At 44.3% G+C, this 277,221-nt stretch overlaps 35 protein-coding genes and 2 long non-coding RNA genes across 60 annotated transcripts; 19 read left to right on the plus strand and 18 right to left on the minus strand.

Annotated features, from left to right (window-relative positions):
• The first annotated feature begins 1,094 nt into the window (after nt 1-1,094).
• On the plus strand, nt 1,095-9,050 carry LOC122623069. Of its 3 annotated transcripts, XM_043801988.1 has the most exons (7): nt 1,095-1,270; nt 6,216-6,224; nt 6,616-6,937; nt 7,511-7,627; nt 8,070-8,353; nt 8,420-8,579; nt 8,643-9,050. In XM_043801988.1, the coding sequence occupies exons 1-7, from the start codon at nt 1,219-1,221 to the stop codon at nt 8,803-8,805; spliced, it is 1,107 nt and encodes a 368-aa protein (XP_043657923.1). In that variant the 5' UTR covers nt 1,095-1,218; the 3' UTR covers nt 8,806-9,050. The 3 variants fall into 3 exon arrangements, with proteins under 3 accessions (XP_043657923.1, XP_043657922.1, XP_043657921.1); XM_043801987.1 differs by lacking the exon at nt 6,216-6,224 and having other exon boundaries at nt 1,095-1,287; XM_043801986.1 differs by lacking the exon at nt 6,216-6,224 and having other exon boundaries at nt 1,095-1,283.
• Nucleotides 9,051-9,052: 2 nt separating this feature from the next.
• LOC122623070 (type-1 angiotensin II receptor-associated protein) lies at nt 9,053-14,876 on the minus strand. Its single transcript, XM_043801989.1, has 4 exons — nt 14,274-14,876; nt 12,059-12,205; nt 9,767-9,836; nt 9,053-9,683 (listed from the first exon to the last, which is right to left on the minus strand). The coding sequence occupies exons 1-4, from the start codon at nt 14,319-14,321 to the stop codon at nt 9,469-9,471; spliced, it is 480 nt and encodes a 159-aa protein (XP_043657924.1). The 5' UTR covers nt 14,322-14,876; the 3' UTR covers nt 9,053-9,468.
• Nucleotides 14,877-15,023: 147 nt separating this feature from the next.
• On the plus strand, nt 15,024-16,336 carry LOC122623013. Its single transcript, XM_043801885.1, has 2 exons — nt 15,024-15,201; nt 15,356-16,336. Exons 1-2 carry the CDS (start codon nt 15,112-15,114, stop codon nt 16,025-16,027), a joined length of 762 nt encoding a protein of 253 aa, XP_043657820.1. The 5' UTR covers nt 15,024-15,111; the 3' UTR covers nt 16,028-16,336.
• Nucleotides 16,337-17,467: 1,131 nt separating this feature from the next.
• LOC122623012 (putative inorganic phosphate cotransporter) lies at nt 17,468-20,993 on the plus strand. The gene is made up of 2 exons (XM_043801884.1): nt 17,468-18,106; nt 19,105-20,993. Exons 1-2 carry the CDS (start codon nt 17,905-17,907, stop codon nt 20,607-20,609), a joined length of 1,707 nt encoding a protein of 568 aa, XP_043657819.1. The 5' UTR covers nt 17,468-17,904; the 3' UTR covers nt 20,610-20,993.
• Nucleotides 20,994-25,562: 4,569 nt separating this feature from the next.
• On the plus strand, nt 25,563-40,164 carry LOC122623772. The gene is made up of 6 exons (XM_043803099.1): nt 25,563-26,405; nt 36,609-36,901; nt 37,039-37,217; nt 37,723-38,683; nt 38,840-39,463; nt 39,536-40,164. Exons 1-6 carry the CDS (start codon nt 26,012-26,014, stop codon nt 39,662-39,664), a joined length of 2,580 nt encoding a protein of 859 aa, XP_043659034.1. The 5' UTR covers nt 25,563-26,011; the 3' UTR covers nt 39,665-40,164.
• An 85-nt stretch (nt 40,165-40,249) lies between these two features.
• LOC122624673 (zinc finger protein 572) lies at nt 40,250-41,295 on the minus strand. The gene has a single exon (XM_043804343.1). It carries the CDS (start codon nt 41,244-41,246, stop codon nt 40,467-40,469), a length of 780 nt encoding a protein of 259 aa, XP_043660278.1. The 5' UTR covers nt 41,247-41,295; the 3' UTR covers nt 40,250-40,466.
• Nucleotides 41,296-41,415: 120 nt separating this feature from the next.
• Nucleotides 41,416-43,900, plus strand: LOC122622937 (cleft lip and palate transmembrane protein 1-like protein). The gene is made up of 2 exons (XM_043801744.1): nt 41,416-42,467; nt 42,526-43,900. Exons 1-2 carry the CDS (start codon nt 41,574-41,576, stop codon nt 43,315-43,317), a joined length of 1,686 nt encoding a protein of 561 aa, XP_043657679.1. The 5' UTR covers nt 41,416-41,573; the 3' UTR covers nt 43,318-43,900.
• A 20-nt stretch (nt 43,901-43,920) lies between these two features.
• On the minus strand, nt 43,921-45,995 carry LOC122622938 (brahma-associated protein of 60 kDa). The gene is made up of 3 exons (XM_043801745.1): nt 45,744-45,995; nt 44,392-45,675; nt 43,921-44,337 (listed from the first exon to the last, which is right to left on the minus strand). Exons 1-3 carry the CDS (start codon nt 45,849-45,851, stop codon nt 44,182-44,184), a joined length of 1,548 nt encoding a protein of 515 aa, XP_043657680.1. The 5' UTR covers nt 45,852-45,995; the 3' UTR covers nt 43,921-44,181.
• Nucleotides 45,996-46,297: 302 nt separating this feature from the next.
• On the plus strand, nt 46,298-48,255 carry LOC122622953 (26S proteasome non-ATPase regulatory subunit 5). Of its 3 annotated transcripts, XR_006326369.1 has the most exons (4): nt 46,298-47,517; nt 47,576-47,986; nt 48,046-48,137; nt 48,194-48,255. XR_006326369.1 is itself a non-coding variant. In XM_043801776.1 (3 exons), the coding sequence occupies exons 1-2, from the start codon at nt 46,373-46,375 to the stop codon at nt 47,943-47,945; spliced, it is 1,515 nt and encodes a 504-aa protein (XP_043657711.1). In that variant the 5' UTR covers nt 46,298-46,372; the 3' UTR covers nt 47,946-47,986; nt 48,046-48,255. The 3 variants fall into 3 exon arrangements, 1 of the variants encoding a protein (XP_043657711.1); XM_043801776.1 differs by having other exon boundaries at nt 48,046-48,255; XR_006326368.1 differs by having other exon boundaries at nt 46,299-47,517; nt 47,576-48,137.
• On the minus strand, nt 48,009-68,939 carry LOC122622952 (relaxin receptor 2). 2 transcript variants are annotated; one of them, XM_043801775.1, is made up of 19 exons: nt 68,822-68,939; nt 68,607-68,700; nt 58,870-59,340; nt 58,700-58,811; nt 58,490-58,561; nt 56,529-56,606; nt 56,274-56,345; nt 54,065-54,136; nt 53,920-53,991; nt 53,700-53,843; nt 53,572-53,643; nt 52,397-52,540; nt 52,175-52,291; nt 49,712-49,947; nt 49,512-49,626; nt 49,139-49,283; nt 48,927-49,081; nt 48,796-48,869; nt 48,009-48,739 (listed from the first exon to the last, which is right to left on the minus strand). In XM_043801775.1, exons 2-19 carry the CDS (start codon nt 68,623-68,625, stop codon nt 48,450-48,452), a joined length of 2,460 nt encoding a protein of 819 aa, XP_043657710.1. In that variant the 5' UTR covers nt 68,626-68,700; nt 68,822-68,939; the 3' UTR covers nt 48,009-48,449. The 2 variants fall into 2 exon arrangements, with proteins under 2 accessions (XP_043657710.1, XP_043657709.1); XM_043801774.1 differs by lacking the exon at nt 68,822-68,939 and having other exon boundaries at nt 68,607-68,820.
• A 517-nt stretch (nt 68,940-69,456) lies between these two features.
• Nucleotides 69,457-71,580, minus strand: LOC122624823 (leucine-rich repeat extensin-like protein 5). Its single transcript, XM_043804538.1, has 3 exons — nt 70,750-71,580; nt 69,722-70,697; nt 69,457-69,659 (listed from the first exon to the last, which is right to left on the minus strand). The coding sequence occupies exons 1-3, from the start codon at nt 71,578-71,580 to the stop codon at nt 69,457-69,459; spliced, it is 2,010 nt and encodes a 669-aa protein (XP_043660473.1).
• A 1,318-nt stretch (nt 71,581-72,898) lies between these two features.
• Nucleotides 72,899-74,261, minus strand: LOC122624351 (2-methoxy-6-polyprenyl-1,4-benzoquinol methylase, mitochondrial). The gene is made up of 3 exons (XM_043803858.1): nt 73,988-74,261; nt 73,506-73,924; nt 72,899-73,448 (listed from the first exon to the last, which is right to left on the minus strand). The coding sequence occupies exons 1-3, from the start codon at nt 74,181-74,183 to the stop codon at nt 73,146-73,148; spliced, it is 918 nt and encodes a 305-aa protein (XP_043659793.1). The 5' UTR covers nt 74,184-74,261; the 3' UTR covers nt 72,899-73,145.
• Nucleotides 74,262-77,493: 3,232 nt separating this feature from the next.
• LOC122623611 (protein strawberry notch) lies at nt 77,494-94,556 on the minus strand. Of its 2 annotated transcripts, XM_043802866.1 has the most exons (13): nt 94,007-94,556; nt 89,298-89,415; nt 86,017-86,466; nt 84,983-85,330; nt 82,580-83,029; nt 82,119-82,504; nt 81,652-82,058; nt 81,151-81,585; nt 79,886-81,092; nt 79,338-79,824; nt 79,126-79,264; nt 78,679-79,063; nt 77,494-78,597 (listed from the first exon to the last, which is right to left on the minus strand). In XM_043802866.1, the coding sequence occupies exons 1-13, from the start codon at nt 94,007-94,009 to the stop codon at nt 78,367-78,369; spliced, it is 5,046 nt and encodes a 1,681-aa protein (XP_043658801.1). In that variant the 5' UTR covers nt 94,010-94,556; the 3' UTR covers nt 77,494-78,366. The 2 variants fall into 2 exon arrangements, with proteins under 2 accessions (XP_043658801.1, XP_043658800.1); XM_043802865.1 differs by lacking the exon at nt 84,983-85,330.
• LOC122623612 lies at nt 83,434-84,480 on the minus strand. The gene has a single exon (XM_043802867.1). The coding sequence runs from the start codon at nt 84,342-84,344 to the stop codon at nt 83,541-83,543; it is 804 nt and encodes a 267-aa protein (XP_043658802.1). The 5' UTR covers nt 84,345-84,480; the 3' UTR covers nt 83,434-83,540.
• Nucleotides 94,557-95,190: 634 nt separating the features above from the next.
• Nucleotides 95,191-96,963, plus strand: LOC122623939 (proteasome activator complex subunit 3). Its single transcript, XM_043803337.1, has 3 exons — nt 95,191-95,346; nt 95,418-95,929; nt 96,133-96,963. The coding sequence occupies exons 2-3, from the start codon at nt 95,548-95,550 to the stop codon at nt 96,498-96,500; spliced, it is 750 nt and encodes a 249-aa protein (XP_043659272.1). The 5' UTR covers nt 95,191-95,346; nt 95,418-95,547; the 3' UTR covers nt 96,501-96,963.
• A 535-nt stretch (nt 96,964-97,498) lies between these two features.
• On the minus strand, nt 97,499-141,922 carry LOC122623104 (integrin alpha-PS1). Of its 2 annotated transcripts, XM_043802044.1 has the most exons (9): nt 141,080-141,922; nt 107,896-108,023; nt 106,789-106,815; nt 102,971-103,083; nt 102,719-102,852; nt 100,276-101,672; nt 100,059-100,198; nt 98,930-100,003; nt 97,499-98,869 (listed from the first exon to the last, which is right to left on the minus strand). In XM_043802044.1, exons 1-9 carry the CDS (start codon nt 141,280-141,282, stop codon nt 98,624-98,626), a joined length of 3,462 nt encoding a protein of 1,153 aa, XP_043657979.1. In that variant the 5' UTR covers nt 141,283-141,922; the 3' UTR covers nt 97,499-98,623. The 2 variants fall into 2 exon arrangements, with proteins under 2 accessions (XP_043657979.1, XP_043657980.1); XM_043802045.1 differs by lacking the exon at nt 106,789-106,815 and having other exon boundaries at nt 141,080-141,921.
• Nucleotides 118,506-119,315, minus strand: LOC122623106. Its single transcript, XM_043802047.1, has one exon. It carries the CDS (start codon nt 119,263-119,265, stop codon nt 118,765-118,767), a length of 501 nt encoding a protein of 166 aa, XP_043657982.1. The 5' UTR covers nt 119,266-119,315; the 3' UTR covers nt 118,506-118,764.
• On the minus strand, nt 138,568-142,173 carry LOC122623105. The gene is made up of 2 exons (XM_043802046.1): nt 142,005-142,173; nt 138,568-139,568 (listed from the first exon to the last, which is right to left on the minus strand). The coding sequence occupies exon 2, from the start codon at nt 139,479-139,481 to the stop codon at nt 138,885-138,887; it is 597 nt and encodes a 198-aa protein (XP_043657981.1). The 5' UTR covers nt 139,482-139,568; nt 142,005-142,173; the 3' UTR covers nt 138,568-138,884.
• A 473-nt stretch (nt 142,174-142,646) lies between these two features.
• LOC122623361 (vesicle-fusing ATPase 1) lies at nt 142,647-146,169 on the plus strand. 2 transcript variants are annotated; one of them, XR_006326399.1, is made up of 7 exons: nt 142,647-142,938; nt 143,029-143,117; nt 143,191-143,409; nt 143,469-145,097; nt 145,160-145,318; nt 145,379-145,659; nt 145,728-146,169. XR_006326399.1 is itself a non-coding variant. In XM_043802480.1 (6 exons), the coding sequence occupies exons 1-6, from the start codon at nt 142,930-142,932 to the stop codon at nt 145,509-145,511; spliced, it is 2,238 nt and encodes a 745-aa protein (XP_043658415.1). In that variant the 5' UTR covers nt 142,647-142,929; the 3' UTR covers nt 145,512-146,169. The 2 variants fall into 2 exon arrangements, 1 of the variants encoding a protein (XP_043658415.1); XM_043802480.1 differs by having other exon boundaries at nt 145,379-146,169.
• Nucleotides 146,170-147,287: 1,118 nt separating this feature from the next.
• LOC122623480 (histone deacetylase 4) lies at nt 147,288-170,707 on the minus strand. Of its 5 annotated transcripts, none has more exons than XM_043802671.1 (14): nt 170,299-170,707; nt 167,306-167,369; nt 159,964-160,076; nt 154,914-155,021; nt 153,799-154,086; nt 153,635-153,708; nt 153,239-153,369; nt 152,218-152,364; nt 150,932-151,860; nt 149,637-150,863; nt 149,448-149,567; nt 148,953-149,387; nt 148,745-148,878; nt 147,288-148,667 (listed from the first exon to the last, which is right to left on the minus strand). In XM_043802671.1, the coding sequence occupies exons 2-14, from the start codon at nt 167,337-167,339 to the stop codon at nt 148,613-148,615; spliced, it is 3,795 nt and encodes a 1,264-aa protein (XP_043658606.1). In that variant the 5' UTR covers nt 167,340-167,369; nt 170,299-170,707; the 3' UTR covers nt 147,288-148,612. The 5 variants fall into 5 exon arrangements, with proteins under 5 accessions (XP_043658606.1, XP_043658607.1, XP_043658604.1 ...); XM_043802672.1 differs by having other exon boundaries at nt 153,799-154,056; nt 169,983-170,707; XM_043802669.1 differs by having other exon boundaries at nt 169,983-170,707.
• Nucleotides 170,708-171,116: 409 nt separating this feature from the next.
• On the plus strand, nt 171,117-172,877 carry LOC122623899 (putative inositol monophosphatase 3). Its single transcript, XM_043803270.1, has 2 exons — nt 171,117-171,995; nt 172,070-172,877. The coding sequence occupies exons 1-2, from the start codon at nt 171,467-171,469 to the stop codon at nt 172,606-172,608; spliced, it is 1,068 nt and encodes a 355-aa protein (XP_043659205.1). The 5' UTR covers nt 171,117-171,466; the 3' UTR covers nt 172,609-172,877.
• A 353-nt stretch (nt 172,878-173,230) lies between these two features.
• On the plus strand, nt 173,231-179,574 carry LOC122624223 (adhesion G protein-coupled receptor A2). The gene is made up of 3 exons (XM_043803700.1): nt 173,231-173,779; nt 173,846-174,064; nt 174,127-179,574. The coding sequence occupies exons 1-3, from the start codon at nt 173,376-173,378 to the stop codon at nt 179,039-179,041; spliced, it is 5,538 nt and encodes a 1,845-aa protein (XP_043659635.1). The 5' UTR covers nt 173,231-173,375; the 3' UTR covers nt 179,042-179,574.
• An 80-nt stretch (nt 179,575-179,654) lies between these two features.
• On the minus strand, nt 179,655-181,886 carry LOC122624425 (N(G),N(G)-dimethylarginine dimethylaminohydrolase 1). The gene is made up of 5 exons (XM_043803957.1): nt 181,738-181,886; nt 180,912-181,234; nt 180,751-180,848; nt 180,345-180,569; nt 179,655-180,250 (listed from the first exon to the last, which is right to left on the minus strand). Exons 1-5 carry the CDS (start codon nt 181,770-181,772, stop codon nt 180,125-180,127), a joined length of 807 nt encoding a protein of 268 aa, XP_043659892.1. The 5' UTR covers nt 181,773-181,886; the 3' UTR covers nt 179,655-180,124.
• A 298-nt stretch (nt 181,887-182,184) lies between these two features.
• On the plus strand, nt 182,185-185,015 carry LOC122624628 (pre-mRNA-splicing factor 38B). 2 transcript variants are annotated; one of them, XM_043804288.1, is made up of 6 exons: nt 182,185-182,344; nt 182,412-182,564; nt 182,645-182,769; nt 182,866-183,001; nt 183,810-183,916; nt 183,999-185,015. In XM_043804288.1, the coding sequence occupies exons 1-6, from the start codon at nt 182,335-182,337 to the stop codon at nt 184,680-184,682; spliced, it is 1,215 nt and encodes a 404-aa protein (XP_043660223.1). In that variant the 5' UTR covers nt 182,185-182,334; the 3' UTR covers nt 184,683-185,015. The 2 variants fall into 2 exon arrangements, with proteins under 2 accessions (XP_043660223.1, XP_043660224.1); XM_043804289.1 differs by lacking the exons at nt 182,185-182,344; nt 182,412-182,564; nt 182,645-182,769 and having other exon boundaries at nt 182,882-183,011.
• Nucleotides 185,016-187,677: 2,662 nt separating this feature from the next.
• LOC122624631 lies at nt 187,678-188,662 on the minus strand. The gene is made up of 2 exons (XR_006326496.1): nt 188,115-188,662; nt 187,678-187,958 (listed from the first exon to the last, which is right to left on the minus strand). It is a non-coding gene; the product is annotated as an uncharacterized LOC122624631 (long non-coding RNA).
• Nucleotides 188,663-189,064: 402 nt separating this feature from the next.
• On the plus strand, nt 189,065-215,161 carry LOC122624627 (inositol-trisphosphate 3-kinase A). Of its 7 annotated transcripts, none has more exons than XM_043804282.1 (6): nt 206,887-207,018; nt 211,619-212,693; nt 213,212-213,461; nt 213,528-213,796; nt 214,051-214,161; nt 214,273-215,161. In XM_043804282.1, exons 2-6 carry the CDS (start codon nt 211,698-211,700, stop codon nt 214,627-214,629), a joined length of 1,983 nt encoding a protein of 660 aa, XP_043660217.1. In that variant the 5' UTR covers nt 206,887-207,018; nt 211,619-211,697; the 3' UTR covers nt 214,630-215,161. The 7 variants fall into 7 exon arrangements, with proteins under 7 accessions (XP_043660221.1, XP_043660216.1, XP_043660222.1 ...); XM_043804283.1 differs by having other exon boundaries at nt 206,916-207,054; XM_043804284.1 differs by lacking the exon at nt 206,887-207,018 and adding an exon at nt 207,221-207,929.
• A 413-nt stretch (nt 215,162-215,574) lies between these two features.
• On the plus strand, nt 215,575-217,788 carry LOC122624629 (peroxiredoxin 1). Its single transcript, XM_043804290.1, has 2 exons — nt 215,575-215,729; nt 216,893-217,788. The coding sequence occupies exon 2, from the start codon at nt 216,893-216,895 to the stop codon at nt 217,475-217,477; it is 585 nt and encodes a 194-aa protein (XP_043660225.1). The 5' UTR covers nt 215,575-215,729; the 3' UTR covers nt 217,478-217,788.
• LOC122624630 lies at nt 217,520-218,124 on the minus strand. The gene is made up of 2 exons (XR_006326495.1): nt 218,036-218,124; nt 217,520-217,970 (listed from the first exon to the last, which is right to left on the minus strand). It is a non-coding gene; the product is annotated as an uncharacterized LOC122624630 (long non-coding RNA).
• A 3,682-nt stretch (nt 218,125-221,806) lies between these two features.
• On the minus strand, nt 221,807-223,738 carry LOC122623391 (40S ribosomal protein S15Aa). Its single transcript, XM_043802530.1, has 3 exons — nt 223,656-223,738; nt 223,552-223,587; nt 221,807-222,420 (listed from the first exon to the last, which is right to left on the minus strand). The coding sequence occupies exon 3, from the start codon at nt 222,416-222,418 to the stop codon at nt 222,026-222,028; it is 393 nt and encodes a 130-aa protein (XP_043658465.1). The 5' UTR covers nt 222,419-222,420; nt 223,552-223,587; nt 223,656-223,738; the 3' UTR covers nt 221,807-222,025.
• Nucleotides 223,739-224,134: 396 nt separating this feature from the next.
• Nucleotides 224,135-225,531, plus strand: LOC122624178 (nuclear speckle splicing regulatory protein 1). Its single transcript, XM_043803637.1, has 2 exons — nt 224,135-224,257; nt 224,322-225,531. The coding sequence occupies exons 1-2, from the start codon at nt 224,247-224,249 to the stop codon at nt 225,490-225,492; spliced, it is 1,182 nt and encodes a 393-aa protein (XP_043659572.1). The 5' UTR covers nt 224,135-224,246; the 3' UTR covers nt 225,493-225,531.
• A 24,946-nt stretch (nt 225,532-250,477) lies between these two features.
• On the plus strand, nt 250,478-253,132 carry LOC122624784. Its single transcript, XM_043804483.1, has 5 exons — nt 250,478-250,666; nt 250,729-252,038; nt 252,091-252,235; nt 252,304-252,657; nt 252,715-253,132. The coding sequence occupies exons 1-5, from the start codon at nt 250,478-250,480 to the stop codon at nt 253,102-253,104; spliced, it is 2,388 nt and encodes a 795-aa protein (XP_043660418.1). The 3' UTR covers nt 253,105-253,132.
• Nucleotides 253,133-255,385: 2,253 nt separating this feature from the next.
• Nucleotides 255,386-257,396, plus strand: LOC122625094 (doublesex and mab-3 related transcription factor 3, truncated). Its single transcript, XM_043804988.1, has 3 exons — nt 255,386-255,441; nt 255,574-256,349; nt 257,053-257,396. Exons 1-3 carry the CDS (start codon nt 255,386-255,388, stop codon nt 257,394-257,396), a joined length of 1,176 nt encoding a protein of 391 aa, XP_043660923.1.
• Nucleotides 257,397-257,664: 268 nt separating this feature from the next.
• LOC122625095 (alanine aminotransferase 1) lies at nt 257,665-266,907 on the plus strand. 4 transcript variants are annotated; one of them, XM_043804989.1, is made up of 7 exons: nt 257,665-257,828; nt 260,680-260,908; nt 261,044-261,188; nt 264,619-264,708; nt 264,768-265,030; nt 265,293-266,116; nt 266,187-266,907. In XM_043804989.1, exons 1-7 carry the CDS (start codon nt 257,813-257,815, stop codon nt 266,333-266,335), a joined length of 1,716 nt encoding a protein of 571 aa, XP_043660924.1. In that variant the 5' UTR covers nt 257,665-257,812; the 3' UTR covers nt 266,336-266,907. The 4 variants fall into 4 exon arrangements, with proteins under 4 accessions (XP_043660924.1, XP_043660927.1, XP_043660925.1 ...); XM_043804992.1 differs by lacking the exon at nt 257,665-257,828 and adding an exon at nt 258,067-258,081; XM_043804990.1 differs by lacking the exon at nt 257,665-257,828 and adding an exon at nt 258,139-258,280.
• Nucleotides 266,908-267,007: 100 nt separating this feature from the next.
• On the minus strand, nt 267,008-271,751 carry LOC122625096 (RNA-binding protein 1). 2 transcript variants are annotated; one of them, XM_043804994.1, is made up of 2 exons: nt 271,138-271,747; nt 267,008-267,766 (listed from the first exon to the last, which is right to left on the minus strand). In XM_043804994.1, exons 1-2 carry the CDS (start codon nt 271,530-271,532, stop codon nt 267,679-267,681), a joined length of 483 nt encoding a protein of 160 aa, XP_043660929.1. In that variant the 5' UTR covers nt 271,533-271,747; the 3' UTR covers nt 267,008-267,678. The 2 variants fall into 2 exon arrangements, with proteins under 2 accessions (XP_043660929.1, XP_043660928.1); XM_043804993.1 differs by lacking the exon at nt 267,008-267,766 and adding an exon at nt 269,263-270,456 and having other exon boundaries at nt 271,138-271,751.
• A 666-nt stretch (nt 271,752-272,417) lies between these two features.
• LOC122623163 (mitochondrial import inner membrane translocase subunit Tim9) lies at nt 272,418-273,070 on the plus strand. The gene is made up of 3 exons (XM_043802142.1): nt 272,418-272,577; nt 272,679-272,774; nt 272,836-273,070. Exons 1-3 carry the CDS (start codon nt 272,518-272,520, stop codon nt 272,965-272,967), a joined length of 288 nt encoding a protein of 95 aa, XP_043658077.1. The 5' UTR covers nt 272,418-272,517; the 3' UTR covers nt 272,968-273,070.
• A 22-nt stretch (nt 273,071-273,092) lies between these two features.
• On the minus strand, nt 273,093-274,676 carry LOC122623162 (protein yippee). The gene is made up of 4 exons (XM_043802141.1): nt 274,494-274,676; nt 274,132-274,352; nt 273,908-274,067; nt 273,093-273,597 (listed from the first exon to the last, which is right to left on the minus strand). The coding sequence occupies exons 2-4, from the start codon at nt 274,247-274,249 to the stop codon at nt 273,510-273,512; spliced, it is 366 nt and encodes a 121-aa protein (XP_043658076.1). The 5' UTR covers nt 274,250-274,352; nt 274,494-274,676; the 3' UTR covers nt 273,093-273,509.
• A 170-nt stretch (nt 274,677-274,846) lies between these two features.
• LOC122623161 (mpv17-like protein 2) lies at nt 274,847-276,063 on the plus strand. Its single transcript, XM_043802139.1, has 2 exons — nt 274,847-275,016; nt 275,077-276,063. Exon 2 carries the CDS (start codon nt 275,226-275,228, stop codon nt 275,964-275,966), a length of 741 nt encoding a protein of 246 aa, XP_043658074.1. The 5' UTR covers nt 274,847-275,016; nt 275,077-275,225; the 3' UTR covers nt 275,967-276,063.
• Nucleotides 276,064-277,221: the final 1,158 nt, after the last annotated feature.

Consider the following 277,221-nt stretch of genomic DNA (forward strand, 5'->3'; position numbering starts at 1 on the left):
ACCTGAGAATACAATTCATGATTTCGGTGAAAGAGAAAACAAGCATTGAATGATTGCAACATATTTATGACTATGAAACTTTAAGTAAATATATTCATATTCTTTAATATAAGTGATTATTCTTAGCGCGTGTTTACTGTACTGCCGCATCTGCACATCAGCACCTTAAGCACGGACAGTGTTTACCTTTTTGTGTGTCGCTTTCGGCGCGTAAAACCATTTTTAATTGCTTGCTCCACTGTCACTTTTCTTCGGCCGCGCAGCCGCTGACATTGTAAAAGTTGTTTGCCATTGTTTTCACTTTGCCAGCAACCACAATTGATGGTCCGGTCGGGCTTGAAGGCCCAAACAGCTCCAAACAAGCCCGCTGCGATGGGAAAACTCTGCGCAGGCGCGTTGATCGCCATTTGGCAAGGAGATGCATCTGCCGCGAAGTCGCTTTAAAATGGGTCAACAGCAGCAGCAGCTACAGCAGCAGCATCACAACAGCAGCAGCAGCATCACAACAGCAGCGCAACAGCAACAACTTCATACCGCCCACTCCACTCATCAAAAATGCCAAAAGTTGCATTTAATCGGTGGTTACTGCTTACCAGCTACCTATTAAACTAATAATAATAATAGACTGTGGGAAAAAGTCCCTAAAACTTAGAAAAGGTTTGTGCTTAGTAACTCATAAGATTGAGTCATTGTTATTACGCAAAACAATTGAAAAGAACAGACTTGTCATTATACTAAGTGAATGATTCGCGGCATATCCTAGTAAATAGCTTTACCTACATTATTCCAGGGTATCAACAGGTGCTCCACTTCCACCTGCGCTCGCTGCGTCGTTGTTGCTTTTGATGTTGTTGCCGCGACGGCGCAGCTTTTGCTTTTGACACATTTTCGCGGCTGTCTCGTTGCCGCCGACGCTCGAAGTTGTCGTTTATTTTACTTTATTTTTTTCTTTTTGTTCAGCTTTGTTTGGTGGTAGTGGGGTTTTTCGTTGTCTGTAGTTTCTCGGCTGGCTCTCTTGGCAGTTGGCTGTTGGCTTTGGCTTTTGGTTTGGCTTTGGTTTTGGGCCCGATCGATCAGTTAGTTGCTGACTTTGCGCGGCAGCGAGCGGTTTGCACTGCGATTGCCGAGCCGCTTGTTTTACTTTATAGCTTATAGCCACTTGTTGTGTACGAGTTCGAGTATATCGCTATATATTCAAAAGTGCCACTGCGGTTGCGCATGCGCCTCATCCAAAATCGGTGGCAAGAAATAGGCCTTCAATTGATTTTTCGCTTTTTTTACCAGTGAGTGAGTGCAAAAGTGAAACTGACCTGGCGTACCAAAAAAACGCAAATTAAAACTGAAAACTGAAAACTGTTCGTTCTAAGTGCATAAGTTTAAAAGTGCTGCTGTGTCTGGGAAGTTGCTGCCACCATCCCAAGGAATTAGGATCGCCAATAATAGTTTTTGCAATGAAAGCCTTTTTTTAACTATTTTGTAAACCTTTAAATTGTTTGTTTAAACATTCTGCAGTTACAAGTTTAATCAGAAAGGTTTTTGAAAGGTTTATTTACATATGTTTTGGGTTGATTTTATAACTTTTTACAACTACTACAAATCAGAAATCCCAAACTAGAATTCTTCTCAAAAATATCTAATTTATGACAGGTTTTTTGTGCCTTTTTTGTTGTTGAAGTTGCATTCGTGGCCCACAAAAATGGCGCGCAAGTTCAAAAGTGCACACTCATTGAAGATCCGCGGATCTCTGCCTTTTATGGCCTACCACGATCGAGAAGTTAATGGGAACCTTAAAATGGGTTAAATCATGCACTGCCTGAATTTCAATCGATTTCACTGTGCTATGTGCTCAGAATGTTAAAGATGAAAAATCTCGAACTTAGATCCTCGTTTAAGAGCCCTCTTATTCCAATGAATAGTTATGTATAGTTCATAAATTACGCGCTTCGTTTTCAGAGGTCACAGCTTCTAAACAGTTTTATGGAAAACGATATATAAAATGAGCTTGTTTTTTTATGATCACAAAATGTGCGCAAAATGCAGATGTCTGTGGCTTTGACCATGATACGGATCATAAACTTCGTTACGTATACGCCAGGTAGACTGTCGTAAACAGCATGACTCTTTTCTGGCCGTGCACACAATGGATGGGCTCTGGGGATCTCTGCTCTGGTGCTTATGGAATGGGAATGGAAATGGGAGTGGGAATGGGAATGGGGATGCCTATAATGGGCATGCTGGACGAGAATGGCCATTATGACCATCAGCCGCCGGTCGGATTAGCGGGCAGCTGTGAAGTGCGACGCGGTCGTTGGATACTCTGCTTTGTAGAGGCAACGATTTCCCCCAACCAATTGCATAATCCAGGGAGTTTTCGGGTGCCAAACACTACTCATTCGCAGCTGGCAGCTGGCTTCTCAGTGTGCGCCACAAGCGCGGATCAAAACTGGAGCAAATTAACCGAGATTAAGGCCCACAATTAGGGGCCCAATGTGAAAGTTAAGGCAGATCCGAAGATCCGCGGATCCGCGGATCCGAACGCCAGCTGGAAACCTGTTGCTTCTTTTTTATTTTCTGTATTTAGCCGCTGGTGCTGTGGTCGTATTTTATGTGTGTTTTTTCTCTACCTTTTTCTGTTTTTTTTTTGTTTTTCTTCGCTGTTTTGTGGCTCATCTGCAGCCATGGCCACTTTTACTGCACTCCCTCGACGGCGGGTAAAATACGAGAAAAACAGCGATAAACACGGCCAGCTGGGCAAGCCGACACTGGCGATGCTCTACACATTGAATATTATGAGTATATTATGAATACATATGGCCAGCCAAGAAAATGGCTTCTAATATATATAGCTATAGAGAGAATTGCTTGAACTTTGCATTTGTATTAACTTCAAGTTCTAGTAATAAAAGTATAAAAATGTATTACCTTCAAGAACTTCTTCAACAAATTGTAACAATTAGTTGTGAGTATTACTAACAGACTTTTAAGGAAGTGCCACCACATTAAGCTATATTTAATATCTTTATATAAAATAGGTAATAATGCAGCAGTTTTCTGGAAACATGATCTTCGATCTTGAGCCCTAGGTGGACTTTCTTGCAGGGTGTTTGAAAAACAAGAGGAAAGCTGGCAGGGGGCTTAGGTTTTGGTTTTGGTTTTGGTTTTGTTTCTGTTTTTGGTTTGGGCCACAATACGCTTCACTGACCTATGCCAAGGCCCCGGAGCAGCTGATGCCGTGTTTTAATGGCTCTGCTCTTTTTGCACTTTTGAACTCGACCACAACTCTCGCCGGCAACAAAAAAAAACATAACAAAACCAGCCAAGTTCAAGTTGGCCAAGTTTCGTTTGGCTTCTGCCAACCCGATTTGGCCGGAAGTCTGCGTCGTGAGGCACTTCAAGATGCAAGACCCTGTGGCATTCACAGATCCATCACGGATCACAGGTAAAAAAAAAACACAATAAAAAGAAATTAAACTGAAACCCAGCGCTTTCGTTATGATGATGATCTCTGGTTCCCATTAGCCGCTATCAGCGATGAAAACTGTTAGAAATTTCGAGAGCAATTTCATCGCTCATCATTTTTTCAGTTCACTTTGATTTTGATTTGATTTCTTTTCATTTCCGCCGAAGAACTGGGTTTCCATTTCCAGGGAATAAGCGCCCAAAATGAGTTGACACTTTTTATTGGGTTGACTAGTTTGAAATTGTCAAAAAAGAAAAAGAACTATTGTAAAGAGATTAAAAATTATTTAAACAAAACAAGCTAAACTATGCTAACCCGTTTGGAAGTAGTGTGATTCATGGACTCTTTTTGTGTGACTGAGAAACGACTCTATCGAAATAGAACTGGGGCTCAGAAGCAGCTTAAAAATATAAAAGTATAATTAGCACTTCAGGAAATATTTTTGTTGGTAAGCGAATGAAATGGTTTCCTGACTTTAAGTTTCTGTGAGTATTCTAATTTGAAAATTACTTGCACTTTTGTTTAGTAACATTTTTTATGGCTCTCCACGTGTTCTTGCTTTTAATTGCCCAAAAGCCATTTGAAGTCTGACCTACGCAAACCTCGAAGTTTGCTCTCAATTGTTGTTGTTGTTCGTTAGAAGCCATTAAAACCAAAGCAGAAGATGTATGCAAATTAAATAGAAACTCCGGTCAGTGGAAGCCAATTGTAGCAAGTGGGAATTTGTATATCGAAATCACCGTGAATATATATATATAATTCCGGAACTTCAAAGTCTAACAATCACTCGTTTGAGCCACTTTGGAGCTGCCAATTTTCCGCTGCAGATTCGTTTTGACCACATTTTTGTCTTGGCTGTTTGCACTTTCGGTTAGCATTGAACTAACCGGTGATCAGTCGTCCACTGCTCCACTTGACACACATAAGTGGGAAAAACGAAGTCTGGTATTTTGCGACTAAAATGTACATATTTTCCAGGGTCTTGCATACTTGTGAGCTGTTTATTTGAATTCTAGCTTGTATCTTGGATAGCAAATAGTCGAGTCATCTTCGATTTGGCATCAATAAAATTTATAAGATGGTTATGTAATTTCTTTCGGTGTGTTTAAGCCTCGTTTTCTGGGACGGCGCTTAAGTGGAGTGGGTGGAGTCGTAGTTTCACGCAAGGTCCATTGCCACACACGCCACTCATTTGGTTTATTTTTGTGGCCGGCATCGTCATCTTATTTATTGACTGTATGCATACAGTGGCCATTGAAATCGCACGAAGTCGCCGATCCCCAATGGAATCACTTTCACTTTGCTCACCTACAGGGCCGCCTCTCCAAAAAAGAAAAAGAAAAAAACTCCGCTCTTGGCCGAAAAACTTGCGTAAACTTTCGTGGTTTCGTGGCTTCCAAACAAAAAGTATGTTTACGCGGTGACAAAAAGAAAATATTACAAAAAGCTGAAAAAAGCAACAATAATAGTAATAACAATAAATGAATGGTGGGTGAGCAGGGGAGGGCAGGGTAAAAAAAAAGGTGTTATAGGGGACATTTTGGCAGCTTTATTAGCAGGTTGGCGGTGCGTGTGTGCAGGCCATTCGCCAGTCAGGTGAGTTGAAAAAAATAGCAGAAAAAGGGGCTTTCTACCTGCGCTGGTTCAACGTCTCGCTTTTAAGCGAAGGTCAAGGGACAACTAACCCCTGACCTTCGGGCCACGAGCCATGAGGTCAGCTGCAAAAGGTGTGCAATAGATTGGCGATCAGCAATTGCAAGCAATAAACTCAATTTTCAGGGCTAAGGCACTGAATTTAATTATTCTGTACTGATGAAACGTTGATGAGCGCTATCTTTTCATTCACCGCCCCCCTTTAATACATCAAAATAATAGCGCGACATTAGGCGATGAACGAATATGAATGCCTTGATTTATGAACTAATCAACAATGCCAAATTGAATATACATTGTTTTTTGGGTTAGCCACTTAAATGCAGTTCAATACACTGCGCTAAAAGCAAGTGAATTTTGAATGGAAAACCGATTAGCGGCAATCTGTATGCCCATGCCCACCTGCCCACCTGCCCACCTGTCCACTTACGAGTAATTGGCCAAATGTTTGTCAATCCGTCCGGTCAACCGCACTGCCACAATGATAGACCATTGTCCATCAACGCTGCGTATACGTAATGTGTATGTGTGTGTGTGTTGCACGTATACGCCCCGTTGACTGCCAGTTAATGGCTGGGCGTGGCCGATTCTTGGCCAGGTCTTGGCCTGATGCAATACATGACTTCCATTCAACTGGGCGGCCAAGTAATGGGTACAAAGTAGAGAGGCGCGTGTCGTCACTCCCCATTGTTTTGGACCGATTGCCTCCGATCCTCTCGCTTCTTCATTTTCCCAGGGGGGTGGGGGGCAACTGGGAACGAGGTCACCTGAGTCGCCGGTTTTGGCACCTGCCACAGCTGGGAACTTGGCCCAGCGGCCGCTGCAACTTGTACACATGAAAAATATATATGATATGATATAATCCGATGCACCCACTGCACATGTCATCTAATGAAAATGAAATCTATAAACATTATACCAAAAAAACTAAATATGCAAAAAAAAAAAGTACTGCAAAAAATACTGAAAACTGATGAGCACCTCGTTGCTTAGCTAATAAGTATGAGAAGCGCATAGAAGGGCGTGCACAGAAATTTGAATTCAACGGCCAATTTACTTTCACCCACTGTTTGTTTTAATATTTCTCTTTCGAAAATAACAGTCGGAAATTGTGCTGTTTGCTGTCGAATGTATTGCGAATGCCTTTGAACATGTTTTTAGGACCAGCAGCCTGGGAAGGGAAAGGAAATTAACTAGAAATTAATAAGTCATAAGCTGTATTGCTAAATGGCTATGTACAATAATCGAATGGAAGATATTACATTTGTGCCAGGTACCACTTGTCTGCGGTGAAAGAGGTCTTGAATTATTCAAAAACGTTTGGCGACGCCTTCAACCTCTGACACGCACACCCTTGACCCTTCCAACCCTATCCTTGGTCGCCTTGGAATTGATATTGGTATTGGTAGTGCGGACTAATAGAGCAGCGCGAACTTCTCCGGCTTATAAATTAAAGACTAACCACAGTGAATTGCCTCTCTCTCTTTCGCCCTGGGAAACAGTTGGTTGGACACGGTGCCGGTTGTTTTTTTGGGTAGCGGCTCAGTCCAGCCGGCGATGCCTTAGTGGCAGCTCCTCCAGATCGAAAGAAGTAAACCACACGCGCCACACCAAGATGCCCTATAACCTCTGGCTGCGACGGCGCCTCCAGCTGCTCGCATCGCTGCTATTCTGCGGCCTCCTGGGCTACTTGACCTCGGAGGCGGTGGCCAAGCCCACGTTGTCCTTCAGTTTGCCGCAGGGCCTCCAGGGATTCCCCTCGTTCCAGTCCTTCACCCAGCAAATCATCGAGCAGCGCAGCGCGCGTCAAATGAAGACGTATAGGTAAGTCGTAGTCCAACCCAAAAATGTAGCCAAATTATAGGAAATTATAAGGAATTTAAGGGAATTATAAGGAATTTTAGAGAATTTAAGCGAACTTTGCACCCCTAAGGCTCCGTTTAGCTAAAAACTATGAGAAGCGCATAGAAAGGCGCTCTGAGCGAAGATAGAACATCTAGCATTGCAGCGTTTGCCAGATGAAGATGTGACTGTGAGTGGTTATGCATGCCATCCGGCTGGGGGATTAGCAGTCAGCCAACGAACGACTTGAATGGCTTTCCGTCGTCCACAGAGTCCATTGCCATGGACATCACGTATACGCACGGTCGGCCGCCTGGCCATGTGCCCATAGTCGCCACACGGAGCGAGCTATCACTCAAATCTGAAGTCTACGCGCGCAACACACAGGAAAATTATTTATTTACTTATATTTAGATGTAACACTTTGTCATGCCAAGTAAATGGGATGTTGAGCCTTTCACCGAACAAATATTTTTGAATCAGATTTATGTATTTTATTTATGTTTGAATTTATTAGAAATATTTCCATACATATTACACTCTCTTTTTTGGCAGTGGAAAGCGGGTGAGCAACGACTCCCTCATCATGATATACCATCACGATCTGACCATAGCCGTAACGGAGCTGGGTCCGCAGAAGCTGTTACTCGGCTGCGAGCTGATCGAGATCTAGTAAGTACACTCATTACCGAAAAGAAAAATTAATAATTATATTTAAGGAAATGCATAACACGCAACCAAATATCGAATATTGGTTTGGCATATGCTGGGCCAACTAGTTATGGCTGAAATCGAGGTTTTGCGGAAGTAGTTTTTTGTCTGATTTACGTGAACAGCTGATCAGAGTGGATACACTGCATATGCCCTGAATATTTGATCAGGCACACGACTCATCACGTTCATAACAAATCAATATGCACGACTGTTATACAACAAATATTATTATATTATATATAGCAAACATTATTATATTATATGTATATAACAAATATTATTATAATATATATAGCAAATATTAGTTGCCAACCATTGTGCATGCTCTTAGCTGGCGGGTATGAGAATCGCAGAGAAGGGCTTACTAACTTTTCGCATCGATTTTCCCCCAAAAACTCAGCAACGACAAGGAGGGCAAGATGCTGCTGGAGGGCCTGTCGCACTACAACCGCCCGCTGGAGATCAAATTCGACGAGATGCTAAAGCTGATGGATCAGTGCGAGCACGTGGACAAGCTGACCTACGCCTCCCGCCACAAATCCCAGCTGGAGGGCGGTGAGCGCAGCAGCAGTGGAGGCGGCGATGCAGCGGCAACAGGTGGTGCCAACGATGGAGTGGCCCTCAAGCTGGCCACCAACATCTTTCCGCGCAGCCCCTTCTCCTTGTTGAGTGGCATCATACCAGGTGAGGTGGTCACATTTGAAGATGCCAAGATGTTCCACTTATATGCACTACAACTCCTCTTCACAGGCACAAAGTGGTGCGGCACTGGCGACATCGCAGATACGTACAGCGACCTGGGCAGCGAAATGGCCATGGATCGATGCTGTCGCCAACACGATCTCTGCCCCATCAAGATCCGTGCATATCAGAACAAATACGAACTGATGAACGATTCGCTGTACACAAAGTGAGTGGGAAATTGGTTACTGCATATCATAATCCATACATAATCCATTTGCACTCGGCGTAGATCCCATTGCATCTGCGACGACATGCTGTTCTCCTGCCTGAAGATGACCAACACCTCGGCCTCGCAGCTGATGGGCTCCATCTACTTCAACCTGGTGCAGGTGCCCTGTCTGGACGGGCGGAGCAACCAGTACAAGTTCCGGGCGGCCAAGGAGGGATTCTGATGCAGGGTAGCCACAAGTCGGGGGTTTCGTGGCTCCGTTCATTGTACAGGAGGTGTTAGGAAGAGAGAGGGAGTTGAGAGGGAGTCGCTCTATTTATTGTTTTACAAACGATGACGCCCGCTTTTTATTTTGTCGAATATTCTGTTGGGTTTACAGTTAGCGTTAACGTTATCTAGGATAAGTATAAAGTAGAATTGCAATCTTTGTTATACAAATACGAATATAAATATATATATAGATGTGTATCTTTAATGGTTTGATTAGCCGACTTTATTCGTTAACAACGTACAAAAAAAAGGGGTGTGTGTGTATATGTGTATATGGGACAAGGAAAACACGCACACACTTTTCATTTCGAAATCCCGATGTCATATTTAACTACAATGCTTAACCTTACTCGTTGTCTCTCTCACAATATTGCACTAACAAAACAACGCTCAAAAAAAAAAAAACACACTTTATGTATATATATAAAATTTTGATACGCATTCACGGGAAATTTGCATGTTATTCTCGGCAACGACACTGACTAGTCGAGTCTCTTTCTACTACATATGGGTTGTCTTTGCTGTTCCGCTGTCTTTCGCTGTATTATCGTCGAAGTGGTGTATCTGGTGTGTCTAGGTACTTGGAAGGGTTCTGGTTCTGGTGGCCAAGAAGAGCCTAGAAGATGCTGGCCACATTCGGTCCGGGCTGCGAGTTGGTCGGTGTCGGCTGTGTGGGCCGGTCGATGTCCTGGTAGCTGCGCTGCTGGCTGGTTGGGAAGACCGATCCCGTGGGCAGGGTGCCGCCCCTCGTGTTGAACTCCTTGTAGAGCAGCGCCACGCTCACCGGTCGCAGTATCAGATTGATGATGCTAAACGCCACGGCCCAGCCATCTAAAACGTGGATGGTAGACAATCGGTTATTAGTATCGTCAAGGATCGATTGGGTATTTCGTGTAGCGATAAGGATGACTTACTCATAATACCGAAATGAAGAGAAATGCTGACTATATCAAAAAAAATGCTAGAAGCGTTGATGACGAGCGCCTGCAAAGAGATACGAAATGAAACGTCATGAGTGTGGGGGGGAGTGATAGTGGTTGGGATAAAGGATCCAGCATTCGTATAAACACGGGTGAAATTGTGTTTCATCTTAAGAAAAGCAAGCAGCCTTTTGGGCTTTTCAGGTAATAAAATACAAGCTCAGTGTGTGATTGAAAAATGCTGTACAGTAAGACAAAGGCGTGGATATTGAGTGTAAATAATTTACATATGCTTCGGATACACGTGTCCAACGACACACGTGTCCCAATTTGGTTAATAATACGTTGGCCAACTTGACTGGCCAACATATGCTACAATTCAAGCAACCAGACCCGGGGAAAATGCCACTTCACCCACTTTGCCCGCTTCTTGAGGGCACTGAGTTTCACAATTTACATGCTTGAAATTAAATAAATTATGTTCATTGATTTTTCTTTTACAGTTTGGCCAGGATTACCCACTGGCTGGCCAGGAATTTGACAGCGAGTTGAGCTCAACTGTTGGGTCTGCTTGGACTGACTAAGAGGCGTTGCTAATGGCTTTCGAGGAAGCCAAACAAAACAAAACAAGCCCCGCCGGCTGCGAATCCTCGTTAAATGGGCATCGTAATGCCCGATTTATATACAATATGTATGTTATACTGCTGAGGGAATCGCGTGTGGCAGGTCCTTCAAGGCGGCGAAAAGGAGTAAAGGTGGTAGCTTCAGCCAGCAGGAGTAGTTGGGAGTAGTTGGGAGTGGCTGGGTGCTGAGGTGGCCGCCTTTTGCTGGACGTGGTCACTTTTCGGACGGCCTAAGGTCAAAGTTGAGCCATTCGCCCTCCTTACGGACGGCTAACTCATCTATTAATACCAGCATTTCCCCAACTTCACACGCAATTTGCCAACGAAACAGGACTTCGATGTGGAAATACTAGGTATTCATTACACTAGAAATGTTTGGATTTCGCAAGTAAATATATAAAAATATACAACATTTTGAAACGGTGCAAAAACCTTTACTTTGTTTGCAAAACCCGCATGGAACTACTATTCATTATGCCAATTTCTCGCTGTGTACATGCGACTTAAGTCCACTTTCATTAGCATACCTCCACGCGTTCAGATTGGGATTTGGTTCCGTTTTGCTTTTATTATTTTGGCCATGCCACTCGACGGCTTGAATCCACTCACACTCGAGGGCTGGAGCAGCAGAACATTAGAGATTAAAGATCGGGGCCGCGGGGAACCAGTTATGGCTCAGCTAGTCCATAAGCAAGCAAATTGATTGGCCATAACGCCGCCGCAACTTTTGGCATTCGCCGAAAGCAGCACCACAGTTTTCTCTGCCAAGTGTAAAGCTTTTCTGCCAGTGCATAAACCCTAAACATATATGACAAAGTCCCCATTGTAAATCACTTTGGGAAAGAGCAAAGCATTGCCACTTGGATAACCCAAGTGTGCTATCTTATCGTCACCAGCAGCGCTTTTTAAATATTTAAATATACATGCCTGTTTCCCATTCGCCACTTTTATCATTACTCTGTGTATATTTCTAAAGTTCTCTTGAACAATTTGTATGAATTCAGTGAGTGCATCATCACCATCGCAATCAATCGCTGTTTTCATTGTTTTAATCTTGATTTCCTCGCTGGCACCTGATGCCGATGTCGAACTATTTTAGTGAGAACATTTGTTATTTTTATTTCGCATGAGTATGCTAATTGCCCATTGGCGCTTTTTTGAACAAACCGGTTTGGAACGATTTAGCAAATTCCGCGTTGATATCGATGTAAGTCGTCTAGCAGTTGATTAAAATCTCAGCACTAAAATCCAAAGGCAATTGCTACGCGTCTATATTGAACTGATTGGTGATTGATGAACGCAGTGCACAATGCACCATAAACCCACTCATCTGTATTACTTAGAGGCCTATCAACAATACGTTCATGACTCACAAAAAGCGATGAATGGAAAGCTATTTCACATACGTAACCAAAGTCGTAAGTACGAATGCAATTGCAGCAATATGAACAACTAGATGTCACACTCGAAAATAAACTACATATATGGTGAATTATAAATCAGTTTTGGCTAGCTATTGAAACTATTCACAAATAACTTGTGCATATGGCTTGTCCAAGCTGTGATACTCCAGAATGCAGAGTATGACGAGCCAATTAAACGAGTTAATTGAAGAGCCTCCTCAATTGGGAAAATCAAAACTCGCTCTATTGATCGCACTTACCGTTTGGATCGCCTCGATGGAGTCCTTGCTGTGCATCGACCAGAACATGGCGATCAGGAACAGAAAGTTGTAGAACTCATACGCCCCATGGCCCCAGCTTCCCAGCATGGCATTCGAGATGAAGAAGAAGTGCACAAAGGCCACCAGCTGCAAGATGTAGAGATAAAAGGGAAAATATGAGAAAATGCAATATGGCAACTATATATGTGTGGTTATCTGGTTATCTGGTTAGCACATATGCATAATCATAAGCGGTTTAGTGCCAAGTGAAGCCCCACGAATCTGGCGGCGAAGTTGCCAATTGCAGTCACTGGCATCGTATCGGTTGTCATTTGCGGTTAACTACTTGGGGTGCTAATCAGCCAGCGACTGGCCATTAACCCATGGAGGCCCAACAAGTGAGAGTCGTACAGCCGCGGCAACCGCAATAGCAACCCAGGTATCTTTTATCTAACTTAGTTAAAATGGCCATAAAGCCATAAAAATGACTGTTTTGAGCAGCTTATTACTTATGTTAACGTTTCCTATCACTTTCTGACGGATTTATAGAAAAACAAATTTTTTCCAATTTTTGCATTTTTGGTAAGGGGTACCATCATCAAAATTTGCAAAAAAATTCCAAAAAATTTAAGTTCCCATTTTTGAACACAGTTCGATTGGAAATTTAATTACGAGCTTAACGAGGTGTGACATTCCAAATTTGGAACAATATTTCGAATGTTATGATCAAAATACTGATAATTATTTACGCAAAAAAACAGAAAAACGATTTTCCGCAAAAATGCAATATTTACGATTGGTGTTTTCGGTATAACTTGGCCAAAAATGCTCAGAATGCTAAAATAATTACAGTTTTTTACTCCTAATTACCAATACTAACCATCCATATCACCATTTGACCGAATTTGTTAAAATAATTTTTGGCCAAATTTTCGCATTTTTTGTAAGGGGTACCATCATCAAAATTTGCAAAAAATGTGAAAAAAATAGCATCTCAATGTTTGAACACAGTTCGATTGGAAATTGAAATACAAGCTCAACGAGGTATAACATTCCATATTTGGACCACTATTTCGAATGCCGTGATAAAAATAGTGAAAATAAAGTTCGCAAAAAAACAGAAAAACGATTTTCGGCAAATATTCATTATTTACGATTGGTATTTTCGTTATAACTTGGCCAAAAATGGTCGGAAAGTTAAAAAAATTACATTTTTATACTCCTAATTACCACTACTAACCAAAAATATAACTTTTGGACCGACTTTGTCAAAATAATTTTTGGCCAAATTTTCGCATTTTTTGTAAGGGGTACCATCATCAAAATTTGCAAAAAATGGCAAAATAATAGAATTTAATATGTTGGATACAGTTCGATTGGAAATTTAAACACGATCTCAACGAGGTATAACATTCCATATTCAGACAATTATTTTTAAAGTTTTGGCCAAAAAACTGAGTTTTTCATGACAAAAATTAGCAAAATCGACTTTTGTCGAAAATTCGATATTTACTTTAGGATTTTTATCATAACTTGGCTAAAAATGATCATAAAGATGAAAGAATCACTGTTTTGAGCAGCTAATTACCAATGGTAACCATTTTTGACGGATTTAGAAAACAACATTTTTGGGTCAATTTTTGCATTTTTTGTAAGGGGTAACATCATCAAAATGCATATACCTTTAATGCAAAATAAGCATCCAAACACATGTAAGTATATTAAATCCGACTCTAAATAAAGTTTTTATCTAATTTGCATGCCTTTATTCTCCAGAAAGCAAATATACATAAATGTTCCATACGCCCAGTTTCAATTTTCTGACCGCATCCGTAAAATTCTTTATCTGTTTTGTTTGTTTATTTGTGCCACACAGCGAGTTGAGCCGCCCACTGCTATTATTTTGACCGCAGCTGTACCATATGTTATCTATTTACCATGCCTATTGCTGCCTCGACAAATAAATGAGACTTTTTCATTTGCATGCGATTACTATGACCGCTTCTGTACCATAATTATCCAAAATTTGTATTATTTTCTTGTTTTGTTGGTCAAATGTCATAAATTTTCTTAGTCGCCCACTGATATTTTTATGGCTGCCAGTGTTTGCCGGCTGATGGATGGGGGGCGGGGGGAAGTGCAGTGCACTGCTTGCTGGATACCGCAGTGCAACAGCGGCATTTCGTCTCCCGCATCGCATGCACTGCTTGCTTACCTTCACACGAACAAAAGGCGATCCCATTAACTCGTTGAGGTCGGTCATGATGACGATGTTGCTCTCCTGCTGCTGCTCCTTCTCACTCGCACTCAAATGCAGTTATCTCTCACTCCCACTCCTTCTGCTGCCCCACGCGGCGCAGACAACAACAATAAAACACAGACAAAAAAAAGTCGCACAGCTGTTTTGTTATTTTCGTGTGCAACAATTTGCTGAAATCGTCCCACTTTGCGTCTATTTTCACTTGCAATTCACTTTCAATTGGTGCTAAAAGCGCAATTGTCTCCCTGTGTGAGTGGATCTGTGTGCGCCTGTGTGTGTGTGTGTGCGCACTTGTTGGTCTTCCTTCGTTCTCCAATTGTTATTGTTGTTGTTGGCGCGGTATTTGGCAATCGCTGTTGTTGCTGCTTTCGCACGGGGGCGTCAAAAATAAAGAGCGAACTACGTTTGGTCACGGCTCCACCGCAACAACTATCAGCTAACCGGAGAAAATTGTATTTTCTTGTAATTCAGCACGTAGCCGACAGCACAGCAACACGACCAATTGCAATTTAAATTAAAATTGGGTTGTGTGGGCCAGTGTGACCCGTCGCCGTTTCGCTATATATGCCAGCAATCGTTTCGGTGTGACTGCAGCGCAGCTCGCGCTATATACCAAAATTCAAATAATACCAAAATGTTGGTATTCTAGATTATCTGCGATCTTCCCGGTGTGATTGTGTTTGTGTGAGCGTACGTGCGTGTGTATGTGTGCGTGAGCCGCTGATAACGCAGCTGATCGGGCGATTCCACTGAGAGTTTTCGATTTGATCTGAGGAGTGCGCGGACGCAGAGCATGGCCAGCAATTCCACCCAGTCCCAGCAGTCAACCAGGATCACCAGCGACATGGTCAACCAGCTGCAGCCGTCGTCGCAGGAAACGAAGGTCAGTGCCAGCTCTCGAATCCCACCAACCTGCGACATAACCTTGATCGCATTGTCACACGGCGAGATCTCAGTGGGCTCCATGTTGCTCATACACATATGTATCTGCATCTGTATCTGTATCTGTTTGTGAACTGAAACGTATCTGTTTGCAGGTGGCGGCGGTTCCCAGTGAGCCCCAGTGGCGTTCGCCCCAGCTGATGATCGTCTTCGAGGACGGGGATCTGCACTCAGCACGCCAGCAGTTGCTCCAGTCGCTGCAGAATCCCTTTGCCGTGGGTTCGGTGGCCACCCTGCTGCTCCAGGAGAGCATTGCCGATCAGTTTGTGGGCCTTGTGGCCCAGGACCTGCGTCCGTTGTCCCAGGAGGTGTCCAAGCATCCGGCGTACATCAACGCGTTGGCCAAGATCGATCAGCTGAAGGCCAAGGCGGTGCAAGGAGCCAGCCTCAAGGCAGGGGAATCGCCCGTCTTGGTGTACGACTGTGTGCACAGCTATCTGGGAAGTGGAGCCACGGGTGTGGTAACAGTTCACACTTTCCGCACAGCCAAGGAGGCCGGCGAGCTGGCCAAACGGGATCCCCTGCCTTATGGCCAAGTTAGCCTGTGGAACGAGAAGCTGGGCTGCGCCTACGAGCTGATACCACGACTGCCCAGCGATATTGTGGCCATTAACTGCTTCAATCCGGACGTGGACCCCATCAGGGACTCCTTTGCTGCCGACCGCAACGATGTGCTTTTGGTCAAGAACTATCACTATGAGTCCCTGGTGGTGAGCGGCAAACGGAGGATCATCGTGTTTCCCGTGGGCACCATCTTTGGCAACTGAAGTGTTGCACGTCTGGACCTCTGGACGATCAGGAACGAAACACATCCAGGTGCTCTTTTAGCCATACTTTGAATTACCTCTCTAAGCATTTTACCTGTAGCTTGGGGCCTTTTTCACAGTTCAATTGGAATTTGATCTAACTACTTTCTAGTTATACTACTAAAGTGGCTACACTTTCTAAGAAATTATCTGGCTTTGAAATCAGTTAAGTTGCCATCATGATATCATAATATTCCAACTGAATTGCCAGAAGGTCCTCGAGTCTGAATTGTTTTTTATACTCTGTCAATAATTGTCCACTGAAAAATCCGTTGCCTACTTTTGTGCATCTGTGGGAATTTGGGGTAGGTCTACGAATTTCAAGATGCAACAGGCACTTGTTCGGGACATGCGCAAGTGGCGCTCCAGAAATAGACATCCTGCAAAGCATTTGAAATGGAAGCAGTTAAAGGGCACACTCATACACTTTGGGTCACTACAATAGGACCAACGGACTTCTATTCAGTAAACTTGAAAATCCAATTTATTTGCAAGGGAACCATTTAAGTGATAAACAATAGTGCCTCTCCTAAAATCGACATTAAAAAGTTGTTAATACATAAAAGGCGAACTGTTTTTGATTTCAGAGGTACATTTTTAAAAGAACAATGTACGCAGCAATCGATCAACTTAACCCTTTATCTTATCAGTTTTATTGTAAACCCAAAACAAATATGGAAAATTTTTCAGTTGTAGATACATATTATGTGTGGAATTTAGGCTTTTGCTCATTTCTTTTGTTCTCTAATTAGAGCTTGAATTAACTTGCAAACAAGAGCTTTGATACCTAAACGTTGCTATTGTGTTGGCCAGAGTTGTATGAGTGTGTGTGTGTGCTGGCAACTACTTGGCCTTTCTCTTCTCATTGTTGTTGTAGTCAAGATTTTAGTACATATTCCCTATTTGATTTCGACTATCAGGAATTTTGATTTCTGTTATTGTTTTCATTTCTTTACAAATAGTAATTATTCTATTACGCCGTTGATTGTGTATGTGCGTGTGTGTGTTCGAATGCGGGTGTGTGTGGCAATAAACTAACTGTAACTAAACAAAGATAGTATACTTAAGTTAGTTCACAACAATACATTTCGCACTGCACTCTCTTCTCGCACACCGCCCCCTTTCTCTTCGCGCCTCTCTCAATTGTACTCTCTCGCCCACTCTCTTCCCTTCTGTGACGTAGCGCCGCACCATTCATGCTCCACTTTCACACGGGAGAGAGCGAGAACGCCAAAGAGCCAGCCATTAGAGAGAGAGCGCGCACAGTGGTGACTCCAACTGCAGGGGCGCAACAGAAGGGGTGACCACCCCTCACCTCCCCACCAAATGCCGTTAGGAAGACTTAGGATTCAGCTAAGACTCTATCAGCTACTTTCTTTCACCAGAAGGTATCGCCTCCCGTAAGGAACCCCCTTGCTATTCTGGCTACGCCCCTGCGACCCTCTTGTGGTTAGAAGCAACGTTTGCTGGCGCTGCCTTTTGCTTGGCTTTGTTGTTGCGCTGTCCGCTGCCCGTTGCCCGTTGCCATTTGCCAGTCCGTCAGTCTGCGCTGGTTCCCGCTGGCGTGGTGAGGTGTCCGCTCGCGCTGCCGCTCCCGCTCCCATTCCCGCTCGCTCCGTCTCTTTGGCTGGCCAAGAAAACCGCTTCCGCCACTGGCGCTGGCGCTGGCGATACAAATACAAATACAATACAATTACCAACAGCTGCCTGCCGCTCCGGCAGAGAAAATGCGCTGGCAGTCGCAGCTCCAAACGCTCAAAAGACGCTCCAGAAACGCAATCCCCTCCAAAGGCCCAACATCTGCAATCCGCGTCCACGCAACCACATAGAGCGCCACGATGCCACCCCACAAATGGACGGATGAGTCGCGGGACGCCTCGTGCTACTACGAGGATGCGGCCGCATCCCGCCTCCGCCGGCCGTCCTCCTCCTCCAACTCCTCCGACTCGGCGGACCGCTCCGACGACGAGGCGGACGACGAACGGGAGGCGTTTTGCTCCGGCGAACGACCGCTAATCCGCTCCAGCGGCGCTGCGGAGGGTGAGTAGCTACGAGATACACAGATGGGGAAAGATATTTACTTAGCTATAGCATTTGTAGGTAGAGCAAGGTAGATACTCGCCTTACAAGATACGGATAACTTTATTTATTTAAAAAATAGTATTATTTCTGCTTCGCAGTGCTTTCCATTTACGTTAGTTTTTATGTCCTGGGTCAGTACTTTCATCAGATATAAACACTTGGCATGTCTGTATAATGCAGCAGTGCTCAACTGAAAGATACTTTCCAATATGGTAAACAAAAAGTGTTGTATCTTTCACAATTCCCCCAATTCCGTTTTATAATCTGTTTACTTATGGGCGTACATGATTTAAAGGTTTACTTAAATAACTGAATATTGTATCTTTCAATTCTCATTTCATCCTAATGTTAGGTATTATAAGGTTTAGAGATAATCAAAACTAATGCCAAGTTTGTTATACTATTGAAATTCATTTAATTGCATAAAAACTTCAAGTTTATAATATTAGGAAACTGTAAAATAACTGGAGTATTACAAATTCGTATAAGTTGACTAATAGCCAAGCTCCGGTTTCCATTTCGCACGTTTCTCTAATGCAGTCACCTATGCCTATCTATAATTTATTCGTCTTCAATTTACTGACTTTAAGCTACGTTTGTCAGAACTTTTTAGAACAGTACACAACTGCATTCCAAATGGATCGGATCGCATACAACTCTTCTAATGGTATCAGATCGTTTAGTTTTGAAATATTTTTAATTCGTTGGAAAAAATATCTGATAAGAAACAAAATTCCCTTGGCAAACATTTTACATGAAAATTTTAAAGAGAATAATAGGAAATTGTTAGTTTCAACTGTGACGCGATATTATTTTGCATGGCATATAGGGATTTTCAGTGAAACATAGTACCTTATCGGGAACTGCGAGAACTTTTAAGTAAACCCGGAACTGATATCGTTGTTACGCCTCCCAAACCAACTTTTACTCACCTCCCCCTCTCTCTCCCCACGCAGAACACCATGGCTGTGGCCCGAAGACGCGTCACATATTCGGATTGATGGGCTTCCTGGGATTCGCCGTGGTCTACGCCATGCGGGTCAATCTGTCGGTGGCCATTGTGGCCATGGTCAACCAAACGGCCATTCCGCACAGCAACTCATCGGTGATTGATACGGACACATGTCCACTGCCGGCGCCGCATCACAATGGCAGCGATCCCAGTCCGCAGAAGGAGGGCGAGTTTGTGTGGGACGAGGCCACGCAGGGATTGGTGCTCGGCAGCTTCTTCTACGGCTATGTGCTGACCCAAGTGCCCGGCGGACGGATGGCCGAGCTGTATGGCGGTAAGAAGATCTACGGCTATGGAGTGTTGATCACGGCGATCTTTACACTCATCACCCCACTGGCCGCCCACTGGGATCTGCCGCTGCTGGTGCTGGTCCGCATCCTGGAGGGCATGGGCGAGGGCGTCACCTATCCAGCTATGCACGCCATGCTGGCCCATTGGATACCGCCGCTGGAGAGGAACAAGTTCGCTGCCATCGTCTATGCGGGCTCCAATATCGGTACAGTCATCTCCATGCCTTTGGCCGGCTGGCTGTGCTCCCAGGACTTCCTGGGTGGCTGGCCATCGGCGTTCTACATCTTCGGGCTGCTGGGCATTCTGTGGTTCATCGCCTGGATGTACTTGGTGTACGACAAGCCCAGCGATCATCCCAGGATCTCAGTTACGGAGCGAGAGTACATCGAACGGAGTCTACATGTTCAGAGGCTGATACATCAGGATTTGGCGGAGCCCGAGGAAGAAGAGGGACAAGATGATGTCGATCTGAGGAGGCCGTCGGAGGAACCGATACCATGGTCATCGCTGCTCACATCCGTGCCGCTGTGGGCCATCTTGTTGACCCAATGCGGCCAGGGATGGGCCTTCTACACGCAGCTAACCGAGCTGCCCACCTACATGAGCAACATCCTGCACTTCGACATCCAGTCGAATGCTCTGCTGAACGCGGTGCCGTATCTGACCGCCTGGTTCGTGGGCATCGCCTGCTCCGCCCTGGCGGATTGGATGCTGGCCAGGCGCTACATCTCCCTGCTGACCTCCTACAAGCTGTGGAACACGGTGGCCTCGGTGGTGCCCTCGCTGGGCCTGATTGGCATCATCTATGTGGGCTGCGATTGGGTGTGGGTCACCTTCATGCTGGCCGGCGTGGGCTCATTCGGTGGAGCGGTCTATGCTGGCAACCAAATGAATCACATTGCGCTCAGTCCCCGTTATGCGGGCACCATGTACGGCATTACCAATTCGGCGGCGAATATCTGTGGCTTCCTGGCTCCGTATGTCATCGGGCTCATTATCAATCATCGCGAAACGCTGACCCAGTGGCATTTGGTCTTCTGGCTGGCGGCGGGCTTGAATATAGCCGGTAACTTCATCTACCTGATCTTCGCCAGCGCCGAGGAGCAGAGCTGGTCAAAGACACCACCCGCACGCAACTCACGATCCCAGCGCGCTTGAAGCAAGCATAACTATACGCTATTTTAGCTAGATCTTAAGCATTTGTGATAATTCCGATATATACACATATATCCTACATATACATACATATATATTTGGGCTCGACGTTTTCCGAATGCAGGATGCAAGAATGTGGCTTCCAAAAAAACAAAAAAAACAAAACAAAACGAAACGAAACTAGTGCTACCAAATCGGAATCGGGCAATCGTAAGGATGTTAACTGTTTTAGTGTATTATATACGTGTATCGTCCTTTTATATGGACTTTTGTTTTGCTAGGCGTCTTTTTTGTAAACAAGTATACCAATACCAACTACATATATATTTATATATCTATGATATACACGCTCGAAGGCACGTAGATCTGTCGAAATAAACAGCACAAACATATCGAACTGTGGCACATTACCTGATTCCATCGTTTTACTCTTTAACTGGTGACTAAATCTCTGTTTCATTAAGGAATTGGGATTTGTTTGGTTATTTACATATTTTACACAGCTATTGCAGTCTAACATTTTGAAAAAAGGCTTTTAGGCTTTTCATTGTTTTGTTGGCTGCAAAAGAGTTGCATAGTTTTAGTTTTGTTGGCTGCAAAAGAGTTGCATAGTTTTAGGGGCAAACTCTCCATGTAAAATCTTTGCACAAACATAGTTGAGGTATATAAGAAGTATTGTAAAATGATGATAATGCTATAAATGTTTGGTTTTAACGTTATGATATATGTTTATGCAATATTTAACAACTATTTGTAACTATCAGCTTTACATTTGACAGCTATAGATTTTTGTTTTGTACGTAGCTTTTCCTAGCTGATTTAGATTCACAATTTTTTAAGTTTAAAAATTCTTTATATTATAATTTAGAAATTCCATGAAGCTCCTCGATTTTTTATATGATTAATATTCCCCAGGACAAATTGCTGCTCCTTGTTGTACAAATGTGCCACTTTTTGAATTATTTTTCTAAACTTAAAACCTAAACTTAAATGAGTGCAGCCTCCTCAGTTTTCGGTTATGATTTCAGTTTCAGATTGGGTTTCGTCGTGATTATCGTGGCACAGTTGTGGCTGTCCTGTCCGTCCGCAAAATCTGTCCGTCCGTTGACGTGAGGCGTTTGTGGCTGGGCTGCCACGCCCCCTTGGCCACCATGCACACCTGCCCACAAAATACTTGCCTCCCCTAAAAAAAAAAATATGGGGGCATTAATAATGGGCAAGTGACATTGCAGTTTTTGTGTCGCAGTCTCTCACGCGGTTTTGTTTGTATTTTGCGCTTTGTCTTATTGTCAATTTTCTCCTCATTACATAACAATCCACGGCCCCCCAAACCCCCTTCCTTTTTTCCCCCCCTCGCTCAGCGATCTGAGTTCCCCCGTGAACTTCGCAGGGCCATAAAAACATAGCCGCAAAATTCAAGTGAAAATATTTTGGCGCCGTTGTTACAACAGCGAACCTCTCTCTTCCATACACTGCAAAAAAAGTGATAGATAATACAAATAGACTGCGACTTAGAAATAGTAATGTGGTGACACATAATTTAGTTACAAATGCCACTTTGTTTTAAACACGCGATACGGAAAATTGTGTTACAGTACAGTTTATTAATATTATTTTCTTTCAGTGCACACTCACCTGCGCTCATTTGGCCGTGCGTTTGCGTTTTTAATTAACGGTAGTTTCTTCTATTGCCACACGAAAGATTGCAAATGCAGTAATTATAAAAAAGAGATAAAAACATTTGAGATGGGGAAAGACGGCGTGGAAAATAAAAGTTGAACTGTTACGACCAACATTCGGTTCAATTTCATCCGTGCGATCTTCCCGTGCGTCTCGGTTTTTCCTTGCCAAGAAATGCGTTCATGGTCAAAATGTCAGGCCGTGACGCAAGCGCAAACAGCAAACAGTAAACAGTGAACACCAACAGCAACAGCAACAAACAACAATTAACATCAACAGTAACCGCAGTGAGCATCAACAATGGCATTAAAAGGTAACAAAAAAACCCAGCAACAAGGCTCCATCCACAAGTGATCCAAAAAATGTGAAAATTTGTGCAACTAAATATTTGGTCGAATGATTTTTAAAGTGTCAAAAGCGTTTGTTCAGCGTGCATCCGCGCAAACAATCACTCAAAGAAACCGGACACTGATTCTTGGCATTGATTCTGTTAGAAGTATCTGTTGAGTAAAAGTATTCTGTTGAAACGTATCTTACAGATAAGAAATCGTTGATTCTGTTAAAAGTATTCTGTTGAAATGTATCTTACAGATAAGAAATCCCGAAACTTAGCAGCTGGTTCAGTCCAAATTATAACGATTGTTTCGTGTGTTGATCTTTAAAGTGAATATATATTTGCCATTTTCAAGGCTTTATTGACAAAGGAACGGGATCATAAATTATTTATTAATTAAGATGTTTTCGATAGAAATCGCCAGACACTCGACATGACCCAATTTCAATGTTTCACAGCGGAAACTCAGCAAAAACATGAGCCGTGTCAGCTCAAAGTCAATGATTATGTACTGCACTACATTACCAGAGATGATCTCTAGTTTTCATGATTTGAGTCTTCATTTGCGATCATTTAAAATGGAAATCCAATCAGCTTAACGACAATTCCCAGATCGCGATCCCAAATATTCGGTTCATTTTGGTTCATTTCGGTTATCGGCCAGCTAATTGATAAACCCGGCCGGATTTGTCTTGATTTCTGACTGAATTTCATATCTCTCGACCTGGCTTAGTGGTCGCATATTTATTCACGTTTAAACTGAGCCCCTCATTCGGCCAGCGCTTTGCTTATTTCTTGACACTTTCACTTTTCTCATTAAGATATGAGCTCGACCCCGTTGGGCGGTGAGGGGAGTCGGGCGGGTGGGGCGACAGGTTTTCATTCGCTGACAGACCTTACGTGGTTCACCAGGCGACCGCTTGAATGACTGACGGTCACTGACGGACCCTTACACTGCCCGAAAATGCGCAGCGAAACCGAAGTCCAATGAGACAGGAACCAAATACGTATGGGAATATTCTTTTATTTCTATCGAAGAGCAAAACATTATTTCACTAAGGATTAGGTCAGTTTTTTGTTGAGTGCATCTGGGATATTAAGGCTAACCTTAAATATTTTGCTTTTTCATTTGCATCTCCATTCATGCCAGTCGCTGCATCTCGCTCTCTCTCTTTCTCTCCCTTGTTGCCCACTCTTTCGCTCCTTTTGCTTGCATCTTCTGGATGCAGTTTTTATTTCGAATTTTTTGCCCTGCTAACCAGTTTACCGTTGCAAGATCTTCTGCAGGCTTCTGCTTCTTTTTTTTTGGCTTGTTACCGAAAATGCTCGAAGATGCACATAATGCAATTTTGTTTCACTTTACCACTTAACATTTAATTTTTGGCAGCATTTCTGCTTCCTCTGCTTCTTCTTTTTGGCGGTTTTTACTTCTCAGAACTGGTTTCCGTTTGCTAACGGTAAATGCTTAGCATCTTGCCGTCCCTCTCCGTTCCCAACTTTTTATTTGGCTTTTGTGAAAATTGAAAAATTGAAAAAAATTGAAAAGCATTGCACGAACGGAACGACGTCAACGTTTGAGATCTTGCACAATATATGGCAATATATGTATAGTTGGGGAACCAAAACCGACGTAATTTACAACTTCTTTTTTTCGAGAAATGCTTGAGTTAAGGAGCTTGCGGGCGCGAGAGAGAGAGACAGAGAAGGGGGGGAATCTGCACCAGGTGCAACTATCTCTCACTCCCTCTCTCTTTTCGTAAACAAAAGTGTGTGAGTGCTTAAAAACAGGTCACCATCGAAACAACAACAACAATTATTCCAACGCTTGCAACATTTTCATTCGAATTCCTCCATTCCCATTCCTGCTACTTCAGCTGGAAACCTGGAATTCGAATGGGATTTGGAAGCAAGTGGCTATATGAAAAGTTATTTCCAATCTACTCGTAAATAAACTCATAAACAAATACTACAGTGTGTGGTTTTTAATTGTAATTACCTTGTTTTATCACCAACCAATGTATTATATTTGAAATTATATTAGCTTGAAATATATTTTAGTAAATCCCCTTAAATTATTCACCTCTTGTTTGGGTGAGTCATTTATAACACATTCATATGCTGAAAGTTTCCAACTTCAAATATTGACATTAACTTAATATCTTTTATTTTCCAATTTTGGAACCGATTCGTACATACGCTAACTTTAAAAAACCCATGGAGTTTTCATTAAAATGTGTAAATATTCCTTACGGTTATCATAAGATCCTTTGAAGTAAAAATAAATATTATAACATTTAATATCTTTCCATTATGCATCGCGTTAATTTTATGCGAAGCTGGGCTTTTAGGCGGCCCTTAAAAGACGTTCGTAAATGTGAGTTTGAGCAGCGGGCCTGAGTGCGAATCCATTTAGCTTATTTAACCGACTGGGCTTAACTGATTTGACCGACTTGGCTGGAATTTGGGACCGCTGGCTATATGGCCATAGTGGTTTATAGTGATTGCGATTGCGATCCTCAAGACCTCGTCGCGTATTCAAATATCAATGGCTAATTTCATTTTTGCGGCCACTTTTGCAACACTCACACTCTCGCGAAATTCCATAACATAATGCTCACACACACCGAAAGCTATTACCACATAGTACGATGACGCAGTGCTTTTGCTTTTTCCCAAAAGAGAGAGAGAGAGCGGTAGGGAGCGCTCGGGCTGCCAACGAAAGTGCTGCTAACGGTACAACTTGCGCTTTCGGGAGACACAGAGAGAGTGAGAGCGCCCGCGCTGCCAGAGAGCGAGAGTGCGAGAGTGTGTTTGTGTCTGAGATTGAGATCGAGCTTGAGCTGAGCTCAGATTTTTTTTTCGTTTTTTTTTTGGGCCTGCGTTTTTTGGAATTGTTAACATATTTTTACAGCTGCTCAAGACGCGCAGTCGCGATTCGAAGACGTGCGTTCATGCCAAGCGGTCGTCGCAGCTCCCCAAAAATATAAATAAAAGCTGAAGACTTATAATAAGCCGCGCGTGTGTTTCCAATACATTTCCCCCACAACTCCCATTCCAAAAATAAAGAAAGAAACACAATATAAAAATTAAAGTGCTAACAAAATACATCAAAACAAATAATACCGAATTCTAACGGTTCTGCCGAGTGTGTTTGTCATATAATTTTTTTTTTTTGCTTGTGAAAATGCTGGTGCAAAATATATAAATAATTCCTGTTAACCCGAATTGGATTTTATATTGTTTTTTTTTGTTGTTTGTGTGGAGTGAAAGTGAAGCAGGCCGAAAAACAGAGAAGCAACGCAAAAGACATCGCAGGAACGTCGTGCCCAGCCAATTAGCATATATATATCTACATATATATAGATATATATAGATATCGCAACGGAGCGATATGATGCGCAGGACTTTGGTGCTGGCAACGCTGCTCTCGCTGCTGGCAACGCCGCAGGCGGCCATCGACAAGGACGACGGCAAGTTTCCGCCGGGCAGACATAACCTAAGTTCCGCTTCCGCCGACCAGCACAATGTGATTAACCTCCGTCTGCACGGCGCTGTCCCTTCCGCCACTCTGCTACCCCAAACTGGTGACCCCAAACCACCAACCCTCAGCTACGATCTGTCCCAGACGCGTCGCCTGAGGGACGCCCTCAACGTCTTCGATCTCGCCATCCTGGCCGCCCAGTGGGGCCAGGTGGAGAGCGCCGGCGGCGTGTCCGCCAACTGCAGTCGCGACATGAGGAGCTATCTGGGCGGACTCAGCGATGCCAAGATGTGGGCCGTCAAGAGTAAGTGCAAGATACATATATGAATCATATATGTATATGGGGAAACACTATTCAGAACTCTATTTAACTAAATATTCATAGGGATAATAGGGATTTAACACACTTCTACTTAGTTTATCAAAACAATAACAATATTGCAGCCTCTATTCTATCATTGTTTTTACCAAAGCTCAAACAACTAATTGCATTCAATTAGGAACACCAGCAGCTGTGATAATCCTAATCAAATCATAATTTCTGGCCGCAGAAAACAATTAACATTTAAGAGCCAAAAGATTAAAACGGAAAAATGAAAATAATAAAAAGATTTTCGGCTTGCGGTTAAGCTTAAGTCTCTATACAAATTTGCTAGGAAAAAAATAAAAAGAATTAAATTAAATGAATAAAAACAGTATAATAACATAAGTAATTAGATAAAAAGAAAAGCGAATGAAGGTAGCCGCCGATGGTTTATCTTCTTTCTTCTGAACGACAAACAAAGATCACGTATCCATTCACTTGCACCCATGTTATCGCAGTTTCCACAGACGTTTTCCGAGTTAAAGCTGATCTTGTTGTTCGCGACCCATTCGATTGAAAAATAAAACCAACGATCTGCACCGCCGTGTGTACGTATGTATGTGTGAACGTGCCATTCGCCGATTTTGGCGATCGGCGCAGATACTATATATGCGCGGTTTTATAGATATAGAGATTTTGGCGTCGCCGCCGCATAGACGAATTTGCCCGCGAGCACACAATCTACATAAGTGCACGATACGAGGCGAGTGATCGCCAAGGTCGCAATTAGTTCTTGCCACTGCAGCAGCAGCAGTGCAGCAGCAACACGCAGCAACTGCAGCAGCAACCCGCAGCAACTGCAGCAGCAACACTGCGACTGCGCAGCAGCAACTCAATCAAATTTTTGGCTTGATGGGCGGCTTCATTTTTCGCTCGCTGTTTCGCCGAATTTTTCCCCATTCGGGCAAATTGGTTTTTCCAAAAAGTTCGTTTCTTTTTTTTTCTGATTTTTTTGGCTTTTTTTTTGATTTTTTGTTGGTCATTATGTCAGTGGGCTTGGTATTGAATAACTGAATGGAACGGTTCAATTGCACGACCAGATCAAATTGGATCGACTGGGCAGTATTTGCAGTCGAAAGTGAGACTGACTGACTGACTGGCCGAGATCAAAAGCCTGAATTATGAATACATGTTGTGGGACTTGTTTTATTTTCGGTTTTTCGGTTTTTGGTTTTTCTCTCTTTTTTTTTGGTTTTTGGTTTTTGTGTTTTAGTTGCGACAAGTTGCCGCAGCAGCCAAAAAAGCAATCCTATCGATTCCAGCAACCTGAGACCGACAAAGCACCACTGACCAACTGACTTGGCCAAGCTAAAACCACTCTCCAGATGCTGGTTATGTAATCAATTAACGCAAAACACAAGGAAAAGAGAAAGAGAGCCCCACAAAAAAACCAAAACCAAAAACCGAAAAAAAGCATACAGACGAAATAAAAGTGTTCAAGTTTCTTTTTTATTATTATTTCACTGCTTGCACCATGGGCCAAAGTGACCGGAAAGTGGGCACATCCATTGAAAGGCGCCTCTCGGCCACGGTTCAAGTTCATGGAGTCTGGGGAAAAACCATTTGGTGAGCGCGGCAGATGAATGGCCGTAAAAGAAAATGCATTTTCCGGCCGTGCGGAAGCGTTTTCACTCTCCGTTTTGGGGGTTTTCGCTTTCTTTCGGGGAGAAAGGCCAAGGCGTTTCGGAAGTTCGTCTTAATTTCCTTTTCATTAACGAGCAGTTAAATATCGCAGTTAACTAATTAACTAACTGCAATAACTTGGGGGCTTTGTCTTTTGCCAGACGGTTTATATCACCTTATTTTATCTCTATTTTATATATTAATATGTTTTTTCCCAGCGAAAGCATTTCCTTAATTTTAATTAAACATTTTCCTTTTAATGTTGGCGCATTTTTTATTATTTTTTTGGGCTGCCGTGTGTATGCTTACAATAAATATATAAGTTTCACTAAACGTGAAACACAACCAAAAATGATGCTAATGTAATGTAATAGATCTGTTGACCGGAAGTTGTGATGTGATAGGAAAAGTAGTAGTTTGTGTGTGGGTGTGTGTGATAGTGGTTCCAGAGGCCATGTGGGCATCCCGTCGTCATTCTGGATGCAGTGCATCATGGACCTGGCCACACTTAGGAGGTAGTTTAGTGCAGGCTGCATATTTATTCTCAAAACATATTCAATTAATAAACGTACATATTTAATGATTTTTTTTAATTTTAAACTATTTTTTCATTATTTCAATAATATAATATATATTATGTAGGTAAACTGTAATTTAAGTTTTGTTTCAAAAATCCTTTTCAATTATATTTGCCCATCAACCTTCAGTTTTTTGCTCCACCGCCTCCAACTCAACATAAAACATCACAAAATTGGGGCTTAGGCATGGGTATTTTTGGTTTTTTTTTGTTTTTGGGAGGCAAAAAGCCGGGACTCTGTAACTGGCATGGCATCTGTGTCAATGTCTCCACATGAATTGTGTGTTTTATTGCCACACATGAGCGGAGTCAGGGCCAAAGTTTTTCCTGCTGGCCAACTAACCAGCCAGCTAGACAGCCAGCCAACATAGTAAACCGGACTCGAACTCGAACTCGGACATTTGGACACTTGGACACTGGCTGGAAATTGTTATTTAAACGCTTCGGACATAATTTCCAGCACAGGTTTCGTATCTGGAGCTCCCAATCCTCGGCCAAGATCAATGGCTAATAAATTGTGGCCGGTGTTACCTTTGTTTTTGCTGCGCTTGTTGTTACTTGTTACTTCTGTTTTAATTCACATTTATCGCTGGTGTTTCTCCATCTATATTCGTGTGGCCAATGCAATAGCAAATGCAATAGATTCGGTGGCATGTACTCGCTTGGCTGAACTCGATTGGCAGGTTGAAGGTTGCCCTGAAATGCACTTGCCGTGACAAAAAAACCAAAAAAAAAACTTGCATTTTGGAAGTCAAGTCGAAGGTCCCCGTCTCCATCGAATCGAAAGAGCGAAAACGAATTTGTACTTTTTTTCGGCACTTTTTTTTGTTTTGTTGATTTAAGTCGCGGGCAAATAGTCGGCAAAAGTCTTAGAGGAAGTGCAAATATTGTCTCATCATCATCATCGTGGAAGGCAATCGTTAAACTTCCTCAAAAATCAAAAAAAGCTTTCACAATCTTTGTAATACTCATTTTTTTGTATTCTGCAAATATTCCGGGTAAAGAAATATCGCTGGTTGTTGTTGCCAGCCCAGGAAAATGACCTCGTATTGCATTTCACCTGAAATTACCGAAATTGAAACGAAGCCAAGTTAACAAAATAAGCCAACAAGTGATCGAGGTTCGATGGCTTGGTTATGGACTTTGCAGCCTGTTTGGTCATTAGTTGGTCACAATGCACAACGGTTTCTTTTTTTTTAGGCCAATATACTTAGCCGACTTTTCGGTTTGCAGTGCGGGAGGCGGCGGGGGTAACAGGCCCAATTACAGCCTTTGTGCGAAATGAAACGTCACGCAACATAATTTCTACGGCTTTCCCATATCAAAATCCAACGGCTACAGTTGTGTTCAAAATTATAGGGGTCTCGTGTGAAATTAAATGTAAAACAAATACTTATTTTTATTTGCTACTCAAAGCAAACAAAGAAATTGTGATCTGAAAACTAAAATGAAAGTTTAAAAAATAATTTCGATACTATTTGTAAAATAACATTTTTAAAATATATGGTGCTTGCTACTTTTTTTGGTTACATATTATTTACGCGATCAGTGCTAATAACTTGCGCATAGCTGTGTTTATTTTTGCCTGCAACGCGAAGAAGAAGCAGAAGCTGAAATTGCACAACAAACAAACACGGCAGCAATATCAGCACAGCGGCAACATGCGACAAGTCTCTCTCTCTCTCTCTCTCTCGGTTTCTCCCGAATAAATCTCAGTGTATCTCTATTTCTCAGTTTCTTCCCCTCTCTCTCTCTCTCTCTCTCTCTCGCGGTCCACCTGTCTCTATCTCGCTCTCTACTGGACACAAGCTTAGCTTATGTAATGTAACTTTAATTTGATTGTTGCAATGCCTTGCAGTTTTTTTCTTTTTTCTTTTTTGTTTTTCTTCAGTTTTTGTTTGGGGTTTTATTTTTGTTTTCAGCGAAAATGAAATTATGGCCAAGACGACGTTGTTGGCTATTATTGTTTGCAATAACGGTTCATTCGAGTGGAGACATTGTATGTAAAATACTTTCAACTTTGACCGCGATTTTGGCCGAGTTTTTTTCCCCCCCACAAAACGAATGACTTAGGCAACAAACTCGTTTTCGGATAATTGTGCGTAATTAAAATCGCCGCCACGCATTGCAATTGGCCGAGTCGCAAAAAAAGTGGCAGTCGGTCGCGTATCGGGGTCCAAAAGGTCTAGGCCAAATACCAAACAATTGGCACAGAAAACAGCAACAGAATGATCGACTTCTTTGGGGTGTTAGGAGTGTTAGGATCAGAGATCAGCGCAAATTGTGGCCTACTTTTCAGCGCGGCGTTCTAGAAACCAATAAAAATTTATTGATTTGAGTGCTTATTCTGAAATTATTGATTTATTAATACAATTACAATAATATAAAGTTTTATTAACAGAGTTAAATATTTTAGAAATTTATTTTAGAAGCAATGGACCTTTATTCTCACTTTTATTTCTTTGTTTAATATTTTATAACATGTAAAATGAAGTTTATTGAAAGATTTCCATGAATTGCGCGCTAGGAGTAAAGTATTTAAAGACCAAAGTGGGGATGCGTAAACAAAGCCATTATAATTTCGTGTGCAAAGTGGCATCATAAAGAAGGGCGGACTTAATGCCCGGGCCGGGTTAATAATTCACTTAGATGAGCGCCGACCGAACGCAATTAACACGCAGACTGTTCGAGGGCAATGCGAACGCCTAAATGCCACAATTAGGCAACTCCGAGTGGAATTATTACGACCAGCTTCCAGACAGACAGACAGACAGGCAGACACACACACGTTAATTAGACAGAAATTGCATTCCATCATGAGACGGCGCTAATTTCGATCATTGCGAATTGTGTCCGTCATGGCGGGACGCTTGCCAAATCCATTTGTATAGTAGTTTCAAGTTTAATGCGACACTCGGTCTTGGGCAAATGCAAAAAATAAACAACAAATAAACAAAGAAACACAAAATAGCGAAAAGCTAATCGATCGATTTCTAGTCGCATTGCATTTCGATCGAAGGTTGACAACCAACCACCACCCCCCTTAATTAATAAACCCCCCAACCACTTTGATTTCGATCCGTGTGCCATAACCATGCCACAACCCATTTGCATTTGACACTGGGTAAAAGCAAGAAACCATTTCCGTTAGGTAAAAGTGAGCCGGCCACAATACAAAAAAATAAAACATATGAATACGAAGAAATTGAAAGACAATAGCGGCAGGTGATCGCTGGATCGCTCGATCGATCGACGTGCCCGGCATTAATTTGAATTTCCACCGATTCGGTTATGAAACGACCGACGGCCATTTGAACGAGCTCTCAATTTGGGGTTATTGACCATAATTGCAATTTTGGGTGGTCGTATCAATTTGATTACAGCGCATTAGGGTTATGCAACTGCGAGTGTAGTTGGCAAAATGACGAAATCATAAACGAGAAGTACTCCAGAATTAATTACCAACATGTTAATTATTAATAAAATATATTTGATAAAGTCAAACATGTATATATTTAATAATAATATTCATTTTATATTATTTTATTATTATAATTTATAAAATGAGTTGTTAGTTAATGCACTTCTTACTACATATATCGCAATGATTAGAGTTCCCTTGAGCAAACAATTCATTATCTTCGACTTAGCAGATAGGCTAGATAATAGATAAATCCGTGGAAAGACGAGCTAATTTAAGCTGCAATGACTGCTGACGGAATGCACCGTGACTCCGCACTCTGTGGGCTAATTATTCCACAAATATTCCACAGAATTACCAGCCCATCAAATAATCGTTTCGGCAATGACGTTCGACGTTCGTTGTGACTCACATTTTGTTGGGCCAAAAAACCAATGTGCAGCCCTGAATTTTTGTATTTGGGCCAACAACTGGTAACCCGAAACCAGTTTCATCGGCCATCCGTGGCAAAGAAATGCGCAGAAATCATTTAATTGTTGCGGAGCGATCATCAGCGGTCGGTCCATTGCGCAAAATGATGGCATTGCCACGTGTCAGTGACCAAGTCCAAAAACATGGAATATCGAAATTCAGAAATCGAATCGAAATACCAGTTAGTCAGGCGAAATAACCAAAGCTGAAGATGCAGCTGACCTTGTGCCGAATCTGTGCCGAGTCCAAAAAGAGAAAAAACCCAAAACCCAAACCCCAAAAGACAGGCCAACTCTTTGACTCGTCGTCGACTCTTATTTTCATTAATTTTTTTCATTTTTTTTCATTTTTTTTTCTTTCAACTCTTACTTTCGTCTGGCTGCTACATCGTCATCGATGTGGGCGTCACAAGAGCCCCGAGGGGACGTCTTTGATAAGATTTATGTGTGTGCAAAGCCCCTGGCTGCCCAACATTGACATTGAAAAGTGGGAAAAAAGAAAGAAACACTTTGACTGTGGGCCAACGAGACACGAATACGATTACGATTACGAATACAAATACCCATGCGGTACGTATTGCGTATCCATAACCTCAGGTGGCAAGTAGGAAGTAATCGCTCCATCTTATTTGGCCAACTAACTGAGCCACTCGAGGAATCTCAAGCTCCGCTGATCTGCGAGCATAAAATTGCCCAGCGAGTCGCGTTTTATTATGCGACTCAATTAGGCAACGGCGATGTATAATTATTACATAGCAGAAAAGGGGGAAAAATGTTTAAGCTACTATGAATCATAAACTGACTGACTAACGATTTCAAGAAATTAACAATAGGTATATCTGAGTACTTATCATGATAAAATATCATTCTAAATCCAAAGTTTACTTGAACTGAAAAAAAGGAGAACCACATTGAGAGACGCAAAGAACAAACAGCGTTTGTTGTTTATTTTTAGCCAGAAACATGGCAACTAATGTATCCTCCAGATGCGATCTACTAGACACACCTCAGCAATGAGCACACAGAACGCTACACCCAGCCAAGTTCAAAGACTTTGGCAGCTTGCGCGTTAAATGACAGGAAATTTATTTGGCCAAGACAAACGAGCGGATCTTAAATCCACAACACACGCCTCTAATGTCCCCACATCAGCTACAAATTTCGTCTTGACTCTGGCGTTCTAATGACAAAGCCAAACATTAGTACGCAATTGCCAAATTTAGTTGGCCAAAGCGATTGCTTGAACCTTTGACACAATCAATTAGATGCATGTAGAATTTGAAGCCATTCAAAAGACCCCCCAAAGCTAATTTAATGGCACTAAAAGTGCGGTTTCCTGGGACCATTTGGTAAATTTAAAAAAACATTAAAAATGTTAGGGCGTGTTAGGCGTTTTGCACGATGGATTTACACTTTTGGGGGCGTGCCAAGAGCCAGCCCCCCTACATAAATCTTGTAAGTCTCCACAACTAGCAGTTAGCAATTAGCGTGGTGTCCAAAAGTAAATTTTTAGCCAATAAAAAGAATAGCAAGCCAATATTATTTATGGATTGCAATGCTTCTTGTGACGCAGATCATTAAAGAAATTATTACTTTTCGTGCCTTAATTGAACTGTTAGCATTTGAGGCGCGTTGTCTTGTTTTTTTTCGTTTTTGTTTAATAATTTCGCCAGCTTTGACTGTGCGCCGTTTCGCAACTGTTCGCAAAAGTGGATAAATACAAAAATATTTATAAAAATAGCAACAAAAGGTATCGGTATAATGGCAACTATTTGACGGGCAGAGCGCATTATTTATTGCCATTATATTTATACAATCGTTTCATCAATCAAATGGATTTCAACAGCTTTGTCACCCGGTGGTTTTGGCCTGGCTTTTAGGGCCACGCCCTCATTGTTTTCTGTTTCTGTTTTTCGCCACTCATTATGGTCGACTGCAATCGGCGATTTGGTGTGTTAACACATTTGCCTACCCCGCCTTTGTCCTCACCTTCAGTTGAACACGCATATATGTATGTATATTTATGTACTATATTTATGTATCTTAATCTTCTTGCAAATATTTTCGTGCGATTCAAGTGCACAGTTTGATCTTGGCCAGGCTTTCAATGAGATTCTGCGAAATTGTAAACAGCCTCCGCGTGGCGAGCACTTAATTGGATAATTTAATGAGCTTTGGGTATTATATTTTCGGCTCTAACATTTTTTAATAAAATATTGACTCACCTGTAGTTAAGCAAAGGAGACAGGGCAAGTCAAACGAAAACCTCAAAAATATCTTGTACTTATTACGAGCTGTGTAATGTATGGAAAATTGGCTGCGCTTTAAGGTGCGGCTGGTGTCGTGAGCATCGATTTCCCTACCTGCTGGACCGCTTTCCCCCGACCTATATAAATCATATATATAAATATATATACGCACGATCTCACATGCTGGACGACCTTCCGAGTCGCCGGACAAGAATACACGATGAAATCTGTTTTGAATCTGTTTCGGCATCGGAATCGGCATCGCCATCGGCATCGACTTTCGGTAGCCGCTACCAAGTTCATCTGGGTTGGGGATTGGGTGAGCACTGGTGGTCGGACATGTCACCTTGTAAGCCCCATTGTCTGTCCCATCTGTTGATCTTGTTTGGGTTCGACAGCAGCTTTGGCTTAAGCTTCAGCTTCCATTTACCATTGACCATTTACCATTGACCATTTACCATTAACTATTTACCATTTACCAAGAGCGTTAAACGCCCGAATGACACGTTCAATTGAAGAAGTACATAGGTACATATGTACATACGAGCATATCACATCACTCTGATGCTTAAATGCCGACCCATTTGCCATGTACTGGCGTCTCGATGGAGGTTTTGTGATGAAACGCTTACCAGCAGCCAATCAAATGACCTCAATCGCTAAATTAAATTGAAAACATGTTTAAACATTACGCAGAGATCGCTGATCGCTGATCGGTTGAGGGTGTGTTGGAAAAACAGAAATCACTTTTATTTATCACGGCTGCACCACGTTTAGTTGTAACATATATTAGGCGTATTAAAAGGGTGATAAAAACCAAGTGCCAGGTTGTGCAATAGAGAATTCACATATATAGTTTTACCTGGACATATATTTTTTCTTAATTAAACTATAAATCAAACATGAAAAGCATATTCCTTCCGCGTTTGTTCACCATCTGTACACCGCCACTGAAATTGGTGTGTTTACTTTTGATTTCGGCACATGCAAATGCTGGCAAACATTTCCGACCGATGGCTCCTCATGGTCATGGCCGGCTCTTGTGTAACCCAGAGATTGCTCAGAGATCAGTTCCTGCTTTTGGCCAAGCCATCGGGGAAGTGGAAGTGGCTGCTGGACACTAAACACTAAACACTGGATAGTGGATAATGGACAGTGGACAGTGGATAATGGATGCTCACGTAAGAGTTGCCATTTTCCTCGTGTCACCATGCCAAGCGAACAAAAGAGCATTGCATGACTTAAGTTGCCATTTTCGAACCGAAAAGCAGCGATAAAAATGAAAACTGGTTGGACCCACAGTCCCAGTTCCAGTCGCCGTCTCAAGTCCCCGATCTGTTTGGCAACTGGTTGCAAGCAAACGAAAATAAAATACCATAACAACACCTCAGCTTCGTGCAAATAAATCAGCAGTGTTGCATTGGGCAAGGATTGATTTTGTAGCCGAAACTGAAACTGAATCTGAATCTGACTCCGAATCCACTGCAGCCTTCCAGTTCGACTGACAAATTCATCAATTAGTTGCTATTCGATTCTATGTAACATAATATAGACATAAATCAGGCATTTTAATAGATTTTCCCGCTAACTTTAAGCTTTATAGGGAATTGCTTGGGTCGCTCAGTCGCCGAGTCATCAAGATGATGGCGGCATTTTGAAGTTGGCAGCTCGACGGCTGCACTGCAATTGCATAATGGCTAGTTTTATGTTTTTTACTTATTATATTACACATGCCACAGCATGTGTTGCACTTCGAACGCTTCTGATGCCCTTCCCTTCGCTTTCCCTCTCTTTTTCTCTCAGTGGACGATGCTTCCGGTCACTATACATCCGGTTTCTTCTACGGCAACAACTACTGGATGGGTTCGTTGGCCCTGTGCGATGCCATTGACGATGGCCAGATCGTTGCACCCGGCAAGGACAACAGCTCCTCGCCAGCCACATCCTCTCCAGACGGCGAGACCAAGAACAGCGGCCTGCCCTTCGCCGCCGCCCACACCCAAGGATACAGCAGTGTCTACAACGCCCCGCCGCCCTTTCTACCCGGTTTCTATGTGATCAAGATGCAGCTCAACGAGACGCTGCCCACCCAAGTGGTAAGGAAACCATATGAAATACATAGTTGCAAAAGGCTTGGCATTCAAGATGGAAATCTAGGTTTTTTGGCATATCAAACAATATTTTTAAATTGCAAGAAAACACCTATTTAATGTTGCATTTCATGTTTCACCAGCTGCGCACCATTTACGTGGGCATGTGCCTGCCCTCCAGCTGCTCCATTGCGGACATCGACCGGATGAGCACCTGGGCGCATGTGGAGCTGCCGACGCGGGATCTGCGTGTCCTGGACATCCGCGTGCCCACCGACAAGGAGTTCAACATCTGGGCGGACAAGACCTTCTGCCTGCTGATGTAAGTGGCCGGAAACCAATCCATGCCAAGCACCACCATCACCAGCACCACCCATCAAAAGTTCACTTTCAAAAATGCCAGAGTCCACTAAACAATTGAGCAAACACAATGCGCAGTGTTTGGGCAGTTGGTTTTGGGCATTAGCGTCAGTCAATGGAGTCGGTAGTTAAGTCAGTCGATTTGTGTGAAATTTTGCTTCCCCCCAAATCGAATTATAATAAAAAGCGAAACTCCATTTGTTGGCTTAAAATATTAGCGGCTAATATGATTATATGCTTCCCCATGTCTGTTGAAACTGCACGGAGAATAATTTCTGAGCTTCAAATATTTATTTGCATTCCTTACATCTTTTCTAAGTAAAAGTTGCTTTTTTTATTTATTAAACTACATTTTTGAATACTCCATTAAATGCAAAGCAAAACCATCTGATCATCTAATCGAACTATTTAAGCACAATTTTAGAATATGTAACTAATATTGCTGGATAACACTTATCTGCTTGTAGTGTGGTATCTGGCATTGTGCTGGCCTTGATTTGCTGCGGCACCCTGTTCGAGATTTACCTGAGGCGCCAGCTGAAGGAGGCACTGCGTCGCCAGGACAAGGAGATGATGAACAACAGCGAGACGAGCTCGGGAATCGGCTGTGCCTCGTCCGATTACAGCGACACAATGACCGCTCACGATGATCCCCTCAAGCAATCGGATCACTCGCAGTCCTCGAATTCGCTGAAGCAATTGGACGCTTTGGTGCTGAATTTGCCACCGAATGATAATGACAGCGGCAATGGACACCACCACGATCACGATGCGGATCACGATCACCACGATCATCATCGCAGCGGCAGCAACAATAGCAACTCGGATGAGCACCTGGAGGGGCATCTGCATGAGCCGGAGAAGTTGAGCATCTACTCGGAGCTGCTGCTCTCCTTCTCGGCGATAACGAACTTCAATGCCATCTGCGATCGCAATGTGGGTGCGGATACCATTCCGTGCATCCATGGACTGCGCGCCTTCAGCATGGCCTGGGTCATACTGGGACACACGTGCATCGTCGTCTTCAAGTACTCCGACAACATGGAGATGCGCAAGGAGGTGGAGCAGAACTTCTTCTTCCAGGCCATCACCAATGGGCCGTTCAGCGTGGACACCTTCTTCTTCATCAGCGGCTTCCTCATCTCGTACATCTACTTCCGCACGAATGCCAAGGGCAAGTTGAACAAGTTGAGCAAGGGTGCCAATGAGTTTACGGCTGGAACTGCACACTTCTTCGGCCTGGTCGCCTATCGGTTCATGCGCCTCACCGCCCCCTATCTGTTCGTCCTGGGCGTGGTCCAGGTGACCATGAAGTACCTGGCCACCTACTCGATCTTCGACCCCCCCACCATGGACCACATCACCTGCCCGGACTACTGGTGGCGCAACATCCTCTACATCAACACCCTGTTCCCTGTCGATGAGATGGTGAGAGTCTTAATTTAATCAAAAATATGGGTATCACTCATACGCACTGTGTACCGTGCGAACAAAATGAAGCAAATATCACGCATACGCCGCGTGGGCCTCTGTTTTTGTATAACAAACAGTAACAGCTTCTTTCTCCTTTCCCCAAATCCACAGTGCATGCTCTGGAGTTGGTATCTGGCGAATGACACGCAGTTCTACATGATCGGCGCCATCATCCTGATTGTGGGCGTGCGGCACTTCAAGCTCTCGGCCATCACGACGCTGGTGTTCCTGGTGCTGTCGTGGATCACCACGGCGGTGATTGCGTTCACCAACAACCATCGGCCGAACACAGACGATCCGCTGGCGCTGTTCGACAAGATCTACGACAAGCCATGGACTCGCTTGGGTCCCTATCTGATTGGCATGGCCGTGGGCTGGATTCTGTTCCGGACCAACTGCAAGATCCGTTTGCCCAAGCTGACGGTGGCCACCGCCTGGACACTGGCCATGCTCAACCTGTTCGTGCTGGTCTTTGGGCTGTACAAGGCCGACCTGTCGCAGTTCACCGCCGCCGCCTACAGCTCGCTGAGCCACTCGGCCTGGGCGCTCTCGCTGGCCTGGATCACCATCGCCTGCTCCACGGGCTACGGCGGCTACATTAACTCGCTGCTCTCGGCGCCCTGCCTCTATCCCTTCTCCCGCGTCACCTACTGCGCCTACCTGGTCCACCCGATCGTCATCCGCTCCATGGCGCTCAACTCGGATGCGCCGCTTCACCTGGGCGGGGATCTGATGGTGAGTTGTTATTTGATGGTGCAAAATGGTTGCTCATAGTAAAACTTATTCATTTCCCATGTCATGTTCCAGGTTGTCATGTTCTTCGGTCTGACGGTGGCCTCCTACTTCCTGTCCTTCGTGGTGTCGATGTCCTTTGAGGCGCCCGTCGTCACAATGCTGAAGATCCTGTCGCCCAGTCGAAAGAAACGCCTCGCCTAAGTACTGAGTACTGAGTGCTGAGCCCAGGATCCGCCCATTTCCGATTATTTATACCCTCCATTTTGTCATGTTATCTATTTCTTGTCTATCAAACAATGCCCACATATTTATAGCATCGACTCATCTGCACCCTCGACTTTTTCGGATCGTTATCCTCCTCCTATACATGTTCTTTTCACTCTGCACCACATTTTACACTCACAGTGTGTTCCAGTTACGAATAGTAAAACAAAAGTTACAAAAAAAAGAAAGAAAAACAAAAAAAAACACAAACAAAGAAATCAAATCGAGGAAAACATGACGTGCAACTTGAAGCGTGCAAATCAATTCCAACTATTTTTGTCATATTTTTGTTACATGATGAGTACATTTTAGTCCTTTAATTTATTCCGAAGGTTTGGAAATTTTGCGCGTGACGAAGAGAGAGTTATACATAGTACTTTATAGTTATAATTATATAAAACTCTAGTACCTAATTTTATGAAATCATGTTGTATATACTATATGCTGTATATTGTTATACATAAACCTTTAAATAAAAACTGCTACCAAATACAAAGTCCAAGCGTTTAAAGTTCCCTCCAACTTAAATCAAAACCACATTTTAAATAATAGTCAACGATTTTAAAATCCATTCGTTTGCCAAACGGTTAACATGTATATAGTAAACATGTAAAGTATATAAAAACTATATATAATCATTATAAGGTGTCCGCATTCCGGAGATCTCTAAGCTTTGGTAATACGTTGCATAAGTCTTTTAGCCACCTGGCCGTTCTTCAACCTGGCTCTATCCCTCTGCTCATTTCTGCTTCCTGACCCCAGCTGCAGTTCCCGTCTTGTGTACTTTCTCATGGCGCCTAAGACTGCGGCAGTGTTTGAAGGACTTGGAGCACTGGGAGCACTTGTAAGGTCGTTCATCGGTATGACACCCAAATGGTCGACTCTCCTGGTGGGTGGGCGCATGCTGTTCAAGCCCCTTCCTCGATAGCCGTTGCGGGTATGGAGGGCACCTAATATGTTCATTCCTTTTCTTGTTACTATTTATCTTATTATTTTCATTGTTGCTATTATTCTTATTGGGTTTCTGCTGCGCGCTACTCTTGCTGGCACTGCCATCCCAGTTGGAGTTGGAGTTGGGCCAGGCATTCTCATCGTTCTCCACCAGAGGCTCGTTCCTCACGTGCGGTGGAGCCTGGTTAGCGTGGGAGTCCCCCACTAAACTCCATAAAGCATCGATTGGCTCCAGCACGCAGTGACTGTCATCGATTGTTTCCTCCTTCACTTGGATATCGAGCTGATTCGCTCCTTCTCCCCCACTCGCTGGCTTCTCCTCCTCCGTTACCTCCTCTTTCACCGAGTGCTCTGGCCAGTGCGCGTGGTCCATCTGGTAGGCACTGTGCGCATCCTGCAGACAGGATGAGCAAATGGTCTTGGGAAAGGGATCCTGCGGCTTGACTGGGTAGCCGCTCCACTGGGAAATCATGCGCGCTACGGAAATCCCGGATGCCGGTGTCGCTTGGAAGACGTTTAGCATGTTCTCCTTGTCCTCCAAACACACACGGCATATCGAAGACTCCATTTTCAGACAGATATCGCATTGGGAAAGTTGGGAACGGTTTGTATAAACGTGCCGGTAAATGTATGGGTGCGACCGATATTAATCGTAAAAACTTCAAAATACTAAGTGCCGTTATTGCAAAGATCCGATAGTTCTTAAGCTTTCGGGTATCAACAGGGCCGGCACTATCGATAGCTGCTTTCGATGTTTTGCCGGCTCTAGGCCAGAAAATCGGAAAATCGCTACTTAGTTTTCCCCAACTTCGGCTCGCAACCACCGCCCACCGCCCGCCCTCCATACACCATTCCGCCGGTCAACGCACCAACGAGAAAACCGTAAGAGGAGGACATGGCCCTGCCCTCGATCTCCACGCTGCTAGGCGTGGCTTTCCTGGCGTACATCGGCCACTCCATCTATCAGATGTCGCAGCTCTTCAACACGCTACAGTGCAGCGGTGTGCCGTGCTACACATCATTCCTGGCGGACCGGCCACGCCTCCAGCTGGCATTGTTCTCCTCCCTGAGCAGAAGTCCCATTGCCTCCGAGGTGCGGGATCTGTACAAGGCCAAGCGGTTCGACTATGATCAGAGCTTTGAGCACGACTTCGAAGTGGATGTGCCGCTGAAGACGCGCCGCAATGGCTCCCTGTACTTTCATGTGGTCTTGGCCCTGGAGGGTGAGCCACTGGAATGGCGGAGCCTGCGCAGAGATGGACCCACCGTTGTCCATACGATGAGTCTCACGGATTACATGGTGCCGCGAGCGGAGGCCTTCAATCTGCTTGGAGATTCCGAAAAAGGAGCAGCGGCCGCTGTCCAGGTGAAGAAAAAGAAGGAAGCTTCCACCTCCGGACGTCCCAGCACTCACATCCGATCGAATATTTATGTCACCCTGCTCACCGATCTCTTTTCCGTGTCGCAAGCGGATGTCCCGCCGGAAATGGCACCGTTGATACGTGTCAATCGCAATCAACAGATCCTGCCCATCCTGCAGACTGATACATTTAATACGCGGCTAAAGGATCTAGTGCCCGTCACCCGCAATACCACCGAATTCACCTTCAGCTTCCACTACAAGCCCGTGGGTGTGGGCAAGCTCCGGCTGATGCTGCTCATGGAACACGCCACTCAGGCGCTGCTCACCATTGGATTTGCCACCAAGGACATCGACGAGGTGAAGGGCATCTTCTCGGACACCAATGTGTACTTGCTGTGTGGCACCATCTTTGTGTCCAGTATCCATGTAAGTAGGGATTGGAAAATCCTTTGGAAAATTAATTTATGTTTTCCTTTTCCCGCAGATGCTCTTCGACTTTTTGAGCTTTAAGAACGACGTGGCCTTTTGGCGCAAAAAGCAGTCGTACGAGGGGCTATCAAGCCGCACCACAATGTGGCGAGCATTTTCGCAGATCGTTATCTTTTTCTATCTGCTGGACGAGAATACCTCGTATCTGGTTCTTGTGCCCGTTGGCCTGGGCACGCTCATTGAGCTGTGGAAGTGCAAGAAAATCCTGCGTGTGGAGCTTAGCTTCAGCAGCCTGATTCGACGCAAGCTGGAGCAAGTTGACCGGCGGAATGGCAACAAATCGGATGTACAGTCCGGTCAGCTGGCGGAGGAGCAGAAGACCGATCAGTTCGACAGGCAGGGCATGCAGTATCTGAGCTATCTGCTGTATCCGCTTTGCATATGCGGAGCGGTCTATTCGCTCCTCTACCAGCCGCACCGCTCCTGGTATTCCTGGACACTCAATTCGCTGGTGAACGGAGTGTACGCCTTTGGCTTTCTGTTTATGTTGCCGCAACTGTTCGTTAACTATAAGCTGAAGTCCGTGGCCGCATTGCCGTGGCGTGCATTTATGTACAAGGCATTCAACACCTTCATCGACGACTTCTTTGCCTTCATCATCACCATGCCCACTGCCCATCGGGTGGCCTGTCTGCGCGATGATATTGTGTTTATTATCTACTTGTACCAGCGCTGGCTGTATCCGGTGGACAAGAGTCGTCTGGACACGGGTCTGGCCATTGGCGAGAACCCGGAAACGGCCAACAGCTCATCCGCATCTGCTGCAAATCGCAAAAAGCGAAATTGATCCTATGTCAGCAAAAGATGCAAAGGTTGCACATGTCGCCTAAAGCTTCAGGTCTAGCCCGTGTCGTAGTTAACCGAGTCCGTCTTTAGTTTGGTAGTGATATTAATCCTGTGTTGTAGACTCAACTGTTCAAAACTTGTGCGTAGTGTGGTTAAGTTAAATGGCAGCGGCCTCAACTGAAAATGCATTTTATACAATTTTAAACCAACAAGCACCATAAGATTGCAAAACTATGGAATTTACTAAAACACTTAATTTTAAAGTATAAACTAAGAAATAATGTGAATGACTTAAACGCTGGCCTTTCACATTCTTGGATCGGTCAGCTTAAAAGCCAAATGGTACACTTTACAATAATATATCCAAATGTAGATGAAAGCGTATTTTAGAAACAATCAGTTAACATGAAATCGTAATGGAACACCTACAAGTGATCCTAATATCTCAATTAACCAACACAAAATGCATTTTATAAAATCTAAAGGGAACCCAAGAGCATCAAAAGGCTGCAAAACATATAGAGAATCAAATGAAATCACACGTAATAAACAATAAACTAGAGTGTTTTAAAAAGTTAACAGAATCAAATTTAAAAGATAGGTGTTATATTTGTATGCCATTTTATTATAGCTTACTGTTAAGTCCAATATTTGTGCTGGATGTGTGTATTTGGGAACAACTGGAAAAGGGATTTCGTTATGGAACGGGATGGAGTTCGGCTTGTCGCAAAAAAAGGGATATATTTTAAGCTTAAACTAAACTGGCGAAGGAAAAAGAGTTTGCCGTGCGCACGGTTTATGGAGGTCGCTTGACGTTGACTCCACAAATTGGCTGGTGGAGAAGATCAGCTTAGCAAGCATTCACCTAGCCGTTGCGTATGCCCAGCGCCTGCTCCAATTCGGCCCGCTTCTGGTTGACCTTGGTGAAGAAGTAGCGCGAAACGGCCTCGTGCGTCCATGGCTGGTAGTAGAACTCCGACCGACGCTCCTCCTCCGGATTGCCTACCACATCAGTCATCAGCTGAAAGGGGGAAAGGTTTAGACAACGTTATGACGCATAGAAAACAGGACTAACCTTCAAATCTCTCGTCTGACTGATGATCCAGCGATGGATAAACATTTGCGGATCCTTGGCGAAGCTCAAGAAGAACTCCCTGTTCGTCTTCATCTGGTTGATCGTGTCCACCGTCTCGTGGATCTTGGTGTCCAGACCCTGGATCTCCTGTTGGCTAGCCGTGCTCATCAGGAAGCTGTTCATCTGGTTTTTGAGCGTATCATCCACCTCCACATCGATGTCGTAGCAAGCGGTCTGCTTGTTCTCCGCCCCGCTCTCAATGAAATGATTGATCACAATCGGATCGGGCGGATGCAGCAGCGGATTGAGGCGTTGCGGTATCTCGGCGAACTTCATTCGCTGGCAGCTGAATATCTGCTCCAGATACTTGTCGCAATTGATGTACTCCCGCTCGTGGGCATCCTGCAGTTTATGGGTCTTGATGTACTGCCACAGGGCGGATATAATCACCGGCCTGGTCTGTGTGTGTACGCCCAGCAACCTGGCGAGTCGCGGGTCCAGCTTGAACTGCAGCGGCTGGTAGTCAAGCAGCAGGAGGATGGTGCAGCGCACATTGCGATCGCCTGGCCGCTTCACCTGAAAACCGTCCGTCTCCTGGGTGGTGTGAGTGCGATGCCACTCGACCAGATGGTTGTCCGGACCGTACAGCTCCTTGTCCAGCTCGATAACCAGCGACTTGAAGAACGATGAAAACTTGCGTTTGATCTTCGTATTGGGATCGCCCTTGCCATCCTCTAACAGGCGACCCTCCACCCGCAATTCCCAAGAAGCAACGGCGCCCTCCTCGCCATCGTTTGTGGGCTCCTTGCTGGGATAGAATGTGTTCGAGATGAAGATGCGCAGTTTGCGCTTCTGCTTCATGGGTCGCTTGAGGGCCTCCTGGATGTCCAGACGCTTGCGCATGATGGTGGCATCCAGTTTCCGCTCAAACGTCAACAGATCCATGTACGCCTGCGATTCGGGCACCAGATCTCGCACCTTCTGCGGCAGTATCTTGTCGGCCAGCTTCTTTTTCTTTTTGGCCGTCACAAAATCACTTTTGCCACCGCCGCCACCCAAACTGCGGGACTCATTTGATCTCTTGCTGCCTCCGCCGGATCCAACGCCACCGCCACCGGCTCCAGTGCCGCGCAGACTGCTCTGAAAGCCCGACTGTTGGGCGGCGCGCTGCAGCAGCGATGGTCCCGGTACGCCGGGCACTCCAGGAACTCCCGGTACTCCGGCCACGTTCGCCGTGCCGGGAACGGGTTGCGTGGTGTTCGGATGCAGGGGAAACCCGCGCGGCTGTTGTGGATAAGATGATGCATGTTTAGATGGCACGTTAACTGCAGGAAAATGTGTGGAAAACTCACCGGAAAAGAGGCGCCTGGCGGCGGATAGGGACGCATGCCGGGCGCCGGTGGTGGTGGCTGATAGCGCGACTGCACCGGCGCTTGGCCAGGTGCAAAGCGTTGCGACATCTTTGCTAGGAGCTCCTCCCTTTTTTCCGGCCGTAAACACTTGCCTTTTGCAGCCGAAGGAAAATTTCTGGCTTTTTGTTTCAATACAACAACGCGTCAAACACACACACAATTTCGCCTGTAAAATGGCGTCAAAACAGGGCTGCACTAATACTGGTGGTGGGCTACTGGGCGATGGTTATCATACCGTTTGGCAGGGCTGCAACTATCGGTTGCCACGATCAACGAAGTTTTACATTTTAATATACCTACAGCTATATATTTAAAAACTTGCAAGGAAATTTGTAAAATGTAGTTGGCTTACATCAAAATAAATCAATTAAAAAAGAATATACCTACATTAGCTACCATCGATAGAACACATTTGCTTGATAAGACGTACGATAGTTGCAGTGTCACACCATAAACATAAGCAATATCGATAGACGCCGATAAGTTCGGACAAATAACGTCTTCTGAAATCGAAAAACGATAGGTTTAAAACCGACTTTGTCATTTCGACACAGAAAAAACAAAAAGCAATGGAGGACAGCTGGTGGGTGGCCAATTTAAAGGCTCTGGAGTCGAGGCCACAACGCCTCGAGGCCCTGACCACGATGAACACGACCATCGCAAAGGAGGCGGCTCTTTCGCGGCAAATCATTGAACGCCTGCTGACCACGGCGGAGTTGTATGACTGCGCCAATTCCGCGGCGGATTCGCAGGTTCCCAAGGATCAGGCTGTGGACGTGACCCTGGACTTGCTGGGCCACTGCCTTGATCAGCTGGCAATGGACACCGCCGACGAGCAGCTGCCCAGTTTGCTGAGACGTGGCTTGACCCACCCGAATCCCGCCTTGCGTGCCCTGGTGTTGGCCAGGTTGCTCAAGGAGCTGCGCCGCCAGTTGGCAGCCGGGCAGGTTCGCACTCTGCCCAACAATGAGCTTATTTTCCTCATCTTGGACGAGCTGAAACAGCCGAATACGGAGGGCACCTCGCTGGCCATCAATATACTGTCCATTGTGCTTGTTCAGCGGCTCAGCGATGCCGATGTGCAGGCCAAACTAGTGCATCTCCTCCAGCAGAATGAGATCGTGCGCTGTTGCGCCTACGAATTGGCAGTGGTGCTGGCCAAGGAGAGTGCCGCCTCGCTCAGTGCTGTCAAATTCATTCTGGACGCTGCACTCAGCGAACTGGACAACGATGATGTTTTATTGCAGGCCTGCGTCATGGACCTCCTAGGGCCACTTGCTGAACAGAACCATGGACTCTCCTACATGGAACGGCGTCGTGTTTTGGATATAATCAGCACACGGGTCCAACGCGTCGAGGAGCATCCGTTAGACGCCCTGCTCATACCCAGCATTATGAAGTTTTTCGGCAAAATTGCCGCATACCAGCCTCTGAAGATCATTGCCGGCTACCCGCACATGCTCGCCTGTTTGTTCCAGCAGCTGCAGTCGGAGGATGAGAGTATTCTGCCCACCGCCATGGATACGCTGGCCAATTTGGCCAGTACTCCGCAGGGTAAGATGCTCCTGCACCTGCACTTCAACGCGGCCATGGAGGAGTCCTTTAAGATATATGGCTCGTACACTAAGAAGCTATCGGCGCCCATCAAGGAGCGGCTGCTCAACTCGCTGGATGTGATTTATGAGGTGGAGACACCGCCCACCAAAGAACTCAAGTAATTTCGCACTCCATTCTTAATGTTTTTTCCTGCTAATCATTCTCTTCTTTTTCAGTACCATTCTTAAAAGCTGGTACGAGTGCTTCGCTGGGGGAGCGCATGCCAATGTTTTTATGGACCTGATCAACACCCCGTTCCCTGACCTCCAAATGGCCGCCTTGGCGCTGTTGAAGACCATTTGCAAGTACGGCTGGGGCATTGTAGCTCTTAAGAATACCGGCGGTGCTGTGGAGTTCTTGCTGTCGCGTCAAAGGGATCTGCACAGGTGCATTAAGTATATCAAGTGGCAAATCATGGAGATTCTGTCCGCCAGCGCCGAGTTCTCGCCCACCGAAACCGTCCGTTTTACGGCCTACGTGAACGAGGGACCCTATCACGTCCAGGCGGACCTCGATATAGCCACCGAACCGCAGGGCAACGCCTAGAGGTCGGTATGCCAAGCATTTGCGGCCTTTGATTCTAAATCGTATGTACAGCGACAGGTTCAATTAACATCTGAATATGTATTTATAGAATTACAATAAGATTTAACTATTAGATCACATGTAACAATGCCCCATTGGGCAGGTCGAATTAATGGGGATGCAACAAATAGTCAGAATATTCTTTGGACAATTGTAAGTGGTTTGCCTTAAAGCGATTGGTAAAATATCAACTTTTGTAATTTACATAGAAAGGATTGAATACCTTCCAAGGGCAAAGTAAATCATATGCAATAAAGAAACTTAAATACAACATGCTTGAGTCTAGCTGGAATATCTTGTCTAAGGGCTAATGCAATTATAACTTCAAAATGATATCAGAATAATAATAAGTACGTGAAATACCAAAAGCTTAAGGGTCCAATTACATGGAAGTGTCCTCTAGCCCCACTTGTGTGTATGTAAGTCTGTTGATCTCGTGCTGCATTCCAAGCCAAGTTACGCCGCCTACAGATAGCTCATCTGCCGGTGGGACATCCGCTTTCGCCCCGATCCGCCGCCCACACCGCCGCCCAGGTGCGCCAGACTGACACTCAGTCCGGACTCGTAGGCAGTCTGCGTTTGGGATCGGGTCTCGTTGTTCACCAGCGAGCAGCTGGGCAGTGTGTGACAGTAGCGGCGCAGCTGTTGCTTGAACGCCGCCGTGGTCAGTGTGTAGAGCACTGGGTTGAGGGCCGAGTTCACTGGCAGCACCAGTACCGCCAACCAGGCGTAAAGATCGGGCGAGATTTCGCAGCCTAACATGGATATAGTTAATGAGTAATCAACATAAAGCTATTGCAGTGGAACTCACCTGAGAGGGCAGCCACTTTGACCACGATGATGGGCAGCCAGCAGGCGCAATCGGTGGTCACAATGATGGCAAAGCTATACAAATAAATATTTCTTTAATGAAAACACTTGCCTGGGATACACCAAACTTACCGAGTGGCCACCACATTCTCGCGACCGCTGTGAGTGCTCCGCATTCCGCCACCGGAATCCCGTATCGCTTGCAGCATTCTGATGTAGGAGAACAGGATGAAGACCAGCGACAGCGTGTTGACCAGGATGAACAGCAGCGCCGAGTACTCCCAACCCTGTAAAACACATTTTTGGAATGTGAAAGCAATGCTTTCCAAGGAGCGGGTGATTACCTTCGCATAAGGATCGTGGATGTGCAGGGATAAGCAGACACCATTGTTGCCGTAGAAATGGTTTCCGAAGTAGGGATTGGGCAGAAGTGGGGCAGCAGCTAATGCGAAACTGATGCCCCACAGCAGCAAGAGACGCAGGACAATTCTGGGAAAAGGTATCTCTTTTAATAATTTATAATTGTTTACACAATTTACATGCAAACTACAATGAAGCAGTGAAATCAAACATAGTTGCATTACGAACAAAGTTTGTGCGGTAAATAGAATGCTGGGCATTGATAGTTGAGCAGTCAACAAATCAGCAAGTGTCTGCAGCACAAGTAATTAATGTAATAGAATAAACAATAACTTTATCCCCCTAACGAACACTTACCGAACTTTTTCCGTATCCCGCGGCTTGAGGGGCCGCGTCACGGACATCAGGCGATCCCAGGTGACCAATGTGAGCAGCAGCGTCGACGACTGGCAGCTGAAGGTGCTGAGGAAGCCTACACGGCGTACACGTGATAATTCACATTAGCCCCCCATTAAGGGGGGTGGATGAGATGGAGGTGATGGAGGAGGGATACGCACCTGCGAAGGCACAAACACCGCTGTGCCGCCAAGCCTCCTCGTATTTGATGTACTCGCCGCGAAAACTAATGTCCGCACAGGCAATCAAGGTGAGGTAAATGCCCATGAGGAAATCACTGGCGGCCAAATGGCGGAGGTACAGCGAGTGCTCCACGTTGCTCCGCGACTTGTAGAAGTAGCGCCCCAGCAGCACCAGTAGGTTGCCCACCACGGCAATGGAGGCCATCACCCAAACACTGTGAGGAAATGGTTACGCAAATGTTGCTTTAGCAGTAAGTAAAGTAGTAAAAACTTCAAGTTACTGCTGTTCATTGTGAACTTCAAGTATGCATATAAGACTAGGTGCATACGACTTAAAAATGAATATATATTTATAGATATTAATGATCCCGTTTTCTCTGTGTGCATTGAAATAGAAATACAGGAGCATCCTTTGCGACCTTGACTGGGACAATTGTCGTTATGCCGCTAACCATAAATTCCAGCAATTAAAGGAAATTTAAGTCTTCCCTGTGGTAAAGACTTCCTGTGCTTGTGTTTGTGGCTCGCACAATTGCCAATTGCCCGGTTGGTGTGCCTCATTATTGCAGTTCTGCTGACCAGGGAGGTGTGGCCATGGACGCCCGACTGGAGTGGAGTCCCGAGACTTGGGCACAAAGGAGCAAGCAGCAAGCAAAAAGCAGAAAGCAGCAAGCAGAAAGCACAAAGTAACATCAGCGTTCTGAGGAGCAGAAAGCAGCAAATAGTGAGTGCCAACTGTGGTGCCATGGCAATTGTGTAGTGTCGGCATGATGATTAGGCGAATGGAGGAAGAGAGACCTGTAATTTATGCCAGCCTTCCGCTTCCCATTCATTGCCAGCACTTCCGTTCTGATTATGAGCAGCCATCAATTATGCTTGACCCCAGAAACAGCTGTCAATTTCATTGAATTACTTAATTAAACGAAGATGCAGCTCCTTTCCGAGCTCATACCTCGACTATTGCATTCTCTCTTGTCTAAGACTAGAAACTCGCAAGTTAGTGAAACAAACAGTGTGCTCCAAGTAGGGAAATTTGAATTTCAGCTTTGCATAGCAGTAAATAATTCGAGGTCACCGATCAAACGAACTGGAGGTTATTACATCCTCCTGCGCGCAGCAACAACGCCATAATGTTGTAAATTTGAGAGAAACATTCCCGGTGCACAGCAGACACCTTCGCCATTGGATGGCAGTGCAGTTGTAAATGGAGGCTGGGCATCCAGGTGGCTAATAAAAGTGGAGAATGGCCCGGGAGAGAGCAGGGAAATGAAGCGAACTGGAAAAACGGAAAAACGGAGAGCCACGCCAACGACTTGAAAACCTAAAGTATTTAATTTTTATGAAAACGTCAACTTAGAATAATGAAATAATGTTCTAAGCACAAAAGCAAATTCTCGCCGGCACCGGCAGCCTTGTAGTCCTGTATCCTTGCTCTGCAGCATCCTTATGTTTGTCTGGCTGTGTGTGTGCACATGCTGGTGTTTGCTTTCGCTGTGAACACATCGAGATGGAGATGTGGATGGAGATGTGGATGTGGATGGAGTTGAAGATGAAGACGTCGGCATGCAGAGTGTGTGTAAAATGTGTAAAAGGCAAACAAACAACCCGACAAGCAAGGAGCGTAATTTTCATTTTCAACAGGAACACATCCTAGACGACGACGATGAGGCGATGGCAGGCAGCCAGATAATCACTCAGCACACTTGATGACAAGTGACTGCCGGTTGCCGGTTGCCAGTTGCCAGTTGTCAGTTCCGAGCTCTAAGTTCCGAGTTCCGAGTTCCCCATTTTCCGTTGAGAGTACCCCAGTTGTTGATGGGACTACCTATTTGTCTTGCCAAGTATGTTAGCTACTTGGCCAAGATACCCAATACAGCGGAGACAAGCGCCAGTGTTTAGACAGCGGGTCTAGCCACTTCAAAAGGCACGAATTTGGGTGTTGAGCGATTAGCACAAGGAATGCGGGAGCAGCGGGTAACTGGCGCCCAACGTGGGGCGCCACGAATGCTTTGCAGTTCAACACATCAATTTAATAATTGAGCACCGCCGTTTGATCCAAGCTCGTGATTTCAAATCACAATCTCGTTTCGCTTAAGTAAAGTTAAGTTATTTAAGTTACTTAGATCAGAGTGTGCATATGCTAGTATTTGAGTGCAAATTTCCCTCGTAGGCAGAACAATGCAGTTCTCGCACTCTAATTGCAATTGCAATTGTGCTTGAGTTCGGTTAAACTTCGAGGGCCATAATGACAACGATTTAATTGCAATCTAATGAATGCGATTCGCACACAGACCGCAAGGCGAAACAGGAAGCTCAAGTTTAGAACGCTCTTGGTTTTGGTCTCGGTCTTCCGTGGGTCAATTGGCAAGGGCTCTTAGCTTGATTAAATCGAAATCATCTTATCATCTTACGTGCTGGGGCTTAGCACTTGCTAGTACTTACCTGCCTCGCAATATCTGATTGTCCAGCAGGTGCAGCTTGCTGCTGATGCCATCGCCATGTGGATCGCAGACGCGGACATTCATGGCGGCGCTGCACAGATGGAACCACGAGAAGTAACTGCCGGCGACAAATAAGTAAGGGTATTTGGGTATTTTTAGGGATGTGTGTTGCTCTGCTCATAACCATTACAATTTAGCGATGGCTGTGGTTGGTGTTACTCACATATAATCCAGGCTGCTCAGGTTTTTTAGGACCCGCGGATCAAGGGTCTGGAAGCGATTGCCCGTTAGCAGCAGGGAGCTCAGGTTCTTCAAACAGGCGAAGGCCTCCAGGTCGAATCCTTCGATCCGGTTCTCGTTCAAGTGTCTATTTGGGGGAAAATGGGAAAGGGAAATGGGGAAGAGGGGGAAAGGGAAATCGGAGAAATCGGAGAAAAAGGCAGAACATTTAGATGAAAGTGGTTAACACATCAGAGCCGCGCGGCTTTATGGGCCAGCGCATAAAAGCCAAGCATTCGGTTTTTTTTGCATTCGCGTTATTTGCATTCGAGATTGGTTCCGGCAGTGGAAGGGGTGAAAAGGGGTGAAAGGGGGGTACAAAAAAAACAAGAGGAGTTCAGAGCTTAGGTTCAGGCATCCGACTCAAAGTTTCATCATTAAAGTTGGGCCACCGATGCTGTGGCACGTATCCGGCATTTGTCCGCCCATCTTTCTCTCTGATGTTTTCCTCGACTATATCTATCTTTTGATTTTTGCCCTGCATGCAAATCATTCCACAGGCTGTATTTTCTTTTTTTATTATTTTTTTATTTTTTGTTTTCGTTAAGCCTCCTCAATATGCATTACATGAATGCCAGGGACGGACGACGGTGGGTTGGTTAGCTTCCACAAACTCGCAGCGAAGTTTTCGCAATGAAAAACTGTCAGCTTTTTGGCTTTGCATTCCTTCGGCCTCGAACCACATAGCATTATTGATAAATGAAATTCCTTGGCCGAAGCGTAACTTAAACGGCAATAAATCCAAATGACACTTTCTCCCACTTTCCCCACCCCTCTCCCCACACCCCTCTCCCCACTGTCACTCAACCTCTGCTGTTTGGGATCAGAAATCGGAGGTCCCGAAGTCCTCTGGTCACGGGCCACATGGAAGATGGAAGCCAAGCAGAGGGAAAATTCCATCAGAGGTCAGAGAAGTGGCACTTGTTTGTTCGAAGCCCTCCTTCCATAATGATGCCCTAGAGGGTATGCTCGAATTCAGCAATATGTTTAGTGAGCTTAGCATTAGTTACTTGGTCAAATTTACGTGCATAATCTAGTTAAGCAACCCTATTACTCGCAAGAACTCCTACACATAAAGCTTATGACTTTACAGGGTATTTCAAGTGCAGAAAGACTTACAAGCCTTGTAGATTGCTGAGATTGCAAAAGGTTTCATCTCGAATGTGGGATAATCGATTGCCAGCCAGAAATCTGCAATAGGCAACAGATTGATATATTTCTACTTTCTCCGTGGAAAATCTACTCACAAATATCGCAGGCGTGGAAAGGGGAATGTATTCGCGGCGATTTCCTCGATCTGATTGTAGGCCAAGGACAATGTGTGCAGATTGAGCAGGGTCCTGGGAAATCCTTCTGCGTCCAGACGCTTCAAGTGGTTTTCGTTCAGATAGCTGCAGGATAACAACAACTCTATATATGTATGCATGTGTATTCAGCAAAGGATTTTGGGCTAAGAGCGCTACTTACAGCACTTCCAAATGCGGCAGTTGGGCGAAGACCTCGGCTTCAAAGTTTCCAATGCGATTGCCACGCAGGTCGCTTCAAACAAATGTTCACATTTACAAAATAATTACTTATAAATTATATTTGTTTTTATTTTTCAAATACTTACAGCTCTTGTAACTTCTGTAGATTCCGAAAATCGCTTCGCTTCAAATGGTGCAGGTGATTGCGTGCCAAAATGCTGACCACCACCCCCAAAAAAAACAAAGAAAAAAAGAAAAATAATATGAAATAGATAAAAAATCTAATTTTAATGCTGAAAAGTTGGCAACAAAAGCCGATGCAATTGCATTCAGGCAGTGAAAAGTCGGCGCATATATCTTGATTTTAATTAGCCATTAAGCGCAAGTAACAAACGCCACACGAGAAAATGCACTTTTGCCCAGCTGAATTCCCTTGCTACACTGCAAGCAAAATCAGTGTGACAAATTAGAAAAGAGGCAACTATAAAGCTAAGCTGGGTATCTTTAAATGTGATATACTTTCAAAATGTTTAGATACATAATTAATCCTATAGATACATAGATACAACATCTTTTCATTAGCATTCATTCATTGCTTGCCAGATTCTTGTCGCAGCACTTTTCTCGCTGTGTGCGATTGTCAACCGGACAGAGACAGAGCCAACTTTCGGGCCAATGCCAAGTGCAGCTGGTCCTCCGGATTCGTTGGCGCCGGAGACGGAGTGCAACGGATATATGTATCTCCGTCCCTCGTTCGCCCCAAATCCGAGATCCGAAATCCGAAATCCGCCTTCCGCCGCAAAAGTGTAACTGAGTTGTTTATGTGTTTTCGTGTGCCGGCAGTTTTGTCTATTTTCTCTATTTTGTCTATTTTGCAGCGCATTCAAAAGGGGCCTTATGAATGGAAAATGAATTGCGGATAAGTCGCCCTCTATGCATTTATAATATTAAGTGTTTTAGTACCAAAAACTATTTTAATTGGATCTCTTTCCAAAGTAGAACTTAAAAGGCTGCGTAAACATAGGATGTCATAAACATAGGTTTTCCTAATGTTTATGATATGCCATAAATCTAATAGCATTGAAGGCACTTTAACTTGAATTAAAGATTATAAGAAAATGTTGAAAAAGAGAGTTAGGATTCGTTTATAACCGGTTGGTTAATCGGTAAGTTTTGGCCTTTGCCACTTGCTTTTTTGCCAGCTGGCGTTGTTATTGTTTTTCCACTTTTTTGAGGCGGGGGCGGTGGCAAAAGGAAATGGAAAAGGGGGCGTGGGCCCTTCGAGTCAGTGCACAAAACAAGCTGAAAACTTTTTACCGTCTGTGCTAATATTTTTATGCTCCGAGGCCGTGCAGAGAAAAAATGCGTTGAGGAAGTTGGGAAGTGAGTTTGTGGTGGGTGGTGGGTGGTGGGTGGTAGGGTGGGAAATTGGGAAAATCGCCACAACAATGAGGCAAAAATGCGATGCCACATTGTCAGTCGATTGGGCAAGAGGTTGGCTTTAATCCGGCAACAATGGGCCAACTTTATGGGCCAACAAAGGTTGACAGCAATTGTGATTGTGATTAGCATCGACTGCCGCACATACAGCACACATATGTATGTGGGTTTCCACTGTGCCGGCTCAATTCTCCCATGAGTCGTGATATAATCGACCACCCCCCACCCTACGTTTATTGGCAATTACTGGATTTTTGTCATTTAGCACCTCCGGGTGGCCAAAAAATAATGGCTTTTTATCGCAGCATATCTCTTTCGGCCCTTTCGAAAATGGTTCGATTTCGTTCATTCGTACATTGTGTGCATAGTTGTGGCTGTGCAGCAGGCCAAGTTTCTGTTGTTTTTGTCTAATTTGATTTATGCTTAATTAGCATTTACCTGCACACCCACAAACGTGTGTATTTGTTTTGCAATTGTATTTTTTATTGAGCCTTTTTTATTAATACAAATGGCCGGCTAAGCCAGCGGATGAAATAAATAAGCGAGACACTAATGCTGCGCTGAAATACGCACTGTACATCCGGCAGTTCATTGCAAATCAATGTTTTATGCAAATAGAGGAAGGATTGTAAATGCTAGTACTTGCATATATTCAAATAAAGTGGTGTATATCCTTTTTTGATTGCAATGGTATTAATTAAGCCAGCGATTAAGTTAAGTGCTCAAATTGAAAAGAACGTTGAGCATAGATTTCTTTCAATAAGCTAAAAGCGGCTATCTAGCCGAGCTCATAATTGGCTAATTTACAATTGACCTATATCCGCGAAGCAACCGGAAGTTGGCCATAAAGTTGGTGACTATATGTATAGTATAAAGTATGAAGCATTAACGAACATCGAGTGAAACGATACTTACAGAATACTCAATTGATTGCCCTCGGGGAAGAAGTGCTCCGGCAGATGCGGTAATTTATTATCGTCCATATAACTGGAAGGACATAATCATGAGCATAAGTTGTAGCGAGGAAATTATTAAAGATTCTCGATGGGGTTGGGGAAAAAAACAAAAACAAAAAAAGCCAGAAAACTGTTAAGTGCACATAAATAATGAGACTTAATTATGAGTTATTGTGGGGAGTGGGTCACATGGCTGCCGGGACAGGATACTCACAGGGTCCTCAGTGGGTTTTCCGCCAGGCGATCGAATGCATGCGAGGCAATCTCACGGATTGCGCAGAACTTCAGCACTCTGCGGCGAATGAAAAATACAACAAAAATATGTATAAAAAGTAAGTAAACTTAAATAAAGTAAACAGAGACGTGGGCGAGAGGACACGAGTGAATAAAACGTAATAAATATGAGATTCAATTGTGAACTTGGGCACAATGGGCGTCGGCTGAAAAGTTCCCCCTTATAGCTACCATAGCTACCACAGCTACCATAACTTTTTGACCCCCACTTCCCCCAAGACGAGATATGGATAATAATGCGCTTTGTTTTCGTCGTGTCATTGTTTTGGCCCCAAAAACTTCGCTGCTCATTTGTATGTGCGAAAATAGGGGACTTGCATGGCGACTTCATTAGGAGCTTAATTTGCAATTTAATGTTTCAATTGATTGCAAATTTACATTTTTAAGGCATTTTTCCGAACACCAAAAAAGCCACAGCATCTTTTTTGACACCTTTTCTTTGTACTTTACAACAGCTATAGAAACAAATCTTGCTTAATTAAAGTAGTTATTATTTTTCGGTTGTAAATCCTTTGCAAATTGCTGTGCTAAAACCATTAGCGGCAATCGCAAGTCTTTGTGGCTCAAGAATGCATTTCAACTTGAATTTGGTTTCCATGCGGCGTAATTGATGGCCCAATAAATTTGTGTATATCCTTGGTATTTGTTTTGCACTCAGTTTTTATGGCTCAATGTGGGATAAGCCAACCTATTTTTAGTGGTAATTGTCACCTTAAATTTCTTCCGTGGAAATTCTTTCGCTAGCAAAGAAAGCCAAACAAAGTTGTCTGTGCCTTTGGGCTGAAATATTCATCATCACGAATATGGCCACGAAAGGGAAGATAAATGTGTTGAAAATGTCCCAGGGATGTATAAATAAGGAGAAGGGCGATTGGAGCCACTGGAATATCCTTGTTGATCTCCCCCTTGGTTTTCCTCACAAGGATGTGTGCAAATTGACGGTCGGGAAATCGTATTTGGTGGAATGACAAGAAACTAAATTCCGCTTTGGCAAAACTTTGCGTCTTCAATTCGAGCTGAGATTGGTTAAAACTTTAATGGCAACTGAGAACTTGCATAGTCACTGCAACACTCGACGAAAAAAGCTATGAGTTTCTTTTCTGTAAATATCCTAAAAATATACCTTTTATACACTTTTTGCTCTGTGTACTCGGCAGCCAGCACTGTTGTAGATTTATACCTAGATCGTGCGAGAGCTTGCGAAAACAAGGACTCTGTGGATGTCCATCTTCAGGGAATGGCGATACGACATGTACCACGAGTGTCTGTTTTAAGTCGGGCCACTATGTCCTTTGGCACAGTGACACATAAACTGCAACACGATGCCGTGCATATGTGTTTCTGAGTATCTGGGTAGCTATGTACATACATACGTATGTTTAGCGAGCTTCGAGAGGCGCAGAGTCCTTATCCTTCCGGCTGTCTGGCTGTCTGGTTGGTACGTAATTTGTATGTGCGCCAGCGTGTGATGGCCACCAGTGATACTGACGCAAGGACAACGACCACGTCGACTACGACTACTTAAAGGCACCATTAAGGACACAGCATGTCGCTAATATTCAATGCGGTCTGGTCTGGTCTCGGCTGGTCTGGTCTGGTCTGTTCTGTTATGTTATATCCTCGTTCCGGTCCTCGTCCTTCTGCTCCTTCTGCGCCTCCTAAAAATTTGAACATCCCCCCAATCGCTTGCAGCCGCTGCAGTTAGAGTCATCTGCTTGCATTTCCGTTTTAATTAAGAACCCGAACGGGTGTTATGACATCCCTTAGTTTATTTTGCTGAGCGCAGGAAGCGCCAACAAACACCCAAGAAACTATTACTTACCGTACAGAATGTTAATAGACTTCGCTTGAAATTCTCAAGCCTTTAAAGCGTTTACTTACAGGCTCTCAACGTCTGGCAATGCAGCGAAGAAGTTCTCATGGATGGTTTCGAAATTGTTTCCCGTTAGATCGCTGTAAGTCATAAAACCGCTTATAAATTACATTTTACAATATAACAGTGATACATTTTAATAAACTTATAACTGCCTAATATTGAAATAAGCAATGAATTACAAAACAACTATAATAAACCAGCGAAACTGTACTTACAGCGTTGCCAGATCGTGCTGCGGCAGTCGTGCTGGTACATCAGTTAGCTGCTGGAATCGGCACAGAATTTCGTCACCACGACAAGGACAGGAAAAGTTCTCGTTGGGCCAAACTAAGTGAAGAGTAGAGTTGTATTTGAATTCGAGGACTACCTAAAAGGATGTACTTACGGCACTCGCCAATCCTGAGATTGTCGTGTCTGCCGAAGGGCTGTTTCCTGTACAGGTGGTCCCAGTACTTGGCGTCCACCTCGTTCACGCAGTTCACCTCGTCCGATGCGTCATCGCAGTCGACACTGCCGTCGCAGTTGGCCCGCTGCGGAACGCACTGCGCCGTGGTATTGCAGTGGAAGTAGCCGCCAGGACACTTGTCGGCGGAGTCGGGCACCAGGATAACGGACTCAGCGCCATCAATTACGCCCAGCAGCGATATCACCTCTCGCACGGGGGCTTCCGCCTCTTTGGCGTCCGCCACTTCCGTTTCCGCTTCCAGTTTCGTTTCCGTTTCCGCTTCCGGTTTCGTTCCGATTCCCGTTCGTATTCCCGCTTCGTTTGCCATCCCTGTCGCACCTTCTGCTCCTTCCGCCGCCTCAGAAGCAAGTGCGAGCAGGATGCAGAGAGTAATAGTGATGGGCAGACGAGCTGAAAGGGATCAGCAAGGCGATAACGATTAGTGAGCGTTGTTATCGAAGGAGCAAGCTTGGCATCGAAAAGGATCTTCAATATGCAGATATGTATATTAAAATACAATAGAATTTATAAATATTCAAATATTCCGACGGGAAGAACAGAAATCGGTGTTGCCAGGCAGTGAATACAATGCAGAGAGGTTATTACCAAGCTAAAAATAGCACCCAGGAAGTAATTGGAATGCTACCAGTCAGAATGAGAATGTAGAAAGCCCAGAGCCATTTGGCTAACTTATGGCCAAAGGGAATCCACAAACGTAAGCAGCAAAAAGCAGAAAAAAAAGAAAAAAAAATGTACAAGAGAACAGATTTTCAACGCGTTGAAACAAACAGATGCTGCTGCCTATTTGGCTCCATAAATTTCTTAAGCAAATGGGGCCGAAATATTTGTTTAACCAATTAAATGGGTTAATTAGCATTCGATTAGCCGAAAAGCGAAATAGAAGTGAACACTCTCTGGCCCATTCATTGATGTTTGGCTCAATGCAAATACATTTGTAGGTAGTTTCGTATATATTTTGTATATATTTTTTATATAGTTTGTATATAAAAATATGCATATACTGAGCACGCATTGAAGGAGCTTCCCTTGAGACTGTTGTCAGTGCGTTTATCATTTTTAACGATTGCACTTAAATGCGTCGCCATTTCCAACGCCCCCACATGGACAGGGAATGGCAATTGATTGTGATCGAAATGGTATGGCTGATAGCTGGGGGAATATTGGATATTTGAAGTTGGAAACTGCATGGAAATGGCGAATATGTAAAATGTGTAATAAAATTGTTTGTAATAAAAATTACGCACAGTACATTTGGGGCTCAATGGCGATGAAATGGCCCGTGAAATTTCCCTTCTGCCATCAGGACATTTTTTTTATTTGTAACGACCCCACAATATGTAGTATTCATATTCCCTACCCCCCTATCCCCCTTCCCCTCGCCTTTCGAAATCCTTTCGATTTCAGTTGGGCCTTCGATAAGGCATCATCCACATCATCAGCATGACTGGCTGACTTGCTGACTTTCTGACTTGCTGACGGACACGATGGCATGACAGCAAATGAAAAGAGCATAATAATGAAATGAAAGTGTACCTGTACAAAAAGTATAATTATAATGCAAAAAGCGGGAAAGGTAAACAAATGCAAATCAAATTAAATCCGGCCGGGAATATACATATATCAAGCTCATGGGGTAATGATACCATCGAAGTTTGTGTACCCTGTGTCGCAAATGCAAATATAATTATGGGGCAAGTGTATACAAGTTGCTGTGTAGAATCTCCTTTGGTTTTGTGTCCCATATTAATCACTTTGGAAAATAGCATAGAATTAATTAAATACATTTCTGGTTAAAGCTACATCTGCGTTGATTATCATATTTGTTGTTAAAGTTAAACAAACACGCGACCCGCAAAAGAAAAACATGCACTTGGCCAAATTGAAAAGTCAACATAAATACACAAATATTGTGCAATCTCTTGTTGATTTTAAGTTTTAATATTGCTATTTTTAGGCACAAAGGGGGAATATGCAATTTGCAATTTGCTTAAAAAACATATTTGCCGATCGGCAAATGGAAAATTTCAGGCAGTCAAAAACATATGGCCTGTCCCCCATGTTAATCCGCATAAACAAGGACCCCGGGATGTCCTGGACGTCCTGGATGGGCGATTGCATGGCACAGGAGGTCATAACTCAGACGCGGCGGAGAGGAGAACGGATTGCAATTACGGCCCGAGATGCAGACGGGCGACTGGAGACAGTGAAGAGTCAGGAGAGCAGGAGGACAGAAGGAGCAGGAGGAGCAGGAGAACAGGAGGAGCAGGATGAGAAGGACTGCCACAACTGGGAACTGAGCTGAAATGGAAATGGAAATGATGCGCAGGGGCGGCGACTCTATAAAAGTGTAATTAAGCGCGCCATCCAAAGGCGGGAATGGGCATCCGAATGCCAGGACAAGCACAAGCACAAGGACAAGGACATAGCGCATTTGACACGTGTTGCTAATGTGCCCCATGCACATTGGGGTTTTTCAGGCTGAAGGCACTGGGATTGGGAATGGAACTGGAACTCTGGGGCAACTCCGCAGCAATCCAATACAATCCCATCCCATCGCATCCCATCTCATTCAATTTGCCCCGGAAAACCCGACGACGAATGCCGCCGATGGCATATCAACGTTTTGTCAACACATTTGCGGCAAATTGAAATGTTTGATGTGTGCGGCTTGGACTCGTCTGGCTACCGCCATGATTGATGAGCTAGATCTCAGCAGGGGGCATCCCCATTCGCTTCTCCCCCATTTTCCACAGCTTTCCTCGAGTTTGCCTTTTCCCTTTGCAAGTGCATGCTGCAGTGAAGGCGTTTCACTCAGCAAATATACTTTTACAACTTTGTAGCTCATAAATTCTCATTGAGCCACTCAAAGAGCTGCACCACTGCCCCATTTCCACACCCATCATCCTAGGAACCTTCGACGGGGAAATCCTAATTGCAGAGCAAATGCTTTTGCCCGAAATGCTGGAACAAGAGTATTTTCGGTTAAATGCTTGAATTCTGCATGCCTCAAACTGAACTGAAATTCCGACAAACATTCAAGCTAACCAAGTACATGCAGTGAGAGAAAAATGTACGCCATTATTTATTTCAACTTTGTTTCAAACATATAGTTTTCTAGCTATGCTAATTAAGATATTCCTCTCAGTGTACCAGCACTCCCAAGCACTTGTGGGTGGTCTGACAACCCTCACAACGAACTCCGATTTGTTTATCCAGTCTGACCCTTGCCCCCCACCCACGTGACCTTCTGGAATCATCGGTCGAAAGTAGCACTAAGAGGTACTAAGAGGGCGGTGGGCGTGGCGCAATTAGAAGAAACGAAAACCCAATAGGAACTCACGAAAGTAGAAGTCAATTGGGCTGGCCGAGTAGGTAAACAAATTATCTGCAGTTCGATGTCCGCTGCCCAATTCAACATTTCAACGTCCGTCGATCAATATATAATATCAATATATATTGGATCATCTGATGAATCACAGTTCTCCACTCAATAGAACTATAATAGAATTATAATTGTTGCCAATGATATACAACTAACTATCCACTTCCACTTGCAAGCACATTTGAAAACTCAAAAGTTATAATATGTACATACATATGATGAATTAGTGCGAGTGTTTTGTTTAAGGCCATCAAACAAACCGAATATTAATTGGATTTGGAATGGGAATTAGCTATATGTCTATATAGTACCATTACGACATTTACTAACAAAGCAACAGCTGAGAAATTCCAAAAGCTTTATTCACTGCGCTCCGTTTCGTTGCCTTCAAGTGTTTAGATTCAAACGGATTCCGAGTTCAATTTTCGCTATTGGATAGGAATTTTTATACCCGCCCGAAATGGAAAACAAATCCACTGCGATGGCCGCCGAGCAAAGTTTTTGGCTAACAACAAAGTTGTAAACATCAAATTCGACTGGGAATTAAAAAATATAATAAGAAAAGAAAAGAGGTACAACAACAGCAGCGAATGATAAACACAAAAGGCTTGTCAAGTGCCCACTCGCAATGCGCTAAGTACATGCGAGTACATCAGTAGACTATGAAATATGTACATACATATGTATGTATGTATGTATGTATGTACATATCTCATATCTCTGGAGGGGATTTTTTGTATTTAAAGCTGAACAGCGGATGCTTAGTTATTCCATTTGGGAGATTCATTTGCGTTTGCCACACTTAATTACCCGATGGAAATTAATCATTTCATCGCTCTTGCGGATGCGGACCCCAATGGGAAACCATCCCAATGATTAAGGGACTCGAATTGGAATCGGATGATATTGTGGGTAGATGGGTAGATGGGTGGTTTGGTATTGGTGGGTGGTGTTTGTCAATAGTTCGGCTATTTGAACTGCCGCTGACAGCGGCGGCGAGAGAGAACCGAATACAAATGAAAACAAATGCGATGCGAAATGCTTAATGCCCATGCGATTGCTTTTGAGGGGTCAGGGGTTTGGGGTCAGGGGTCAGGAGTCATGTGACACAAGAAAACCGGGAAAGTCGTGCCGAAATTAAGCGGTTTCTAGCCTGCTTTCGATGCACAGCGAGAAAATAGCAACGAAACCTTTAATGGAAACTATGGAAGTGGAAATAGAACTTTATTTGCAAGCAAGTTTGTTGTTCTTTTGTCTAATAATCTACTGTATAGCAATAATCAGAAGTAGTATATAGACTTTTTCTCAGTGCAATTTGCCGATTTGCCTTATTGCTTCTATTTGCCTTACTTTTCTTGTTTTTTTTAGCTGTCCTTCTCAGTTAGGCTTCAATCAGGGAATTACGCTAGCCATTTTTTATTTTTCCACTTGGCAGGGTCAGAGGTCACATCACTCACACGCACTCGCACTCACACACACACACACACACACTCACACAGGCACACGTCCGCACATATGTTAATACCGTTGTTTTATCTTCCATTCCTATTTGATTTAGCATAAAAAGTGGACCCCCGTCTGATTGCTGTCCCTTAATGTTTGACCTAAATTAAGGAAAGTCAAAAATGCTGTGCATCATATTAATTTGATGTCCTTTTGCGTAATCCCAATTGGGAGTCAGCTTTGATCTCTAGGACGTTTTTAATCGAAACTCCATGCTGGGGAATGCCCCTAACATTTGGAAGCGATATTTCGATATTCGATCTTCGATGTTCGATGTTCGAACGGTGAGCCAAGAGAGCTATCGATAAGTATCACAGTCACAAACACAAAAGCTGGTTGCACTGCGTAGTGGAAGGAAAAGTAAAAATCTATTATATATTTCATCACAACTATATCACCAAGAATGGAGGAGGACCACTATATGGTACTGGGCGTGGATCCCAAGGCCACCGAGCAGGACATCAGGCAGGCCTACAAGCGAATGGCCCTCATTTACCATCCGGATAAGAATCAACATCCACGCACCACGGCTTACTTCCGGAAGATCAAAGACGCATTCGACGTCCTCTCGAATGCGACGACCAGGACAGAATACGATCGATCTTTAAGCCGCAGGAGGACGGAGCCGGAGCCGGAAAGGAGGAATACTTCTGGATATGGAGGTCAGCAACAGAAACAAATGGGGGAATCCGGGAACACATTAGCCCTCATTGGCGCTGTGGGCGCATTGGTGGTGGGTCTTCTCGTCGGATTCAGTGCCACCAGGGTATTAAGCAACTCGAGTAGAAACAACTAGGTGATACATCTAGTCAGCACAGGGAATATTGGCAATGTATGTATATTGGAAATGTATGAATTATCAAAACATGTTAATGATAAAATTTAGTACAAATTTAAGAAGCTTTACGAAAGCGTTATTCGAATTTCACAAGTAAACGAAATGTATGGTACGCTGTAAACATTTGGAATAAAACGCACTTTTTTCGCTTTGAAAACATAGTGACGGCAAACATGTTCTTTCCTTCGAAATCGACGAGATTTCCCAGGTGCAATTGGTACATCTATGAGCTAATTTACGTTTAATCCGAGTTAATCGATTGAAGCGGACAAGCTTGGAATATATGATCCAAGTTGGTCCACAAGGTATTTGCTGCAGAAGCTGTGAAAAGTTTTCGAATGCCAGGGAAAACTTGCGTGCAATGCGCCCAAACTTGATTCTCCTAGGTGTTTCATTGGGATTTGTTTATCTTGGCAATTCAATTACTTGCCAACTTGAAATGGAACGAATAAACAATTAGATAAGTACTTTGATAGGAAATCGGTAAATAGTGTTTAATAGCTAAACAATTTTACAAGTGCATAAATACATTGTAGATATTTTTGAAACATATGTTCGAGGAAAAAACAGTAGAGCCAAAAAAACAACTCCATTTTCTTTGAAGGCCAAATGTGTTTTCACTTCATTAGCGAGCTGCGCAGTGCTGCAGGACCTCTGATCCCTTGGGATTTCCATTTGCCAACCAAAATAATGGGTAATGGATCCATTCGCACTTCAATCATATAAGAGCTCTATGACCCCGGCCCCAATCCCAAATCCCAATCACTTTCCATTCGGGGATTCCCGGTCTCGGCCCTTCCTGCTTTTCTTTTTTTTTTCGGCAATCATTCAGAACGCCCAACATGTCCGCTTTGGATTCGGAATAAGATGCCTTAAGGCCTCAACGGCTGAACAGCACCACTTCCGAGTGAACCCCTAATGAGGCATAACCTTTATGGCGGGCACTGTACTGCCATTGCCGCCGCCATTGGCAATTCAATTATGCGACGCCTCAAAAAAGAGCACCACAAAATTATATGGATTACTTGATCAACTTAAAAGCCGCCCCACTCGATGGATCTGCACTGGACCCACGCTCCGTAACCTGATAGTGGGCCTTCAATTCATTGGCCCTCTGGAAATTGGACAGCGGACTGCGGACAGCGGACATTGGGGGCATCGATTAGCGTCCGCCGGATAATGATACGGCTGCAGATACGGATACGGTCCCGTCCGAGTGGAGATGCCTATGCGGATGCTTAGGAACATGGGCGCACTCGAAAAAATGTAATAGATTAATAGATTGGCAAAGATAAAGCAGCAAAATTACACAAATTTAATTTAAGGGATTCTACCAATTAGAGGTGGCAGAACATCGATTAACATCGATCGTTTTCTACATCGATGTTTCGCCAACACCAATATTAATCGCAATCGATCATTCATTTTAGTTTATTTTATTGAATTGAGAAAGAAAAACCTGTTTAGTTGGATGTAAACAGATGCATTAATATATCTATTTCTCTATTAATTTTTGTTGCCTATTTATATTTACTTGTTTTGGAAACTACTTATTACTAGATATTAACATGTTAACATGATCACATATTTATTCAAGTGTGCCACTCGAGGAGGCTAATGGATCCGCTGCAGTGCACCCACACACCAAGTGGACCAAGTGAAACTGTAGAGCCGCTGGCCCATAAATAACGATTGCTGGCCGTATTCAAATTACCTAAAAGCGGTTAACCGGAGTTGGGTGCAAAATGGGGATATGGGGATATATGGGGATTATTACTCCAGAAGCGTATCACCATATTTTCGGGTGGTACGAGTGTTCGCCCGCCAGCGACAAGTTCTTAAGTGGAAAATCGCCGGGCTTCCCCTTACACATTTCCCATATGAACGTGTAGTTATGTGTGTGTGTGTGTGTGTGGGTGTCTTTGGGTCTCGGAAAATCGGGAAAAATCGAGGAGTTGTGGGCGGCACACACACTCACCCTTTTTCACCCTTTTCGCCTTCGCCAGCCTGAGTTACAATTTGTTTTTTCCGCTTCTGCGGAAAAATTTGCCCGGTTTTCTGCTCCAGCTTAAGCTTTGTAACTAGGATTAAGTCTTACGGAGGGGCAAACTGCGTTTTAAAAAAATATCTACAATTAAAAATGGACCCATTTAAATAGCATTTCGCACCTTTTTCATTTCTTGGCAATACTTATCCATTTCGTTAATGAGTGGTTGCTTAAAATAAAATGAAAGGCAATTTATCAAAGTAAAAATGTAAGTAAATTTGAGGAAATATGTTCCAAATCCAGATGGTACTGAACAACATAACTAAATGCCCTCATTAGGTAATTCCCCAACTAAGCTTATTATAAATACAGACGAAGAAAAAACTAATAATTACCCCAAGCAGCTTACGCAAATAGTTTTGGCGAATTTAATAGAATTTGAGAGGGGCGAAAATGGGGGAGACTACCCCCACTTAATTGACACATTCCACTTGTTTTTCGTGGCTCATTAAAAGATGTGGTTTGTGGCCAAGCACCAGACAAATAATCCCAGTATCTATATATATATATATATGTATGTATATAGTATATAGTGGGGATGAACGGATTTGTCTAAGCTGCCAACGCAGTTACAACTAATAACACAACTTTTGGGGCGTCAAGCGTTGTCAGGTCAGCGCCCATTTCTCTGGCCACAGGAACCACAAGGACCCTAGTCCACCCTAGTCCACCATAGGCCACCATAGGCCACCCTAGTCCACCCTAGACCACCCTAAACCACCCTAGTCCACCCTAGCCCACCCATTCACCTTTTTAAACCTTCTCGCCTAGGCATTTGCAATTCATTCGAGCTCATAAATCTAAACGGCACCACGCACTTACACTTAATGACATTTTATTACAACATTTTAACGCACAGAGCCAGAAATAGACAGAGATAGAAATAGACATTGCCGGCGGTGGGTGCGAGAGAGAGGGCGCGAGAGTCCAGCCATTGGGGCGTCAGCTCCATTTTAATAACATAAATTAATATGCAAATTGGAACAGAATTTTAATTGAAAATCGTTTCGATAAAAATACATTTCGGCCACAGGGTTTCTCGTTGCATTTCCGAACTGCCAAACCGAATTCCTGTCAATCGTCAGCATTTTGATTGGATGCTGTAAAATGTTTTGGCATAATCATTTTCAGTTTTTACACCTCAGAAAACCTGAATCATTTCCAATATTTTCCATAATTCTTACAGTTTTTGGTATATTATAAACATTTAGTTTTTTAAAGCTCTAATTCATATATTTGCAAAACTCTTTTCGCCTTAATTTTACAAATTTGTTAAATATTTTAAAGAATTCCCCAACGCACTGGGAAAAAAAACTTTTGTATCTAATGCACTTTTTATTCGCAGACATTTCTGTTTCCCCGAGCTCTTTTTGTAAAAACTTTTTTGTAAAAACTTCTTGCTGCCCTTTGAACTTTGTCAAACATTCCGGTGCGTTCGTCACTTTTGCACCTTTATGTGCATACAACTTTTGGAATTTCCTTGTAAAATTTCTACAGTTTTAGAACTTTTAAATACATTTTTAGATTGAATACCTTTTATGCTATGATAACTTTAACAATATCTTTTTTTTTTGCGAATTTCCTGAAGTAGCAAACATTTGAAATCCCCAATTATCCCATGCATCCATGGGATCCACCTAACCAACCAAAATCCCAGGCACTTTCACATCCGCAGATGGTCAATATCTTGATCGGGTTTATTATTATTATTTCGATTCGCGTTAAAATGCCACACAAACATTGCGGATTAAGTAGATAAAAACCTATACACATGGAATCAGAATCAGAATCGGCATCGAAATCGGGGAATATCTGGCTTCTATAACTGCACCAATAAATATACACACAAACAAAAAGGGGGTATTGTTTACTTTTCCGAGACGTACGCATGATCACTATTGACATCCAGGGAGTTCTTCGCTCGTTTTTTCCACCGTTCCACCGTCTCAACGGGCAATAAACAATATTTAATTATAGACTCTGATGGGCACAGCAAAAAAATACAAAAAACAACAAATGAAACAAAACGAATCAAGAAATACAACTTCGCCGCACTTCAATGTGAGATCGCGGATCCAAAAATATATATATGTATATATACACGGATCACCGCGGGAAATAGTTGAATTTTAGTTGAATTTAAATCAAAATTTAGTTGAATTTTAGTTGAATTCTAGTTGAATTCTAGCCGATTTTTGGTCCGCAGCGCCGCGCGTTCGCTGCCAACGATAACAAACAACTGAGCTGAAAAAAGCCGAGCGAACGCCTGCAACATGTGGCATGCGGCTTTTCCAGGTGCCCCGCCTACTGGCCCCCCAACCGCCCACCACCCACCACCCATCGCACTCATTCAGCGCGCCGGCTGGCAATTTATGAATGAAAAGCTGAACGGGAAAAGCTCGAAAGCTGCAAAGAAAAGCGTCAAGTTCAAGGTGAAAAGCGCGTCGGAAAAGCTCAGGAAATGAAAATGCTCAGAGCCAAAAGGGAGTTTTCAAATATACATATGTATATGTAGGTATATAAATAAGGAAGTAAGTAAGTTAGTTATTAACTTCAATTATTATTAATTATTTATTATTTTGATTACCTACGCAGTAAACAAACGATCACTTTAGTTTTTCCATAAATAACTTATTTAATAGCAACATAATTTACAATACAAAGGAGCGAAGGCTTCGAAAAAAAAACAAAAAAAATTTGAAAAGATCCCTAAAGAAAATCCAGTGAGTGGCGAGCTCAGTAGTGGTGGTAGTTGTGGCTCTGCTGCTGCTGTTGCTGCTGCTGCTGCTGCTGATGCTGCTGCTGCGCCAAGTTGGCCTGGGCGAAGATGTGCTCCAGCTCGGCGTCGGTCAGCTGGTCGAAGATGCCGCCCTGGCTGCCGATGCCGCCACTGCCGGCACTCAGGGACGACGGCTGGGTGCCCACGGGTGGCAGGTAACCTGGAAAGCATAAACCATCTACATGAAGTTCCTTGTGGCAAGGGATGGACTTGTTAGCTCACCTTCCGCTGGCGAGCTGCCGTAGGGCGGCAGCAGGGTGATCGATGGCCGATTGGGCGACGCTGGCGCGGATTCGGTGGGTGGAGTGTAGAACACCGGCTTCCACGGCTGCTGCGGTGGCTGCGGGACGGGCGGCCGCTGTGGTGGCACCTCCGACGGCGTCTCCGGCTCCGGCGACTGGGGTATCTGCGGCGAGGCTATGCCCGTGCCGGATTCTGGCCGCACGGGAGTGGAGCCCGGCAGCGGCACAATGCCGCCTGGGAACTGCGACTCCGGCTGGCCGAAGGTGGGTGGCTGCTGGGGCAATGGTGGCTGTGGTGCAGCCGGAAAGAATTGGCTGGTGGGTGGACTGGGGAAAGCCGGCACCGTGGGCACTGCTGGTACTCCTGGCACCGGTGGTGGCGATGGAATGGCTGGCGCCTGCGGGAACTGCGGTATCTGCGGGAAGCCGGGGAAGGGGGGGAATGCGGGGAATTGCGGTATTTGGGGGATCTGAGGTATGGCCGGAATCTGAGGAATGGCCGGAATCTGTGGCACCTCTGGGGCTTCTGGTGCAGCTGGCACTGCCGGCTGGGCGGGCACAGCGGGAACAGCGGGCACCGCTGGCTGGGCGGGCTGGAAGCTAAAGGTGGGCACTCCGGGAAACTGAGGCGGTTGCGGGAACTGCGGGACCACGGGCAGATCCACAGCTGGGGGAGCCGGAACACCGAAGGCCACTGTGGGTTGGATGGGTTGGACGGGTTGGATGGGTTGCAGGGGTTGCAGGGGTTGAACCGGCTGGATTGGAGTGACTGGCTGGAGGGGCTGCACGGGCTGGAAGTGATGGGTGGTCACCGGTTGCACCGGCTGAATGGGCTGGAGATGATGAACTGGCTGCACGGGCTGGATGGGCTGAATGGGCTGAATGGGCTGGATGGGCTGCACGGGCTGGACAGGCACAGCCGGAGCAGTCGGAGCATAGGTCTGCACATAGGTGGGCTGCAACAATGGAATGTGTATATCGAACTAGTTGCCTTCGTAGTCAACTCACCTGCACGGCGTGCACATGGGCGTGAGCGGGCGCATGGAAGTGGAGCGGCTTCACGGCGGACTGGAAGACCACGGGCTTCTGCAGGTGCTGGTGCGGATAGTTGACGCTGTACGAGGAGACGACCGCGTTTCCGGGACGCAGGACGTACGAGGGCGGCGCCACGCCGGTGGACAAAGCGGTGGCCACGCCGGTGGACAAGGCGGTGGCCACACCAGCGGGAATGGCGCTGGCCACTCCGGCGGGAATGGCGCTGGCTACGTTGCCGGCCAGACCAGTGGGCAATCCAACGGGCAGACCAGTGGGCAATCCAACGGGCAGTGCTGAGGCGACGGCGGGCAGCAGGGCAGCGGGCGCGGGAGCCAGCGCAGGCAGCAGACCGGAACCGGAAACCAGCGGCTTGACCAGATGACCATGGCCGTATTTGACGAAGTGGCGGCGCGGCGGAGCGGCGGCCAGGAAGGCACTGCCTCCGGGCAGCTGCAGGCTGTAGCCGTAGTGGGCGGCATAGGTGCGGGCGGGCCATTGGCCGTGCAGGTGGGCGTGGCCGTGTAGAATGCCACGCTTGTGCTTTCCGGTCGTGACCTCCACTGCCACTTCCGTTTCCGGTTCCGGTTCGGTGACCACGCTCGCCGTCGGTGCACTTTCCGCCACGGACTCCTGTGGCTCCGCCTCCTCGGAGGTCACTGTCAACGTGGGCGTAGTGCTGGCGGGGGGCGTGGCCGAGCGTCGGGTTTGACGCAAACGTAAGCCGGCATCCACGCGATGGGTAGCCAAGATCACAGCCAAGACCATCAGCAGATGGAGGCTCCTCGAACTGGCCAGGAGATGCATTTCGCAGCAGTGGACTTGTTTTCGATGTATGTATATATAGTAGAGGGGTTGGATCGCCTCGCGTTTAATCCGTTTGCTGCGATCGCCGCCAAGAAAATGAAATGAACTTCCTTGGTCGCTGTTGTATTTATAAAGCGGACATCGCGGCACAGTGGAGTGGCCATTGTGGCCATTGTGGCCATTGTGCTCGCCACATACCCACTGTGCATACCAATCGGTGGCAATGCACCACAGTCGGTCGCTCGGTCGGCTCATCGGCATGGCACACGGCATGGATTGGGCAGTTTATGACTTTTACGCTGCCATTTCACCTGCCGCCACCACAAAGACCCCTCACCCACTGACCACCAGTGCGCCTCATTATGCTACGCCGCCACCTGACCACGCACTGTGGTTCCGCAGATCATATACATAAATCCTTTACTATCGATTTGACTTCGTACTTAGCTACCTCACCTTGAAGTTGAAGCTAACCCTTATGACTATGACTATGACTATGTGAGTACCCCATCGACTGATGAAGCCCATCAACTGGTCCACTCCTTCATTAGACTGGTTTCGCTGCCCCGCTCCACTGTCCCATTGGCCGGCATCCACCTACGCATGCGCAGCACGCACCACACTTTTGCTTTCAATGGCCTGCATGTTCCGCATGCTTTTCGTTTTCTGTTTTTATCGCCGGACTCTTTTCACTTTCCGCTGCCGCAGATGGTGCGAAGGCTTATGATAGGGCCTGCAATTTAGATACAAATCAAAAAAGTGTCGCCTCTTACATAATCCGATCCAAGTCCAAGTCGCTCAATGTTCGTGCTAATCAGGCGCCGGGTGAAAGCATAATAAAAGCAATGTAATAAAAGCAAAAGCGTACAATTGAAAAGCAGCAATTAGCAGTTAGCATGGCACGGTCAATTATTTTGATGGCATTTCAATGCTATGGTTTGACTGAATTGACTGAAATTCGTTAAAATTCAGCATTCACACGCATAAATTTCACCTGCACTAAATCAGATGGGCGCACCATGTAGCCATAGATAGTGGATAGGTGGATAGTTGGATAGTGCTTGCATTATATCACACACCATAGCCGTAGATGGACTTTCGATTAGCCTACATTGATTTTCACTTTTTTTTGAAAACTGCCCGCTGCCCACTGGTGGTTTGGAATTTAAATCAATTGAACGCATCATAGTGCCATTGTCAGTTGGTACAGTTTGCTTTTTGGGTTAGCATATCTCGCCCGGTCATCGAAGTGGGTCTGGCACACAGTGCCCAAGGTCTTTCCCAGGCCTTGCCGCCGGAGATGTCATCAAAACGCATCAAATCGTGTTTGGGTTTTGCTTTTTTGGCACATGTAATACATATATTTGACAAAGAGCCACATAAACCTCAAAATGTAAACACACACGCAGAGGAGCTTGTTCAATTCGATGCTTTATGACCTGGCCGACGTGAGCAGCGTGGTTAAACGCGATAAACCAAACAAATACATTTAACTATCATGCACCGCCAAATGGGGTTCAGAATTTCCTAATCGCTTACAGCACAGATCACCGCTCACGGAGCTCTCACAGCTTGAAGCCGGAGTGAATGCTGACCACGCCGAAGGTGAGGTTCTCGTGGGACACCTGCTCGAATCCCGCCTGCTTGATCATTTGCTTGAACTGCTCCTGCTTGGGAAACCGGCGGATGCTCTCCACCAGATACTGGTACGCCTGCCACTGGCCAGCCAGCAATTGGCCCATCGGCGGGATCACCTGGAAGGAGTACTGGTCGTATAGCCATTGGATCGTTTCGTTCGTCAGATGGCTGAACTCCAGGCACATGAAGCGTCCGCCCGGCTGCAGCACTCGATACGCCTCGGAGAGAACCTTGAATGGGATGGGAGAAATAAGTATAACAAGTACAAGTAATGAGGAGGCTTCTACCTTATCCACATGCGTGCAGTTCCTGATGCCAAAGGCAATAGTGTAGGCAGTAAAGCTGGCGTCCGGAAAGGGCAACTTCTCGGCATCGGCGCACTGCCAAGCGACGGTGCAGTTGGACAGCTGGTCGGTGGTCAGTCCCAGACGCTTGGCCCGCTCCTCGCCGACGTCTAGCATGTGCTGATTGATGTCCGACACAGTGACGTGGCTGGGACGCTGTTGGGGATTCGGCTGGTTGGCCAGGTAGCGCAGGTAACGGAAGGTGATGTCTCCGGTGCCGCCGGCCATGTCCAGCAGGCGCATTCCGTGCGTGGGGCCCAGTCGTTCAACGAACACATCCTTCCACACGCGATGTATGCCCAGGGACATGGCATCGTTCATCATGTCATAGGAGTTGGCCACCTGTTCGAAGACCTCGTGCACTGTGCACAAAAACAGGGTTACTTTCGGTGCTCCGTTTATGGGCTAGCTACAACCGCACTCACCCTTTTGTTCCTTTTCACTTTCGCGAACTGTTTGGAAGCCGAAATGCGTGGTTTGCTCCGTTCCGGATGTGGATGCCGCGCCACTTGACTTCTCCGTTCCCAATCCTGTGGAGTCGCGGGCCGATTGCGCTGCCGTCCGCATGTGGACGAATCTCCTGGCCAAGGACAGCAGCCGGGTGCTCCTAGTGCTTTGCATTTCGTTGATTCTGGGGGGCTTTCCGTCTAGAATTTATTATGAAATAACCAAAACACGAAACAGCCGGTTAGATATGGTACCATATGCTGAACGATATCTATCGATTAGTGTGCTCTCGATTACTATTTCCAATTTGGCGCCAAGTTCAAACAACGCAAGACGTTGATAAATGCACATTTTCAGTCAGAAGATGACCTACTGCTTATTATGATCGCCTGGTGCATAATGTAATGAAATGTGCCAAAAACCGCACATTTTATCCGAGTTTTGTTGGGCACATTGAGAGATTCTGGATTTCAGATACCCCGCACCGCGCACCACGCACACCGCACACCGCATTTTACATTTTACATTTTACTTTTTACCTTGATCTGCCCCGCACCACGCACCCCGCATTTTACTTTTTCCTTTTTACCTTGATCTACCCCGTACCCAGCACCACAACCCACACACCACGCACAAAACCCCGCAAACCGCACCACGTATTTTACATTTTACATTACCCCGCACACCAACCCGCACACACCGCACAAAACCCCGCACACCACGCACAAAACCCCGCACAGCCGCCGCACAGCCACATCATTTATTACCTTACCTTGATCTATGCACCCCGCACCCCGCAAAATTTAAAATGTAAAATGTCTGGGCTGCGGGGTGCGGGCTGCGGGGTGCGGGGTCTGGGCTGCGGGGTCTGGGCTGCGGGGTCTGGGCTGCGGGGTGCGGGGTCTGGGCTGCGGGGTCTGTAAAATGTAAAATGTAAATAAATGGTCTGGGCTGCGGGGTGCGGGGTCTGGGCTGTGGGGTGCGGGGTCTGGGCTGCGGGGTGCGGGGTCTGGGCTGCGGGGGGCGGGGTCTGGGCTGCGGGGTCTGGGATGCGGGGTGCGGGGTCCGGGCTGCGGGGTGCGGGGTCTGGGCTGCGTGGTCTGGGCTGCGGGGTGCGGGGTCTGGGCTGCGGGGTGCGGGGTCTGGGCTGCGGGGTCTGGGCTGCGGGGTCTGGGCTGCGGGGTGCGGGGTCCGGGCTGCGGGGTCTGGGCTGCGGGGTGCGGGGTCCGGGCTGCGGGGTGCGGGGTCTGGGCTGCGGGGTCTGTAAAATGTAAAATGTAAATAAATGGTCTGGGCTGCGGGGTGCGGGGTCTGGGCTGCGGGGTCTGGGCTGCGGGGTGCGGGGTGTGGGCTGCGGGGTGCGGGGTCTGGGCTGCGGGGTGCGGGGTCTGGGCTGCGGGGTGCGGGGTCTGGGCTGCGGGGTGCGGGGTCTGGGCTGCGGGGTCTGGGATGCGGGGTGCGGGGTCCGGGCTGCGGGGTGCGGGGTCTGGGCTGCGTGGTCTGGGCTGCGGGGTGCGGGGTCTGGGCTGCGGGGTGCGGGGTCTGGGCTGCGGGGTGCGGGGTCTGGGCTGCGGGGTCTGGGCTGCGGGGTCTGGGCTGCGGGGTGCGGGGTCTGGGCTGCGGGGTGCGGGTCTGGGCTGCGGGGTGCGGGGTCTGGGCTGCGGGGTCTGGGCTGCGGGGTGCGGGGTCCGGGCTGCGGGGTGCGGGGTCTGGGCTGCGTGGTCTGGGCTGCGGGGTGCGGGGTCTGGGCTGCGGGGTCTGGGCTGCGGGGTGCGGGGTCTGGGCTGCGGGGTCTGGGCTGCGGGGTGCGGGGTCTGGGCTGCGGGGTGCGGGGTCTGGGCTGCGGGGTCTGGGCTGCGGGGTGCGGGGTCTGGGCTGCGGGGTCCGTGGTCTGGGCTGCGTGGTCTGGGCTGCGGGGTGCGGGGTCTGGGCTGCGGGGTCTGGGCTGCGGGGTGCGGGGTCCGGGCTGCGGGGTGCGGGGTCTGGGCTGCGTGGTCTGGGCTGCGGGGTGCGGGGTCTGGGCTGCGGGGTCTGGGCTGCGGGGTGCGGGGTCCGGGCTGCGGGGTGCGGGGTCTGGGCTGCGTGGTCTGGGCTGCGGGGTGCGGGGTCTGGGCTGCGGGGTGCGGGTCTGGGCTGCGGGTCTGGGCTGCGGGGTGCGTGGTCCGGGCTGCGGGGTGCGGGGTCTGGGCTGCGTGGTCTGGGCTGCGGGGTGCGGGGTCTGGGCTGCGGGGTGCGGGGTCTGGGCTGCGTGGTCTGGGCTGCGGGGTGCGGGGTCTGGGCTGCGGGGTCTGGGCTGCGGGGTGCGGGGTCTGGGCTGCGTGGTCTGGGCTGCGGGGTGCGGGGTCTGGGCTGCGGGGTGCGGGGTGCGGGGTCTGGGCTGTGGGCTGCGGGGTCTGGGCTGCGGTGTCTGTAAAATGTAAAATGTAAAATGTAAAATGTAAATAAATGGTCTGGGCTGCGTGGTGCGGGCTGCGGGGTCTGGGCTGCGGGGTGTGGGGTGTGGGGTGCGGGGTCTGGGCTGCGGGGTCTGTAAAATGTAAAATGTAAAATTCCTGGTCTGGGCTGCGGGGTCTGTAAAATGTAAAATGCCTGGTCTTGGGTGCGGGGTGCGTGGTGCGGGGTGCGGAGTCTGGGCTGCGGGGTGCGGGGTCTGTAAAATGTAAAATGTAAAATGCCTGGTCTGTGCTGCGGGGTGCGGGGTCTGGACTGCGGGGTCTGCGCTGTGGGTTGCGGGGTGCGTGGTAGATCAAGGTAAAAAGTAAAATGTAAAATGCGTGGTGTGGGGTGCGGGGTAGATCGAGGAAAAAAGTAAAATAGAAAATGTAAAATGCGGGGTGCGTTTTTACATTTTACATAAAAAAAACCCCGCACCCCACGGATTTTGGCCGAAAATTGATTTTCTGTTTTTTTGCGATTTAAATATCAGTATTTTGATCAGAACATTCGAAATATTGGTCCAAATATGGAATGTCATATCTCGCTGAATTCGTAATTAAATTTCCAATCGAACTGTGTTTACCAAAAAAAATGTATTGAGCTCGTATTTAAATTTTCATTCGAACTGTGTTCACAAATCGAAATTCTATTTTTTGCACATTTTTTTGATGATGTACCCCTTGCAAAAAATGCAAAAATTTGTCCAAAAATTATTTTTACAAAGTCAGTCCAAAAGTTATATGTTTGGTTAGAATTGGTAATTAGGAGTAAAAAATTTAATTCTTTTAAGTTTCCGACCATTTTTGGCCAAGTTATGAGGAAAAAACAACGAAATCGAGATGAAAAGTGTTATCCGATTTGTTGCTGATTGGGAAAACTATGAGCTTAACTGGTTAGAACATTATTTCTATTGTTTCAATAAATATATACAAACAATTGTTTAGGGAAAATGGGAATTGCAACTTTTTGAAGAAGTTACTCGCATCACATTTGAAACCTATAAATAAGAACTAGCAAGCCATTTATAGATGGAATAACAAGACCACAATTTTCATTTAATCCGCACATTTATATTTATTAACTGTACGTATGCGTGCACAATTCACATGATTTTTCAGCGAACATTTTTATTACGCGATTCTCTTAACTTATATTCAGATGCCTCTCAATGTCTGTTGGTTAAACTTAAGATTAGTTACATTACAAGTAAATACCTAATTACAAAGTTTTGTTTGATTAAAAAAAATGCCTTATCTTGGGGGGTTTCACTTTTTGCTGCGCTGCGCTGCAGCCTTATAATTGTTACATTAAAAACAATTAAAAACGTATTTATATATATAGTAATAATAAAAATAAATAGTTTACAAAACGTGGCTGTTTCTTGTGTGTAAACGTAGACTTTAAGCTTAAACCGAATTTAAATTAAATCTTTAAATCATTGAGAAAAGTCCATTTATAAGCGTTTTCATTTCGTTCTCTATATATCATCATATCTTCTGTCCGTTGCGCGGGTGTCAGTACGTGAGTGTGGTGTTTTTATGAGCTATGACGAGCCAAAGTCTGATGGATGGGTTGGTGGTATGTACGTGCGTTTTGGGTTGTACATGGTTAAGTCTATTTAAAATTGAAAAAAAAAAAATGTTGGTTTCTTAAGCCTTTGCTTCTATTCAGGAGCCATAATTCATGTCCTCTTACACATACGCTATGTATTTACGTGTAATTATAGTAGTATTTATATTTATATATATATATATATATATTAGGTTGAAGCCTAGCCTGCTGCCCATGCTTCCTACCATGCGCTGTGGATTCAAATATTGCTTGGCCTCGGTTTGGAAGATACGGGGAAAATAGCGGTCTCAAAAAGTGAAGCCATAACAAAATCACACAACTGATACTCCAGTGTACCCACTACACAAACTTAGTAGTTAAACTCCTCCTGCTTCTCCGAATCGCTGCGCAGATCGGCCACCAATGGCTCGAAGCAGGACTTGGGTATTAAGGTGCCCACAATCTTCTCACCCTCGGTAGTCTTCATGCGTATCACTTGCATCTTGCTATTGGAACGTGTATTCAGTATGTGCTCTACGCGTCCCCAAACGGAGAGCACGGATCCAGCCAGAACGTGGTATAAGCGTTGACGCAAGCCCACCTAAAAAAACAAAAGTCAAAGGGTAGCAGTCATTAAAGATGGTTCACTAGCCAAATCTTTCTTCAAGTTATACACACTCACCTCACAGTCGTTCCCCAGGCTGACATTTCTACAGTTGCCGTTCCAGTATGCGTGCGAACAGGTGTTCACCGAGGCATCGTACTGTTCCGTCCAGTGCGGCTCCGCCTCCTCGCTTGCCACCTTGCGATACTTCTTCTCAAGCTCGAAAAGCGATTCGTGGCGTACCTGAAGACCAGTGTTTGGTCGGTATATCTGGCACATGATCTCCTTTTTGCTGCGAGCTTTCTTTTTCTTGCTACCGCTGTCCGAATCGGTGGTACTGCTCGTCGAGCTGCTGTTGCGTGACTGTTGCTCTAGGATTACCACCATAATGGCGGTTCGCTTCTGATTGCGTAGCTGGTGGGACAGATAGAAGCCCTCGTTCTCGTTGAACAGATCGGCATATCTGCAATTAATTCCAAATTCATAGAAACAACTTTCTATTCACAGTCATATCCCTTAACTTACTTGTCAATGGCCTCCTGCCAAATCATGCCTCTTTCCACTCGAACCGTGTGCATCTCTGTGGGCGCCACTCCGGTGGCATGCTTGCGCACGAACCGAATAAGTCGGACGCGGGTCACATTCTCACCGGCAGCTCCAAGATCTAGTGAAGTAAAATAGATACGACGATATTACAATTAACTCGGAATAGGCGACTCTCGCTCAACGACACTTACCCACAATGCCCAAATCGAAGCGACCGCCGCGCTTTGCCTGCTGAATGATTGCCGTCATGGTGTCCGTAAAATACTTGAACAAACGATTCTGCAGATCCACCGGACAGCCGAGAATACGGTTAAGAAACTTTGATATGTTGTTATAGTCCTTGTCGAGACTCAGCACACCCGGATTACTCTCGCTATTCACTATAATGCCCACACCAACCAAGGCTCCAGCGATGTCCTTGAAGAACTCGCCGCTGTAGTCCGTTGGCGGCGGCACCAGCGGTGACTCGTAGCCCATTATGGTGCGCATCACCGTTTCCAGAGCTTGTCGACCATATTTGTTGTCTATGTTAAACTGGGAGAGATCACGAGTCTCCGTGGCCCTGCGATCGCCGTGGGTGAGTGCACCCAGCGATTCCAGACGCTTGGCAACGGTGGAGGCGAAACGCCTTTCACCAGCCAAATCCGAGATGAGGAAGATGTACTCGGGCGCATTAACCTGATCAAAGATATTGCATTATAATATGAACAATCAGTAACTATTTGAATATTCAACTGACCTGATTGGATCGGTGGGTACGCCCAAACTGCTGGATGGCTCTGTCGGCGGACCAGGGCAACTCTAACGTTATGTGGACACGTCGTCGCTGGTTGAAGACACGCCGATCACTCTGGAGAGAAATACCACTGGACGCCGCTTCCGAAATGATTGCCACATCCTTTTCACCGTCCATAAAGCGCTGCTTCTCCGTTATGTTCAGCGTTTCCAGCGGGACATCCGATTCGGTTCTGGACTCGTATTGGATGTTGCCATCATCAGTTTGTACAACGCGACCTCTTCGACCAGTCATTTCGGCGACATTATCGGGACCACCCAGTTCGTCGATCAATTGATCCAGCGTGTTTGGCGGCAGTCGGGAGCCCAGTCGCTCGATCTTGCGCAGCAGCTCCTCTTTCATCGTGCAGGCTCGTTCAATTGCATCTTTGGGCGGAGGACCATAGTTTAGTTTGACACCATTCACACCCACCGGCGTGACTGTGCCTTTCAGCTCTTGTTTCTTTTGCAGCAGATCCTGGATCTTATCCTGCGTGGAGAGCTGGGATTTGCGGTTCTTGGCCGCATTCAGAGCAGCAACGACAGTAGCCGACATGGACGTACTGCCACTGGGATCGGTTGCGGCCGAACTAGATGCTGATGAGGTGGTCTCCTTCTTGGGCTTCTCCTTCTTCACCTTTTTCTTGGTTTTCTTCTGGGTCTTCTTTGATTTCTTGCTGCGCGCATTCACCCAGGGATCGATGTCGCTATCGCTGCCGCTAAAGAAGGGATTAAAATCGGAACTAGCATCGCTAGCCACGCTTCTCCGGTCGCTGTCCACATCACGATCCTCATCGTCCTCATCTTCGTCATCCATATCACTCCTGAGGTCGTCATCACTATTTGCCTCGTCGCTATCGCTGTTCGAGTTGCCTCCATCCCGTTTCCGATTGCGTTTCCTGCCCGTATCCTCATCGTCACTGTCGCTGTCTTGCCAAGATCCACTGCGCTTCTTCTTTTTCGACTTGCTGCTCGTGGAGCCGTTGTCATTGTTATTACTTCCCTTTCTTTTGCCAGCCGCCGCGGTGCTATTGCTATTGTTACCCAAGCTGGAGGTGGAATCGGCCACGGATGACAGGGAAGGAGTCTCATCGTAGAGACCCAGGATGCGGTTGATGCGATTGCGGTCGGGTGCCGGAAAGTGGCGTTCGACAAACGACTGAAAGACACCTCTGTGGAAAGGATATGAGGGTTAATGAATCTGTATAGGAGTAGTTTTCGACTACTTACTTAGCCGTAGACACAAAGTCGGTGAGTTCGCCATCGTCTCGTTCCAACTGGTCTAGAGTTCGTGCCTCGCCGGTGGACTGCAGACCGATGACAACACACTTGCCGTACTTTATGGACTCGCGGGCCACCAGCACCGCATGGTTAACCTTGGCGGCGATGCAAAGGTATTTGAAAAAGCGCTGATGCGAGGACCAAAACTGGCCCCACATCGTCTTCTTCATTCGGCTCTCGGCATCGATCAGTTCGGCCGCCTCGGTGAACTTCTGCATGGCCTCCACCCAGAGCTCCACGGACTGATCGTAGATCTTTCGAAACTCCTTGGAGAGCGGCACCTCCTCGATCTTGAAGCTCACGCCCTTGAAACTCAGCTGGCGAGCGATGTACATGCCACGCAGCTTCATGTCCATGGCTACGATCTCCATGGCGCCCACACCGCTGAAAAAAGCAAATGTAGTTAGTTAGTTAACAATTATTCAGTTCATATAAATCAAGTCAGCTTACCGTCGCTCCACGGCGGTGATGAAGTCGTTAAAGTTGCCAAAGGCCGTGCCCTGACCCCAGAGACCCAGACGAACCATATAAGCCATATTCTTGGGCTCGGAGGCACCCGTCGCGGATGCATACACCACTCGTGCCTTGGGCAACTTCTGCTGCAGCTCCAGAACGGTCTGGCCCGTCTTGGTTGGCTTGCCGGAGCCGACGGGACACAGATTCTTGGCCTTGTGACACTCGTCGAAGATGATGAGGCCCTCGAAGTCCTCGCCACACCATTGCAGAAGCTGGCGGAAGCGGGATCGGTACTTGCCCGTCTTGTTATTGGACTCGCCTATCAAAGCGGAATATGTGCTGAAGATCACGCCTCGCTTGCAATTGTTATTCACATCGGAGCTGATCTTGGCGTATTTAAACTAAGGGATGATAACAATAAGTTAATAGCTCCTGCGCAGTTTACTTGTACTGAGACGCACCTTGTTGAGCGCATGAACCTCGATCCGCGTGGCGCCGATGTCGCTGAGATCCCGCTCGGCATCGTACTTGAGATCGTTGGACACGGATATCCACAGCGCCTTCTTGCGCCCCTTCAGATAGTTCTCGTAAATGATGCCGGCGATTGTGCGTCCCTTGCCCACACCAGCGCCGTCTCCAATCAGGAATCCCGCGCGACTTCCGTCCGGTAGCAGGTGATCGTGCGCCTGGGAGGCGTACGTAATGGACTCCAGTTGCAGGGCGCTCAGATGTCCGCTGTTGATTGTTTCGTGCGGCAGGGACAGCTTGTAGTAGACATCGCAGGGCTCCACGGAGCTCAGCGATGCTGTCTCCACCACGGCATCCGGATGTTTCTTGCCAAGTTTCACTGCGGGATCGGGAGAAATCAATGTGTTACTCACTAACGAACTTTGGCTTACTACTCGCGGCAATTTAAACTTACATTTGGCTGGCCAGTAGTCGGCATACGTTTCGGCTACACCCATCTCCTCGTAGTCGACCTCGTCCTCCTCCTGCTGGACATAGGCAGCCGCTGAGGCGTGTGCAGCCGCCGCCGCCGCTGCTGCCGCTGCACTGGTCACCATTGCGTTGGGATTCATTGGCTGAATGGGCGGCGGAGTCGCTTGTGGACGTTGCATTGATTGCATGAACATCTGGAATACGTTATTCGGTATGCCACTGGTTAGGTACTCCGGATTCATGGCGATCAACTTCTGCACGGCCTCCATCATCGAGTTGTTCCCCTTCACGCCGCTGCCAGGTGCACCACCGCCCGCCGGTCCACCGCCACCGGCGGATGTGGCCATTGATGGCTTCTGGTTGTTCCCGATACCGCCAACATTTCCGGCTACCTTAAAGGCGCGAATTGGAGCAGCTCCGCCCGCATAACTCACTGGAAGGCAAAGGGATTCGGGTTGGTTGTGGTTTTTGCAGCAAGTTGTTTGGATAATGTTGTGGTTGGTTGGTTAATTGCGGTGTACACGACACCAGAATGAGTGAGAGGTGTATATGCGGGGAGACATCGAATGGAAAGAGACAGAGGAAGGCAGTCGGAAAATCGAGGAAGACAGGAAGATGGGAAGAAAATAGAAAGAGTTTCGTTAGTAATCAACTATATGATGGCATTAATCACTTGTCAGCTCAACTGCAGACTACAGAATCTAGCGAGTGTCCTATAAATCTACTCAATCAGGAACCAGCTATCCATATGCTCACAACACATTCACACATCAATCAAATCCCCTGCGATTCATTCAATAAATGCACCCCCAAGCTAAGTTCACAAACGAACAATGGTTCTGCAGGCAAGCCAATTCATTTATTTCACATCTACTCCAGGGATCCAGCTCCAAACGACTGGAAGAATCGCTCTACCGGATGGGAAATGTGCACCATCCAGTGGGTCAGCCGTCAAAAGGAGTCGTGTCCACTGGGCGATGGACTGGGGCTTTCGCATGCCTGCGCGCATGATGGACAGGCGGCCAGTAGCGCTTGTGGCGATTGAGGTGAATGGAGAACAGCGACTTCTTCAGCAGCACCAGATTGAGTTGGCACTGGGCCCGCTCCCGTTCCCTGACCACGTAGCTATCCGACCTCTTCGCGCTACTGCTGCTGGGCTCCGACTTGGGTCGCTTGTGCTGCTCCCGAGCCGCCACCGCCAGCAAGTCCCTTTCGCTGTTCGACTGGCCGTTGCAGCGAGGATTGCGGTAGATGAGAATGGTGGTCACAGTTGCCGCCGCCGCTTCCGCTTCCTGACTACCAGATGCTCCGGAATCTTCCAAGCTGCGCGACACCACCGACAAGCCATTCTTCAGTTGATGCAGCAGCTGCGACTGGCCAAGCGGCTGCGGCTGCGGCAAGGTGCCTTCATCCAGCTTGATCTTAATGACGGGTTCCACGCTCTCCACACGGTCCACCAGTCGGCGCAATAGGTCGGCAATCTCCTTGAGGTCGCTACTCGAAGTGCTCGTCAATTCGGGCACCAGTCTCTGGCGTATCAGCCGCTCCATCTTCTGCAGCGCCTTGGAGTGAACGCTGTAGAAGCCCTGCATGGCCTCCGCCACCTTCACATTGATCTCCTGCTGCACTGCGTCCCAATTTGCTGGGTCTAGAGCGGGCATATCTATGTCCTTGGTTTCGAGTACTGTTGCTGTTTTCTCATTACTAATGTCGTCGTCGCCGGCATTTGTATTTGTATTTGTATCCATTATACAAACTCAAAATTTTACCAATCTACCATCTACCGTACAAAAAAAAAAGGGTTACAAAAATTTCCAATTGTACAAAACGAATTTTTTATATTTTTCTTTGGAGCTGTGCTTTCCTCGAAACGTAAAAATGAAGTGACTGAATGCTAGACGAAACAACGTTAGGTGACGAAAGCAAAGACAGGCGCCTACTACTTTCCGAATTTCGTTACATTCCAAACTTGGCTAAGAAAATATAATTCCATATAAGAAAGTTGGAAAATAATGAAACATTTGAAGGATATGGGAAAATCGAAACCGAAAGATATTAAATAGCATTCCATCTTTCTTAAGAGCTGCTTATTAAACAAATAGAAACCATTTTGAGTGCTTCTCGCATATTTTCTACCCCAAAAAGAATCAACTCTTGAATATTTTTTTTTGCGTGTATAATCTTACCTTTGCAACTGTCTACACAAAAACCATCTCCCTCAACGCACTTAACCCACAACTGCCACACACTTAACCCACAACTGCCACACACTTTCCATGCACACACACACACACACACACACACACATTATCATATTATTGTTGCTTGACATTTTGGAAAAGAAGAGCGGTTTGTTCTTGGTTGTTACCAACATTAATCGACTTACTCTGCGCCAATAAAGACGCGGCCATATTGAAATTAGCAGCAGAGGCTGAAGTGGACGCCGCCGCCGATCCGCCAAAGAAATTGCCAATGGGATTGGGCATGCCGCCGCCTGCTGGTGAGTTCCTCACCGAATTGGCGGCCGTGGACGGCGGCGGAGGCGGTGGGGCGTTGCTGCCCTTGGCGGCCACGTAGGCGGCCAGATTCATCAGTTCGTTGGTGCTCAGGCTGTTCAGATAGCTGCTGGTGGAGCCGATGGAGCCAATGGAGCCACCACCACCAACCTGGGACGAACCAGTCGTCATCCCAGCATTGCTCCCAGCGCTGCTCCTGGCCGCTGGACTGCCCATGGCTAATGGAGCACGAGATGTCCACCATGGGGGAATCGTAAATAACCACAAAAACAATAACCGAAACGATACGAAACGAAAGGAAACGCAAAAACATTAACAGGAAATAAACCATACAAAATGGGATTGGGAAAAATGATATTATATATTTGATTTGGCGGCATATATAAATCGGGTTTAAATCAAGAAAAGCAATATATAGTGTGGAGAAATTGAGTGGAGAAATAGAGAGGAATAAAGAAAGAGAACAACACAAGCATCATTAATTATTGTGATCACAGCTAGTTCTATTCAGCCAGTGCTGCCAACTATTTAACTATATACTTTAATATTTTTAATCACAGTGTACAACTTATAGGATCATAACATCAATTTATTCCCTAAGTTTTGATTTGTAAAGGTATTAATACTTTATTAATTTGTTCATATCGAACTCAACATAATCTGTTTTTGGAATTTACTTAGCTCAACTTAAACTTTATAATAAAAGGAGTTTTCAAATTTATATAGTTCATAGTTTATACTTTAAGTCGCATTTATTTGCAGTACATTTTTGTGTAAATTCGATTAATGAATTGGCAACACTGCTGTTAATATTATTAAGTTCTCCGCTTCTCGTCTGTGTGTGCTGTGTTTCTTTTTTTTTTTGATAATATTTTATTTTTTTCAGGTGATTAATTGCACTTACCCGTTATCGCGTTATTCAGTTTCTTTGGCATATTGTTTAAACTATTCTCTAGGGCTACTTTTCTCGCTACTATCGGTATCGCGGTGATCTTTCCGCCCAGTGCCACGCCCCCAACTGTTGGTGTACCGCCCACAGTGGTTGGTGTTGCTGCCGCTGCTGCTGCTGTTGTTGTTGTTACTATTTGTCGCACAACGGTGTTGTTGTTGATGTTGATGCTGTTATTGTTGCCGTTGCTGCTGACAATGTTGTTGTTTCTGCTGTTGACGCTGGTGATAATGTTGTTGTTATTGTTGTTGATGCGCAACAACGATATTGGCTTGATTTTATTATTGCCTATAACGATTTTGGCCCCACTTATGGGTATGGGTGTACCGCCCTTGGTCGCCACGCCCACTCCGCTGCGGATATTCTGGGCGTACGTAACGGCTGTGTTCAGATCGCGACCACCACCTAAAAATAAAAAAGAAATATATATGTAGGAAATGAGCATGGAAAGTTTCAATAAGTAATCTGTTGTTATCTTTGAAATCATTTGTATGAATTATTAAACAAAATTCTAGTTTATGATGGTCACAGTGCAAGTGCGTCTGCCTTTGAATTTTGATGAGCTCTTGGGAATTACAAATATGCTAATTGAAATTCGTGAGAATAAGAGACACACAACACTATTAGCAACCAAACAAGAAATTATACAAATGAACCATTAAACGTCACAGGAATTTATACAAATAAACCATTAAATTTCATAGGAATTTATACAAATAAACCATTAAATTTCATAGGAATTTATACAAATAAACCATTAAATGTCACAAGAATCTATACAAATAAACCACTAAACGTCACAGGAATTTATACAAATACACCATTAAATGTCACTACTATTGAGTGTCGCCTTTTCGGATCTTGAATCACAAGTGCTGCTACCTTCTTCCACTCGGAAACACGTGATTAGAAACGGGGGCTTTCCCGCTTTTTGCGTGCAAATGAGCAAATGTGCGAATACCTAATGCAATTTGTGCACATTAGGCCCCCAAAAACCCGTTCAATGCGAATCGAAGACCTGCGAGATTCCAGCTCCGAGATTCCACCTCCCAGTCCCAGATTCCCCAGATGAGCTGCACAAATTGCAGACATACCCAAACCAAACCAAAGCATACGCACCACCCCTCATTTAAGGTAAATATCTAATTAATGAGCAAGCATAGCAGGCACATAAGGTGCAGCTAAGTATGTGATACTGGCCCATGTCAGTATGTGCCACACGAAGGGGGGGGGGGGGGGGGGGGGGTGGTGGGAAAGGTCAGTTGGCCGATACATAATCATAATTATATGTGCACTCCAGCGCACATGGACAGTTGCAAATGGAGATGGACACTCGTCTATATACTGGCTGCATCCAAATGCGTTAATGCCCGTGCTTCCCGCCACCACCGCTAGATGGAGCTGGAGATGGAGAAGAAGATGCAGATGGACGCGGCGGTCAAGATGATGGCAACAAATCGAATTCCGTGCGCCACGGTGCACCACAAATCCCGAAAGGCTCTTGGGATTTCAGGCATCAGACACGCGAATCAACAAATAACCAAACCAAAGACACAACACAACAAGAAGAGGAATTTTCAAGTCATGTACAAGGTACATAATATAATTATGTGTTCAAGATTAGCGAAACTGCAGCACAGCAGTCGAGGTGCATATAAACATAATTCAAATTTTTCGTACATAAATTAGTCTACTATTGAGACATAGAAATAGCAATGGCTTGACCCAAACGATAGACAAATCAAGCGACACGTTGCAAATGCTTTTCCCAAATGCCATTTGCTATTCAATTATTTAACGAGTACTTGGTATTCTCACAGTAGGCACACACCTGTCAGGGAACTCGTCCCCTTTTCACACGAAAAAAACTTCAAGTTGCACAAGAGAACGATATGGCTTGCTTAATAATTGACTATATTAGCTTATTCGTTCAGTTGTTGTTTGCGAGTGAAGGACTTCATAACTGGCCCTTCGATGCCCGGAGTTCAATAATTTACCGCGGGATGTCCAGTCGACAGTTAATGACGCACGGCACCACTGGCTCCTCCCGAATATATATATATATATATATATAGATCTACATATATATATGGCCATATAATCGGGCTTGTATGGCAGAGTGTGAGCCACCGTGGCGGATATACGTCGGGATGTACGACGGGCACATATGTGCGCATTTATAATTCCCATATAGGCCGTTGTATATACAAACATATCGTGTATATATGTATGCGCCGATATCTAGCAGATCTGAGGCAAACAGAGCGCAAGGCTTGGCAGGACATCGCAGGACATCGTTGGATGTATCCTTCGATGTATCCTGACTTCTGGACAGGTGTGCATATGGGTTCTGGGCTCAGATGGAGGGGGCGCCTGGGTAATTTCATTAATGTTTCACTGACTAATGCGAGTGGCCTCTTAATTAACGTTGGTTAGATAGCAAATCAATTGCATGGGTGCGCCTCAATGCGATGGGCTTGTCCGGGGGATTTCTCCACCCAATTGGTATAACTCATTTGGAAACATCCTTCAATTTAACAAGATATTCTCAAAAGAAATCAGAAAGTAATTGTCATACTTGTTGATTTTCTGTAAAAAAGATGCCTTTGGAACTAACTGTTAGTTTGCATTTCATAGCCAGTGATATTTGAAGCTACATGGCTATATGAGCTATAGAACATTTTTGAAATAAGCCGCACATTTCTGCAGCATTTCAGCCAGATTAGCAAGAATGTCATAGCAATTTCATAAACTAAAGGGATAAAATACTGGCACAGTTGATTGAAATACCTACAGAATGAGTTACTGCCTGGCAGGGGAGCTCCGCCCCAAAGAAGCACCCACTTGCTCGCTTTTATCTCAATCCCCCAACCTCTTTTAGTGATCACCCCCTTTTCCTGCGCCCCTGTTTCTGAACTAAATCCCTCCGCCCGGGTGGCCAAAAAACTATGTAGGGTTCGGTTCCCACTCGTTTCTGGAACTGCATGAAAGTTGGAAAGTAAGGCCCACGATGGGTGTGGGGGTGGGGGTTACCTATGGAAATTGTTGTCCAAACAATAGAAAACCGAGTGCCGTGCCGTGCCGTTCCGATGCCAACAACACCCTTCCACTCTGGAGTCCGCAGTCAAATCCCTTTCGAAGTGAACCCACTTTTCACTATTTATTGCTGGCCAGTAAAGCAGCAGCAGCTTTGGTTTTAAAGGCTTGAATACGAAATGCGATATGCGATGACTTACCGGGCACTTCTATTTGATCTGGATCCTCGTCATCGTCGAAATCGGAGCCCGAATCGTCCTCATCAAAATTATCATCGTCGTCATCGGCGTCCAACAGGGTTTTCCGTTTTTTCGATGTCTGTAATTTAAAAATATTGTAAATGTTTTATTATCTGATAATTGAAACGAAGTTTTAAACATTATATTTTAGTGCAAAAAGTCAATTCTTAAGTCTTAAGTATAATAAATTGTTTCAGATACATTTATATTGTTTGGTACTTTTAAAAGTTATTGGATATGCATTCATCTGACGCTGAAATTTTTAAAACATAATAGTGTTTCGTTTTGCACGAAATTTCTTCCAGTGCACTAGTAAAACGAACGACATCGCGAATATAAATCGATATTTTCATAGTTTCCCAGTTCTTATGCTGCACACAAGCATGACGCCGCGAGCACTCAAAAAAATAACACAAATATTCACGGGGATTCACTCGAATAAAATCACACCAACAAACACACACACACATGCACACACAGAAACATACATACATGCACACACATAGGTGGCAACGAAAGGCAAACGAAAACAAAGATGACAAGTGACACAAAAAAGCACGAAAAACCGCATCTATTTTTGTAGCACACTTTTGAGGGCGCACCAAAGTGCGGGGACTTCCCCGGATGTTTAGAAAAAACGGCACAAAAAGCACGAGAAAAAAAATGCGCACGCCGGGTGAAGAAAAAAATAAATGGGGGAATCCCCCAATTGCAAACGGGCAGCAAAAAAAATGTATATATATATAGAAAAAGCAAGAGATATATATATATATAAAAAAAATATATATCTATGTATATAGGGGAAGCACACTCACAAGAGTTTTTGGGTGGAAAAAAGCAGGACCAACGGTCAGATGCTTTGCGTCGCCGGTTGGATGAGGTTCTGCGGCAGATCCTGGGATCTAATAAGCTGAGCACAAGCAAGCAACTTGGGAACTTAGCAACCAAGTTAACCTGGAACCTGGAAGCCACCTCTTTGGTTCACAAATGGGCACAGATGGGCACTATTTTTCAGAGTTCGGAGAATTGTGCGACTGGCTCGATGCTCGTGTGGGAGCCAACTACCCAAAAACCTCGGCCGGAGTTCGAAGACCGGAGTTGTCGAGCAGCAGCAGCTACGGGCCACTTTGCCAGTTTGCCAGCCAGTTTGGAATACCACCAAAAACAAACCCAAAATGGAAATTTCACAGCGAGCACGAGTACGAGCACAACGCACATCGCACATCGCACAGGCAAAGTTGGGCTGCAGTTTTTCGACGGCCAGCGACAGGGGAGAGCCGGGGGTTAAACGGGGTTACCAACGGGTTAAGCAGGGTGTTATGGGTGCTATATGGGTGGGCCCATGGGCGCATGGGGTGGGTTTTTGGCCAACATCTCTCCACGGTCAGGACGACGAAAGGCGAGCCAGCACAGAGAACGAACAACGAACAACGAAGAACGTAGAACGTGGAACTGGAAACAGGACGATAAACAAACGCGAGAGGCCAACCCCTTGGCGAGGGACACAGTGGGTTAAGTTCGCGGCAGCATGTCCCAATTAATCATTTTTATTGCCATCAAACTATTATTAATCATTTTTCTATTATTAATCTTCTTTTTTTGATATGGTTTTTGGATTATTTGCTTGACAAGCACATTTTAATTTAAAGATGTTTTGTGGCTGTAAACGCGAAGCAATTAGAATTTTATAATTTCCTTTAGTTTATAAAAAAAAATATATAGTTAATACCACGTTTTTATCTACAATCCTATTCCATCATAATCATCACAACAATAGCCGCGGACCACAGTGCTCCACTTTAGCCCGGAAAAGGGGTTGGCATTTTCCCACCCCCCGCCCCATGTGGCAATAAAACGAAGTAGCAGCAACAAAATGTTTGGCATGCAGAGATACGAAGTTTCCTCCTTTATGCGGAATATGCATGTGCTTCCTCTGCTTCCAGAAACCCCACATCCCACCCACCACACCAGACCTCCCCCCCGCCCACACAACTCTTGTAGCCACCCCCTCAACCCCTTGGAACAAAAGGGTTTTGGCTCAGTTGGCTCAGATGAAAGCGGACGAGGGGTTGGTCAGGGGGCTGGAGCGGGTCGAAAGTTGGGGGGCAGGAGGAGGAGGAGCTGGAGGAGCAGCAGCAATCTGTAGCGCATGTACAGCAATTAGAGCAAGACAGACTGCTGCGGCTGTAGCTATGGATGTGGGTGTGGATGTGGGCACGTCCTTGGGGAAGGGGTAGGGTGCTGGAGGGCGCCGGGGGGGTTGGCGTCGGGTCTGGTTGGCTCGTTCGCTGGCTATATGCGTCCATACATGTATGTATATACCTTGTACCTCTGTGTGCTCTGGGATAAAACAACTGGCGAGGGACTTGGGCCAAAAGCAAAGCAAACAACCAGCCGATGCAAACAGATGCACAGTGAACACTCGCTGGCATGATCCATCGGGGCAACAAATGATCTAAAACAGTACGATGTACTCCTATAGTTTCCAATAAGTTTCTTAAAAACCAGCTTAACTAATTTCTCTTTTTAATGCTAATATTTTTGTTGTATTTTTCTGGCTAGAAATCTTTGTTGGCTTTTTTCTTTGAAGTATTTCACGCAAATAGTTAATTATAAAAAAAGGTACTTGATAAAGATTGTTATATAGTCATGTTCTTAAGCTCAAAAGATAAAGGAAGTCGGATATTACCATCACAAATGCATTTCCCAAACGAAAGCATAGTTCTCACACCCTCAATAAATCCCAACTCTGCAATATTTCATCCACACCTCCGTCTATTACTGGATTGCAACATTTTTGTTGACACACAAAATAAAATCAAAACGAATGACCTTGCAACAAGGGAAATGTGGAAAAGCTCTGGCCAAAAACATGTGTTTCCATCAACCACCCACCCACTTGCACTCAAATAGAAACATCAACATGTTGTTGCCCAAAAAAGAAAAAAAAAAACAGAAAATGGTATGAATTACGAAAAATAAACAGCCACAACATTAACCCTTATCAACAGGGTTGACGAATGAAAAAATAAAAACAAAAGATGCGGATAAAAGCGGACAAAAAAGGACACAAACAAAGGCCAAGGCAAATAGACCTGAAAAATGTTACAAAAACGGGGAGAGATTTAGCTAATGAAGGGACCCAGAAGCTGGCAGAGATGTTGACCAGGCCGAGGAAGTGTGTGCAAAGCGCAGGCGCCAAAACACACGGAATGCAGTGGCCAAAGTGAAAACGGCGATACATAACACGGCTCGGAGGACCACTCACCCACCCTCCCCAATCAGAAATGCTCTGAATGCAGCAGAGGCAAAGCAGCGCAGCTTGTGGGAGGGGCAACTCGCATTTCCTAGGATGCAGTTCCGAGCTGCAGCTGCAGCCACTGCAGTTCTACAGTGAAAACCCCTCTGCGGGGATTCCCCCGAAAATTGCTGACATGGTTTGGGTCTGTGCTAGAGGTTCCTCACTCCTGCGCGGTTGCTGTCTCCGCTGAGCAACAAGTGAAAGGAAAAAACTTGGAAAAATAATAATAACGAATAAATCCGAGTGAATAAACGATAAGAATTCAAATCTATTCCTTTATCATTAGGAAAGGGATACTTATTATAGGGTTATTATCCACGCACTATAAATCTACAATTTTATAATTAATTGTTTTACTAACTGGTAACAAAATATGCAATTCAGAGGGTTGTATTAGGTAGAGTTACCATAACTCTCGCTTTGCAAATTAAGGCAACGAAAAATTAAAAAGCTTCGTTACTTGTAAACAATTTGAGTAGTTATAAGCTGGCATTAATATAACCAATTCCCAGTAATTGATAACAGCGCCATGTTACAAATAAATATAATTGGTAACATATTATAAAGATTTATACTATTGAATATATTAGTAATATTATTTGTGACATTCGGCTAAAAATGTGAAATATATAAAAAGAAATATATATTTTCAAATAACATTTGCCAGAAATAGGGCATAGTTTTGATAATATTCGAAACAGTTGCCGCCCCCTGAAAATAGTTTTCATCTTCCATTTAATGATGGACCACAGCCCCCTCCCCCGTCCATGGTCTTAACCCACATGTTGCCCCTGAGTCGCATGGCCTTAACCCTAACCTAGCGCAACTTTTGTCGACTGAATTCGTTTAACTCGTGTGCGGGGGGAAAAAAAAAATGCCAAAATTAAACTCAGCGTGTGTGCGCGAAAGAGAGGGCCGAGCGCGAAGACGGAGCATGAGAGGGAGAGAAAAACACATGGTTCCAGGCCACGCGAAAATGCGAAATGAAATGCGTCCTTAGAAATAACCCAAGAAAACAATTGCAGATACGAAAAGACAAATAACACACAATGAAGTGCAGCGGGAGGAGAGTGTGCGTGTGTGTGGGTGGGTGGAAGAGGAAAGAGCGAAAAGCGCAAGAAAAAGAAAAACAACAATTATTGAATGAGTTGCCTACTGCTGCTGCTTCTTCTCATTATTATTCTCCTTCTTCCGCTTCTGCAGGCGCTTTGTTTTTGTTTTATGCATGTGGGGGTGTCAGTGTGTGTGGGTGAATGTGTGTGTGCGTGTGGAAAATGGCAAAATTTAGCAACAAAGAAATTTATATTAAGTCATGCTAGCCGCCGCTACTACTACAACAACAACAAAAGGCCAGCTAACTTAAACTTACCATTTTGATCCTCCAATTGCTAACGGTTGTTTGTCACTCCGATGCTGCTTGTTGTTGTTGTTAACCACAAAAAAAAATAAGCAACAGACCGCGCACACACGCGTTTTTCGCTCTTTTGTTTGTTTTCTTCGGTGTTTTGCTTGAAGTTTTTATATCAGTTCGTTTTAAACAATGATTTTTCGAAGTTGTCAGCGGAAACGGAACAATTGTGCGGCCAGTCAGACAGCAAATGTAGCGAAAAAAAACGCTATACTCCGCAATACTCAACGCGTTAGAGATGTTGTTGTTGTTGTTTTACAGTTGTTGTTGTTGCTGTTGCGATAATAACCGCATGCGTGTGCGTGTGCGAGTGTGTGTGATGAGTGTGTTTCTCTGTTGTTGCTGCACGCGGTGTTTCGCTTCAGATACTTTGGTTCGGATGTTGTTGCACCGCACAACACACGCACTTCGATGCAACAACACTCGGAATCGGAATCAAGGAGGAAGGAAACGAGAACGAGAAGGAAGCGAGGAAGCCGAAAACACACGTAACATGCCAACTATCGCAACTTCGAGATGCCAACTAGATAGAGCTGGAAAAACATCGATGTCACTATCGATCCGTGATGGCAAAAATGGAAATATCGAAACATCGGTTAGGCGATTATTGATTAGCGTGCCGATATCTATTATTTCTGAGATCTGGTCACACTAATTTATAGCGTGTTTGCTCTTAAAATGTTAAAGCATTCTATTACTTATAGTTTATTTATATAAAACATATTTTAAAGAACATATACACAAATTTAAATGTTACTACATTAAATTACAAGAGGTTTAAATAACTTTTAACATTTGATACAAACTTTTGGTATAGCACGCGGTATGCACTAGAATATCGATAAGATACGGCGCGCGTTTTATTTTTAATTTGTTATGATATAGCCTATGCGTTAAATTTCTCTTAAATATAAGTAAATAAATATACATTTATTAACAAATATAATATGATAAATAAAAAAACGTGTTTCCGCTGTTGCATTTCCATAATTATAATAATGTACATCAATATGCACAATAATAATGTGCATCAATGCATTGAAATATGTTATGCTTGGGTTATAAAATAATTGTAACTAACGAAACAGAAAGTAACAACTGAAATTTCAATCTAACTTGCAAACAGGTTGTTTAATAAATAAAAATACATTAAAAATTCTCGCCTAATTCCGTAAAGAATTTCTGGTATTTTCTTGCGAAATTTCAGCAAATTGCGATAGCAGCGCATAAACATCGATTATTAATTTTTCCCCACCTCTAGCACCACATGTGTGTTGTTGCTTGGGCATCAAAAATTGTCGGTAAGTCTAGTTTTCCCGCTTCGAATTTCGCAATCCGCCGACACGAGTCCTTAAAAGTCCGCCGATTTCAGAGCGTCCGCGTTGCTGTTTGCTGTGGAGAAGGAAAAGAACGAGAAGAACCGGTACTACGCCAGGAAACAGGACTCAGAATAGGATATAAGGTTTCCACGGACACGGAACGAAATCCACATAGCTAACAAAATGCCCAACGACACAGTGGTGAGAGTGCAGGAGTACAAGGACTCGCTGATCCTCAAGGCAGAGCTGCTGATCACCAAGGGGTTCCCGGAGAAGATCGTCCAGCTGAACGAGCTGCTGGCCACGCCGATGTTCAACGAGCGCAACTTCGACGAGGTGCACCAGGACCTCAACATCCCGGCCCTGCCGCCTGTCCTGGTTAAGAATCACGAGGACAACCAGTCGGAGGACGGCGATCATCCGCCCACCAAGCGCCAGCGCGTGGATGTCCTCGTTTCCGGGCAGCCGGTGCTGGCACTGCCCGCCGGTACGGTGCCGTGCAACAAGCCGCTCTGCGAGATGATCAAGGTCGTCAAGCCTATCATCAGGAAGCTTGTGGAAGATTGTAAGTGCACCGTATTCTATTAGATTTTAGTAACCTTCTTTATCCACGCATCTCAATCTTAACAATATCTTTATGCTATTCAAAAGCCCATTTAATATTCCTAAAATGAATTCCAAGAATTTGAAACATTAGCCTAGCATTCGCCTGACATGGAGTTTTTTGTATTGAATTCCTAGTAACTCTTGAATTTGTTTCTTCCGCAGCCAATCTACTTAAGATGTGGATCTCCTTTATGATACCCAAGATCGAGGATGGCAACAACTTTGGCGTGTCCATTCAGGAGGACACGCTGGCCGAAATTCAAACTGTAGAATCCGAGGCGGCTGCCTTTTTTGACCAGATATCGCGCTACTTCCTGTCGCGCGCCAAGGTGGTGTCCAAGGTGGCCAAGTATCCGCACATCGATGACTATCGGCGCGCAGTCCTCGAGCTGGACGAGAAGGAGTACCTCAGCCTGTGGCTGGTCGTTTGCGAGGTGCGCAATCGCTACTCCTCGCTGCACGACATAGTTATTAAGAACCTCGAGAAGCTGAAGAAGCCGCGTTCCTCAAATACCGAAAGCCTGTATTAGGCTAGGTATTTCCCAAGCCCGAGCCTCTACTTTTTTTTTTTTCCTTTGCATCATCTTACTTCTTGATCAACAAACAAATCAACAATCAGCCCGTAGAGCGGACGGTCACCGGTTCTTGTGGCTACTTAAAAAGCTAAGACTCTCCACTTTGGTTTACCAACATCAAAATTCATTCAAGTGAAGAGCAGTGATTAAGCAATAGCTGTAGCCTAACAACAATCGACTATTGATCCATTTGTACTACGTCTAGAGTGTAATGTCGAGTTTAGCGTAGAATACAAGAATACCGATGCTGTATAGATTCCACTAATAGCTATAGCTATGCATATAAAGAATAGGCGAACTCCATTGACACATTTTTTCAACATTTCCTAATGTACATTTTTAACACGGGCGCCCTCATAAGGAAAATGTCCTTTAAAAATGTGTGAAAAATAAATCTTAATAAGTGATTCGCCCCGAATAGGTAACGCTGTGATTGTTTTCTTGTTTTTTATATTGAGGGTTGGTTCTACTTTTGTGATGGATGCCTATCGCAAACTGAAAACAGGTGGAAATTATTGCATTCGATGCGGCTAATCGAAAAAAATGGCATTGCGAAGTATTAAGATGTCTGTTCGTTAGCTTGAGCAGTCTAGAAAAATCTAAACGTGACTTTGAATTTTTTAAAAATTCGCGGCAAATATTCATTTGTTAAAAACTTGCAAAAAACTAACTTATTTATGAAAATATGAAACCAAATTAAAGACTGTCCATATACATAAATGTATATATGCTTATTTTAATACAAATTGCCAAGTCAGCCAATTTGTATTTGTAAGATTACAAAAGAGAACAATTTCTTGAAGTGTCGTTGTCGAAAAGCAGCACTACCAAAGCTGCCTGCTATGGAACCTCAGTTCGCACATGTTCGATCAAAGCTGCCTGCTATGGAACCTCAGTTCGAACATGTTCGATTCAAACGCCCGCCAAACGGAAAATTCAAAAAACAAATGGGGTGTAAAAAAAAGGAATCGTATATTAAATAGATAAAGAACATAATTACTATTTACAGCTAGTACTATTGAATTTATATTTACAACTAATTTAACTAAAACTCGACCCCACACGTACATACATACAATCAAAAACTAACATCTGTAGTGTTTTGCACAATTTCGAAAACTATCACTTAAATTAGTTGACGGAAAACAAACAAAATATGAATAATCTGGTCGGTGTATGCTAAATTCAGTTACGTGCATTATTTATAGTTATGCATTAAGTTTGTGCTAATACTTTCGATTTCTTGCATTTATATATTTTCTTTTGTTTTTATGTCGTGTCCAGTAAATTGGAATTTCGGTTCGATTTCGAGGTTATTGGCAGTGATTTAGTATGTAATCTATATTCGGAATTCTCGTCGTTCTCTACAACATAGCCTAACTAAGGCTTAAATCTATATTTGACAATAACACTTTTCACAAAGATTATCAACGTTTTGGGCTTAGCTAACTCTTTAGACCTAAGCTCTGTACTGACATCAGCTAAATATAAAGTGCTAGGTGCTTACATTTTAAAGGTTTCAGGAGGTCCTAAGTGTTTAGCATTTCTTCGTTAGTTGCAGATGTTTTAAAAGCACCATTTCGAGGGGGGTTTTGTCTCATTATATTTTTTTGGGGAAATTAGGTTTAAAATGGAATTTATATTTAGCTGATGCCAGTGACGGAATCCCGGCTATCAATTCCATCTGATCGCATCCACAGAACTGAACTTAGCCTTGTGTATTAAGTAAACGAAATGGCACATTGAACCACAACCCACATGACCCACTTGATCCACGGTGACCCACGATTCGATCACATGTGGTGACCCCACCAGGCGGCGCTGGCTTGGTAATAGCCATCGTTTCCCCAGCTGAGGATGCTAAGAGGTGGCGGCGGTGGTGTCAGCGAAAGTACGTCCACATCGCTGTCGTTGCTGCTGCTGCTGTTGTTGTTGTTCTGGTTATTATTATTGTTATTGGACTTGACCGTAGTTTTCCGCCAGCCATGTCGTGGCTGAGCGGAAACCGGAAGTCGCAGCTTTAGACGACGTCGACGCCTCCGACGGCGCACCAAATCCCAGCCGACGGTGCCCTCTTGTTAGAAAACGTGATGCGTATTCTTTGATGGCGCCAGGAAGGGCTTCTCCTCGTTCATCTTCTCGAGATTGCCGCTTAACGTCGGATCGGTGGGTCGGATGCGCTTGAAGAAGCCAACCTTCCACAGCACATAGGTGACCAGCGCCAGGAGGAGCAGTCCGCCCACGATGCCCAGGATGATAATCAGCCAGGGTATCGATGTGTCGCGCTGTTGGTTCCTTAACTCCGGATAGGCCCGCGTCTCCACCTGGCAAAATAGTTTAAATAGTAAAACAAATCCACGAACATGTCACCTTAGAAACCTCACCTCTATGTTATTGTAATCCGTCACATTGACGCCATAGCTCTCGGGTATTTGGGCCGTGGCTGTCGAGAAAATCCTGACCCTTTCCACCCGTGGATATTCACTGACCAGCGTCGAGTTCCACAGCCGCGCTATGACCACCACCTGGGCCTCGGAAGCGGCGGGCATATTTAGAATATCGCACTCGATGCGGACGCAGTTCGTCGCGCCCTTGTTGCAGTCCAGCTCCACGATGTCCTGCTTCTTGCCATTCGAACCCGCCGCATTGCTACTCTCGGAATCGTACATTAACCGCTCCAGGCGGGTCACCCGTTCCAGGAAACTACGACGGACTCGATTGCGGCTTGACTGCGAGTCATCCGAATGCTCATCCCGGTGGCTGCTGGAGAAGTAGCTTCTCTGCGACTGGATCGAGCTCTTGTTGAACGAATGACGCGGGTGCGGGGGGAACATTTGCAACTGGGCCGGAGCACTGAAGGAAGCTGAATTTTCCCTGGAACCGCTGGCCAAATTCAACGGATTAACATATTCCTTGGCCACATGGCATTCGCCCTGGCTGACTTCCACCGTGGGTACTTGCTCCAGATAGAGCAGATACTGAACCGGTCGACCGCTCTGTGGATCACTGTACAGTGAGTACGGCCAGTGGATGACCATTTGTACTTTCGGCGCCGTCGATGGTCCCTCATTGTAGATGGTGAACATGTGCTGAACCTGGGAGCCCACATCGTCCATACCCATGGGACCATGTCCCTCCGTCTCGGTGGCGACAGTAGTTGCAACCGAATTGGCCCCACTCGATCCACTGTAGAAACTCTGCTCGGGTTTGGCCCAGCCGCGGACACTGAGCCTCGCCTCACGCACCACATTCACGAGGAGATCCCGCTCGGGCAGCTCGCGTCCCACCAGCTTGGAGGTGGTATTTGCGAATATGTGGAATAGCATGCTCTTCTCACTGGGCTCCAATCCTTTGGGCTGGAATCGGATGGTCACAAATGTGGTGGTGTCGCGCAGCATGGGATTACCAAGGCTGCATGCCACCAGCGTGGTATTGTAGCTGTTGCAAGTGGCATTCGTCTGTGGGTTGAATGAAATGAATGAAACATTCACGGAATTACTGGTAACCACTTACCGGCTTCTTGGTGGCCACATATGAAACGCCCGCCTGATGGGCGATGAAGAGCTGAGCTTCGTAAGCGGAATCCGCCAGATTGCTGACATTGATGCGCACCTCCAGTTCTGTCTCATCCAGAGTCAGTGTGTATTGGTTGCCTAAATGATGACAAAAAGAGCGTTCATGGGTTACAGCGAGCTCTGTACTGCAAAAGATAGCCAGAAGATGGACGCACCTGATACAATAGTAATGTTTGGCTCCGCCCGGATGACCAGGTTGCTCTCGCAGAGATCGTCATCGCCACAGTCCTTCTGGAAGGTGCCCTCGAAATCGACGTGCGCCTGCGTCTGATCCAATATCGGATTGAGGCGCACCAATGCGGACTCGGCCAGTGGCGGTTCCTCCAGCGAGTACTTCAATCGGAAGCGCACAGGTGTCTGGATATCCCGGGTATTGGACTTGATGTAACCCGTGACCGCCTGGCATTCTGTCCGTCCGTCCGTGTGCACCTTCACCACGCGACTGCGCACATTCGTCCGCTTATTGTCGCGATCGAAGAAGAAGACCCGAGAGAATTTCTTTAGGTGATCGAAGGTTTCCGCCTCGACGCTATATGCCAACCGGAGTTCCTTGTTCTTCTCATCGTACGGATCGATGCTGCAACATGCTCGGAACGTGAAACAGGTGAGATTGCTGGCCGGATCGGCCAGGCAGCCGGGCTTATTGGGATCCATGTTGCGCAGCTCCTCGCGCTGCACACTCGTCTGGATGCTGATGATGGGTCTGGCCAGCAGGATCACGGCTGCCGAGGAGTTGAACGCCCCGATAACCACATCCGGATAGGAGTTATCATCCAAGTCGGTGTTGCCGGATATGGAGATGCCAAAGGTGCGAATCGGTTGACCATTGGGCACGGTGCCACCCAGCTCCGAGGCCAGGATCTTCTGGGCGGGCTTGGAATTCAGACCCTGCCTCGAACCCAAGTAGATGTAGACCACGCCATTGCCCTCGTATGGTGCACCCACGGCCAGGTCCTCGCAGTTATCCTTGTTCAGATCTCCGATGTTGGCCAGTGCCAGGCCGAAACGACTCTCGAGAGGTCCCGTCAACTTGAGTGTGTACTTCGTGGGCAACGTGTCCTGGTTGTTCTGGTACACGTACACAGCTCCACCCTCCGTTTTGGTGAAGTACAGCGGCGCTGCCACTATCAGATCCGGCCTGTGATCTCCGTTTATATCGGCGGTGGTCAGTTCATAGCCAAAACTAGAGCCGAATTGCTCGCCATCTAGGATCGAGTGCACCGGCATTGGATTATCGGTGGACTTGTCGAAGATCACCACCTGTCCATGACCCTCGGATCGTGGCGCACCAGCCGCATACGACATGTGGCCAAAGAATCTGCCACCGGTCACCGACATGCCCAGGTAGCTGTACTTGTCCACCGGCGAATTGGAGTCCGTGTGATCACTGTAGTAGGTCGTCTTGTCGCGCTGCAGATACTCCCCGCCCACCTGGGTCACCCAAATGGATCCGCGCCACGTGTACGGTCCCGGGGAACCCAGCACCATGGTGTCATCGTCCAGCAGGGCAGCCGAGGTGCCCGCCTGGCACAGTCCATAATCCTCGTGTTGCCTGATGGTTACAGAACGATTCAGATTATTAGCAACCTAACTGTTTCTTAACCTAGGATAACCTAGGATAAATAAGAGTAATGTCCATAGATACTCCAGTTGACTTCTGATTTATGACCATGGATATGTCCAAGGACAAGTCCAGTTCGTCTTCATTTACGTCCCGTAGTGGCCTAATCTATTCCCTTATCGGGACATTAATAGATGACCATGGTCAACGGAAGGACTCTTTGGACGCCCGTATCTTTGTTGTCCCGTCATTTGTCTATTCCCGAATGGAGTTGTGCGTTGGACATTAATGGATGACCAGGGTCAACATTTGCCTGTTGGCCGACCAACTGGTGCTGGTGCTTCACCTCTTTCCAGCCATTTGTTCCACATAGCTTGTAGCCCCCATGCTTATTCCCGAATCGAGTTTGGACACGCGAGTTTCACCTTGATGAAAAATTGCATATTCAGAATGATGACAGGCCTTCCAGCTACCCCCTCTCCGCTGTTGGGCCACCTTTGACCTCTCGTTCCCAACCGCTCCTTGATTTCGGTCATCGTGTGGGTGCGGAATCCCCGCATATTTCTCCTTCCCCCCAAACGCTCCTGTCATTTAAATAAATTAAATTTCACCTTTATGAGTGTGCGTTTGTACCCTGCAACGACGTCATCGGTGTCACACTTGAGCTGACCCTGCGCCCAGCCCCTGAACCTCGACCCCCCCTCGTCCACCCCATCCACTTCTCCCCATTGCCACACACACTGCATGCTAATTGGGCGAAACACCCCCGCATTATTCATAGCTGGAGATAATTCACCTTGACACTCTTCCTTCGCCCCCCTACCCTTCCCCCCGCCAACAACAAACAACTGACCCCTGTCAACTGAGAAAGCGAAGAGTGTGGGAATGTACATAAATATGTGCGTACATTTTGATTACATCAACCTGATCACTGGCGATGACCTAGGACAATTTATGCCCATGGATTAAGAACTACATAGCTGAATGAATGGCTTAAAAGCCTAGATAAGAAAGATAAGAGAGTTAAGAGTACTGACCTTTGCACGGGTCGTCCTTTGCAGGGCTCGTGGACCTCCTCGAACTGCAGATCGTTCGTGAGGAGATAGCAGAGACCCTGGCCGTAACGGTTCTCACGCACGATGTACATGTAGCGATGGGCGCAGACAATCACCTACAATATCATAATATTCCCATTATATATTATATATAAATTATATACATTTAAGTTGCGATTAAAGTGTTAAATCTGAATAGTTAGTATTTTCGGACTACGGCTGCGGTTCACTCACCTTTCCGCCGGATCCGTTGGCCTGCAGGGGATTCGATCGCACTGTAACGCCCATCCATTGGTCCTCCTTGATTTCGTCGTTGCCGGGCGGCGAGAGGATTTCGCTGTCGAAGGCTGAGCGAATAACGGAGAATTGCGGGAGAGAGAGTGAGAGAGAGAAAGAGAGTGCAGAGAGAAATTGCAATGTTAGCAGTTGCCAAATAAAGATTTCTAATGTGTGTGATCGTGTTTGTGATTGTGTACACTTGTGCACATGTGTTTGTGTGGGTGTGTGTGTGTTTGTGTTCGTGTATGTGCATGTCAGCAATAACAACAATAATAATATAACAGTAACAGCAACAACAGTAACGGTAATTATAGCTAATAATTAATAACTTTATAAAACAACGAGTAGTATGCATTATCAACAGTTTATATATTTAGAAATGGTCAGAACAACAGTAATCATTCACAAATTTACATACGTACATCTGTATATCAGTAGGGTGGACCATGTTTCCTAATTTTTGACTAAAATTCGATTTATCACTCATACGCCTCGTATAACATATAATTCCGTTTAAATTGCATTTTTACTGCTGGCAGACAAAATAAACGCAACTTGTGAAATGAGAATTCGACTAAAATTGATTTCTTTCAGATAATTTCACATACACATTGTTGTTTCTTTCCCTTTAATATTTAAGATCAATTTTGTAAATAATGAATACGTATTACAGAAATGAAATCTATGATTTTTTTCAAGATTTATGTAAATAATACAATTTGTGAAATATATTTTACATGAATGAAAGTAATGAATCTGTAATTGGTATGTTACTAATATGTAGGTTTAAACCCGATGTCTCCTTAAGTATTAGTACAATTGGAATTTACAGCTAATCCTGATTGTTTATTATATTTGTTGGTCCACCCCGGTTTTCAACTGGAACTGGAAATCGAAATTGAAACAAAAGCGATAAAATGCAAATTCCAAGCGACACCGAACTCCAAACAATTCAATTATTTACAGCTGATTTTCGGGCAACATGTTTCTTGATTATTTCCCATTTTTTGTTAAATGCTGGCGGCATTTGTGCAACAAAAAAGAAAAGAAAAAAACTGGAGGGAGAGGTAAACAACAAAAATTGTTGATTAAACGAAGCATGAAACGAAGCAAAAGAGCGGCAAAACAAAAATGGAAAGCGCAGTCGCAGCCGCAAAAGAGAGAGAGCCGAACGAAATTGATTTAGAATGCATTTTAAAGCATCAAAGTGTTGAAATATGATAAATGATTATTACACTTGCAAGAGCAAGCGAGATAGAAAGCGCCGTTGCAGTGCACTGAAAAATATTCCACTACTCTTGTCCTTGTTTAGTTGTCTAATACCTCGTTTAATGCCATAGTAAAACAGAGGTGTAACATTTTCCATCATCACCTTTACATAAATGGGCAACAGAATGTTAAATCAAAATATATTTTAGTTAAACACATTCTTTTTTCGCTGTGTAGCGTTTCTTTTCGGCCTTTTTTCGTTCGCCTTGGAGCGTGGGCCGTTCTTGACGGGTTTGACGCGTTTTAAAACGCGCCCGTCTGTCGCGTTTGCGCAGTGAAAGTCGCGCAGCTGGTAGAACCGCCCAGCGCCACTCCCCCTTTCTTCTTCTCGTCAATTTGCCCCGTTTCTGCGTTTCTGACATTGGGTCGACTCGAAAAGAATTCAGTTTTCTGAAGGTAATGGATGAAAAAAGGGGGTTATGGCTAATGTGCAGCAATGCAAATAAAATCTTAACCAAAGCCCCGCGTTTTAGTTCGCCTACCGAAAAATTCCGCGCTATTTTCGCTCAAGAATTCGCTTTACTTTTACAATTTGCAGTTATTTTTAATGCCCCAGCCAACATTTGTTTTTTGCCTTTCATGCGTACACAGCGAGCAAACATGTGGTAATGCCTGACATTTTTTTTAGAGGGAAAGTAGCAATGATTTTCTACCAAAATGTTCAAATTGAATCGGCAGACGATTCTGTTTGTTTTGTAGGAGAGTGGAGGGGCTCTAATGTAACTTGTTAGTTTACTGCACTTGCGCAAGTATTTTTCCCTGTGTAGCCTAATGTTCTGCACTTCGTTTTGGTATTTTTTGCTTTGCTCATAGTTTGTGAAATTTGTCACGTTCTGGGGCGGCGCCTTTGGCAGAGCCCACTGCTTTGGCTTTAGTAGGTTTTTTTTAGAATTTTTTTACAGACGTTTCTTCTTCTTCTTCTTGTTTTCAAAACTGCCACGCTCTGATTGCCAAAAGAGCGAAGAAGAAGAGCAGAGCAGAGCCGGAGGAGAAAGAAGAAGCGGCAGTGGAAACCCGGTCACAGTGACGTTAAAAAAAATGCAGACGACCCAGTTCCATGTTAACACTCAACTGGCGGCGGGGGTCGTAAACACCCAGCAGGGCAAAAATCTGCATACGAGTGGAAACTATGCAAATACGTGATACCCTTTTTATGCTATGTATACCCCTTTAAATACCTCAATGCTAGAAACCAATAAAAACCGACAAAGATAAGACTTTAAGCTGAATTCTCTCTTCACACCGGAAATTGTAAAAAAAAACGGTATTATTAGTCGGAAAATATTTAAGCATAAAGACATAAAGTTCAAATATATATCATATATTATGTCACTGCATTGCGAATTTCGGGAAAATCATATGACACCCTCTACAAGGGTGTAAAGTTGAGGCACCAGCTGCCATGGCTATATAATTAGTGCTAAATGAGTCGCCAATTGAAGCCGCCGAAATGGTTAAGCCGCAGCGACCCCCCATCTCCTTCCCCATTTCTCCCCAATGGTATTGGGTGAAAATTCCGAGAATCAGTTGGGGCATGCTAAAGGAAATGGTTAACATATGACGCCGATAATGAAGTTGTCGCTGGAATCGAAGCGTGCAAATGGGCCCCCAACACAAACATATTCAGAAATGCTATCGTATATTTGTTGAAAAATATTTGTTGCTAAACTGGATAACAGGGGTAACTATGGGGATTTAGAATTTAGGAGGGTTCAAAACTGGGAGGGTCTAGCAAATAAACAAATGTGACGATTGTCACCAAAGACATATTTGCTATGATGTATCATTTGATTTCCTAACGTTTTTCTTCAAATAATATGAGAGGTACGACCAATTTAGTTATCACGTAAAATTAATAAACTTTTAATTAATAAACTAGGTATAGTTATAGACATTTAATTCAAAAGTATACATATGTAATCAAACATTTAAATGCGCGTTTGTACAATTCGATGTGTAGTTTAAGATACGTTTCATAGTTATATACATAATATCTGATTGCAATTAGTGCGCGCATGCGTGGTAGGTCAGTAAGAGTAAGAGTAAAAGTAAATATAAGAGTGAGAGGGAAGCAATATGGCGGCCATAGGCATGCGTGCGTGACTGTACTTTCGGTGATCGCAGATATATTTTAGATTTGCAAAAAGTATACTTATGTATGTGGGTGTGTACAGGCGATTTATTTACTTCTCTGGGTCTGGAAGTGAATGGGTGCACTGAATCGAAAGTATGATAAATGCCGGGGTTAATTCAACGCAAATGCAAATTCAAATTCAAATTCAAATCAGTAGGTGAACGTATCAAAGCGCAAACCAAAGGTATGAAAACTGATTAAGGCATACTGGTTATACATATATATGCATATATATATATAGGTCAATCGAATACTGAATGGGTGTTAGCGGTTGCGATGAGATGCGCGATCCTTGAACGGGAATCGGGTGGTAATTAAGGATCGGTTTTTGGTGGGCATGACAACAATTAAAGCACCCAAAACCACTTACGCTTATTAATCTCATATGCTCCGTTTGCTAAGGGATTCGTTCGTTCGATTTATCGAATATGGCAAATATCGAAAAGATTTGTCAGTATATTTGGATAGTTGGAGTGGTTGGGCGGGTTAGGATTTCAGGTTGAGGCAGAGACACAAATGAATTTCCCAGTTATGCGCACCGAATACGAATTTGGATTTTGGCGAAACCAAATAGGTAAATGGGAGAGCACAAAAAATCAAAAAACATAAGAAAGAAAAAAAGAGAAAGAAAGATCAAATCAATTAAAATTAAATTAAATGTATTTTTCGATATCAGTATTTGTGTTTTGTTTTATATATGTTTCGAATAAGATGCTAGGACAAAAATCGATATCTATACAGTAGGTACTAGTGGATAATACGAGTATATATTTATGTACGAGTAATAATAGTGAGTGCTCATCACGTGAACGAACGATTCATCGAAAGTTATTCGTACGATTCAACAAGTGATCGATAAAATGATATTTAACCACAATATTTTTGGATAGCCCAATTTCAATTTCATTTCCAATGACTCATCGAATTAATCGCTTGCAATGTGCCCCCTTTTTATCGATCACAGCGTTCTCTCCTACTTAAAACTAGGAACAAAAAAGGGTTTTAAAGGTTAGATACGTTTAGTCACAGATCTCTATACAGCATTTGGCAATCTTTTATGTACAACTCGCAGACTAAGTGGGGATTCGAATAAAAAAGATTTGGGGTAAACTGAAAATGCGAATCGGTTAGCTGAAAGGCCCGGTTGACCCTTGACCCCATTGGCACTCCGGTTAGTCACTAGACGATTGGGAGCGGGATTCGGTATCTACGACTATGACTAGATCTATATTTTATAACTATATTATATTGGCACAAGCCAAACCTCCACCAATGAAAGGATGTTGATACAGGCTTAGGTAGAAAGTAACAGGGCTACGGATGGCAAAACTGGGTTAGAAGTTATCGACATACTTGGACTTATACTAATCGTAGAAACCTAAAAACTTAAGATGCGTACGTATTTGTATTTATATTAAACATCTTATAACTAAAGAACCTAGTTAGTTGGTATCCATCACGGATATGATTCACTTACATCGCCTGCCATCGGTGATCACTTGTTCGCAGTCATCGAAACGTTGGGTCATTGGACACCGCCAGAGGGCGCCAGAGTGTGTGGTGTTCGGCTGTCGATTTTGATCCAGTGGGGCTCCCACCAAGACACTGAAAAATAAAAAGGGAAACATGAATAAAGTAAATAAATAAAGGTAAATCAAATATGGTTAAATATGGCCAAATGTTCTGATGATCATTCAACCAACTTGAATTCCATCTGCATTCAATGCCAGACGCTGTGGACTTTTACACATGAATGGTATTTTTGATTACACATCTCGGGTATTTGGGTTTAGCAACCATTTGTGGACTTTAACACTAGCATGATAGTTATTTTGATATCCGCTCAAGTGGGAAATAACAGAATTTAAATACGAAACCACCTGCTATATATTATTCCCTGTGCATATATTCGAACTTAACGACTTGGTAAGCTGAACCCAACCACAAAAACCGCCAAGACAAGCGATCTGTGGTCAGTCGCACCTCGGTTCTGCTGGGTTATGGCTACACATATAGCCATGGCTATCTGCTAGTGGCTAATTGCGGGTCGGCGTTTTGGTTCCGACTGCTAATCGATTTGTAGGTGGGTTCAACTCAGACTCAGATACTCAGAGTCAGCGACAATTGCGACTTGGTTCAATGCACTTCAGTTGGCTCTTTGGATTTCAGTTTTTTTTCAGCTTTTTTTGTTGGGGCTTGGCCCTGCCAAAATGTAATTACTTCGGGCGATAAACGTGTGCAATGGGTGGGTGTAGATTGGTGTAGAGGGTCTTCAGTGACTTGGGCGCGTCTGCACGAAAGATTTCGCTAATGAGCAGGCACATTGCCAAGGAGTAGCTTCAAAACGCCAGCAGTATAATGACCCCTTTTCAATTTCCAAAATTTGTAGTTTGTTTTAAGCGAAATGTGGCAATTGAAACAGGTAGTTATGTAAATAGGCAATAATGCTAGGGAAATGCCATACCAAGTCTAATTGCCGATGCATGAAAAGCACGAGAAGAAAGACATTTCTCCGACATGAAAACGTCGCCAGTGAAAACATGGCAAAGAAAACACGCTAAATGGCAACAAAGTAGGGCCAAGAAAGAAAAGGGGGCGGCTTGAATGGCAAATGAAAAAATTAAGCAAAAGGCAAAGAAACAAAAACGAATAGCACCCACGTTCGCTCGCTTAACGTGTTTAACATGAATGTTCATTATCCTGCCGCCGTAAGCTCAGCCATAACCGGCAACAACAACAACAACAGCAGCAGCAACTTGCAACAGCGGCTGCAACAACAACGGCAACTTCTGCGACAACAACAGCTGAAATTGCATGTACGACAACTACAAAACACGAAGGCGAGGATTGGCTTTATGGCGGCCATTAAATGGCACCTACACACACCACACCACACACAGCACCAAAAGCCCAAGACACAGAAAAAAAACACTATGTATATATTTATGTATCAGCTTAAAATTTGTAAGACTTCAAACAGCAAAGTTCTAGGAAAGAAGAACTGCGAAACATAAAATTGTTATGTTGTTATTAATATTTCTTTATTACAGTATTAGGAAGGTATTGTGCTCAAAACTAATTAGTTTTTGTATTTTCCTCAGTGCATCAAAACCTCAGCCATCAAGCGTCACAGCCGCAACTTCAAGAGAAAAAAACCCCAAAAGAAGAGAAAAATCGAAAATAAAAGAAAAGAAAACTTTAAGTGCCCAAAGGCGAAACTGGTGGCCAAATTGCCCATGATTGTGATGGAAGAGCGGGGTTGTGGTGCGGGTGGTTCTGGGAGTGGTGGGTGTAGGTGGTGCAAAATAAAAAAATAATCATAAAAAAGGCAAAGGCGAAGGCGAAGGCGAAGGAGAAGGAGCCGCTGCTCATGGGCGTGCTGCAAGTTATCGCTTTTGTCGCCTCGCAATTGACACATTTGCCCATTTGGCAAAAGTATCCAGTAATTCTGGAACTACGAAAACAGATGGTAGCTTAATACTAACTTATAACTGGCTTTTATATTACATTCAGCATCAATCCATCAGTGTTGCTCTCTAAACTAAAGTGATGGATCTATTAACCATTTGAAGTGTTTATTGAATGGGAATAGTGAATCTTATGAAATAAACCTTACAATACTTCAACTAGCCTTCAAAAAATTTGAAATTATATATAATTTATATGTCGACATATTCCGAAAACTATGTTTGAATTAAGTTTTACGGGGAATTCAATTTGGAAACCTGTTCGCAGTCACAAATGAGGTAAGAAAACTAGATCAAGACCCAGTCCGACTTTTGAGCCGGGTTTTAAGACTTAGACCTGCTGCTCTCTCCTTCTTTTCATTTCCCATATTTTTCACGTGTTTGTCTTGTGGTCATTAACGCTGACACTCGGCTTGCAACAGACCAACAAAACAACAATAAAAAAAATGGAAAAAATAGAGAAATAGAGAAGACGTTAAATCTAGACGCACTGACCTGACCTGAACCTGCCTCATTTTCGTTGGTTTTATGATCGGCTTGGCTGTGCTGTGCTGTGCTGTATCTTTGAGATAGTTTTTCCTGGTTTGTTTGGACTGCTGCTGCGGCTGCTCATTTAGCAGGTGCCTGCATTTTCCCAAAAAGGTGAGGCGATAGCAGCCAAGTGGCAGGCGGAAAATAAAACACGAGTCACATAAATCTGGTCACCAAACGCCGCTGGCTGTAAATCTTTTGACATGGCCCAAAGTCCATAAAACAGCCCTAATGATCTAGCTGGAATTTCGAATCCGATGGAGATTTCATGGAGTAGGCGACGCAAAGTGGGCGGTTGGAGTCGATTTTTTCTGGATTCTGGAGCGAGTTGGATGCCACTTTTTATGGCACTTGCTACTTAGCTTATCAATTAGCGGGCTAGTCGGGGGAAATGGGGGTGCAGGGGTGGCTTGGGATGGGGATTGATCCCCTCAATTATCGTGGAATCGAAACAAACTACAATACTGTGAGAAACAGCAAGTGCCTTTGGAGAAATACCAGTAAATAAATAAATTTCGCCAGATATCTATAAAACTATAGCTTTAGCAGATGATATATTGCATTTAAATGATGCGTCTCTTTTGTTTTTTAACTACTGTGTGGCCCAATTTGTTTGCAGTGTAGCAACTGCTCCACTTGCCGACCCGCGTGCAATTAAAATCCGATGACGCTGAACTTCTGGCCTTAGCTTTTGGTGGTGGATCTGGATCTAGTGCACCCAAAGGGGTGGGCATAGGATTGGGAATGGGAAGGGGAATGATGAAGTGCACTGGCGATGACGACTTAGAATGCGTTTAATTAAATTTGAACATTAATTGCCGCTTTAAGGCGTCGCGCGTGTCGCCTCAATTGCCCGGCTCTCGAAAACCCTTTCAAGTGGCTCCCCACCACAAGCCAGTTCCCTGTGAATCTAATGAATCCATTCAACTAGCCAGCACTCACTCCACTCGAAACCCACCCGCAGCTGAAGAGACTCTTGTAAGAGTTTGATTGTTTGATTGAATAAAAAACGAAGAAAGGCGAAAGGCGAAAGAAAGGAGATCGCTTCATGCTTTGACTCGAATAAAAAAATGCAATTATTATTTGTGCCGCGGGGCGGGGTTATTCAATTATTAGGCGTAGAGAAGCTTCTCTTTATAATGAAAAAAATATGAGTTGCTTTTAGAAATCGCTAGCAGTCTTTTTATTCTAAACTTGAAAGATACTTCCTATCCCATGACTTGAAAATCACTTGATGCCACATTCGTATGCATTTGAAGCTTTTGTATTGAAGTTAAATAGCTATTTTTGTATATTTTTCGCCCTTCCTCAGCTCGTTTTCCACTTGCTCACCCTCCGATTTCCATCCAAATGAGCTTATCCTCCGACTTATTTTCGTAGCCCCCATCCATGCCGCATAAGGAACTCCCCGAATTGCATTTGCCAGAAATTGTGTGAGTACTTTGTTGTCTGGTTTGGCTGCCCCTTTCTGGTCCAGCTGTGTTTGCCTTCGTTTTCGTATTTTGTATTTTGTATTTCATATATTTTTCGGTTGCTCCCAGTCGCTCGTTGCGCTGTTTGTGTATCTTATTAGTCATGATTATCACAAGTGTGTTCCCAAGTGTTTGCCATCGCCATCGCCCTCGCCCAATCCCCAATATTATATCTTTAAGTGGTGCAGCATCGGCAGACTCTCCGCTCCACTCCGCAGCATATTTATTTATTATCATTTGTCTGCCCCAAGCCAGCCACAAAAATTCAATTCATTTTCGTCTCGCAGTGACCCCTGTGAACCCACTCAATGCATCTCTCTCATTCTTTTACTCCTTCACTCTTCACTGGGCGGTGTAAATATTTATGGATCTGCTGGGGACACGAATGGTATATATGGTCTATATGGCATATATGGTTGGGATGTCTCATCTGGCGGTGGAAGAAGAGGGTGCTTTCTAGGATCGATCTGTTGCCGGGCCAACGGATGCCGTTCGGATTTCGCATTCGGTCTGGACTGGCTTACTAATCTGGAAAATTAATCTCATGGCGCCAGTGCGATAAGATGAGAGTGCTACTGATTAAATGCGATTAGCTGATTAGCTGAAAAATATGCCGACATACTTTCGCTCACTGTTTGATATTTGCAGTGCGCTATTTGCCCTGTGGTGGCGATTGTGCTGAGTAGTCAGTCGCCAGGTGATGTTATTCGCTTCTAATTATGCCCGTAGGCCAATCGCAGTTAGTCACGTTCGTCCACATACTTCCCTATAAATACTCGTATATAGTATATTGTATTTCCAAGGGTACATCGCCGTGGAGAGTGGGATGCGTGATTCGCAGGATACTTCCTGCTGCGGCAGGATGAAGTTATCAGAGAAGGATGTGTTCCCATCTACCTGAACTCCGGTTACCTGTCCGATCGGAATCGAAGATAGGCGACATGCGGTGTCGTTTACCTGCAGCTGTCTTCAAAAGTCGAAAGAAATGCCACATACATACATACATTCATACTACACTACAACCGACGACTTCTACGGGGGATTTTCGAGGAGAGGCTGTGTGTTGTTAAATCGCCGACATTTGCAGCATTTGCGTCAAATTGGAATGCGATTGTCCATTGTCCATTGTCGTTTGTCGATTGCCCACATTCGGATTTGGGATTTGGGATTGGGGGCCTGTAAGCCTGACAGCCAAAGGCAGCCAAAATCAAATTACGTATACGAAACTGAACAGAAGCAACTGAATTACCATTGCCTAATTCAATTTGCGCATTAAGTCGACAAGTCCGCGTTGACGATTGACACTCGCACCACGGGCTCAATGTCAAAGTTAAGAAAACAGGGAATTTGGTTAATGAAAGCCAAAAAATATAAAGAAAGTGTACGTTGAAGGGAGAGGTTTAAAAGATACAATGTCGAAAAGATACATATGCCTCGTTTATGATCTTAGCTTCAATATTTCACATAACTCTTATTATTATTATTGCATTCAAAGTTCTCCTGTTGCGCATTTCCATGCATTTTATTTCCCAGGAAAACTGATTTCTAGCATTTATTTCGAGGACCCATTCCTCATATGTATATTCTTTCAAGGCATCTGATTTCGTATGAGATTCGAACCAAAAACCAACTCAACCCTATGTATGCATGCCACTCCTTTTCATCGCTGCCACTCATTATTCCGCTGCATATAATTCGAATCCAGTCTGCAGTTCACTCGATTATGTGACCTTCCATCAGCGGATCCCTCAACACAAGACGACGTAACCTAACCCAACCCAATAACCCGAAAGATTTGTCACTTCAGTAACTACAAAATACATCCGACAAACGACAAACGACAGCGAGAAACATAATTCAATAAATTTGTCGGTTTTCGGGTTTTCGGGGTTTTTGGGGTTTCGGTTTTCTTTCAATTTGCTGGGGAGTATTTCATTTTTGGAGGGGTCGCGAAGGCTTAAAATTCAAGACGGGCAGTCAACGAACGCGCATAATTTGATGGGATTTGGTTAAGTCATTCATTCTCTGGGCGGCGATGTGCTGGTGGGCGTGGCATGTCAAGGTGTCGCCGTGACGCGCGTGTCCAAAAAAAATCAAAATCAAAAAAAAAAAAAGAAAAGAAAAGAAGAAAAGCCGCGAAGATTTTTGTTGTATGAATGAAGTCATGCCCAAAATCGTAGGGCACCCAAAGCCCTCAAGGGTTTTGGTCCGTTTTTTGTTTTTATGTTTTTTACGTTTTTTTTTGGAAGGGGAGGGGGGCTGTTAATCATTTGTTTTCCCTTATATTGATGTGCAGTGTGTGGTTATATAGATATCGGATCCCATTAGCTAACATCCGTGGATGTTTCAATTTGCACAAAGCCAAAGCCAAAGCCAAATCCATAGCCAAATCTAAATCCATAATGGCAGGCAGGCACGCGTTTCCGCCGCGGGTCAAGAACATAATGTGTCCATTAAAATCGCAGAACAAGACGCCTAAAATAGCCGAAGTGGGGATCTGGCCAAGTTGATGACGCCTTCGATGGCGCCGCCAATAAGTGCGGAAACATCCAAAATAAAAGAAAAACAAGGTGGCCGAGAAAAACGTAAGTGAGGAAGGTTCTACTACACCTTTCGACCATAAAAACTGATGAAATCGTGTCTATGTTGTTAGCACATCGTCGAATAAAGTTTGTTTGCAATCTATTGCTTTCATTGCCAAGTATCGCATGGATACACTTTAATCTGGTCCAAGTGGCACAACTCACAATTACTCGGTTATAACTGCCAACTGAATGGAATTTAAACCCACAACAGCACAATAGAAAAACTAACTACATTTGTTATGTATGTGAAATTGAGCATATTATAATAATAATACTGCTCATTAACATTGGCCCACGGTCTCTTTGTTTTTGCTATAGCAACTTATTGTTAATTAAAGCGAACTTAAATTGGGGTAAGGCCCAAAAAAGCAAGCTGCGCATTTCGTGGGACCAGCCTAGTTCCACATTCGATTGGGTCATCGCTCACGGCTCGTTAATTTGGCCAACCGTATGGGAAATTGATACAGGAAATGCAGCGCCGATGGGCCAACAGTGCCAACTGATAAACTCTGCCCAAAATTCGTGCGTTGTTCGCAGCTGTGCGGCTCAGATTAATTGTGGGTCAACACAGATGCAGATGTTTGCTCGCATATAGTATACAATATGTATCTCGCTGATCTACATATGGTTCCGTATCTATCTGTGTGTGTGTGTTTGTGGCCAGTGGAGCGTTAAATTGCGGCGGTAGCCCGCTTAACCGCCTACCCAGCTACCCATCGAACCAAACCATAGACCCGCCATCGATACATTTGCCCAATTGCACGGGGAAAAACGAAAGCGCTAAGCTGCGTTGCGCAACAGAACTGGCGCCCAACGTGGGGCATTCCTTTTAAAGCTTAATATTATGTGTAAATCTCTCCAAGTTAATTATCTCGGATTTTTTTTATTTTTTTTGTGAGTATATTTTCTCTCAGTGCTACTCTGAGCTCCACAACCCCTTTAGCCATCAACGTAACCCAAGTAGCACAAATTGGCCCGCGGCTTTGCAGCTTATCGCGTTTTGTATTTGGATTTTGACGTTGTTGTTGTTGCTGTTGTTGGGAAAGCGGCCCAGCGGTTTCATTTCCATTTCCATTTCCCCCGACTGGCAAGCCATTTCCATTATGAGAATTGATGGCAAGGTCAAGCGGTTGGATCAGCGTTCGGAAATTTGTCTCTGGCAAATGCGCATGCGCAGCTTCAGGCCTGCATTAATCTCTACAGTGATAGCTCGCTACACTCAACGATTACAAGTCGAACATTTGGGGGAGCATGCTTTCTATAAAAAGAAAGATCATGCAGATCAAACATAAGTGGTCTTATTGAAGCTTGACTGTACTTCTTCGCCTCCTTCAGTTTGACTTTTGCTTGCTTCGCTCATAAATTGTTAGTAAACAAATTACTGTTGCTTCAGGCCAGGAAAATATCAAGAGTTTTTCAAAAGGCAGCAAAAGCTGAGAGCTGGAGGATGCTTGATTAATTTGATAAGCCGAACGATAAATATCGCCTGCCGTTTAATGAAGGCAATCCAATTAATTTCTAACTGTTCGCGATTCGGACCTTAAGTCTGAAGATAAGAGTCAATTAATCGATGGCAACCTATTGGCCTTGGATCTATAAACATATCCATACGGTTTGTGTGGTAATTAGGGCCGGAAATCCTGAAACAACGAAATATTACTTATATTATCCTTATATTTGCTTAATACCATGTCTAGGGTTTTTCTTACGATGGTCAGGTCATGGTTTGCTGTAAGTTGAAGTTCCAAGTTCCAAGTTCCTATATCTTTCTCTTACGTACGAATGTTGTGTGGCGCATTTATGGGAACTGACATGGCGGTAATAAAAATGTTAACACGCCTTTGCCCCAAACGAGTGGTGGAGAGCAAGAGGACACGGCGATGCAGAGGGGGATGACCATATTTAAACATAATTTCGTTTTTTATTATCCTTTCATGACAAAGACGAAGCCGCACCATAAACAAATACACGCATATACATATGTACATACGTATATATCCAGAAGAATCTGAAGAAGAGGCGAAGCAGGCTTGGAGACAATGACGTTTAATAGCGGTCGCTAAGTGGAAGGCAACTGAAGAAGGGTCTACACCGAAAGAAAATATCTGCAGTTTTCAAATGTGATATAATAATAATATAATAATAAGCGAGCTACAATTCTATCTATCAAATTATTTATATGTTTTCTGCAGATATTTTATATGTTAGCTGTTATTGGCTGTTAATTGCGAAGTTTTCTGTTCAGTGTACCAGCAGGGAGTAGGCCCAGGAGGAGGGGAGGGGAGGGTCGAAGGACAAGGACCAGGGGAAAAGGTGAGCGATGGCCGGTGAAGAGGGAAATGCCGGCATAGGTAAACAAAACAACTGGCTGGCAGGTAAATTACAAACAGCAACAGATGAAGAGGAACGAAAGCCGCAAGACACTGGGAAAAAAAAGAAGTGATTATGCGGCATAACTCCACTGCTTGCAATTATAAAGTAATCAATGTTTTTTCTTATAGCTATAGTAGCTTAACTAAGTGCTTGAACATAATACAAAAAACTTTTGTTAATTCGTTGTACTTGTAAAAAGATTTGCCATTCAAATCTTCCTGTGTATTCTGCTGAGCGGCGAGAGAGCAGGACTGCAGTCTTCTCCTTCATAATTTAGTGTTGTTATTGTCTGGCTTTGGATTTGAATTTGAAAGAATTATGAGAGAGTGAGTTGGAAAGGTGGAGAGGGGGAGAGGGGGGAGAGAGAGAGTGGAGTGAGTGGAGAGTGGAGTGAGAGAGAGCGACTGACATGACCACACACGGCGAAGGCTGCCAGGTGGAAAAGAGATGGGGAGCGATTGGGGAGCCAAACTGAAGGGGCGTTAGAAAGGGAGGGAGCGATTGTGAGAAGACCTGGGATTTCCCAATATATGACCATATTTTGACATAACTTTTGTTGCTGCCCATTTGAGTACAGTGGAGCCTAGATAAATCATCGTCGTTACTATGTTGATATTAACAAATATGAATGTAACATGTTTGTATTCTCAATGAAATTGTACAGTTTTCCAATACGAAAATATTATTACATTAAAATTACACGTTGTTACGAATTCTGAAGTCTTCTTTAACCAGTCCTCGTATTAAGTAATATTCGATTAGGTGGCATTACGAAATATTTGATAAGATACATTAATCGTTGAGCGTCATGAGCGATGACATAAGTCGCGACCGTATCGCGGTGTTATCACTGTACTGTACTCTACTGGCCTACAAAAAAAGGGGTGTTCTCGGCTGCTCGTTCCCTGTAAATGCGGGATGTGCATGTAAGTCGTATAAATTTTAATTATGTCGCCATAAACTAAATGGAAAACGACACACCCCTCCGCCCTCCAACACAAACAAAAAATATAAAACAAAACCGAAACAATTCTGCGTGCTTTGCGTTTAATGTTTTTATTTTGTTGTAGTTTTTTTTATTCCTTTTTTTTGCCGTCTTTGCCAGTTTTTCGCTGGCTGTAGTAAAATTTGTATTTTTTTTTCGTTTTTTATTTGGTGCTGTGCTTTTTGGTGGTGTGCGCATAAAATTTGCATAAATTACACGCGTCGACACTGACAAGTAAATTTACTTTGAAGGCAGACAACCTCCCCCCTCCCCTCTTGGGGCACCACCCCTCCCCTCGCCCCACCCCGCGACTGGAAGAGCTGTTGTTATTGCTTTATTTTTGTCACATTCAGCAGCAGTTAGTCGAGTGCTGTTTTAGGCCATTATGTTAATGAGTTTTAATTGAAGAGTCCGCAATATGAGCATATTATTTATGGCGGTTTTTATTATTATACTTCTTCTTCTTCCTCTTTTTTTTCAGCTCTCTCACAAAATTTCCATTTCATTTTCGGCCTCATGTGGGCGCCAGCAGAGGGGGTGGGTGGTTGGGATGGGGTGGCTGGGTTTTTACTGGATATGCAAGACTTTTATGTGATCAGCAACTTGTTGTCTGGGTTTTAAATTTCCATATTGAATGGCACGTTATGTTGACTTTTAGTCGCACTTAATTAAATGGATTATGTGGGTGGAAATCACATTCAATTTTCACTGCCCTCGAATGGCGATTGCCAAGGGACGCGTTTTCATTTCACCACAGGGAACCATTTCCCCAAGGACCCCTATTGTGTAACATCTTGATTTTTCAAGGCAATTAACGTGGGACTTGCTAATTATAAGATTTTATACGTATTTTAAGCATAATCCCTAACATTAGGATTGCCATTAAGCTGTTTTATTGTTTTTAAAGTTGAAGGTAAATTGTGAATGGTAAAGTTAGCGAAAGTAGTTGGCGAACGCCCTTCGTAATTTACCCAAAACGCCCAGTTCACCGGTGGTACTGCGCTCCCCGGATGGATCGGGATTGATGGAGGGATCGTCCTCCATGCGGCCCACGTGCCAGTGGATCTGCATGTTGCCCACCACCAGGCGCTTGGCCATCAGCACGCCCAGCTGCAGTTGCTCCGCGGATGCGAATCGCAGCTCCAGACCATGCTCACTCTTGCGATGCGAGTTTATTGAGCAGAAGCGCGAGAAAATGGGCAGTAATTGCTCATCGCTGCCAGGTGGAAATCCGTGCAGGCTCAGCCACTCCTTGCTGCTCAGATCCTCCGAGGAGTCGCTGATCCTGGCCTGCTCCACATCCGGTTCCGGGTCCTGTTCCTGTTCCGGTTCCTGTTCCTGTTCCTCTTCCTTTTCCGGTTTCGGTTCCTTTGCTGGTTTCGGTTCCTCATCGCTCTCACTTTCGGTTTGGCTCTGGGAACTTTCCTCGGTCATGATTCGCTTGGGTATACTAGCTCCTAACTCCAATTGCAGATTGACTTTTCTCGGCGTGCTGAGTTGCGTTATCAAAACGAAACATAAACTCATTTTTAGCCTGCCAAAAAATTGGTTTTTCAAGGCATACTTTGATACCTCTTATCGGCAATGCCAAAAAGAAAGGAGAAAACAAAAAACCCAAAACGCTATCAAGAGGAAGTGAGAAGGTGAAGTTCCTGCGAGAGTTGGCAGCTGTGCAAACAAAATAAAAACTCAACCTGAAACAAATAAGAACCACTGGCAGAAATGTGTTACCCAGATATTTCTCTCGATAGTGTGCCACGAATAATTTAAATGTTTCTTTTCATAAGCATAGTAAAATTTGATAGTAATTCCCCTATGCAGCGGGCAATCTGGTAAATCGAATTCGAAATGGATTGCTGGGGCAACATATGTTGAGTAGATAGATACAGCATATAGTATATGGCATCCCAGATACTTCCGATACTTCTATCCCCCCTGTTTTCTATACTGTGTGTCCGTGTAAGTGGGTCAAACATTTGGGGGCCATGCGGCATGAACAGTTTTGTTTCATTTCCCGATAGCCACTATCAGTGGGCGAATTGGGAACGAATACATAATTCCACTGGATCTGTAGTAATCATAATTGTTATGTCCATCGCGATTGAACTCTAAACCGTATCGCCTCGTTTTATGGACGGCAAACTCAAGTGCACTTATTACAATGGCCATTCGGAGTTCTTGTTTATTTTTTGGGGGGCTCTCTTCGTTTATTATTGCTGCGATCATTGGAAATTCATCGCATCCGGAGGAGGCAATCAATTTTGAATTCGATTCGATTTCGAGTTCGTTTTTCAGTTGGTTTACAAAAACCTTCGAAGTTGCCCTTCATTTGGCAGAGATTTGATTCCAAATTTTAGCTGAATTTGATGGTTTATATTATAAGTACAGTGAACGCACTTCCATTGAGAAATGTTTGAAATGTTGGCGAACAAAAAAGTGGCATTCATAGCTGGGAAAATTTCGTTATTCAGAGCTCTGAAAAAGCTATAAAAATGTCACATTTGAACTGCGATAAGCTTTCAATCTGAAATCAAAGCGAATTCATACAAATTCGCCAGCCCAGGAAGTCATAAAAATTTGCAAGTTCATTAGGTCCGTTGACTTTTATGGGTGACTGTGCATCGCCTGGCATATCTGAGAATCGCCCACAGGGATATTGAGATACTGGAATGCTCGAAAACAGACATTCGCATTCGCATTCGCGCCCTCAGTTATTCAAATATCTCTCCCTCTCTCTCTCACTCTCTCTCCCTCTCTCTCTCGCTCTGTCTCTCCCTCTCTCTCTCGCCCTCGCACATTGTCACGTTTCCGTATGCATTTCTGTTGACTCTGCGAATTAATAACTTACACGGATCACAAGAAACGGCTACAGATCAGCAGTGAACAATAAAAGTATCTGGAAAAGTGGATTTTTCAAATACTCACATACTCAGATACTTTCAAAAACTTGAAGATTGCAGATTTTGCAGTTCTTAATAAGTGTAAAATCTGAATTGAAAGTTGGTTTTCATAATCTAGCTTTCGGATACTCGGATACTTAGATACTTTCAGTAACATAAAGAATGCACATTTATAGAAGAACTTAAAACCAACTTGGTAGCATATGCATGCATTTACAATAAATTAAGAATTAAAAAGCTATTTGTATAATATACAATTTTCTTATAAACTATACAATAATAATGTTTAGTATCGTTTCAAGTAAATATTTGTTTGTTGCAATACTTTTTTTGTCACTGTTACAGGCGAATCAGGAATCTGATCTGCTTGCATGCTCAATTAACTTTGTGTATTCTCTGGTCGCCGAACTTCCCGAGAACTTGAGCAGAATGGTGGCTCAGTGGTGCAATGGTGTAGTGGTGCAGTGGCTCAGTGGTGCAGTTTCGCAGTGTTTTGCACTTATTTGCTGCGGTGGTTGCCTGAGTGCCTGGGTGCTTTGGAAATTTATCGCTATGCCAGAGCTGTCAGCCTGATGAGCGTCGACATGGCAGGCCAACAGCCACAACGCTGCCTGCTGCTAATCCACTGCACCACCCGCTCAACTGGACCCCCCCACCTCCTCCACCCCCCCGGGGGGAAACCACCCCCTCAACCACCCAGCGAACAGTCAACTAAAACCACTCAAACGCAACTACAACTGCTTGGCTGTCCAAGCGAATGCTCGTTAAATGTGCTCAAATTTGAATTTCAAATGCGTTTGGCTGTTGCTGCCGTTGTTAACATTTTGCAGCAGTTGAACACTGAGAAAAAAAGGTTTGTTATGTTTACTACAACTGAGTAAGTTGTTGGCTGCTAAATTAAATGGTTTGAGTTCTCAGTTTCTATGCTATAAACAAGTATTACATTTATTTGTTGACTCTAGGCTGTGAATATTTTTCGCGTGCAGCTGCAGTTGCCATTGCTGTTGCAGTTGCAATTTATGTTCTAGCTGGACTCGCAGTAGTTGCTGCTGTGTGGCTGCCTCATCTGCCAGTTGTCAGCGGAAGTGTTGATGAATTTATTTGTCAAAATCGCATTAGGCGGCTGACTTAATGAAACCACCACCAGCGAGACTATCAAAGACATAGAAACCATAGAAACCATCAAAAAACAGCACCACCCGCACTCGAAAATCACATGTCTTCAAATTGTCCGCGTTTCTGTCAGTTTTTTACCCCTTTATTTACCATTTTATTTACCCTTTTGTGCGTATTTTGTGTGGCCCTGATTGACATTTAAATGCAAACTGTCAGTGGAGTCTGGTATTCATTTGCTGTTTGCTTGCCCCTCACTGCATTGTTGTGGCACTCACAATGCAAAGATATCCCAGCATTTTGTGGCTTAATTAATCACAGCTGCAGCTAATGGAAAATACATACCTGAAACGAAAAAAAGAGGGGAAAAATGCTCAATTAATATTAAACGTTTGGTAAGTAGAATTATACAAAGCAAGCAAACCGAAGTGAATGCAAATCTTAACCCACTCGTAACCCCTTCTTTTCCCACATTTCCCACCTTTTTTTCTTCGCAGCGGCGGCTAATTTAAATTCAAATTTAAATTGCAAGGAAGAAAGAGTGCCAAAGTCCTGCAAGTGTTGCTCACTTGGCTGCTTTATAGCTGGAGTAAATCATTATTTTTTGTAATGGAGTTAAGGTTCATAAACTTGGCGAATGGAATGTGGCCATATCTGAAGATATTGCTCTGCACAGGGTTCGATATCTTGGCCTGGGATAAGATAGCGCTGGCCAAGTGGTGATAATGGAATATGTCAATACGAGTGCCAATAAAATACCAGCGAAGAGTGGCGCTTTTTGCGGCAACACTGATGCTCGCCGATCGCAGATCCGCAGTTGCATGCCACAGATGCACGCCCCGCGATTCGCCAGTTTTGGGTTGTTGCTTTTTTCCCCCTGAAGGGATAATAGTATGGCTAGAGTTAGCTTGAGCTTGGCACCCACGCTTTCTGGTTGGCTTTTGGTGGCTAGCTGCCCACGCAATCGATAAGGGCGAATAAATAATATTTATTTATGCCACATGCAGCGTAACGCCCACTGGCAAATGCTGCCTGTCAATTAGGAGCGGATAAAAACCCACTGCAGATACACAATACACAAGGCTCATTAAAGAACTGCAGCTCCCTGGGGATGTCTTCCATACATACATATACTCGTATCGCTGACAGCCCTTATCCTTATCACGCATGCAAATAAAAAGAAATATTGCCTTTATATATATCCCTGCTATTCCCTGGAGCAGCAGCCGCTTTGATTAATGATCATATTCTGGGGAAATTATAAAGTTAGCTGAACAATAGGGAAGCATATGCCATTACACAATTGAAGAATGGGTTTCCACATTCAATGGGTTTTAATTGCCTACACAGAATTCCATGTTAATACGAGATTACTCTTTCTTTTGGAACCAGCAATTCTTAAAAATTACTCGTGATTCGGCTTGTGGGACCAACTATGCACTAGTTATTGGCTTGTAGGATCAACTATGCACTAGTTATTGGCTTGTAGGATCAACTTTGCACTGGTTATTGGCTTGTAGGATCAACTTTGCACTAGTTATTGGCTTGTAGGATCAACTTTGCACTAGTTATTGGCTTGTAGGATCAACTTTGCACTGGTTATTGGCTTGTAGGATCAACTTTGCACTAGTTACTGGCTTGTAGGATCAACTTTGCACTAGTTACTGGCTTGTAGGATCAACTTTGCACTGGTTATTGGCTTGTAGGATCAACTTTGCACTAGTTATTGGCTTGTAGGATCAACTTTGCACTAGTTACTGGCTTGTAGGATCAACTTTGCACTAGTTACTGGCTTGTAGGATCAACTTTGCACTAGTTATTGGCTTGTAGGATCGACTTTGCACTAGTTACTGGCTTGTAGGATCAACTGTAGGCTGGATATCGACTCGTAGCACCAACTATCGACTGCCATGTCCACCAAAGAGCATAGACCATAGACCATGGACCATGGACCATCACCATCAGCATCCCCGCCAGCGATTGCGATGCACATAATGCAGCATACCACTACCCCAATGCCCACCACGTAATCCCCTTTGCTCCTTCGGCCAGCGGAGTCGTCATGCATTGCCATTTTTGGTATTTTCAGCCAATTAGCGGCGCAAAGGCTTCAAATGTTAAGTAAAAGCGAAACGGGCTAACGAAACGTGGCCAAGTCGCAAGAGCTCCTTGGCCAACAGCCCATCGCAGCCAACTGGCCGAGCAACTTGCATTTTTAATGGTGCTGCCACAGGCGGCGACTAAGGAGATTCCAAAGGGGGTTCTTAGCTGAATTTCGGTCCCTTGAGATGGCACAAAAGATCGTGACACGATCTGTATGTTTTGGGTTTTCGAAAGTGTTATCAAAAAATCTCTAAGGTTTATATTATATAAATGGGCGATATCTGAACAGTAACCTTGATGTTAAACTTGATATATAATTAATCATAATTAATGGCTTCAATTTAAGCCAAAATCAAACAATAAAATGGAGTAGCACGAGGTGCCGAGCATCAATTTATAAATAACATACGATAAGTTAAAAATAAATATATGAATTATAAGTCACAGATAAGAACTTTATGGTCTTTGGAATAATGTTTTCTCTTGAACTTCCTGTATGATGATGAATCAGTCGCAGAAATTTGAAAACATATTGATCCCATAACATTCCATAACCTCAGATGGAATGTTCTATTTGCGACTGATGCGGAACTTTAATCACGCACGCGGGTGAGTCACATTTGTCCTGATTCCAGTCAAGATAATGGTAAATATACATAACCAGCCATGATAAGATACGCCAACTGGATCAGATGATAAAAAGAGTGGGGGTTTTTTTATTTTATTTTGTTTATTTAAGTTCTGCACAAACGGCATAAATCACGTGACCATCGCTGAGCTCGTTAGCGAAGTCCAATCAAATGAAATTTATGCGGCGGCCTTAGAGATCCTCCATTTATACACATACATATATATACAGTGTATATATCCCTTCGATTCCTGTAGCGTCCCACCCCCTTCCCCCCTGTCACTCTGCGGCCCAAATAAGGTCACGCCCGTTTGCAGGACTTTTAATGAAGCCTTAAATGTCATTGATGAAATAACTGCGCAAGCGATCGATCCATTGCGATCCGAATCGATTCCATTCGATTTGATTCGATTCGCAGCGATTCGCTGCTAATTAAAGCTGACCATCTAAGGTTCGCAAACAGTCGGAAAAACCGCGTCCCCCTTTGCCGCCCCTCGCGTAATTGGCCGCCAGATTTTCCTTTTGGGCGACAGCGAAAGTGATGACAGCTCAGCCTCCCGCGACACAGAGAGAAAAGTCCTTGTTTTCTTACAAGTTATGTGTAATGTGTAGATCTGGATGAGATTCTTTATCGGTATTGTATTGATGCTTAACTGTGAACAGCAGTGAACTAGCACATACCCATTTCTCGCAGTGCAGTTGGAGTTGCATTCGGTGCCCGAGGCTCGAGTGCTTTTCCATCGATCTTTGGGGGTGGCAGTTGAATGGCGAATGGCTCGCAGTTGGCTAATTGGCTCATTGGCTCACTGGCCTGTGGCTAATGGATGTTGACGCTTCCGTCTGTGTGTCATAGATTTACCCCCCCGCCCCCTCCCCCCTCCATTATGGGTTTCCCCCTTTCAGCTGGATTTTCCCCTCGATTGGGCGCAAACAAAGGGAAAATGAAACAGTAGCCTGCAGCGATTTTGGTCAGTTGGTCAGTTGATTTTCGCACAGCTGGCTGGGCAGCCCAAAAACAATTCATATACATATACAGCAAAAGGGGGCGTTTAAAAGGCCAACAACAAATGAGGGGCGGCATCCAGAACTAAAAACCAAAAACCAGACCATTTTCGACTTATCACGCCCGCCAATTAATTCTATACCTCACTTTCCCATATTTTTTGTGTGTTTGAATGACCTTGAATGCGCCTTAAAATTTGTTAATAAATTTATGACAGGAATGGAATGCCAGTCGCATGTTGAAATTATCAAAAAAAAAAAAAAAACAAATAAAAAACTGCAGAAGAAGTAGAGGAAGCAAAGCAAAGCTAAAGAAGGTGCAACGCCCAAAGGCGAGAAAAAAAGTACAAGAATAACCAAAGAAACTGAAACTGGAATTCAAAAAACAGGACAGATACATAAAAATGAGGATCTGGACCTCTGGAGTAGAAGAAGCAACTGTTCGACGAGAAGAAGGGTTACGAAATTACTATAAAGTCAGCGATTTGCAAGTATTTCCTCATAGTTATCTCTGAAAGTTACAAAAACAGAACTTCTCTCTGGAAACTGTTTTATACAGATTTTTCCTTGTGCATTTTGCAGCCTTGATAGCCGGAATTTATCAGCAGGTAAATGGAGCCATAACTCTCGACTTTTCCAGGCTAACAAAGATAAGCCTTGATGGACAGGTGAGTGCGAGAGGAGTGAGTAAACTTGGAGCAATAACCACAGAGTGACAACTCAGCCAGATAAAAAGCCGACCAAACGATGATTCCAGTTGCCCAGATGCAGTCGAGAAAAAAATACAAATAAAAAAAATAGAAAACGAGGTGAGAAAATGGCTTGATGCATTTCCGTTTACAGTCAGCTCCAAAACGAATATGTATGTCGAATGGAGAAGACACCAAGATACGTAGATACACAGACACGTAGATACACAGATACACAGATACGTAGATACACAGATACACAGATACGTAGATACACAGATACACAGATACGTAGATACACAGATACGTAGATACATAGATACGTAGATACACAGATACGTAGATACTCATGCTTTTTAAGGCTAAGCCACTGAAATGCAGCCAAGCAGGCAGAAATCCGTTAGTAAAATACAAAAACGAAAAACAAGATGCACGGTGCTCGGTTTCTATTTGTACTTTCCATTTGTGTGTTGTCAACACGAACAAAAATCAGAGAAAAAAAACATAAGAAATGAATAAACGGCAGCAGCAGCGAGTTTGAGGCATTTTAGTTCAAGTGCAAGCTGTCAAGGCGAACGCTGGAAAATAGGTGGGGTTGGAGGGGATTGGGGGATTGGGGAGCCCCATAGCGAGCCATTCAAGTGGTCGGCATCCATCCAATAAAGCAAAATGCTTGCGCAAGTCGCTCTGCAGATCGCAAAACATAAAACTCAAACCACAAACCACAAGCCTCAAGTCCGAAGCCTCCAGTCTTCAGCCTCAAAAGTGAAAGACCGACGGGGGAAAATGCGAATGGTGATGGCGATGGTGATGGTGATCTGCGGTTTTCGGGGGCAGGAAAGCCCATCAAGTGGCCAAACAAATTGAAATTGCGGCACGCAAAAACATCAGCCGGACAAGTCCCCATCCATACTTCCAACTCATTTCAACTGAGCACTCGAAAAAAATGCAGTTACTCTTTCTCAGCACACAAACTAGACGCAAATAAGTTAGGAAATGCAATGCTAATCCAAAAAGAATATATGTATATTAAATGAAATGATATCTTAGAATTATAGAATTAGGTTTAATAGTGAAAAGCACTTTTTTTTAATTAAGCTTGTAGTTGTTTTTCGCGGTGTATGCAGTGCTGCCAGACATGCACTTCGTCATCATCAGCATTCATTAGCGTGAGCGGACAGCCCATCGTGATCTGTGATCGGCGATCTGCAGAAACAGCAGCTGTGGCATCAATTGCCCTTTCCTTGGAGTACTGGGCACTACAACATGGGGTATATTGAATACTGGACGCCACTGGTCATGAATGTGGTGGCATTCATGACTTGCATCCGCATCGCATCCCACTGGAATGGGCCATCTGCCAAGTGTCCCATTCGCGTTTTCTGATTCCGGGAGCCAACTCCGGATCATTTGCCAGCACTTTGCTAATTTCTCCAGTGAAAAGTGATGGTTGTGGGCAGAAGGGTAACGGCAGGCAGGAGGTGATGGTGGTGATGGTGGTGATGGTGACCCCGACAACTGTGACTGAAGCTGTGGCCAAGTGATTAGCGTGCTGTGAATTGAAGAGGTTGTGATTGGAAAGCGGGGAGCTGCAAGCTGCAAAACTGACAGAAAAGTGCGGCTACTTGGAATGCTGTGAATGCGAGTGGCATGATTCAAAGGAAAGCACTGAGATTGAAAGCGGAAATTGACCAAACAAATTAAGCAGAAATTCAACAAACAAATGAATGAGCCAGAGCAATTAATGTTATCACCGGAATTCTTGGTTGGCAGTCGTTAAACAGGTGAGTAAAGTTATTCAGTACTGAGTTTGCGTCAATGTGCATATCATTGCTGAGTAAGATGGTGCAAATATCTAGCAAAAATTACTCAGCAGCGAAATAAAACCTACATATATATGCAAGTACATACATATATGCATAAGCCACAGAAGTTGAAGTGCTGGGAGCAAATCGAAGAGGTTTTTCTGGTCCCCAGTTGCCCGACACTCGTAGCTCCCCAGCACTTAAGCTCCCCGCTTTCCGAGCTTTAACTTCCATCTCCAATCTCGAATCTCGGCACCAAGCGGCTCCCTCGAGAGAACCCTGTAGACGGGTTTTGAGCTCTGAGCTCGGAGTTCTGTGTTCTTGGCCCAGCCCTGGCGAACATGTAAATGCAGTTTTGGCCATCAGTTCGCTTTCCTTCAGCTGAGTACACTCTCAAAAACAGGGAGTGCTGGCCATGCTTGCAAGCTTAAATAAAGAACAACCCCTTTTTTACATCATATACACTCTTGTAAATGAATAAATTGATTTAATGCATAATAATATCCTTTTTTGCAATTACGGCTGGCTTCTTTTGTTCAGTGTTTGTACTTGCAGTGCCACAACAATGACAAATTCCGGGGCAAGGTGCCACAATTGCTGCGAATTCCGGGAACTGGATGGGTGGCTGTGGTCCGGCGGCGGTGCCACGGCCATTTATGCAGATGAGTCGGCTTTGTGATTATCGCAGCCGAGTTGCCAGCGAGGACCAGTCCGGCGTCCTTCAAGCCTTCAAGATTCGATTCGATGCGAGACTTTTAATAAATTGATCACAACAAATTGCTGACAGCTGATGTGCCGCGCCCGTCTGCGAAAAGTTGCTGTTGCAGTTGCTGCTGCAGTTGCTGCTGCTGTTGCTGCTGCAGTTGTTGCTGCTGCAGTTGCAACAAGTTCTCAATCAAGGCGGCAGAGCAACAGGTGCTGGCTAAATGACAGACAATTGCTTTTAGCCAGGGCCGAGCTGCAAGCGAGTTCACTGCGGTTCAAAAACGACGCCAATTTGATTGGAATTTCTCGTGTGGCTGCCACAAATTGCTGCCATTGCCGTGGCAGCCACATGCAAATGGATGTGTGGATCTGCGGATCTGGGGAATCTGGGCACTGGCTGCTTCGGGTTTTCAGGGCTGGGAATTGAGGATCTCGATCGGGATTTCGCCTGCGGCTTTGGCAATCAACGTCAGCGTCAACGAAGCGTTGAAAATGCCAATGAAACGGAAGCCGCAGCAGCAACACACACACACACACATACATGCATATATTGCAACTGCAGCAGAAAGGCAGCTGCCAACAAAATAATAAAAAAAAAAAACGAAAAATTTTACGTAGGTAGCAGTTCAGCAGCAAACAAGTTCTGTGCGCCAAATAACAAATAAGTTTTAATAACATTTATCCTGCACCACCGGGCGTATGCGTAATGCGAAAATTGCTTGCCACGGCGCATGAATGGGGCGAAATATTAATTGGTTTTTGTTCAGTTTTCTGTTTTGTTTTCTATTTTCCTATCAGCAGGGTGTCCGTGTGGGTGGTGGCCAGTAATTGGGTCGTGCCAAGTGCCACGCCCACCCGCTGCCAGCGCCTTAATTGCCAAACGGATGAATCAGCCCGCTAAAAAACAAAGTGAAATACATGTGGAGAGAAAAGGAAAGTTTTGCCTGGAAAAATGCCATACTATTTATTAGTGCAATTACTCTTGAAGTAATCAAAGAATAAAGTAATTTGTTTATTAATCCCCAACAACAATCCATCATTTAATTGTAATTGCGCTAATCCACTAGAAGAACTTCGATTGAAATGGGTTTGGTTCGCTTTCTCTGGATTTAACCACATCTTAATTGGATCAGCAAAATTGCGGATGGTGTAGATCGTGTTTACGGCCCATTAAAGCGAAGTGATCGCCAAATGAAGGCCAAAAATTAGCAAAAAAGAAAAGTTACTAGACAACAGCTGGCCAAAAGTGGCCAAAATGGGCGATCATAATGACTTGATGAGTTTTCGCCATAGTAGCCACTTTTCATTGGCGAAACGGGAAACCGTTTAGTGGAATTTTTCCCCCAATTAATTGGCCATACAGAAACGATCAGTAAGTATGTGACATAATTTACCCAGTGGTTGCGATATGCTTGAGTGCGTTTTTTCAGCGTTTTGCATGCGATTCGCGCACTCGGCAATTAATTATCTGTGAGATTTTCCATTCCATTTTTCCCCCAGCGGAAGTGACCGAAAATGGGCTAAATGTGATCGGCGTGGAAAAGCGGGAAAAAGGGGGATTAATCGGAGACTTTCACTGCACAAGAAACGAAAGCAGCAAATGCTACCCACGCCTGCAGAGCCGAGAAAAGCCGACGAAATCATAAAACGAAACGTGATTCGCTTTTTAATTACGGGCCACACGAAAATATATAAAACTTTTTTCAACAAAAAAACATTAAAATGAGCCAGCGAATGCCTGGGAATGAAAGAGAAAGACGCTTTTCCGCCAGAATGATTTTCCAGCATCGGCTTACAAAATAAAAAAAATAAAAAGCCAAAAAAGTTGACGATGTCTGGCGTCAACGGTTCGTTAATTTGATGACTTCCAGAATCCGCTCAAAAATGCCAGTCGTGGCGACTTCATTTGGTTATATCAAATTATGGTAGATATCATGTGGATAATGAAAGTTTTATTAAAATTTTCCAAGCGTTTCACCAGGCATTTCGATGGCCCAAATATTTGCCATACTTTTGGCTTAAGTTAAATTTGCCATTTAATGCAAAGTAAAATGTTTTTTTCTTTAATTATAAGAATAATCCAGTTAATAATCCAATAAATTTGTGTCGTTTGTGGGGCGTTTTCAGAATGAGGAAATTTCAATCAGGGCAATCAATCAGCCGCAAAGCCGATGACTTTGCCGGAAAACTCTGTGAACGCCTTTGGCTCAAACGCACCTCATTCTGGTTATGAAGTCTTCTGAATTGCTGACTTTCTCGGTTTCTGGCTGTGTGGCAGTGACGCCCCCGTGGAAAACGCCTGCCAGTATTTTTTCTGAACTGCAAGAAACGCCCTATGAAAAAAAGGGCACGAGAAGGGAAAACAATAACCTTATCAATTAACCCATGGGGAGTTGTGAGACCCACACGAGCAGATACGACAGTTTGGTGCCATGACGGCAACTCCGCAGCCAGATAAACGTACCTGGAAAGCAAATAAGCCGTGGAAAATGTTGAGAGGCAGAAAACGCTGAAAATGCTGAAAAAAGCAGGTCTACGGACTGCAAGTAATACAGCTCATAAAGTGCAGCCCAAGTGCATTAAACACGGCGACAACAACGAAACGGGTTGAAGTTCTGCTACTCTGCCGCAGGGGTATGCTGATATTTCAAAGTAATTCGATTTTAGTTAATGTAATAACCAATTGGTGTTGATTATAAAAATAGCAACTATTATTGCTTGTAGATACATTTACATTAGAGCAAAGACAAAACAAAATGTATCTGTTTGGATAGCTCTATATATCTTAAATATTTAAAAATATATCAATTATTGGTTTATAAGCTTTTTGAAGAGTATTCAAGCGAGTCTGTCATGCTTTTCCAATAGTTGTTGTTGTGTTTTGGTAAAAGTGCCGCACTGCAAGCTTGTCAACATCGCTGTGTACGAGTATCTGTGTGTTCGTTTCGTTTAGTTTGTTCTTATCAAGAGTTGTGTCGCCATCGCAGTTTTCAGTTTTCAGTTTTCGATTTTGGCGCCCACACGCAGTCGAAGAAGTTGATGTTGAAAATGAAGTTGGAGTTGAAGTTGCAGTTGATGTGGAAGTTGAAGTTGAAGACGGAGTTGTTGTTGCCCCAAGGCGGCGCAAAAGTCTGCGCCTATTAGTCAGTCAGCCAGACGCTTTTGCGCTCTAAAGTTGCAGCTGGGTTTTACTGAAAACTGAAACCCAAGTCGCAGTCGATGTCTCGATGTCTCGGAGTCGAAAAGTCAAAATTCGTCAAGCAAACATGGCACCGAAACACCCACGTGCCACAGCTTTTCGAAGGCGGGTGGGCGTGGCCAGTCGAGCTGCGGCTGAATTTGCATTCGCAGCGTTGAACCAACGATGCCACATGCAGCCGCACAAATTGTGAGACCAAATAACTTACTTTTGGTTAAATGAACTATTTAAAGCCAGATATTGCCAAGCATTTCTCTCTCTGTAACAGAAAATGGGCGCAGGGCAGGGGGAGGCAAACAAAGACGTCCCAAAAGTGGGCGACAGGGGGCGTGGCCAGCGTTTGTTGAACTCTTCAGTGTGAAGAGAAGTCTAAAGAAGAAAAGAGCGGGGAAATCTTCAACTGAACAAATCTAATCAATCCTCAGCGCATGTGTACACATGCATATAGGTGTGTGTGTGTGTGCCCCGCCCCCTGCCGACCACCGCCCCCTTTCGCAGCTGATGAACTGCCAACATCTGTGGCAGGCAGCCGCAAACTAAGTAAAACAAAATAAATAATCATAATAAATAAACGAGCCACGAAAATCTCGCAGCAGCATGTGAAAAAGAACCGGTGAAGAGATGAGATGCACATCGGGAAAATGAGGAAAATCCAAGAGGAAATTACGGGCTGAGTGGGGCGGCAGAGGGAGGAGGAGGGTGAAAGGAGGAGGTGTGTTTGGAAAACTCCGTGGCAGTTGCAACCAAATTGCGCGAAGCCAAACGCCTCGAAATGCCAAGAGCAAACAGCTCGCAATCAAGGCAGGAAAATGCATGGTCCACACAGAAAAGAGGAAAATAAATCAGCGAAAGAAAAAGAGACCATGGAAAATGACGAGAAAATGTGGAAAGACGCAAAGAACTCCAAAGGTCCATGCAAATGACACCAAACCATTTAGAAGTGCGCAAATGAGCGATGCTGGGTGTCAACTCTGAAATCTGCCGGCTGCATAAAAAGAATCATTTCAAGAACAATTATTTTCAAATAGCACTAGCTTTTTGTTCAGAAAATGATCATGTAACGAATTACAGTTTCTTCGCACGAATAATTTCATTAAAATGGCAGTGTTAGGGTCAAGAAATGATCAAATGAGGTCAAGAAGGCCAAGGGTGACCCCGTTCGCAGCGAAGGAAGGTTACCGCTCTCGTGCAGAGTTGCCATAACACCAGAAGTGATCAATTTCCTCAGCGTTTTTAGATGATGCTAACCCCCAAAGGGGAGTTCGATACGATCTTCATTTGGTTCACCCCGAATGGCCCAAAATGTTTAACAAACTGCCAGCCAAAATCGTTACAACCAAATACCGAAAAAAATTAAACCAAAAAAAAAGAAAAAGGAAAAAAAAAAGAAAAAAAAAGCGAAAAACACCGTGAAAAAACAGAAAAAATCGGAGAAAAACAAAACCGATCGCTAGGCGATCTCTCAGCACGCAAAGACCCCCCGAAAAAAAGCAGCAAAACAGTAAAAAAAAAAGAAAAAAGGGGGGAAAAAAAACAACTGGAGTTGGGAAAAAGAAACCGAACGGCGTCAGTTTTCATTAGAAACAAGCAACAGCGAGCAAAACAGCACAGCCAGCAACACGATCGCAGATCCGCCACGAGGAGCGGGAAGAAGCCACTTGGACCGGATTGCGCTGGACGGGAAGGTTAACAGGGGCGTGGTGTGGCAGGGGGGCCATGGCGGCTATATGTGTGGCGGTGGAGATGGAGAGCGATGCCAACAAAGTCTCGGCTTACTGCCAATGCACCGCAAAAAACAAAAAGGAAGAGAGTTTGGCAGACTAGTGGCTTCATTGCCAATAATGATTAAAACAAGTTAAGCAAAGCTTTTACCCATTAACTACTAAGGGGTATTAACATTCAAATGTTTGATTGCCAATGAAAAAACACACGCATGAAGTGCTTTGGAAATAACGACACACCTTTTCTTCAGTGTAGCTTGGTGACTGGGGCAGGTACGGTTATTGGCAATGGTTCGATCCATCTGCGGCTTTGTCTGGCCTGCTTTGCTCTCCCTCTTTCTATATCTTTCTCTCCCCTGTCTCTGTCTCTTTCTCCCCATCTGTCTCTTTCTCTTTCTCTCCCTCTGTCTCTTTCTCTTTCCCCCCCTGGTAACGAGTTTCATTCGCACAATTCTCAGCTCAGCTCAGCCGCGGGGCAAACAGAAAGCATCACATCGCATCGCTTTGGAAGGCAGGGAATAAAAGGGGTAACCACGGTATTTGCTCCATAAATCTCACCCATGTGACTGCGATACCAATGGGGTTAGTGGCGGCGAATCTGCATCTGCGTGCGATGATCGGTGGGATTGGGATCTCTGATCTCGGATCTCTGATCACTGATCTCAGATCTGCGGTTGCCACCTCGTCTGGGTCGAGGTCTGGCTTTCTGGCTTTCGCATACTCGCTTTAGCTATGCATATGTACTTCAATTGACAGCCCAGTTATCTAATTGAACTCATCTGGTATACTATGGTATACTATATGGTATACTATATGCTTAGTTTAAATGTAAACTTCCCTTTTGTAGATCTTTCCTGGGAACTGCAGTGTTCTTCCTTTGGTTATCAACCCTGTTCCTTTGGCTATCACCCTGTACCTTTGTTTATTACCCTATACTTTTGGGTATTAGCCAACTTTTGTCGCTCCTTTTTGCTGTCGCTTGGCTTTCGCTGATCCTCCGCTGCAACCCACTGATCTGTGGCCCATCCTACGTCATTAGGAGATGGCGGTTGCCCAGCCCAATGGGCAATTTGTCCGGAGTGCCGCGCGGTGGCAGAGTGGAAGCGGTTGCCACATTTTCGGAGCTTATTGATTTATCGTTCGCTCGGGGAGGAAGACGGGGGAAGACAGGGTAAGACAGGGGAAGACGGGGAGACGATTCTTCGGAGGTCGCTAGCTTCTTCTGTGGCCAAAGTTCTTCCAGTGGGCCGATACTTCTCTCCACTTCCAAAAAGAGCCCGAGGCGTGGGCTCTTTGATTTCTATGCGCAAAATCATCGTGAGCGTTTTTCTGATTTTTTATTTTCCAATTTTTAGCCTTTTTTTCTTTTTTCTATTTTTTTGCCTTTTTTTCTTTTTTCCAATTTTTTGCCCTTTTTTTCGCAACTTCGTGTTTAGTTTTTTTCCCCGCAGTTAACCCACGCGGCCATGGGGTTTTTTCTTGTATTATTTTTTCTTCTTTGATTTTGATTCGGATTTGGGATTGCGAGTGGGGCCAGAAAGCGGCGGCTCTCCGCCCCAAATCTTCGCAGCTCTTCGGTGCTTTTGCGATTCTTCTGCGCGACTGCCATCCAATTGGCAATAAATCAAGAGTCGCCCACGCGCTTTTCGCTTTTCGTAGCTGCGCGGAGTTGCGGCTGTGGCAACACTTTCGGGGCCTCGGGTCTCATTAGTTGCTGGCAGAAATTATGTTGCAAGTCTCTCGGATATTTTCGCAAATGTATCTGTGCATCTGAGTATCTGTGTATCTCAGTATCTGGGTATCTGAGTATATGAGTATCCGAGTATCCCAGTATCTAAGTATCTGAATATCTGCATATCTAAGTATCTGAGTATCTGTGCATCTGAGTATCTGAGTATCTGGGTGTCTGAATATCCGATTATCCCAGTATCTAAGTATCTGAATATCTGCATATATGAGTATCTGAATATCTGAGTATCCGAGTATCCCAGTATCTAAGTATCTGCGCCGTCTTGTATCTCGCCACTCGACAGCTGGGCAAAATCACAATCCCATTCGCAATCCCAGTTCCCAGATCGGTTTTCCGATGCGAATCCGAATCGGCCAGCCTCTTGTTTCCCACACCAAAAGAGGCAATTTTTCTTCTTATTTTTTTGTGTTTTTTTGTTATTTTCGTGTGCAGCACTAGGCTTTTCCTCTATTTTCTATAAATACGCATGCCAACTATGCCGCCTTCTGCTCCCCGGAAAATCAATTGAATTTTCACGCATGTTTATGGCCCGCGCAACGTTCCATTGGCTTCACTTCCACAGTGGGCATTCAGTATGACAAAAATCTGAGGAATTTATCTAAGGAATTTACCTAATACAGAAGGACTTCCAAAGATGCTCTATAATTTTATGTTTATTAATTGGGATCGCAAATCAACTGAATTATTATTATTTCTTGCTGCAAAAGTTCACTGTTGACTCGATTAGCTGAAATTGGACAAGTGAACTTTTCTCATGGATCGTGGCTGCTAAAAGTCACACCCTCATCTTTTCCTTTTCTTTTTTTTTGCGTCGGCAGCCTTAGAAAAGTCAGCACTTAATGCCCCAAGATCCCTGCAGAGCAGCCAATTGTACACCAGCGGTCACGAAAATAGTAAGGAGATAAATGAATTTAAAGCACACCTATTAATTTTAGTTTTTCATACACCAATTAGGCAATTACTTGCAAAGTACTTGTATATATACATAGTTTAACAAATTATTTGGAGTGTATTTGTGTGACCCGCACTGTGGCTGCCAGTGCGCATATTTATGGCATACACACATGTCTGCCAGCTTACATTGCCTCAGCAAGTGTTTTTTGGCCATTTCCTTGTCTGTCGACTGACTCTGTTGGCTTGACGCTTTGCGTTTTCGCGTTTTTGGCTTCATTTGTTTACGAGTCGAGAACTAGGAAACTGGGGAGGTGGAGGGTTCGGGGAGATGAGAAATGGACTTTTGGGTTGGGTTCCCTTCATTTTTGGCGGAAGACACACGCACCAGCAGCGAGTAAGAGCGCAACAATAACAACCGTAAACCAGTGGATAACCCACCCCACTAAGCACCACCCAACTACCACTATTAACCAACCCCAACCCCAACCACCAACCCCCAGCCCCATTCCTGCGACTGTTTGGCGTCTGTTGACCTCATTTCGCCGAAAAGTTTTTTGAGTTCTCACTCAGTTCTGGCTCCTCTACATTTTGGCGCAAACGGGCAACACATGTTGGCGGCATAAACACGAGCAGTGAGCAGTGAGCAGTGAGTTGTTGTTGAAGAACCAAAAAGCAGACAAGCATGAGATACAACATCTACAACATCTACGAATCCCAGAGATTTACAAGCGAGCAAAAATCAGGCTACAATTTCATGCCATTTTCTAAGCGCTCGAACAAGTTGACAATATGTAATGTAACTTTTTGCAGGTAATTAAGTAAAGCCATCTTTAAATACCCATTGTTTAAAGGTGCCAATTAACCAAGCCGCCTATATGTACATATGTATGTGCATATACTCACTTTATGGCATTGTGAATGCCACAATAGTAATAAAGTCCACGGCAAGGGTATACGAAAGCAATTATATAGCTTAATCGACCATCCCAGCGGCGTATCTCAATTTGTACTATATCATCGAGGGTGATAATTGTGCCATACATGTGTATACTCGCCTGGCTGGTAAAAATGGTAAAAAAAAAGAGTATAAAAAAGTGAAGATGGGCCCGGCGATAAGCGAGTCACATTATTTGCATATGTACCTTTTGCGTTTACTGCACTCTCATTAATAAAACAAATATGCGACAATCGCAGAGCGCAAACAAAGCTAAAAAACGAGCTGGAAATTCAAGGTCTGCGCTCAGTGCAGTTATCGGTCAGGAAAACGAAATGCAATGGAATGCAACGATTAAATGGATCGTCGCGTCCTTCGATGCGGCAAACAAGATCGGCAATTTCCTCACATCCGTTCGCAGATTACAGCTTCTTCCGATTTCAAGTGCAGTTTCAAGTCACAGTGATGTTGCATTGCACGTTGTTGGGTCACCACTTCTGGCCAAACGGGGTCACCACAGTGCCATGTTTATTATGCAGCTCATTTGCAATTTGTGAAGGGCTATTGATTTCTAGTTGCACTTTTATACGTGCGAAATCGTGACTAGAAACGAGTGACTCAGGCTGGATTTTGTTACTCTAAATTTGAATAAATAGTATTACTTAGTTGGGCAGACTTTAGCTTCTACACAACTCTTCCTCGCTTGGACATAATTCCTAAGAGGTTCCTATCTACGCAGATAGCACGATAAGCAAGCGAATTTATACCAACCATAATGTTCACGTTCCACTAAACCGGAGTACAGAGTTCCAGTTTCAGGTTCAGTACCAGGTTCAGTTTCAGTTCGGTTTGGTCGCTTCCCCCATTCGGATGACCCCACAAAGCGCGTGATATGCACGTCCAGGCGGCGAAAGGCGAAAGACGCAGAGCGAAAGAGAGGGCAATGCTGGGCGAGAAAGAGATGGGGGCACACTCTGCATGACGAACATGACCAAATCAAAAGCTACAGTGCACATGACCACGGATCGTGGTGCGAGTGAACGTGTAAATGGATTTTTGATTGCAGTCGGCGGCCTTTCATATCATCATCACTTCACCTCACCTACCAAACTTGGCCTTGATCATGGCCAAAAAAGAAGAGGGACAAACGCACTCCCAACTAATTGGTAATGCAGAACACTCGCCCGGCATAAAACCGCAAGATATACGACTGAGCGCAAAAACACATGTTTAAGCGCGGATTTGAATCACGTTGGGCTGTGGGAAAGTGTGGCAAGGAATATAACTAAACAGTTTACTAGATTATTTTCATCTTTTATTGCTACGCTAGTCCTGCGGTGCACTTGATTAATTTGAAGGTTGAAATGGAAGGTATTGGGGGCTGTAGTAGTATCAGTATGAATACAATTTATGTTCCAGTCCAGGAAGTTAACCAATTAGATGTGTGTATACGTTTCCAAAACCAAGGCAAACATCACAGATCAGCCAAATGGTCACGTTGGGTTCACAGCCAAATATGCCAGGGACCATATTGAATAATAGTTGTCATAGTTTTGCGATATAGCCGTGTGTTATAGCCGAGTTCGAGTTTGTGATGCGATATGCCGGTTCTATTGGGAACGCCAAACGCCCAGAGCCTTGCTAGCTTCATCCTTCTCGGCCAGACGGCGACGGGCATCGTTGGGCGGCTCACGGACACCGGTGGTGGTGGCCTGCTCGACATGGCGCTCCAGCTGCTCATTGCGTCCGTGGAGCAGGTTCTCGGTCATCTGGCCCCGCTTGTCGGCCTGTTGGGCCTGCACGGATAACTTGCCATAGGCCACCGGCTCGTACACCAGCTCCAGTTGATTCAGCAGACTGGTCAGCTCGTAGATGGACTGCTTCAGTTCGCCCATCGCAGTGCTCTGCATGAAGAAGACCGCATCGCGTCTGCCGTTCACCCGCTTCAGCATAGTGTCGCCCAGGGTATTGGACGACTCGAGGAACTGCTTGCGACGGGCTATCTGCGCCTTCAACATGGTAATCAGCACGGGTGCGCGCTCGAAGATGGGCAGCTCCAGGGGTATCACCGTGCGGATGACACGGAAGTTGGGCCGCGAGTTCTTGTCCAGGAAGTTGGCCGCCAAGGAGGCAGCATCGAGATTCCGGGCTGCGCGACTCGTCGACGGGGGGTGGGCGCTCTGGGATCGTCGGTTGCCCGAATACATGGTTGGCTTGGGTTGGATTTAGTTTGGGATGGAAGCAAAGTCTGGATTTGGATTTGGATTTGGATCTTGCGCTGGTCAAAGGATTCGCTGCGGGCAAGGCGGTGGGGAGTGAATCGATTAGCTTCTGTTTATGGCAAAATCAGTGAGTGGTTGTTGTTATAGAGTGGAGTAACACCACCCAGTGTAATTACTTTGACCCACTGCCAGTGCGCTGGAGCTCTAAAAAATGTTGCAAATGCCAACCGGCTGGGGAAAATGCCAACTGCAGACCACAATGGCATTGATGCACTCGGAAAAATAAGTGTTTCGTGTATGCAATCGTATGTATGTAGTTAGTTGTTGAATAATACTTAACAAGCCATAAATCCATATTTCAAATAATATAGTTAGCTGCTTAGAAGAGCGTAATAAAAAGTGCTTAATTCTTTTATTTCGCTGTGGATGGGCGCATCCGAGTCGCGGCTGGTATTGATTCCAGATTTGCTGTCTGCCCATTTTTATGGCCACTGCCGTCTGGCTCCGTTTTGTCTACCGCGTTTGGCCTGGCCAACTGGAGAATGCGCAAAGGAGTTGGCCAACTTATAAAGAGTCGCCAATTCGAGACATTGCAGACACTCATTTAATGGACATGAAACCCTCGACGAAAATCGTATGACCAATGAAACTTAATCGACATCCGTTGCAGTTGCAAAAAGGCAAGGGTTCAACTCGAAAGTTGGGCAAACATGAAAACCGATAAAAGGACAAACATTTCGCCTGTTCGTCGACTATCTGCATTCTGCTCAGTCGCAGATAAAATAAATACCAGTGAATAAGCGAGTCAAATATTTGCAAAAAATAAAAGGAAACAACTGAAAACAGGGCCAATTCTCAGGTATTAAAGTATCTTGCTATCGCAGGGTAAATAAATCGTTTACACTGTTGATGAGTTTTCAAAATTCCGCAGGGCAGTAAAATTTGGATTGGCATTATTATTGTTTATCTCGATTCGTTGCAATCTAAAACCTGGCATCATCACTACAAATACTCAATATATTCAAACACTTTATGGTAATCAAACAATGAAAACAAGTTTCGCGCATTAGCAAACATTGAAAAACAGCAACAAACACAACGATTGCAATGCAAATTATTATTATTATTATTTGTTGTTGATGCTGTTGTTGTTGTGGTTGTTGTTGCTGTTGGCCGTGCTGCTGATTAATAACAATCAATGCCAGTCAATTAAGCTGAATTCGATTTGGCGAAAATAAAAACCTGTTTTCGCACCAACGAAATTCCCCGCGTGCCGCCATGAATTTCCGATTTTTGCCTCGTTTTACTTATAGATTCTTTTTACCTGATCTTCAGCGATTTGTTTACCCAACAGTTTTTCGTAGGAAAAATAAGAGTTCGGGCCACAAGACACTTTTGGCATAAGTCTTTGGGAAGCGTAACTTCATTTTATACTATCAATATATTACCAGAAACCTACTGCTTAAAGAGTGGTTAGTACTATTCACTGATACAAGCATTTGCTTTAATTGCTTAACCTAATCGAACTTTAGCTAACGATTTTGGATCCTTCAATGGTCAATGCTCTTATCTTAGCCACTTACCAATTGGTCTTGTTGGGCCCATTGGCCTCACCAATCGTGTGGGTGGCCACCGAGTAGCCGAAGTGCGAGTGTCGGTGTCCGTACTTCACGATGGGCAACCGCTGTTCCAGGTTGAAGGTGTGGCTAATGATGGCATGTTGCAGGATCACCAGCATCCATAGATCCAATCTTAGCCAGAAGCTTGGCAACCGTAGCTCCACCATCTTTTGTGTTTGTTGGTTGCGTTATATTTTCCAAATATTTTCAAAATATTTTCGAAATATTTTCCAAATATATTGGATGCACGTGCACTGGGCACGGCGAAAGTGTTTGGTTTTTCAGCCCGCGACCTTTGGCAAACGGATGAACAATAAAACAACAAAAAAACACACACACGCACTAAATCCGTAGAGATCTGCGGATCAACAGGTAGTCTGCGTATTTTCCAGTTTTCCTCTTAGTTTTCCTCGTATTCACGCGCACTCACAGCAAAAAAAAATAGTTATTATAATCCCAGTGGCGGTAAAACTATATTGAACTATAGTATAGTAGTACTATTACGTAAAGAATTTCGGTTCCTAATCGAATTCATTCGATCGACAGTAAAAAACACGTCGACGGTATTCTCTCTTCCACGTTCTGCGAACGACGCGCGCGCAAAACTAACACTAACAACGCTCGCTGCCGACGGGCTGCTATTATAGACTTTGGAGCGTTCGCTTCGAACTTGGTTCGCACCCGGTTCGAACCCGGTTCGAAAGTAGCGGGCCATCGAACCGCGCGGTTTACTGTTGTGTAGAAAAAGCGTACATATGTGTAAAATGAAATGTTTTTACACAAACAACTTTTGTTAGCCCCGTTTTTTGTATGGCAAAAAAAACTTTGTTGATATGAAATATTCACGTGTGTTTTGGATTGTGGTGTATATATGGGCTTTGTTACGTACCGTTATTGTAGCACTGATAATATACCGTTTTCCTTTCTTTCAACGAATTTTTAGAAAATGTTGCAAAAGTTACAAAATATTTTGGATGTAAAAAAAAGCACGAGAAAAATTTGTATAAAATTTGGAAGAGCTCTGAACGTTGCTGAACCTTATACTGAAATGAACAATATAGAAACCAAACGCTACTAGCCTAAACTCAACGACTACTTGGTTCACGTACGAATTTAACTTTTTGCCCGGCACACTAGATTCGATAAACACAACATATGTATTATCGTTAAGCCGCTCTTTATCGCGAAGTCGATTATTGTGGAACGCGATTTTCTGGTATATTTGCGGTCGCAATTTATCGGTGCCATGGGCGGAAAGTCTTAAAAAATTACTTGTTTAAATTTAAAGATTTAAAAAAAGCTCGGCTCAGAATTTCTTAATATTAATGCATTTACTAGTTGTATATTCCAGAGCTCTTGGGCATCAAATTAAAGCACAAATTCAAGTGCTTGTTTTGTAATTAATTTAACATAATTTAATAAATCGTACATATTAAAATCTTTTTTTTTTAACCTGGCAAATGGTATAGTAAAAGAAACGTATATTGAAAAAAAAAGTTATATTTAGATGTACCTACAAGTTGTCCATCCCTGGATTTATGCTGCTTTAAGGCGCGCATGTGCTTAAATTAATTGGAATCCTAAGCCCATCTTATCTGAAAGTTTAGAAGGCATACTTAGTTTACAATTCGTGCAATAAACAACAAATAGAGTTATGCTAATACAGTGACACTGTGAACAAATAGCCAAGGTTAAACTCGCACCCAAAAGCTGCGTTTTCCGACCATTAAACTCGTTTTCCTGGAATATTATTATCGATTTTCGGGACGCTCGTATAAACAACCCCCTGAAAAAATCGCCAAGAATCTGCAGAAATGGCTTATGTGAGTTGTACTACCAATATTTTTAGGGCCTACAATCCCTTCCACAATGATTAGTTAATAAATTAAATTATTTGTCTTTTTTTTCCGTAGCGCTTGAAGGCCACCAAATGTCCCACGGACGAGCTTTCGCTGACCAATCGGGCTATCGTGAATGTGGGTGATTTTCCGGATGAAGTCAAGTAGGTGGTCCTCCCGGACATACATACATAGGTCCTGGTAATCTGTAAATATCCTACTTGCATTGCATTCCAGGTATGCGGACATATCGCCGGCTCCGGGTCAGCACTTCATCTTTGCGCTGGAGAAGACGGTCGAGGTGCCCAGCGGCTATGTGGGCTTCTCGCTGGTCCAGCGTAAGTGGGCCATGGTGTCCATCAACCAGGAGCTGGAGGTTCGTCCCTATCGCTTCGATGCCAGCTCGGATGTCATCACCTGTGTGTCCTTCGAGACGGACTTTCTGCAGAAGAAAACGTGAGTGCATATACATAGTATATATAGGCAAGGATATTATGTAATACCATTTGGTGCAGTGTCTCCCAGGAGCCCTACGACTCCGATCAAATGGCCAAGGAGTTCATCATGCAGTTCGCCGGAATGGCCCTAACCGTCGGCCAGTCACTGGTCTTCAATTTCAAGGACAAGAAACTTCTCGGCCTGGCCGTCAAATCGCTGGAGGCCATCGATCCCAAGAGCTTGGGCGAGGGCAAGGAGCCAGCGATGCGCAATGTCCGCTTCGGCCGCATCCTGGGCAACACGGTGGTGCAGTTCGAGAAGGCCGAGAACAGCTCGCTGAATCTGCAGGGCAAGAGCAAGGGCAAGGTGGTGCGCCAGTCCATTATAAATCCGGACTGGGACTTTGGCAAGATGGGCATCGGTGGCCTGGACAAGGAGTTCAATTCGATATTCCGTCGAGCCTTTGCGTCCCGTGTCTTCCCACCGGAACTGGTCGAGCAGCTGGGCTGCAAGCACGTCAAGGGCATTCTGCTCTATGGTCCACCGGGTACGGGCAAAACGCTGATGGCCCGCCAAATTGGCACCATGCTGAATGCCCGGGAGCCGAAGATCGTCAACGGTCCGCAGATTCTCGACAAGTACGTGGGCGAATCGGAGGCCAATGTCCGGCGGCTGTTCGCCGAGGCGGAGGAGGAGGAGAAGCGCCTGGGTCCCAACAGTGGACTACATATCATCATCTTCGACGAGATCGATGCCATTTGCAAGCAACGTGGCTCCGTGGCCGGGAATAGTGGTGTCCACGACACCGTCGTCAATCAATTGCTAACCAAAATCGATGGCGTGGATCAGCTGAATAACATTCTCGTTATTGGCATGACCAATCGCAGGGACATGATCGACGAGGCTTTGCTGCGACCCGGTCGCCTCGAGGTCCAAATGGAGATCAGCCTGCCCAACGAGCAGGGTCGCGTCCAGATCCTCAATATCCACACCAAGCGGATGCGCGACTTCAACAAGATCAATGACGATGTGGACAACAAGGAGATTGCCGCGCTGACCAAGAACTTCAGCGGTGCCGAGCTGGAGGGATTGGTCCGTGCCGCCCAGTCGAGTGCCATGAACCGACTGATCAAGGCCGATGCCAAGGTGACCGTGGATCCCGAGGCCATGGAGAAGTTGAAGGTCAATCGGGATGATTTTCTGCACTCGCTGGAGAACGACATTAAGCCGGCCTTCGGTACGGCCCAGGAGATACTGGACAATATGCTGGCCCGGGGCGTTATCAACTGGGGAACTCCGGTTAGCAATCTCCTCGAGGACGGCATGCTGTATGTGCAGCAGGCCAAGGCTCCGGAGTCCAGCGGCTTGGTCTCCGTACTCGTGGCCGGAGCCCCCAACTCTGGTAAGACGGCGCTGGCCGCTCAGCTGGCCAAGATGTCGGACTTCCCGTTCGTGAAGGTCTGCTCGCCGGAGGACATGGTCGGCTACACTGAGTCGGCCAAGTGCCTGCACATCCGTAAGATCTTCGACGATGCGTATCGTTCCACGCTTAGCTGCATTGTGGTGGACAATGTGGAGCGTCTGCTGGACTACGGCTCGATTGGACCGCGCTATTCCAATATGACGCTACAGGCACTGCTGGTGCTGCTCAAGAAACAGCCGCCCAAGGGCCGCAAACTGCTCATACTGTGCACTTCGAGTCGGAGGTAAGTTTAAATTTAGGGTTTACCTTTTCGATTCCCATCACGATATCCCAATTAATTTTCAGGGAGGTCCTGGAGGAGATGGAGATGCTGACGGCCTTCACCTCGGTGCTCCATGTGCCCAATCTCTCGCAGCCGGATCACGTGCTGGCCGTGCTCGAGCACACGGACATCTTCAGCAAGGGCGAGATCCAGGCGATTGGCAAGAAGATGGCCGGCAAACGGTAAGATATATTTGACACTAAGAGCTTATAAGGCTAAGGCTTATATTTTATTACGTCCAGCGTGTTTATTGGCATCAAGAAGCTGCTAGGTCTCATCGACATGGCAAGGCAAACGGAGCAATCACAGCGGGCCATCAAGTTCCTGTCCAAGATGGAGGAGGAGGGTGGCCTGGACATGGTGGCGCGGCAGTGAGGCATCTGAAACTGGATGTGCCCGAATGCAGTCTCAATTATTAGCTTCTAAGTGCTAAGGATGGGCCAGGATAGCAATGAATCCGCATGCGCATTCGCATCCGAAACCGAATCAGAATCTGAATCTGAAGCGTTGACTCCATGTACACGTATACACCGCTAAACTTATATGATATAGACAGATATATACAGTTATATATATATATATATGATCCAGGCTTCGCAGTTGTTTGTTCGGTCCCAGAACCCAAATAAAAATCCACATCCCGGAGGAGTTTCCTGTGTTTCTGAGTTCCCCCCACAGAGCTCAATCAAATCAGACAGATATGTGAGACCCGTGACCTGAAGATGATGAAAACAGCTAAATGGACAGATACTCAATTACATTTATAAATAACACGCGTAGCTACTAACTCGTTAAAAGCATGATAATCTTTCTCGTTACCTTTAATTTTAGGATTTTTGCTTCAGTATATTCAGTACAAAAACAAAAAACGAAAGAACGAAAAAACTGGAGAAAACACCAAAGTTTTTGCCTTTGGGCATTGTGAACGTTGTTTATCGGTAACTAACTAATTAAATATTTATTAAATCAAATATTGTTAATCGCCAATGTTATAAATATATCCTAAATAAAATAAAACGATCTCAAATTCAAACTTTAGCTGCCTCGCTTTTCGGCTTTCCATTGCATTTTAAAAAAATCCATTTTTCAAAGTTGGACGTCTTTTCTTATTAATGTTTAAAATCCTTTTTAACTTACAAAGTTACTTACTTTGAGTTCTGAATTTTCCCGGTTTGACCCAGCATTGAAAACTGTAGAGCAAAAACATTTTGGAAATTCTGTTGACGATTTCTTTGTTTTATTTCGTTTAGAAAAAGCGACACACAACATTACTCTTAATTGTTTCTTGTTTCTCGTTCCTTGGACTTATTTTGTGCAACAATAAACAAAATATAAATATTTGATTTCGTTTTCATTTTGCTAAAACCGTTATTTTACTATTTCTCAGCTTACGCATTTATTTATCTTATTTTTTTGCAGTGCGCAACAATAATATTTCATCTTGTTAGTATAATCCTCTTAATAATTCGTGTTTAAGTAAGAAAAAAAGCACCAGGAAGGATTAAAAGGTAATGGGGGTAGAAATTAAAGATGACCTTAGCCATTGCCAAATTATAAATGGAAAGTTGAACCCAATAGAGTAACAACAATTAAGTTGTTACAAACAAAAAATGGTTTTTCAAAATCTATTTTGTGTTGAAAAGGGAAATCAGGTGAAGTATAAAAGAAAAATTCCTGGCAATGGCATCTTCTTCGCTTAGATTAATAGTTACATTTGTGATTTCATTTTAATAAGGATAGTTATTTAGTTTCTGTTTCGATTTGTTAACAATTGTTTCATCCAGTTGGAGCCAATCGGTCCATCTCTCGTTGTGCTTTTTTTCATGTTACTCCTCCTGCTTCTCATCATCATCATCATCATCATCATCATCATCATCCTTTTCATCTGCTATTTAGTTTTGATCCTTGTTTGTTGCTCCTTCGGCTTTCGTTTTTGAGGTGCTCCTTTACAGTTAGGTAGCGAGTTAGAGAGAGACGGCTATAGACAGCTAAAGGTACACGAGTACAAATACAGTTACAGCGGTTTTACAGTTAACGGTTAGCGGTTGAACGGTTATTCCAGAATTTACCCGATTCACGCCATTCGGGTCCTGCCCAGGACGTATGTATATATGTGTGTGTCTGAGCGTGGATGTTTTTTCGGATTTTGTATTTCACTGTTGCTTTTTGTTTTTATTAAAATTGTTCTCTTTGTTTTGTGTTTTATTTACATATAATAATAGTTTTACTTCATTTCAGACATTTGTTGAACATCGTTATCGTTACACACACACGGTGAATACACATGTGCATTTATATATTTATATATATATATATATATAAAGGGTTATTATTGTAACAGTTATTAGGTATACATACGTATATAAGATCTCGGCAACATTTAACAACAAATTTCTCTTATTCGTTTTAGTTTTAGTTTCTGTTTTGTGTGGCGATTTTCATTTTCTCACATTTATTGCACAATATATATTTATATATATATTTATGTGTATATATATATATATATGTATATAGAATTCTTTAAATAATAGCATGTTGTACTTGAAACTTGCACTAAACTATAAATTGTACAAAAAGATTTCTCAGTTTTTCCGCTTTTCATTCAACTCTTAACTTGGTTGTTGTAGTTTACTCATATCTTTTATCAACTAAAGCATTCTACATAACATGTAATCCTCTCCCCCCCTCGATCTTTTATTAGGTGGTGGCGGGAAAAGTGGGCGTGGTGGGGTCTAGACTTGGGAAACTTTGAGGTTGAACCTTAACTAAAAAAAAAAAAAGAAACACACGCTTCTTGCACCCGTCCTCTTTAAACTTTAACTGTGTAGTGTACTGATTTATCAGTATGTTAGTGGTTCTATATCCTTTTGACACACTTACTTAAATAATAATAATAAAAAGATACATTGAGTTGCGTGTGTTTGTGTGTGCGTTACAATACCTCTGCGCTCACCTTAAAACAAAAAAAAAAATAAAATCTCGATGACTTCTACAACTAAATTCTGTCCTTATGCTACATATATATATATTTATAGATATATATGTTATTCATATATATATTCATATAAAATCTCCCTTTTTTGAAAGGGTTCTTTTCTAATTATTATAATTATTTATTCTTTTGGAGGCACAGCCACCATTTTGAACTTTAGGCCCTGTTCTGCTTCTTTTAGACAAATTCCCCTATATTTTCGATGTTTCTCATTTTTCTGGGGAGGGGAGCGGGGATACTTGGGATACTATAATCGATCGAGTGAGAGAGATAGATGTGGCTATAGACGATCAATGACAACGACAACAATTGCAAGCGAGCGCCACAACAACAACAGCAACAACAATCAATTCAACTACAACAAATAACTAAATGTGCATTGAGCAGCTTGCGGCCACGCCCTCTTGCCATTCCCACTACCACGTCCACAAATCCTCCCCACGCCCACCGCCTCCTTGTCCCCATTATACGTCTGCATCGCCTTCTATTTGGTTTCATCCTGGTCCATCGGCTCCTCGGAATCATCGCGGGATAGAGTTCTGTAGAAGAGATTTACACAAGGTTAGTCATTGGTTTCATTCATTGCTGAGCTAGTGAACAGGACCACCAAACCCACCTGTGCATCGACTGCATCGAGAGGCCAGCCATGGCGTTGATCGTCTCGGACTCGTCGTGCTCCACCTTGAGCGTCTCCAGCGCAGACAAGCCCACCGTATGCTCCAGCATCCTCACGCAGGGCCAGTGCGTTTGCTGAATCAAAACCGAAACAGATGTAACAGTTAGCTAGGAGATCAGCAGGCCATCCAAATATATATTATATTCACCTGAATGGCTATCGTCTTCTGGAGCGTATTGATGGCATTCTGGCAGGGCGGGCGCTCCAGCTCGGCCTTAGCTATGGGAGCAGCGGGATCGCCGAGCAGCGCCCGCACACACTCCTGGGCGGAATCACAGATGGCGGCCAGATCGTAGCCGCCCTCGAGGGCCAGCACCACTTTGCCGTTGGCCAGCTGAAGTAGTTCGCGGGTCATGAACCCAAAGCAGGCCGGTGAGACATGGTAGCCACCCAGCGGTGCCGGATGGCCGGTGGCCGCATCGAAACCGGAGGATACCAGCACAATGTCCGGATTAAAGCTCCGCGCGATGGGCATCACAACGGTACGGAATGCAGCGATATACTCGGCGTCGCCCAGTGGCGGATTAAGTGCCCCAGACCATGAGATGTTCACGTTAAAGCCGAGACCAGCACCGGAGCCGCACTATAAACAAATAAATGTTAACGATACGCCTTGAGCAACATATAAAAGACGAAAACTCACCTCTGTGGGTCCACCTGTGCCGGGAAAGAAGTTACCGTCATCGTGTCGATGTATGGAAAGATATAGAATGTCGGGACTTTGGTAGAATGCTTGCTGTGTGCCATTGCCGTGATGCACATCCTGCAAAATAGGTGGTTTACACGGTAATTTAGTTATCAATCAATGGATAACAAGGAAATCAAAACTCACCCAATCGACAATAAGGATGCGCCGCACCTCGGGCATCCGCTGACGTAGCAGCTTGGCCGCAATGGCGATCGAATTGAAGAAACAGAAGCCCATGGCCAGATTGGCCTCCGCATGATGGCCCGGCGGCCGCACAACGGCAAAACCATTCCGCAGGTCACCCTTGGCCGTCTTGAGCGCCAAGTCGATAACACAACCGGCGGCCATTCGTGCAGCGGTGGCCGTATGGTGCTCATTCCACGTGGTATCCAGATCCACACCCAAACCGCCGCACGACAGACGAACGAAGCTGGCCGACAACGTGTTCTCCAACTTGGGCCTGCTCAACTGACACTGATTCGAGCCGAAGAGCATGGCATGCGCCTCTGTGTGCACACTCTGCAGCTCCTCCTGCGTCGCCTTGCGAGCGCGCAGGCGATCGCAACGCTTCACCAGATCCGTTTCATTCAGCCGTGCCCACACGCTCTGCAATCGACCACTGTGCTCCGGATGCTGGGCATTGTCCCCGCAAATACACGAGTGCTTCAGCATAAGCGGATCGTAGGCCAAACCGGTGGTGACCTTGTGCGGCGGTGAACCACTCGCCGTTGGCTGATGGTTACGCAATTGGCTGGCATATAGGGTGCTCATTAGCTGGCGGTGCTGGCGATGCGGCAGCGAGAGGTTGACGGGCGGTATATGATCGGCCGACGAGGATGTGGCTATCGGTGCCGGCTGCTGTCCAGTGTCGGGAATCTGACTTAGACCATGTGGCCCCAGCGGCACCAGCGGACTGCTAAGCGTTCGCGAGAGCGGACGCATCAGGCTCTTCGCCAGTTCTTCCTCCTGCTGCAGGAGCAATAGCTGCTCCCGCTGCTGTTGCAGATACTCCTGGTCCCGCAGCTTAATGCCGGACTTTGTGACGGAGGCGGAGACGGAGATGGAGTTACCGGACGTGGTGTGCGGCGCACGGTAAGCGGCTGCCGCCGCCGCCGCTGCCAAAGCTTCGGGCAGATTCTGGGACGTACTGGTGGCTATCGTGTTGGTCAGCACCGTCTTCGGCGGTTTTTTCTTGTCCGTGAGGTCCATTACCTCGGCGGCCGAGTCGTCGTCCTCCTCCTTCAGCTGCGCCTCACGCACCACGCTCACGCCGGCGGCGGCAGCGGCTGCTGCAGCAGCTCCGCTGCGAGTGAGGACGGTTTGACGGACTTTCTGGTTAACCACCTGGTGCTCGTACGCCTGCCGTTCCGCCTAATGAGAATATATAAATGTAGATATTAGGAAAGGATCTTTGCTAAAAGATCAAGGGAGTAACCCACCTCACTATTCTCGTAGTGCGTCTGGACCACATTCAACTGCACAGCGCCGGTCAGCATCGGATGGCCAAGGGGCAGTGGTGCCGACTGCGTTCGTCCCAGCGGCCGGTGGCCCTGTTTGTGCAGATGCACCTGCGCCACCTGGGCGTCCGTGATGGGCACGTTGTGCTGGTGGCCCGCATAGAGGCCATGGCCATGGCCATGTCCGTGCCCATGGGCATGTGCGTGGGTGCCGTGTCCATGACCATGGCTATTGGTCGGTGGCAGTGAACCGGCGGCGGCGGCTGCTGCTGCCGCTGCAGCGACGGCGGCGGCATGGAGATTAACCCCCGAGCCGGCCACACTGCCCAATTGCTGCATGTAGGACGACGACGAGGGCAGAATGGTGGAGGCGGCATGCGCCTGCGGTGGCGCCACATCGCCCACCAGCGAGGCCTGCGACGACGATGTCGAGGTGGCCGATGCACTGCGCACCACCGGCGACGGTTGCTGTGGCGCTATCCCCGTGGCCGGAATCATGGCCAGCGGCGCCGGTTGGCGGCCCACGAAGGCCATGCCCAGTGGGTTGTAGTAGCCCGGCTGACCGCAGCCACCCTGGGCGGCAGCCAGTGCCGCGAACATGGCATGCGCCTGGGCCTGTGCCTGCGCCTGGGCCTGAGCCTGGGCAGCCACCTGGGCATTCACCTGGGCATGCGCCTGCGCCGAGTTGGGTAAATGCGGTCGCCCCAGCGAAATGTTCGGCAGCGAGGGCGAGCTGAACAGTGGCAAATCGTTGATGCTGCTCCGCTGGCCCGGCTGATATTGGCTGCCCTCCTCGTTCTCCTCCTGGATGGGTGCACTCGTCGGTGATCCACGGCTACCGACCACGCCCACCGCCAGCGCGGCTGCCGAGGGCGGCGAATTGGGTCCAGAGTCCGGTGTACTGTTGCAGTCTAAGGATTTCGAAATAGTTGCACATACGATTAATTAGGATTGTAACTAGAACACTGCGAGTTATGGGTTAAGTTAGCTGAGCGAGTTGGTCAGTGGCGGCGTCGTAAAAAAGGGTTAATTGAACAAACAGCATTAGGAACAACAGCGAAAACAACATTAAAACGATAGCAACAATAATTACAAGTTCAAATGCTCAATTAAAAAGTTATAAACATTTCAAAGGAGCATCCATAGGATATTCTAGAGACTTTTATTGAAATTTAAATGGACTTCGCCTGATTTATCCCCGTATTCCAAAGGTACTGATGGGTCTGGACGATGGTGATGGTGGTGGTGATGGTGATGGTGATACGTACTTGTGAGAACCGAGTTCTTTTGCTGCCGGCGCTGCGCCGCCTGGAGGAGTCGTTCGTGGCGCCGGGCTCCCGCCGGTCCTCCGATGCGGGCCTTGCGCTCGATGACGCTCTGCTTCAGCCGGATCTTCAGCAGGTTGGGTTCGGATGCTGTTGTGGGAGCGGTTCACACGTGTGTGTTGGGTTAGTTCGGGGGTTAAGAGCATTGGGCATAAGTAGAACACACGGGTGGGTAGCGAACTCAAACGCTCTGCTTTCGCAAACATACTTGCAAGTTAGTTATTAGAGGGGTTTCACTGTGAAAAAGCCATGCTTCTTGCTGATTGCTGATTGCTACTCATTTTCATCTGAGAGTTATTTCATCTATCACTAAAGTTATTAGTCGAAATGATACAAAGTCTGTTCCCCTGTCAATTGTGAGGGAAATTTATAATCCTCAACTGCTGTTTCTAATTATACACTAAATTTCCACTTACTGCAATTTATTGGGCAGTAAATCTTGGCGTATAAATGACGCGTATTTGAGATGCTTCTATTTACCCAACCCTATTTATAGACGTAGGTATTCACTGTAAGTTGATTGCTTAACTTGAAATCTCCCTGTTTAATATTTTGTAACTATGCCAGGCTTGTAATGGATCAACAACTGAAACCTCTTATCCAAAGCCATCTTACTCAATCGAAACGAACCCAATCGTAGGCAGCAATTACCCAATGTATCTTTTCTAAACCATTCATCCTGCGGCAATCTAGTTACGTGACCCTACAAAATATATATTTTTATCTGCCTTTTTCCACCTCTTTTTTTTTATTTTGAGCTGTTAGACAATACGTCAAAGTTACAGGCAAAAAAAAAAAAAACGATGCGTATTAATATGAAACTCAGGCGGCAAGAGCTTTTCATTCACTGCGATTCTGCGGTTTGCGGGGGGAGGAGGGTAACTGGGATTGAGAAAGATTTTCCTCGTCCCACCTGCTGGCAATGTAGTATTCCACATATAAGAATATGCGATAATTCACTCACCTGTCTTCCTTAGCGGAAAATCGGATTCATATTTGAGCAGTGAGGGGGGCGGCTGAGGTATTTTGTACGGATGCGCACTGGTCACGGTTCCGGCTGGGAGGGATTCGCCCGAGGAGCTCTTCACCACGCCGCTGCAAAGGAAGTGCGTTCGGATTATTGGTGGCACATCAGGTGTTTCAAGTGGGATGTAGGCTATGCCTTAAGTTATACTCGTTTATTGTGCTTGTGGCGAAAATCCATTAGAAAATACTTTTTTGTGGAATTTTTCTATTTACGTTGTGCACTTTGTGTTCAGTTACCAAGGAATTTCTTTCGATAGTTGCCATTTCAGTACTTAGTATATATTTTGCACAAGTTTAAACAAATATTTCTGATTGTGAATGTAATATTACTCACCGATTCCTGTAGGGCGACGTTGTCGTTGTGCCATTCGAGGCCGCCGCCTGCGACTTCCTGCTCAGGATGAAGCACTGTCAAAGGATTAGGGATACAGATCAGTTGTGGGCTCCTTTTGGGATTCGGATACAGTGCTTTAAGCTATTGCATATCGCATATCTTACGTTGAGAATCTGTTTGACCTCGGGACTGGCATTGGCACTACAGTTCTGCTTGAGTTTCATGCCATCCCTGCCGCGTGCCTGTTGCTGCTGCTGTTGCTGCTGCTGCTGCTGATGTTGCTGCTGGTGCTGTTGCTGCTGGTGTTGCTGCTGCTGCTGTTGCTGCTGCTGATGTTGATGCAACTGCTGGCGATGTTGCTCCTGAGCGACCGCAGCGGCCGCAGCAGCGGCGGCGGTCACCATGCTCTCGTTTCGCAATTCCTGGAAAGCGCCATGTGAATTCACCGCAAACTGAATAATTACAATAAGTTCGAGAGAGAATCGTTTGTTTGTTTGTTGTTTCTTATCATGTTTGGGGGGGGGGAGGAGTAATAGTTAAGTTATTAGAGCTACGTTTGTTTGTTGCTGCTGCTGCTAGTTATCTTCGATGTTATCTTTTGCCCATATCAATTGATGTGTGTTAGCAATGCAGCCATGTGGCTTGTATTGATAATAAGCTAATTACTCATCCCACATTCGGATTTATCCATGTGTATATAGTAGGTGGTTTCATTTAAAACTGAATGGTGACTAATTCAAAATCTTGCTGCTTTTACGACATACATAGATTGATACAAATGCCAAGTATCTGGCAAAATAGACTTTTTCTGGAACATTAAAGACCTGTACGACATGGCTATATAGAATATACTATATTCAATATAGAATATAGACTACAAAGTGTTGACGATGGCCTTAGTCATCGCACAAGTCGCTTCCGACACTTCCGGCACGATAATATAATGTATGTACATTTCACATACCACGTATGTATGTTGTATGTATATAATTTCATTTTATTTCAATTCTCTTTTACTTAGTTGTCTGTTTTTATTTATTTGTATTTGTATTTTTATTTTTATTTGATTTTTGGTTTTCACTTTTGTTTTGTACTTCTGTCTGTCGCTCCCACACAGCCATAGACATGTTCGCATTATCACCACATCATCATCATCGACATATTCATCATCATTGTTATTATTATTTATTAAGACGGGCAAAAAAAGAGGAAATAACTAGCAGCAACAGCAACAAACAGACTCGTAGAGCAGCTAAACCAAACTGCATCAACTACTCACTTGATACTTGTGCTCCAGTTGGAGTTTATGCTCCAATTCCATTTGCTTCGATTGCTCCTGAAACGAGTTGATAAGCCGCTGCTTCTGCAGCTCCTGGCTCTTCTTGAGCTGCAAAGCCGAACAACAAATAGTATTAGCAGAGATCTTACAATTAATTAGAGTGTTCGGATGAAATTTACACAACTAATTTGAAAAGGGAACGTGACGCACAAGAACTTCTTTTGCCTCACATTCTCACATACATTTGTACATACAGACAATCAATCAGAAAAACGAATTCATTTAAACAATGTTTTCCACTAAGCTGAACACTTTACTGAGTTTATTTCAAAATTGTGGCACTATAATCAGCTCTGGTCGATGACCGATAACGCATATTTGACTAATGCAATAGAAATTATATTAAATATTATCTTGGTTTTATTGGATTTATTGGTTTTTCATGACTAATACATCTGTTTTACCAATTTGCATGTTTCCCCACAACCTCAACACAAAATACATAGATTGCGATCAAAAGTCGCCGATCACCGATAACCAACGTTCGATGAATTTGCACATTTCACACTGAATATAATTTTTGGTTTTGGTTTTGGTTTTGGGTTTGGGTGTGGGTTTGGTTATTTTGGTTTTCCGTCTTCCTGATCAACTTGTGCTCTTGTGGATGTGTCATAATATTTGCATATTTCCCATGACCTTAGCAATATGCCTTTAGCCGCACACTCTCTACTTTTCACTCGGTGTGTGTGTGAGTGTGTGTATGTGCGTGCGAGTGTGTGTGTCACCCCCCACGCAGTCACACATGCAAAAATAAGCGAAAAATACATAAATAAATAAAGCAAATGATGTTTATCTCTTGTTTTTATTTGGTCTGCCTTGTTTAACTGCGAATTTTTCAGGTGGAAAAGACGGCGTTCTCACTTTTCAGCTTACTTCACTCAATAAATAATCTTTGGTTTCTGCTGGCACCTTTGTTTCTTGTTTCTTTTTCATAGATTTCTTTGCTTTTTGTAGTTTTCGACTGTTTGCTTTCGATATTTGATTATAAACTTTGTTGGCCAGGCACTTTTTGTTGTCTTGGGTTTTCCGAAAACTGCGTGTTTGGTCTCTAACGTTGAATGTTGTTTTGGGTTATTATTATTTTTTTTTTTTGTTAATGTTTTTCCCTTATTTTTTTTGTTTGTTTTGTGATTTGTATTTATTTTTATTTTGTAGTTTTTCTTTGGTGTTTGGCGCGCGTTCGCTTTGGCCTCGGCATTCGCTGGGAAATGAGGGAGGCGCTTTCATTTCAGTTTCACTCGGCCGACTGGCCCAACTGGCGAAAAAATCAAATATAAACACAAATTTCGAAACTGTTACGATGGCTGTGAATGTGGATGTGGATGTCGATGTGAATGTGGATGGCAAGGCAGAGAAAGAGCGCCGAAGAGCACAAAGCGGAAGAGCGATGAAGAAAGGGGTAAGCCGCGCCGAGAATGGAGAACGGACAACGGACAGCGGACAGCGGACAACGGAGAAAGGGGGGAGGCGTAGAGAGCGAAAACTTGGGTAGACAAATGGGCGTTTGGCTTCTGCGATAGAGAACCGTCAACAACATCATTACTCAAACATATCAACAATCGCATCTTACACTGCACAAAATCTAACTGCAATTCATGTTGCATAAGTAGGTAATCATCTCAAAGGTAACAAATAAGCTCATTTGCTTTAAACACACATATATCATTTAATGTTTGGTAAGTATACTTCGAAAATTTATAACCAATAGGTTGAGATCAGTTTTAAGTGAAGAAACGATTTGAAAGACGAATTTTTGTAGCCAGAAATTTGAAAATAGAAAATGGGCGATGGACCAAAGGGCAATTTTCACATCAGCCAAAATAAAGGCCTTCATTTCGTTTGCTGTACAGCAGAGGGAATCTTTACCATATGCCACAACCGATTCCTAGGAAACTGCAATCTCCCCCACTCCCCCTCCCCTCCCCTCCACGCCATGAAAGCCACGCCCCGCCGCCCCCAGAGGCACCCACCACCCCCTGGAGCGACGCCCGCTTGCACAACATTCGCCAGTTGCTATGGCCGATGCTATAATTATAAATACCTGCGCTATAATTATAGCGGGGCAAAAGACAACACACAGGCACGCCCATATAAATAGAAACACTGCGGTTCTTCGCAGCGGGCATAAAAAAAGATTCGATACGAAAAAAAAGGGCGGAGACACAAATACCAATTAAATTAAAGCGGAAAAATGCATTGTCTAAAACCCTCACCACTAAATGATCATCCACGTGCAAATGAAGAATTTCCGGATATTATTGAAAGGAAAATAGATTCAGTGGAATCGCATTAGTAATCGATCACATACTTGATGATCTATTCTTAGATTGTTTTGCTTATTTGTAAGTGGATAATTAATGTTGCAAATGATACAAATCAGAAACACGTTAGCCATATTAAGTCATGTATTTCGCAACTATTTCGAGATACAGATACAATGTAGATATCTAGATACTTGTCTTGTTGCTAGGAACTTCCAATTGGTAACATTACATATGTAGTAGTATATAGGATGGTTTAAGAACTTGTTATCTTTGGTCGGTCCATAAATCTTTTCTTCCCAACGCCAACGAATTCCAATTCTTACGCTCTCTTTCCCCCGAAAAATTCAAAACTATTCTCGCCTAATTTGTGTGCGAAGATCAAAGATCAATGATCATCTTCATTAAGATCTTGTCAACCCTCGCACAAAGACCTCCCACCACCCAACACCCACCGCCTACCTTACCGCCCACCTTACCGCCCACCCACTCCCCCATTAATTTTTGCTAATTTGCATTTTGCTCGTGCCACCGAAAAACGGAAAACGAAAACAGAACACAGAAAATGCTTAAGGAAAATAGTCTGAGGAATTCAATAAAACATTTTCACTGATTGCCAATTGTGTGTGTGTGTGCGTGTGTGTATGTGTGTGATCTAACCAGCCAAGTGTTTTTGTTTTTGTGTGTTCCTGTTAAAAATAGAGCCCGCAGAGTTTATAAAAGAACCAAAATAAATTCAAAGGAAAAAACCGAAAATAACAAAACGGCGAACGCGTTGATGAAAAACCAAGGCAGCTCTCCAATCGGATGAAAATGGGCAAAACGCACAGAAAATAAAATATTTCCCATGTTCAAAAACTCTGTGGCAATGCAGCTGCTATAAATGGGAATTTTTTAAATATTATAACTAAATGATCTTGAATATTATAGCTTTATAAAATACCTAACATGATGAAGAATTTCGAACTAATACTAAGTATTCAAAACATTCGAGTAGAATGTATACTTTTTAGTTACATTTCCGATTTCTTTCCGTGTATTGAGTGAGACTAAAAAGAAACTGTGGGCGGCGGGGTGTGGCAGGCTGAAGAAGAAGCACAGCACGTTGAACATAATGTTGCATATAAAATGCTCTTAAACGCTAAAAATAAAGATTTCAAACGAAAACAAAACAAAAGAAATGCGGCAAGAAAAAACAAAAAATAAAAAAAAAACACCAAAAAAAAAAAAGCACAAATTACGACAAAAATAAGAAGGCAAACTGCAGCCAAAAATCGTAGCATAAATAAATCCCCGAGACTATAAATTGAATGCAGGCAGTACCAGAAATACGAGGAAGATGAAGAAGAAGAGGAGGACGAAGAAGCGGCCCACAAAGAACAGGGGCGTTGGGGCGAAGGGGCGTGGCAGGTGGAGCGGCGGGCTCGACGGGGCAAGGGGAGCGGGTGGGGGTCGAGCAGGTGGGCCTGCTGCACATGCTGGCCATCATGCCCGGCTACAGTGGGCCCCACTCAGAGAGACACAAAGCAGCAGCCAATCACTTGGTGCGGTACAGTGAGCACCCGCTAGAAGCGCACTTACGAACCTACTTGCGCAAAAGTTAATTTGATAAAATTATATAATCGTTATATATCGCTACTTTTGATCAAATTTGTTCATTCCATTTATTTCTATTTCAAATTTTTCATTTAATATTTGTAATACTAGTTTGTAAATCCCTTTTATTGTCCTAAATCCCTATTATTATATTCTTGGCACATTTTGACCCCAATTATAGTCCATTATAGCCAGTGATGCCTATATATCCTCTGCACTGGCCCAACTTCTCCGACATTTCTCTCTGCGGCTGGCTCTCTTGACTCGGTTTCCGTCTATTTTTAGAGGATTTTATTTAAAAAATGCGCAAAAACTCATACATATTTTCGTAGTGAAAACAATAAATATAGAATCATTAAGTTGTACACGCGTTTAAATTTAGACTCCCAACAAGAGGAGCAGCATCGCATGGGCACTCACACACACACGCGCACACGCACACACACACACACACACTTATAGAAAAGTGTGTAGAGCCAGGCGAATAATGTATAAATAAAGCGGAAGGCGAAAAAGCTCAACAAAAATAAAACAAGATGAAAGAAACAAGGGAAATGTGAAAAAGCCAGCTGGAGGGAACTGGACTAAAAAAGCTGGCCAGCGATACAAAAAATTGGTCAAAGCCTAGAAAAGTATCTTAAATATTTAGGAATATTTTTACAGAATATCTGCATTCGCTATTTCTATGTAAATCTACGAACGTATGTTTTTTAGTTAGTTATAACAAAGTAAAATACAAAATGGAGTAATTATGAAAGTATTCAAATAATTACCAACACAACTGTGCTATTTAGTCACCCAAATATTATGAACATGTTCTAATGACGATTATAATGACGATAATACAACCCCAAGTGGCTATAAATACATTGATAACCCTTGTTGACTTTTTCCATATCTTCCCATGGAAACAACGACCCATATGATCTAATTTTTGAATTCATTCTTTAAACTACGTAATGATATAGGCAAATATTTCAATAGAAACCAGTTTGTGTTGTGTTCCAATGATTGAATTGATTGAATTAACATTCTGGTTCTTCATATGATGTGATATAGTATGGCAGACAAGACAATCTGCATAGCTGGCTATTTCATCACGAAACCCCGCGATTTGGGGGTATACCACTCACCTCCATGATCTGCTGATCGATATCCACGGCGGGATGGGGCTTGAAGTCCAATGTCAGAGTGGCCGGCGTTATGTGCAGCAATCGCTCATCGCTTCCGGCTTCTGATGGCAGATCTGCGAATTGACAATGTAAACACACAACTGAGCGAGCGAAATTGAATCGTTTTGGAGAGGGATATAGATAGGTGGTATAAATTCTATATACATATGTACATATAGACGTTTCTATGTATGTATAAATGTACATTTGTAAACCTCGTGTATGTACAAATATGTATATATTTAGATCTGGAGGAGGTGTGACTCGCTCTCCGCAACCGATTATGTAGATAAGGCCGCGCTTATCAGACGCTTTTAAAAATAAATCTAAAACGTATTTAGCCAACGCGTTGGACCTCGATTGTTGGTGTTCTTTAAATGTATGCGTGTACACTTACAAAAAATCTATCAAACAATTTTAATCTTATTTTAATATAAACCACTTTATATTAAAATTGATAATTATTAAGAGAATTTAACAGACAAGCTGAATTACTTTTTACACAACATTTTATTGATTATTGATTGATTAGAACCAAGGTTGTGGTCCTTTTTCTCAGTGCATCGACTATTTTTAGTAACCTTGTACAGTATATGCTAACAGCGATTACAACGATTTCCTCTACACATTTTCATCAGCTTTTTCTTCATATTTTGTCGCACGTGACGCTTAACATAACTTTTATTTCTTCCCCTCTTTCGCAATATGATAATAATATCTGCCATAGGAAAATGTTGAAAAAGCTTTGGGACAATCACGAAAAATCGGTTGGAAAATATTTCATTGATAAATATTTTCAGCGGAGAGAGGAGAAAGTGAGAGAGCGGGAATATTTCTTTCACTGGACTAATTGCGCGCCAATAAGAATGCAGAGATGACTAACCCAAAAGTCCAATTAGTAATGATTTTTCTCTCTGCTTTTTTCTCTCTCGCTCTCTCCCTCTCTATTTTTCTGTACGGCGCTGATCTAATCAGCAAAGTCGAGTTTTTTGGTCTAGAAATTGATTCCAATTGAATATTGGGCTATGTGACGATGCTAAAAATAGAATAACAAAGAGCAAAGCCAAAAACAGCAACAAAACAAAAGCAGCAACGCATGTGCATAATGTTTAAATGTACATATATGCTATACGCTTAAATCGTACTTAATTAACATTATCAAATAGGAAATGCAATTGAATAACACATTATCAAATGATAATTATAATGATTTGGTTTGAGTTAATTAGTGCAATACCTTTTATTTATGTAACGCAATAAAATATTCCGATTCCCAAACAAATTGTAATTTTTTTCCATGCTCTTAATCATTCAGGGCTTTAGGTTGGTCACTATCGTTGTGGCCGCTGCTGTGGGCGTGTCTACAAGTGTGTGTGCCGGTGCATATCTAACTGAACAGGCCGTGACCTGCTGCGCTGCTTGCTGCGCTGCTTGCCGCTCTGCTTCGCCGTTCTATTTTTAGCCGCCTTTATAAATCGTGCATGGCTTTGGGGAGTATATTTAGAAGTGGCAACACACACACACACACACACACAGATATTGCAACTGCCACTACAGGCACAGAAATAACAGCAGTGCATATTGCACAAAGCTCAGAAAAGCAAGTGCAAAATGTGAAACAAGATAAAATAACAAGGAAAACAAAAACAGAACCGACATTACATACATATACGTATGTATGTGCACTGTCGTGTGAAATTAAAACGTGAAGACAAAACCCAAATTGAAATTTCATGCGAAATGAAAGAAAATATCAGGAACGACGACGACTTTGTGATTCTCTATCGCTGACTATAAAGACAAGAACCATGAAAATCTCACTTAAGTTAAACTTTCGTTACCAATTACAATTTTCATACTTCTAGGGTATTTGCAAGTCCATAAAGATTGCCTTGCTTAAGCATTACAGGGTAAACGATAGAACGAAAAAGCCAAAGTGCAGTGCAGGTGCATAAGGTGCGAAAGAGATGGGGAGAGAGTGGTTTGCAATCAGCTGTTTTTGCTTTTTTCGGCAATGCCGTTTAAATAAAAGTAAATGCGTAGCGCTCTCTTACTCTCTCTCTCTCTCTCTCTCTCTCTCTAATTCTGGCTGTCTTCCTCCCACTAACCAGAAACTCACCTTCTGTGCACTTTTTTTTGTTGTTTTTTCAACTTCAAGGTCAATTCGTGTGTTGACATAGAAACCAGGCAACCAAATGGCACAACAAAAACAAAAGCACGTGTTTGTGTGTGGCCGCAAAACTGAAAGGTGCGGGCAGGGGGTTGGACAGAGGGGAAAAAAAAACGAAAAAAAAAGGTATAACATTTTATGGAGGGGGCGCACTGCTGTCATTGAAATTGAAACTGAAATTCAATTGGAAATTGATACGACAACAACAGAGAGTAAGAACGAGAGAGCAGCTTGATATTCACCCCACCCCCTGCTACACACAACCACCCACTCCTCTCTCTCTCTCTTTCTCGCTCTCTTCTTCCTTCCTCAATAAGTTTGTTTTGAGTGATAGCAAGGTTTCCGTGTGTGTGTTTGTGTGTGTGTGTGCCTTTGCATTTGTATTGTGTGGGTAAATTTCCAGCGCGCGCATTCTAAAAATAGAAACAACAACAGCTAAACTTTTGGGCCAGGCCAACAAGAAAAAAAAAATGCGAACGCCGACAAAACGTTCTCCTGTTTTTTTTTATTATTCTTTTTTTTTTTTTTTGTTGGTGTTGTTTCGTAAAGTTCTAGGCTACACCACCTCAAACTTGTAGAAAAAAACCCCCCAAAACAACATGAAAACACCCCAATTTTTTGGGTTTACCTTGACAAATTGAAAAGTCAAAAAGCACTGGCAATAACAATATCAAACTTTTGTGTGGTAGTTTACCTTTACTCATATGTATGTATGTAGGTTACGTTTAGAATTCATCGCTTATAACTTTGCCTCATTTCACTATATGAAAATTGAAAACCTTCAGATTACTAGCTTGAAGTTCCTATCTATTAGGCAAAATGTAATATCATAGGATAACCAAACGTGGAAAATATTTCGTTTGGAAAGAAAATGATTACAGAAATATGGCAATGTGTTCGTAGAGTTATAGAAACGATAGTGGGATTATTAAAGTTTATGTTTCGAATAATAACGATTTCACTGCATGAGTGTGTAGTTCTTCGTTCGAGGTAGTGCTAGATCTATTTCCTGCAATGACTCATCCAATTTGTGGCCAAATGCAGAACCTACAAGGTACACTACACTTTCCTTTCCTTCCCACCGACTAATACTGTAGTACTGTGGGTGAATGAAATGAATAAATAACGCAGCGACGCTGCTTTCGATATGATTACCCCACAGTGAAGACAGTGGCGTGGCGAGGTTTTCCGGTGGGGGGTTTTTGGTTGGACGGTAGGTTGACTGGGCTGTGGGAGGGGGGGATGGGTTACAAGGGCGATACATAAGTCCTAACGATTTTATATAACAGCTCAAACACACTGAGACACATATGTACAAACGGCGAAGTAAGTTTTATTCTTGGAATGCCATTACAATAAATGCTCCACTGGCACTGGAGAAAACAAAATTAGTGAGGGTTTTTCCTTTTACTACTACATTTTTATTTTTGTGGCAGAGGTGGCAACAAGCGGGGGTGGAGTGGGGAGGGAGGCATGACCTTCTTGCAGGTGCTGCGTGTTTCCCAATGAATGAGAATGAGAAGAAAGAAGTGTAACAATAGCAGAAAGGTAAAAACTTTTCACTTATTGCGTCTTAGACAATCAATACCTGACCCACATGCTGCAAAATGCAAAGCTGGACAATTAATTTCTATATATAATTATTATTCCTCTAATGTTTAATATCAAAAGAATGCCCACACAATACGGAAAACACTATTTAGGAAAACTGCGTAGATATATGTACTCGTATGTGCATTTATCATATTCTGAATAGTATTATATATAATTAATTTAATTTAAGTCAAAGCAAACAAAAATACAGTAAGAGGAGTTCATAATTGCACTTTTGAAACTAAATGACCAAAGAAGTATATATGAAGAATTCTTCTAATTAGTTGTATATATTCTTTAATGTGTAACGGAGTTAATAAGGTGTTTTATAATTAATGACAAAGTAAAGAACTAACTAAACTTAAGTAAACAAACTGGAGTAATACCCATTACAGTGTTGATATGCCTAAGTTTTTAACTTTGCTTTAATCAGAGGACGAATACCCCAGCCATTCTTTGAATGAAGGTGAGCTAATTTTAAATCGACCCCTGACCTTGCAAAATTTGCATGGTCTATATCCGGTTGAATAAGCGTTGAATACGATTAGAATAATAGCCACTCTATTAACGAGGGCAAAGGCAACACTTCCAAATAATTAATGCAACGATTTTCCCCACCCATTTCCCGCCCGTTCCATGGGAAATGTAATTTTCGTGAATTTCTAATGGCATATCGATGTCAAACAGCTGGATTTGGACGAACGACAGGGAAAGTGCCCCACTCCCCAATTTTTTTCCCCACAGCAATTAAACCCATATCCTGGCGAGGCATTCGAAAATGGTTATGGAGCCCAGTATAGAATGCCCGGAATCCCCGGACTCGTTCGTAGATTGCACGTGGCAAAATTCCAACAACATGACGGGGAAGGGGAGGGGGAGGTGGAAAGACGTGGCCCGGGTCTCCGGGTTTCATGGGCTTTACGGGTCTCGCTCGGTCTCCGGGTCCGGCCGTCAGTCAACAGTCCACACACACCCAAACACACACATACACACACACACACACGCTTACACCATCCAATTGAAAGGCAAGTAAATGTTGTTGCTGTTGCTTTTGTGTCTAAAAATAGACGAAAATCGATAAACGAATGTTTTTCTTTTTGGTTGTTGCAAACAAACAGACGGGGAGAGCAGCAACGAGCACGAGTATCGTGGAGCGAGAGAGCTGAGCACGAAGCGAAGATTACGGGGCTCCAAACCATCAACCATCTCCAAACCATCACGACCTACCAACCAAAGACCGAGACCGACCACACCGAACACCCAATCCACCCACTGCCCACCCGCTTTCTCGCTTTACACACCCCCCCAACCACCCACCGCCCACTTTCGCCACCCATTTTCCAGTCCATCCACGTGCTTGGCATTGGCAGTGGTTTCGATGGATGGCCAAAAAGGAAAACGGCCAAGATTAGTGCTGTGCAGTTGGCTATTTTTGGCTACTTTAAAATTATTGCTAAAAATATCTACATACCTATTGAAGTAAGATTTTTTTATACAAAATAATCAGTATTTCTTCGATAACAATAAAAGTAGTTGTCCAAAAGTGGAATGTCATACCTCGTTGAATTCGTAACAAAATTCCCTATCGATCCATGTGCATATATTGAAATTCTAATTTTTGGCCATTTTTCGCAAATTTTGATGATGGTACACCCCTTATCGAAAATGCAAAAAATGTGTCAAAATTTTTTTTTCGAAAATAAAAAAAGTAGGGATGAACATAGTTAGCTATGTTTATTAGCAGCACAAAACAGTCTTTATTTTAGCTGTAGTCCCATTTTTGGCCAAGTTATGGCTAAAACGCCGATTGAAAATATCCGATTTTTTACAACAATTTTTTTTTCGATTTTTTGATACAAAATAATCAGTATTTCTTCGATAGCATTAAAAATAATTGTCCAAAACTGGAATGTCATACCTCGTTGAATTCGTAACAAAATTCCCTATCGATCCATGTGCATATATTGAAATTCTAATTTTTGGCCATTTTTCGCAAATTTTGATGATGGTACACCCCTTATCGAAAATGCAAAAAATGTGTCAAAATTTTTTTTTCGAAAATAAAAAAAATTGGGATGGACATAGTTAGCTATGTTTATTAGCAGCACAAAACAGTCTTTATTTTAGCTGTACTCCCATTTTTGGCCAAGTTATGGCTAAAACGCCGATTAAATATATATATGATTTTTTACAATTTTTTTTCGACTTTTTTATACAAAATAATCAGTATTTCTTCGATTTCAATTAATTTTTGTTTAGACGCTGATATAAAGTTGGTCAATTTGACAAATAAAAGATTGAAGAAAAAAATGTCAACAAAATTCAAGATATTGTTAGAAAAAGCTTCGATTTGGATAGAAGATTAGATAGATTTTGAGTAAAATACGAACCGCCGATAGGAAAGTGTTCAACAAAAGAACTTCTGTAATTACAGCTTTACTTTCATGCGGGAAATCCGTCAGCTCTGGTGAAAATGAATCCCAACCACCTCAACCACCCCCTTAATTTCCCCACCCATCTATGTATATCTATTCAGTTCAGTTCAGTTCTGTTTGCCGTGAAAGAGACGAAAGCAACGTTGACGACCATGGACAATGTTCTTGTTGTTGTTCCGGGCCTGCCCGGGACAAAAAGTTAGTAGATCCCACTGTACAGAGCCACCGCCACCCGGTGAACCCCCCTCTGTTCGGGCAAATGAGAGAAGCAACAAACGCACAGTGGTTCAAGCTGTGCAAATATTTAACTGATTTGATTGACAGCTGGCAAAGAATTTGCTCTTGAGATGGTGAAAAGTGTGTTCCTCAATATTTGGATACACCATCTGCCACATGGAGGAATATACAATTGAAATTGAAAGTTGGTTATTTGGTGAATAGTTTGAGCCATTGTTCTCGGTCTAAATAGGGCGCCAAAACATTTGCCTACATTCTCGCTGGCTGAATGGCTTAAATCAATAAAATAGTGAATTGGAAAAGCCAAACTGATTCTATGTCGGAAAAACGTGCCAAAATTGGCACGTGTTAAAAGGTTTTAGGTTTAGCCACTGATACTGTATTTTATCTAATTATTTTTACAACTTCCTTTTAATTTGCTTTGAGCATGGCCTTGTAATTCCCAACCTGTTCGCTTCGGGCTTTGAATACCGTTATTTGCCAGCTTCGGACCAATGTGCATCATCCATTGACAGCGCAGTTCTGGCCCGCTTTTGTGTATGTGCTTATTACAGTTATTTTTGGAAGGCAACACACACTAGCACACAAACACACACCCACACGTACTGTGTAAGCTTTTGTTTGGGCATGTGTGCGTGTGGTCTGTGTACATTTTGAGTTATGTATTCCGAATGTTGTTAATGCCATAGCTATAGCTACAGCTACAGCTAACAGCTATATGCAGGTTACATACGAACAGCCCACAATGTTGAGTATAATTTCGTATAATAACCACCCAATACTGCCCTAAACTAAAACCCAATTTAACTATGAAACAGGGGAGCAGGGCAGGGCACAGGATTTTTCAGGGTCCTTTATTCCCACTTACCGTGTATTGGTATTCTATCGTCGGGACTAGACATTTTGCATATGGAATTGGGGGAGGGCGGAACCTGCAACAAATCAGAAAAACAAATTAAACAATATGCCAAAAAAAATTCATTTGAACAATTTTACAAAGATTTGCTTCATTATTATTTAGTAGAAGTGTCTTGTAGCCCGTGCAACATCTAGTCCCCCATCATTAAAAATACTCAAAAATCAGAAACTATAAAAAATAAAAACATTTACATGAAATTCCTGGAAGTCGACCGTTATCTACAACATGAGATTTTCCTTCTCAATACTGTTATGGAATAAAAGCGTATTAATTCAATATGAAAACCACTTGTTCGTCGTAATCTTAAAACTTAAAGATCCGCTTTATCTCTACTTTATGATTCTGAGTCATTTGGTGAAGAATCTTTTCCCATGGGGAAATGCCGCACTTCCTTAAACAAACACACAAATAACAGATTGCACATAAATGCATACGTACGTATGTACGTACGTGCATACATACATACATATGTTTTCAATATGAATGATTCTGCCCGAGAGCTCAAAACAAAAATTTCATTCAAAATAAATTCGCAGAAAGAGATAAACATGGAAAAATAAACCGAAAAACAAGTGCCTGATAAGGCAAGAATTTTTTGGAAAATTTTTGTTGTCATTTTCGGAACTGCGATAATGATATGTGCATATATGTATATATTTATATGTACATACATATATGTAAAAATGAATTCTTGTTTGTTTCTCTTGTCTCTTCTCGTTTTTATTTTTGGTTTGTTTACAGTCGAAAGCACTTGATAGGGGAATTTTTACTGATCGGAAATAAATTAAATGTTCTTTCTAGGTGCGCCTCTTTGGGGGCGTGGTCGACCAAATAAATTGACCTTCACAAACACAACGCACACACACACATCCACATATACATATGCGTACATATGTGACGCACAAAACAATTTCCGTTCACTAATTACACGAGCAAATAGAACAAAAGCCACCAGCAACCAGAAAACCAAATGGCAGAAATTGCATTGTAAATAAATTACCGTTAAATCGGTTCCAATTAAGTACAAAACCATGCGACTATATTCATAAATAATTCAAGCAATTAATTTCATAAAAACATGTGCAATTGAGGAATCGTAGGAAGAAGGATTACCATAAAATTCGTAAACGGTAACAAAAATAAAATCAAGGTCACACTTGGCCAGCGTTTTTACAAATTGAGTTCGCTCAATTTAATTGGCGGGAAACATTTGGTTATATGTACATACATATGTACACATTCATATACATATGTATAAGGTAAAAACATATGATGTAATAAGCACATTGTCATCTTGCGGGGAGTTTCAATCAAGACAAACAATGAATCATAAACAAAGCCAATAAAAAAAAAACAAAGAAATTAGCTGTGTGGTTTGAGGTTCTCTTGTGCATTTCCCTATTAAAACAATAGATAACGGGGTACAACAGATCAGACCAGAGTAAATTAGAAGCCAGAATTTAATAGAATCAAGTTAATTAAGAAATATTACTGCAAGAAAATACACAAGCAAGGTCACACTGGTAAGTTGGTAAAATAAATTTGTAGCCACAATCAATTTCCACAAGTTGTAAATTCGAATTGCTGTTGCTACTAAGATCAAAAAGAAAACTTTTCCCCCGCCTCAAATTTAATGTACAGAATAAACAAATTAATTTGAGGGGCGGCATGTAGCTAGAACAGTAAGTTGGCAGCCTCTATTTAACGTGGTCGGTCATATTAAATTAATTATAGTCATCAGTGGGATGCATTGTGGGCTAGAAATGCGTGTTTCCCACTGAGACGACAACAGCACTCAAAACATAAAGAATATTCTTTAAATAAATAATGGGTCTGTTTACAAGATTGTTGAAGAAATTTTCTAATGAAAATGTAATTTAAAATTGTCCAACAATTTGATTCGTATTAAATTGTAAGACAAGAACTTTGCCTAATGAGTGCCCACTGTAGTTGGGTAAATGAATAAAAAGGAGAACAAATAGAGAAGAGGGGAGGCGACGGGAGATCGCGAAGAAGAATGAGAAGTTCGGCTCAAAGCAAACGAAACAACAACAAAAGATCCGCAAATTCCATTCTGTGGCCGTTGCTTTTGTTGTTGTTGTTGTTCTTGTTACTGTTTTATATTTTTCTTCTGGCATCATGTTGATAACCAAGAAGAGAGAAGAAGAAGTAGGAGAGGAGGCGTAGAGCGCAAAGAAGAAGGAGGAGAGCAGAAGAAGCGAGCACAACATAAACCAGTTCAATGCGCTTTGCGATGGAGCTTTTATTATTTATTTTTGCTTCATTTTCTTTTTGTTGTTCTTGTTTTTTTTTTTTTTTTTTTTTTGGGCGGCAGCCACATTTGCAGCAACTTTACTAAGTGAAAAAAAAATCAAATCATCAAATGCAGAGAGTAAGAGCGAGCGAGAGAGCAACAGAAACAGATGAGAGAGAGGGGGAAGAAGAGAGCGCGAGCACTTCATTTAGCACGCACACACTTGTTACATAAATAACGGCGAATCGAGTGAACAGCAAGACAGGCGAAAAAGAAGCCTGGCTGATTTAATAAGAATATGTTGTTCCTCCTCCTCTCCACGCATGCTAATAAGAATACACGGGGTAAAGACAAACAAACAAACATAAATACCTCTTCCAAGTGGTGCAAACTGCTTACTGCTGCTATTGTTGTTGCTGTTGAATTTTTGTATTGTCGCTTTTCCAACTTGTTTCACAAAATGCGAAAAATGATTAACGAAAATATAAAATAAATAACGCACTCTCTCTCGCTCTCACTCTATATATATGTGTGTGTGTGTTGATAAATATATATATATATATATATATATACCGAACGATGAATTCACGACTTTTTTAAGTTAATTTTTGTGTTGTTGTTGCTGCTGCTGCTTTTTTGTGGACGTATATTTTTGCGCTTATTTTTTATTCGCCTTTTTGCTTTTTACCTTCTTTTGCTTTTCTCTTTCGTTACTTGTTGTTGTTGTTTTTGTCACTTTAGCAGTTTTCGCAGTTTCTTTTTGGTACTAGTACTACGACAACTGCCTCTACTTTTTTTGCCTCTTCTCCTCATCATCGCTCATTCTCTTTTGCTTGTTGATTCGCCCACAATTTATTCCGTTTTTTTTCGCTTCTGCACGCGCACGCACTTTTCTTGTTGTTGTTGTTTTGATGTTACGAAAAAAAATTTGAATTTTTGCCGCAGGAAAACAGAAAAAAAAACAAGAAAATTATTATTTTCGAATTTTTTGGGGTTATTCTTTGGAAAACGCGCGATTTCCTGTTGGATTGGACTTTCTGGGACGACGCGACGCAAAAAATACAAATTTATGTTCCGAATTCCACGACTATTAGAGATGGAACCACATCGATATCTATTCGGTACTATCGATGTTATCAAAGAGTTGGAAACATCGATGTTGTTCTTGACTAATCGATTACTATTGCAGTAGCGCAGCTGGTGGTTTTCTTTTCAGTTGTCAAACCTAATTAAAAGCATCATGTCGTATTTCCAATATAAGTATAAGCTATGTATCACTTGGTACCATCATTTCGCCGGTCATACTGACAGCTAATTTTGTATTATATATCGATGATGGCCATCGATATTTTTGACTGAGTTGGGGTCAAGCTATTCGAATCCATGCTTTTAATGTCAGTATATTATTTACGTAATTAAGGTAAAACCACTGATCTTTACAATTATTGAGCTTCACATAGCTTTGCTGTTCGGATTGTATCGATAGGGCCTATCGACTCAGTTCCAACTCTAGTTTGTTATTGTTTGGTTTTGTTTGGGGCTGTTTTTGGGGGAAAAACGCGCAACGTGGACGTTGAATAGAATAGATCGGCACCGAGCATAGCTCACCTGTGCTCCCCCCTTCTCCACAAAAGAGCAGAAAGAAACACCTGTGCCCCCTGCCCCCGCCGTCCTCACCCACCGACGCGCCATCAAGTGTTTTTCGTTTCAGTTCTTGCGAGGGTTTTTTCAAGATAGCATCTGGTTGATCTCAATGTGGTGATCTGGCAAACACGACAGCACACTGATACACGCATATATAGAATATATAGAATACTAGTATAACGTAGATAAAATATATAGAAATTTGGCGATCCATGAGCGAGGCCAAGATGAACGGACGCTCCATTCGCATCAACCGGCTGCCGGCCACCATTGTGGCCATCCTGCTGACCATTGTCCTGGTCTACTTCCTCAATTTTCACCAGGAAGAGCGACCGGCAATCTACGGCATGCTAAGAAGTGAGAATCCCAGCCGCGTCAATCTCCGCAAGATGCTCATTGCCGCCATACAGGCCGCCCAGCGTGGCGGGCTCGAGGTTCTGGACGTGGCCCGGAGTCGCCAGCTGAAGGAGCGCAGCAAGGGCAAGACGGACGAGGGCGTCAATGATCCGTTCACGGATGCCGACGGCAGGTCGCATTGTGTGATGAAACAGGGCCTCCAGCGAATCTTTCCCCGCGTACAAATCTTCTCCGAGGAGGACAAGGAGCACTGCAAACAGGCGCACGGCTATGATCTGGATCCAACGGTCCTCCACGAAACCGCACAGATTCCGGATGTGACCGTCAATGCGCAGGATGTCACTGTTTGGGTTGATCCGCTGGATGCCACCAAGGAGTTCACCGGTGAGGATGCCTTTCTCATGGCATGTGAACTATATCTGTTCTGGAGCTAAATCTTCTTTTTTTTTAATCCACAGAGGAGCTGTACGAGTACGTGACCACCATGGTGTGCGTGGCGGTGGCCGGCAGGCCCATCATCGGCGTGATCCACAGCCCCTTCAATGGGCAAACAGCGTGGGCGTGGGTGGGCAACTCGATGTCCGAGTACCTGTCCAATCTGCATCCGCAGCATTCGCCAAACAATCCGGCGCCCATCATCACAGTGTCGCGATCCCATACGGCGGGAGCCAAGGATCTGGCGAGGGGCATCTTTGGCGAGAATGTCAGCCTGCTGACGGCGGCGGGTGCTGGCTACAAGGTGCTCCAGGTGGTGGCCAACAATGCCACTGCCTATCTGCACACGTCCAAGATCAAGAAGTGGGACATTTGTGCCGGCGATGCCATTCTGCACGCGTTGGGCGGCACAATGACCACGCTGAACGACCAGTTGATTAACTACGGACCAGAGGAATCGCCAGTCAATTCGGAGGGCCTGCTGGCCACCTTGGAGCAGCACGACGAGTACATGGACAAGCTGTCCAAATATCGCGAGGCGCACAATGGCAAGCTGGCGTAGAGGTTGGCCAGCTCTTAGAACCCTAGCTCCCCTAGATTCTACCCCCTCCAGAGGAAACCACCATTCCCCCTCACCGATCGTTTAGGCAGCATTCAAAAATAGCTCTAAGTTTTAAAGAAGGAAACCTGTTTTTCGTAATCTCAGTGTTTGTGCGTGTGCTTCTTTTTTTTTGCATAATTACGTTGGTTGTGCGGCGGCGCGACGGGGTCATGAACCCGGACCAAACCAAACCGCCCAGTTGGCTCTAAATAAACTTATTTTAAATTGAACACACGCCCTTTTCGGTACATTAAATGGGTGTAGACTTATTCTTTGGCTTCCAAGTTAAGTGCGTCTAAAATGTATGCCTAATTAAGCCAATTAACTAGCTTAAGTAAGAGAGAGACTCGAAGGTTTAGGAATATTCATAATTTGTTTAATATGTTTTTTTTCAATTAAACATCAGTTTTTAAATAGTTGAGTTCTGCACCATAACTAGCCAGGTAACGAACCACACCACACTACTAAGCACAACTATCGATATACCGCCAGTGCAGTGTAATGCTGTAAATGAGCAAGAACCATTGTATATTCGGTATTTTTGACAGCCGGGCGGTATTATTTATCGCTCGTTCAACGGTCACACTGAGCGTAGCAGTTTTTTGTATAAACTAAAAAAAAGCGCAGTGTATTATTGTTGTTGTTTATAATGCGTTTGCTTAAATCGGTAATTGTTAATTAAATGTGCGCTGCCTGCGCCCGGCATGTAATCAATCGCATCGATCCAAATGGGCGGCCAAACGAAAGAGGGGCGTGGAGATCGTCCCCCTTCTCCTCCTCCTTCAGCAAGCAGTCCACCGCTGCCACTCCCCCTCCCCCTTCTACCGTTGCTGCTGCTGTTGTTGCTGCTCTTCCTAAATCTGACGCCAACGTCGACAGCGACGGCGACCGCGACGTCAACTGCAGCAGAGGGGGGCCAGGCGGTGCAGACGCATTCAGATACGGAGCTGCCCCAAAATCCGGAATCGGGCATCGCCACGGGCCCAGGAGCGGCGTCATCTTGCCCCCGGAAATGCAGCTGCCGAAGTACAGCGGAAAACATACACAGCCTTAAGATTCGCTGCGATGAGCAGCAGCTGACCAACTGGCGGGAGCTGGACTTTGGAGAGGATGTGACCAGTATAGTCAGCATGTAAGTGACTCGATAGCTTCCACTTGCGTTCCTCCGAAATGAATAAAACTCCCTGTTTTCTTATAGCAATGCCAGCAAGAATGCAATTGCACTGATTACCGCCGAGGATTTCAGGAACTTTACGGAACTCAAGCGCCTGGATCTGTCGTTCAATCTGCTGACCGAACTGGACAAGGACACCTTCGGCGATAGTCTGGCGCATCTGGAGAAGCTGAAGCTGGCCGGCAATGCCATTAGCCACATCTACGAGGGCACCTTCGACCAAATGCCCAAGCTTAAGTTGCTGTAAGTTGAATATCCATTCGAATCCTTGGAAGACAGTCAAATTTGATTTCCCCTTCTTACAGCGATCTGTCTGGAAATCCCCTGGCCTGCGATTGCGGCTTGATATGGTTGATTGCCTGGTCGAGCAGCCGCGAAGTGCGCCTCCAGCCGCCCCCAAAGTGCGAATCGCCCGGCAACTTTCGAGGTATGCCGCTAAAGAAGCTGCGCGTGGGAAAGGATTTCCATTGTGAGACGCTGCTGCAGCCGTTGCTCGAGCTGATTCCCAGCCAGAATCAGGTGGCCTTTGAGGGCGATGAACTGCAGCTGAAGTGCCACGCACCACGCGTTGCCATTGGTGTGCCCCGGGAGAGCGAGGATCTGCCCACGAAGGCCTATGTGTTCTGGGGTTGGTCGGAAAAGATACGAGCCAAAAACTCCACCGAGGATATTATTTACCAGGATCCCACCAAGGTCTTTGGAGATGTCAACCTGGAGACGCGCCACTCCACGGACTCGGGCATCCTGCAGTCGATCCTGCGCATCGGCAGCCTAACCCAGAATCACACAGGCATGTGGGATTGTACGCTGCGCAGCCAGCAGGCGAATCTATCGCAGGCCATCGTTCTGCATGTGGTTGCCAAGGGTACACTCTACTGCGAAGCTCGTGTGGTGCACACCAACAAGGGCACCTACCACTGGCCCAGGACGATGCGGGGCGAGACAGTGCTGCAGGAGTGCGTTGAGGAGCCCAGCGATGCCACGCAAGCTCGGCAAGCGTCGCATGAGTGCGGACCGTCGGGTGAGTGGCTGAACTTGGATACGGAAAGTTGTGTGTACGTCAGCGAGACGACTCGCATACTGGAGCAGTTTGCCAAGGTGAATCTCACGCTGACGAAGGGTCAGAATGCTCTGGAGATTGCACGACGTTTGCACAACTTTACGCAAGCGCAGACGCAGCTGAATCGCATACGAGATCCCATGGACTTGGAGTACATTGCACGCACGTTGGTCAAGTACTTGGATCAATTGGAGCAGCCGCAGCAGCAGCAAGAGATAAGCCATCTGCTGATGGACATTGTTTCGCAACTGCTTAACCTTCCCGCGCATCTCTTTCGAGCCGCGCAATCCGAGCAGGGAACTGGCCAGCGGCTGCTTCACGTCGTGGAATCCTCGGCGATGCGCCTGGCCCTGGCCAGCACCCAGGCGGAACCGCTGCCGGCGGAGATGATGCCCTGGCGGGGATCGCTGGCCCAGCAACGCAACCTATTCGTCGAGTTCTTTAACATCAGCTTGGACGCCTTCGTAAGCCTCTCGTGCGTTTGGCTGGAGCAAAGTCCGCGGGGCTTTCAGTGCAACAGTGCCAACGATACGATACCGATGTATGAGCATGGCGATATCGATGCCGCCATCCAGCTGCCCTACAGCGTGATTGGAAACAGCTCTACCACATCATTGCCGACTACATCGGCCATTCGCAGTCTCCGCTTGATGATCTCGCTGCACAGGAATGGGAAACTGTTGCCAAATCTGCGAGGAAGCCACAATGAATCCCTGTCTTCCGCCATCATAGGCATACTGGCGTACAGCAGCGAAGGGGAGGCCCTGCAGTTTAGGGCCGATAACGAGCTGGATCCGGAGGCGGATGTGTACCAGCAAAGAGTTACAGTGATGCTGCGCGCTCACCCGTATCACAATCCACTGAGTGCGCCTCAGCCCGCCTGGTGGGACGCGGAGGAGCAGCGCTGGGAGACGAGCGTTTGCCAACAGCACTACCAGCATCGCACGCTGGTCATGTTCAGTTGCAGTCGCACTGGCTATTATGGCCTGCTGCAGAGGAGCCGGTATCTGAATGACTTCCGCAGCGAGGAGTCGGGCGCACGTTTCCGACATCCACCAGCTGCAGTCTATGCGGGATGCGGTCTACTCTTCGCCTGCTGCGCCTTCAACGCGGTGACCTTTGCTGTATTCGGCAGAGCTGTGCGAATCAACAGGGTGCAGCGGCATGCGCTGGTCAACACCTGGTTGGCCCTGGGTGCACTGGCTCTGGCCTTCTCGCTGGGCATCTACCAGACGGCCAGCCAGCCGCAGTGCCGTCTCTTGGGCTTGCTGATGCACTACCTCGGCCTGTGCGTACTGCTGTGGGTCTGTGTGAGCCTGAGTAGCATGTACAAGCGACTGACCAAGACGACAACATCCGGCCAGGGACAGTGCGCCGGTCAGGATATGGAGCCGCAGCGGGAGCGAGAGCGTAAACCCATTCTGGGCATCTACCTGGTGGGCTGGGGCATCGCGCTGCTCATCTGCGGCATCAGCAGTGCCGTGAATCTGTCGGAGTACGCAACCTATGACTATTGTTTCCTGCACAGTTCCACCACACTGAATGCACTCCTGGTGCCAGCCGTCATTCTTGTGATCTTCTGCGGCATCTTGGCACTGTGCATCTATTATCAGCTGAGTCAGCAGGCGGTGAATGTGCTGCAACTGCAAATGCAACAGCAGCAGAATCGCCAGTACTCGGACAACAATACGCAGGCAACGGAGCACATCGATCTGGATTGGCTGGATGCGAATGGCAGTGCCACCACAGCGGCGGTCGGAGGCGGCTCCGGCAATCATGGTGGTCGCAAGGAGCAGGATCACATGCAGGAGCAGTACAGCACGCTGAGCAATCCCCTGAGCAGCATTGTCGACGACTTCGAACGCTCGAATCTCTCGCATTTGCGTGGTCACTTCATCTTCCTCGTCCTGTATGCCGGCGCCTGGTTATCGGCCGCTGCTTACGTGAATGGTGGCCAGGAGCTGTATGTGCTATCCTTCGCCGGCTGCTGTTCGGTGCTGGGCATTTTCCTGCTGATCTTCTACAACCTAAGCAGAAACGATGCGCGCCAGGCTTGGTCGCAGGGCCGAGACGGACGCAGCATGCCCGCCAAACTGGTCACCTACAACAATGGCAGCCAGGCGCGCGGTGCTCACCCATCGAGCATGATGCCTGGACCCGGCACGGCAATGATCAGCAACTCGATTGTAGCCTATAAGGCGAATCCCGGACCCGGCAGCTTGTACGAGGCCAACAACTCGGCGGGTTCGCGTTCGAATAGCCAGTGTTCGCGGAGCATGCGCAGCCAGACGCGGAGTCAAACGAGGAGTCAGCAGGAGCAGCTGCTTCAGGCCAACGGAGCTGGCGGCGTAACTATAATTAACAACACCAGCGGCGGTCAGCAGGGGGCAGTAGGAGGTGGTGCCGCAGCTGGCGGAGTTGCTGGCTCAGTGGGAGCACCGGTGCCGCCGCACAGCCTGAACGCCCTGCTCCATGGTTCCAGTCACGACCTCATACCGTCGGCGGAGATCTTCTACAATCCCAATCAGATAAACGTGGCCCGAAAGTTCTTCAAGAAGCAGAAGCGCCTGGCCAAGCGGAACAACTTCGAGCTGCAGCGCCAGACAATGCCGCAGATGCAGCTGCAGATGCAAATGCAAATGCAGCTCCACAGCCAGCACAGCCTGAGCGATGCCAGCTCGGAGCAGCTGTACAGTAGGCACCACAATGCCATGACAATGCTGGCCGGCGGCAGCAAGATAAACAACACCAATCTGCACTACAAGAATCAGGGCTCGCCCATGGCTGGAGCTCCCAAGGAACACGGCAATATGGGCGGCATGAGTTCTGGCGGGGATTCGATGCAGTTCAAACGCTTTGTGCCCGCCAGCGCCTCGTCGGCGTCCAAGATCATGCAGGCCAACATCTACACAAACATCCCGGAGACGTTGACACCCCAGCATGAGGTGATCAAACTGAGAGCCAATGGACGCACTAGAACACCATCACTGTTGGACGAAACGCTGCACGAGCTGGACGACGACGAAGAGGAGGAGGAGGAGGAGCACGCTCAGGCGCCGGCGACGATGGAGGAACCGGAGCATGAGCTGGAGGAGGAAGACGCCAGTTCCCTGGACGAACATGCTCCATTGTATGCCAATACATTGCCACCAGCCAGCGGTATGAGCAGCCTGTTCCGAAATCGAGGATCGTCCCATCAGCCCATGAGTTCCACGCCCGTCAAACAGCCCAGCTTGGAGGCCATGAATAGCTTGGGCTTGCCGGAGGTCAGTCTGGAAGAGCCGCTCCTGCAGAAGCACGAGATATACGTGTCCAGCTCGCTGCAGGTTACCACCAGCAACAGCATCCAGCTGGACGACGACTTTCCCAGTGTGCTCATCCGCTTCAGTCAGCAGCAGCAGTCCAAGTCACTGAACAATATCAGTGAAATGCTGGCTGGTGGTGGAGGTGCTGGTGTCAACGCGCCCGGATTGGACAACCTGGGCGACCAGCAAGAGTCCAGCCAGCTGTCCGTTAACGAGGCCAGCACACTGGAGGAGCAGCAGTTGCGTCAGATCTACTCCTGCTCCAGCAGCAATCTCAGTCAGCTCAAGGGGCATCATCCGGCGGCTACGGTGGACACGGAGGACGATGGTCGCCTGCTCTCTGGCAGTCCGACGAACGAGAGCGATCTGAACTACCAAAACTCGGAGATCAGCATCCGAAGCCATGGACTGTACGCACCCCAGGCGGACAACGATCTGAATCTGACGCTAACCGATGATTTCCGCTGCTATCAATCCTCCAATGCCAGCGACGCTGATGTGGATGTGCTCAACGAGTTCGACGATGAGTTTGTGGCCGCCACGGGAGGCGAGCGGGTGACAGGAGAAGGCGAGCAGGACCACCATCACGATCATGACCAGGACACCTCCATTGACGAGCTGTACGAGGCCATCAAGTGCCGCAGTCCCTTGAGGAACAAACAGGAGGCCGTCGAGCGTTTCGAAAGAGAAAGAGAGCGCGATCGTGAGAAGGAGATGGAGATGGATGCGAAGCCACTGAGCAATTCCCACAACGAAAATCTCAACGAGACGATAGAGGACGACAGCAGCCAGAGCAGCGTGATCTCGTACATCGATCCCAGGGCGGCCAACGAGCCACGCCCCTTTCCCAGCTAGCTCGGCCTACCCAGCCCACACCTAGTTAGTTGTATATAGAATATATATACAAGATGTATAACACCAACACCACCCAACCCACCCGCCTCCCCGCTTGGCCGGCAGTCCGAAAGATTCACGTGCCAGTTCCAAAGTATTTCAGTACCAAGTTATGTACCCAACCCACTGACACTCGCCGATATATATGTATATAATATATATATCCAAAGTGCATATATTTTAAGTTCGCCCACTCAAAACCCAGCTAACTGAACTTGTAATTATAGTAAGGACTCCCTATTTATTATGACTAGTATTACTCCACAAAGATCACCAAGTTTCACACTCACCGGAGAAAGCTTCATCCAACCAGAGTCCACTAGCTGGTCCTTTGGCTATTGATCATTCATTACAATGTCCAAAAAACCATCACCGCACCCCCACCCGAAGTCCTACACTCATTTGAATAAGTTTTAAATTCTGATAAAGCAAAATGCATTTAAATGTAGGCTAAGTTTATATTTAGATATAAATAAATGAAATGTTCACTTAAAGTAACTGGCGTTTTGTTTAACAGACATAATGATTTTCCCATATGATTTTCGCAACGATAACTAAAACATTCAGAGGCATCTTCAAGTTTATAAAGAGATTACAAATGTTGCATTTATTTCGAGGACAGACAGTGAACACATTCAACAAACTACTTGTAAAGTAGATACAATTCATAATAGCAATTTTACCATATTAATACAATGATATCCGTTCAACATCGTCATGGAGTGTGAGTGAGGAATGCCGAGCATCTGGACGACGATGATGATGCTTTCAAACTCTGATTAAATTACACAACACATAAGGGTAACAATGGGCTGGAAAGTAACATCACCGGCATCACTGCGACGATCAGTTTGATTAGCGTTAAAGGTTTAATCTTAGTTTGTAACAATAACAAGAGATGTGTATAAACTATAATAAGATAATACGATATTGCTGATGCCTGGACAGAGCAGGGAATGCATCCTGCTCCCTGGGCCTGTTGTGCATGGTTCTCATGGCAATGCTTCTCACTCCGGTCAGGTGATCCTCTCAGCTCCCAGAGATTCACAAGCTCCGTATGGACTTCCAGCGTCGCAGCAACAAACACGACGAGGTCAGACCACTGGAGTATTGGCTAAATTCACTAATATTTATGTTGCGTGTTGGAATGTCGATTTTCTCTTTTAAAGTCTGCGCGAAAAACAATGATACAACGATTTCAATTAGCATGGGGTCTAATTAGAAAGGGGTTGGCCGAATGACCAAATGACCGAATGATGCTGACCTTGTAGGCTTCTGGAATTTCCGTCGGCGATCTGTGTACGATCGTTCCGTTGATGTACAGCATATTGGCCGCACTCTCCTCGGGCAGAGTCAGCTTCTGATAGGTGAAGCTGGCCTCCCGCTCCATCCGCTTCACGATCTCCTGGCAGGTGGGGCTACTGCTCACACACAGCACATCCGGTCCCGCCATGGTCACATAGTACTTCAGCCTCTTGGTGCCGTTGACCTGAATGAAATGATTGAATGAGTGCTTGCAGTACATACATATACAAATGGGCGGTGTACAAAGGGAACGTGCTAAATAGACAATCCAAAAGATCTGCTCACAGATGGTTACTGATTTAAATATCTATCCTTATGGATAGTCTACAAAGCTTCTAATAGTTTTAGTTTTATTATAACAATACCCGTATCGGCGTCACTGGATATTCGGGATAGGCCATGGCCACCGCCCGGGCGCCCTCCTCGTTGGTAAAACTGGAGATGCCAATGAAGAATTCGCGACCTAATATAAAAAACATAATGCTTATTAAATATAGGACATAGGATTTCTTCTTATAACACATACCCGTGAAAAGCACATCGCCTCCATCGAGCTGAGCATGCGGATCCTCGATCTCGATGACCGGAATGTCCAGCTCCTTTTTGAGGATAATGGCCATGCTCTCGGCCTCGCGACGTCGCTTGGCATGCTCCGATCTTCCGATCAGGGCCACTCCGTTGCAGATGACGGCACTGTTCTCGACGAAGACGCCCTCGGGCAGCTGGTCATCCGGAGGCAGTTCGATCACATCCAGGCCAATGCTCCTCAAGAGGGTGCAGTACTGCTCGTGCTGCTGCTTGGCCAGCTGCACGTCGAACTCCCCGTTCTCCAGCAGGGCATCGGAGATTCTACGGATTTAAAGCGGTTAACAATGGATCTATTAGTTGCGGCGAGAATACAAGAGCGTCTGAGTGGATAAGCGAGTGAGTAGGGTACTTATGGGGAATACTCCTTATAGAAGTATGGCTTGTTTGCTTAAGAATTGCTTAATTATTGTGGGAATCTTAATCGCTGGTTTTTATTAGAGAATATGTCAAGTAAATAACGAAATTCTTTATAAACAGGAAGGATCTTTAAGTAAGAGAAGTCAATAGGTCCAATAAAACAGTAACATAAACTATATAGGATACATTTGGATGACCAGCAAATAGTATGGATATATCAATAGCAGATAGTGTTGAATACATCCAATACAGGATCTAGGGATTGGGCGGCTTGGAAGGTGCAGCCCCACCCACTGGCATGTGTACCCACGAACGGTTGGTTGGGTGACCTAATTCCGCGCCACTGGGGCACTCCCTCCTCCGGATTCGCCAATTGCCGAGCTCCAGCGGCTCTGGACACCACTCACCTGGCCACAATCGCATGTGTGTACTTGGGCGACATGGTCGGCGGATTGGCCACTGGGTGCTCGTCCTCGGCGGCGGAGTGCAGATGCAGATGCAGTTGCGGATGCGAAGATGGGAATTCGGATTGGATTCAGTTGGGCTTAGTGTGACCTCGTTGCGAATGCCAATAAAGGCAATTCTTTTGCCGCTCTGGTCACTCTGCAAGTCACTGGAAATACTTCAAAGTTGTTGTACAACTTAGTAATGTAGCACTACACACAATATTATTGGATGATTACAAATTATAAATATAAATTAAGGAAACCAAATATGTTTCCATAATTAGTTATAATTATATTATATTATATGTATATATAATTAAATTTAAAAACGTGACTCTAGGTGAACGATCACGAACGCAGAAGTGACCTCAAAAATAGCCCGCTCTAGCGATATCGATAACGCTTCCGATAACGACTGCTAACGCATACACATCGCCAATTTGGGCATTTTCTCGCATGTAAATTGCAAATTGTGCGTGCATTTTCCGCGTTTTCCCGCGCGCACAATCCTACGGCAGCCGTGAAATTGATGCGCCCAATCGTGAAAGAGCAGTAGGCATGGACGAAGGTAAGTGCGAACAGTGAATCCAATCCCAGCGAGCGTTTCATTGATGGCGGCGTCTTGTCTCGTGCAGATTATTCGGCGTCATCTTCGGCCGGCGGCGGCGGTGGCAAGAAGGCCGGCGTGGGCAAGCAGCACAACACGCTGCCTTTTTGGGGCAACGAGAACTCGATGAACCTGAATCCCCTGATCCTGGCCAACATCCAGAGCTCCAGCTACTTCAAAGGTGCATTCATATCTTATCTCCTGCTGTTGTGAGCCTTCACACTTACCCGCCTTTTTTTTTATTTCTTCTACCCAATACAGTACATTTGTTTAAACTGAAAACCTACCATGAAGTGGTCGACGAGATCTACTACCAGGTGAAGCACATGGAACCCTGGGAGCGCGGATCCCGCAAAACGTCCGGACAGACGGGCATGTGCGGCGGTGTGAGTGGTTTATGAAATGTAGCGCTAATCGTTGGCGATGCTTTACGGAATGTGTGAATGTATGTACTCATTTTTGGTATCCAAAATCCTTTCTAGGTGCGAGGCGTTGGCGCCGGCGGCATTGTGTCCACGGCATATTGCCTGCTCTACAAGCTATACACGCTGCGGCTGACCCGGAAGCAGATTAACGGACTGCTCAATCACACAGACTCGGCCTACATCCGGGCACTAGGTAGGTGTTGGTAAGTCGCATGAGTTCAGCCGTCACATATGCCGTCGCTTGCTCCTGCTCCCTCAGCTCACCAAAAACGAAACCAAACCACACCATACATCACCCCAAAAATGAACAAAAAAAGAAAAAAAGGGTGGGTCGATTTGGACGGTTGCAAACTGTAATAGAGAAACTTGGTGGACGGTATTCTATGGATTGAACAACAATCACGTTTCCTTTTCGATTTCAAGTTGTGCCTTTTGCGAGAAGAGGACCTAGCATCTCCTTACATCTGCCTGTGAAGGTAATCTTTACCCTACTTGCAAATAATTTATTTTATCAATTATTCATGTTTTGCAATTCCCGGAACAGTTCATTAAGCATGCACAAATCCATACAAACTTATTCGACTTAAATCACAATCTTCAATCCTTGTTTTTCCAGAAATTCAAAGGAAAAGGTCGAAGTCTTTGGTAATTTACCTCTTAATTTTGTTCTTTTGATTATCAGTCAATTATTTGCATGATTTTGCTAAGTTCTCCCTAGCAATTGTATGCGTAATTATTTAATTCGATTAAATGCTATATACCACGTTCATTATTTTATATTTTACCAAAAGAAAACTCCTTGTTTTGTCAGAATGACCTTTCCCTCCAATTGAAAACATAAATTGTTCAAAAATTAATAGGCTTCAAATGAAGTAATATATTCCCGTCAAACAAATCGAGCCACTCTACCATGAAACTCATTTCCCCCTGTGGCCAACCACAAGTTCTACTCCTTGAGACTGTTTTAATCCCATGTGTCTCATTTTTATTCCATGCCCCAGGCTTTATGTACTTGCGATACACACAGCCGCCGAGTGACCTGTATGACTGGTATGAGGACTATCTGCAGGACGAGGAGGAGATCGACGTGAAGGCGGGCGGCGGCCAGGTGAGTCAACTGTATGAGCCACCAATCACACGAACCCCAGCACTCCGTTGATAGAACTTGGCACTAACTCAGCTATTTGCAGGTCTTAACCATCGGACAGATGGTTTACCAGTTTATGACCAAGCTGGACTGGTTCTCCACACTCTTTCCGCGCATCCCCGTGCCGATACAGAAGCAGATCGAGAAGAGGATCGAGCAATACTGCAGGGAGCAGGGTCTGACCGTCAACCAGTTGTGCACGGGTCGGTCCACGGCGGGCCAGGGCACTGGTGGTGGCCCTGGAGCTGCTGGTCAGGATGCGGACTACCAGGAGTATCCGGAGGGAGGCGTAGAGCGTGGAAGCGGCGGTCGTGGCGGTGGAAATGCCGGGTCCCGATCCAACGCCTACCCACCACCGAATAACTACCGCAACGATCATGACGATCGTGATTACTATGCTGCCGCGTCTGGCTCGTCCTACGGCCGTGGTCGCGGTGGCTACGAAGACTACCCACCGGCGCCGCTGCCACCACAGATGCCTTATGGCGAGCGGGAAAGGGAGAGAGATCGTGAGCGGGATAAGGATAAGGACTACGATCGCCATCGCAGCAAGCACAAGAAGAAGCACAAGCATAGACAAAGCTCGCGCAGCCGCAGCAGAAGTCGCAGCCGAAGTCGCCACCGTTCCGAACGCCACGAGCGCAAGCGGGACGGCGGTGGCTACGAGCGGAGCAGCAAGAGCCGGCACAACGAACACTATGAAGAGCGGGAGCGACGTCATCGGTGAAGACCGATTTAACCCACCAAACAAGCCTCCTCCTTCTCAAGTTGTTCTGTTACTAACTAACTTTGTTTCACCACATAGTACTACACTTTTTTTTATTTGTCAACCCCCTATCTACACTTTGGAAGCCGCGGTCGTCAGTTGCGCTTCTTACTCAGGTTAAACACTCTCCGAAGCCCCGAAACGTCCCATAACTAACACTAAATCTAGACACAATCACACGCAGACACAGCAGCAAGGCTATATTTTGTAATTTGTGACTACACTTACGCTGATAAAATAGTTTCCAAGTTGTGTTTACGCAAATAAAGTCAAAAATTATTTGTTTAAAATGTTTATTTAAATTCTTCTTGATATTCTGGGTAGTTGGAAACTTTAAAGGAAATGCGAACGCTTGAAATGATAGATGGGATTTTTTACTTTAGATCAGAGAGAACACAATACATAATACCCATGAGTTATATATATATACTTTTCGAAGAATCTAGGACTTCCAAATGTTTTGCAGTGTTTTTTGCTGAAATGCTTGGCCCGAAATTGAAGTTGTGCTTGTAAGAGCTTTTCGTTGAAATATAATCATCAGTGCTGCGCAAATTAAGTGCAGGTGACAAACCAAGATCACCATGGAAACTCCAAAAAAAAGAAGGGTCAGCTCCTTATTTCAAATTTATGTGGCCATTATGTACCACCATCGAAAACTATCGCGTGTTTAGAAGGAAAACGGAAGGATTAAGAGGTCCCTGTTCGGGCGCCATCTTGAAGTAAGAAGTATTTTGTTCTAATCCTCGAAGTCATTACATATCCCATCATTCGCGATGGTAGAGGATTGAGGCAGTTCGCTTGGCGGGAAGTTTTTCGAGCTTTGAGCCGAGCATGGAATTATAATCGCCAGTGCTGCGCAGATTATTGGCAGTTCGGATCGGTCAGGTGCGACAGCTGAGACAGGTGAGGCGGCCAAGCCTCCTGGCCGAATTTCGAATTTCAAATTTCAGTTAGTGTGCAACGCCTGCGTCGAGTTGTCGCCTCTCGCGCCGACCGTTACAAGCAAAAAGTAGAAAAGCGCCGGGCAGCCAGAAACAGAAAGCGGCGTTACCAAAATGTAATTAGCATGTGCCAGCACCATTAAGAGAGTACACTTAAGCCACCAAATCCGAGCCGTAATCCAATCCAAAGCCCCTTGCCAGCAGCACACAGACATGCACAGCCCCACTGCGATCATATCATAGCAATGTCAGGCAACAAAAAAACAAATAAAATTCAACAAAAAACAGAAAATATCAGAAAAAAACAGAAAGCAGCAAAAACAAACCGGAGTGGATGGAGCGAACAACAGTAAACGGCACACAATTCACGCGTGTGCGAATGCGCGCGTCAAATGGCCCGTTTTGACCATTTTGGGAAAACGGGGTACTGTCTGGGTGTGCGTGCGCCTATGCGTATTTGTGTGTGTGTGTGTGTGTGTATGTGTGTGAGTGCGAGTGCGTGTGCGTCTGTGTGTGTGTATGTGTACGAGTGTGCTTATGACCATAAAACATGATTAGTGCCCGAAAGCAAATGTGCAAAGTTTATGGCTGGGCCAGCACCTTTTCTCCGCTCTCCGTTCTTCTCAATACTCTCTTCTCTCCCAGTTGAAGCTTGGCTCGCAACAGAGCTGCCGCTTTTGGCGGGAATCGATTCAAAAAGAAGCTATATTTTTCGAAAATATCTAAAGCATACTATAGTCAGTAGTAGTTCCCATTAATTTATACTGGCTTTTTGCCTTACTGCAAATGTCTTTTTAATTGCAAAGCACTAGTCACAAAATATTTGCATTTGACTTACAAGCTACCTAAGTTTGCTACCAAATAAATATCGTGTGCCCATAAAGATCGTATTTCTCGGAAACACTTTAATTGCCTAAACAAGTAGGCAACAATTTGAGAACGCTAATATTTCTGTTTATTTCGGTTTCTGTTCAGTTTTACGAGCTCATTATAGGTTTCATGCCAAAAAACATGAGCTCGCATTTTAATAAACAGTTTGCCATTGTAAAATAATGACATTTGGCTTACGTGTCGTATGAGTAATTTTTTTTTAAATACGACCTAATCTTGTTCAAGGCGATCTTTTTGTTTGCTTTAAGTAATTGTATAGCGCAATAAGACAGTAAGATGTCGATTTTCTACCATAGTGAAATTGTTTCACTTGAAAAGCATATTACTCATACGCAGTGGGCAACGCGGCGTATGAGTAATATTTTAGTTTGTTGAAGCAGTTAACTTTAGAGTATGAAAAATAGTTTTAAATAGGGTTAAGTAATTGTTTCGGGAGCATTTAATAGATTTTTCTAATGGTATATACTAAGCTTACACACTGAAATTATAGACTCTTTCAAATGATTCCTTACTTAGAATGCATCGGAAAAAAAGCCGACCTGGTAGCTCTGATCTTTCAGAGGTCTTGTGAGCTTTCCGAGCTTCGGAACCACGATTTCGGTCAGTGGGGCACATTGATGGGGCGTTCCGGGGGGTGGGGCAATCGCAGAGTTGGCGAGAGTGCGAGAATGCGAGAATGCAACTGGTCATTATCCTTCACTATTTTTATTAACGCTTACCCATTTTTTAAAGTATTTTTTTGTTGTTGTTGCTGCTGCTGCTACCTGCGTCTCTCGTCAAATGCATTGACGTAATTGACCGAGCGCAAAAACTTAGCCGTATATCGATCTCGATCGCAGGTGTGTTAACCTAAAGTGGTTTTGATTTCACAACCGCAGAAGAGCTGGGGGGTGTATTACTTTAAGCTGTTACCACGTCATTCCGCCGTCGCCTATCAGCGTCAGCAAACTAGCGTCCGTGCGTCTTGTCAGTCAACAAAAAAATAATATATATATATACATATAAAAAATATACAAAAAAAATCATCTGAAAAACGCCGAGGTACAACAACGCACACAGAGCCAGAACAACAAAAAAATAAATAAAAACCAACGACAGAAAATCACATAAAACAATACAAAAAATAAAGAAAAAAATGCATTTTTAATTGCCCCTCGTTATTTATACCGCAAAAGGGTGGGCGGAGGGTGGCGGGATTCGTTGGGGGTGCGGCGGGGAGTTGAGTAATCACCGCGCCCTTGTCTACTAGGTAACCGCTCCCCCCCCCTCCCTCCTCCCTCTGTCCGCCATCTCGCCGTCTCTGTCTGGGCTGTTGCGTCTGCGTTGTGCGCCGACTACTGACGTCATAGCCGCTGGCGTTTTGGACAAAGTGCGATGCCGCACCGTGGGTCACCCACCATCGTCGCTATAAACATTATACGGCCATCATATCATCATCATCATCATCGCCATCATCATCATCAATATCGTCATGGCACCGTGGAGTGGGTGGGGATTTCGCGTGAATCACGTGCTTATCATAAAGATTCCAGGCATACCAAAAATTCAACCAGATAATCACCTGCGTATAGTCAATGAACCTGTTGTCGGGCAGATTGGGCTATCCTTTTTTTAATTTTTTTTTGTTAATTACTTAATTTTTTTTGTAAGTTGTTGTGGAGAGTTACCCAGAACAATTTGAAAGCGGATGCGACTTACGCTTTTGTCACCTACTTATATAACGTACGTATGTATATGTATATGTATATATAGTAATTATTGCAACTCATAAACATTTTGCAATTTGCAACGGAATTTCTGCAACTACAATCAGTTTTGACGTAGGTCGTTGGTTTTGCGGTTGAGCTATACAAATGTACTGACACATTTCGTCTTCGTAAGTCATGCGCGCAAACGTTTTTTTTTTGGTTTTTTTTATATATTGTGTAGCGGAGTGTTTTAGGTTTTAATTTCAAAGAATTTAATCGACTCCATTCGGTTTGGTTTTTGTGTTTTGCAACAAGTTGCTGTAAAGCGATAAAATCTTATTTGCGTCATTTGGTCTGATAGTTAACTATAAAAAGCAAGCTGGCGACTTTTTTTTATAAATAGAAAAATATGAACACTATACAAACATGGACACAGTTATTAAATATCTTTTTAATATTAATTAATTGTCATTGTAATTATTCAAAGCTCTATTTCAATTTGAGATTTGAAATAGGTTCTTGAAATGCAAATTATACCTTCTGTTTGGGTGAGCTCCATAAATCAGATTTTAAGAAAATAATAATTGTTGCTCTCGTTGTTTTCCGGGAATAGAGTTCCTTAGTCATCCAGTACGCTTTTTTTTACTACTTTTTTTTCGACTCAACTCAACTGAATGGAGGCGATAAATCACCGATTCGTCCCATTGTGCGTCTGTGTCGGTGTGTGCGTGAGTGTGCGCTTGTAGTGGTGCTCGCAGAGTGCTTTATTGCATTGGCTCGCATCGCCTGTCAGTCATCGCTGTGTGTGCTGGTGTGCGTGTATGTTCGTCTCTCTGTGTGCGTGTTCGTCTCTGTGTGTTTGTGCGGCGTATCTGTGTGCGCTCAGTGCTCTGTGCTCAAATGCAATTTACAATTACGCGCGGCAATTGGAGCAGTTACCGGTGTGTGCGTGTGTACGTGCGGGATCATTGCACATTGCGTCAACGTTTCAAGATCACAATTACAATTACCCCGCCGCAGTAGTGGCAGTAGCACCAAAAAAAAAAAAAACCAAAAACGAAAAACCCCCCACCTGAATTGCGAGAACAGTGGCAAAAGCAACCGAAAATTGTAAAGAACACAACATTTGTCGAAGAAAACTATCAACAAGAATAAGCACGCCCTCCCTCCCTCACAACAGCTGCTCTCCACTCCGCGGCTCACAAATTCTTCTCTACAATTCTTCGAGCCTCCCCCTCCCGTCGCCTCCTCTCGATTCTTCGCCCCTCCGCCGCCCGCCGCCCCCCCTCGCTGGAAAAAACGGGCAGAGCTGCAGAGCCGCAGAAAGCGATTTCAGTTCGGCGACGGCAGCGCACAGGTGCCATTCGGAAAGTGCGGACGTAGAATGTTTGCCGGGGCTTCCAGTGGCATTTTCACCTATAATTCCGCTGAAGTATTTCGACTCGACGCCAGCGTTAGTAGCGCGTTTCGACGGAACACAGTTGCCAACACCGTTTTCCAACACAATAACCCTCCCCCCTTCCTTGAGTCTTAACTCATTCCTTATCAGTCACTCAATTATCACTCCTAAACACAACCCACTCATTCTTTCTATATTCTCTCTTTCTTTTATCCTTTTGGTAGTCAGCCTTTTCTCACTGTTCCTATCCTTCCATTTCACCGTCTAATACGTCCTCTTTCCTAACGGTAATCTTCACCACTCTTCTTTCGTTACATTATCGTTTTTTCGATAACCTTTTCTAACTGTTCCTATCCTTCCTTTTTACTGTCTAATACGTCCTCTTTCCTAACGGTAATCTTCGCCAATCTTCTCTCTTTCTATTCTTGTTTCATCTTGGTGCACTTTCACTTTACACTTTTATCTCGTTGCTAACGTTTCCTATTCTTCTTTTTACCATCTCTAACTGGAATTCTCCTTCTAAGCACCTTTTCGTAATGCAGTTTTATAGAAAATTCTTTCCATTTTCTGCATTACTAACAGCACCATTTCCAACACTTTTCCCATAACATCATTCTTATCACCGATCCAAGCGCACTCTTCTCCATATTCCCATGTCATCCTTGGTGTTCTCCTAACGAATCTCACTGCTATTTCATTAGTCCTAACTCTTTTCAACTTGATATATACCAAATTCTTTTCAACCTGATATATACCTAACCCTTTTCAACCTGATATACAACTAACTCTTTTCAACCTGACATATACCTGTACCCACTCCCCCGCCACCTCTCCCCGCGATCCAGCCAAGCCATCCATGCGAGATGAGTGCGTGCGACGGCGGTACGGGAACGGTTTCGCGAACGTCTGACGCCCCCGCTTTCCAATTCGATGTCATGCCAAAGATAACGACGTCGCCATCGGCGTTGGCGTCGGCGTCGGCGTCGACGTCGCTGTCGTCGAAAGCGTCGGCGGCAGCGAGGGCGAAATCGACGAAAACGTATACGAATGCGACAGCAACAACGACAACAACAACAGCAACAACAACGACAGCAACAGCAACAACGACAACGAGGAGAACGGTTAAAATTGAAAATAAATGGACGGCGGCAGAGGCAACGGCGTTCAGTTATCAGCGGACAGCGGAGCAGATTGGAGCTAGTGCCAGAGCCAGCGCCAGAAGCAGAACCAAAGTAGCCACAGTTTTAGCTACAGCTACAGCTACAGCCAGAGCTAGAGGTAGAGCAACCCCAACGGCGAGCACATCCACATCCACCCAGCCAAGTGGCGGTAGCAATCCATGTGAAGAGGCATCCATCTCCGGCGAGTTGGCCCTTCGCAAGGCGCAATTGAGAGCGCAGTTTTTCGGCAGCCAAGTGGGTGGATCAGAACGCAGAAGCAACAAGGCCAGCACCACTAGAACCAGCACCACCAGACCCACCGCCACCACTAGTACCAGCACCACCACTTACCGCACTGCTTACCCCAGCTGCAAGACGGAACGAGGCAAGCCGGTGCAACAGCTGATCGATCAGTTCCAGGCCATGATTGTCCAGCAGCAGCAACAGCAGCAGCAGCTGAGCAGCAGCGAGGCGGAGGAGCCAAAGACGCTGCCCGGAGCCACTGCATCCAATTCGGATGAGGGCTGCAATGTCACCGGTGGCGGACTGAGTCCGTACAGCAGCGACAATGAGGATAACAGCCTATCGCCCAGGCAGCGCAAAATGAAGGTGACACGCTGTGCCAGCAGTGATTCCGCCCTCGGTCTGGATGTGGACGATGGCGGCATGGATGCACCATTGCCGACACAACGCCGGATGACGCTAACCGTAACGGATTTACCCCTGCGACCGGCACTACTGCCACTGGCCGAACCCACAGCCCTGCCAGACTCACCACTGACATCGCCCACCACCGGCGGTGGCAATGCGAGCGTGGGTGTGCCCACCAAGGTGCTGCTCGAGGAGCGAGTGGTGGCCGCACCGGGATCGCGACGCGAGTCCACACAGAGCTCGTACAGCGAACTGGGCGGCAGTGGTGGACTGCCGCTGGGCGTGCGCTATGTGCGCACCCCATCCGTGGTGGTCAGCGACTATTCGGATGACATAACCGCCTGCGGCATCAGCATGGAGGAGATGGAATACTTTCGCCTGCAGCGGGCGCGTGGCCAGCGTCGCTGTTCCCTGGAGGCGGGACATCACAGTCACAGCGCTGGACATGGCGCACATGGACACGGTGGCACCGGAGCGGGTGCGGGCATGTCGCCGGGTTGTGGCAAGGATGATGGCCAGTCGGATGTGAGTGCGGCGAGCAGTTGCAGTAACCTCTACTATTGTGGATCCACCATTTCGGCCCTGGACGGTGGCGAGTGCATCGTGAATGGTGTCCGTGTGGCGCTCGCCCGGAAGAGCAGCACCCAGAGCAGCAGTCTCAGCGATGAGGAGGAGGAGGAGGAGGAGGAGGATGACGTGGATCGTGATGATGAGCAGGATCGCGATGAGGAGCAGGATCGCGATGATGAGCAGGAACGCGATGCGGAGGAGCTGCGGCAGGAGGACTACGAGCGGGGGGATCGCGAACGTGAGAGGGAGCGGCAGATCAGCGAACTTATGGCCGCCACGCAGCTTGGTGATCGTCAGCGGGATCGATCCAAGAAGGTAGGCGCCCGCGATGACGTCACAAACCAGGGAAATCTCAAACTAGACTAAAGAATTGCAAAGGGTGGCAAGGCGGGCCCAAAGACAAGTCCCAAAAGTGGAGCAGCCTAGTAAATTTAATATTAACCACTTTTTTTTTTTTATTTTTTATTTGTTTCTGTTGTATTATTATTATGATATGATTGTTTGTGGTGTTGTTGTTTTCGAGAGCATAAAAGAACAGTGAATGAGGGCAGGTCTGAATGGCAGCGCAAGAGAGATAAGCAAGTTGGTGCATAAACACTGGGAGAAACGGGTGCTAGATAGGTGAAGTAATTTGAAAGAAAACGTGTGCATTACGTACGTTATTTCCATTTTGCTCTAGAGCAGTATTATACCGTTTAGTTTATCAACTGCAAGACCATTATAACTATAACAAAAAAAAAGACTATAATATTAAGACTTTTAACTATTACCTATTACCTTTTACCTATTATCTATTACCTATTAAATATAGAAATCAAAGCAAATCCATCGAACCACTGACTATTCTTTCCTAAGTTTCATCTTGTTTTAAAGATAACGAGATCCTTGGGTCTTACCTCAAGATATATATGTAGGCTCAAGAGTGGTAATCCCCCGCCTTATCAGCTAATGGTTTTTCCACCGTGCATAAGCATTAGCAGGTCTCTTTTTCCAGTGTATGCGTTTGCTTAAAAGGCTGTTAATTAATTAGATTCTTATCTTATCACTGAAATGAGGTTCTGTTGCGCGGAGATGTCTTTTTGGTATTCTCCGCCTTCCGTTCGCCATTGTTATTATTATTTTGCGTTTTTTTTCTGAGTGTGCATGAGAACGTTGTGTGGTGGGGATGTTGAAAAATAGGGGGTGCCGTGATAAAGAAAAAGTATGTAGTATATATCTACCAAAATACGAAAACCTCCGATTTTGGTTGGTTTTGTATCTAGAACTGGAAGAACAGCAACAACACAACGGGCAGCGATAGCGACGAAAAAATCTTATCTTAGTTAACTGTATACTGTATTATAGATAAATATTATGTACATATATAAGCCAGCACATATTTACCTTTATATAATGGCATCTTTTTTTGTGGTTTATTCCTCTTCTTGTTGTTGTCAGCAGACGGCGAGAAGTTTGTAAAGCAAATAAAAGTATTAGAAACCGAATTTTCGGAGTCATGATAACGATAATAAAGCAATTCACCTGGATATCTCATCGTCCATATGTGTGTGTGCGTGTGTGTGTGTGTGTGCAAGAGATATGAATATGTGTGTGTGTGTGTTTGGTTAATAATGTTACGCGCTTATCAAGCGGGTTTATCTCCCTGGCATTCATATAGTATATATATGGCATATATACCCTCGACGCCGCCGACAAAAGCAATAATTGGAGGCATCCCAGAAATGGCCTGTTCTTCTATTTCCTAAGCCAGGGGCATGTGTTGTGTGCCATATAATACAATGCCATATACTATGTACTTTATACTAGTATATAGTTTGCTTATATCTATGATGATCCCATCCGCCGTTCCAAGTCAATTGTATAACGTCGTGTCTTACGCGTTGTTTTTATTTTCCTTTTTTTTTCTCTTTTTTTTTTGTGGACGGATGAGTGATAAGCGATTTTGGGTGATATCACGCATACGTCACCGTTCCCATTAAGACTCGCATATATGTCTATATGACACACGAGCCCTCGTGTCGTTGGGGATTACTCCGTAAGTCTCGGGGATTGTATTTGCAAGTACCGCTGTTGATAAGAAAGAGATATGTATCTCAGAGATTATTCTAGAAATTCGTTTCAAAACTACCTCAATATTAAGTCTACATATCTACAAATTACTTCCATTTGTTGACCCAGTTAATGCTGCATTGTGATTTCACTTCTATCGCCATTTGCATACACTTTTTATTCAGCCTCCACTGTCCACTGAGATACACTTCAATTTTATTAGCATGTCATTACGAGTATCTTCCCCATTTGAATACGATTCCCATTCAACTTCCGTCTTTGCGTTCATTTGCTATGAGAATTGCCTTTGATTTGCCTTAGGCTCCCTCGTGAATATTCTTAATATTTGAACAAACGCAGTGATGTGACCTTGCTTGATGCTGAATTAACTCAATTTTAAATGTAATCTCTGGTTCGGTTTCTCGAAATTCAGTTCATTTATGAACTTGTTATTACTTCGCTGTCTGCGTTGTATGTAATTCCAATGAACATGTCATATATCAGGTATTCCTATCTAATTCCACGAAACGACCTCAAGTTTCATTCATATTTCGAGTCGTAGAAGTCGCCTGCATTATCAGCAATGGATATATGTATATATTGTACGTATGTATATCATTCAGGCACATGATGCTGGGCGTTTGTTGGCTTCGCCCGATATCTCCACTGTTTGGATTGGCATTCCTGGGAGCCCCATTTCCTGGTATCCTACTCATCCCATCCCATTCCACCCAGAGCAGCCCAACCCAAGCCTGTCACCGTGCCTTATCACAGTTGTCATTATAGTTTGGATGTGGTTCATGGCATCTTGTTTGGTTATTCTTCGCATTCCATTTGCAGATGGGGATGGGTTTTTCCTCCGTTCTCTGGTTCTCAGTTTCGAGATGGAAACTTTGGAACCGAGAACTGAAGGCTCTTCGCATTGTTTTGTTATTGTAGACACTGCGGCGTGGGCTTCATAGAAATGCCTTTTGCTTACTTAGAGATAAAGCCCCTGTGTGGGTGCCAAAGTCACCGACAATATCATCGCCATTTGGTCCGCTGACGTCGCTGTGACGTCACTGGGCCGCCTTTGTTTGTGCCCCTTCTGCCTTCTCCTCCCTCTCCTCCCCCCCTTTTCGAGGCATGATCATTAATAATATCGCTGCTCTGAAGTGCAAAGTCAGCGAGAGACTTTTGTTAATGGATGAAGGAGAAGGAGTAGCTTCTTTATGGACTGCAAAATATTGATACAAATTATATCAAAACATAATAAACAGGAAATGTGACGCAGATACCATATTCCAGATGGGATGTGCCAGAAAATTCCTATAGATATAGATTATATATACCCTTTTGTTTAAAATTACACATAATATAATATTTGTTATATTAATTTATTATTTTTAATGGTTTTACAGCGATTTATTGTATATGATTTGGATAAAAACATTTCCACATACATATACTTATATATTTGTTGAGCTCATTTATTGCATTTGATAAGAGTGCAATTTGGCCATTTTAAAGATTACTTAATGTATATTTAAAACCACAATGAGATAGTGTCTTCTATATGGGGCATTGTCAATAATACACTGATAAAAAGTATAAATTAAGACAATGTGTCACAGTGAAAAGTATTGTATATTCGCACTTCTTTAAGCCAATTTAATTTATAATATCTTAAAGGGCATATAAAGATAGTATTCGAAAAGCGTGCATAGAAATCTATAATTAATCAGTTGGCTGAACATTATCCGTAAGATAAGATATTAAGTTTTATAAATTGAAATTAGTTTTGAATAAAGATTTCCCCATTTTTCGCATAAGTTGGCAACCATTTCAATGGAATCGTGTCTTTGAACTTAACGTTTTCTGTTTAACAGTAGAAAAATGCGGTTCAATGTGGTTCCCTATGGGTTTTGTTCAGTTTTAAACTGGTTAATATTACCGTGTAAAATGTAAAGATTTGAGTAGTCTCAAGATGTAATAAAAACATATAGTATATTCGCGGCGATATCACCTATTTGAGGAGAAGCGTAGCTGATCTTAGTCTGACGTCCAACGAACATTTACCACCATGATTGGATTGGATGGATCGTGTGGTGCTATTTTGTTTTAATAGCTTTTATGGTCTCTGTGGGTCGTGCACATCCGTCACAGTCCGATCAGCCAGTCCCAGTCCCAGTCCCATTTCCATTCCGATTCCCATTCCCAGTCGCGTTTCCAGACCCATTCCCAGCGTCATATCTAATCAACACATTGGCCAGAGCGGCGGACATAAAGTGGGTAGCGGGGCATTTGGAGGGGGGAATCCGACAATGGAATTGAAATGGGAATGGGAATTATGACGCCCACTAATTGTGTGAGAAATCGATTTAGCGGCCAGATCTCCACCCTCCATCCAGATCGCACAGCCGCATGTAAGTCGTATCTGGGAGTACTCTTTGGTGCGATCCGTTGACCTTCGCTCAAGCGACAACTTCCGTTGACGTCAGCGGCTGTCGCCCATCAGCGATCGCGCCGAAGATCGTCACAAGTAAATTACATTGCCCCCCCCTCCGACCCCCTTAGGAACCACATTCCTATCCCCTTGCCCTGCTGCCCTTTTTCGCCCTCCGGAAGTGGCAACGAATACCCTCAGGAGTTGAAAACCAAGTCCAGATACCCTAGCAACCGAAGTAAAACTGGGGTCATATTAGGCACTCTCATTTGGGGATTGCCTCCGAATCAGAAGATCCATTCAATGCAAAGCTTTTCATCTTAAAAGTGAGTCATCTATTGGTTTTATATGCCATTTTTTAATTGCTGTCTTTGAACTTTGGGGAACATAAATGATTCATAATTTATAAGTGTACCTATTTATTGCAATATAAACGGGTGTTGCCTATCGAAATAATCGGCAATTGTTGCCAGAGCATTTTGGAGGCGTGTTTGATACCGCAAAAGTGTGTTATCACAATAATTATATGGAATCATGTGTTGCTGTCGAATAAATGTCGGTAATCGAAATAAGTGGCAATTAAAGTCGCCCGAAAAGCAACGAGGAATGTCATAACTTATCGGTTTTTATCAATCGAAGCTATCGAAATTATCGGTAATAAAACTCGAGAAAGACACTGATTGATCGATTGTTGTGAAAACGTCGAACGGCTCGGACTGAACAAGTAAACATACAAATTGACATTAATTGATTTTACGTGTCAAAGTTCATTGCAATAGGAGCCGTTTTTTTGCGGTCCAATCAAAGATTCAATTTTAATCCTGAATCGAAAACCCTTTGGATTTCACTTCGATTGTCGGGTGTACGCAATTTGCGTCATTTGTTCTTGTCGCAGTTGTTAGTTGGTCTCAGTTTTTGTTTTGTTTTTCAGCTGGTTCTCCGATTTCAAGGCTGGTTTTGTTTGTTTCTCGTTTGCAATTTCCACTGAATTGTATCCGAGTCGTCGATCTCGCGGGACCAGCACTCTACACAGTAAAAAATGGTTCTCTACTTTGTACTATCGAAGATATCGAAATTATACAAAAATGTTCATCGGAAAGTTTTTGTACTCTCAGCAAAGTAAAAGGGCATTTGTTCCAGAGAACTTCAAGAGTGGCATTTTATGCCACCCTAATCACAAATCACAGAAAGTTAAGCGTCCCTTCTTATTTTCCCCCAGGTACTCACCCCTTTCCTCAAGCTCTTTCTCTTTCCACGTCACAGCTGACAGCTGGTTGTAGCTCCTGGAAAATAGCCAGCTCAGGCACTTCCTCCAGTAGGTCGAGATCACACTATTGATATCCTCTGCTACCTCATTTCACATATCACTGCACCACTCACTCACAATTAATATTTAAAAAAAATTGTCGAAAAAGTGGTTTGCTTACGTAGGACTTTTGAGAAGCGCAGAGGAGGGCACTTACATTTTTGTATTATTTAGTATTAAGTATTTAGTATTATTTAGTATTTAGTATTATTTGGTATTTGAATTATTTTGTGTTTAGTATTTTTAGTATTATTTAGTATTTGTATAATTTTGTGTTTAGTATTTTTTAGTATTATTTAGTATTTAGAATTATTCATTTTTTTTTTTTGATGTAACGTAATGCTTTCAGCTATCTTACTTATAATTTTATAATTTCACTTTGAATGCCAGCTAGAACAATAGAAATAGAATAGTGTTAATTAAGTACTTCAATATATTTCTTGCAGAACAAAATCTCGCATTTATATATTAATTTTCGGATCATATATTTAATTTTCAATAATTTTTTTTCGGTGCACTGCAGCTTGCGTGCCGGCATATTTGTCATTCCTGTAAGTGCAGGCAGTTCCCTGCCCCTTCTTAACCCCTTACTAGCTACAACTAGCCACAACTAGCCGTGCACCGCCCCCCTCCCTCTACCCCTCTTTCGGACCCATTAAAGGTTATGTAGCCGTGTTGCATGTCCCCAAGCGATGGCACCCGAAACACACGCGCCACCAGCAACATGCAACATGCAACATACTCGTGGGATGGGCTGTGATTTACACTCGACTGCTGCGCTTTCGTTTCCGGAATATCTTAGTTCTTAACCGAATTGGCTTGGCAATAACCAGAATTTCCTGGTTTCCAATGTGGCGTAATCGCCAAAACAAACCAAAAATATTTGCTTAATTCGATTGCAGTTAATTGCAGCTGCGCTCACTCGGAAAATAAAAGACTCAGATAGAGTTAACAAAACAATTTCCAAGTCAGTTGTTCTCTCCCACACCGGAAAATTAGATTAAATCAGGTGCTATTTTTAAAGATATTAAGCAAAAATCTAAATTGTTTGTATGGGTTTTTTTTGTTTTTACTACTTAACACCTTTTTAATAAAATGTTACAGTTGTGAGTTTCATAAACGAAATGTGGGCACCTTGACATGTGCAATGTATGATAAAATAGTGGCAAAAATAGCTGTGCTGAATTTTTCCATGGCGGTGCAATAAATAAATTAGCAAATATTTTCATTTGCCTCAACTCACAATTCATTCCGGTATCCTCGAGTACAGTAAGGCCCCCAAAGACGCACCCTAAATGCGAACATGTTTTGGCAATTGCTGATAAGGCGAAACAAGAGTACTTGTACAAGGCAATAGATATCGCCTTCTAATATTAGATGGCCACAGTGGAGATAACCGAAGAACAGATAGAGAAATTGGATAGGCGTGCCATTGATGAGGGGGTGTGGCGGGGGCTTACACTGGCAAAATGGCCTAGTGAGCAAAAAGTTATATTTTTACCAGGTTATCTTCGTTCATTTTCTTCACTTTGGTTGCACACATTTGGTATGGGTTTTAGTTGGTGGATGTTTCATATTTTTTATTGCCCATTTCGTGGCTCTGAGCCAGCGATAATAGAACACTTAATTTTTCAGCCAGATCCATTCCCAATTCCCAATCCCAATCCCAGCGTTCGGCTCATTCCGTATGTATCTTTGTATCTTTGCATCTTTTTGCGGCTCTTGCACTCCGCTTCAGCGGCCATATGACAGGCTATGAGTATGAGTCGCAGCCTAGGGATTGGATTTTGAATCGGAATGGGATGGAAATTGGACTTGGAATTGGAATTGGGCACTCCACAGCCACAGCCACCATTCACGTCCAGCTGCCTGCTTATCGTTTCGAGCCATCAGAGCGACTCCATAAAACACTTAGTATATCCATAGCCCCGATTCGGGGGCGTGGCCGGCAGGGGGCGGGTGCCAAGTGGTCAATTAATAGCACACAAATATTGTGACAGCCGCGCGCTCGTCATAAAGCCAAGTATAACTATATATATATATATATATCTAAAGATGTATATATACATATATATAGCGCAGGGCGGAGAAGATGGAGAGCTAGCGATTAGAGTCGCCGGCAATTTGCATTATGCAAATCAAATGGCAGCGGCAATTTGCCGCCGCAATTAGTCGCCTTGTCAGAGGATCGGCGACAAGGAGTCCGACTTCGCATTCGGCGGGTACACCGCACAAAATTAGCTATGCACTAATAACATGTAGATCAATTATGCGATTTTGTTATCACAACTTATGGGCTATTTAAAGCCAGGCATTATGATGTTGTAAGGTTTTAAATATTATATTTATGTTATTATATATTTTGCCATAATTTCTGTGAGTGTAGTTGGGCATTTGCCACCGGCTAGGGCGTCCAGAGCCTTTGACGTTTGTCGCCAGATTTTCGCATGTTTCAATCAGCGTCATTATTCCATCACGTTGTCGCAGTCTCGCCGCCTGATTTATGTGCCGATTAGGCTCACTTCCTTGGCTTTGCGACGGCTTAAGGACCAAGGATAGTTATTCCCTATCCCCTACCCCCCTCCGCTCCCCACCCTCTACCGACAACCCCCCTCCCCACTACCCAACGCGGCATGTGTGTGCACACGATCGCTGCTGCGCCGATCACTTCGCTGTTGAACTTCGTGGTGCGGCATCGGCAGCGGCAGCGGCAGCAATCGGTTGTTAGTTGGATAGCCGGATAGCTTTGCTTGTTGCCGCTGTAACGGCGTTGCCTCAGTTGCCCGAGTGCCGTTCCAAAGTCAACAAGCGGTCGATCGCAGCTCCGATCCATTGCGTTTCGATACCCTAACCATATAGTACCATACCATACCATACCATACCATACCATACGATACGATACGATATCGAAAGAAAAACACAAACAAACAAACAAACCAAAAAAAGAAGGAAACAAAACTCGTGAAAACCATTTTTTGTGCTCGGTTTCTTTATTTTTATTTACTTTGCGTGGCATTAAACCGTTTTTCATTTATTTATTCTTGTCCGCGAAGGTGGAGGATTTCCAGTGAGCAGTGAGTGGGTTTTTTTCCCTGTGTGTTTAAGTGTGTGCATATATCTATGTGTGTGTGTGTGCAGCAGGTTTATCCATCTGCCAGAGATAGCATAGATAGCATAGCTATACGAACGAGTGTATATCTTATAAACTGACCCTAGGGGCCTGGTGACCACTGCAGACATGCAACTACCATAAACAGCACTTGCAGTTGCAGTTGCAGTGGCAGTGGCAGTTGCCTTATGTCGTTTATGGTCGAAATACAGTGGACACTGCGGACAGAGGAACCAAGGAGCGGAGGGGAACAGTGGGGCCTGCGAGGCGCCGACAAAGGCATTAATCAGAAGTCGATAAACTTTGACATGCAAGCGGCAGCCGAATGAAGCGATCTTCATAAATCAAAGCGGGCCAAAAGCGGTGGAAAATATGGGAAAACCCGTAGTGCTTCTTTTCTTTCTCCTTTTTTTTCTCTTTTTTTTTTCCTTTAAAGAGGGAGCTCTCATTTGATTTATGGCCACTGCGACGGACCGCCAACAAGTTAATTGAAAGCGAGGCGTGACAGTGAAATTTGCCACCGCACGCCAACGGCCAAATATATACCTATATACATATATATATATATACCTACTTATACATATATATACATATATCTCAACTGGATCAGCCAGTAAAATTTGTTGGAGGCAAGGAGGCACTTTTCCAAATGTGCCGCTAAACTGACAGATTTGGCCATAATAAAAAATTTAAAAGCCAAATACAAGACCGAGTGTGGAGTCTGGAAAATAAGTTGCCAACTTTAATTTATTGTGACATAACGGTATAATCTGACATAAATTATTGATAAGACGAGCGCCCATAAAAGTACAAGACAGTTGGCTTAAGCAATACAACAGCCTAACAAATGGCCAGGAAGAGGGAGGCGGGGGAGGGGCGCCGGAAAAGCTGGAAAAACTGAAGCGAAGCCAGCGTTTGGTTGGCGGCAAATTTGCGGGGAAAATCGACGAAGAGCTGGGCAAACAACACGAATTTCATTTGCTCTACCGAGCATGGGGAATCCAGAGATAGTATTATTTACTTCAATATTTCTTTTTCTATTATTAAGTATTTAATTTAAATTTATTAGGAATTTATTAGTTTATTGCTAGAACTGTAGTTCTACTTATTGTTTCCCAATTAATGGAAAATGTATGACTTACATGTATTTATATCAATAGATAAAAGGTGTAAGCCCCTAGCAATCCCTCTTTTTTGACTACGTGCACCTCATTGTAATTTGAAAATATTTCTGGGAATTATCTATATGTTGTATGGAAAATGCTCTTAAATAAATAGATAATAGAAATACTCGTTATTTAAAGTGAAATTCCATTTATAAATATCAATTTACTTATTCCTACATTTTTCAACTGTGGAAATAAGTGGCATGCTTTCGAAAAAATAATCAATTTCAAGTCGTACCAAAGCACATTACCATTATAACCAATTATTGGGGTTTTTTGCCAATTATTGTGTATTACTTTTACATTATTACCGAATGCCATTATTATTAAATAGATAAGTAAGGTAAATGTGGCTGGCTCAGTGAATTTATTTATTAGGGTAGATGATCTGCAGGACGCGGCTATTAAATCGTACTATCCATTTCGGATTTATGGCCAGGGTATAACAACAACAAATATCGCTGCCTATGCCGCTTATAAATCATTTGGCTAACAACAACTGGTCGGCGCTGCAATTGGAGTTGCAGTTGGATGCAGTTGGATGCAGTGGAGTCCAAGTCGGAGTCGGAGTCGGAGTTGCTCTCGGCGACGGCAAATGTATCTTTTGGATCTATTATTTAACTTTTATGTGCGCATAAATGCGGCGATATGATGCCGATGACGACTTCGCAAACTGGCTAAGGAGGCTCGAGCCAGTTTCAAACCCACCGACGGGTTTTCAATTTTCCGTCTTCAATATGATAGAGAGAGAGAGCAATAAAAGAAAGAGAAAGAAAATGAGGTGGAAAAATAAAATCTCGGCCGTGTCTGCTGCACTTTCATGTTAATTAACAAGAAACTCTTATCAGCACGCCGATTAAGCGAATGCCACTTCTAACGCCCCAATCCCAGATCATTCCACCTGGACATGGTATCATATGGCCCACCAGTCCACCAGTCCACCACTTCCACCCAGCCATTCAGATCCATTCAGATAAGCGGCCGACACACAACAAATTGTGGTCCATAAATTTGTGCAGTTTGGCGAATGTCCAAAGAAGCCACGCGAAGATAAGATTGGCTTGGGTGCGGAGATCAAAGATTGCAGATCGGATATCGGAGATTGCAGATCGCAGATCGGAGATCGGAGATCGTGTGACGGAATCCAATTCGAGTATTCCATATTGATATGATATGCTTCGTGTCAGCCGCCGGAGATTGCGTTGATTACACTAATTTGGCGAATTTATAAGATACCCCAAGTCGACTGAAATAGATTGCAGCGATTTGCCGCGAGATTGGGAAATGGCCAACTGCAGATAAACATAATTTAGCAATCAGCAGCGGAAATTAAGCGCAAGAGATTTGAATGAGAAAATGCAACAAATGAAATGAAATTTAAGTGATTAATTTAACTTTAAAACTATACAGCATTCACACAGGCCCTGTCAAAGCATATGGATGGTAGTCATTAATTTAAACATTTTCGAAAACTATAAACTATTGGAGGTCGTAAATTTGTGCATGGGCGACTATGGATTATTTTTAATGGCTGATCAATTAAAGTAATCTCTTGGGGTCCATAAATTATGGCTTGTCCAGAGAAGTCATGGAAAGATAAGTGTGTGTGTGTTTTCAGCTATTTGGGCGGCGGAGTTCAATATTGAAATTGAAAATGTCAACCGAAAAGCGATTAAAATGATTTATGGGAAAGTTTAGTTTTGCGGCGGGAAAAAAACTTGAATAAATTCAAATTAAATTATGAACATGTATTGGAAGAGTGGCAGTGGGTATTTATAATTATATTTATTTAATTTATATTTAAAGATAACTTTGCACTAACTCCAATTTCTTTTTCATTTTCTTGCAGGTATGTGCCAACTCTCGCTTAGCTAGAAACTGAGATTATCGCCATCTCAAGTTAGATTCGAGTTCGAAACAAAACGCGTCGCGAAGGGGCAAACGAAAGACTTAGGCAAAGAACTCGCCGCCTGCGGAGGTGGACGGAGGAGGACCTGGAGGAGCGGCAGCGGCAGCGGGAGGAGGCGGAGGCGGAGGAGGAGGCGCGGTGGCAGGAGAAGGAGCTGGTGCTGGTGCCGGTGCAGGTGCAGGGGCAGCTGCCGCAGTGGGTGGCAATCGGCTGGCGGACATGGCCCTGTTTCCATCCTCTTCGCGGCCGCGCACGCTCATGGAGCAGCTGCTGGCCCGCAAGATTGAGGCGGCTGCCGCTGCGGGCGGCACCGCTCCCTCCACCGCTGCCGCAACTCCTTCCGCTTCTGCTTCCGGCTCGGCCACGCCCTCGCCCACATCACCCAATCCGCCCGCGGGCGTCGGCATCGCCCTGCCCCTGCCCCTTCCCATGACCCTGGGCTTGGGCTTGGGCCTGGGCATGGGCGTGGGCGTGGTTAGCCGCCTGCGACGCACCGACTCCTTGGACTCCACCAGCAGCCTGGGCTCGCTGGCCTTTGGCGAGGATGTGTGCCGCTGCGACGACTGCCTGCTGGGCATCGTCGATCTCTACGTGATTAGTGCCGCCGAGGCGGCGAAGAAGAAGGTAAGCCATGGTGGTACTTCTTTAACATGAGCTTCGGATATTTAATGGCGAATATCTAAAACACATTGGGTTTATTTATAATAACTGCTACACTGTATAAGTAATTGTAATTATAAGAAAATCCTAAAATGTCCTATCAAATTGCTGTTATCAGTGGTAGCGATCAATCTGATGAACATATGTTACTAGTTATATTCAAATAATGAAATAATTAACCAGATGAGTTATTAATACTCTCTATAAACCATAGCTATGTGATACCCACGATCGTTATTTAGCTTTTCACGAAAGCTCCACCTGTGGAGGTTGTCTTCGCTACAAAGAAGCTCTTAATCGGGTGCTGGGTTTCAATCAGTGTTGGCAGAAATGACAGTTGAAAAAGAGTCAAATCGAAAGAACATAAAATGCCAGCTTAAGATGGTAGTAATAACACTGCAGCTGAACACTGCACTTTCTCAATAAATTGTAATTGTATTTATGAATGTAACAACTATATATTTGAATTTAGAAAATATCTTAAAAACATGGTACCAAATAGTAATATTTGTATTTATTAGTATAAGTAAATGATGTGGCTTTGTGGTCTGGCTATTAAATGGCCAAAAGCGCAGCGCTGCGGCTTGGACTCTTGGACCGGTCCAGCCGGAAAGCTCCACTTCCATCCCATTGACGTCACTGCCATCTGAGATAGTGAACGAGCGAAAGAGAGAGAGGGCGATGGAATGAGAGAGAAAGAGAGAGAGAGAGAAAGAGAGACAGAGAGAGAAGGAGACAGGGAGAAGCCGCTCATGCGTAAAGCGTGGATCGTGTGAAAATGAGATCGTTCAACTGATAAGCGCAATGGGAGTGGGGAGCGGGGGAGAGGGCGGGGGCGGGGGCGTTTGATTGGGCGGAGGCTTTGATATTCGGGAAGATTCGTAATATTCCGCTGAAGAGAGCGTTCTAAGCTGGCTCTTCTCCTCGCAGGAAGATTCATCGCAGATCTTGCGAAGATGAAGATGCATATGTTGCTTATGCAATTTGTATTCAATTTTCGTACTTAAGCGCCCTCAACTTTCTCCCGGTGAAAGTGTTTTGTGAGTCATATTTAATAAGGATATTGCCGGTGATCTTACGAAAGTTTTTAATGTTTTCTGGTGACTCTTCTTTAGCGCTTGCCCAGTTTGTTTATTTACATTTAAGCCCATGTTCGCTGAATTTACAAAGTCAACTTCCCCAGTTTGCAGCTCGTAGTTCCCAGTTGCCAGTTCCCACAAACAAACAATGATATGCAATTTATTCGTATAACAATGAGCAGACAGCATAGGGCAAACACACAATATTAGGCTGTGTTTTTCTCAGTTTTCGAAGAAGAGAAATACACACAAATCGTGCCATAATCTGTAAACATTTCACAGAAATTTGCTGATTAATTTTGGCAAGTAACTTCCCTTCCTTTAGATATTGTTGATATAGATAAAATGTACTATTCATGGCTGTTTTCCTTAAAGTTTTTTCTTTAAAACAAAGAAAGGTCAATTATAATCTCTTTTCTCTGGAATAACAAATAGCAAGGAGCTTGGCCATATCGTAGTGGCATTTTCCGCTGATCCTATCTTGTTATCATTGACGTCACGGCCCGGCGGCCTTGATCATTAAACTACGTCATCTCGGGTGAGTCTAGGCCAACTAATGAGCTTTGTTCCCCAGGTTGGGACCTCTCTCTCTCGCTCTCTCTCTCTCTCGCTCTGCCTTCCAGGTGATAATTTTGCGCCTAGGTACACCGGGGGAAACAAACTAAAATATTTCCTTGAAGAAATAATAGTAATTAGGTTGGGTTTTAAAGTTGCTTTTATCAGCATGTTTATTATTGGCCAATAACCCTGTTTCCATGCGATTTAATCGGAATTTGTGTAGTTATCTCTAGTTACTCGGTTATTTTTGTCAGTGTTGCAACCCAAATCTGCCTAATCTGCCTTATCAGCCGGAGATCGCGGCTTTCGGACTGGATGGGATTTAGTGGTAGGATTTATTGGTAGGACTCTCGTAAATGAAAGCTGATGCTGCTGCGGCGGTTGCTGTTGCTGCTGTTGCTGCTGCTGCTGTTGTTGCTGCTGTTGCTGTTGCTGCTGCGACTGTTGCTGCTGCTGTTGCTGCTGCTGCTCATCGCCGGCGGAGCTCTCGGCGAGTTCGGTTCGGTTTGGCTCGTTTGGGTTCCGTTTTTTGGAGCAGAGTCGACCAGTTGAGCTTTTGCTGCGATCGCGTGCGGCTGGCTCGGGGTCTCGGTCTGTGGGTTTTGTCATTGTTAATATTATTGTTATTGTTATTGTTATTTTTATATTGCTATATTGCTGTTGGTAGTGCTGTTGCCCGTATCGCCGCCGACTTTCCGCGTGTGCTTCCACATATCTCTCGCCGCCGCGTCTATATGTACATACATGCCTATATACACATAAATATATACTTGTATATAAACACATTTGTATATCAATTTGTATATCTGTGTTTTCTGAGCGCCCCTCTCTTTCTCTCTGTGTGTCAAGCCAATGCCAGAGACCGCGTCAAACGGCCCACCAAAAAAAACCAAAAAAAACAGAAAAAAAAACCAAAAAAAAAAAAAAAACGAAAAAAACACACACAAAAATTAATAATAAACAGCAACACAGCTCAGCAGCAATATTATTAAGCAGAGCTGTATTCCGAAAATATTATAATTTTCTTGCCAGTTTGTTTTTTTAATTAATTTATGGCGCTTGGCTGCGTGTGCCTGTCACATTATGTATTTTCATTTTTAATTCAGCGCCAAGTCAGCGAAAGAAAGCTGGGAAAATTCCACTAAAATGTATAAATGTTCTTAATTAACAGTTAATTGCTAAGAGGCGTGTGTGTTTCCACACAATTTATTTGTATCCCAGAAAAAATTCAAAACTCTGAGTGTATCCTTAAATCAAATAACTTACTTACATACACGCAAAATATTTGAATAGTAAGACAAAAAAGTCCAGTCAAAGATTGCACAAATAAAATTCCTAATTGCATGCTAACTGCTAAATTGCGTGTTTATTCTCAATTTTAATAACAAACACTTAATAAAAGAAGACCGTAAAATAGTAAAAATAAATCATAAAATATTGAAAATAGATAAGAGGCAGCTGCTTATCTATTTGGAATTTGCAACACAAAAGGAAAAACAAATGGAAATGCATAAATTACAACTTTTCCGCCACTTTTTTTGCAGTGACAATTAATTACTTGTGCATGTGTGGGCATTTTTTTTTCTGTGTGTACTGTGCATGCTTCCCTTCCGCCGAGTCAAGCAAACATTTCAAAAGAATCAAGTGGCAAGTTGGGGGAACTGGGGAATCTGCGATGTGTTGCTGCTGTTTCGTGTTGCTGCCGCTGTCATTGTAAAGTGTGTTAATTGAAGCACGCGCCAAAGCTGCCAAAGCGACGACAGAGCGAGAGAGAGAGCGAGTGTTGGAGCGAAAGAGAGGCAGAGAGTTGGAGCGAAAGAGAGGCCAGACAGGCAGAATTCTTATACTAGATGACTGAAATAGCGAACTGACTTTTGCACCGAAAATCCGAGTATTCACGTTTATGTAAACATTTACACACTATATAAACGACGACGTCAATGAGAACCACCACCAGCCCCACCCTCCCAGACACCCCACCCAAACAAACCCGCCCCCCTTTCCCCTTCCGAAACCCCCCTTCGCCCCACTCTAAGTTAGGTGCTACGCAATTGGAGGAGCAGCACCCACCCACCCACAAAAAAAAGAAAACGAATTTAATGCGAATTATATAATTGAAGAGGCAGCACCTTCGGAAATCGTGCTCATTTGCGTACGTACAGCGAATTCGGCAATTGAAGCTCATTAAGTAGCCGAAAATGGAACTAAATCACCCCAAACCCGCACCCCCCAAACACCCAACCCCCGCGCCACCATACTTGGTGCTTGATCGTTTCAATAACATCCGCCCAGCCACCCACATTCACAGCCCCACTCGCAATGGGAGGCCCAAGACCGTATCCGAATCCGAATCCGAATCCAAACCGAATCCCAAAGCCACAGCCAAAATCCGAATCCAAATTCTGTGCGTCAATGGCACACTGCAAAAAAAAAGAAATAAGTGATCAATTGGGGATTGTTAATGGTCAGCCATAAAAAGCATCGAATTTCGTATGAAATATATTATATGTATATCTATCAGAGAAAAGCCATTATTAAATTTAATTGGGCATGACCAATTGCTGAAATTGGTGCATACATTTAAATGGGTGAATTTCTTTGAAAAAGTTCGAAATTTATTAGGTAGCTTCTAGTGTTCTATGAATTATTTATTTTCAGTGATATCTTTGTGATATTTTTAATGGCACTTGCGTGTGTTAAATTTCATTTGAGCTAAATATCTCAAGCATTTGAAAAGCCACCGCAATAGTTTTCAGTGTGCCAATAGAAGAAGAGAGACAAAGACTCACACTCAGCGAAATTGGGAGAGCGAAGAGGTGGTAAAGAGCGAGCGGGGGGGTGGACAACAAACTGTTTACTTTATTAATTTTAAGCTTTTGGTAGTTGGTAGAAAAGTAAAAAAAAGAAGCACAAATACTGAGAGAAATTGTTATGCGAATGTGAATGGTGGGCATTAAGCGCGTAGTGTCCACTGTTCAGAGTGGGTGGTGCTGTTAATTGGAGGGGGGGGATTGTTTTCAGGGGGGGGTGGTTGCCAAGTGGGGGTGGCGAGTGCAGGCATTACGTACCCCCACACCAAGTACATACATATGTACATATGTCTAGGCACACGATCCAATGTATAATATCTATATGCAAAGTACACAGCGCGATATATCGAGTCGTTATCGTCGACGTAGGTTTCTGCTTTTCGCTGTTGGTGTTGACGGCATCGAAGATTGTACAATTGTTTTTATTAGATAACACGCAAATTTGAATTCGAAACCAAGCCCAGCTAGATGGAAATACAAAGCAAATATCTGCCAGGAGATAAGCGAAGGAATGGAATATCACGGATCAATTAAATGCTATTAGGAAAGTTCCAAAGATCCCATGCTCTTACATACATACTTATGTATGTGAAGTGAGGGCTTTTAATCCAATTTAGCTTATTGAATAATGGTCTTTATAAATAACTGATTGTGTACAAGCAGCAAGTAGCATTAACATAAGAAATATCACACATACGTCACGTATGCCCGCGCTATTAATAAAAAGCAGAGCTAATAAAAACCAGAGTTGGGAGAAGAAAGGATGAAGACGAGTAGGAAAGAAGCAGTCTTGCAGATTGTAGATGGAAATAATTGTGATAACATTACTACTTGAGTATAAAATGCATTTACTTCTCGTTTTACTCGGTTACTTCAAGTGAGTAGTGCAACATTACTAAGATCTTAGTACGCAGATACTTTGCGCCCTTAAAATGGCCCTGTTTTGCAACCACAGAGATGAGATACGATGAGATCTCCCTTAGCTATGTGATAACCTGAAACTAGGAAGATATCATCAATTAACACACTCGGCGAAATGAGCGGAAAACTGTGTAGTAACGTTTTTGTTGGAGCTGTGAATATTCTGGAATTGCTGATAAGCTCGGAACCCTTGTCCCACTTACGAGCACTTAGTATTCAAGCCCTTGCAGTTGCAACCCTTGACTTGAATCAGAATTAGATAAGCCAAATGTATAGTAGACGATCGCGCTGAGCTCTGAGCTCCGAGTTAAGTACGTTAAGTACGTTAAGTAAGGAGAGATCTATGGTTGATATGGCTGTACTCCCATAGTTCTCTAGATGTCGGAGAAACAAGGTTGTTGATGTTGTTGCTGCTGGTGTTGTGTTGCTCATGTTGCTCGTGTTGCTCATGTTGCTGTTGCTGCTTCGTTATCGCCGAGCGGCGACGGCGTCAACATTTGCCAATGACGTCAAATGTTATAAAGAAATTTTAAGTTCGCATATATGTACTTATATATGCACACATGCATATGTATTTGCATGGCAGGAGATAGTGTGTGTGTGTGTGTGTGTGTGTGTATGTACATATACCCGTGAGCAAGTGTTGTTGCTGTTGTGCACTGGCGTAACTGGATAGCCGCGTCGCTGGCATTTCCATTATTATCATAATGTGCTGTTCGATTTGGGCTTCGCATTGGATTGGATTGTATTGAATTGGATTCGATTCAATTCGATTCGATTCGATACGATTGCCTTGCCTTGCCTTGCCCGACTCTGGGCGGTTTCGCTTGTGGTTGCCGCTCGGTGGTGTCGCTGATTGCCACTTGGTGCCCACTTGGTGTTGCTGGTGCTGCTGGTGACCATTGGCCATTGGTTTCCCCATCTTGCCAGCTTCTAGCTGCGGATGCCGCAGATGGAGCTGCCAAGATGACAAGATGCCAACACGCTCCGACAATGCCTACTTAGTTTCGTCTTTCCTCACTTTGTGCGGACTGCGTTACATGGCACATACATATGTATGTGGTAAATTTAATCAATTTTGATTGATGTGTGCGCTTTACAGCCGCAGCAGCAGCCATTACATCTATATACACCCAAAAGCAGGCAAAAGCCAAAGACGCAGCTGCAACGAAGCGATGATTCCCTGATGAAGAAGGCAATAGCGCTTCACCATTAATAGAACTTAGTAGCTGACATGGGAAAGTAAATCCTCAGAGCAGATAGCTCTAAATACTCTAAAGAGAATGCTGTTTAGTGCTTTTGAGATCCTGCGATGAGATGGAAGGGTATCTGGGTGGCTTGAAGACTCATATGAACCGCTCAGTCGCTCGTTATGATCGCGTGGCCAGTGGTGTTCGCTGGCAAAAGGGGGATGGGAAAGGGGAAGGGGAACGGGGAAATATGATGTGGTTTTTAGGCGCGAACGGGTTCGCAAATGCGCAGAAATCGCAGTGCAGCGACTCCTCGGCTCTCCAGATCTCCAACTCTCTGTCGTCTCTCTCTCACTGGCGACTCGATCTCCGATCGGTGTAACTCAATGTGCGAATTTTCGTTGCCCAATTGCAGAAGTACACACATAGTTGCAGTCGCTAGCAGGTACCACTGATGCACTGCAGCGAGTGCCGTGGGCCAGAATCCATGTAAGATGTCCGTGTGCGCCCTCAGCCAGCCACAGCCGCCGAATAACCCAAATCAGAATCAGAAGCATCAGAAGCAGAACGGGCCAGCGAGACTGCCGGCCTTGGCCACCGGAAACGGAAGTGGCATCGGCAACGGAAGTGGTATAGCACTTAACGGCAAGGCCAAGGGCTCCGTAACGCCACCCACACCGCCGCCCTCGCCGCAGGTACGGATCTACGAGGACTTCGACAGGATGAGCGCCAAGGAGGTGTACTACAATGAGGCGGGCAAGAAGGTGACCGTGAAGCTGCTGCACTTTCCCGACGTGCCGCCCGAGGAGATAGCCAAATTGAAATTCGACGACGACGACGATGAAGAGGAGGATGGCAACGAAAATGGTGACGACGATGATGGCGAAGACAAGGGCGAGGAGGCCGACGAGGATAGCGATTCCGGACGCAGACCCACATCGGCGGACAGCGAGGATGCGGGCCAGAAGTCGGAGTCCAGTGGCGGTGCCACCAAAGCCACCGCCATACCAGGCTCATCCAAGAAGATCTTTCGCCGCAAACTCTCCGGCAACAATATGCAGCCACGGAAATGCAGCTTGGCCTTCGCCCAGGCACACGGCATACGCCAGCGGGCGGAGAAGAAGCTATCGATGCCCACCATTAGCATCACGGCCAATTCGGGTGAGCATGTGGCCCACAATTGTGGCCTGCGCCTCAACTTGGGCCGCAAGCTGTCGCAGCAGCACTCGCTGCCCCTGGGCTCACCCGCCACGCCCACATCGCCCATGAATCCGGGACCACGACGTTCACACTCGCCGCTGGGCCAGAGTTTGTGCCCCGGCTACATCCAGTACTCCAAGTCGCTGCTGGAGGTGCCCATGCCGCGGGACTACGGCTACGCCAGCAGCGATGATCTCAGCTCCGAGTGGGACTCGGATGTGTCCACATCGGCGGCCGGCTCCGCAACGGGAACGGGTGCCACCACATCTCAGGCCACCACCGGCAAGAAGGTAGGATGGGTAGCCCATTAGAGATAGATCGTGTGCTCAGGATCTGATCTTTGCCAGGGTTTGCATATGTACATGGTCATTGTGTCGGCATTAAAGTGTTATTGTTTAACTTAAACTACAACTCCAAAGTACTGCAAACGAGTTTGGAGCACAAAAAGCACTCTGTATATCCACGTGATTTGGCGACTCATCAACGTGAACGTGTATGCACATGTGATCGAGTGATAACAACTCAGCTGAAAAATCAGGGCATAAAAATGGGTCATTAGCCAGCTGTCTCATGTAAACCGTTTCGTTTCCAATAAACAAACAAAAATTAATTAGTGAATGCAGTATGGGCGAAATGTAGCGACAGTCTGTAACATTATTAATAGCTATTTACTAATTTACTTAACGTATTCCTCTCGCAGACTTTACAAACCTGCTTATAAGTGCTCACAATAGGCTGCTATCTCTGACACAACCCCTTGAGTAATTGAGTAATTGATTTCCATCCCTCCATCCCACGATTCTTGCAGAGCTCCGGCTGGCGGAAGATCCGCAACATCGTCCAGTGGACGCCCTTCTTCCAGACGTACAAGAAGCAGCGCTATCCATGGGTCCAGCTGGCCGGACACCAGGGCAACTTCAAGGCCGGTCCCGAGCCGGGCACCGTGCTCAAGAAGCTCTGCCCCAAGGAGGAGGAGTGCTTCCAGATCCTCATGCACGACCTGCTGCGGCCCTATGTGCCCGTCTACAAGGGCCAGGTGACCAGCGAGGATGGCGAACGTGAGTCTCCACTTGCTTATTATCCTTTGAAGGGGTAAACTAGTATTTTCTAACCATGCCACACAGTCTATCTGCAGCTGCAGGATCTGCTCAGTGACTATGTGCAGCCGTGCGTGATGGACTGCAAGGTGGGTGTGCGCACCTATCTGGAGGAGGAGCTGTCCAAGGCGAAGGAGAAGCCCAAGTTGCGCAAGGACATGTACGACAAGATGATCCAGATCGACAGCCACGCCCCCACCGCCGAGGAGCACGCGGCCAAGGCGGTGACCAAGCCACGCTACATGGTCTGGCGCGAGACCATCTCCAGCACGGCCACGCTGGGATTCCGCATCGAGGTGAGGCTATTTTCAACACCTAATAACCACCCAAAATCAAAACCCTTCATTTACATACATATTTGGTATGCATGAGAAGCGTGCTTGGAAAGCAAACTGCAGGCTAAGCATCCTTAGCAGATATCGCCATCACTAATAGTTTCAGTTTCCTAGGCAGTTTCTCCACTTGACCCCCAAGCTAATTAATTTGCAATTAATTATGCAAAAACGTTAATGGCAAGTCATTAATTAACTCGTCTAAACGTCGTTTGCAGGGCATCAAGAAGAGCGATGGCACCAGTTCCAAAGATTTCAAGACGACGAAGTCACGCGAACAAATCAAGTTGGCCTTTCTCGAGTTCCTCAGCGGTCACCCACATATTTTGGTGCGTATTCAAATTCAAAGCCAATTTGTGCGGGGATTCCCTGCGCTGTTTTATTCTTTTATATTTAATATATTCTATTTTTTTGTTATTATTTTTCGTTGCGTTTAACAGCCCCGCTACATACAGCGTTTGCGAGCCATAAGGGCCACCCTGGCGGTATCGGAGTTCTTCCAGAGCCACGAGGTCATCGGCAGCTCCCTGCTCTTCGTCCACGACCAGACCCACGCCAGCATATGGCTGATTGACTTCGCGAAGACGGTGGAGCTGCCGCCGCAGCTGCGAATCGATCACTACTCCGCCTGGAAGGTGGGCAACCACGAGGATGGCTATCTCATCGGTATCAACAATCTCATTGATATCTTTGTGGAGCTGCACGCATCCATGGAGGCGAACGCAAAAGCGGAGGCCATTCAGTCACCCGTTTCTAGCGGAGATCCGGCCGAGGAGACGGAGGAAAGCAAATCCTGATGGGATGATATCTATCTATCCATACGTTTCTACACGGGGATTTTGGGGCTGAGCCCCAAAAGACAAAGACATTTCCAATTTCCGAATCGAGTAATCCCCAATTCCTAGGCTAAGTTATACATTTTTTTTTTGTTTTTTTTTGCTAACAGTTTGCGTACATTTAACCCCTTAAGTTTAAAATCAAAGACTGAAATCACAATATGCATACACATATTTTTACTATATACGATATACGATATACGCCTACACATATAGGAGATATATAGCCTGGCATATATATATGAGCTGCTGCTGTAGTGTAATTTATTTATCCAAAACAAAAAAAGAATTCACGTTTGGCGAGTCCTAGCGAGACCCGAATAGTTGGAGATAATCCCCACAAGGCAGTCAACACTGTCGATCGTAACGATACGAAAAGTAACTAAGAAGTGAACACCCAACACGCAACAAGAACGTAGACTAAGTTTTTAATATAATGGTTATGCGACTACCTACTAAATACTACTAATTGTGCACTATTAAATTCAGTTAAACCAGAAACAACGAACGTACTTCTTTCAATTCACTTGTGGGGTGAGCAAAAACATTGGTTTAGCTTTAACTGCATTTTCAAATTCAAAAAAGCGCGGGTTTTTCATTTTGGCGGCAAAATGTGACCGTTCAGCCACCGCATTATACCGGAAGTACTACACATTTTATATTATTCACTTCATTGGTATAATTATATATAACTACTTGTTTCAAAGAGTATCAAAAGTTATTACTACTTAAATAACAAACTTACATGAAAGCATGCCGTTGCCCTTTAAAATGTAGAATACGTGTTTGAAAAGCGCGCCCATAGTCGACAGATGGCGCTTTAAGCACTCGCAAGCTATCGATGAGTGGCGCTTATCGGCGCTGCCTATCGCAAGCGGCATCCATGTTGCGCCAGCCCTGGTCTATCAGCATACCACTAAATTTCAATCCATTCGCGAATTTCAACTCGTGCCGAAAGGTTTGTGCGAAAGCTGCAGCTGCGAGCAAAAGAGGAAGCCCACGCGGAAGTCGAGCAATTACCGAGAATTACTAAGAGAAAAAACCAAACAACAACTGTTAAAGTGAGTGCTCTTGGGGGCGATGAACAGGTCGCTGATTCTGGGCAAAGTTGGGGAGAAACTGCGGAGCGTAAGATTAGAAATTAGAATCGCTGTTGTTGTTGTTCTTGTTGTGTTTTTGCTGTTTTTCGATGAGCAAAAGATAATGATGTTCGGTCGGCCGACTCGAGATTATTTCACAAGTTTTTGCACCGAGAGCATAGTTCTTCGCTTTTTTTCACATTTGCTTCTTTTTCACTTTATTGGCACGTCCGTCACACACACACACTCACACAGACACATGAATAGCCGGCGAAAAAAAAGGGCAAAGGAATGAAATCAAAACGAGAGGAAAATATTTGCCAATTCAGAAATAAATTTTGTGATTTGTAATTAATTCGCATCCATTACATGAAAAACGCGAACGTGCCGAAAGTTCAATAAATTCAATCGCATAAATGGGAGCAGCCGAAAAATTTGGCTAATTTATTATTCCGGGTTTCTTCCATTTCGCTTCGTTCGGCGGCCATTTTGTAGAGTTCAGCTTGCACCCCTCTCTCCCCACTCTCCTCTCTCCTTGCTCCTCTTTGATCTTTCCAGTTGGCGGCGAAACATCTGGAAGTCAAGGGTAATTGCCCTTAATAGTTGGTAATTGCCGCATTAGAACTCCGATTTATAGAGACTTTCAGTGGGGAATTAGCTTCACGTTTACTACTTTAGAACTCAAAAGCCAATTGAAAGTTCCATTGAGTTGCACAGTTAATAGAAATATTAGAAATTACCAAGTAGCCCTTCAAACTTTTAGCTTGCAACAAAAAAAGATCGATTTCATGTGGTAAATTTCTAGTTTTGTGAATATTTCATATTTTCATTAAGAGAGCTTGTGCAATATGAATTGGAATAATGAATAATACATGTTTTTACAAGCCTCCATAAATGGAATTTATGAACTCACTTTTATCTTGTAATAATCCAAAGCTGGACTGATGAAATTTTGTATGGCGCCGAAAGAATCTCTTGATAGATAAGATTATGAAATTATGAGTCGAAAGAGGAAATATCAGTCATAGGGAGATTTTCGAGGGAGATATGTGGGATTTACCATTAAAGTTCGCAAATGAAGATGAATAACTTGAAAAAACATGTCTCTAATTTGCAATCCAACCATCTATCCATCCACTCAACAGATGCCACAGCTACAGAAGCCCGCTCCCGGATTCGCCGGCACCGCCGTCGTCAATGGTGTGTTCAAGGACATCAAGCTGAGCGACTACAAGGGCAAGTACCTGGTGCTGTTCTTCTATCCGCTGGACTTCACCTTCGTGTGCCCCACGGAGATCATCGCATTCTCGGAGAGCGCCGCCGAGTTCCGCAAGATCAATTGCGAGGTGATCGGTTGCTCCACGGACAGCCAGTTCACCCACTTGGCGTGGATCAACACGCCCAGGAAGCAGGGCGGTCTGGGCAGCATGGACATTCCCCTGCTGGCCGACAAGTCGATGAAGGTGGCCCGCGATTACGGAGTGCTCGATGAGGAGACCGGCATCCCATTCCGCGGTCTGTTCATCATCGATGACAAGCAGAACTTGCGCCAGATCACCGTCAACGATCTGCCCGTGGGTCGCAGCGTGGAGGAGACCCTGCGTCTCGTTCAGGCCTTCCAGTACACCGATAAGTACGGCGAGGTGTGCCCCGCCAACTGGAAGCCCGGCCAGAAGACCATGGTGGCCGATCCCACCAAGTCCAAGGAGTACTTCGAGACCACCTCCTAAAGAGGCTAACTAACTGTTCGCTGGACGGGGCTGCTCCTGGCGAGTGGGAGCGCATTCGAATCGCGCCACCCAGCCCGTCCGAAAACAAGAAACCACATATACATTATATATCCTACATATTAACCCTAGAGCGTAGAGAGAAGAAAACACTGTGAGGCATCTTTCCCTGCAACGGCCACCCACAAAAAAAAAGAAGAGAAGAGAAACACCTGCAGACGCTAAGCGGAAAGTGATTATTTTTTACCTTTTTTTTTTTGTGTGCTTTTTTTGTAATTCACCACAATAAACGATTGTACGGAAGAGAACTCGAAGCACGTGGCTCTTTATCAGGGGGTGGCGGGCGGACTTTCGCCTCAAACCTCTGCGATTATCATCCGGGGAAACATTTCCACACAAAACAGCGAAAGAAACCGCAGTGGGCGACTTATCACCGTCTGCGTCTGGCAATTGCGAAATGGCAAGTAGACTGAATCAGAATGCCAAGAATGCTGCGCTGAGAGTAATGACGAATGACTTTACTTCGATGACTTATAGATGGTATCTCTAACATGCACTTACAGCTGTTCTGTACACTCCTACATGGGTGGCATTTTCTCGCAGTGCAGCAACAGCTGTTGGTGACACAGTAACCGAGTGCACAATTCCCGTTTGGCCGCCATCTCCCAGCCATTTCAATGTGAAGTGCAAGCGAGAGTCGTCTAGTCGACGTGGATGTCTCGCATATTAAACGAGTCTTTTGACTCTATCGCTATATACATATATATATATAAACATATATATAGGTCTCCCTGATTTGTGATCCCCCTTTGTGATCCACGGTTCAACTATTACGTGTAGCTTGCGGCGCATCACACGAGGTGTCTTCGGATCTCTTTCACCAGGAAACCAGTTTCTCCAGGTCATACATATGCATATATATTGTATCCGACTACCTAACTACCTCTAGCTACATATGGCCAGCTGCTCGGCGAGTCAGTTTATTTACTGCCTGTGGAACCTACTGGAAGCAGAAATAGTAACAGAAACCGAAACAGCAACAGAACCCTTTCCGAAAGTCAAGTGGTGCGATCAGATCGCTGCGCACGTTACGTCGTTAGTTTGTTTTTTTGGTTTTGGTTTTTTTGCCATTTTGTTCACTGCCGCTGGATCGGCGGGGCATAGCCGACTTGATGGCTCATAGCGGCCATAGTGGCCATTATCATTATCAGTCTGCTAATTGCGCCCGATTACTCAAGTTCACTGCACACACAATGGCACTTCCTATTCCCCCCAGCTCTTGGCACCTTTCGTTGTGAAAGTTTCTGATAAACCTCGAATATAACTGACCATGTGAAGTGGGTAAAAAGCCTTCAGAGAAGTTCCTTGAAGTAATAGTTAATAGTCAAATGCATTGGTACATCACGGCGTATGCGCAATATTTTTGCTTTGAGTTCAAAAAATCCACAGAAAAAGCAATTTATAGTAATGCAATGAAAGTACATATTCTGTGAATGGAGTCCACTTATTAACTGCCTTTTTTGGGCAGAGCAACCCATCTTCGTGATGCTGGGAATTGGACAATTGAAATTCGTTTTTACCTGAGCTTGTTTGCCGAGCTGTACAGCAAACGCTCTATTCATATTCATCAGCCAGCCGCACGACAGCTGCAAAAAGAGATTGCTTCTGCTGAATCATGGCAGTCAAAGTCTGGCCAAGGCGGCGCAAAAAGCTACAGCGACTACTATACCATGTACTATGTGCTATACAATGGGCCAAGTCCCGATTTCTATGCCAACGCTTACAATGTGCCTCTCTATTGAGGGCGTTGCAAATGTCATTGTCGGTGACTTTCAATGGCTGTGATTCCGATTGCAACTCCCATTTCCCATTTCCTATTTCGAGTCCAGATCGATGATAATTGGGTGGCAGAAAAACGACCTTGCCGTAATGAATGCTGCGATGGGAAATGGGTGGGAAATGCCTGTGATATTCTCGATTTGCCAATCGCTGGCAGTCGGTATCCGGAAAACTAGTACTTACATACATTTGTACATACAGACATGCACACACAGCTGCGGGTGAAGCAATAGGAATAACTGCAGTTCAATTATAACTATTTAATTAACTTACCATTATGATTATTTCAAGTGTTTTGAAGTAACACAAGATGTAAAATTAAAAGGAAATAATATATTAGCTGTGTAATGTTGGTTAAAGGTCAAGAATTCGTTTTTCCGATTTTCCGCCCAAAAATGATCAGTTTTTTTGCCACAACTTTAAAAATAATTGTCTAAATATAGAATGCCATACCTCGTTGAGTTTGTAATTAAATTCCCAGTCGAACTGTGTTCAAAAATTGGAATGTCTTTTTTTGACCATTTTTTGCAAATTTTGATGATGGTACCCCTTACAAAAAATGCGAAAATTTGGCCAAAAATTATTTTTTACGAAGTCTGTCAAAAAGTTATATGTTTGGTTAGTATTGGTAATTAGGAGTAAAAAAATGTAATTATTTTAACTTTCCGACCATTTTTGGCCAAGTTATACCGAAAATACCAATCGTAAATATTGCATTTTTGCCGAAAATCGTTTTTGTTTTTTTGTGAACTTTATTTTCACTATTTTTATCACAGCATTCGAAATATTGGTCCAAATATGGAATGTTATACCTCGCTGAGCTCGTATTTTAATTTCCAATCGAACTGTGTTCACAAATTGAAACTCTATTTTTTTCACATTTTTTGCAAATTTTGATGATGCTACCCCTTACAAAAAATGCGAAAATTAGGCCAAAAATTATTTTCACAAAGTCGATCAAAAAGTGATTTGGTTGGTTAGTATCGGTAATTAGTAGTTGCTTTCTGACCATTTTTAGCCAAGTTATACAGAAAATACCAATCGTAAATAATGCATTTTTGGCTAATTTCGTCAATAAAAAGTTTAGTTTGTTCAAAAAACATGAAACCTCCGCTTTGTTATTTATTTATTTAGAAAGTGGACACTATTTGTGTGACAACAACATTGAGTACTATGCTTTGAACTGCTGTCTGTGGCGTAATTTGATTATTTTATAGACTGATAAGTGGTAATCGGGGGGCTTTTTCCGTGGTATTAGTGATATCAGTGGGAATGGGTCGTGCGGAATGCCATGCTCGGAATATGGCAAACTCCGCCATATTGGGCTAAGCTCGACCTTTCAAGTACCTTTGCGATAAGGAAACGGGTGGAGGGTGTGTGTATTGGCCAGGGTAATGGCCAAGTTTTAGCTGGGGTCGCCCAGAAACATGAAGTAGATAGTAGATAACGCCGCATGGACTCATCAATTATATTTGTTTCTTAAGCCGCACGCAACACCGATATCGATCGCTAGTCAATATGAAATGTAATTGTACTTGATGACATGGCAATTGTGCCGGCACAGGAGGCTCATTTGAGTCAGCATACTGATCGGATAATTGAATTTTGCATTTGGAATCAATTCAAATCTAACAGCCAATCGCAAATGCGCTGCAAAGTATGCAATAAATTGTTAATAAAGTGCAGTGTTGTGTAGGACTCAAATGTTGGGTGAGCACCTTACCTGCTTTGCAGCACTGAACTCGAGGGCTGCAACTTGCCGCAAAAATTTGAAATGTTGATAAAAGGTAATGGCAAAATTTAAATTGCAATCCAGGTACTTCCTAGGCATAACTATCGATAATATCAACTTCGACTTATCGAGTAGATACATGCCATAACAATTAAAAACAATTTTTACTCATATTTGCTTTATCAGCTAGACATATCTTTTTCTATCAATTTTTCTATGGGGCAGTTTTCTAGAGCATATAGTAATTCAAACTGGTAAAGGGGGTAAATGTATCAGTTATATAAGCGTATTTTAAGCTTAAGAATGTTTCCAAACTCCATTTACACCCAATTCTACCAAGCAAACAATTAATAATAGTAGTTAAGGTTTTTATGCTGAAGAAGTTCTAATAAAGGTTAAAAATAAATAACTAAGATGGAATAACCATATTATGTTGCTCTGACTTAATAGTTTTTGGCTCTAAGGTATGAAGAATGCGATCAATTCCCTTATTTTCATTATGAGAAGCACGTAACTGAAGCTGTAGCACCTGAAAAGAAACCACATGGCTTGCTGCTTTGGCAAAGTTCTCTATTGCCTTGATTTTGGTCATGAACTTGGCATTATATCCAGCTAAAGGGATATAAGGAACTCCGGTCCAGGTTATATTATACACAGAGTGTGGGTTTTATCTTAACAGATCGATTTACTGTCGCTATTGTTTTATCACTGTACCGCTTTACATAGTATATAGTAGATCGTAAACAAAATCGTTATTAAAATTATTATGTATCAATCATTTTATTTCGCGTTACTTTTGTGAACATTCATCGTCGTTGGTTGTCTCTGAATGAATGTAGCAGCGTGTTCTCGCCCTTTTTTGTTGTTTGTACACAAAATACATAGTTGGATGCATGGTCGGTGAAATAAAACGTCAATCTACATATCAAACTCCTCAGCAGCACACACACGGACTCTCTTCGATGTCAACTCGAGTGCCTCTAGAAGAAGAAGCCGAGGATCTTGCCTCCCAAATGTTTTCTCCTGGCCTCCTCGTGGTCCATGATGCCGCCAGAGGTGGTGAGCACAACGTAGCCAAACTGACGGGAGGGCAGCAGATTGTTGGTCCACTTCTCGATGTCGTTGATGGGCACATCGAAGCGGGGCGAGATGACGCCGCACTTGTTCAGGCGACCAGTTAGGTTGACAACGATCTTGCCGGAACGGTGATCGTCGACGATCTCGAATTCACCAATGTAGCCATGCTTCATCATCACGGTCAGGAACTTGATGATCACCTTGGAGCAGGGACGCAGCAGCACCTGGCGCTTGCCACGCTTCTCGGCGTTGTTGATGCACTTCAGGGCATCGGCCAATACGTTCATACGCACCATGGCTGCAAAAGTGATTGTGGGAACACAATTAGTCGTGGGCTTTACAAGTTCGAAATGCACAGAACCAAATAGAATGGGTAGGGAGTATAGTCGAGAGTGCCGACTTGGGCATAACAGCTATAAACATTTCAAACACAAAACCTAGCAAAACGTGTGTTAATGATCTTCAGAGCTGACTATCAAAGCTATCTTACTAAATTACATACGAAAACAACTATACAAGTTTTACCTATATCCATATCCTATATTAAGTTGGCAAACAATGCTGAATCCTTATTTAAAGAAAAAGTAACTTGTACGGCTCTTGCAACTATACAAACTATTACAACACAAAAGTTTGACAGCTTACGCTAAACATACTAACTTATGGAGCCCTTAAAAAGGTCGTATCACATATAATACCATTTTAGCATTATAAATACCACAAAAACTATCAAATACAGGTGGCTATCCTAATTTTTTTGGGCAGGAGGCGTGGCTCTCTCCCCGAAATTTACGCGGACAGACGAAACGTTTTTTAATGCTGATTATGATTTTAAACAGATTATGGCTTTACTTTTTAACTCAGCGAGTAACGGATTATTGAACAAGAAGCAGAAACAGCAAGTAAAACACGTGCGAAATGCCAGGAGAAAAAAAAATGTTACTGTCTGTGTTTCTGCGGTTGTGTGTGTGCGTGCAAGTGGCTGTAAACAACAACTATTTCGGGTAAGTTTTCCCATCGAAGTGTGTGAAAATTAGTTTAATTTAGCCGGTTTTCGGTGCTGCATTCGATTCAATTAAATTTCCGACTTTTTGCCACACTTTTAAGCCACTCACACACACACACATGCACCACAACACTGTGCAACACACTTGGGCCAAATTTCTCACTTCATATTCTTTTGCACATTAAAAAAATTATAACCAAAAAAAAAGTATGTATATAAATACATGCCGCATTTAGCGAGGCATTTCATGCATTGTTTACACGGTAAACTGCTCAACTTTGGCACTTTGGCGCACAGTAAAAAAAATTTGTAATAAAAAAAAAGAGTTGGGTGGATTTGCACATGTTTCGGCCGGCGATCGCCGCCAATCTAATCTGGCTGCATTTTCGCGCTGAAAACGGGTCCAATGGAAGCGGCATTTACCTGGGATTGGTTTGCAAACACTGTTTTACACGACCGCTGCAAATAGAGGAAATAAAATTGGTTTAAGTACAAATTCGGTGAACAAAACCGCGGAGAACACGCACTCACGCAAACGTGAAAAGGGAAAAGAAAGGGAAACGGAAGGAAAAAGACGCAGAACAGTGTGGCCGGTCGTGCCGAAATTGGCTTGGCTCGAAGTGCCTATCGATAGTTAGCCGGACGCAGGCCACGGCTGGAGACTTGGCTAAAATGGCAGTTGACCATGGTTAAATAAACGTTTAATTAAAATAATCATTTTATAAATTTTAACGTTTTCATATTATATGCATAATTAAATATTTCGTCATATTTAAATGCGTATTTTACATCTTCAAGGTAGCAGTAACATAATTTCAATGTGTGGATAAAAGCCATAGCTTTGGGAACAAAAACGAAATTAAAACAATGATTAATCAATTTTAACACAATAATTGCAAGCTAAGTAGAAATAAAGTTTTTAATTGAAATAAAAAGTTTTATTTTACTATCCGTGTTTCAAACTATTATCCAAAAACTATCGACGTGGTAACTATCGATTTATAATGAAACTGTTCTTTCAGCCGGCACAGCGTTGCTTGCTGCAGTGTTGCCGCATACATGTGGCATTTCTGTGGCCGCAGCAAACGGTCATACTAAGAATTCATAAATAAACAAACATGTCCAAACAGTAAGTAATTTGTTCATAATAAGCAATTTGCGCAGTTCTTAATGACTGTTTTGACACCACGCAGATATGGCCTTATTATACCCGGCCAGCAGAAGAAGGCACCGCCAAAACGGCCCGAAAGGCCCTCGATTTTCGACGAGAGCTCCGAGTCCGAGAGCGATGATGACCAAAATGCCCCGCAATTGAAGCCGAAAACCAGCGGCATGTCCTTGGGTCCCAGTCTAATGGAGCGCCGCGTGGCCCGGCGGCAGCAGGAGAAGGCCCTGGCCGAGGACCCAACCATATTCCAGTACGACGAGCTGTACGACGACATGGACAGCAAACGCGAGGAGGCCAAGCAGACGAAGAGCCAGGAGCCGCGGAAACCCAAGTACATTGGACGGCTGATGGAGCACGCCGAGCGCAGGAAGCTGGAGAAGGAGCTGCGCATCGAACGGCAGGTGCAGAAGGATCGCGAGGCCGAGGGCGAGATGTACAAGGACAAGGAGACCTTTGTGACTGCCGCCTATCGCAAGAAACTGGAGTCCATACGCCAGATGCAGGAGCAGGAGCAGCGGGATGAGTACCTCGAGGCCATTGGCGATGTCACCAAGCAGAAGGATCTGGACGGCTTCTATCGCCATCTCTACGAACAGAAGATGGGCGGTCCCGACCAGCCGGATGTCGTCAAGCCCAAGACGGCGCCCACCACTGACGAGGTGGCGTACAAACCCATCAAGGCAGAGGCTGCCAAGCACAGAAGCTATCGACGACGTCGCTCCTCCGAGGAGGAAGAGGAGCAGACCAAGGGCAAGTCAGGCCAAGGCGCGGAGCCCGCGAAGTCAACGGATCAGGCGGAAAGCAAGCCAGCACAGGCACATTTGACCAACAACATAGATGCCGATTCCGATTTTAGCATAGACGACTCCAGCGATGAGGAAGAGGAGAAGGGGCATAAGAAGGAAAAGGAGGATAAGGAAAAGGAGAAGCTGTCCCAGGACAAAAAGGAGGATAAGGACAAGGCACCGGAAAGTACTGAGACCGCTAAAGCGAAAGAACCCGAGGCCTCGCAAGAATCCCCCTCCAAAAAAGAAGAAAATTCCAATGGCGACGTGGACGAGAAGGATCTACCCGTGCCGACAGTCACCAAACCTCCTGTCGACCGCACACTCATCTGGCGCAAAAGGACCGTGGGCGAGGTCTTCGAGGCAGCCGTGGCACGCTATCAGGAGCGCAAGCGAGCGCGCCAGGGGTAAAATGCATCCAATTAAAGTTCGAGTAGATGGAAAAACAAACCAGTGATTTCTGTATTGTCTCCTTATTATGCTAATTTCAATTTGTCCCATGCTCATAAATTATTTATGTGTACGCCAACGCTCTTAGCAGACCCTTTTCGGTGCAAATATTTTGCATAAGTTGCAACAGGGTCCGTCCCCAGACCGTTTGCACTTTTCATCTAAAACAGAGGAGGAGCAGAAAAGGAGGAGAAAAAAATGGGTAAGAAGTACAAGGCATGACGGATGGAACCGCAGGAAAAGTTGGGGGGGGAAAGCACTGGAGGAGGATGAGGAAGTGCCTGAAGGAGAAGAACGCGAAGATATTCCATTTATTTTGTATGACGACGACACGACGACAAGTAGGAGAGCCAAAAAAATAACTAGGGCTAGCTTAGAAGACCGAAACTGCAGATACCCTTAAAGGATACTAACTATTAACAGATTGTTACTTGATAACAAGCTATGTTCAAGATTTCCCTAATACCTCACAGATTATGATGAGAGTATATACAAATATAGATACAATTCAGCAGTAAGTTCGTTATCATATTAGGGCTATAATGGCATATTGATCCAAACATACCTGACCAAATCGAACAGTTCCAGTGCTACAATGTGAGTAAGACGCTGTGCTGGGGGCAAAGATTCATCCCTATTGATTTTATAGTACCGAACAAATCCGCGTTGAGGCAGACAGCTTATGCAGAAATGACTTTTTAGGTTCACAAATATCTCGTTCACTGAGCCGGAAACTCCTAATCCAAGTTCTAATACCCACAGCAAGGGTATAAAAACGGAAAGGCAACGAGAAACTTGCCAAACGCCCAAATAACAAAGAGCCAACTTGGCGTTAGTTTATTTTTTCGCCATCCTTTTTGTTTTTGCAACATTGTTGTTGCTTCATTTTGCCGCAAATGCTGGGAAATCCTTTTGGAAAATAGGTGTGCCCGCGCCATAAAAGCGAAAACCAATGGACCAGGCGGGTCCAGGAGGGTTCAGCAGTGTGCTGGCTGCTGCAGGAGGAGCAGCAGCAGGAGCAGGAGCAAGGGCCTCGGCAAAGGAGAACGGAAAGCAGCGAAAGCGCGGCGAGCACGGCGGCTGACATGGTTAGGATCAGTGATGGACAGTGTCTGGGCGGTTCTTAGGTACTTTGGTCCAGTGTTTACGACCTGGTCGGGGTTTGGAAACTTATACAAACAGCCAGGTTTTATAAGGCATCCAGCTATCTGTGCGAAACCTTTAATTCCTAGGTATTTATGTATCACCAAAAAACGCGAATTCTTCAGCACTTCACTGTGCAAGAATAGTGTAACACTATGACTAACTTTAATCGGTTGCAGTTGGTACTTAATATTAATATTAAATATGGATAGTGTTGCATATATCTTGTAACCATTTCAATCGGTGTACCTTGTACCTTTTACCGCCGGATTAGGGAAATGCGGTGTACCCACCATCATCATCACTTTCGGCTTACCCACGTGCATTGCTCTTGTTGTTTCTCGCCCCTGCCTTGTACTTTTGCCATCATTGAAGTTAGATTCCGGCTCCGGGGTCCGGCGCATTGCAGTGATGGCAAACCGCAGTTTTGCTCCGGTTCTTCATCTCTACATTCCGTCATCATCCCAACTCAACCCATCCCATGCCATTCCACGGCATGCCGAATACCCGTGGACGGATGCCCCGTGTATATACCCGTATTCCACACCACCCCCCGCCCAAAATGTAACACCCCCGGAAACCGCCAGCATCCTACAGCAGCAGCAGCAGCAACAGCAGCAGCATCTGCATCTGCATCTGCAGCCCGGACGGAATGTCAAGACGGATATGCCTCGCTTTTGATGTTGCCAACGTGCCTTCGCTCCACTTCGTCATCTTCCGTATCCATGTCCTCATCCTCATTCTCCACCTCATCCTCATCCTCATCCTTCTAGTCGCAGTCGCAGTTGTCCTCGTCCTCGTCGTCCACGTCTCCACGTCGTCCTCGTCGTTGTCGTCGTCGTCAGCGAAATTAATACTGAAATCCATTTTCCATTTGGCAGTCAGCGACCCTCACCTCCCCCTCCCATCGCCATCCGCTTGCCTCTCCCTCTCCCTCTCTCTCTCTCTCTCTCTCTCTCTCTCTCTCTCTCTGTCGCGGCATGGGTCCGTCTCGCTCTTACCTGTTCGATTGTGTCATCAATCTCACATGTCCTTTGCTCCTTTGCTCCTTTGCTCGTTTTCTGTGTTTTTTTTGTTTTTTTGCTCCTTTCTGGCGTTTTTGTTTATTGATGTGCACTGCTGCAATTGAGATTTGTGCCACATTTTAGGCAAATTAATTCGATACGAACTGGAATGGAATTTTCTCTGCTGATTGTCGTCGCAGATCGAAGAAGAGTGCGACCCATGTATAGCTATCCCCCTCGGATTCACGTACCGCCGATCGAATCGAATCGAATCGAGTCGAATGAAATGGGAATCGAATCGAATCGAAACGAATCGCATCGGTCGTTAGCTTAACGTTTCTAATTGAGTGCTCTCGATTTGAGTGCGAAAACACTGCAACTGCAAGTGCGTCGCCTTGGCTGCCTTAACCCTTTTGAGGTCTCGAGGGTTTTCGCACAGGACGCCATTCGCTAAAAGGATGCCTCTCGTTTCTTCTGCCGCGTGACGAAGGTTACCGCCATTCGAATATAGACAGTCTTTGAAGTTGGATGGAGGGAATGAAGAGCATAAGAAAAAAGTGGCATACATGGCGTATGAGCAATATACATCTTGAGTTAACTGAACATTGTATTATTCCCATGCAATTTAACATTAATTCTGATTTGTTTATTAAATGTACTTAATAAATGTGCTGTACCAACTAACTAAGTTATATCCGCACTTACTTACTTCTGCATTATTTGTTGAACTTTCGACACCTTGTGCCATAATCACATCTTACTCAAAACCATTTACAAAAAGGAAGCTGCTGTCTCAAGTGGCGACTTCTTGTTTCGTTACCTTTCGCCGTAAAAATTTAAGTATTTCAGTTTGTTTGTGCCGAAGTTTCTAGTGGTCTCCATCACCATCTCCATCTCCATGTCCATGTCCACGTTGAACTGAAACTCAATCTGTGTCTCTCTATTTTCGCCAAGACTCTTGAGATCAATAAAAGTTGTTATCTTTTTTATGCGCAAAGTGGCTGCAGAACTATGAGCGCAGTGGTTATAAAAAGTTAAGCTATCCAAAAACTTTTTAGGCGATTTTGGTGAAGGGCTGCCTGTGCTGTTTTCGTGGGTTAACCCGGCGGCAAAATCAGCAGCATCACTAGCAACATCATCATCAACATCGTTATCGTCATCAACAACAACAACATCATCATCATCATGATGGTAACAAGTACAGGCAGTGGAACAACAGAGATTATGTAACACTAATTCCATTAACCCCTTTTGTGCGGTCCACGCCCCCTTTTGGCCCGCTTTGTATGCCTCTCCCTCGTTGCCTAATCAATTTACGATCATAATTACTTGGCTTTTGGTCTCGGTCTCGGTCTCGGTTTTGGGCATGGGCTTGGCTTTGGCTTTGGCATTTTCCTTTTGGCCCTTGCCAAAAAGCCAGCGATTCAATCTGGGCCTGCTGCAGCCATGGCAGCCATGGATGGCCATGCGGCCAGAGAAGCCAAACCCATTAATCCACCATGCAACCATGCAACCATGCAACATCCCGACCACCGCCGCCCGAGTCCCAAAAACCATATCCTGCTGCCCAAGTGGCCCATGGAAGCCAAGGAGTCGGGGAGCAGAGCAGAGGAGCAGAGGAGAGGAGCGTAGGAGCCTAGGAGCAGAGCAGGCCAATAGGCGCAAGTAAAGGCTTCAAGATTGTGATCATTCACGTGTGAATTCAATTATCAACATTTTCAATGCCTTTGCACCAGGACTTGGACTCTGACGAGGACGAGGAGGACGAGAAGGAGAAGGACGACTCCGGAGGCGAAACACGGAGAGGACCAAGGACCAAGGACCAGTGCGGTCAGCACACCCTGGTGACCTGGCCGTTAGTCTTGCCCACGATGCATTTGTCCAGGGGCGTGCCCAAAAAGGGGGCGGGGGGCAAATGGACGGTCATTGAGCCCAAAAGAGAGCCATAAGAGTGAGTGGAATGAAGGGCATCGAAACCAAAATACCCAGTAATTCTATTTGAAGTAACAATCAAAGATATTATGGCTGCAAGTAAAATATAATATTATATTTATGAGACTTTATTTATAAGTGAAATAATATATGCTTTTGAAACTCAAGAACTTCCTTTTAGAACTTCATTTTCAATTAATCAACTCCAAGTAAAGAAATCTTAAAAGTTACCTATACGTATTGCATAAAGCAAATCAGTTTTGAAAAAGCCTTAAATTCCAAGGCGAACTCACTGGCTTTGGAGCAGCCACACCGAGGCGACCGAGTGACACCGAGCTGAAATCACTCATACGCCACGTACGCCGGCTGAAACTGAAACTGAAGCCTAGCCTACGCCAAATGCTCCCAGGTGGAATGTGTGGCCAAAGACAACACTAATTAAGGATAATCAGCTTTTAAGCCATGTGTACGCATTAATTAAATGCAAACATGTTGGGAAAAAAGGCAACAAGGAAACAAAAAAGATGTTTCATTGCACATTATGTTCTCTTGGCTTGTTCAATTTGGTGCTTCAAAATGGAGCAGTGTTTGTCCCTATTTTTCTCAAATTTACTACCTATTTTAAAGCGAAAAAGGTAAAAGAGTTTTTAAAAACAAAATTAAGGTAGAGCTGTACCTGCATACTTTTTGTGGCCGGCGATCTCGAATGAAAACTAAAGTTTATGGCTGCGGATTGAAAATAAAAACTAAATGTATTGCCTATAAAATGTGTGTAAAAACGTGCACAAAATTGTACATATGTAAATGTATATATATATATATGTGGATATATGGATATGGCGATATCGCATTGCACATTTTATGCGGCCAGCCGATGGGGCAAAAAAAAAAACACAAAAAAAAAAGAATGAATGTTCATTGCGGCAGATTACGTAACGGGGCGTTTTGCTGTTTTTGACCGTCTCTGCTTTTTGTATATGTTTCAGTCACGTTTTGGTATAATTCTCCAAATATGTATATACAAGTACATTTCGCCGGCTTATATTAAATCGATATTTCATCCTACTTCCTGGTCGGTCGGCGCCCCTCAAAACTCCACCACTGTCGCACTCGCAGACACGTTTGTGTGAGTGTCAGTGTGAGTGTGTGTGTGAGTGTGAGTGTTTGTGTGAGTGCTGGTGATTTATATTGTTTGGCCACATGTGTGTGTTTCACTATGGCCATCTGTATTGGTGTCGCATTGGTGTGTGTGGTCGAGTGTGCCGCTGTGTGCTGCTGTGTGTGTGTGTGAGTGGCTCACTGAGCAAGTGTGTGTGTATGTGTGAGTGTGTGGCAAAGTACAAGCCGCCGTGGCAAGACGCGCGAGGCGCATCCAAAAATTTCGTTTGCTGCAAGGGACAGAGTGTGTAATGAAAAATGTGTGGGGTATGACAGGAAAACGAGCGATGCAGAGGGACAATTGCCATGGTGTGGGCACGTGGGGATGTGGGAATGTGAGGAGGTGCAGCAGCAGCTGGAGCACGAGGTGGAGCATGGGGTGGAGGTGGAGGTCCTCCTGCCTGGATAAGAGGGAAGCGGATGTGGGGTCTCGTAGGCTGGATGCCAACCGCGCTCATGACAAACAAAACGCAGCACACACACACACTCACACACCGCAAGAAATTAGGCAGTGAGTTGCTTAACATTTACCAATTAATACTAATTAGCTCAAACATTGAACACGATCTACTGAAAATACTTAATTCTAACTTGGGTTTAAATGAGTTACTCAAAATGTGTTTATAATGGTAATCAGTTTGTTGCAGAATTATATATTTTTTATATATTTTCGTTTATGATATTATTGTATTTTTTATATATTTTCGTTAATGATATTATTGTATTTTTTATATATTTTCGTTTATGATATTATTGTATTTTTTATATATTTTCGTTTATGATATAATTATATTTTTTATATATTTTCGTTTATGATATTATTGTATTTTTTATATATTTTCGTTTACGATATTATTGTATTTTTTATATATTTCCGTGTATGATATTATTGTATTTATTAACTAACATAACCAAGTGCCATGTGCTTTTGCCGCAGTGTACTAATGCCTGCATTTATGTGCTCTGCGTGTGTGAGTCCGTGTCTGTGTGAGCTGGCCCGTCAGTGTGTGTGTCTGTGTGTCTCGCTTAGCGTGTCTGTGTGTGTGCGAGTGTGTGTGAGTGTGTGTGAGTGAGTGAGTGTATCCTGCAGCTGAGTATCTGTGTGCATGAGGAGCCCTGTCAGCCTGTACTTGTATCTTTGCCACTGCATCTTCGCATGTCCCGTTAGTCGCCTGGGTCACCGGGTAGATTCGCTAGTGGATTTTCTCGTCCTGCTCGTTTGGTGCTCCTTTTGCATCCTCTTCCCTTTCCCTTTCCCCTTCCCCTTCCTCATCCCCTTCCTCGTCCGTTTTGCCAACCATTTTTATCCCCCATTCCCTTTGGCATCCTCCATTCCCCGGCATCCTGGCCGGCATTTAACCGTCTCTTGTTCTCGGCCATTTCTCTCGGCTATTTGTGCAAGTCATTCACAAATACACATAAATATCACTCATACGTCACGTACGCCAGGTCAATGTTGTGCAGCCAATTAAAAGGCATGTTTTTACCCCACATTGTTTTTATTTATACAACTACAATTCTTTTCGCGAGCAAAAACTATTTGATTTTGGTTAAGGCTGAAATAGCTAAATATATATACTCGCATACTCGCATATGTGCATTGTACACGCCACTAATGGGATACAAGCCAAATAAACTGAAGATTTCCAGCTTTTCCTACTCCTCTCACCAAAAACCAAATAAAGAAAAGGAAAACTAGTCAGCAGTCCCCGAGCACAAAAAACTTTGGAGTAAACTTCGTGTGCCCTTTGGTGTAAAAATTATGTACACGAGTGAAATGCAAATTTCAGATAAGAGTCGGTTTTCTATTTGCATATATTTCGCAAATTGCCTTAAAGGTTTTCCGTTTCATTCTGCTCCATTCGCTTTAATTAAGTTGCAAATATATTAGCCATAAAAACGGCAGACCTACCACCATGCCATATGCATTCATTTTCAACTTGTGGTTTTAAGGCACACTTGTAATATTTTTAAAGAGAAAAACTGGAAAAGATATCTGCTTATGGGCAAATATCTTGTAATCTGTGCCATTTCTTGCCCGTCTACTTATCGGATTTCTTTTCTTCGTCGGGTTTTTGCGCCGTCTGTTCTCAACGATTCTCAAGTGCCCATCTTGTTTTTTTACAGTCCCCTTTTCTTTTTTTTTCCCCCTTTTTTTGCCCTTATATTGGCCACTCCCTTTGCGGTGGCTTTAATTAGGTTTCAACTTTAAAACTCCAGATGGTGAGCATTGTAAAAGTGTCTGAAAAATGCATTTACAATACTCTTCTCGCGTTTTTTACTTCAAAGATTTCGAAGAATGTCATTTCTCCAAGTTTTGCTTATAATAATTGTTACTTTATAGAAACTAAACCAACGAAATCCAGCAAAAATCTCTAAAAACATGTGGGAAGTTCTAAAAGTGCTGAAAAGTATGCAACAATATGTGGTTTTTCTCGTTTTATGATAGTTTAGCTGATTGTTTTATAAGAATTTCAATGATATTTCTCATGGATTCTTCCCTTAATAAATATTAATACAAAAATTTCTCATTTGTAACATAAAATTGATAAAAATATGTGCGAAACTCTTCGAAATCCAAATTTTTTCCCCAAATGCAATATATGTATTTCTGATGTCGGTGCAGTGCGAGTATACGAGTATATGGTTTGAGTGACTGTCCTTAAATCTTTGAAGGTTCTTGTTCTGGCACTTATCGGCTTTGCTTTCGTCTCTTCGCCGTTTCCATTCCTCTTGCTTCGAGGTTTTCCACAGCGCTTTCTCGGCTTATATTTGCTCCATTTAAGCGCTTTCTTCAAATCTATTTTTAATCTCTTCGCAGAGTGCACTCCAAGTCGTTGTTTGTATTGTATTATTTGTGCGCGTGTGGGTGTGGGTGTGGGTGTGGGTGTGCGTGCAAGTGTGCGGGCTCGTTAGCTGTGTTGGTGCGCTAGTCTGTGTGTGTGTGTGTGTGCTTAGGGGCGTGCTAGTGTGGGTGCATGCGGGCTTGTGTGCGTGTGTGTCTGCGAGCATGTCAGAGTGTGAGTGAGTGTGTGCGGGTGTGTGTCAGAGTGTGTGAGTATGTCAGAGTGTGTGTCTGTGGTTGTGAGCTTGGGTTAGTTTGCGTGGGCCGCCTTTTGTGGGTGTGGCCCAGCTAATAAGCAGGAAATTAAAATGTTATATGCATTGCCATGGCTGCCGGTGCTGCCGCTTTTCCTCATTTCACTTCAGCGACCCCGCACTTTCCTCCGCTTTTCACCGCTTTTCCCGTTTTCCCGCTTCCCCTTCCCCATCTCCACCTCTCCTCGCCCTCCCTCGCCCTCATCAGGCAGCCTTCTCTCGATTCTTCCCGTGTCCGTCCGTCTCCTCGGGCATTGTCAACTTGGTCCCCCTTTTTTTTTTTGTTTTTTTTTATGCCTCATACCCATGTGCTACATTTATATGTGTGCCATACATGTACGGGCCAACTGCCCTAAGCCGAACTTTTCTAATTCGCTGTTCCACAACTCACTCGAGAATCTCCAAAATTATATTATTAAATCATTACTATTTCATTCAAATATATACTATTATACTATACATATGTGTAAGTAATCAAAACATTATTATTTCATTCAAATATATACTATTATACTGTATATGTAAGTAATCAAAACATGGCCAGCTTTCGAGTGCAAGTGTGCGCACTTAGGCTGGTTCCACTGCATCCTCACACACACATATATTCGTACATATATATGTAAATATATATGTTATATATATATATATTGTAGTATGCGGTTTCGGTGGCGCGCCTTGAAGTATGCATTATTTTTACGTGTCAGTGCGCATTTTTGGCATAATTGAAGCACAAACAGCGACAGAAGCGGAGCTCCAGCCTCCGCCTCAGTTTCAGTTTCAGTTTTAGCCTCAGCTTCTGCCAGTATGGCAAGGTCGTTTTTGGGGCAGGCCCCCCTCTCCACCCTCCGCCCGAAGAGCCCATGGCCCAGGAACCCCTTTTATTTCTTAACCAAGCGACATCCTTGCCCACGCCCACCGCCCACCGCCCCCCGCCCGCTGTCACCACGCCTTTTGGCAAAAGTTAACATTGCGTGCATGCAGCTCGACTGGACTTGGATTAAGTTTTTCACTTTTTCACCCGCTCCCCCTGCTCGTCCCCCTGCTCATCCTTGTGCTCGTTGTTTTTTGCGCACCGAAAAAGAAAAGGATATAAAGGATATGGGAATATAGACAGCCAAAAACTTTTGTGTCACGCCTTTTTCCACAGCCCGCATCTTCGCACGACACAGTCGAAAAAAAAACAGTCGAAAACAAACAGCAGTAAATGAATAGAATTAAATGAATACAACAGTCAATCGGAATCGAATGCTGAATGGGTTTGTTGCTTTGTTGGCTCAAATCGATTTCCCTCTCGCTCAGCACAAATATAAAAATTATTTTTCCAGCTGCGTCCCGCCAGCGAAATCGCAATAAATAAACAATGGCGAATGTAATGCCAAAAGCAGCTGAAAGGTTCGAAATTAATTGTCAATAAAAGTGCACTGCATTCGCCGCTGTTTGCCACGAGGTGTTAAATACTTCAAAAAGTGTACACGAATGGTTGCCTGCTCGGTTGTTTGCCATTTTCTTTTTTATTTATATAAATTTTTTTATTTTTATTTGCCAGCAACATGTTTGCATGTTCTTTCAAACACAAGGCAACAAAAAAAAGGGAAAAAGTAAACATATAAAATGCTGCTGCTGTTGCATTCAAATCGATTGATTGGTATTAAGCGTAATGAAAATGGAAAAGGAAAATCTCTTGCCCTCTGACTTCGGCTCACTTTCGTTAATTGAACTATTTCATTAGCAAAGGGGTCATTCTATTTGGCATTCAGATTTCCCACTCGCTTTTCACATCTTGTCACTGCAATAACTGCCAGCCAGCGAATTTCAAAGGAAAAAATCAAACTCCGAATCCATTGAAAAATTGTTTCTAAGCTGCAAGAAAGCACTGCAGAATATTAAACATTTCAATTGCTTAATTAAATTGCAAATATCTGAGTAGAAAATGGTATATTATGGATATGGAAAGATTTCTCAGTGAAACAAGTGTAATTTTAGCATCGATTGGAGGCGATTGTTTCTCTCAGTGCAGCGACCACACCCAAACCGCTGCTTCTTTAAGCAGTTTTTAAATGAGATTCTGTTTTATGTTCACAGATCCTATAGTCGAATTCCCAGCAATGCCCCCCTTCCCCCCCCCCCCCCCGTGAAAACCCCTTTCGCATTTAACGACTTGTGCGGTTTTTCGGGCGGTGGGCGATGGGCGGTGGGTGGGTGGTATTTTGGAGTGGGCGTGGCCGCTGCTCCGGTCGAGGCTCTTATGTAAAAACCTAATTAAAAGTGCTTTATTATGCAATTAAAGCAGATAATGTCACATTGCAGTGTGGTTTAGGGTCGCAGAAATTTGTGCCCGATGCTCCGGGTCCGAAATTTATATTATTTTCACTCTGCGAAGGCGTTACGCATTTGCAGTTGATTTTTCCGAGAGCCGGCGAGTCAAAGTGTGGGTTTTTTGGGGGTTTTTGGGGGTTTTTTTGGGGTTGTGGGGTAACGAGAACAATGCACTCGCTTTTGGGCCCAATCCCTGGCATGTTCCTTCAACCCCCCCCCCCCTCTTCACCCTCCCCCTCATATTTTTGCCACTAATCCCCCATCCCCCCTCGCTCGTCTCCTCTCCTCGCTGTGGAAAACTCTGTCCCTCATTGTTGACAATTGTTTTGCATAAATTCTTTTTTCTTTTCCGTTTTTATTTCTCTGCTTTTTTTTCTTGTTTTTGGCCAGCAAAATGTAAAATCCTCACTTGTTTGTCCATTGGCAAGAGCAACTCTCTCGCTCTCTCTCTCTCTCTCTCTGTCTCTGCATTTTCCATTTCCCCTCCATTTTCCTAATATTTTTGTGGGTGCTCCAAGTTGCAAGGGGGTGTGGTGGGGGGTGGGGGGGTTACTGTTCCCTTGTCTTTGCTTTGTCCTGATTTATGTGCCTGCTGCACTTCTGTCGCCTGGTCCTTCTTCTTCTCGGCCAGCAATCCCCATTCCTAGGACGACTCTTCAGAGTATCAGTATTTTCTAGTTTTTTGGCCAGCCACATTTTCTGAGCACTAAACACTGAGTAGTGAGCCAAAAACTTTGCACAAACACAAACACACCCATGCACACATACTCACACACGCACACAGATGGGTGGTGGCATAAAATATGCTAATTTATTGCTGTTGATTTTAATAACTTTTGCCCTGCCCACATAAGTATGCAACGCCTTTTGCTCTTCCGCTCATCGATGGATTTTCGGGGCGTTGGCCACTGGAGGGTTAAAGCCCCCTTCTCCACCCCCCCCCCCCCCCTGACACTTACATAAGTCATTTCCCGGCTTTAGTATAATAAATTCAGCTGCTCACTGCTCGCACTGTCAGTCCATTTCATTTCAATTCATTTCATTTCATTTGGCTTCATTTGTGTTCATTTCGTTTGGTTTCGTTTTTCGCAGGGCCCATTAAAGATGCAGCATGTACGTTTTACTTCAGTTTGAGTATCAAGTTGTGTCCTCCTCTATGTCGCATTTTGCCTTCTATTTTTTTTTATTATTTATCCCCCCTACACCCTTCCCCCTGCCCGGCCCCACGTCGTTTATTATGCGGTGCCAGCAAAAGTTTTTGGCCGGAATATTGGCTTACATGAAAAGATAAACAGAAGAGCTCTCGACTATGAGAGCATAAAAGTTGGTTAACTAATGAAGGGACTAACATGTATAGTACTTATGTACATGTACGTTTATGTCGCAGCAAATAGAAAATAGAAAATGTGGAAATGTAGAAATGTGGAAATGTGGAAATGTGAAATGTTGGCAGTGACAGTCAACAAATGGAATACGCCCCATTTGCAAATAAAACTGTCATCGCAGTCGTGTATTTGTATTTTCCTCCTTTTTTTTATTAGCCAACAACAAACGCTAATGATTAGCAGCTCTAATTACGAAAAACAAAAACAACAACAACATGGGGGCGGTGGCACTTGAGTGTGTGATGATTAAATAACTCTCATAAATTGAATTTGTCAATTTGTCGCAGAATCAATAATTGCTGTGCATTGTTGTGCTAATGAAATTGCTGCAAATTCTGCTGATTAGCTGACTTAATTGCCAAAACGTTTGATAAACACACATAAATGCCATGTGTGTAACGAGTTCATTAAAAATTAATAATTGTATTTAATTAAACAAATTGTTGTTGCCACAAGTCATTATTAAATCCAATATTTATTGAAGTGTTGCCAAGAAACGAACGCATATTTAATTAGTTGCTGTGTTTTCTACTCAACATATGCAACATAATTGCACAGCATACATGCAACATATAACATTGAAAACACATATGCCCATTCAATTGTGAGGTTTTCCCAAGTAGCGAGTAATATAAAATATTTCATTTCGCAAATAGCCGACGCATAAGTAAGCACTATAAATTACAGTAAAGACTTAATGACTTCATAAATTAAACTAGCTTTCCGTTTTTTTTTGGTTTTTTTGTTTTATTTTGTTTTGGTTTTTTGCCAACTGAATCATGACGACATTTAATGGCAGTCACAATGGAATAAAATCCATGTCGAGTGCTTCTCCCACGGGCCCCGTAAAAGTCAGCATCAAATTAAAGTTACATTTAGTGCAAGATGACGAGGACTACGACGAGGACGAGGACTTTCGAGTGTAGTTTATGTCATTTGTCTGTCAACTTGTTGTTTACATTTTAAGGCCCATTTTGCGCCGCTCCGCAGCTGAGCTTAATGTTGCAGTTAAACCCGGCAAAAAAGCAGAAAGTGTATGGCACTTGTTATTTATGCTGACACATCCATGTGGGCTGGAGAGCAACTGGAGCACCCTCTCCAGGACAATTCCCACCACAATACTTGGCTCGACTCAACTCAACTCGACTTGGTTTGGCGATGAGCTGTGTGTTTTTGCAACAATTTCATATCAGCAAGGAGATTTTTATGAAATGTGTAGGTAGCTGCAGCTTCATCCCTCCAATTGTTTATATTCCCTACTTTATGGCCGCCCATTTCATATATATATATGTATATATATGGTGTATATATGTGGCCCGTTTTATGCTGGCTGAAAACTGCGCCACCTGACACTTTCGAGTTAACCGGAGCTTGAGACAACAGTCCTAAGTACATATAATTATTTCGTGCCACTTCCTGTCTACGGCTGAGTTTCTGGGCCTGAAGACCAGCAGCCCCATTCAGCGAATCAATATTTGGCCAGGACACTTTCGACAATAAAAATTAAATGCTAAAGGACAATGTTTCGACTTTCGTGGCGGCATGTGCCAAAAAATATCTCAGTCGCACAAGGCTGTTAGAAAATAATGCCAAAAGCACTTTGGGCGAAACCAAAAGGTTTTGCGATTAGCGGCGCTTTAAGAAAAGTTTGTGCTTACATTTAATATATATATTATATATTTGTGCAAGGATATAAAGCGCAATAAATTCGATATAATTTTTGCATGCTGTTAAACGCTTTTTTTGAAAGCCATCGGAAAAGCCGCCCGTTGCGAAAGGCCAAAAGTTCGGGCCATATCCAATGGCCAGTTAATAAAAACAGCATTTATCGGAAAGTAAATAAAGACCACGGGATACTCGTGTGACAAATCAACTTTGTTCCCCCGTAAATTGCCATCTGGCTGAATATGAAATCTCGGTTCCGGCAAAAACGCCACCTACTTTTTGCCATCTTTTTCTTCTGCTGTGCGGCTTTTTCTGTTCTGCTCGTCGTGCGGGCCAAACATATAAAATCCCAGTTACCAGCTAACAGTTCCCAGTTACCAGTTCCCAGTTACCAGTTACCAGTTCCCAGTTACCAGTTCTCAGTTCTCAGTTCCGGCCGAATAAATCTCATGGCTAAAACCCCCTTTGAACAATCATCGCATCTCCGCTGGGGTCACACCCAAAGTCACAAAAGTCACGCCAACGTCAGCAGTGATCAGTTTGCAAGGGAGCAGGGGCTGCAGGGGGGAGAGAAAGGAGGGGGGCCCAGCAAAAATCAGAATGAAAATGAAAATGGCTGGGAAAGCCAGCTGGGGGTGCCACTGACTGGCTGGGCTGACTGGCTGGCTGGGAACAAAAAAGGAACAGTTGGCCATAGAAACGCAGGGCTCGTCGTCATGAAAGGCGACCACAATCGTGGGGCCATCTGGCTGACATCGACGTCTACATCGATGGCCATCGAGGACACATGTCCGTCGCTGCTGGAATCTCTACCAACGACGACGACGACGACGAGGACGACGTGGACGACAAATGGTCTCCGGACCGGAGTAGCAATGCGAATCCGGCCACGGGACTCTACAATGCCCACTTCCTTGCCACCTTTCCGGCGCACTTTTTCCGATTTCTTTGCGCTCTTTCATTTCATTTTTTCATTTTCATTTTACTTTCTATTTTTTTCTTTCTTTTTCTTTCTTTTTTTTTGCATTTTTGTATATTTTTGTATTTTTGTTTTTTAATGTGTTCCTCCCCGCCTCTTTTGCTTTCTTTGCTTCGTCGGCCTTTGTTGACAAATCATTCTATGCGTGTGTGAGCTGGTGTGTGTGTGTGCTGGGGGCGATAAGAGGGGGCGTGGCTGGGGCCAGCCGCAGTCAGTCAGTCAGCCAGGTGGCTGTGGACCCATTGTCAACTGTCCATTGTCCATTGTCCAGCAGGCAACTGGTATATCACTCATTCAGCCGGGCAACGGATATGCCGATGCTGGGGCAACGTCATCTGCCACTTGGCAATGCACCTGGTCCACCCGGTCCACCTGGTCCACCTGCCCCGCCCCCAAGGTGCGCCGTAACGCCCTCCGTTTTGATGCGCTCAAAACTAGTTTGGTTACATGTGTACCTGCACTGCGCGAAAAAAGGCTATCGAAGGCACGGAAAACGCACTTTGGTCAGCGAAGGATTCATAAATGAGCAGCAATATGTCATCGCAAATCAGAAAGAGATTCATTATATATAAAATTCATTATACTATTCATTATTAATATATTTATTCATTCATTATAATATTCATTCATTAGAAAATTCACTCATTATAATATTCATTCATTATAATATTCATTCATTATAATATTCACTCATTATAAAATTCACTCATTATAAAATTCATTCATTATAAAATTCATTCATTATAATATTCATTTATTAGAATGTTCATGCATTATATTAACACAATTGTAAGGATTAATTTTTTAAGAGTAACAATTGAAATTAAATGTGTAAGTTGATTAAAGAGATTAACGTTTTACTATTTATCAAGTAAATAAACCTTTTTTTAAGCTTTTTAATTTTAATTTCCATAAACTAAGACTACCATTTAGCTAAGCCAACTTAGTAATAAACTAACAACATTGTATTACATAAATTAAACCCCAATTGAATAAAATTACTAAGTGATTCTTTAATTTGTGTTTCCAATAACATTGTTTACTGAAATGTGCATTACGCATACGCACTGTGGCCCCTCTGAACAATCAACTGAAAAAGTGGAAAAGAAGAGTAATTTTTTGGTTATTGATGCTACTGATATGTGTAAAACATGGAATATATAAAACATTAAATATTTGAGGGCATATCAATTAAAAAAATATATATTCAGCTGGCTCTGTGGGAAATCCGTAATAAGACCAGATTAACCCGCATTCGGTGCACATTTTTTTGCCGCCTGCATGTGTGTGTGTGTGCGGGCGTGTGTGTGAGTGTGTGTGTGTGCGCCTGGCAATGAAAGACACAAAGAGGCAGTGCATCAATGGACGAGTTTGAAGGCACGATGACTAGATTACGCTTATAATGAAGGCCTCGGGCGCAGGGGCGTGCATGTGGGCGGGGGGCTGCACCCTTAACCCCTAACCCCGTTAGCCCCTTAACCCCGTTAGCCCCTTAACCCCTTAGCCAGCCACCCCTAAACCTTAACCCCACCCTGTCTGCCAGCCAGCGAAAGGTAAGCCGCGCGGCGCAAAAGGGCTGCAAAAAGTTTATATGCCATATATAGTGATATAGGGATATAGTGATGGGTTGGGGATGGGGATGAGGATGGAGTGGGGTTTAAACAAAAAAAAGGAATTATCATGAATGGAAACTAATCCCGCCTATGCCCTGAAAGCTTATCACAGAGCCGGCATTCTCGGGGTCTTAAAAAAATATATAGGGCTGTCTCTGTGTGTGTGTGTGTGTAGGTGTAGGTGTGTGTGGGTGTAGGTGTGTGTGGGTGTGTATAGGTGTGTGTTTGTGCGGCCTTTGAATTGAATTTACAGAAAATTTGTTGCCGCGCCAGATGCATTTCGCTTTTGAGCCGCTGAAAACTTGCATTACCAGTTTGGAGGAAAATTAAAAAGGGGAAAAGCTCGGCGTCTCCCGTTTCACTTTTCCCTTTGCACACACACAACCAAAATGCACGGACATTAGAACACCTGCCAATGGAAATGCATTATGTGGCATTTGTATCTTCACATGCAGCAGATACATTTGAAAACTATCTTATACTTGCACATAACTCATTTGAATAGCAAAAGAACATGCAGTTGCTAAGAAGTTAAATCGCCATGCACCGATAATATAATACTTTATTATATTATATGATTATTTGATTATCTTTCCCTTCCCCGAGCGTAATGAGTGCAACTTTGTGTTTTAATAAAATCACTGATAAATGGCGGAGGCCACAGTTTCCGTGACAGTTTATATCACTTGGCAAGAAGTTTGCGCGAAGAAGGAAACTTAAATTACTTGCACTTGCACTCTCGTTTCGAAAATGAAACTCGCAACTTTTTTGGATGGCAGCAACTGCGTAATATCGATTAAATTCGAAAGTAATAAAAAGGCTGCTGCCGTTGACACTTTTGGGAAATGCGAGTAGCTGACTGAAAATGGACAACTGTGAGTGACAGCAAAGTTCATTGAACGCCGCAAAAGCCGGACAAACTGTACGAACTTAACTGATTTTGAAGTTGCCCCGAAAATTGCTGCTGTTTTAATTGCATATTTTTGTCTTTTTGAAATATTGCATTTTAGATTTGTGCAAGAGAAAACTGTATTTGTTCAACTGCAGCACAGCTTTGGTAGCAAATATTTAATTACGATCGCAGAGAGCACAGAGAAATGGTTAGATAAACATAAAAATGTCGGGCGAAATTTATTGAATCTCTGCAGAAAAAAAAAGGGGAGCAAAGTAAAATGCACTTTTGGCCATTTAAACTGGGCCAATTCCTGTGCTTGTGCTGGCTGCTTTAAAAACATTTATTTATAATTATGAGCGGCCAAAGGCAGAGCGGCAAAGATGAAAGGATGGAAAAATTCAGTCTGCTGCAGTTGCTGAAAATCGCAGCTGAAGTTCATTGAACCGCTGGCCAAATGAACTCCCCTTTTTCCGCTCTATCTACATAACTATATAAATATATTTATATATATATATATAAATATTTTTATATATTTATATTTAAAGAGCTGTGCCATTTTAATTATGCTTACTGAGCTGATGATGAATAAAATGTGTTGTGCTCGTTTTTAAAGCTTTTCATTTGTAATTATAACAATTCCGCGTGGGCGGAAAAACGGCAAGCTGCAAACTGCAAACTGCAAACTGCAGGCGGAAAATGAGAAAAAAATGAGGGGGGGTGGGGTGCAAAAAAAAAAGTAAAGAAATGAAAATGAGAAAATGAAATGGCGGTGCTTATGTAATTACAACACTTCTAAGGGGCCCAGTTGAGTTGGCGATAAATGGGACTCGGGACGTTGAATGGGGATTACTTCCACGGGCCCACATACTTCGGGTAATTCCCGGTTAATTGGACTGTCAATTGAACGGGAACGGAAGTGGGAGAGGGGAACTGGAACTGCAACTGGAAGGGGTAGGGGGCGGTGGGCGGTGGGTGGTCTTCGGCTTGGATGGATTGAGGCTGGGAAATGGCAATGGTAATGGTAATGGGATTGGAAGGGCCCAAAGGGTGGAAAACTTTGTTGGCCAACGAGTTTTCATGCAGGCTGCTGATGCTGCTGCATCTGCCGCTGTATCCCCAGGAAAATCCCTCTGTTAAGCAACCCCCCATCCCCCGATTTTACCCCTTCCCTTCCCTTTGCTTTACTTAACTTTTCTTCTTTTTTTTTTGAGTTTTTTTCCGCCCCGTCCCCTGTCTCTTCGCATTTGTGCAATATTTTGCCATGAATTGACGGGCTCGTTGATAGGCATTCGATGGGGAAATGGGAAAATGGGAAATTGGCGGCGGGGCGTTGGGGGTTTGGTACTTTGCCGTTATTTGTATGGCCTAAAACTTTTTCGTAATGCCCGATCAGCGGGGGGGTGGGGAGTGGGCAGTGGGTGGTTCTGGTTAGTTTCGGAAAAGCCTGTTTGCAAATTCAATTGAAATTGCATTTGAAATCATTTCGGCATTCGGCATTTGGCATTATTATACATTCTATACAGAAGCACTCACAACATAGTTGCTGTTTGTGTTAGTCGCAATTTACCACAATTTGCACAATTTATTTGCTTTCCCTTTGACTCTTCAACTCGGGAATGCCCCTTTGTTTTTCTGTTTTCTGCTTTTTTGTTTTTTGTTGTTTTTTTCCCCTCCTCTATTTTTTTCTTTTTTTGTAATTTATTTGATTCGGTTGCATTTCATTTGCAATTTAGACCTTTTCAGTTTTGCGCCCCAGCACTCATTTTTATTGTTTCATTTTAGCCTGAAATGCGGTTTGCCTGCTTTTTCCCATTTTATTTCATTCACTATCATTTTATTTCTATCATTTTACTTCTCTCATTTTAATTCTTTTATTACTTTATTTCTATCATTCTATTTCTATCATTTTATTTCTATCATGTTATTTCTATCATTTTATTTCTATTACTTTATTTCTATCAATCTATTTCTATCATTTTATTTCCCTCATTTTATTTCTATCACTTTATTTCTATCATTTTATTTCTATCATTATTTCTATCATTTTATTTCTCTCATTTTATTTCATGTTATTGTATCTTTTTCTATCCTTTTTGTATTTCTTTTATTTTTCTTGTATATTTTCTATTTCTTTCTGTATTTTTTTGTAGATTTTCTGCCCCCCAAGATTTGACCGACAATCGAGAGTATCGAGCATCGAGCATCGAGTATCGAGTATCGGGGCTATAACCGCCGTGTCCGGTGGCAAGGAAGTATCGTGCGCCGAAGTGTCGATTGAAAGCAATTTGATTTGGCCAACAATCTGCTGATTGCTGCTGTCAGAGGAATTGCGAAATGATGCTGTGAAAATTATCCCAACTGAGTGTGCTTTTAATCGTTGCTGGTTTTTCCTTTTTCCTTTTTTCATTTTCATTTTCATTTTTTGTTGTGTTTATTTAGCATTTCTTTTTGCACTTTCAGTGCGGCGTGGCTCAGCTGGGGATTGGAGATTGGGGATTGGGGATTTTGGATATGTACGCTTTTTGGCATTTTGGGCAGTGCCAAAAATTGCGTAATGGCCGCAAAATCAAAATGCGGCAAGTTGCAAAATGTGAAATTTATTAGGCGCTTCGGGGCAACCAGCGAGAGAGAGAGAGAGATAGAGAGAGAGAGGGAGAGAGAGCGAGTGCGAGAGATGTAAAAACATTTCGCGCCGAACATCCTTTGCATCCTTTGGGGAGTCACGCTAGATTGACCACGAATTAAAGCCATTATCGGCCGAAAGGCCGACCCTTGTGTGTGTATCTATCTATTATTCAGGTTTTAAGACCCCAACCCCCCTCCCCCCCACTCCTTTTACCATGCCCTACCCCACCGAAAAAAAGAAGGGGGGGGAGGGGAGGAAACCCCCTCGCCCTAGCAGCACCTATCATTCTTCTGGTTTTCTTAATCCGCTTAAAGCGTTTCGGATTCGGATACGGATTCGTTTTCTCGTTTTCGGCAAATGTTAAAATTCCAGGCCACGCGAGTGCAGTAACATTGAGTAAGGTCAAACTGTGCTACAGCTTGCGTTCCACCAAACGTGGCAGCCTGGCCAACAGCGAGGGGAGGGGGGGCTAACACTTGGGGAAAGTAGCCGAAGTGCCGCTGTTAACGGAAGTTGGGGATGCTGTACAACGGCACTGCCACGTATAACCGGTGAGCGGGCGTATAACAGTGAAGCTATGTGTCATACGACTTCCAAGCCCATTTCCGCCCCTTCGTAGAACAGATATGCGACGCACATGCTGTGGTGGAAGTCGTGACACGGGGCAACTGGAAACTATCGTCTACAGCCTATTACTAATTTGTATACCCGTTACTTGTAGAGTAAGAGGGTATGCTAGATTCGTTGGAAAGTATGTAACATGTATGTATGCGTTATTTGTATGTTTTTAAACTAAATTAATTCCATTAATTAATTCGTTGGCCTCTTCCTGATATATCTGAAATCCAGAATCTCTCAATTTTCTGCATTCCGCACTAACGGGTATCAGATAGTCGGGGAACTCGACTAAAGCGTTCTCTCTTGCTTAATATAAATAAGTTTAAATAGCAGCCATTTAACCATAAAAAGCACGTGATAACCATTTCTCAACACCCGTTTATGGCTGGTTCAAAGTCCCATTTATGGCACTTTTGTTCATCTTTATAGCAGCTTTGTTGAATTTCTCGCTGTGCAATTTAAATGTGGTGTATTTTGCACTGCCATACATTCATTTGCTATAAGAATCCTTTATGGCATAGCTTGTCCCAAAAGCTGGCTTTTCACTGCTATAATTTTCCCTGCTATAAATATCCCTTATGGCGAAGCCTATCCCAAAGCTGGCTGTTCTCTGCTATAATTATCCTTTATGGCGGAGCTTGTGCCAAAAGCTGGCTTTTCACTGCTTTAATTATCCTTTATGGCGGAGCTTGTGCCAAAAGCTGGCTTTTCACTGCCACAAAGTTCGTAAAATAGGACGAAGCTTGGTTTGTTTTCAAATTGGAAAACTTAAAGCTGGGAAAACGCATTTCCCTGCGAAACTGGAGCAAAGTTCTTGCTGTTGGCCCAAGTTGGCCAGCTTTCCCCCAGTTGGCCGCGAGTTTTGGCACCGAACGGTCTACGAAAATGTGCGAATTTTCCGCCCGCACTTCCGCCTCCCGCTCTTCCTCCCCCCGCTGCGCTGCTACTTGTTATTATTTGTATTGTTAAATCAGTGAAATCAGTGTGATAAAATATTTACCACTTAATCGTAGCCAAATGATTAGCGTGCATAAATAAGGTAAGAAATTGCTGCGTTTTTTTTTTGTATTTGTATTTGTTTTGTTTGGTGAAAGTGCGAAGTGCGAGTGGGGAAATTGCAGGAAAATCCAAATGAGCTGCGTTTCGGTGTGTCTGTGTGTGCGTTGCTCTAGATTTTTGGCCTTTTATCTTGGGCCTTCATCTCTGCTATCTCCTTCCTCTTTCCTCTTTCCCACTTCTGATTACTTTGACTTTCGCCTGCTTTTCACTCTCCATTTCACAGTGAAAAGTTTCGTTTCGTTTCGGTTTTTTGAATTCTGCTCTTTGTTTTCGCTGGAAATGGAAAATGGGCTAAGGGCTACAGTTGTCACTCGCCGAACGTGACTGGCGTTCACTTCGCAGCCTGTCCCATTTCTGATGGCCCAAAAGAGGTCATCTCTGGCTAATTCGGGGCGACACTTTCGGGCCCAAACACCAACTATTGTATATGGTATATAGCATATAGTATATGTAGTATATATATCAGATATCGGAGGAGCCTGCGTGTGTGTGTGCACCTGCAGCAACAAAAGACAGAGCAAAGCCAGTGGAATGACCTCCTAGTAGGTTAATGAAAAGTGGCACTTCAACTGCCTGCTGCCTGCTGGCTGCTGGCAGCTCTTGGCCCGGCTAAAAGTGCTCCTAAGCCACAACGATGTGCGACCAACTTGGCCCTGCTACACTAGCCAAATTTTAATGGCCAATTACGACTGAAATTACCCACAGTTTCGCAGAATAAAATGCTCTTTTTACTGCCTCTGCGGGCATTGGTTTATGGGGATTATAAAACCGATTTTGTACATTCTCTTATTTTGTTAGCTTTTTGCACCCAAAACACCGTCGATAAACGAAGCACCTAAATCCCTCTTAAACTTGCTTTAATTTGTACATTTCATTTCATTTAATTAATAATTTATACAAATTCATGGTTTCTTATATGGCTAGAAATGGTAGCTAACATTGTAACTAACAACTAGCAACCTGCTATTGGTAATAATTACTACTTTCACTTATTGCACGGTATCCAATAGGCGACCCTGTGCGTTGATACATTAATGTAATGCTCTTTTGCCCGGGGCACATGTATAATTAAACCGATTTCACTCGCAGCTCAATGAACTGGATACGATGCACCTCCGAGCAAATTAATCTGTACAGAGAGCAGAGAAAATAAATAGCCAAGCTTAGCAAACACTTCCATTTATTAGCTTTGCCAGGATACAGTGCAGCTTCCCTACAGTAAAAGTAGAAGTATCGAAAATTCTATATCTACTACGAGGATTTTAATCATAACTTGGCTAAAAACTATGATAGAGATGAAAGAAAAACTGTTTCCAGCAGCTAATTACCAATGCTAACCATTATTGATGGAATTAGAGAAATAATTTTTTTTGGCAATTTTTGGATTTTTTGTAAGGGGTACCATCATCAAAATTTGCAAAAAATGTGAAAAAAATAGAATTTCAAGTTGTGAACGCAGTTCGATTGGAAATTTAATTACGAGCTCGACGAGGTATGACATTCCATATTTGGATCATTATTTCATATGTTGTGATCAAAATACTGATAATTAATTACGCAAAAAAACAGAAAAATCAAATTCGCCAAAAATGCAACATTTACGATTGGTATTTTCTGTATAACTTGGCTAAAAATGATCAGAAAGCAAAAATAGTTACAGTTTTTAACTCCTAATTATCAATACTAACCAACCAAATCACGTTTTGATCGACTTTGTCAAAATAATTTTTGGCCAAATTTTCGCATTTTTTGTAAGGGGTACCATCATCAAAATTTGCAAAAAATGTGAAAAAAATAGAATTTCAATTTGTGAACACAGTTCGATTGGAAATTTAATTACGAGCTCAACGAGGTATAACATTCCATATTTGGACCACTATTTCGAATACTGTGATAAAAATAGTGAAAATAAAGTTCGCAAAAAAACAGAAAAACGATTTTCAGCAAAAATTCAATATTTACGATTGGTATTTTCGGTATAACTTGGTTAAAAATGGTCGAAAAGTTAAAAAAATTACATTTTTGTACTCCTAATTACCAATACTAACCAACCATATCACCTTTTGAACGACTTCGTTAAAATAATTTTTGGCCAAATTTTCGCATTTTTTGTAAGGGGTAACATCATCAAAAATTGAAAAAAAATTACATTTTAATTGTTGAATACAGTTCGATTGGGAATTTAATTACGAGCTCAACGAGATATGACATTCCATATTCAGACCATTATTTTTAAAGTTGTGGCAAAAAAACGGATTATTTAATGACGAAAATTCGGAAAAACGACTTTTGGCGAAAATGCTATATTTACTATGAGGCTTTTTATCATAACTTGGCCAAAAATTGTCATATAGATGAAAGGATAACAGTTTTTAACAGCTAATTACCAGTACTAACCATCCCAATCAATATTTTATGGATTTGGGAAAATTAATTTTTGGGTAAATTTTCGCATTTTTTGTAAGGGGTAACATCATCAAAATTTGCAAAAATCGGCTAAAAAATAAAATCTTCAGATTTGAATGCAAATCGATTGGGAATGTAATTACGAGCTTAACGAGGTATGACATTCCATTTTGGGACCAATATTTCCAATGTTATGGACAAAATGCAGGAATTTTAGGTCGTTTGGCATTTCCACTAAGCAAATTCCCCAAATGCCCTATAAAAGGTGAATGGTTATTACTTTTATGCCAGGCATAAAGGGAACACTCAAAATCGTAAAGAGGGAAGTGAAAATTCATAGTGCACTTCGTTGTGTGCCAGTTATTTGTTCACCTTGACGAGGTTTGACTGTAATCCGTCATAAGCCCCAAGTGGCAAGTGGCAAGTCGCAAGTGCCAAGTTACCAAAGCTCGTTGAGTGCCTGACGACGTCGGCCCAGAGAACGGATGATAACGTGGGTGATAAAGAGATTCGGCGGTCTGTCAACGGCATGATCCATGACAATGGTGGACACCATCCACCTCCCCATGAGCTCCTCCTCGATGAGCACTTGTATGCCATGTCACCGTGTTCTGATTGCCGCCGCTTTGAAGTGGCAATGCTGCGTCTTCGGTTACAAATTCAATTGAGAAACTGTCAAAGTTTGTGATTGAGAACGAGACGGAGCACCTGTCCCCACCCATCCTCCCCCCCCAAAAGAAAGCCCCACATACACGCCCCCACATCGCAGTGATGAGGCAAATTGCTGAGTGTAAAGCGATGCGAGATGAAAGTGTTTTCTTTTTTCAAATCTACCAACTATCCGCCATTGTCATCTGTTTCCGATGAAAACATTTGGGTTTTATTTTCGTTTTTGGACGAACAAAAACTGCGCATAGATGAGTCATTGTTAACCAGAAAACGAGGAAATCCAACTAAAAGTTATCTTATATCTTATATTCCATTAGGTGGGAACGCAGAGATGCATCGAGATTGGTAGAACTGGTAAGCGAATGGCACTCGTCCGGATATGATGAGCTTCACCATTTCCGTGGCGCTGCTGCTCCTGGCAGTTCTGATCCTGGGCATCCTGTTCGCCTGCCACTGTCTGGGTCCGAGGGCCGCCAACTGGATGCGGATGCGATCCAGCAAGGAGGAGAAGATCGGACTGTCCAACCACAAGCAGAAGCTCTTCCATGCCAATGGCTATATGGCCAGTGTAAGTATTCTGCGCATTGTCCTTAAGTATTGCTCAAGAAAGATATGCTGCTTCACCCACAGATACAATCCGGCTCCGAGTTCCTGCTGAGCACCAGCGGCAGCTTCAAGCGCTTCGACACCATCGACAAGGAGGACTACAATCGCTCCCAGCAGACGCACCAGACCCATCAGACGCACCAGACGCACCTCTTCCTGATGAACGGCGGCGGTGCGGTTTCGATAACCGGCTCATCCAGCGCCCTGCAGGCCACCACCGCCATGTGGCATCTGCCGCGCTCGGGCATCAAGATACCACCACCGCCCGATCGACCAGCGCCATCGCCGAATAGCGCCGCAGCTGCCGGCAAAACGGTTACCTTCTCCTTGAGCCAGGTGAACGAGGTCACCACGCCCAGCGAACTGGTGACCTCCAACGAGCAGGAGCGTCGCTCCTGCCTGCGCCACAATGGTGCATCTGTTGGCGGTGCTGGTGCAGGTGGAGGTGGCGTGCTGCCGCAGCCACTGGAGGCGCCACCACCGCCGCGACTCACCACATCGACGTCGGTGAACCTGTCGGGCACGGCGATTCCCAGGCCCATTGCCAAGCGGCAGGTGGTCAATGGCGGTGGCCAGCCGGAGCAGCAGGTGGTGACCCCGTCGCGGGAGGGTGAGCGGAAAGCGCCTGCCTTGAAGCGTCGCAACTCCAGCACCAATCCCTTCCTGTGCGAGTCCACCGAGCAGCTGCCCAGTAATCCCATTTCCGAACCTCTCAATGCCACAGTGGCTTCTCTGGAAAGCACCAGCATTGCTGCACATGAAAGTACTCCCATAACTGCGCCTCTGAAGCCGCCAGCTGCGGATGCGCCACCCATCACCATCAGTCACAATGGCAACCCCTTCGTGGAGAGCCAAAGCCTGTCCAGCAGACTGCTGAAGCTCCACAACACAACGAATCCATTCACGGGCATCTCGCAGCGCGTCAAGGGGCCGCATCTGCTGCAGAAGACCATCTCCGAGGATTATCTCTTTCGCAAACTGGGCGTCAATGCTCCGATGGCCAATGGCAATGGTACGGGAACAGGACCAGGATCGGGTCATGTCAATGGGAATGGCAATGGCACTTGGTCCTTTGGACGCTCCCTGCTGCGACAGGACTCCACGTTGAGTCTGGGCATGGGCATGGGCTTGGGCTTGGGCAGAAGGAACAGCTCGCAGGTGTCCCTGGATGCATCACAAGCGGGTTCGATACCCGGCTCGCTGGATGGCATCAATCTGGAGAGGGCCATCTCCTGCGACTCGGTAACCTCGGATTCCACGCTATTCCTGGATCAACTGGATCAGCCCTACACGCAGATAACCGGCTATCTGTGCGTTGGCCTTAACTACGATCAGTAAGTTCTCTATACTACCTAATTGTATTATAATCATAATTTCCTTCCAAAGAATGAGCATGAGCAACGAGGGCATGGAACTGACTGTCAGTGTGCTGGAGGCCAAGGGACTCATATGTCCCTTCAGCGTCGAGTCGCTCGACACCTTTGTGCGCATCTACTTGGTGCCCGATCATCCGGGCGCCATGCAAACCAAGGTACTTGTATATATATATATATATCCTATATATATATAGTAATTAATTAATATAATTTGGCATTCCAGGTGGTCAAGGGAGCGCTGACGCCCAACTACAACGAAAGCTTCGATTTCTGGCTGCAGAAGCGGCAGGCGCGCCACTCGCTGTGGTTCCATCTGTACCACAACGGCCCCGCCCACACGCTCATTGGGGAGGCGGAGATGGAGATCGGGGAGATGCCACGCCCCATCACCACCTGGATCCCGCTGTCCGATTCGCGCAAGTGCAACGCCCGCTGGGGCGAGCTGATGTTCTCGCTCAGCTACCTGCCCACGGCGGAGCGCCTGACCATCGTGGTGGTCAAGGCGCGGAATCTCAAGCTGGACGGCAAGCAGCCGGCGCCGGAAGCCGCCGACACGGTGCACAGCGTCTTCGTCAAGGTGAGTTCCTATTCTGTATAATACTCCACAGCTAATTAGGATTATGCTGATCATTAGGTCTATCTGATGGACAAGGATCGCAAGGTGCTGAAGAAGCGCACCTCGCTGAAGCGCAAGGATCGCAGTCCGATCTTCAACGAGTCGATGATCTTCAGCGTGCCGCCACCCAGTCTGACCACCACCCAGCTGCGGGTGACCGTCTTCGGGGTGACCACCAGTGGCGGGGTGACCCCACTGGGACACATCGTGGCCGGCAGCTGTGCGGTGGGCAAGGGCTTGCGCCACTGGCACCAGATGCTGTCGTCGCTGAGGAAACCGGTGGCCATGTGGCATGTCCTGCGGCGGGCGGTCAATCAGCCGGTTTTCACGGGCGGCGCCGAGGCGGTGGTGGCCGCCATGCAAAACACCCTGCAACGCTCCACCGCCAAGCGGAACAGCATCGTCTAGGAGTCTCGTGGAGATCACAGGCGGTACACCAACGGCGGCTCACATCAACGGCGAAATTTTCCGCCTCACTGGCGCTGACTACACCGCCCCCTTCGCTTGGGAAAAACCCCCTTTGCAGAACAAATATACCTTTAGAGAGAGAGAGAGAAACGAGAAACGAGAAATGGGATGAGAAGAACAGAGAAGAGAACCTTGTGGAAAATTGCATTTACCACACTCTAGCCAAGAGACTTTCTTACTTTTCTACTGCTTACCAGCACACACAACCAGCAGTATTATCCATCTGCAGCCATGTAATCTAAAAACCCGCACCAAAGGACACACGATCCTGTTAACTAGTAACTTAAATAACCCCTTTCAGCGCACTATTGTTATGAACCGATCTCTAGTGAACCGAGTACTATATATCTCGATCGAAAGTAAAGGAGTCACACACTTGTTGAAATTCGTTGCCTACAGCGCGCGAAATAATTGTATTATACTAGATGAAATTATTTCGATATTTTTGGCAAAAGAAGCATCAGGAGCATATATATTTTCCATTCTAAAACTGAGGATTGGTAGGAGTAAGTACCAAAAATGAACTGTTTATCTTACTTGGCTACATTTCAGTGCTCATATTATGTTCCCATTCGAAGATGGGAATCATCTGCCACTTGGCAGCTCAGGTTTCCCACTTTAACGAGCTCCCCCACTTCTGGAGTTCACTTTTCGTTGGGAAACTGATGTGTGGAAATACAATTATGTCGCGCGCTGTATGGCATCATAGACTAGCGAGCAGTGAGCCTGTTATATTAGAACTCTACGGATAGATCGTCGTTTGGCAATCCATCGTTGTTGAATTTGAAGCCCAATCGAAATCGAAATCAAAACTTGAGAATCGAGAATCGAGCATTGAGAATCGAGACTCGAGAATCGAGCATTGAGAATCGAGAAAAATCGAGAAATCGAGAAGCGGTGAGCCCTTTAAGCATTGTGATATGATATAATAGCAAATGAAGTGGATTCAGAGTGCGAGGAATCGTATCCGCAGGAAATCAAAGTATTTGCGATAGCTGGTATTACGATCCATAGGCGATCTATATAATATTATATTATTATTGATGATCTATGTATGTGCTATGTGTAATGTTTGTACACTTGTGATTTGTGTTCAGTTCGTTCAAATTTTTGTAGGGCCGCGTGTTTTGTAATTAGATTTAGTTGGTTCAAGGATCAAAACTTTTTTAAACAGAATTATATATATATATATACATATATACTAAACACACACCGATAATACGGACACATAGATTTCCATTTAGAGAGCGTTTTTTTAGACAGTAAAGGACAATAACTTTGCAAGCATTTACCATATGATTCCCATGTAAACCACAAGTACTCGTAATTATGCTTATAATTATCAAACATTTGTCACAGTTCGCCGTTGGCCTTACACTTAACCATTAACCAGCATTCACAGATTGTCCGCTCAAACCTTATAGATATAGATCGTAATTGAACGCACTCGAAGTCACGAATAGTCCTTGGCAGTACTTTCCTAGTCGCACCTGTATTTTGACCAACCAATCGAATCGAAAACCAAACCTGGCACATTTCTAGCTCAAGCTTTAATCAATGTAATCCTCAAATAATAGAACTCGGTAACGTTTTTTGAATCACACTTACTAAATGGATATACATACATACATACATGAATACATACTATTTGCAGAGGGACAGTGCGTTTCACAACTGTGTATATGGAGTGAGATGATGGAACGTATTTTATTTCGCTTCAAAGAACGCGATTTCCCATTTGACACCTTTGGTGGTGGATTCGATTACATATCCTGATTAAAAGTCGGCTGAATTTGAAATTATTTGACAATCGCCCAGAGTTGGCCATCATTTGTGCCGAGATTTAAGAAATGTTACTTGTGAAACGCGCTGTACCATTAATATATACATACATATATATATTTACACAAACATATATAAAGATGGCATTTAAAAGGCATTAAGTGGAAAGTCCTTTTCCCCCCCCCAAAAAGAAAAACTTCTAGTATATATAAATCGCTGAGAATTTTTTTTCTTTTTTTTACGTACTATTAGCTAATGAAATGATAAAGCTAAACTCGTGTTGAATTTGTATTTATACTGAAATATATACATATATATATAAATCTATATATGTACGTGCTATATAAGATAATGAATGCTACAAATTGTTATACAAGTAAACCGAAATTGAGTCAAATAAACGAATAAAGATATTAACGGAAGACAGCCTGAAATCCATATGCACTTTGACGAAATACGGAGTCCAAACAAAGATGTGCAAAGGTGCAGTAGAACGTGCCTAAGGCGAACCATGAACGATGCTTGGTTATTGTTATCCCTCTCAAAGTGGTCCTACTGTAGCAGAATGTTTCTTTCGCCTGCTGATGCGAGACATCTGGGCGGCCATTGGATCTTCTAAATTTAGAGCCAGCGATTAGCAGCCAATGGCAGGCAAGCGACCGCTGCCGATCCCGACTCCGATCCCTCGGTTCCTCGGCTGCTCGGCTGCCATGGATGCCCGGTGTGGTGTGCCTCGTGGGCGTCGGATCCCCCGGGACACGACTGCGACGACGACGACGACGACGACGGAAACCACTTGACGCTGCCAGACAGTCTGACGGCGACAAGTAGCTGCGGTTGGCAGTGCTTAAATGTTCGCGCCCCGGTCCGCATCCTTTTAGTCGATCAGCAAGCCAGGATGAGCAAGGACGCCAGTGTTAGGATTTGCCAGCAGCGGGAACGACGTCTCCTGCGGACGCCCAAGTGTGCCAGGTGTCGCAATCACGGCGTCATCTCCTGTGTCAAAGGTCACAAGCGCTTGTGCCGTTGGCGCGAATGCTGTTGCCCCAACTGCCAGCTGGTCGTCGATCGCCAGCGGGTCATGGCCGCCCAGGTGGCCCTGCGGCGCCAGCAAACGATGGAGGCCCTGGAGGCCACCACCACATCGTCCACCAAATCAACGGTCAGCGCCAACACATCTAGCAGCGAGGGCGAGGACTCGCTGGCCTCCACATCACCACCGCCGGCACAACCACATGCACATCCCCAACCACATCCCCATCCACATCCGCATCCAGCATCTTGCGCCAGCACCTCATCCTCATCCGCCACCCGACAGGCTCTGATGGCCCAGAAGAGGATCTACAAGCAGAGGCTACGCAGCTTGCAGCAGTCCACGCTCCACATCACCGCCGCCATGGAAGGTTAGTAGACTATCCATACATACGTATCTATAAGTCCGATATCAAATAGACACTTTCCCATTTGGAAGTGAGTGGACGTCGTCAAGTGGACGACCCAGCTGAAACCCCTACTTGCCCATGCTTTCCATCCATACGGTGCCAGACTGTCTGGCCCGTTCGTAATCGGAGATCCTCTCCTGTCTCTCCTGTCTGCTATCTCCTGTCTCCCGTATTCCGTCTCTTTTCCACTGTCCATGGACGTGGACTGGGATGTGGACAGGAAATGACTGATGCCCAACAATAACAACAGCAATTATACGACTGACGAAAAACAATTGAAACCGGATCGGCTGCCTCGAAATGTGTGTGCAGTGTACGCACATTTTCCAATCACTTGAGGGAGTCACATTCGGTAAACTGAGACGCGACCAAAACGGAAAAACCCAATTCGACAAACGAAAGTGGCAAATGTGGCAACAGCAACAGCAATTGACTTCTTTGGGTTTTCCATCTGGTTTCCGAATAAGTGGAGATCCCGAAGCGATCCCCGATGTGGAAACAAACACGGTTCCAGGCTGTCTGGCCAAGTGACGCGTGTCTCGGATTACCCAATAACAAATTGCTTCGATCGAGAATACCCATTCATAACGAATCGCGGCAATTTGTAGTGATAACGCCCCCGTAATCCTCACTAATTTCGTCCATTTCTTCTGCTCCCTTTCAGAGTACAAACAGCGATTTCCCACGTTCAGCTCGCCATTGATGGAGCGCATGCGCAAGCGGCGGGCGTTCGCCGATCCGGAACTGAACCACGTCATGGAGGCGACGCTGGGCGGGAACGCTTTGTACTTTGCCACCGTTGCCGCCGTCTGCGCCCCCGTTCTTCACCAGGAGCAGCACTCTTATCCATCGATGCCGCCGACGATACCGCTAACGATCCCGCCCACAAATCCAGCGATGACCACGCCCGCGGTCACCGCCTCCTCCTCCTCCTCCTCCTCCACCGCCACTGGAAAGAAGCCCAAGCTGAGCTTCTCCATTGAGTCCATCATGGGCATCAGCACGTAGCCGTGGGTTCTTGGGGTTCCATTACCCATAGTTTTTCCCAAATGCACTCTGTACATAATTCTAGAATTAGAGAAAAACCTTTTTTTGAATAGCAATAAGTTTCGAGTGAAATAAAACATGCGAAAAAGTATTGAATAATCGTAGAAGTAAAAGAAAACTTTTCCTATCGAGATTAAAAAGAATCCCTTAAACATAAACATACATATGCTAAATCTTAGTAGACCATGGTTAAAATGTATGACATAGTTTCTTTATAAATATCCGGGCCAGTATAGAATAGAGTCTACAAAGTCGGGACTGAAACAAAATTAATTCGATGGAATAACACTCAAATCCTCTGATATATGAAGATGCGCAAAAAGCCAGCTGAATTGTTTAAGTAAATTCAAAGTTTTACACTAAAAACCAGAGAAAGCATGTTAAAGATTAGAGGTGAGTTGAGAGGTGATAAGTAATCGCAGTAATTATTGATTAATAATTACTTTCCATTTAAAAAGATCTATTTTTGAACCATTTTCGTAATTTCCGATGTTCTGAGCTTTCCAGTGTTGGTACAATCGCTAGTCTATCGATCTATCGCCGTCTATCGAAAGTTTAACTGCCAGGGCTGCAGACGGGATATTTTTAAAACTTAATCGCTGCCCGCTTCATCGTGACTTTTGCCCGCAAGCAAAACATATAGTCGGTAAATACTGCCAGCACTTCATTTTCCATTTCGGTTCGGTTTCAGTTTTATGTCAGTTCCCCAATTGCGTCTAGCGGCCAAAGAGCTTTGAATTTCTGATACGTTCCTGATTGGAACTCGCACGCCGCACACTGTCCTCCATACACACACACACGCACACACACTCAAGCACACACACGGGAACACACGTTTTTATTAGGTATATTATATACAAACAGATATCGCGTATGAAAGGTTTATTAATAAGTTTATGCAAGTTTCTTGGGATCACAACAAACGCCGTTAGATAATCGCCACGCCCACTTGCGCCCATCAAGGTGAAACGATTAAAAAGTGCAGCGAAAAATCGATTTTTTGCTCTTGAACTATCTACGTACATATATATATACGTATATGTATATATATAAACACCGTGGCCGAGAAATTCTAATTGGGAGCAGCGAGGAAGTGACAGTGAAAGTGATTTGTGCGCCCAAAAAAAAGAAAATCTAATACACAATAGTACCCTGATTTTGTTTATCGTTTTGCGTGTTTCCCTAATTGAATTGCGTGCCGTGCTGCTTGTTGTTTTTGGTGCTCAATTTGTGCGGCGTTAACAGCTGTTTAGCAAACCAATTAGCACATCAAAACACCCCCTTTATCCATTACTTCAGCTTTTTTGTTGTTTCCTTGCGTTTTCTACGTGTCAATCGAGTTACAATACAATTTGCTGGCAGTTGGCAAAAGTTATGATTAATGTGAATCCGAATGGCCGTGTTCTAATTAGATTCCTTATCGTTACTATCTTATCCAGTTGGGATACGTCTGATAATCCCCCTTGCGGGGGGTGATAGTGGTGGGGGGCAAGCGGGGGGCTGGTCTAACCATGGAGCAAAGTGCAGCCAGTCCACATAAAATTCAGATTTTTTAAACAGCTCGTTGCATAAGGCAGCTTTGTTGTCAAAACAAATCACAAACAAAATATCGCAGATAAACAGTGCTCCCAAAAGTCGTGTCTCTAAAAATAAAGGTTTTAATTTGTAAAGCAATCATGTGGCAAAAAGTACATAAAGAAAAATGTTTCTTAACTTTGCGATAAAGATACAAACGTACTATGCACAGATATTAAATCGTACAATATGTTTTACATATCATTGGATATGGGTTCTACAACGATTTTTCTAATTTAAGCAGAGATCACTGTTTGGATGTTTATTCACCTCGCTAGATCCCAAATTCTCACTCCACTCCCCTAATTCTATACCCTTTCATCCATATATAAACATATATCCCGTTGAAACCGGTTTTCAAAGAATCGCCAAGTCGAACCACAAAATTATTCCCAACGAGTTTGGCCAATAACCAATATATGTATATACATATATATTCCAAAGCTATGTGCGTATATAAAACGGCATACACTTGTATATTTTTATAGTACATTTTGAATTTCTAAAAATTCGCTGTCGCTAAAAAGAAAGCAAACAATCTGCGGCTGATGGACGCTGATTTGAGTGCGAAAAGTATATGATGTTGGAGGTAATGCGATTTCTGGTCATTGTCATGTTTCCAAAGATTCTTTGTTCGTTTTCTAATTTTTTGCATTACGCAATTGCCGTTTCAAAGTGCAGAAATCAGAAACATATATATTTAATTGAAAGATGGGGAATGGGAACCGTAAGCTGGGAATGGGACGTCACTGATAAGCTCCGCGGAATTAGCTCAAAGTCAAAAGTACGCTCAACTGATAGTGGCCACTACCAATGGATGGCATGCCACTGGATTTTATGGAGAAATAGAGCTATTAAATCATATACATAATGCCTGAGTAAATGGCCCGAAAATCCGTTAACTGCCTCTAAAAAACGTTCCACCAAGATAAGAAATATAGTCAAATATATATCATATAGCACACACAAGTTGAATTTAAGCGTTCCGTTTTTAATTAAATTTCCTTCTTGCGCGGAATGGTAAAGCAATAAATGTTCTTGAGATTAGGCTTTATGGCACCCATTTTATTCAGTGATAGCACACACAGCTGGTAACCGTTTTTATATTTTCAATAAATATATATATATAATTTTTTTTGTTTAGTTTTAGTTTTTTGTGCAAAGCTTGAAACTCAGATAAGAAATGCGTAATTGCAGTTTTAAATTACGCGCCTTGCGGCGAGTGCATCTGGGTTTGAGTCCAGGCTAAATGCACGAGCGGCAAATTTGAATAAAAAGTTTTCAGCGATTGTAAATATTTACTCTGCAACAGAAAGGCAATAAATTAAGCATCGAACCACAAGCAATGCTATTGATAAGCCCTAAAGTTGTCAATGATAAGATAAAAAATTGTACACGGAAAAAAATCGAATTAGATACAAGAATAGTATATTGAACACTGCTTTAAATGTTTCTTTACATCGAAACTCATTTCTTTCGGTGCAGTGATAACAGCTGTGTCTTCCAATTCGCCGCTCTTATAATTGTGAGCCGGACTCTTATACACGCACACACCCTTCATTTCTCTGCTTCTTCCTCTTCGCTGTTTTGTGGTGCTAATTTTTTGCCATTTAAGCGTGGCGTGTCTTTCTTTTTGTGTATTTATTAACTGGCTACCTTTTCGTTGCAGAAATAATGAGTCGAATGCTAATTAAGCCTGCTGCTGCCACAGTTTCAGCCGCTTTGCAGCAGCAGCAGCGCCAGCAGCAACAATACGTTATTCGCCGCTGGAAATCGTTCCTGCACAACAGCAACAATGCCAACCGACGTGCGGCGAATTCAACAGCAGCGGCGGTGGCAGCGACGTCGCAGCGCCACGGCACAAACGGCGATTTCATTCAACCGTTAGACGTCCGCCGGTTAGTTTCGTTCGCTAAAAAAGAACGTTATTATAAACGCAAAAAAACCAAAAACATTAATATTAATATCCAACAAGCAGTGATTACCCGATTGCTAAGTGAATATCAACCCCGTTTTTTTTGTTTGTTTCTCAGTTCCTTCTCAACCAGCCACAAAATGCCGTCGTCGTCGAAAGCGCTCACACTGGATAACATAAATCCCAACTTCATTGCCATGGAGTATGCGGTTCGCGGTCCTCTGGTGATTCGTGCCGGTGAAATCGAAAAGGAACTGGAAAAGGTGAGTGCTAGTGTTGATGTTGTTGTTAATTACGGGGGTGGGGGGAATTGATCCACAAGTAATGGCAAACAGAGCGCCAAATGCGACGCCATTAAGCAGCGTTCTGCTAAACTCACCCCCTCCCCCCTCCCCCTTCGATTCACCCAATTTGATGGCAATTCAAAGCCCGCATTTTAATGTCTAGGCACGCTATAGCTCTATGTATATGTACGTATGCACAAGTGAGTAACGTACATACACGTGTACGTATGTATATATATGAGCGTATTTATGTACGCATATACATATGTATCAAGTGTGAGCTGCGTCTGTGTTTGTTTTTTGCCGCCCTTTTATATTTTCATTCACGCTTGAATGGGCGGGAACGCGTCGCTGAATCATTCACCTTTGGCTGGCAATCGAAAGCACCCTTTTTCAAGGACACCTGTTGGAAAATACGCCCACCACATGAAGTCATAAAGTTGGGAAAAACTAAAAAACTAGGAGTGTGCCAAAAACATGCCAAAAAGGGTGCAGTTTGAGCTAGTAATCAAATTAGTTTATACAAAGTATAAAGTTTTGCCAAAAAACAAGAATTTAAGACTTAAAATCATGCAAATGTCGCTCTTTGTTGATTCACAGGTTTTATGCGATAAGGTTTTGTTTTGAAAAAACACATTTTTGCAAAGACAAGAAGCTTGTCAAAGCAAAAAAAAACCAGTTCCCAAACCAAATAGGTTTATTTGTTGTTTCACAAACAAAAAAAGCTTACGAAAACAGACGGCAAAGTAAAATGCCATATGTTTTATATCATTTTTGAGCGAAAAATGTTTACTCAAAGAAAACAATTGTTTGTTTCCTTTTAAACAGCAAGAATTTTAAGTAGTGTTTAAACCACTTGTACTAGACCAATTAAATGTGCCAAAAATAGAGCTATGCCCAAGAATTTAAGAAACAATAAAGCTATCAGAAGTAATCCAAAAGTTCAGATAAGACCTGGAATTGTAATCAGGCTGCTAATAAAAAAATATCGAAACTTATCTAAAGCGGAATATGTTTCTTTATAGGTGAACTTTGAGTTTGGGGGAAATTACACTTTTTGGGACCGGAGCAAACAAGTCAATAAACTAATTAATTTAAGTACTGTGGCATGTGCATGATTTTTCCCTGCGGAGTTCGCCAAATGCCGCTTACCCGGTTTTCTTTTCTCGTCTTAAAAACTGAGATGTTACTCCAATGTTTTCCACAACGAGTCATGCTCTTAATTGCCATTTAATGTTTTGTAATTACTCGAAATTGTGCTTCTGGTACATTCTTGGAGCTTTAATTAATTAAGGCTGATGAAGAGCGACCTACGCGTATCGGGTTCACTGAACGACCTTCAACTTGGCTTACATAAGCGCGGAAATTGTGGGCGTGCGTGGGTGGGATTCTGAGTCCGTGGAGCGTGGACCTTTTTCTTATCACTGGGAAAGTGAAAAATCATAACAAAGACCGTACATGCGCATGAGCTGTGGGAAAATATGTGTTGTACACACTTTCCCTGCCGTTTTCACATGTTTTGCACAATTCTCTTCGAACTTTTCTGACCCGCAACGATATACTATATGTGTACAATATGTGAGAATATATATATATAAGTATATAGTTAAGTCCATTGTGGGCCCCGCTGACTTTTCACATTCTGTGTGCGCGTTTTAATGCCGCTGACAGCCAGCCAGTTGATTTCCCTCCCCAGTTTTCCCGCTGCGATTGATTTCCTTATCCGCACGACTGAATCTGATGTGCTGCTCATACTGCGTTTTATCAAATTCCTCCACTTGCGCACAGATTCGCCATACGGATTTGGCAGTAATCCAAAAGGAACTCATCGCCTGTCAGCCGCAGGCATTCTTATCACTGAAATGTATCTGAAATTTATTGCACTCCATCTTGATCTCTATGAGAAATTCCTAATTCAGTTGATATATTATTAACCATGTCCTAATTCCTAATCATACCCAGTTTCCCTCTGTTTATTTTGACTTCCTTTTGACATTAACATTCGCCAACATACTAGTATTAGTCTTTCGATTCGCACTAGCGATAAAGTCTGGGTTGCCAACGCCTTCTGTACAGGGCCTATATGATTATACGACTCTACCTGCACGACTATATAGTTATCAATTATATTGCCACTTAGCACAAAAAGTTTGTTTACAGCGGATTCAAGTGCGAGCTGATGAAAGGGTGTGGAAATAGTAAGAATATATAAACGAGAGAATCTGAGGCAATTCTTTAGGTGCGAACAGCGCAGGTCAGTTAATTAGTAGCCATATACAAACGATGCTGATAACTAAATATCAATTCAATGGCTTGTAAATTGATTCTTTAACTCTAGCTCTGTGGTTTTGTGGTTTGAATACACTTGAACCTCCTTTGGCATAGCATTTCCACCTGCACTGTGGGCTCTGCGCTGCGATAGGCCCCATTTCTATGGATATTTCCACACGCCATACAAACACAACCCTTCACGTTTATCAGTAATTTTCGAAATTAAAAAAAGAAGCAATTAACTGAATTCGATAAGGTGGCGCGATTGAACGCGACGAACACGTTTGCACGGTGATAAGTTGGCGATAATGGTATCCCGAACTCGAGCACTGGATAATTTTGCATCCGTGTTGGGCTGTGAATTCCATAATTTTCCATTTTTCCAATTATTACATTGTCAGGCAAACACAAGTGACGTCAGCACGCCCACTGGCAGGGCGCAATTTGCATTGTTTCGCCATTTGAAAAACACACACACCATACCATACAATACCATCTCCTGCCAGCTCCGTGACATTATGTGGTAAATTGGCCATTTGAGCGTGGTTAAATGGAACCCGAGACGACGGCGATGGATGGACGGGGTCTTCAATGAACGAGTGCAACTTGCATGTGCCCTGCAAATTGTGTGTCGCTCTGCTGACAGTCTCCACTGCCAATTACAGTGACCTCCATTCGTGCGGGAAACTATGTGTACTATCTACTGATTGCCTGACCTAAATTGGGTTAGAACCTTTAATGGGGATTCCCCTACAAGTACTAGGTGCACTAGGAATATACTTTCCATTAATAAATTACTTTAGATTGATGTAAACTAGTTCAGATCGTTAGGTAACTTTAATGTCTCTCATTTGATAGTAGTTACTGGTAACTATTTGAAAGATAATACTACTTGCTAAAACCAACAATGGCTGGTAACTGATAAATATTTGATTGAATTAGAAATTAAATTGATTGTGGGGCTGGGCTAATTCAGTTTGCGAACCACTTGAGGGTAATTTGCATGGCGAAAGCCACAAATTAAATGACCATTTGATCCGCCAGCCACAATCACAATTTCATTTGGCCACCCAAAAGCAACAATGAGTAATTTCCAATGGCTAATTTACCATGGCGTTCCGATTGAATTTGATTGCAGGGTGTCAAGAAGCCATTCGACCAGGTGATCCGTGCCAACATCGGCGATTGCCATGCGATGGGTCAGCAGCCACTGACCTTCCTGCGACAGGTGAGTTTGGCCCCCTAAATTATAATATGATTTAATCAAATGTACAATTTACTTATTAGCTGATGGCGCTGACCTTCGAGACACGCCTGCTGGACTCGCCCGATTATCCCGAGGACGTGAAGAAGCGCGCCTGTGCCATTCTGGACGGCTGCCAGGGTCAGTCGGTGGGCTCGTACACCGACTCCGCCGGTCTGGAGGTGGTGCGTCGCCAGGTGGCCCAGTACATCGAGAGGAGGGATGGCGGCATCGCCTCCGATTGGCAGAACATCTACCTCACTGCTGGCGCCTCTCCCGGCATCAAGAGCATTCTCTCTATGATCAAGTACGTCCGGGGGCAACAACTTTATGGCCCATGATATGGCGCTTCTTTCGCGAGTTATCAGTTTAAACCAGAGATTTGCCAGAGATATGACACAAATTGTCACATTTTTGGGCTGACAACTTCTGTGGCAGCAAGATAGATAAATGTTATAAGGCGTTTATTGCTCAGTAGTATTTTTAAAACACTTTGTTTATGAAATATGTACTACTGCATATTTGCTAGGACTTACGATCAATGCCTAATCCATTCGTCTCTTTTCCAGCTCCGAGGTGGGCAGCAAGCCACCAGGTGTCATGGTGCCCATTCCGCAGTACCCACTGTACTCGGCCACCATCTCCGAATACGGCATGACCAAGGTGGACTACTACCTGGAGGAGGAGACCGGCTGGAGTCTGGGCAGGAAGGAGCTGCAGCGGTCCTTCGACGAGGCCAAGAAGATCTGCAATCCGCGTGCCCTGGTCGTGATCAATCCGGGCAATCCCACCGGACAGGTGCTGACGCGCGAGAACATCGAGGAGATCATCAAGTTCGCCCACGATAACAAGGTGCTGGTGCTGGCCGATGAGGTGTACCAGGACAATGTCTACGACAAGAACTCCAAGTTCTGGTCGTTCAAGAAGGTGGCCTACGAAATGGGCGAGCCCTATCGCAGCCTCGAAATGGTCAGTTTCCTGTCCACCTCGAAGGGCTATCTGGGCGAGTGCGGCATTCGCGGCGGCTACATGGAGGTCCTCAATCTCGATCCCAAGGTCAAGGCCATGCTGACCAAATCGATAACGGCGGCGCTCTGCAGCACCACCGCTGGCCAGGTGGCCGTGAGTGCCCTGGTCAATCCACCGCAGCCGGGCGAGCCCTCCTACGAGCTGTACAAGAAGGAGCGCGATGCCATCCTGGCCGCTCTGAAGGAACGGGCCGAGCTCGTCCACAAGGCACTGAACAGCTTCGAGGGCTACACGGTGAATCCCGTGCAGGGCGCCATGTACGTCTTCCCCCAGATCGAGATCCCGCCCAAGGCGGTCGAGGCCGCCAAGGCCAAGGGCATGGCGCCCGATGTCTTCTACGCATTTGAGCTGCTTGAGACGAGCGGTGAGTTTTTTGTTGGCCCCCGTTTTGCTCGATTTTCATTTAATGGCTTATTTCCGGGGTTTTTCCACAGGCATTTGCATTGTTCCTGGCAGCGGATTTGGTCAGAAGGCAGGCACATGGCATTTCCGCAGCACGATCCTCCCGCAAACGGACAAGCTGAAGCTGATGATGGAGAAGTTCCGCGTGTTCCACACCGAGTTCATGAAGAAGTACAAGTAGATCTGCTTCCCACTACCCCGTCCTCGATCCCTGTGTTAAGTGTCGATCCTCCGGCTTAGGATTAAAATCTAAATTACCTTAATATTTTTTTTTCTTTCTCTTTGTTACTGTGTCATAGTTGAATGATTGATTCTATGCTCCTCTTTATATATAAAATATATAAAACACATTTTTAAATCCCCATGATTTGTAAACCCATCCCGCGCAGGTTTTATCACTACGATCACGTTTCCAGTTAGCAATTTACCCACTTAACCATGTAACCATGTTTGATTCACTATTGAATGAATACTCCTGGCGGAGATTTGACAATAATTTTTGTTAGAACCAAAAGTAGTTTACCATCTTTTGGTCGGCGCAAAATTGAAAATTCTGATATTGTTCTAAACGAAAGTTATTTGCATTGTGTATATTTATCCGCATATTTATATATATATATAAATATATATCCCTGCATGTGCTTATCCCGAATCGATCACGAAAACATATGATGTGTGTGCGTTCAAGTCATTACTAATTGTTATAGCCAAGAAAGAAAACATTGAAAATAAATAAATATTATTGTTAAACGAGCTCTGCGATGTTTTCAGTTTGGGAGATGAAGATCCTTTACAATTCCTGGCAATTAAGCTGAAATTCCAACCATCCCAATTGATAAGACCATGGTGTATATTTCGGTTTTAAATTATGTTCAATTTATTGATTCTCATTTCACGACTTAACTACTTGCACTTCCGCCAATCAATCGTATATAGAAACTTCTTACGTTCTTACGCCTCCGTACCTTTCATTTTTCTCTTGACATATTTTGTGTGGCGACAGATTCGGAGAAAAACAAATGGATAAATAAATCGGGTTCGCGGACGTAGAATAGCATTTACCTTCGACATCCGTTCAGTTCAATCGGATGTTGTTTGTAGCTGCTGGTGACTGCATCATTACTTGCTCTTCATTTCATTTCATTTTCACTTTCTGAATTAAAATCTACCAAAGTCTTAAGGCCTAAAAACCAATGTGTACCGTACTTGTACTGTGGCTATACTTGCGATCCATGCAGATCGGAGATGGCTGGGTTGTGAGGTGGTCTTTTGTGAAGTTGCTCGATTTTTTTGTTTGGTTTTTGGTTGTTTTCTTTTCTTGGGGAGGAGGGGGGATTATATGGGACGAATTTTTGAGTCAAACTTAAGGAATCTGTGGAGTTTCTTTTCGTGGGGGCAAAACAGATACTTTTTGGCCCCAACTCTGTGGCTGCATTATATATCTCTATATATATATATATATATATATGTGTGTGTGTGTGTTGTGTAGTCCGGATCGGGGCTGCTGCATCCCAGTATCCTCATCTAATGGCGATCCCTGGAGTCGGAGCGACTGCGACGATCCCGCGAGAAGCTGCGGCTGCGTGTCCTGGAGCGGCGTGGTGAGCGGGATCTGCAATGAGATGGGTGGCGTTTGGGGAAAACATATTGGGCACGACACACACGACAGGATACAGAAAGAGAGAGGTGAGAGAGAAAGAGAGAGAGAGAAAGAGAAAATACAAATTAAATAGATTTTGCACCAATGAGTAACTTAACTAGGCGTGTAGTAAGATAACAATTCCTTAAGATACGTAAAGTTGATAGAGTGGTCTCGATCAAACAACACACAACTTGGGCTGACGGATCTGGTGGATCGGATACGGATCGGAGAGCTGATATTGGAGCTTTAATTTGGGCTGAGCGGAGCTGAGAGCTGGCAGTATTTCTTTTCTTTTTTTTTTTTTTGGTGGCTGAAGGTGCTTGAAGGTGGTGGAGATATAGCTGATATATATATATATAAATATATATATGTTTCTTTTTTGGCCCCAGTAACGAAAGCGTTGGTGTGACATTTACATAAAGTAATTGGTGGTGGTTGGTTGGACTGGTTGGCTGATTGGTTTGTTGGTAGGTTGCTTAGTTGGTTGATGAGCAGAGCAGACTGAGAAGACTGTTGTTGTAGTTGTTGTTGTTGAATTGTAGTAATAGTAGTGGTAGTAGTTGTAGTAGTAATAGTAGTAGGTTCTTGTTGAGCTGTTGTAGTTTGGGCTGTTGTTGTTGATACGATACTGAGCTGATTCTGAGCTGATTGACTGTGACTAGGGTGGCTGTGTTGTGTTTTTGTTATTATTTTTTTGTTTTCTTTTTTTTTTGGTGTGTGTTGTTGGTGGATATATATTGGTGAATCATTCTATTCTGTTGCAGCAGCCGAAGAACGTAGGTCGTATGAAGAAGCAGTTGGTGGGGAAGCATCAGTTAGCAGCAAGAGAGGATCAGGTGGTGGTTGTGGTTTGGTGGTGGTTGTGGTGGTGGTGGCGGTGCTGCTCCGACCATCCGCGCTGTGGAGATGCGAGCTTGAAGAAGACACTGCCCTGCCCTGCCCTGCCTTTGCTGATGCTGCTGGTGCTTGGTCGATTGGTGGTGGGGTCGTTTGGTTGGTGAACTGTCTGACTGTGAGTTCGAGCTGATCGGATCAATGCATAAACACATTTACACAATATATATATACACAGAGAGCAGACTGTTAGCGCGAACAAGATTATCTCAGTAGATGTTAGGATACAAGAACAAAAACAAAAAAAAAACATTATCAGAAACCATAATTACAATTATAACAAACGGATTTTGTTGGAGGCGTTACGTTTGCGTTTCGGTTCGAGGGACAGTGTTGTTGGTGGCGGCCCAAGGTTTCATACTTGCTGCGATTGAAGGAATTAGCGTGAAGCAGCCTCAATCTGGTTTGATTGCAAGGGAAAGGTGCAACTACTGAGTGGTGGAACCAACAAAAGATCTACAAAAGACTTTTCGGCCTCGAGATCAATTTGCTGACTGTCTGCCAGATGTTCTTGTTGTTGTAGTAGTAGTAGAAGTAGTAGTAGTAGTAGTAGAAGTAGAAGCTGTAGTTGCAGTTGGTCTTTGTAGCTGTAGCTTGTTGCTGATGCTGTAGCTGCACTAAAGATGACGGATGATGAGGTGGTGGGTGGTTTGTTGGGGACGTAGGAGCAGGCTGAAGACAACCGCACAACTTGGAGACGTAGGAAGTTGACTTTTGACTTTTTGAAGCGTTGCTGGACTGGTGAGTGTGTATATATATATAAATATGCAATTGATACATTTTGGAGTTGGATTCTTGATGAAGTTGCTCTGTTGCCGCCGACGCCCGGTTCGCTCTGGTTCTTGGTGATTAGTGTGGTTAATGGCAGTTTGTGTATGTGAGTGTGTTTTGTGTTTGTGAGTGTCTGTTGTGTAGCCTGAAGATGTTGCCAACTAACAGACTGTAAATGATGTGGAAATGTGGAATGCACTCTGGGGCAAACGACCATCCTCGTTTGCTAAATCCTATTTTTATTCCAATGCAATATTCTCTTATTGCACAAAGAAAAAAGATCAAACTTTTGACAGCTAATTCCTTTTCGAAATATACATAGATTGACGATTATTCTTGTTCATAAAACTGATATAAATTGCTTTCTTTTCTTTGGTTCTAAGGAGCTAGGCGTGTGCCCCAGAGTGGAATGTATGGTTAGGTGACTGTGAGTGGTTCGGTCTGGTTTTGGGTGCATTATTCTTGAAGCTGCGGAGCCGGAGACGTTGCTGATGATACATTTTGTTCTGTTCTTTTTTTTTTTGGCCTGGGTCGAGCTGAACAGGTGGTGGAGGGGGTGTAGTGTTGCGGTCGTTCGGTTTGGTTGTGGTTCTTGGTTTTGTGGTGGTCAGCGGAATATATCGAATTTGTTGAATTTCTGGTTAGGGCCGCACAACAAATTGTTATTGCATGGTGGTGTGGTGGTGGCTGTTGTTCTTGTTGTGGTTGTTGTAGTAGTTGTTGTTGGAGGTGGTGGTGGTGAAATGTGTGTAATAGGAGGAGCAGGATCTGCTGTTGTACTAGTTGTTCTTGTAGTAGCTGTTGTTGTTGTTCTTTTGGTTGTAGTTGTTGTTGTTGAAGGAAGAGGAGTAGTAGAAGTTCTAGTAGTAGTAGCTGTTGTTGTTTTTTCTTTTTTCTTTGTTGTTCTTTTAATTATTATTATCATTATTATTATTGATGTTGTTGTTGTAGTAGTTCTTGTTGTGCTTGTTGTAGTAGAAGAAGAAGACTTTATCCTGCAAAATGATTGTGAGACCACATTAAAATTGGCTCCAAGCGTTCGATTTACTTTGTTTTTACTAAGTTTTCTTGTATTTTTTCTTTTCTTTTCATTTTTTTTTTTTTTTGTATTTTTGTAATTGTACTAAAAACAACAAACAAAACGTTTTCTCTAGTTAAAGCTATACTCTTTGAACTTTAAACTATGGACCTCGGGGTGCATATAATGAGCAATGAAATGTGGTACTAAAACTAGATTCCCCTTTTAAAAAAAAAAACATAAGCGAGCTATGAAAATCGATTGAAATAGCAAAAGCAATCAGGACGACTGTTGGCCACGGACGCCACTGTGTGCACGAGCTAGGACTGTTCTTTTCGCGGACGCCACTGTGTGTGTTTATGTATGGCTTACAGTGGTGTCCCACCGAATGTGTATGACTGTGTGTATTTTGGCTGGCACCGCTTTTGTATGTATACGCGAATCGATTTTTCACATGCATACATACACACAAACACACACGCTATATAAATATATACATATATAGGTTTATATATATATTTTTGCATACTTTTTTGCACATAATGGCAAAAATTATGATTTCATAATCGAGATTGGGGCTGTGGTAAGTGGGTGCTTTGGTTTGGTTGGTTTGTTTTCTCTGGGGATGCAAAATGTAATGATTTTGTGCTGTACTCACCTATAGCGACCGCCGCCATCGCCAGCCCTTCCACCGCCTCCAGCACGGGCGCCACTGCCACCACCGCGGCCCCCGCCACCGGAACCGCCTCCTCCACCGCCGCCGCCACCTCCTCCGCCGCCGCCGCGACCCTCCCGTGAACGGCCCGAAGACATCTCAACACGGATGCGGGTGCCACAGCAGCGGGTGCCGTCCAGGCCACGGGTCGCATCCTCAGCGTCGCGACGATCCTCGAACTCGACGAAGGCGAAACCGGGCGGATTGCGGGCCACCCAGACGTTGCGCAAGGGTCCGTATTTGCTGAAGGCGTTCTCGATCTCATATTTGGAGGCCGAGGATCCCAGATTGCCCACGTACACTTTGCAGGCCAAATCCCATTCGCGGTAGCGTGGCATTATGTATGAATATGTATGTGGCTGGAGCTTCTGCTCCTCCGGCTCTGTAACTGATTTGTGGTATTTGGTATACCACTGAGCTAGTTCTAAGTGGATTTTTCCCTTTGTTTTGATGGTATTCCGTGCGATTTTTCCTTGGTTTTCCAAAGAACACACCCACAAAGCAGGACGAGAAAAAAATGTTTGTGAGGAAAAAAAGATGGCGTGCCGTGTAGTGTTGAAAAGTGCGCGAGTGGGCAGCGATGCCCATAAACTATTCGGTTATCGATATTTGATAGGATTGTCGATCTTCCAAAATTCATTTTATTCCCTTTAATGTTTTAAATGAAATGTTTGTAAATGTAGTTAAAGTATTACATTTACATTACATTTAGTGCATTATCTTAAATTTGGCGAATTTACGCATTAGGTTTTATTGGAAAAAAACAGAAAAATCTAGAAATATAACTAGACAGCTTATGTAATATAGTATAGTATATGAGGTCTGCACACGCACGCTGTAAACATTTTTGTGACGTCGGTCTCAGATAAATATATATATTTCTTACAGAGTTGTTTGATGCTTAAATTTGTTGGCATTATTTTGCTGTATTGCTGTATTGTATGGCACGTCGCAATATCCGGTAGAATTATTAAAAATCTCGTCGGTATAAGCGGTTTGTCTCTAAAAGCGGAGACGTACCAACCGGAGGTCCTTTCATATAACTTTGTATGGGCACCAACCAAGCAGTCGAGTTTCTGTCGCAATAACCGGACTGACGCTATAAGCGGAGTCGTTATAAGCGGATTCTACTGTAATTGGGATCGGCAGAACCAAAAACTTCACGATCATATATTCGGAAATAACATATCGATAAATCTAGAACATAGGGGGTAATTTCAACATCTGGCAACCCTGCACAACCAGCTGTCCCTATTATATAGGCACATTATTATTGGCCCCCATTTCGTTTTGAGAATTTTGAATAAAATATCGTAGCACAAGATGGCTAAGACACCGGAAAACATAGCCCTGGATCAGCTGGACAAGGATCAAATGAAGACGGTGAGCAAAGTGGGCATGGAAAGACCATCTCACACCAAAAACCGGCGGCACCAAGTGATGCAATGTGGTTTTCATTTGATATGTGTGGTTCTACCTTTCAGTTTTCCGACTTCCTGATGTCCTACAACAAACTGTCCGAGATTTGCTTTACGGATTGCATACGCGACTTTACATCGCGGGATGTCAAGGATTCCGAGGTGAGTGCCCAGTAGCTCCATGTGGGAATCATCAATTTCAATATGCCCATCCATTCTGCAGGAGAAGTGCTCGCTGAACTGCATGGAAAAGTACCTGAAGATGAACCAGCGCGTCTCGCAACGCTTCCAGGAGTTCCAAGTCATTGCCAACGAGAACGCCCTGGCCATGGCTCAAAAGACTGGCAAACTTTAGGTGTTATAGCTGTTACAAACAATCTTAACTAGTTTAGACAACTGAGATGATGCATTTTCCTGCATTTGTCAAAATAGCTGAGTAAAGAAACGCGTTGACGGAATCCCGACGATTATTATCTACTATTCGATTATTGTGGTACTTTATTGCTGATTGATTACGGTCTAGAGATCTTGTTTGAAAAAGACAAGTGTGGATCATCAGTTCCGAATAAGTTTCAACTGAGTAACAGGACCTTTTTCGTTTTAGCACTTCAGCCTCATGACATTTTAATGGTAGAATTGGGCGCCGCAGCTGCTTACGTGCTAGATGTGCCTACAACTACGTTTAAGTCACGTTAAGACAGGGCCGTAGACGTAGGTGCTCCGTGGCGGATGTGCAACCGATACTTCGGTATCCCGAACACCGGAGCTGACTACGGCGATCTCTAAACTAGGTCTAATGCATAGAGGCCATCGCCTGTGGCCTTCTACTCAATACTTAGGGCTACACAAGGTTCGCCAATGCGTGGTTCTCGTTTTCCGGCTGGTTATTCAATCGGCTCAATGACTCGTTGTGGCGGCTTCCGACGGAAAGCCCTCTGCCTCTGTGATCAGGGCGTACTCCAGGATAACACGGCCCTCCTTGTACCTAAAAGATGGATTGGAGTATAAGTAAGATGTCTTGATTGGTGGCTGTCGCACGAAGTTGCAAATTGAAATAATAATAATAGAATACTAATCTTGATCTTGAATTCTTAGAATTCGTACTTGAACTATAAACAAATGCGCAATTTGTTGGAGATTCCTAATACCATACGAGTAATAACTAATCCAACACCTTTATGCGATACATGCACACCTAAGTCCCTTTATATGGAAGAATAATCCTTTCAAGTGAAGTTAACTACTTGTGCATCCTAAAATCACTAGTGACAAGCTGGTTGTCCGCTCTTACTCACTTTTGTGATTCCTCGGTGGCAAACTCGTACATCCAGCCTAGTTTGGCGCCACAGTTCTTGCACATGACGTCGCGCACCATGTGGCGTCCGGTGAGCATGACCCGTTCCTGGATGTTGCTGAAGGTCAGGTTGACCACACGCTTAAAGAGATAGGCGCGTCCTGTGGGGATTCGATCGGATTAATATTACATAATCACAGTGGAAGATGCACTTGGAAGACTCACCTGTTGCGCCCGTGAATCGGGTACTGATCAATTGACTGCGGTTGGTCAGGTTCGTGTGGCATTGGGCGCAATTGAAGAGTTTCAGACCCCCAAGATGTTCCAAGAAAATGCGACCCATTGTGCTCCCTCTACCTCTCTCGCTCTTCTAGTCGCACCCCGTCTCGCTCGCTCTCCCGTGTACGTGTGTGTATGCGTGTGTTTGTTGTGCTCTTCCTTTGTTCCTATAAAATGCGGGTAATAATACGAGTAGTGCCGATTACTTCCTGGCCTTGTAATTACTCCTTATCTATATCTGCGATGCGCTTTTGTTTAGGGCTCCAATTGTGAAACCCAGGAATAACAACTACAACGCATTAACATACTCAGCTGTTTGGAGATGACTCCACGGGGGGAATCCTCGACTGGTGTCCGCAAGGGGATGGTCCTGGAGCTCCTGGGCACTTGCAATCCGATATGGTAGATATATATATGCCCGATTTGGATATAGAACTCGGTTAATGCGACGCTTGCACAAAAAAACAACAAAACACTGTGGAATGCTTTCTAGGGTTGTCGCTGCATTCTGCGATATCGATGCAAAGCTATCGAAAGCAAGTGGATTTAGGGATGGGTACATAGAGAATTGCGAAATATTTGAATTTAATAAATATTGCTCATATTTTTATCATTGTTTTACGATGATCTGTTTTTTGCATCTTTTGTGTGTTTTATGCAGGAAAAAGATAATAAATGAATGGCTTAAAACCCAAATCATTTTGAAGTCAATTGGCTACGATTGTTCAACTATCGATAATTTAAACCAACTAGCCCTCGTCGTAACAGCTGTTGCCTACACGTGATAGTTGTTGTTGTTGCTGTTGCGTGTGTCCGGATTGCCTTTCAAAAGTCAAATCAAGAAACAAAAATTCGAAAAACAATGTGTATAATTTTCTAAACTCACTCCAGAACCCGGAAAGAACATCCTATTTTTGGACACCGCTAACATAATGGCCGGCCCGCAGGTGGTGGGCATGTAAATATCGCATAAACGGCTTGCGAAGAGAAGAACACAACACAACCGTCCTCGAAAGATTGAGAAATCTGAGCCGGACAGCATGCAATCCTTGCGTGGCTGCCCGGCCCGTGGCCTGATCCTGTCCAGAGCCATTCGCGGCCAGCGCAGCCTGCGAATGAGTTGGCCACGGAATAGCGGCGCGACTGGAAAAGCTGGAGGAGCAGCGCCCGGTGGAGGCAGCAGCACCACAACCGCCAGCACCATTGGCGTCGGAGCGATTCAGAAGCTGCGGGAATGGCATGCGAGTGCATTCAGCAGTCGCTTCCTGCTCTTCACCAACGTGGGCATCTCGCTGACCCTGAGCTGTGTGGGTGACATCCTCGAACAGCATCTGGAAATCTATTGCGGCGAGATCGAGCGCTTCGAGTCCACGCGCACTGCCCACATGGCCATCAGTGGTGTAACGGTGGGCGTGATCTGTCATTATTGGTACAAGATGCTGGACAAACGAATGCCCGGACGCAGTATGCGCGTGGTGGCCAAGAAGATCGTGCTCGACCAGCTGATCTGCTCGCCCATCTACATCAGTGCCTTTTTCGTCACTCTGGGCCTGCTGGAGCGGAAGACCAAGCACGAAGTGTGGGAGGAGATCAAGGAGAAGGCCTGGAAGCTGTACGCCGCCGAATGGACTGTGTGGCCGGTGGCGCAGTTTGTCAACTTCTACTGGATCCCCACCCATTACCGCATCTTCTACGACAACATCATCAGCCTGGGCTACGATGTGCTGACCTCAAAGGTCAAGCACAAACAGTCGCATTCGCATCTAAAGAAGATTCCCTAACCCTGCGCCAGCCTCTGGCGCTCCTCATTTCCTTGTAACTATTTATTACCAAATCGAAAACCTTGTAAATACAGACGAGCCCGTGTACAGAGACTAACAAACTGTGTATTGTTGTGCATTACCAATCAGTTTGGTAGAGGCTGAGAGACTTAGCCACAAGAGGAGATGAAGATGGAACTGTGGAAAGCAAGCCCGTGCCGATGACGCACGTCCAGCTCGTCAAAGGTGATAAGATTTTCCCTCTAGCAACAGTCGGGCTACCAAACAGGCGATGCGATGCGATGTGATGCGTTGAGATTGGAGGCGATGCCAAGCCTACCTTCTTAGTTGTTTCCACCTGATAAGCTCTGCTTGGCAGCGGTCTTAAAATTATTCATAGAACATATAACCATACCGGTGATAAGAAGCCAGTGGACGCATCATTCGAAAATGTATAGCTATAAATATAGATGGACACGTGAGGGTTTCTATTCTATAACTGAACCCACGAATGGCCAATTTAGCTGATTTGACTTTCAAAGATTCTAACTGAAATGAATTAGCGGTGTGTCGAGCCTGCAGGAGATTACACTGGCAAAAAATAGATACAGAAATGTGTCATTCAACTGCGGTGTAGCTATCTAAATCGCTAGTGAAAAGGCTTTATTATTTATAAGATTTGATTTGAGGCAACCACATCTAAGAGACACTTATCATGTCATGAAAATATTTTGGCAACACGTCATCCTGCTTCTCTCTCCCATGGGAACGGCTATCAAAGATCGGGAGTGCGTGGAGAGGTCTTGTCGATGCCCTGCTCATATCCATTAATGAAAAGAGCAGCTGGCAGGCCTTATCTGGTGGACTTCTCTTTTGATTTCAAGAGCGTTTAATTAGAATCGTGCTTGACATTGATAATGAAAGTTGCCAAAAAAAATGGAACTAAGCGAATGAGAGATACGATTCAATGCCATGTGGATGGCAACAAAGTCGAGTTCCTTTTGGGTGAAAAAAGTTGAATAAATTCCGAGTTTCTTGTCTTCGCCTCGCATCGATTCGTATGTATTTCGCTTAAATTGTGTTTGGATTTTGCTTACTTTTCTGTTTGCATATACTTATGTGTTTCTGTGTTTCTGTCGAGTCTTGCGATTTGGCAAGCAAGACCAGTTGGGATCTTCACGAACCAGTTTCTTGACTGAGAAGATTAATTCTCGATTTCTTCTCGCTACCCAGCAACCTAATCTTGTTTGTTTGAGGCCGCTTGACGCAAAACAAA

The sequence above is a fragment of the Drosophila teissieri genome, chromosome X (genome assembly GCF_016746235.2).
Source record: "Drosophila teissieri strain GT53w chromosome X, Prin_Dtei_1.1, whole genome shotgun sequence".
In the NCBI taxonomy this organism is placed as follows: domain Eukaryota; kingdom Metazoa; phylum Arthropoda; class Insecta; order Diptera; family Drosophilidae; genus Drosophila; species Drosophila teissieri.

Bases quoted from the DNA above. Each gene is read 5' to 3' on its own strand.
- LOC122624823 (XM_043804538.1), bottom strand. From the start codon at position 71,580: ATGCATCTCCTGGCCAGTTCGAGGAGCCTCCATCTGCTGATGGTCTTG. The intron at 70,698-70,749 runs GTGAGTTGACTA...CCATTGTTGCAG, and splicing joins CCCATGTGCACGCCGTGCAG to CCCACCTATGTGCAGACCTA. The intron at 69,660-69,721 runs GTGAGCTAACAA...TATGCTTTCCAG, and splicing joins CGGCAGCTCGCCAGCGGAAG to GTTACCTGCCACCCGTGGGC.
- LOC122622937 (XM_043801744.1), top strand. From the start codon at position 41,574: ATGGCCCTGCCCTCGATCTCCACGCTGCTAGGCGTGGCTTTCCTGGCG. The intron at 42,468-42,525 runs GTAAGTAGGGAT...CTTTTCCCGCAG, and splicing joins TCTTTGTGTCCAGTATCCAT to ATGCTCTTCGACTTTTTGAG.
- LOC122624351 (XM_043803858.1), bottom strand. From the start codon at position 74,183: ATGCAAAGCACTAGGAGCACCCGGCTGCTGTCCTTGGCCAGGAGATTC. The intron at 73,925-73,987 runs GTGAGTGCGGTT...TTTTGTGCACAG, and splicing joins AAGTGAAAAGGAACAAAAGG to TGCACGAGGTCTTCGAACAG. The intron at 73,449-73,505 runs GTAGAAGCCTCC...ATCCCATTCAAG, and splicing joins ACTGCACGCATGTGGATAAG to GTTCTCTCCGAGGCGTATCG.
- LOC122622953 (XM_043801776.1), top strand. From the start codon at position 46,373: ATGGAGGACAGCTGGTGGGTGGCCAATTTAAAGGCTCTGGAGTCGAGG. The intron at 47,518-47,575 runs GTAATTTCGCAC...CTTCTTTTTCAG, and splicing joins CCGCCCACCAAAGAACTCAA to TACCATTCTTAAAAGCTGGT.
- LOC122624629 (XM_043804290.1), top strand. From the start codon at position 216,893: ATGCCACAGCTACAGAAGCCCGCTCCCGGATTCGCCGGCACCGCCGTC.
- LOC122623012 (XM_043801884.1), top strand. From the start codon at position 17,905: ATGCCACCCCACAAATGGACGGATGAGTCGCGGGACGCCTCGTGCTAC. The intron at 18,107-19,104 runs GTGAGTAGCTAC...CTCCCCACGCAG, and splicing joins CTCCAGCGGCGCTGCGGAGG to AACACCATGGCTGTGGCCCG.
- LOC122623612 (XM_043802867.1), bottom strand. From the start codon at position 84,344: ATGGATACAAATACAAATACAAATGCCGGCGACGACGACATTAGTAAT.
- LOC122623391 (XM_043802530.1), bottom strand. From the start codon at position 222,418: ATGGTGCGTATGAACGTATTGGCCGATGCCCTGAAGTGCATCAACAAC.
- LOC122623361 (XM_043802480.1), top strand. The intron at 143,118-143,190 runs GTAGGTGGTCCT...ATTGCATTCCAG, and splicing joins GATTTTCCGGATGAAGTCAA to GTATGCGGACATATCGCCGG. The intron at 143,410-143,468 runs GTGAGTGCATAT...CATTTGGTGCAG, and splicing joins GACTTTCTGCAGAAGAAAAC to TGTCTCCCAGGAGCCCTACG.
- LOC122623069 (XM_043801988.1), top strand. From the start codon at position 1,219: ATGCGCCTCATCCAAAATCGGTGGCAAGAAATAGGCCTTCAATTGATT. The intron at 7,628-8,069 runs GTAAGTACACTC...CCAAAAACTCAG, and splicing joins TGCGAGCTGATCGAGATCTA to CAACGACAAGGAGGGCAAGA. The intron at 8,580-8,642 runs GTGAGTGGGAAA...CACTCGGCGTAG, and splicing joins AACGATTCGCTGTACACAAA to ATCCCATTGCATCTGCGACG.
- LOC122624627 (XM_043804281.1), top strand. From the start codon at position 190,504: ATGAGTGCGTGCGACGGCGGTACGGGAACGGTTTCGCGAACGTCTGAC. The intron at 192,337-213,211 runs GTAGGCGCCCGC...CGATTCTTGCAG, and splicing joins AGCGGGATCGATCCAAGAAG to AGCTCCGGCTGGCGGAAGAT. The intron at 214,162-214,272 runs GTGCGTATTCAA...TGCGTTTAACAG, and splicing joins GCGGTCACCCACATATTTTG to CCCCGCTACATACAGCGTTT.
- LOC122624223 (XM_043803700.1), top strand. From the start codon at position 173,376: ATGGGCGGCCAAACGAAAGAGGGGCGTGGAGATCGTCCCCCTTCTCCT. The intron at 173,780-173,845 runs GTAAGTGACTCG...GTTTTCTTATAG, and splicing joins GTGACCAGTATAGTCAGCAT to CAATGCCAGCAAGAATGCAA. The intron at 174,065-174,126 runs GTAAGTTGAATA...CCCTTCTTACAG, and splicing joins ATGCCCAAGCTTAAGTTGCT to CGATCTGTCTGGAAATCCCC.
- LOC122624425 (XM_043803957.1), bottom strand. From the start codon at position 181,772: ATGTCGCCCAAGTACACACATGCGATTGTGGCCAG. The intron at 181,235-181,737 runs GTGAGTGGTGTC...TTAAATCCGTAG, and splicing joins ACACATGCGATTGTGGCCAG to AATCTCCGATGCCCTGCTGG. The intron at 180,849-180,911 runs GTATGTGTTATA...TTTTTATATTAG, and splicing joins AGGCGATGTGCTTTTCACGG to GTCGCGAATTCTTCATTGGC.
- LOC122624628 (XM_043804288.1), top strand. The intron at 182,770-182,865 runs GTGAGTGGTTTA...AATCCTTTCTAG, and splicing joins AGACGGGCATGTGCGGCGGT to GTGCGAGGCGTTGGCGCCGG. The intron at 183,917-183,998 runs GTGAGTCAACTG...AGCTATTTGCAG, and splicing joins TGAAGGCGGGCGGCGGCCAG to GTCTTAACCATCGGACAGAT.
- LOC122622938 (XM_043801745.1), bottom strand. From the start codon at position 45,851: ATGTCGCAACGCTTTGCACCTGGCCAAGCGCCGGTGCAGTCGCGCTAT. The intron at 45,676-45,743 runs GTGAGTTTTCCA...TATCCACAACAG, and splicing joins CGCCAGGCGCCTCTTTTCCG to CCGCGCGGGTTTCCCCTGCA. The intron at 44,338-44,391 runs GTTAGTCCTGTT...TCCCCCTTTCAG, and splicing joins GTCAGACGAGAGATTTGAAG to CTGATGACTGATGTGGTAGG.
- LOC122623162 (XM_043802141.1), bottom strand. From the start codon at position 274,249: ATGGGTCGCATTTTCTTGGAACATCTTGGGGGTCTGAAACTCTTCAAT. The intron at 274,068-274,131 runs GTGAGTCTTCCA...GAATCCCCACAG, and splicing joins CCGATTCACGGGCGCAACAG to GACGCGCCTATCTCTTTAAG. The intron at 273,598-273,907 runs GTGAGTAAGAGC...TCCATCTTTTAG, and splicing joins GCCACCGAGGAATCACAAAA to GTACAAGGAGGGCCGTGTTA.
- LOC122623480 (XM_043802671.1), bottom strand. From the start codon at position 167,339: ATGTCTAGTCCCGACGATAGAATACCAATACACG. The intron at 151,861-152,217 runs GTACGTATCACC...CGAAATCCTTAG, and splicing joins AAAGAACTCGGTTCTCACAA to ACTGCAACAGTACACCGGAC. The intron at 148,879-148,952 runs GTGAATATAATA...GTTTTGATTCAG, and splicing joins AGAAGACGATAGCCATTCAG to CAAACGCACTGGCCCTGCGT.
- LOC122623105 (XM_043802046.1), bottom strand. From the start codon at position 139,481: ATGTATTCGGGCAACCGACGATCCCAGAGCGCCCACCCCCCGTCGACG.
- LOC122623939 (XM_043803337.1), top strand. From the start codon at position 95,548: ATGCCCAACGACACAGTGGTGAGAGTGCAGGAGTACAAGGACTCGCTG. The intron at 95,930-96,132 runs GTAAGTGCACCG...TTTCTTCCGCAG, and splicing joins CAGGAAGCTTGTGGAAGATT to CCAATCTACTTAAGATGTGG.
- LOC122623611 (XM_043802866.1), bottom strand. The intron at 82,059-82,118 runs GTGCGTCTCAGT...ATCATCCCTTAG, and splicing joins AGGTTCATGCGCTCAACAAG to TTTAAATACGCCAAGATCAG. The intron at 79,825-79,885 runs GTCAGTTGAATA...ATCTTTGATCAG, and splicing joins GTACCCACCGATCCAATCAG to GTTAATGCGCCCGAGTACAT.
- LOC122625095 (XM_043804989.1), top strand. The intron at 260,909-261,043 runs GTTAGTTTCGTT...TTTGTTTCTCAG, and splicing joins CAACCGTTAGACGTCCGCCG to TTCCTTCTCAACCAGCCACA. The intron at 264,709-264,767 runs GTGAGTTTGGCC...TTTACTTATTAG, and splicing joins CACTGACCTTCCTGCGACAG to CTGATGGCGCTGACCTTCGA.
- LOC122623899 (XM_043803270.1), top strand. From the start codon at position 171,467: ATGAGCGAGGCCAAGATGAACGGACGCTCCATTCGCATCAACCGGCTG. The intron at 171,996-172,069 runs GTGAGGATGCCT...TTTAATCCACAG, and splicing joins TGCCACCAAGGAGTTCACCG to AGGAGCTGTACGAGTACGTG.
- LOC122624673 (XM_043804343.1), bottom strand. From the start codon at position 41,246: ATGGAGTCTTCGATATGCCGTGTGTGTTTGGAGGACAAGGAGAACATG.
- LOC122623070 (XM_043801989.1), bottom strand. From the start codon at position 14,321: ATGACCGACCTCAACGAGTTAATGGGATCGCCTTTTGTTCGTGTGAAG. The intron at 9,837-12,058 runs GTAAGTGCGATC...ATCTCTTTGCAG, and splicing joins CCATCGAGGCGATCCAAACG to GCGCTCGTCATCAACGCTTC. The intron at 9,684-9,766 runs GTAAGTCATCCT...TCCACGTTTTAG, and splicing joins TCTTCATTTCGGTATTATGA to ATGGCTGGGCCGTGGCGTTT.
- LOC122623104 (XM_043802044.1), bottom strand. From the start codon at position 141,282: ATGGTGGAGCTACGGTTGCCAAGCTTCTGGCTAAGATTGGATCTATGG. The intron at 106,816-107,895 runs GTAAGTGAATCA...CGAATCCCTTAG, and splicing joins GATCACCGATGGCAGGCGAT to CAAACGGAGCATATGAGATT. The intron at 98,870-98,929 runs GTGAGGTTTCTA...CTATTTTGCCAG, and splicing joins CGGATTACAATAACATAGAG to GTGGAGACGCGGGCCTATCC.
- LOC122625094 (XM_043804988.1), top strand. From the start codon at position 255,386: ATGCACTTTGACGAAATACGGAGTCCAAACAAAGATGTGCAAAGGTGC. The intron at 255,442-255,573 runs GTGCCTAAGGCG...CTAAATTTAGAG, and splicing joins GTGCAAAGGTGCAGTAGAAC to CCAGCGATTAGCAGCCAATG. The intron at 256,350-257,052 runs GTTAGTAGACTA...GCTCCCTTTCAG, and splicing joins CATCACCGCCGCCATGGAAG to AGTACAAACAGCGATTTCCC.
- LOC122625096 (XM_043804993.1), bottom strand. From the start codon at position 271,532: ATGCCACGCTACCGCGAATGGGATTTGGCCTGCAAAGTGTACGTGGGC. The intron at 270,457-271,137 runs GTGAGTACAGCA...ATCATTTTGCAG, and splicing joins GATGGCGGCGGTCGCTATAG to GATAAAGTCTTCTTCTTCTA.
- LOC122623161 (XM_043802139.1), top strand. From the start codon at position 275,226: ATGCAATCCTTGCGTGGCTGCCCGGCCCGTGGCCTGATCCTGTCCAGA.
- LOC122623163 (XM_043802142.1), top strand. From the start codon at position 272,518: ATGGCTAAGACACCGGAAAACATAGCCCTGGATCAGCTGGACAAGGAT. The intron at 272,578-272,678 runs GTGAGCAAAGTG...TCTACCTTTCAG, and splicing joins ACAAGGATCAAATGAAGACG to TTTTCCGACTTCCTGATGTC. The intron at 272,775-272,835 runs GTGAGTGCCCAG...TCCATTCTGCAG, and splicing joins GGGATGTCAAGGATTCCGAG to GAGAAGTGCTCGCTGAACTG.
- LOC122623772 (XM_043803099.1), top strand. From the start codon at position 26,012: ATGATGCGCAGGACTTTGGTGCTGGCAACGCTGCTCTCGCTGCTGGCA. The intron at 26,406-36,608 runs GTAAGTGCAAGA...TTTTTCTCTCAG, and splicing joins CAAGATGTGGGCCGTCAAGA to TGGACGATGCTTCCGGTCAC. The intron at 39,464-39,535 runs GTGAGTTGTTAT...GTCATGTTCCAG, and splicing joins ACCTGGGCGGGGATCTGATG to GTTGTCATGTTCTTCGGTCT.
- LOC122623013 (XM_043801885.1), top strand. From the start codon at position 15,112: ATGGCCAGCAATTCCACCCAGTCCCAGCAGTCAACCAGGATCACCAGC. The intron at 15,202-15,355 runs GTCAGTGCCAGC...ATCTGTTTGCAG, and splicing joins CGTCGTCGCAGGAAACGAAG to GTGGCGGCGGTTCCCAGTGA.
- LOC122622952 (XM_043801775.1), bottom strand. The intron at 53,644-53,699 runs GTGAGTAGATTT...TGCCTATTGCAG, and splicing joins TTTCCACGCCTGCGATATTT to ATTTCTGGCTGGCAATCGAT. The intron at 52,541-53,571 runs GTAAGTCTTTCT...TCCCCCAAATAG, and splicing joins CTCAGCAATCTACAAGGCTT to ACACTTGAACGAGAACCGGA.
- LOC122624784 (XM_043804483.1), top strand. From the start codon at position 250,478: ATGATGAGCTTCACCATTTCCGTGGCGCTGCTGCTCCTGGCAGTTCTG. The intron at 252,039-252,090 runs GTAAGTTCTCTA...TTCCTTCCAAAG, and splicing joins GTTGGCCTTAACTACGATCA to AATGAGCATGAGCAACGAGG. The intron at 252,658-252,714 runs GTGAGTTCCTAT...GCTGATCATTAG, and splicing joins TGCACAGCGTCTTCGTCAAG to GTCTATCTGATGGACAAGGA.
- LOC122623106 (XM_043802047.1), bottom strand. From the start codon at position 119,265: ATGACCGAGGAAAGTTCCCAGAGCCAAACCGAAAGTGAGAGCGATGAG.